At 46.7% G+C, this 236180-nt stretch overlaps 13 protein-coding genes and 4 long non-coding RNA genes across 60 annotated transcripts; 7 read left to right on the top strand and 10 right to left on the bottom strand.

The window, feature by feature from the left end:
• Nucleotides 1-4353: 4353 nt before the first annotated feature.
• On the bottom strand, nt 4354-23025 carry TSLIG3A (tRNA splicing ligase complex subunit 3A). Its single transcript, XM_086878042.1, has 9 exons — nt 22116-23025; nt 21833-21911; nt 18765-18913; nt 17074-17208; nt 14095-14279; nt 11741-11821; nt 10332-10448; nt 7733-7900; nt 4354-6218 (listed from the first exon to the last, which is right to left on the bottom strand). The coding sequence occupies exons 2-9, from the start codon at nt 21883-21885 to the stop codon at nt 5469-5471; spliced, it is 1638 nt and encodes a 545-aa protein (XP_086734168.1). The 5' UTR covers nt 21886-21911; nt 22116-23025; the 3' UTR covers nt 4354-5468.
• Nucleotides 23026-26514: 3489 nt separating this feature from the next.
• LOC111926963 (uncharacterized) lies at nt 26515-30144 on the top strand. The gene is made up of 2 exons (XR_002863304.2): nt 26515-26629; nt 29566-30144. It is a non-coding gene; the product is annotated as an uncharacterized LOC111926963 (long non-coding RNA).
• Nucleotides 30145-33071: 2927 nt separating this feature from the next.
• On the bottom strand, nt 33072-59431 carry ZNF318 (zinc finger protein 318). 5 transcript variants are annotated; one of them, XR_015283496.1, is made up of 11 exons: nt 58971-59431; nt 53774-53919; nt 48361-48988; nt 45842-47266; nt 43313-43412; nt 42279-42565; nt 38928-39131; nt 38367-38466; nt 37255-37373; nt 33420-36852; nt 33072-33303 (listed from the first exon to the last, which is right to left on the bottom strand). XR_015283496.1 is itself a non-coding variant. In XM_086878012.1 (11 exons), the coding sequence occupies exons 4-11, from the start codon at nt 48979-48981 to the stop codon at nt 34093-34095; spliced, it is 5616 nt and encodes a 1871-aa protein (XP_086734138.1). In that variant the 5' UTR covers nt 48982-48988; nt 53774-53919; nt 55767-55864; nt 56921-57037; the 3' UTR covers nt 33072-34092. The 5 variants fall into 5 exon arrangements, 4 of the variants coding, with proteins under 4 accessions (XP_086734138.1, XP_023779642.2, XP_086734139.1 ...); XM_086878012.1 differs by lacking the exon at nt 58971-59431 and adding exons at nt 55767-55864; nt 56921-57037 and having other exon boundaries at nt 33072-36852; XM_023923874.2 differs by having other exon boundaries at nt 33072-36852.
• Nucleotides 59257-90332, top strand: ABCC10 (ATP binding cassette subfamily C member 10). 19 transcript variants are annotated; one of them, XR_015283501.1, is made up of 24 exons: nt 64867-65094; nt 65659-65855; nt 66781-68149; nt 69356-69583; nt 69780-69936; nt 70613-70752; nt 71216-71295; nt 71444-71615; nt 72610-72708; nt 72929-73118; nt 73494-73571; nt 73965-74156; nt 74575-74710; nt 75089-75284; nt 76037-76380; nt 76542-76711; nt 77008-77168; nt 77579-77832; nt 78148-78293; nt 78751-78848; nt 79037-79149; nt 81131-81369; nt 82039-82189; nt 89900-90332. XR_015283501.1 is itself a non-coding variant. In XM_086878019.1 (23 exons), the coding sequence occupies exons 3-23, from the start codon at nt 65695-65697 to the stop codon at nt 81264-81266; spliced, it is 4620 nt and encodes a 1539-aa protein (XP_086734145.1). In that variant the 5' UTR covers nt 59257-59330; nt 60351-60523; nt 65659-65694; the 3' UTR covers nt 81267-81643. The 19 variants fall into 19 exon arrangements, 7 of the variants coding, with proteins under 7 accessions (XP_086734145.1, XP_086734142.1, XP_086734144.1 ...); XR_015283506.1 differs by having other exon boundaries at nt 64877-65285; XR_015283508.1 differs by having other exon boundaries at nt 64883-65094; nt 65664-65855.
• On the bottom strand, nt 60330-64839 carry LOC111926962 (uncharacterized). 2 transcript variants are annotated; one of them, XR_015283509.1, is made up of 5 exons: nt 64518-64839; nt 63406-63527; nt 61901-62232; nt 61502-61719; nt 60330-60471 (listed from the first exon to the last, which is right to left on the bottom strand). It is a non-coding gene; the product is annotated as an uncharacterized LOC111926962 (long non-coding RNA). The 2 variants fall into 2 exon arrangements; XR_015283510.1 differs by having other exon boundaries at nt 61901-62078; nt 64518-64783.
• Nucleotides 82247-102615, bottom strand: DLK2 (delta like non-canonical Notch ligand 2). Of its 2 annotated transcripts, none has more exons than XM_086878043.1 (7): nt 102186-102615; nt 95220-95384; nt 90011-90112; nt 88390-88453; nt 85863-85993; nt 85121-85265; nt 82247-84542 (listed from the first exon to the last, which is right to left on the bottom strand). In XM_086878043.1, exons 2-7 carry the CDS (start codon nt 95290-95292, stop codon nt 83765-83767), a joined length of 1293 nt encoding a protein of 430 aa, XP_086734169.1. In that variant the 5' UTR covers nt 95293-95384; nt 102186-102615; the 3' UTR covers nt 82247-83764. The 2 variants fall into 2 exon arrangements, with proteins under 2 accessions (XP_086734169.1, XP_086734170.1); XM_086878044.1 differs by having other exon boundaries at nt 95220-95316; nt 102186-102606.
• A 79-nt stretch (nt 102616-102694) lies between these two features.
• Nucleotides 102695-143351, top strand: TJAP1 (tight junction associated protein 1). Of its 13 annotated transcripts, none has more exons than XM_086878028.1 (13): nt 102719-102791; nt 103956-104030; nt 104786-104856; nt 125971-126065; nt 128156-128208; nt 130278-130436; nt 131601-131762; nt 133522-133550; nt 134208-134369; nt 135010-135076; nt 136802-136909; nt 137607-137690; nt 139381-143351. In XM_086878028.1, the coding sequence occupies exons 6-13, from the start codon at nt 130311-130313 to the stop codon at nt 140695-140697; spliced, it is 2055 nt and encodes a 684-aa protein (XP_086734154.1). In that variant the 5' UTR covers nt 102719-102791; nt 103956-104030; nt 104786-104856; nt 125971-126065; nt 128156-128208; nt 130278-130310; the 3' UTR covers nt 140698-143351. The 13 variants fall into 13 exon arrangements, with proteins under 13 accessions (XP_086734152.1, XP_086734158.1, XP_086734157.1 ...); XM_086878027.1 differs by having other exon boundaries at nt 102719-102932; XM_086878026.1 differs by lacking the exon at nt 104786-104856 and having other exon boundaries at nt 102695-102791.
• Nucleotides 143352-144727: 1376 nt separating this feature from the next.
• LRRC73 (leucine rich repeat containing 73) lies at nt 144728-150871 on the bottom strand. The gene is made up of 6 exons (XM_023947493.2): nt 150486-150871; nt 149881-150041; nt 148724-148846; nt 147410-147510; nt 146671-146854; nt 144728-145154 (listed from the first exon to the last, which is right to left on the bottom strand). Exons 1-6 carry the CDS (start codon nt 150755-150757, stop codon nt 145084-145086), a joined length of 912 nt encoding a protein of 303 aa, XP_023803261.2. The 5' UTR covers nt 150758-150871; the 3' UTR covers nt 144728-145083.
• Nucleotides 150872-151048: 177 nt separating this feature from the next.
• On the top strand, nt 151049-157065 carry LOC147654942 (uncharacterized). The gene is made up of 3 exons (XR_015283495.1): nt 151049-151721; nt 152230-152387; nt 156935-157065. It is a non-coding gene; the product is annotated as an uncharacterized LOC147654942 (long non-coding RNA).
• YIPF3 (Yip1 domain family member 3) lies at nt 155553-160777 on the bottom strand. Its single transcript, XM_086878010.1, has 9 exons — nt 160652-160777; nt 160368-160574; nt 160179-160285; nt 159521-159566; nt 159129-159221; nt 158671-158802; nt 158040-158153; nt 157462-157585; nt 155553-156058 (listed from the first exon to the last, which is right to left on the bottom strand). Exons 1-9 carry the CDS (start codon nt 160730-160732, stop codon nt 155937-155939), a joined length of 1026 nt encoding a protein of 341 aa, XP_086734136.1. The 5' UTR covers nt 160733-160777; the 3' UTR covers nt 155553-155936.
• A 10-nt stretch (nt 160778-160787) lies between these two features.
• Nucleotides 160788-164092, top strand: POLR1C (RNA polymerase I and III subunit C). Its single transcript, XM_086878009.1, has 9 exons — nt 160788-160908; nt 160986-161057; nt 161150-161257; nt 161797-161929; nt 162028-162147; nt 162343-162495; nt 162666-162815; nt 163337-163453; nt 163766-164092. Exons 1-9 carry the CDS (start codon nt 160837-160839, stop codon nt 163882-163884), a joined length of 1044 nt encoding a protein of 347 aa, XP_086734135.1. The 5' UTR covers nt 160788-160836; the 3' UTR covers nt 163885-164092.
• A 1233-nt stretch (nt 164093-165325) lies between these two features.
• Nucleotides 165326-195427, bottom strand: XPO5 (exportin 5). 4 transcript variants are annotated; one of them, XM_086878000.1, is made up of 33 exons: nt 195135-195427; nt 194752-194873; nt 194056-194128; nt 193350-193487; nt 192876-193058; nt 191836-191877; nt 190974-191000; nt 190496-190681; nt 189731-189807; nt 189180-189279; nt 187673-187756; nt 187147-187272; nt 186828-186918; nt 184790-184918; nt 183941-184056; nt 182967-183122; nt 182508-182549; nt 181807-181914; nt 180326-180525; nt 179587-179686; nt 178548-178729; nt 173747-173847; nt 172652-172748; nt 171976-172112; nt 171300-171397; nt 170791-170837; nt 170501-170595; nt 169587-169649; nt 169014-169096; nt 168199-168306; nt 167895-168032; nt 167566-167730; nt 165326-167038 (listed from the first exon to the last, which is right to left on the bottom strand). In XM_086878000.1, the coding sequence occupies exons 1-33, from the start codon at nt 195237-195239 to the stop codon at nt 166898-166900; spliced, it is 3660 nt and encodes a 1219-aa protein (XP_086734126.1). In that variant the 5' UTR covers nt 195240-195427; the 3' UTR covers nt 165326-166897. The 4 variants fall into 4 exon arrangements, with proteins under 4 accessions (XP_086734126.1, XP_086734127.1, XP_086734128.1 ...); XM_086878001.1 differs by having other exon boundaries at nt 181807-181896; XM_086878002.1 differs by lacking the exon at nt 191836-191877.
• A 13-nt stretch (nt 195428-195440) lies between these two features.
• On the top strand, nt 195441-204910 carry POLH (DNA polymerase eta). Its single transcript, XM_086878008.1, has 10 exons — nt 195441-195681; nt 195780-195914; nt 196004-196245; nt 196491-196660; nt 199980-200083; nt 200946-201065; nt 201685-201808; nt 202426-202491; nt 202992-203155; nt 203918-204910. The coding sequence occupies exons 1-10, from the start codon at nt 195545-195547 to the stop codon at nt 204759-204761; spliced, it is 2106 nt and encodes a 701-aa protein (XP_086734134.1). The 5' UTR covers nt 195441-195544; the 3' UTR covers nt 204762-204910.
• A 2085-nt stretch (nt 204911-206995) lies between these two features.
• GTPBP2 (GTP binding protein 2) lies at nt 206996-217546 on the bottom strand. 3 transcript variants are annotated; one of them, XM_086878006.1, is made up of 13 exons: nt 217314-217546; nt 215091-215117; nt 214305-214489; nt 213891-213999; nt 213248-213445; nt 212794-212968; nt 211942-212161; nt 211385-211520; nt 210941-210999; nt 210040-210211; nt 209597-209761; nt 209015-209222; nt 206996-208918 (listed from the first exon to the last, which is right to left on the bottom strand). In XM_086878006.1, the coding sequence occupies exons 1-12, from the start codon at nt 217494-217496 to the stop codon at nt 209025-209027; spliced, it is 1827 nt and encodes a 608-aa protein (XP_086734132.1). In that variant the 5' UTR covers nt 217497-217546; the 3' UTR covers nt 206996-208918; nt 209015-209024. The 3 variants fall into 3 exon arrangements, with proteins under 3 accessions (XP_086734132.1, XP_086734133.1, XP_086734131.1); XM_086878007.1 differs by lacking the exon at nt 217314-217546 and adding an exon at nt 216995-217251; XM_086878005.1 differs by having other exon boundaries at nt 206996-209222.
• A 924-nt stretch (nt 217547-218470) lies between these two features.
• On the top strand, nt 218471-221950 carry MAD2L1BP (MAD2L1 binding protein). Its single transcript, XM_023923744.2, has 2 exons — nt 218471-218781; nt 219406-221950. The coding sequence occupies exons 1-2, from the start codon at nt 218596-218598 to the stop codon at nt 219934-219936; spliced, it is 717 nt and encodes a 238-aa protein (XP_023779512.1). The 5' UTR covers nt 218471-218595; the 3' UTR covers nt 219937-221950.
• Nucleotides 220829-231414, bottom strand: LOC111926954 (epoxide hydrolase 1-like). 3 transcript variants are annotated; one of them, XM_023923743.2, is made up of 10 exons: nt 231158-231414; nt 229793-229816; nt 228697-228910; nt 227732-227912; nt 226692-226922; nt 226202-226331; nt 225663-225877; nt 223673-223781; nt 223214-223339; nt 220829-222249 (listed from the first exon to the last, which is right to left on the bottom strand). In XM_023923743.2, exons 1-10 carry the CDS (start codon nt 231298-231300, stop codon nt 222048-222050), a joined length of 1575 nt encoding a protein of 524 aa, XP_023779511.1. In that variant the 5' UTR covers nt 231301-231414; the 3' UTR covers nt 220829-222047. The 3 variants fall into 3 exon arrangements, with proteins under 3 accessions (XP_023779511.1, XP_086734124.1, XP_086734125.1); XM_086877998.1 differs by lacking the exon at nt 229793-229816 and having other exon boundaries at nt 231158-231412; XM_086877999.1 differs by lacking the exon at nt 229793-229816 and having other exon boundaries at nt 228697-228930; nt 231135-231280.
• A 514-nt stretch (nt 231415-231928) lies between these two features.
• Nucleotides 231929-232853, bottom strand: LOC147654941 (uncharacterized). Its single transcript, XR_015283494.1, has 2 exons — nt 232782-232853; nt 231929-232493 (listed from the first exon to the last, which is right to left on the bottom strand). It is a non-coding gene; the product is annotated as an uncharacterized LOC147654941 (long non-coding RNA).
• Between the last annotated feature and the right edge of the window lie 3327 nt (nt 232854-236180).

Here is a 236180-nt window from a genome sequence, read left to right as displayed (position 1 = left end):
CACAGGAGGATATTTGCAGCCTTGGACACTATTTCTAGAAGCTTTAGACATCTGTATGGGAAATACAGATTTTACATGAAAGAAAGCTGCATGTGAAGGATCCTAGACAGAGGCTGGGAAAAAACCAACAAAACAAAACAAACACCACCAAAAACAGAGAACAAATAACAAGACAGACAAAGAGTACATGCAGGAAGAAGCACACTAAGAGACCTCTTTCCCTATGTGACACCAAGAATGGAAGTGGATCTCAGTGGAGACCAAAAGCAGGGAGAGAGAGAAGGAAGGAGGGAAGGAAGGACTGAATGCAAATTTTGTGGAGACAGGAGGCAGGAGAAACAAGGGTTTGTTTCTGGTTTGTTTGTTTTGTGACTGTTACACCACAAAGAAAATCTAATCAAGGTTTTCTTCATTCAGCATCAGCCTGCTAACTGATGAACATCCATACGGCACAAAAAAATAGTTCCAAGTACTTGTCAAGAAAGACTTGACAAAAGAGCTGGGTCACCCAGGGTCATTGCAGAAATGGATGCAACCTTGGAAAAAGTTTTTGAGTTATCAGCACTGATCTGGATTTTCAAAATAAACATTGCAGCCAACAGGCTAAACTCACTGGAAAATCTGTGTGCTGAACTTTAAAGTGCTGTTTACAGCTGCTGACAATCTGGTCCTAGGAGACAGAAAAGCCATTAGCAAAAGGCTACCGCTGGGGCAGTATGAAATTTAGCCAAAAAGTCTGCTTTTTCCATGAGCAGAGCTAATGCCGGAAAGTTTAAAGAGGCCTTATCACCTTCATCTCTGCTTCACGTGTGAAAACGAGTTATGACCTTCCACCTGCCCACATCATAGGCAGACTCCTCTTTCTTTGGTTTTACAATAGTGTTTTTCTACATTTTGTACTTGTTTTTCTCCCCTCTGTTGTGGGAAAGACCCACGTGGACAAGAGGGGAAATAACTGGACAATAAAGGGGAAACAATGACACTGAGAGCAGTCAGAGCTGTAAAAAGCACAAAGTAAACACAAAGGAAAAATATTTTTTCCCTTCTACCTTTGTTTGTCAAGCCATTAGAGGTGTGACTTATTCTTGGCCAAAGAGGGGAGAAGGCAATGTTTACAGCTGGTAATAGCAGTTGCTTTTTCAGATTGTGTCCCCTTGGAAAGTTGTAACCTGAAGTAAGCAAGCACACGAGTACGCTGAGAGTCTACACGGGGGATCCACCTCGGTGTACTGCTCTCCAGTCACAACACTGCCGTGACTCTAACCTAAGGGCTGCCTACGAGGCTGAGAAAGCAAACTTGGAGTTCAGCATGAGCCTGTTTGTTTGGGACTGCTAAATTACGCTCAACACCTTAAAAATGCATTGATACATCTGTACCATTCCTGTTGTCCAGAGAAATCAGAAGTTCAGAGAGAGCAGAATCACAAGCCTGACAGTCAACAACACCTGGACTCTCCACTGCAGTCTAAATATAGCAGCACTAAGACTAAACTATGTGCAATAAAAAGGTATTTGAGGGCTTTTGTTTGCAGGTCTTCATTAAACTAACAGGGAGCTGAATTAACTAACTTTTAGTACCACAATAATTGACACAAGTCTTTTGGACACTCAAGTCATCAGATCCTAGTGAGAATCCTTATACCCCACTGCATTCTTCACCCTTCAGCAGTTTAATTTTCATTTCCTAGGTGCATAACCTGCTACAGGGACTACTACACCACAGGACTTTTCAAGCTCCAACCACCTCTCATAACTATCTACTGTCGTGAATCTTGCTTCCCTTCTCCTCAGTCCTATCTTAGATGTTTAACTGGTAAGCCTCTAGCTTCTAATTGAGCCTGAGATTGGTTGAGGCACTTGCCACTTTCCTCAATTCAAATGCAAATAAGTTTCATGGAGACGAACAGCCAAAGCCTTAAGGCAGGTTACCCCCCACATGCTCTGGCTGACAAACCCAATCCGTAGCTTGAGGAGCCCCTCTGGGGCCATCAACCATCGTGGCACATCACCATGGAGCTGCACACTTCAGGATTTTGGCTGCTGAAGCAGAGGAATCACATCAAGCAAGAGATTGCCAGCCAGCTAAAGAGAAAACAACTCAGGGAACAGCTACAAGCCAAAAAGGCTCTCTGGGATGAGTGATGCATGCTGCAAGCTCAGTTTGACCCACTTTCCCTTGCTGTGGTACTCCCTTACACAGAGTAGGAAATAAATTAATAAATTTTATCTCTTCCTCAGACCTGCAAGGAAAACCCAACTATGACTACAGTGCATATGGATCATGGTATTCAAAGTCACACAGTAATGCACCTGATGTGGGGAGCAAGTGTGCCCCCCTCTCCCCACAGTTATGTTACTGCACAGTGACAATGCTTGAGAGACAGTGATCCTAACAGAGAGAATGGAAAGGCAGTGCAAGTGAAGCCTTTAGGAAACAAAAGCTGCTAGAGAAAAAAAGGCAGATGGAAAAAACAGAATAAGATGCCTACAGCTTGTGGGATAAGAGTGGCAAGAACAGGAAGGCCAAGAGGAAGAACACTGTTCCCCTTGCTTGCTTACTTAATTGCCTTCTTAATCTGCTGGAGTTCTGCTTTTGATCATGATGCACAATGAAAGCAAGCATGTATATCCAATCCACCACAGTCTAATAACATCCACAATCAATCTCTCCTCTCCCAGCTTCTATTTAAGAGATTCCTCCCAGTGCAGCAGTGCAGGAATCATGTTTAGAAAACAGTAAATATCAGAGCAGCATACAGAGAATAACAAAGCAGAGGCTGTTTGCTTTCATTAATCAAAGCTGCTCTCTCCACATATACAAAGCTTGTTTTCTCTGGGGAACAAAGACGTCACAGCACACTAGGAGGAAACAATAGAGTAAGGAAAAACAACAACAGCTGGCAGAAGCAAACTGTTTTCTTTCCTGTTAGAAGAGTAAAGCCTCCTGTTTTTGCCTTCTGATTTTTTTTAACTTTCCCCCTCAAACAGCAACAAACTGGGACCTGGCTTACCCTAAGTCCTGGAAGAGGGAGGAGGAGAAGCAACATATTTTGATGAGAAATAGCTGTCTGGGAGGAGGAAGGGGAAGCTCCTACTCCCACCCCAGCATCAATTCACCATGTCACCATGTGCAAAGGTGAGACTCTTCACTGCAGCAAGAGCTATGGACTTGCAGAGGAACTGACAGCTCTAGCACAGAAAGCAATCTCTGAAGGTGCTGATATAACTCCAGCAAGGGTTCTCTGAAAAGCCTCCAGAGTTCCCTCTTGCTAGGACCAAGTTTACAGCACTCTTAATGCAATGACAGAAAACACCATCCTCTTTGCAGTGAGAAGTGTGAAGAAAAGCAGAAGCTGTCAGCTTGAAGAGATTATATTCCCAGCAAAGGGCTCTTTTAATTTGTCAATCTCTTTACATTTGCTAATGCAGGACTGACCCCACTGTTGGAACCCTAATTCTTAAAAAAAAACCCCACTAATTATTTTTGCATGAATGCAGCTAGTCACCAGCTAATGCTCATGACAAGGTATTACCCTCCCACAGGGGAGACACCTTCTCTGGAGAATGCTGCTGTAAGAAGCCATCAATAAGCCTTTGTGAAGCAGCAACATTCCGTTTTAAAGAGATCTCTATCAGTGATCATCATAGACCTGGATTCAATTCAGAATGCTTTTCCCTCATCAGGCTTGCTAAATTTGTTTGAAACATTCAAGGAGAAAAGCCATGAAGTCAGATTCCCAAGTGCCTTTCTCAGGGACCTTTGCTTCCAAACCTGTGAATCACTAGCAGCATCTAGTGGCCGTAATAAAACAGATTTTCAGGTTGACTGTGGCATGAAATACAGGCGTATCAGTTCTAAACTGTTTTTTACCTTATTTACATGACTGCCTTGAATTACAGCAACATCAGCATTACAGAGATTCTCTCAGATACTTATGCTATTATTGTAAGCCAAGGAACTCCTCCTGCCTGCATCAGTCTGGATTCATCCCCAAGGACAAAACAGACTGTCATCATCACAGCCTCTGCTGCAGTGAGAGCATGGTAGTAAGAATCAACATTTCCACAAGGCTGGGGAGCATCAGGAAGTTCCCAGAAGCAGCAAACCAAGTTCACATGGCGTGCAGGAACATAACCCAGGAAACACATGCTCACACAGCCTAAGAATAACTGCACAGCAAGAGTACTATGAGCTGCTACACCAGGTCAGAGCGTATGGTACAGCTGGGACAACTGTAAAATAAAAAATAGAATAAAATAAAAAAAGAGATGAAGAAAACAGAAATCCCCATGAATTCCCAGCTACTGTAGCAACTGCTTTTTACTGTTGAGGAAAAGAAACTAAAGCAAACAGAACATACAGATACTTTTATTGCTCACCTTTTATACAACAGCACACCTTCAGCCAGTTTCTTTCACAGCTTTTTGACAATGTTTATGTACACAAAAAACCCAGCAAGAAGCATTATGTGGCTTTCAGTAAAGAAAAAAACCCAAACATTAGAACACCAAACTCAGCCAGGTTTTGTTTTCTGCAGCAATAATAAAAGGGCTTCCTCCAGGCAGGAACTAATCTTCCCAGGCCGTAGTGCATTTCTTTAAAAAGACAACCCCCAAAACAAATTGCCCTAGATCTGCTGAGCCAGTGGTATTAATTTGAAAATAAACTAAATTTCAGTTTTTCGTTTCTTCTAGCTGATTTCAAGTAAAAATTAGGTTTGGAGGAGGAGCAACTTGTTTTGGATGGATGCAGGTCAGTTTGAATTGCTACACCTAACTACAGGCCTACACACACTATCTGTTCACAATTTAGCTTAGTTTGAAATGAATCTTCGCAGATTTTGGCGGCGGTCAGTCTTCAGAGTTGAGCGGGTGGGAAAACGCTGTTTAGCGGGAGATAAGGCTACTGAACATGGCATCCACAGTAGAGCTCAGATAACAAAAACCCCATTTGTCGGAGGAGACCCCTGTGAGCGCACACGCGCTATAACATCACCGTGACTGAAACGAGAGGTCAGCAAGCTGAAAAGCAACGCTTCCAGGTTTAGAACATGTACCCCAACAATGATTTGGGGGGAAAAATGCAGAATTTCTACTGTGTACTGTAACAGACAAATTTGAGTGGTCTTTTTATTTCTCCAAATCAAAATAGAAGGCAAACACAGCAGGCACATTTAGAACAAAAGTGTTTTGAGCAGAGGGAACCAGTCCAACATCCAAAAAGCATGGCTATTAGTTGATGTTTAGGGTGCAGGGGGTAGTGACAATGCCTTTCATTAAGACAGTAGAGGTGGGTGAGGAGGAGAGGTCTACACAGAGTTGTGCTTTGCTCTATGCAAAACATCCCACCCAAAGAGATTCCACCTGCTGTGTACAAACCTGTACTAATTCAAGCAGCATTTAAGTCAGGCCTCTGAAACCAGGTTTCTATTATGTGAGCTCTGCTGAAGTGAAAATTTTTAGCAGCCTCAGCTGGTGAAGTGTCTTCCTTGTCCAAAGCCAGACTGATTATACTGATAACCTCCATGCTGGAAGTGCTGCTCAAACTGCCCTCCTTGATTAAAGTTCTGCCCACCTCTGCCCCCCCAGCCACCTCCTTGACCTCCTCGGCCACCGCGACCGCCACGGCCACCCCTCCCTCCTCCACGCCCACCCCCTCGGTCACTGTGGGACCCACCATCTTGGTATCTGTTGTCTTGCTGGTAGCCACCACCACCACCCCCTTGGTAGCCACTTCCAGAGTAAGAAGACGACTGGTAGCCACCATAGCCTCCTCCTTGGTAGCCACCACCACCATGGTAGCCACCTGTTTGAAAACCTGCATCTCTGTAGTTGCTCTCCCTGTAGCTGCCATCCTGGTAGCCACCACTTCCGCCATCTGTCCAGCCTCCTTGAAGCTTGTTTCCTCTTCCTCCTCCTCTGCCGCCATGATCATAACCACCACGTCCTCCTCGTCCCCCTCGATCATGGCCTCCTTGTTCATGACCTCCTCGCCCTCCGTACGATGAGTCATAGCCTCCTCTTCCTCCTCGGTCGTGACCCCCATGGTCATAACCTCCCCGCCCTCCATAGGAAGAGTCGTAGCCACCTCTTCCTCCTCTGCCACCGCCTTGCTGCGAGCCACCCTCTGGTCTTTTCTGCCACGGTGGCATCTCAGGAGGTGGAGGTTCAATTTCATTGGGCCTTCCTCCTCTGTCAGGCACTCTGCCCATTAGCACCTGCAAAGGGAAAGGGAAAACTGCCGTAGGAGTTGTGACGCCTCACACCAGAGTCACATTTACTGAGACACACCACAGACAGCACCCACTCCAAGGTTTTTACATCCAGAGGCAAATTTTGTGTGTTTGAATGTGACAGACCTCTGTCTCCAGATAATAAAAGTTAAACAGGCATTATCTAGTACTTGAAGCACTGCTAACAAAACAAGTCAGGAGACCTGTGCTGTTTGTTGAAACAGCAGGCACACCACTTTCTTTCCCTTAACTCTTTATTAGTGCAGACTGCTGAACTCAAATAAGCACAAGTACAATGCAACAGAGTCTCTCTCATAAACAGTGCTCTGAGTTGCTGCAGAAGCCACTGACTTAGTAAATAAAGGACAAAAAATTGCATTTTTCAGTGAAGACATGCAGAAACTTAACAACAGGTCAGAGACAGCACTGATCAGAGAGAAGCAAGACTCTAGAGGTCTTTAGTTGTCTAAAGATGGTGTGACCGTAAAAATTTAGCAAGGCAAAATGGGACAGAACATCTGTACTGCTTGAAGTACATATACATATATATAAAACAATGTAACAAAGGAACTTCAACAGAAGTAGGCTACTTTGCTATTTCATGCTACTGTCTTGGAAAACATTTAATGTTGATAATGGAGATAAATTAACAGATTATGCATCAGCAGCAGGGCAGTACTGCATTCCTGCTAAAACACACATTACAGTCTGATAAGACTCAATCTCTCTAACTACTTAATTTCTTACACACCAACAACACTAAAATGGTGCAGAAATTATTTGAGCTGGATGGGCTGTGGCCAAATCAGCACACCACTATTCCCTCCTAAATTAATTAGAACTTCACCTGAGGTACAGTTGATACTCAGAAGGTAGAAGAGCGTGCACCTATCCCCACAGTTTTAAAGCACCAAGTATGCTGCTGTACATAGCTACTGAGCTGCAAGTTCAGCACGTACTTTTGTGAGCCTATTACTCTTGTAAAATCATAATTTTTAAAACAAGACCAATTGTTTAGTCTAAGTCATGTTTCTACTATGTCATTATTAGAATTATATGTTATTATACACTTGACTATCATCTATTTGTGTACCCAGGTCAATCTAATTTGTGGGATCCTTACCTTGTGATCTTGGTACATTCTATTTACACAGACCAGAAACACAGTTACTACGTAGGTGTTACACAGACATGGTGACAGAATCAGGCAGCAGCTGGGTAATGGCTTCAGTAGTTCTGGTAAAACAGAGCAGGCCTACTCCCACTGAAAATAATCCAAACATTTTTTACTGCCCCAAAGAAGGGGCACTGTGAACCTCAACAGCTGAAATTACACTATCCCTAATCCACTGATGCATTATTTGGAACATATAAACACCAAATTTCTTATCCTTTATTTCCAAATTCCACTTACAATCCTGAAAAAAATTAGGATTTATTACTACATTCAGGTTACTTAAATATTCCTAAAAGAAAAAGCCATTTGTCACCAAAGGTACCTTATTGATGGCACACGCAGTCTTCTCTCGGATGGACCCACTGCTGGTTCTCATAATCTTTGACAGATCTTGCCGAGCTGCCAAGAGATTTGCAATTGATATAGTGCACTTAGTAGATAAGAGGGCACGTTTTGGCTGGTAGACTTTAGCCAGTTTTTCTGTTTGACTCTGTTGGATCAAAGAAAAATAAAACCCAGTCAGTTCAAGCAATGGGACATCTCATCAAAAGAATCAAATCAGCACTGAAGAACAAGGCATTACTGCAAATTGAAAATAAAAAAAAAATAAATCAAAAGAAAAATGAAAAATCAGTGAGAATCACTTTATAACTGAGAATTACTTCAATAAACTTAGCATTTGTCACATTATTTTCTTAAGTAAATAGGAAACACAATTTTGACTGAAATGCTAAGACACCAAAGAGCTGACAATTTTAACACTATGTACATGGAGACTGTATTACTTCCAGGCAGTCAAACACAGAATAGAAGTGTGCCATACAGTTAATAGAAATTACTGCTAGAATCCAGAAGATACTGAAAGCAAAACACATCTGTGTTTAGCCTCCAGACCTTCTTCTGTGCCTTCACTCTGATCTGCACCCATTCCAGCTGGGCCAGCATCACCCCATCTCCAACACTTATCAGCAGAAAAAGGTCTTGTTAACTCTTTTCACTCTTCATTCCAGACAGCTTCTTCACAAAGACAAGGCACCGAGAGGGACTGGCAGAGCTAGAAATGAGATCCCATGCTCAACTCTGCCTTGTACACAATGTCTCTTCCTCTACTGCCTTTCAAGCATTAACCATACCAGCTTTTTTGAACACCTCAAAAGTTTTCCAGCTGAGACACAGGAGAAATCTGTGCTACAACACATGAGTTACTACACAAGTTACATCTCTCTGCAGGTATCAACAGAATATAGTGTGTGATGCAGTTAGGATAAACCAGATTGCCATCTGAATGCAGATGACAGCAGTGGGGACAGGCAAATCAGGTTTTCCAACATATCTTAACAGTGCAAAAACTTAGGACCACATTCTAAAATACTAAAATCTTATTTTCCATCCAAAGAAAACTGGAATATGACACTGGATAAAGGTAGGAGAAGCAAAAAGTATTTACCAGTGTTTTTCCCTGGTAAGTTTGACTAAAGTCTGAGCACAGTATTTTGGTCCTGTGATGCTGTTTTAGGTGAAACTTGAAATTTTAACTTCAAAAAATCCATAATAATAGGAAATAAACCCTGCAAGGCTTTTTTTCCCTGGTGTTTCCACTATCTGGAGAAGTGGCTATTTAGTCATACTACTGTATTCTGATACTTTTCAAATAAAAAAACCCCAAACTTATCATCTTCTTAAAAGCTACTCTTAAAGCATACTGCATTTTATGTCTGGAATACTACAGCAACATTCTCCAAATTTGTACTGTTATGCTTCTAAAAAAATATTTGCATTCTTATAGCTATAAATGCATATATACAGTTTGTGGGTTCTATGAAAATATTTTGTGTGGCTAGTCAAGTTCAAAAATATCTGAGAATTCCTAGAAAAAAAAACCAAAACCACATGGATAAAGATGCCAAAGCTGTAACATAATTAGAAATCCCTGTTTTTTAAACATAATTCACATTTTTACTCATTTTTATTAACTATTAAAATATTTAAACAGTCAGCTTGCTCTTTAGTCATCTACTAGAAAGCCTGAAGAATACAAGGTTTAATAGAGAGTGCATCAGTAGAAGCCCTTCTCAGATGATGAAACAGAAAATGGGACAGGTCACAGTTTATTATTAAAGTATAGTTGCTTTTTGAAAAAAAAAAAAAAAAACACTCAATGATTCTATGTGTCACAGTTTAGCACTAATAACTCCGTCTCAAACACTGTCAGCAGCATACTTAAGACCATGTTAGCAGATCTGGTTTAGTCCTGGAAAATAAATTACATGTACTATTTTTTAAAATCCTTTAATTTCTTTCTGACACATAGGAAATACAGAAATCCTAATTATTTCTAAAAGCAGATTATGTATCATGTACTCAAGGGAGAACAGATCTCATGTCACAGCCACTTGCACGGTTCAAAGACAAAAGAAGCACATAAAGCATTACCCTGTCTATGAGGTAAGAACAAGTAGTGCCTTAGCAGCTTTTCTCATGTGCATCTGTGGAGTTGTGATTGCAGACACACTTTGAGTTAAGGAAATCTGATCGCTGTGGACGGCACAAAGATAAGGGATGGTCAACAGGAAGATGTTTTTCTACCATCACACAAGACACAGCACTTAATGGTTTGCATTATGGTACTCTGAACATGATTGGATCAGTAATATCTACTTTTTCCAGTGGCTTTGGTATGTAGTTACACAGAGTTTGACTTCTCATTTTACAGTCTGATTTAACATCCAACAAATCAGTTTTAAGTAAAATACTTTTAATCACCTTTCATTGTCATAAACTTTTTTATAAACTCAAAACAAAACCAGACAACTCCTGCAGTTATTTTTGACTCATGAAGGACAAAACAATGATGCAGTTTTCCAGAGATACTTATTATAAAGGTTACCATCAACCAGGACTTCACAGCAAGTTGTCTGTACCTTAGCTCTATCTGACCAGCCAAAGGATTGCACAGTAACATCCAAACGTTTGACTAACAGTTTTCTTCGGACTTCGTATTCGTTGACTATGGCTTGATTAATTGCTTCAATTTTTTCCTGAAACAAAAATGTGCAAACATAATCTATAGATTAAAGTGTTTCTACTTAATAAACTACGTGGATGGAAGAGAGTATGACACAGAGACACTATGCAGGGCTTAAGACTGCAATTATCTACCTTGTCAAATGGACTCACAGCCAAGCTGTGCCTGCTGATGTTATTTTCCTGAAGCTTCCAAGGCTCATGTTCAGCCTTCTACCATTTCTAACAGCGTAAAAACTGCACAGATTGCTGAGGCATTTCTCAACATCCACCAGGACAGAGAAGCAAAGGTGAGAAGATACTACAGGTAACAAGCTGAAGCAAGGGCATATGTAACTCCTAAGAAACAGGACATCCCTGTACCCTCTTAAAAAGTAGTAAGCTTAAGGACAAAGATAGAGCAAAGATGAAGGACTAAAAGTACATACAGTACTCTAACACAATCTTGATTAAAGCACAGTCTGTCTACAGGCAAAACAACAAAGTGTCCTATATGAAAAATTAATCATGAGAAACACCTGCTAGCAGACAGTGGTTTAGTTAGAGCAGCAGGTGAGATATGCACCATTAGGGAAATAATATTTCTATTTAAAGAGGCCTGGCTGGAGGGAGGGCAGCAGAGTCCACTTCCAGTCTCAACAATACAAGCACTGAAGGAAGCAGACTGCTGGAAGATGATGTGCTTCAGCCTTAAGCAAGAGAGACGTGAAGTCTTGAAGCAGCAGCCATAGCACTGAGCTTGGTGCGGCAGCAGTCATTAACCCAGGCACCATGCTCCTAGTACAGCAGGAGACAAACCCCAGCTGGAGAAGATCACAGCCCCACAGCCTGGGTGTACAATGTCTCCCTGCAGCTCCTACCTGCATACTCTCTGCCTCTTGGAGAGGCAAGTAAGGAAGCAGACTACTCCAAATGAGAAAAAGAAGGGGACATTATGACCAGACCCACAGCTTTTAGTTCAGCTAAAAAGAAGCAGCCATGACACCATCTCAGCAGGACTAGGTCACACAGACAGTGCTGGCAAAGGGCAGGAGAGGAAGGTTTAAGCTACTGCACAAACATGCTGGTCAGCACCATCACCATAGATCTCTCATTCTGAAAAGTTTAGCCTGCACCTGGACCTACAGATTCACGTAAGATCTTACCAGTTGCTGTACCTTTATTGCACCAACATATACATTATACTGCAAGAAATTATCTTCTTGTCTTCAGAAAGAGAAAAATCATTTTTCAACATTCAGAATCAAGATCAATATTTTGTATACTTAAAAAAGGGAAATGGGTTCTAATACCTGCAACTACTCACCCAGTGAGCTGGTCCCAGTTGTTTCTTCAATAAAGGTTTTCCAACATGATTAGGTGGAACCTTTGCTAGAGTTTCCTTCAGCTGTAAGGAGACAAAGATATAAGCTTTGGCTAAAAAAATTATTTTTTCAAGATTCAAATTAAAAGAGAGGACTACTGGACAGTGAAAGGCATGACACAGCAACCTCTAATATCAAGTTATTTTCTCTGGAACAGAGAGCCAAGCACACTTCTTTTGGAAAGCAACTGTTTTTAGATTTCTGGTAGTCTCAGCTATAATTATTTAAAAATTAAGAGAAGGGACTGTAGAATAGATCTACAGTTAAAGACACCATGAGGTACTGCTGCTCTTGAAGCCAGAAGGATTACTCTACATATCATCTATTTAATCCAGAAAATACCCCACATTTGTATCAAAAAGCTTATATTAAGACTATGTGAAATATAACATGACCCAAAGAAGGATCCCTCTCTACAATCAAAAGAACAATCTTAATATGAAATTTTAAATCTAACTTGCATTTTAGGAGTTTGGGTACAACTTAAATTTATCCCATCTAAAAATTTCTTAGGACTTCAAGGGGGAAGAAATGGAGTAGCAGTGACAAAAACTTCCAAAATAGTTTGGAAAAAAAAAAATGCCAACCTGTTCATTCCAGCATGTGATCTAACATATTCAGTAACCTGGTTTTCCAATAGTACTGAGCCAAATTTATTTAAGATTTTAAACCTAAGTGCTTTCAAAGAGCAGAGGCAGTTCATTCAAGTATCAGCAGTTCCTTTTTTTAATGTGGTAGATGATTAACAAAGAGAGTCAACTACACAAAGATCCTACTTCAAACTGTAGTACATATGTGTGAAGAAAAAGCTTGATTTTCACACATTAAATCAGAATATTAACATTCTAAGACTTTTTAAAAACAAGAACACTGATATCTTTTCATTTACAAAGTGAAATAAGTTTTTAGTTATTAGTCAGCTTTACTTTCTCATTCTCAAATACTGCTAACATGTACATATATATGTGTATATATATATAATACATACATATATGTATACATATAATACATAATACATGTTAAGTATTCAAATTGTAAACAGTAGTTATATACAATTTCTGCTAAAACTGTAGGTTAGAAATTCCTGATTGCATTTCACTATGCTGTAAGGATGGTTAAGGAGGTAGGCTTATAGAGTCATTGAGAGAATATTCATTTAACCTTACTAGACAGTGTAAAAGAGAGGTATGTTAGGAAAACAACAAAATTTCCAGATTAAAGATTTTAATCTACTTCATATTCTGTATTTTTAGAGACTCTTTCAACAGCAAAGCTTCCTAGCATTGTCCATTATTATGAATATTTTCTACCTTTTATATAAAATAGAAGCACAGCATTTCTTATGTGTCTGTGTAATGCCCATAGTGATTCCAAAACCAGAAAACAAACTGCTTCCATTCTACACTTTGGACTTCTGAGGGAAAACCATCCTCCTCCTCCTCTTAGAAAGGTCAAATCAAACTGATACCTTGCATAGAAACAAAACACTATTCTCAATTTCTTGGTTTTGTTTAAGTAAAATGCAACTAAAAGGTCTGTCAAACTCTGAAAGTGTTTTGGGGAGCTCTGTAATCACAGAATATTCTGCATTAGAAGGGACCCATATCTGATCTTTAAAGTTAACAAGGGTTGTCTTCTGCTGTTCTGCTCTCCCCTATCTCACAAATTCAGTCACTACATGTGACTTAAAAGCTTTCTGTCCCCGACCCTTGGTCTGGGCACTGGACATTCCATTCCATTTAATTCCTCTGATTTATAGAAGTTATTCAAAAGTAAATTTATTTTTTAAAAAGATCACAACAGCATGGAGAACACACAAATGAAAGAATAAAAATAAATGTAATCACAAGAATTGATGAAGTCTTAGAGTAAAGGTGTTAAGTTTGACTTTAGTTACATCACCTTTTAACAAAAATGTCTGTAAATATTAGGTTCCCATACAAATTTGTTTAGGTGTATTTCCTGAAAAACATTTCTCTTTAACATTCTTCCTGAGGCCCAAGCTGAGCATTTTCTATGTCTTCTGCAACAAGTGATGGCATTAAAACCAAGAGCAGTCACCCTGGAAGGCAATGACAGCAGTAGTCCCTGACCTCATGCCCTGGCATGGAAAAAGCCTTTAAAATAATTTTCAAAAATCTGACTCTTTGCACATGCAGTGAAAACACATTAACTGTCCTTCACAATTCAAACACTGTAGTTCCACAAGAGACAAATCTCGCTCAGGTAGCAGAACTATTTTCCATTAAAACAGTAACATCATAAATATTCCTATTTTTCTTCCTTTGGATCTTACCTTTTTTTCAATTCCGCTGAAGAACTGGAACATCGTTATATTGGCGGGAGGCTTGGACATGCCTAAAGCAATACAGATGCCTTTTAGTTCCTGAAAGACTTCACTGCCACCTCCTTCCTGGGCTTTTTTAGGAGGGGCATTCACACACAGCATTCTGGCAGCTTCCAGCTCTGAGATGAGGTATGCTGGGGTAAGAAAAATCAGATTTGACCGTCAGATATAGCAGAGTTACTTTGGAGCCAGTGAAAGCTCAAGTGCTTACAACCAACAAACGTGCAAATGGACTGTTTTAGATAGAGTGAGGGATAGAAATTTTCTGTCTACAGAACACTCATATTTACAATTATGAGTTCAGTGCTAGAAACACAACAAATAGAGGACAGGTTTAGTACAATCAATTAAAGCAAGGAAAAAATCTTATGATTCCAGCAGGTTTTAATCCTACAGTTCAACAGAGGGCAGCTCTTTTCCTTTTGCCCAGAAAAGACAGGAAACTAGGAACATGGAAACAAGCAGGATGAGAGACTGGGATGTGCATTTTAGGGCAGACAAGCAAGCACTTCTTGACGCTCTAGGAAACAAGCAAGTAATACAAAGAGAGAAGTGAAATGTTGGATGAATCTCATCCACTTCCCCACACAAAATGTAGAGTGGAAGAATAATCCCACTGAGAAATACTACTGAGAATTCATGTTTACATGAATAAATTCCGAAAGGAAAGCTGTAACTGATGAAATAGAAGCTAGAATAGAAGCTAGAATAGCTGAAGTTTTCGTCAATATCAGAACTGTAAGAGCCTATCATTACATTGTAACTCCTTTATGAAACATGAAGAGAAAAATCAAAATCACTATTTCTGAACAAAGTATATGCCCAGAATTTCAGCATCAGGTGTCACTTACAGTGATATAAATTCACAATGATATAGACAGCCTTTGTTTGCAGGTGTCACAACTTTAAGGTCTGAATTTTTTAAATGCACAAGTTTAACAGCACTTTTCTCATTAACCATAGTGAGTGACCATAGCAATAATGTACAAAAACGCTTTGAAAAATAAGGGAAACTGATACTGCAGACACACTTGTGAGCAGGGAAGCAAACCCACAGCTATACAAAAGAAGCTTATTATTTCTAAAACTGGGACAGATAAAAAGATTAAGAAAAGAACACAGCATTTTAATGATATTTAGAATTCCTTCTAGATCTCTAGAATGTCTTCTGCTAAAGATACGGAATACCTTATAAATAAAAAAAAATCTTAAAATACGTAAAGCAGAGATGCATCCTTTGTAAGTTCTTTCAGCAGCACTTTATACAGGTTTTTCTTACACTGAATTTTCAATTATTTACACTCTTTTCAGGCCTACTGAAAAGGAAACTAGCATGAGAATTCTGTTCCAAAAATTTAAATCGCATTTAAGCTATCTTCAACCTCCTCTGACAACAACATGAATTTTAAAAGTCTATCATTAAGACAAATGTTCCTTAGATGGTGATTCTTTTTAGCACACGTCTTCTGAACCAGCCTGAAACTCTTGTACTTTTTGTTTTTGCAGATGCCAGTACCTAACATTGTATCTGAGTGACCCTGCACATTAAGTCAATCAATCCTAACCACTTGGGTTTATTTTGTGCTTTCCTCTCCCAGCAATACTGCTACATCTTCCAAGTGACATAAACTGTGCTGCATTTCATTAAAATGTAAAATACCCTGGCATTCATTACAGAGGGTTATCCTGTTTCTCCTGAAAAAAAAAAATAGTTTTATGGCTCACATACAACAGGATACCTAATAAGTTCACTTAAGGCAGCTAAAGAAAGCTATGCAACTATAGTGGTACACAAAAAAAGGAGTTTGGCACTACTGCAAATTCACATTTGACACTAAACACAGTATTCCTGCCAGATGGGATACCAGAGCTCCTGAACACAGCCTTATATGACCAAAACGTACATCCCAAAGGACCTCTGGGATAAACTGTGTGTCATGGACAAGCCTAATTTATTGAATGGCTTGGCCTATAGAAAACAAGCTGAAGGGGAGATTGAGCTACAAACCCCCAAAAAATTCAGATTAAGTCTAATCATCTCTCTCCTACTGTTGAAATACAGGAACCTATTCTGTAATTAATTTCTTGTATCTCAGATGAAGGCAGAACTAAATTTCTGTTTTGAAAATTTAAAGAATCAGCAGCAACTGAGGAAGCAAATAAAACATTAACTCTTCTTGAATTTAAAATGAGATTAAAATTAGTACTACTTTCTAACTTTGTGGCTTGTATTTTTTTCTTACAGTGTGACTTAATATCACACACCTTTAACAAACTTAAGTAGTATTTCTTCTCCACTAAGATTTCATAAGCAGGAAAAAACCCTATTTAGCTATTGAGATCTGATGGATGGAAAAGCCATCTCCATGGCTAATGTTAATTTCCTTTCAATCAGCAGAAAGCAACAGTAAAGCTGTTTACTAAGGATAATGATCAAAAGAACTGGGAGTTGGGATAAAACATTCTCTCATAACAATTCTGACTGCTGTCAGTGTACGAAAACACAAGTTTTGTTGCACCTTACAGGACATCACAGCGTTTTAGAGGGAGCCTCTAAAATTACAATGCATCTGATGTTAGTGGTCATTTTTACAACCATGCTAAATAGAGTTCAGCGGCTAAATTCTGGCACAAGTGTTCAAATAATTCCCTCTTTGTTGCACCTTTTGAGAAGTAATAGGACAGACTTTCTGCTTATGAATGTGAAACAGGTTAATACTCAGAATATTTTCCATCTTGTACTCACTCCATATTGACTGTTAAAGCCAGAAATATTATACTCTGACACTGTAAATTACAGAAAAAATAATGCATATTTTTAGGTAACTACCTTTGTGGTAAACAAACCAGTATCTCATTAAGTGCAAGAAACAGTACTGTGAATCTTACAGAAAACCAGATTTGCTTGAAAGCACCCTTTTAACTTACTAAGCAGCAAGAGACAGTTCTTTTGATTATGAAGGCGTTTTGTCACATCTCCTGATGTTAATGATGCATATGGACAGTTCATTTCAGACAGCAACCCACTCATTTCAAGTTGAAATTCTTCTGCTTCATTTGGACCTTAGAAAGAAAAGAATAATCATTCATTCACTGCTAATATCTATGGGGCTATGATTAGAATGAATTAGCTATTTAAAAAAAATAAATCTTTTGCTCAAATTGCTATTTAATATTAAGACCTGTTTCTAATGGAGGCCAAGTGAATTTCTTGGGTTCCTCCAAGGCACAGCACAACCTATTTGGAACCATGATATGCTTCATTAATATAAAATTATGTTTCACTGACAGCTTTTCCAAGCTACAACAGGCACTAGCAACTTCTACAATGAAAGGGGATATCAAAAACATCATAAATTTTACAGGAGTTATTTTAAATATCAATTATCTCTTCCCATTACAAATGGATCAGATGGTTATGACAAAATCATGAATAATAAATATGGCTTATGAGTTCTCACTTTTTTCTATTACTTCTCCCTGTAAACTCACATTTGTCAATTGATTTTATTTCATAATTTCATTTTTAAAAATAATTAAGTCATGTAAACCAAACCTTTGACTGATATTTCTGTCAAAATTTACTGAAACTAATCAGAATTTGCTAGGTAAAAAAACACAGCGATGAAAAGTAACATCTTTTATCTTCTGGAAAGAGACTTCAACCCCAAATGACTGCTATTCCCAAACTCAAGACATACAAAATGAAGATAGGACCTGACAGCACTCCAGCTAATATGTTTATATCACATGTTTAAAGAATTTGAAATAGGTGCTGGAAGACTTCTGGATTGTATTTTTAAACAAAACATAGAATAGGAACCTTCTACTACTAAAAGGGATGAGAATGTACTGTTACAGAGAAAGAATGTGAAATACACTCGAAGAATGAACAGGTCAGAAACAGAGAGAAAGGGAAGTAACAGATGCTGAGGCAAAAGGCAGCAACCTTTGGCCAATGAGCAAATACAAAGCTAAGCTCATAAAGGCATTATGAGTTAACATATTAGATATCCAGGAATATGAGTTATCATACCAATTTAACAGTTTAAGCTGTAGAATGTAATGACAAGAAAATAACTTTTTCTTTGAAAGCTAAGTTTGTTTCCTCCACCAAAATGAAAAACAAAAAACCATTTTCAAGCTTCTTCTCAGAGCATTTAATGAAGAGAGAAAAATTCATAGCAAGCACAGAGTTAAGGGAACCAACAGTGAAAATATGGTTACTGTAGTCATGAGAATGTTGCCTTGAACACTAGTACCACTGACATAAAAATTACAAACAGAAGCATGGAAATAAAAGTATTCTCACAATCTAATAAAAACCCCACTAGCATTAGTGTTTCCCCAAATTCATCTAAGAACTTTAAAAAACAATATGGTTGAAAAATTTAAAGAAAAAGCTTTTGAAGGAAAACATTTTCAGGAAAATGTTTGATTGCCACTATTATTTCAACTCTACTGGTTGCTCATTAGGCAAATTTGAGGTGGAAAATATCCAAAATCTGGCAGTGTGCAGTCAACACTCCCTGGTACAACAGACACTGCCAGCCCTAATCTCTGTGGCATGCAAGAACACACAGTAAGTGCATGCTTGTGCTGGAGTTATGACTACTTACTGTTGGTTGCCTGCACGTTTTCCTCTAGTTTACAGAACAGCCGTAACTCAGATACCAACCAAGCACAGAGTTTGGTAAATTCAGGGGAACTGGCACCATGAGAGACTGCCTGAGCCAGCGCTCCGTCGTCTAACAATGGACCTTTGTAACTGAGAAGTAAAACAAAAGCACAGTTTATTAATGTTTGCTGTGACCAATGTACTTCGATAGATTTATTTTATGCTGTATACATATTGAGAGCTACAACCACAACACATCTGCAGTGCTGATCTCCTGGAGTGGCGATTCCTGGACTGAACTGCAGCAAGAACCACACTGAAAACATTGGTGTAAACACAGAATTTGTGTGTATATTAACTTACCATCAGAGACTGTGCCACAAAACATCATCAAAGATTTCCTCCTCGAGAATGTTACCATGTACAGTGGCAACTTCTCTGCCTCCATCTGAAGATATTACTGACAATAGACCTATCCAGGGCAACTGCAGTCTCAAAGAATCCTTCCTGAGCTCTACATACTGCTTTACGGTATGTTGGATAATTACTGCTTAACGAGTGCACCTCTTCTGTCACTTCCTATCACGTATGAAAGAGTTGCCTTACAAAACAAAGCCTTTGATAGAAACATTACAAAAGTGATATGCATAATAATATCCTCTCTTGAAAAACCAACCTCTCTAAACATACACAAGAAAAACTAATGGAATTGCTTCTTTGCATAAGCAAAATAAGCCAAAAATCAGACCTAGAGTAAAGAAAGCTTGAGTTTATAGATCAGATCTTAGAAAACATAGTTTTGAGGACATTTGTGTACTGATCATCTCTCAGGGGGAGAAGGAAGAGTAGAGAGAAGGCTGCCTTATTAACCAGGTAGAAGCACATGTCAGAGTTTACTTGAGTATTTTAGAAAAAAGTGTATAATATTATTTTGATATACCACCCTCGAAAGAGAAAGACATCCAAGAATGCTCATAACCAACAGAACTCTTCCTTGGAAGCTTCTGGGTAAAATCACCCACTACACCACAACAATCCAATGAGTCCAGGCAACTCTCTTGGCAAACCTCAGAAATACAAGAAAACATCTCAAACTGAAATGTAATTCTCCTCACTCTGCTCCTGTGCTTAATAACACAAAGGATTTGGCACTCACTGTAGTGGCCTGTTACTTCAGCCAAGTAAAATGAAGAAGCCACACTCAAAAATAACTTTTACCTCACAGAGCAGCTTGATTTGTGACACAGTTAATCTACTGGCAGCTGGTGGGAAGCTGTAATCTCATGTATTACAACCCTACTGCATGACCACAGTAGGTTGGACTCTTCAAGAGGCTAATTAGAGCAAGTTCCAGTCCCATCCCACAGACATTTCAGGCCTACATGTGTAGGTCTGGGAACATCTGGGACTCAGAACAGAAGTATCCAGTTATAGATCAAAGTAGAAAAGAAGCAATGGCAAGCCTTTTGCTTCCGCAGGATTGGGATTTAAGTCCCTGCTCAGATGTTCTAGAGGCACCTTTACTAGAATTTTTTCTTTAACAAAGATAACATCTTGAGTGTGTTATTTCTTATAATTATGACTTCAGCTACACATCAATCTAGCCAATAATCCAACATGCAGATTCCTAACTGCAAGCAGCTTTTTCCTTCTGTTTCTGCCAATAGCACATGTTCCAGAGCTATGTTCTTTTGGTAACACTGTGCTATCCCATATGTTTGCTTTTTCACCAGTTCAACAAACCGATTTACAAGACAAGAGGCCACCATCTGAACACCTTGAGCACAATTACAAAAAGAAAGAGCTCACTAACATGTAATGCTCTAAGAAAAAAAATCATGTGATACATTAGAAATATCTTCAGTAGCTGATGAGAAAAAATAAGTTGAACCATGAAGACCACGGAGCTACTGCCAGAGCATAAAGCCTCAAACACCCAGTCTTTCCAGACACCAAGAATCAGAAGTTCTTTAGACACATGCAGTAGTTTTCCCAGTTGTTACCAATACTGCTGAGGTCTCATGTCTTTCATCCTCCAAGTTTTCTTTTTTTTCACCGTTGAAAATTTTGCTTCATATAATTTATTTGTTCATCTACTTTCACTGTTTGCTTTACTTATTTATGTCAAAAATCAACAACACCTTCTCTCTATAATTGCACAAATCACAACTCCTTCAAGCTACTAGTATCCCTTTAAACATATGACAGAGAAAAGAAGCCAGTCACAGTATTTTCATTGTGGCAGAGCTGCCTTTTCACATTTCAGCCAGGGAAATACCTGCCAAAACAGAAGCCTACTTGTCAAGCTTTGCAACTATCATCACTAACTTAGCCTGGAAATACAATCTTTGTTGGAGCATAATGTCTCTAGCCACAAAGTGATTTATGGGAATAGGGCCAATGTGAGTAAATACAGCTGTTTGCATAGAACCAGCAGCAGAAGTGAAACTGTAGCTGCCTGATCTCTGAACTCTTGACAGTTTACAGACATGTGAGCTTACAGACGGATGTGTTCACCATGCTCTCCGTCTCATACTTATGCAACCTTTACTGACTCCGACAAAGTAACAGGTTTACGCAGCAAAAGTCTCCTGTGCTAAACTACACTTTAAAAATGTAAAAAGGAAAGACACTTGCTCGTTTGCGATTATTTTTACTTCCCCACTCCCCCCCCCGCACTAAATATGAAGTCTGAAAGCTTTTTCTTGTCTGACGCATCTCTTTATCCCCTCCCACCCTCAGCTAGGGCTGCTGTGCAAAACTGAGAAGCAACGGACCAGGTGAGATACAAGAACCAAGGCGAATAGCTCGCAGGGAGAAGCGACACGCTCGCCAAGGCCGTGCAGCTAAAAACCTGTCCGTTTGCCCCGGGGCATCATCGCCAGCCCCGCTCTGGGGGCGGCTCTGCCGAAAAGGGACCATTCCAGGCGCTGCCGGAGCCGCGGCCCTGCGGAGCGACAGCGGCCCCGCCTGCGCGGGGCGGACAGCGGCGCCGTGTCCCATGTGGGGCCGCCCTCTGCTCCCGGCCCACACCGGGAGCGCCCCGCACCCCCAGCCCCGGACACCTACCCCAGGTCCTCCAGCGACTCCAGCACATCGTTCTCCAGGAGCTCGAACTCCATCCTGCGGCGGGGTACGAGGGGTGGACCTGCGCGACAGCGGGTCTCAGCGCTACCAGTACTCGCACTCCCACCGCCCGCCATTCCCCCCATTTCCAGCCCATCCCGGCCTCGAGAGGGGGACTCAGCTCTCACCCCCCGCCCTGCCGTGAGGGAGAACCCCCGGCGCCGCAGACCCCCTCTCCGCGCTGCCCATGCCCGCCCTCCTCCTCCAGCCCGGTGGCACCACGCACCGCGCTCGCAGCTGCGCCGCCGACTGCCGGGTTGGCATCTCAGGGCGGGGAGAGCGGCGCCGCAGGCCCCCGGCCGCACTCTTCACCCGGCTTCTTTAGGACCGCCCATCCCGGTGCCTGACCGGCGCCGCCTCCGTCCGCTGCGATCTCCGCCTATCCGCCGAGCGAAGTGCCGTTGCTAAACCGGGACGTGGGTGCGAGGCCGGGCAACGGGCCGGTTTTGTGGGAGAAGAGACCGGGACGAGCCAAGGATCTCACTTTTGTGTTCAGGCGCTGGAGCGGGCAGACCCGGAAGAAGGACTCCTCCCTCCCAGCCGCGCAGCCCGCGCAGGAATGTGCTGCGGCGAGCGGCGTCGCGGCAACGGGAGGGGGAGAGGGGAGGACGGGGCGGCAGAAGGGTCAAACTGCGCCAGGGAGCGAGAGTGCGTCCCCACCCTGCAGGACCCCGCGCCACGGCCGGGACCACAAATCCCGGCACGCCTTGCGCGCGTCAGGGCTTTTTGCGACGGGGCGCACGGCGCCGAATAAAATTAATAAAATTAATAAATCGAAACCGTTTCGGTTCAATTACCAAATTAAATCCGCGGGTCTCGTTTTTCCCTCTGCTCCGTGGCCCGGCGGCGCGGGCTGCAGCGGTCGAGACGCGGCATTCGGGGATGTTGAAGGCAGCGCTTGGCGGGCTGAGTGGAGGCGACGCTCTGGCAACTTTCTTTAAAATTATTTTAAATTATTTTAAATTCGGGGGGGAGGAGTGTAACAGAGTTCACTTTTTCTAGTTGCTCAGGTGCCAGCATGTTCGGAGGGAATGCCGCGCGCCCGGGCACAGATCCATCCTCAGGAAAAAAGCTGAGTTAGGGGGCCCAAGGGGATAATTCTGCTCGCTCTGTGCAGCTCTGTTAGGCAGCACTGCCCGGCAGTCCCACAGAAAGCAGTGCTGGAAAAGAGTCACGGATGAGACGATGTGTTGGGATGGCTATGCCACACTAGGGAAAGCCAAAACCACTCGTGCCAAAAATTATGCCAGCTGATGCTGCAGGAGGAGAGTCCTGCACTTCATGAAGCTGCCCTTGGCAGACACAAAGAGGAAAAGCTGCAGTCGAAATATGAATGATCTTGTAGCCTCAAGACAGGCATGTAATAAATGGAATTGATTCGTGCTAACTAAATTGTAACTATTTGGAAAGAGATTATCAGAAGCAATCAAGAGAATCAGCGTTACAAGGCAGATGCACCCCTTTACAGATGTTACATGTTAAAACTGAGGTACACGATGTAGTTTGGAAGATAAGTGATGTCCCAAGACAAAATCGACCTTGAGATGGACACAGTTGGAACGACTTCAGGCATAGGGCCTGAAAATTATTAAATGTAAGAATAATTAGTGGACCTACATAATACAACGCTTAGTACACACATGCAAACCTGTGAGGCCATCCAGAGGACCACGAGGATGAGTGTAAGCCTTCGTCAAAAGACCACCAAAAGAAGGCTGGAGACCCCCTAACAACAAGTGAAGCGTGTGCCGTGAAGAATAGCGATGTAAAATTAAAGAATTGGAAATAGGAGGAGGCTTACGGGAAACATTAATGAATATGTATAAGCATACAACATATAAATTAAGTTACGAAACAGTACACGAAACAATTCATTTTGTCACATGGACACTGTTCCTATGTCCGCTCCTGAATCTCCACATGTTGAAAAGCGAGGATTTTGTGCTCATTTCATGAGGACATTTGCTGTCATCTACATTTACTGCTCAGATAAGCATGGGCACAGAAGGGTCCTATTCATCTTGGCACTGAGCTGGTAACATCTGCCTTCTGAAACAAATAAATGTATTTCTTTCTTGGGTTCAGTTGTGCCAATACTGCATGGTAGGGACAATTTGGAAGGCACCTTCTCTAGTCTGTATCACTCAGCTCCATATCTGCTTTAATGTCCCTTCTGTGCTGTGAGAACCAGCAGTTCCAAGAAAAACATAAGGATCTTGTGGCCGGGGAGGAGAACTGTTGGAGGTGTGATGCTCAACCTGGAGCAGGCAGCCACAATTTTCTCCTGGGGAAAGGGACAAAGCTTTGCTTTGCCACTGTGTCTTACCAGTCATGATTTTTTCTTTTTCTACCAACATAGGGTTTTTCACCACACAAATTTTGGAGGCATGGGAGGTGTGAATGGCCACTGTGCAGCATTCTGCTCCCCCAAGAAGAAATTAATTTTGAGACTGGGCAGTTTCTGTTTTGAGTACAAGTGCTTCTTGAACAAAATAATACCATCCTGAGCAGTCTGCTGTTGCACAGTGACATCCAGAGCTCTGCAGACGTGTTACTTCTGGAAGCAGCAGCCACTTGGGCTTTTGGCTCAGGGAAGGGCTGTAACTGGGGTAGATTTCACTGGGCTACACAAGGCTCTGCAGATTTGTCAACCTGCAGAACTGAGCTCAGCTCTCCTTGGGTTTGTTCTCTGCCTGGGGTAGGTTTGTTATAGCTACTTCCCTCTCAGCCCTGACTCACAGACAGCTGTAGGGCTGTGAGTGCAATGTGGCCCTCAGGCAGCTTGACTGCAACACTCTGGCTGGAGCCATACATGACTCCCTACACTGTGTCACCACTGCAAACGCCATGTAATACTGATTTCTCCAATGGGAAGACGCAAACCTACCAAGATTGCTGCTGTCCTCTTCATGGGACCCCTGTAAACCCCTCCTGGCCCCTTCAGCCCTGGGGGGATGGGGATGTGCGTGGTGGATATTGGTCAGGTGCTCCTAGGCTGTTACATACAGGTTAAGGAAGTTGGCAGCCCATGCATGGCCTGAGGCTCTGCAGCCCAAATATATTTATTCTGAGAGGTGTGAGGTGCTCCACTGCTTAGATGCCAGCTGTCATTAAATGAAGATAACTGGTTTCCTGTGTACTTGCCTTTGTGATTAATTGCTTTTTGTGCTTGAGATGCTTGGGAGCTCTGACTGAACAGAAACAGAATTCCTCCTGTGCATATTCTCTCACAGCTAATAAAGTAGGGCTGCAGTCCCTTCCTTCAGCTTTAACCAAAAGAACCTGTCACCAGTGTGAAGGAGGCTTGTTGAACTTGCCCAGGTCACTCAAGACACACCCTGACAGTTTAAACCTCACTTCCACAGGAAAGCTAGCCAAAGACAACAATTTTAAGGAAGGCTTTATTTCATTACAGACAAATTATCTTCACAGGGTTTACACCACCCTACCTCAGGTCTTGCTGTTGGCTCTATGGTTGTCAAAAATCCTATGACAGAGGCATGAAATATGAAATCTGTACTTGCAGAACAGCATAAAACACTTGAGTGTTACCAGGTGCAGAGTGGTAAAGTGTTGCTAAGCACTTTTATATTAAAATCGATTTTTTTTACTAATTTCTTTGAGGATGCTGCAGTTTCTTCAGCGTCTGGATACAACAGAATCCAGCCACTGTGCTGTAGCTACAAGCCCACTGTCTGCCAGATATACAGCTGGATTTGCCAGGTATGAAGGAATGTCAGTTCTGGCTCAAAGCATATTCTGGTTAGCCAAATGGCCTGGTGTAGTATTAAATGAAACCAGACACCATGAAAGATCAAGAGCAGGACAATGACAAATGACATTCCCTACTATTCCAAGCTTCTGACTACTTTCAGCTCTCTGGACTTTCTTCAGTCCTTACTGCTGTGGCATCAGGTTCTGCCTGAGAGGATTAGAGACGAGAGGATACCAGGGCCAGCTGACAGGGGGACTGCCCAAGGCCGGTTATTAAGCAGATCCAAAGTCTGTGGGTGCCCGTTTGTGGGTGCCAGCAAACTGAGTGGGCCTTGAGGTCTTGCCATGGTCAGGTATCTGCACCTGGAGGGAACAAGGATCCAGGGATTGCTACTGGATAAATGAGCATCTGTTCTGTTACTGAGGAGGCCCACGCTATTATGTCTCCTCTGTATGTTCCACTGCAGATCTTCATTCCAGAGAGGGGAAAAGGATTATAGTATCGGTTCTGTTTCCATTTACAGAAGTGCTGTTTTCTGGTTTTATACGTATTTATCTGTGTGGCTGGCCATGTGCACACACACAGACATCTTTGTACTGGAACTGTGTACTGGGAGTACACACACGGCTTGATGCTGCCTGGACCTGGTGAGACAAAGATGCAGCCAGCTTCACTTCTGTTGGGCTACCAGGTTTATAAACTCCAACCAACACTTATACTGCAGGCAGGAGGTAATTTCTGCTAAAGAACACAGTTAAAATGCAGCCTTTGTGTGGCAAGTAATTTTTTCACTAGCTGTACAGATCACGTTCCTGAGTATTTTCTGGAGCAGCTGGATCTCTGCTGCTGTGATGCTTTGATTATGATTAAAGCACTTCTATGCAGGCCATCCCTTCTAGGCAGGCTGTTTGAATCCATCCCTGGATTTCACCTCTGTTAGCCAAAGGATGTCAGTGCTATCATAATTAGTTTACCAGTCAGCCTCTGCAGTAGCATTTAAGGAAGGAAGGAGAAAGCTAAACTAGGTAGGTCTGTAATAACAAGCTAAGAGCTCACAATTCAATACTTAAGATTATACTGATGGGTGTGACTGTGTAAAGTTTGTGTGGTGAAAATAATTTCTAAAATGTTCTTCCCTGAGCAGCAGCAACAAACTAGTTTGTAGGTTTTTATCACATATGAAGCAGGATGAACAATCTACACACTGTAAAGTGATTTCTCACACATTATTTTTGAGAATAATCAACAGCTATGATAAATCTATGGGTGAAAAAAAAAAGCACAGGCTGTCCTTATTCTCGTACATGCCTGGCAGCTGCTGTCAGGACGTTTCTGTTGGTGAAAGACAGCACCACTTCCCTTGAGATGAAATACTTGTGACAAGAGTTAACAAGGCACTTCTGTGAACACATGACAAAGAAGTTTGCAGGAATAACTAAATAGGGTAGCTAAGTTTAAAAATAGCTGCAAGATTCCAAATTAAGTATAGAGACAAGAGCTTCAAAAAACCTTTTCCCCTACTTTAAGCAGCTCTTCCAAGGGATACAGTAAGGCTCATAAAATCCCTAAGAATCAAGAAGCTTCAGAATCCAGTGCCCTCTCTTGCCACTATTAATACCTTGTAGTAGCCTGCACTTTTAAAATCCTCTTTAGAGAATAATTTTTCAACAAACAACACTCAGGAATCAGTATAAGTTCATAAAAGTTTAATGTTTGTTTTTGAAATAACACTATTTAATCAAGAGAAGGTAATCCACACATACAAAGTCTTCTTGGATGCTGGCAAAAGAGCTTAAATTTGAGATGTACTCATGACCAGCAGATTTAACCAGTAAGAATATAGAGAGAGCCTCATGGATCAATCACATTAATAGCAACAAAAAGAATGTGCCCTCATACCAAAGACAGAAGCAAAAGATATCGTTCCAGTCATGCAAATGTGTACTCACCTTCTCAGAACAGGTTTCCAGAAGTCTGGCATTTTCTTAGCTCCTGTGGAAAGTAAACAAGAGAGGCAAAGCCAGACTTGTTACAGTAAACTACATTCATCCTAAAATCCCACTTGCTGGATCATCTGGTGGGTTTGACTGCTACAATCCCAAATCTCAGCCCCTTTTAATTGTTTCCCTCCCCTCTGCAGGAAAACCTTTCAATAGCTAAACAGCAAGTCAGGAAGAAATATGTCAAGCTGTTAGACTGGAATGTTAATGGACAATGACTCAAACAATCGGCCACTTGCAAAAGCAGACGGTGCTTTGCTGACAATGTGCACCAGCCCAGGTGCAAAGGGGGCTACAGCTGGAGTTTGAGCCAGATAAGGGAGAAGGCTGATAAAAAGACCCATTGGAACTGGGGCAGCTGAGGTATAGGCCTGAAGGTGTTTGTCCCTCCCATAGGGCATACCTGGCTAAACTACACTGTCATGAGAGGCAGCTGTCATGTCTTAGAAGGTGTCATAAACCACAAAGATCCCCAAAGTGCCCTCAAACTACTCAAATTTCTGAGGCCTTTCACCTATCCTCTTTTTTATTTTCTTTTTACATTTTCTTACATGCTATTTTTCTGCTTCTGTATCGTTATATTCCTACAGATAATGATCAAACCAGCTACATACCTCCTATCCTTTGCAACCAAATTGTTCTGAAATAAACCTGGCATATATATTTATATATATATATATGTAAACACTGGTCATTTAGTGTCATTTCACTCTAATCCACCCCAAGGGATGTATTATTAACAAGAACCGCAGTTACTTCAGGGATGGGTTGTAACACAAGTGTAATGCAAAATGAATCAACACACTGTGAATGCAGCCAGTTCACCAGGAGAAGGGATTTGTAAGAAGTAGGATAAGTAAAAGCCATATATTTGATATGAATCTGATATTTGAATTTGATGCTTTAGTCCAGGATGCTAACCATGTAAAGCATAAGGTTCCATCTTACAAACCTGAAATAGACCTTCAACCTGTGAGCCTTTCTTGCATTCTGAAGCACAAATTCAGCTCTTGGAGAAGTAATTACACATAATTTACTATCTTGGATGATCTCTCTTCTGTAGACATTGTAGCAGCTTGAGGCAGGTTGTCCATGACTCGTATCAAATGCCAGACAGATCAAATGTGAATGGTGAAGGACTACAGCAATGCAAATATGGGATTTTTTTTCACCCAGCCAAACTGAATCCATTGCATGACTTCATTGCACTGAATACATAAAATAGAAAGAAGTGTGAATTATTTTTGTAACCCTAGCTTGGACATGACAGAGATAAGACTGATTTTGAACCATTCTCTCACCTTGGTAAAGCAATATAACATGTGAGACTAACTAGTAGAAGACATGAAATTTAAACACTACCTAAAAAACACCATATTAAATGGGTTTAATTGCATAAAGCCTTCAGTTCTTAAGAGAAAATGCAGTGACTGATATTCCTTAGCTAATGGACTTTTTATTTTTTTCCCCATTAATCAAGCATGTCTAAATACCCATCTTGCAGGTGCCTAGCTACAAGACTCATCTAATTATTGGCATTTATGTTTAATTCCTGTTTTTTTCATCTCTGAAAGGATATGAATATAGCTTAATGTGAGATCTGATATGGAGACTATCCCTACTCATTTCTTTGCCAGAGAGCTATTACAGGGCTTACACATCCATCACAGCTACCCTGGCTCCTAAAGTGTTATTTTGTTTCTACAGTCATCTAAAGTTTGTAAGCAAATTAAACAGGGTGGTAACACAAATGGCTTGTAGTATTTCAGTGCTGCTCAGGTTCTGGCTGAAACTCCCACACAAAAGCAGTTTCTTGAAGAAAAATTGTATTTGATTAAGAATTGAAAACATTACCTTGTGTGCTCTACTGTCTGTAAAATTAAGATTCTTCAGTCAGGCTGCTGGGAAAGGGAATACTGTTTGCCTTCAAGCAGCTCTGATGCAGGTTTTATTTCCTGTAGGTGTTCAACTATTCTCCACCACCTGCCCAACCAACTCTAATGGCTCTGCTCTCTGCATCCCCAGTTGATGGACAGCTTCATGGGAATTGTAACAGCAGCTTGACTCATTTTGTCAGTGCCTAGAACTGCTAACATACAGTAATCAACCTTCTCATCACAAGCAAAACGACAGCCCAAGAAGAGGTGGAGGTGGGATCAGGAAACAAAAGCCAGAAACTAATTCAAACTGTGGAGCCTTGGATACCTGCTCTAAGGCAGAATGCAACAGTCTGCAGCTGCATTACTCTGCTCAAGTTAGTTACAAACATGAATACATCCATATTGTCTGGAAACAGCTGACAGAAAGAATAGTCTAGCAATCATAACTTGCATCTCTCTCTTCATGCCAGACAGAAGCAGAGGAGTCAAGTAAAATAAATTTTATGGCTGCTTTAAACTCCCACACTGCTGGCATGTAGGCTGTTTGCACATAACCATGCAGCAGGCACAAAAGGACTGAATTCTCTCTCACAGAATGATTTTGCTCCCTTTAACCCTTCTTGTAATGTTCTGAGAGAATAATAAACCAACAGAATATTACATCAGGTGCCACATGAAAACCTGTCTTTGGTGATTCTCTTGCCCTCTGCACTAAAGAAATACAGTTTTGTTATGCTTTGGGATGCACTTGTTTGGTGGATGGTTGTGGAGTTTTTTTAAAAAAACTTCTGCTATCATCACTTACTTTCATAGGTATTTCTAAAAACTGTTTGGGATTTACCAGGATAAAAAAATAATTGACCTTTGCCCACATTTCCTACTGTTTCTGTGAGAAAATTTAAGTTCTTTGTGAAGCTTCTCTTAGATAAGAATTAGGCATTTATTTTCACCCTTGGCAAAAATTAAGGAATCATAAAACCACAAAAATTGGAAAAGACTTCTAAGATAATTGAGTCCAATCATTAACCCAGCACCATTTTGTTCACCACTGACCCATGTCCTCAAGTGCCAATCCATGTGTCTTTTGAATACTTCTAGGGATGATGATTCTGGAAAATCTGTGCCAAACAGCAGAGATTTTACATCTTACATCTTAATCTACTGCTTACACTTTTTACCACTAAGGCACAAATGCATTTGTTAAAAAGTTACTAACAGAATGATGGTCGCTACATTTGTTCCCTGATCACATGCTGTTTAAAATTCTAAAGCAAACAAAAAATCCCCCCAAAAGCCTATATACTGCTTAGTTAAAACTTAGTCAAGGACAAGATTCCAGCAAGCTAGAAGCAAGGTTTACCTACCCAGCAGACTACCCCAGGAAAAATGACTGTATTTTGCCTAAAACATTTGCAAGTTTCTTCTCCTTTCCAAATGTACATTCAGAGACACTGGAAGAACTAAGGAAAACCCACCTGGCCTTAAAACAGATTAACAGGATGACCGCAGCTTTTCTATGTCTTTTCTCCCACTGCTTCTTAATCAAGCTTGGTTTTGCAACAAACTTCCTCCAGGAGAAAGGATATGCCAGCCTCCATCATGACAAACTAAAGGTTACAGCATAAATGAAGACTTAAGAGTTAATCCACTGTTCTTTGAATTTACTAGGTATTTGTGCCTGGTTCCAAGTAGTGTAAAGATAGAAATATTCAAACTATGTTTCCTTCCTATCATAAGCTTTCTGAAAACCAAGAAAAAGGCATACTTCTTATGCTTATGCAGTTTTTAGAGAACTACGTCAGGAAGGAGAGGTAATGTATTGCACCATTCAAACAGACAAGTAAATCCCCATTAACTCACCCCTCCTCCTGAGGATCTGGAAGAGTCCAAGGCCAGCCTAGAAATTAGGTTTCCCAGTCAGTGCACTATGCTACAGCTCTGCCAGCACAGGGAACGAGTACAGTGGATAAATCATTTACTGCAAGCCTCTGGAAACCACAGGAGAAAAAAAAAAATAAAGGAAAAAAAAAAAAAAAAAGAAAAAAAAAAAAAGAAAAAATACATAAATAAAAATACATGCCATTTAATGAAATTACAGTGTTAATGCCTCTTGTATGCCAATCTGCCTAGATGCCATCACCTACACCACCCATTATGTCTTTGTCCATTCCAGAGGTCCAAGGATTACTGTTTACTCCTTCCCCACAGGAGACCAAGTTAATCTTTGTTCCAGGAGTAAAAAGCCCTACCTCCCCTCAGGGATAGAATAAAGGGCATAAAGAGAAGTAGTATTTAGACCACAGGAATGTTCAGATTCTGGAAAGCTTTAGACATATATGGGGTAACAACTCCCAGTTTCTCTCCTGCAAAGTTCTTGCCTGCCCTTGGTGCTCTCCATTCATGGCCAGCACTGACCAGGACCACTATCTGTAGAAGCAACTGTAGAGCACAGAACAAGGATAACAAAATTATATTGTCCTTTCCCAAAAAATATTTTTTTTTAATTAAGTTCCACACAGATAACACAGCATTGAATAAGGTTGTCTTAAGAAGACTGTCCAGATAACTTCATTTGTCATTGTATGCACTGAGACCTTCATGAAAACCAATCTGCAAAAAGAAACAAACCAGAAAGCACGTGTGTGTTCCACAACAGCACCATCTAAAGTGCAGAAGTCTAGAAAAATTCAGCCTTCCCTTTAATATTTCCCTTCCCTGCACTTAAATCTCTCAACACAAGGTAGGTAAGGAGATCTTCCTCTGAGGATTTACAAGAGACCAGGCACTTTACTGAAAAAATTGGAAAGAAAATGTGGGGAAAAAAAATCATCTGTCAAATGTAAACAAGCAAACTCAGGTATATAATAAAAAAATACAGAAGAAAAGCAAGAAGCAACTACAAAGAACTTTTTTATCAACCAGGATTTGATCAATCTCTACTCATTGCCCAACTCCATTTTAAACTATCAAAGCATGTCAAACCTTGTTATCTTTGGTTTTGACAGTAAATCAGAAAATAGGGCAATGATACTAACAAAGATTTCCTATGATTTCAATGCAGCAACTGCTTAACATCATAAAATCAGCTCAAAGAGACTATCTCAGAACGCTCTTCCCTTCTTAATTACCTTTTTACTGTTGACTGGACCATTTATACTAGATTTCCAAATTCAGCTTAGACAGTTCTTACATTTCTTATATGAAAACCACCGTAAGTCTCTTGAGAAACGTTTCATACCTTCCTCACACACAGTCATGGAAAACAAAAACAAACGGCGATTTTGCCTTCTCCAGAGGTCCATGTGCAGGCAGTGATTACAGAAATTCAAGCTCTGCTGGGGTCCCTCCCTGATGCCCCACCTCTGGTTTTACAAAGGGATCAGGACTTCAAACAAACTTCCACTGATGATGTTGACAGTAGTTCTTCCATCGACTTCAGCTGGGAATACACTGTATTTTATTGAGCAGGCTAACTGTTAAGTATCTTCATCCTCTACAGTTTCTTGATTTTATCAACTATTACAGGAGTCAGAAACTAATTGAAATAAAGCAAGAGTTAAAGAAAAAAAAGCAAGAAGAAAGCCTTGTTGACTTCCTTATGTTTATTTTTTTAAACAATTTACAAATAAAAATGTTATATTTATCCAAGGAAACACATTTAATACTTTAGTCTTTAACAGGCTATACAAATGAGAACCATCACACTCAATAGCTCAAGGACCATTCAGGGTAGGCATGCATGTGTCTGTATCACATGAAGCGAGTCCAATTCCTGACACCAGGGTTCTGATCTTCTACTTCTTCAGAGCTGGTCAGCTGCTAAATGATTTAACACAAATAGTTACTGGATCACAATAAAATTAAAGAAAGCCCATTTCAAATCACGTAAGTGACCTCAATATGTCTGGTCCAGGTGTCAGGCCACAGAGCCTTACCGATTAGTTTTCTTCTCCAAAAGCCAGTCGGGACAGATTTTCTCCCCTTGCTTAGTGATGTGGCATCCATACATGTGCTTATACAGTACAGGGAAACACTTTAAGTACAGATGTAGTAACAACAGTAATTACAAATCACAGAGACAGATAGACAAACAAAATCAACTCTAAACACATTCCTGCATTTCAAACAACAAAAGTAAACAAACCCATGCATTACAGTTCAAAGAAATTTTCATTTTAGTTCTTCTGCAAATCTCCATTTCCTCAGTTCTAATTTGCTGTTCTTGAGCTTGTCTCAGCAGCTGGGCTACTCATGGTGCTACTGACACAAACTGGGTGAGCTGGAAATCACCCAGAAATGGTCAAAGAATAAAAGCCCCCAAAATAAAGAAGACGCACGCATTATAAACGAGATTCCATTTTAATAGCAGAGTGTAGAAAAGAAATTGGCCAAAAAATTCACATGAAAAAACATTTTACACAATTAATTATGTACAGAATAAAGTATGTGACTGCCCTCTGATGATTTACGATTCACTTTAGTCAAGTCCTACCACAGAATGCAAAGTACACCCAAAACTCTCAGCTGGAACAGAAAGAAAAATAAACAAAAAACATATACATAATCCCAGCTCTGGCTCCTCAAATATTGGGACTGGCTGGGTCTACTTCAACCCACTGGGCTTTCTGCTATGCTTTCAGCAATTCCTGAATTCACTGTAGCTTCCAATCTACTGTCAGGAGCTTCTGTTTGCTCAGTCTTCTTGCTCTGGATGGTGCACATTCCCTTGCCTCCTGAGCCACCCACCTTCCCATGTGTTTCTTTGAGCCCAGGCATAAAAGTTTCCACGCACCCAGAAGCCCGACTTTCTGTGCTGCCTCTGTCACAACTCAGTGATGGCATTTTAACAGCGCTACCTTCATTGTCCTTCACTTGCACAAGTATCTCAGATGCGGGAGAAATGCCCTGCATTTCTAGAACTGGCATGACCACTTCTGTAGTGTCACTATTTGAGGTCTGTGATCCAGGCTGCAGCATAGGTTTCTGAGAAATCCGTGTGCAAATTTTATCTTCACAACTACCAGAAGTCAGTGTAGCAAAATCAGTAATCTCTGTATCATTCACTGTTCTTTCAATGCCCAGTTTTTTAACTTTACTGGACTCCAGCCTAATGGATGCAACAGTTTCTAGTTTTGTGACTTCTTCTGTATTTTCCTTTAAAAGTCCTGCTGAAAGGATGCTGAAACATTCATGTTTTACCTTATTGTCTCCCAAACTGAAATCAGTGCTTTTCAACCCAAGCTCTGCTTTCTGGGAGGGACTCTTCATGTGTTTCACATCCTCTGATGGTCTCTTGAAAAGAAGATTATCTGATCTTGCATCAGACCCAGTGTGTCCTAAAGACTTTTTTTCATTTTCAGCTACTAATTCTAGACTAGATCTGAGTTGAACCATGTTTGAGCAGGTATTGACTAACCGTTCAATTCCCTGCTTCTGGGTTTGGTTATCTAATGCTGTATGGCCTGAAGGTTTAGGTTGAACCTTTTCTTGATGTTCCAATAGGGTACTTATAGTTTCTGTCTGTCCCTCTATCAATTCTGAAGCATTAACCTCATTAGAACCAGATTTTATTTCTGGCTTTGGAGTATTTGATAGATCCCAACCACTTTCAGAACAAGAATGAGTTGTGACTATCTGTTCTTTTCCATTACTAGTTCTGCAAGTGCCCCAGAGCAAGTCTGGACAATGAGTTTCTGAGTGAGTTCTACAGTTATCATTTAACTTTTCCTCTACCAAATGGGAATTTCCCAAACTTTGAATTTCCTTCTGTGTCTCAGGTAACAAAGTCTTTGGGTGTAGGCTATGTTTAGGCTTTACTGCTTTTATTTCCCAGTCTTTAGTCTTTGTATCTTTCTCCAAGGTACCAGGAACATTTGTGTTTTTAACTGGAGATTTATTTCCATGCTCCTGTCCAACCTTCTCTTGGACCTCAGTTTTCTGGAGATCACAGAATTCCAGACTGCCTGCCTTCTCTCCATCTCCTGTATCAACAAACCCAATTTCTGCAGGCATCTGGATACCAGGAACAGGGTTTTTTTCGGGTAATTCTGTGACTGGCATTCCTGATAGGTGAGGCTGAAATGACTTCTTGTTAATTTCAGCCTGATTCTCAACAGGAACCAAACTCCCTGTCATTTGATTATTACACTGTGAGGAATCCACATTCTCAGAATCCTCTTTCAACAAGGACGAGCTACTATTTGTTCTGTGATTTGCATGTAAGTCTGCAGGTTTTGTTATGTTAGGGTTTTCTCCATTTGGAAGTGCAGAACTTGCAAGCTTGCTGTCAGCTGAACCCTTTCCACCACTACTGTAGAAAATATCATAGAGATCTTTAGCATTGGCTGTGGCCAAGCAAGAATTTCGTTTCTCTATCTTTTTTGCTTGTTCACTGAAAGCAGTTGAAGGTGGTGGTGGTGGTCTCACAGGCATTGCCAACATTGTCTGTTCACTTTCAGACACACCTGGTGCTACTTCATCTGCAGGGATGAGAGCTGCTGGCTGGACTGCTGGTGGAGGACGGGATGGAGGTAGTTTATCGGCAGTCTGAGAAGATTCATTTTTCTCTGCTGCTTTCAAATCCTCCTCTGAGCCTTTTAAAATTACTTCTTCTCCTCCAAAAGCTTTTGATATGATATCTGGAGGCAGTAGAAGATCTGCATTTGTTTCTTTTACCACTGGCAGTGGTTTGGTGGTAGTTCCAGAGGATTTTATGGATAAAAAGGTGTTCAAAGGAGGTGGCTTACTAACTGTTGCAGTATTAGACTTCCTGAATATCATGGTGGGGACTGGTAGATTGGGGAGAATTTTTGTTGGTGTTGGTGTGGAAACAACTGGTACCCATGGGCTAGTGTGTGGAATAACAGTTTTCCCAGACAGCTTGATTTCAATGGGCTTGATATGGGATTTCAGAGACTGACACTTGTTCTCCTCTTTGTTTCCTTCTGGATTCTCCTCCTTCGGAATAGTTCCTGAGGTTTTATCCTCTCTCTCAGTCTTTTTCCAGCTGAATTTCCCAAAGGAGGTCTGGCTTGGTGATTCCTTCTTAGACTCCTCTTTCTTTTCTTCTTTCTTCTCCTCTGTCTTCTCTTCCTTCTTTAGCTTTACCATGATACCCACTTTTCGCCCAGAAGAATCTGTTTTGCCTTGAGTTTCATTATTCCCCTCTCCAGACTCTGGGATGCTCTTTACTTCCTCCTTCTTTATTATTTTTGGGGTTTTCTCATCCTTCTCTTCCTTCTGTTTCTCAACCAGTTTCCGTTTCAGCTCATTTTGCCGCCGGCGCTCTGTTTCCAGAACTACAGCCAATCCAGCCTGACGATCTAGATTTCTCCTCTCTTCATAGAGTGGGTTTTCATCTACGTATTTCTGTGGAAATAAACAGCAACATTTTAGCCACCGCTTCAATGAAAAATAAATAAATAAATAAATAAATAAATGTAGCTTTCTGACAATTTTGACTTGTTCAGTAAATGCCATCTCAACACTAAGAGAACAGGGAACTTTTTCCTGCCAAGAAACTGAGGTACTACAAACTGCTTGAAGCAATGCTATCACTTTACAGTAGACACTGTTTCAGCTTCATGCAGATAAAATATCTCTGTGTATTGATGTACTGGGAAGTTCTGCTTATTTCGTTCAGTAGAATGTAGTGAAGATAACCAAATACATATACTCCAAAGAGTTAAATGTCATTCTTCAGGAAAGAAAGACAGAACAAATGGAAGCTAATGTAGGGAACGTCTCTTTCCTAGTACACCAGTTACCAACCTTATATTTCTCATTGTGGGGATGACTTTTCACATGCTGCTCTGCTGAGATTTGATCTCCAAAAAATTCCTGACAGAGCTGGCAATAATATCCAGTGATGGGTATCAGAAACTCAGAGCCTGAAAAGGCCAAAGAAAATTATCAGAGAAACAAGACTTAATAAATGCCAAGCTCTTAACAAAGTTGGTCAAAGAACAACAGCAAAACCTCCAGTAATGTTCTTTTAGGAACAGTTAATGCTGCTCTCCTTACAGTTACATTATAGGAACCACCACTACCAGGACCAAACATGTGAAGTGAAGAATTTTATTACTATGGTTCAAGATTTAAGCGCTCTCCATTTTATTAAAGTAATGAAGTATTCAAGTAGGTTTACATTTCCTACAGCTTTGATCTATTTTCCATCTTTCTGGTATAGTCTGCCCAAATATGAAACACCTGGTTTATAAACAGAACACAAATATTTTCATTGTAATTCAGCCAGATTGCATCCTTGTGCCTACAGAATCCACTAGTTATTTAAGACACTGCAGATTCTTCTTTAGTGGGCACTACTAGAAATATGTAACAAATTAATAAAATGAGTTGATCACCAGCAGACCCTTTAGACATTCATATTTTAAATCCTATATTAATTTTCCACTCAGTTACAGCTCCTTCCATATGTCTGTCTCAGATTCTCTGTATCTGCACTATAACAAGTCAATTTTCAGGGAGACCTTTTCTAAAAACGTACTGAATGGAAAGTCTGCTAAAAGACTGCATGGAATACTGTGCAAGATCTACCCAAATACTGCCAACTCATGTGGTCATGCTCTGAATTCTAATATGCTGGCAAAATTTACTTCAGAACTACACTGAAAGATAACTGGTATTCAAAATAAAAAACTAATCTCTAAAAAGAAGAAACCACACTTATCCTATGCTCTTGCTTCATGACCTTTTCCACAAAAACAGCCAAGAAATGAAATAATTTGCCTTTTTCCTAATAATACAGGATCTATATGTGCTCCTATACCAAGGTAAATTTTTGAATATTCCTTTCTCTGAGCAAGTGGAACCTGCTGGAGGGCCAAGAGGGACAATAGCTGAGTTAATAAAAATTATCATACCTTTGGCAGGAACTGTTATCTTATCAATGCGTTTTATGGAGTCTTGTTTGGTCTCACTCTGGGTCTTCGAAGCCCAAGGTCTGTTGTAAGGATCCAGGGTCTATTTGCACAGTGACAGAGGTATATAGGCTCATATATTACACTAGCAAGGCAAGTACACTTGTCTTTTTCCTTTTTAATATCCTTTTAGAACACTGAACATTAAAATCAACGTGCAAATATTTACAGGAACTATTTTTTCCTCTCTTTTCCCTCCCATTTTGCAATTTACAACGACAAAATATCCTGTGAGAAGCGTAAAATGTAGATGACCACTAAGAACAGGTAAACATGTGAAACACAAGTGGCAAACCCGAGCAAAATGGACACAGGCCCCATTTACACTATTTGGAATACACCAGTAGCTGTAGAACTGCTAAGGTCCAATATTAGGGGAAAAGAATTTGATAAGCTATTTATTAGGTTCCCTTGTAAAATGTAGTTCATCACTGTGATGTATGTTTTTGTGTTAATATTCATAGCAATATGAAATGCACTTAGTGAAGGAAGCCTGCAACATACCTGTCTGTGTTTCTTATTGTGCATGTGTGTGAAAAAGTCAAACATGGTCCCGCAGATGGTATTGCAGTCTTTGCACCAGTGGTTCCCTGCATCATAATATTCATAAATATTTGCCAGCTGGAAAGGATGTTTGGAGGACTGTGAAGAGGATTCTGCTGGCTTCGGGCTTCTACCTCTCGATTTTTCATTAGTAGTTTTTGATTCCTAAATTGAACAAAAGGAAACACTTCTCTAAGACAAGGCAGGACAGACAAAATGCTCTAGAACTCAGAACCTGCCTCCAGCAGAAGCCATACACACCAAAAAAAAAATAAAATATATCACCTGCTTTTTAGCGCCCAGGTTAATTCCACTGTTTCAGAGAGCTGGTATTGCCGACTAAGATGCTGCGTGGCTGCAGTGAAGAGTTTCCAATAAGGGTCCCAGATGTAATGGCTGGATGGTTGTAGGTAATCAAGGAACCAAATGAACAAAATACCCTGTGGCATGCACCCTTCCCATTTTATTGGTTTCACATAACTGTTCCGATTTACCATACTAGCCAAATAGTGTCCCAAAGACCTCAAATGGTTCCCCTACAGGCATTCAGAAGTTACTGTAAAAGTAGCTTGGATGAAAGCAGAATGGAAAAGGAAGCAAAAACCAGTTGACTAAAAGTGTCTAACTCCATCAGTTTTATCAGATTATTTGAGTATTCCTGAATTCTCCAGAAAATTTGTTGCTCAATAATAAAAGAAAGATGGTGTTTTGTTAATTACTTAAGCATGTAAGATGAAGGATCTTGTGATTTAAACATGTAATGTTTGCACTTACATTGATTTGTACAGAAAGACGCCATATAGTGATATGCAGACATTTCGGGACTCTATCCAAAATTAATACTAAACACTTGTAACAAAACAAGCATTACCTGAAATACACCATGAATGAACCCTGGTAATTTAGATTACAATAGCACTAGATGTATTTGGAGTTACATTTTCAATGGCATAAAGTCCATCATGCTATCATTTTGCACGGCAGTCTGGAAAGAATGGCATGTTCATTTAGCAGACTCAAGTTGGTTGCATGATTTCCAAGCTATTAACTACCAGCACTGAGCAAATTTATTTAAGCAGATGCAAAACTGTCAAATAACATCTGCCTTACTTGAAATTCCTCAACACCACCCCTCACAACATGCACTGTAAATCAAAGAATGAATAGACAGCCAGGACATTATGCACCCCCCACAGATATCCATATCCCAATATAAGCTAGTTCTTGGTAGCAGCGTAAGAAATGAGTATTTGCATGTATTCTGTCAGCAAGAACATAGCAGACATTCTCTTGAACAATGAGATCAACTTATGATCTGCAGGAGGTGCATGGAAGGATGTTCACAATATCACATAAGCATCAATATTTATGTTATTTATACACATATACCTATAAAATACTATCTCAACGAGAACTTTAAAAAGACAATGCTTCTCAGATAGACAGGTGATAGCCCACTCTTAACTCCAGTTTGTGCATTACCCCAGCTCAAAGATGCCTTTAAAATTTGCTACTGTTTAGAGCCCAGACAGGGTGATCTGTCTGTTTAGCATAGTAACTGGCTTCACGTCTGCACTGACTGTGTAACTACAACACAGAGACACAGGGTCAGCAGCAAGGGACCACAGGGTACCTTGCAAATTAGCAGAAAGGCAAGGGCTTTTGCTCTCAGGTTGGCAGAGTCAACCAATCTCAGTGTTGAAAGGCTTGTACCATCTTTCTTTTCATGGAAAAAAGGTTAATCAGAACTACAATGTGAATTTTAGAGGCTGAAGGCTGTGTCCTATGTGTCTATATACATATGAAAATATTAAATGCTCCTGTTCAGAACTCACAATTTTCCATGTTAAAATAAGGAACTATGAAAAGGAGATTAAGTCATTATGGGTTTGGACGATACAGACAATGCAAATTAAAATAATGAGAAATATATTCACACGTACCATATCTCAAAAAAACAATATAACTTAATGCAATGTAGGACTCAACAAACATTTTTGCCTAATTTAGTTTTATGAAGTGGTGACTGAAGCAAACAATTTGTTAAAGTAAGTAGACAGTAAACTTCAGAGATGTTTTGAGAAACAGCAAAAAAAAAACCAAAAGCAAGGCTTTAAATTAAAGATATCTAATGAGTTCTCAGACCACAATAAAGCATAAGGAAAATTTTACAGGATAAACAGATTTGAGTGACTTTGTAGGAAATACAGAATCACAAAATGGGTAAGATTGGAAAGGACCACAACCTCTGTGCTCAAGCAGGGTCATCCCAGAGCTCATGATTGTGTCCAGATGGTAATGGAATATCTCCAGTGAGGAAGAATCCACAACCTTTCTGCGCAAGCTGTTCCAGCTGTGCTCAGTCACCCACACAGAAAGAAGTTCTTCCTCACATTCAGCTGGAACTTCCTGTGCATCAGTTTCTGCCCACTGCCTCTTGTGCTATTGCTCAGCATCACTGAGAAGAACCTGGCTCCATGCTCTTGACATGCTCCCTTCAGATAAACTGATGAAGTGCCCCTCAGTTTTCCTTATACCTCCTACCCTACTAACATTTTCTGCTCTGCAAAAAATACATATGCTAAGATCTACATTCATCTACAATTTCCCATTAGCTATTTCTATTACCTATTTGAATAAACATCTGAAAAGCAGGATAATTGATCTCCTAAATAAGCATAACAAGCATAATCTTACAGATGGTAGCATCCATCCTACTTTCAAAGTAAAACTATCTTCTGGAATGCAGTAAGCCTGTTCTGATACATCCAGCACAGAGCAGTACAGACCATGTCAGAGAGACCATATTGATGCATACTGACATTTCTTAAGAGAGAACACATGTACATAAAAAACATTACGCTGACCATCATCTTTAAGCCTTGTGATCTGTTACTATCATTACCCAGTGAGAAGACCAACATGCTCCCAATTTTCAGAGAGCTTTGCTGATATAAACACTCCTCCCTGAAAGCCCATGACAGGAATTTTGTAGAGAAAAAAAGTCTGTCCTCCTGGTATAGTATTGAGACCAAATGGATACACACACTCATGATACTGTTTAATCCAACCAACACCTCAGCAAAACCAAGATAAAAAACAGTAAGTGGTGCTGAACTGCACAAAACCTGAGGGACATTATATACACCGATACATTGACTCTCACCTGCATGCACCATCAAAGCCAGTGTATGAGAGGTGGTAACAAATGACATCAAACGATCCTTTAGTAAATGTTTGGGACCAGCTGTCTCCCCAATGCCCTCTTCTCTTAGTGGGAAAATCATTAGCACAAAAACTGTAGGACTTTACCTTGTTGGAGGAAGATGTTTTCTCTACACCTTTTGTATTTTCTGACTTGCTGTTCTTTTCCGAGGAATCTTTAGTTTCCACAGATGGTTTCCGGGGTTTTTCAAATATGTTAATCCCCAGGATTTGTGCTACTTTGTCAAGCTCAGACTGCTTCTTGTCAGCTGCATCAGATTCTTTATGCAGCTCTGCAATCTCCTTCATAATATTCTCCTGTAGTCTGTTCACCTCAACCAACAAGGGGTCTTTGTGCCCATCCTTCTCGCGACGTTTTTTCCTCAACATCTCTCCTGAGTCAATTGAGGAAGCAGAAGAGTCAGAAATGCAAAAGGAAAACTGACTTTAGATCTGTACAGTAACTCCAGCAACAAGTAAAATACTAATATAAAATATTATGGCTAAGTCTTCACCATAAAGTTGCAAAGATGGAATTGACTCTAGTATCACTACATCTGCATGATGTGCCTCTATAGGGACTACCATAACACACACTCTAAGAGAGGCACCATAATCCTCCAGAGTATCAATTTAATAATCACTATTTCCCTGTGTGACCAAACAAGCAAAAGTTAAATAACATAACTTTTTTAACCTGAAAGTATAATTTTCCAAAGGTGAAGGAATTAAGTATTTACTTGGACCAAACAAGTTTTAAAGACAGAAAAAATTAGCTCTCTTGAGAGAGGACTTTTCCATCTCCAGATAAGATTCATGAAAAATTGAAAGGGACAATAACATCTTCAGTTACTATTTCTCACTTCTTCTAAAGAACCGCTATAATGCATAAAGTACAATTCCTTTAGCTTGTCAAGAAGACGCAAGAGCAACTGTTTGCTCAAATTTTGATGTAATTTATCTTAATATAGTAACTAGGTCACTGCTTTCTCAAGAGTTGTGCATTGCTAGGAGTATGAAAATACATTATGGACTATTATTATTTTGGTCCTCTTTCTCCTCTTAGATACCATGACTTTTGAGACATCCCAACGGGGGAGAAAAAAAAAAGCAGGGTCTGGGGGCTGGGTAACACACTTTACCTTGCTGTTTACGAAGTCTGTCCAATTCAGTCTTGAGATAGTAAAGCTTCTTCTGCCGTGCTTCTCGATCAGTCTTCAGTTTTTCTCTCTCTTCTATCACCTAAATAAATTGGAAGGTGTCTGGATTTTCTTCTCTTCCCAACACAAGTTAATCAGTCTTGCAAGAATGATAGGAAGACCTCAGCTTTCCAGACACAGAACACTGATATTCCCAAAAGGTTCTTGAGTATTTTAACACAATAAATACACCTCTCCCTCTGTATGTGAAGGTAACTGTATTGTCTGGTCATGCTTCAACCCAGTTTATAGGCAATTTTTTTTCTTTTGTATTCCTCTAAACAGCTCTGTTTGTTGCACCACTTCCCAAGGCCATTAGGCTCAGCTGACTATTTTCTACAGGGCTAATCAAGATCAATGCCAAATGGCCATTCAAAACTCATGCAGTATCTCTACAGCTAGCAAGTTCCATCAGCCTTCACAGCCCTTCACCTTACCTCCTGCTTTGACTCTGGTCTATTTTAGCTATTAGTTAGGTTTTGCTTCAATATGACATGAAACATCAGCATGAAATTTGTTTCTTGTTCAATAAGGTAAATAAGTAAACTGTGGCATCAGGAGCTTACAAATCCTTTTTTCACTGGTTTTCATTGATTTTCATAAAAGGAAACAAAGCATTATGCTAAAATGAAACCTGAAGGGCTCTTTCAGTTTCTTTTCCAGCTTCATTTTTCAAGAGACAAATCCTAATTTTTTACCTTCACAAGGCTCTTAAAACTTTCTACAGACTCCTCCCTTAACAAACAAGTGATCTCGACTTTCCTAGACTTCTACTCTACACTTCTACTATTGCAATGTCAATGTTGGCAGGATCCCTGAATCCTTCCTGAAGTAGTTCTACCAACACAGTTAAGGTACATCTTAAACACCGTAAGGAGTTTATTATTATTTTGGCTTTGAATTCTATTTTTTTTATCATCAAAGCACCATTCTCTCCTTCTGAGTTTTCTGCAGCAAGGGAGCATCAAGTGGAGTGTGCAAACTTCTATACTCCAAGCCATCCCAGTAAAAACCAAGTGGACTAAGCCCAACTCAAAGTATTTCTGTAGTGCAGACAAAGCCCCAGAAGTTCTACCAAGATGCACAGATAAGCTACCAGGGTACGTCAGGGCAGGAGAGAACCACACACCTTTAGCCAAGATAACTCTTCCAAAAGTACTACATTTCATTAACAACAAAATTTCAGCTGTGTCAGCTGAAGAAATTATTATTCCTGCAAGCAGTGGAAGCTCACTTATCTGCTGATGTAGCACTTTATACACGTGAAGAAAAGGCTCACACAATAAAAGATCATACTGCAGCCTCTATAGCTAAAGGGGCTTTGAAAGAAAAATGGGTGTAAGGTCTGTAGTCACAGGAAAACTGGCAACAGTTTCAAACTAAAAGAGGGTAGATTTGAAGTAAATATAAAGGAAGCATTTTTTTCACAATGAGGATAGCGAGGCATGGAAACAGGTTGCCCATAGAGATTGTGGACTCTCCAGCCCTGAAGTGTTCAAGGCCAGGCTGGACAGGGCTCTGAGCAACCTGGTCTAGTGGAAGGTGTCCCTGTCTATGGTAGGAGGGCTGGAAATAGATAGTTTTTAATAGTCCCCTCATACCCAAATTATTCTATGCCCTTGTTTTAACAACAAAGACCAAGTGGACACTAGTCTGAAAACTCAAACAACTTTTGGAAATCTTCCAGTTCTTTGATAGCTGTGTAACTACAGTTTCCTATTTTAAAATACATTCTTCCCTACTACTCTCTAATTATTGTACAAACCAAGATAATTAGAAGAGGAAAACATTAACACACATGACCTGGTGTCAGAGCCTCCAAGTACAGTTTCCCCTAAATGCTTCTTGCTTTGTGTTTTTTGTAAGAGAATTAATATAAATACAGAGGGAGGATTTTATGTGATGATGAATGATGATATCTTTTAGGATGTATTTAAGAATGTCTAATACAGGTACAACCATGGTATTTTGTAGAATGTAGCATGCTCAGATGGAACCTCCTGTGTTTCAGTTTGTGCCTCTTGCTCTTTCACCGGACATCAGTAAAAAAAGACATTTTATTTTCTTTACATTGTCCTTTCAGATTTTTACATATCTCCAGATATCTTCAGGTATTTCAATATTTAAATCTCAGCAGAATAAAGCCAAGCTGCAGCCTCCATGTGATTTCTCTGTAAGATTTTGGCTGGTCCAAAGAAATTCAACTTTGTTTATGATTTCATCTGTTCTGCTATAGCTGATGGCATACAGCTTTGGGAGATTTAAAATGCACTTTTTACAAATGTCACAGATTTTTACATTTTACAAATGTCACAGACAAATGCTTTGAAAACTTAAACAGAAGTAAACTAGGTCACACTATTTTTAAACTGGAGCAACCCAGAAAAAAAAGGTGCATCTGAAGGGAAAAAGCTTCCACCCCACCAATCATGCAATCCAACAAACTCTGAAGTATCAGAATACTTAACATACCTTCTGCTTTTGAGCTGCCCGATTTTTTTCATCCGACATCCTTTCTGAGGTATTTTTGAGAGGATGCGACGACAGACGAAGGGGTGCTTTGGAATGAGAAGGAGTGGTAGGGACTTGAACAAGCACAGAACCATCTCTTTTTACATCAGGGACATCCTTTCCCAGAGAGACTGTCTCAATCACGCGGAGATTGGGACGTGTGGGGTTCGCCGACATGGCCATAGTGAGAAGACCATGAGCTTCTGGTAGTGTAGGATTAGGCTGCTGGGCAGGGGTGTACATGGGCCAGCCAGGGGCTGCATATGCCATATAGTGTCCATATGCATCATATCCTGGAGGAGCCATTGTGGGAGGGGGATAGTTTTGGGGCATTTGAGCAGCAGTGTAGTGGGAATAGTTGGGAATTTGGTATTGGGAAACAGAAGTGGGTGTAGGTGGCAAACTAGGAGGAGTTGGTGGAATTGAAGGAATGAGAGAGACAGAAGGAAGAGGCTGTTCTGGTACGTGTGGAGGTATCTCCTGTCCCACTGGTTTGTTCTTAGTACAGTCTGATTTCTGAAGAGAGGGCGCATCTCTAGACTGCTGGAAAGAGCCCGGAGGGGACGCTGAACGCTGCTGGCCTGACTCGGGAGAACGAGTGTCGCTCCGGCTGCGGCGCAGCTCCCAAGCGTCCAGTCTGCGAGTGTCTGAAGAGCGACGATCTGGAGAACGAGATGCCAGCTTTTTGCCATGAAGGCGTTCCTGGGTACGAACAGCCAGTTTTCCAATTTCAGCAACACCAATGTCAAGTCCAATGGTTTTGAGTAAGTCATGGATCTTTGCATACTCTGCATTTGGCTCTTCTAAAGGATCCATCTTGACAGCTGGAGCAGGAGAAGGAGGTGGGCTCATTTTTTGTACTATTATCTCATTGCCACAACTCACGGGGGGCTTCTCTATGGGGAGAGATTCAATTTTGGTCTCTTCATCCTCATCACCATAAAGAAATTTCTCTTCATCCTCAATGTCAGGGAAACTACGCCTCCTCTTCTCCTGAGCACTGACAGAATCAGCCATCATGCCCAGAATTCGGGAGAAACCACTTCCATCCTGGCTGGCCCTCTCGTGAGGCAGCAGGAAGTCAGTATGGCGATCAGTGGGCTCTGACTTGGTTTCTGCTTTTTCTTTGTGACTTAAGAAGCTTCCAAACTTCTCTTCAAACATCAAAGTGTCTTTGGGAGGCCCAGAAAGTGGGTTCCACTCATACAAACCTTCACACAACTCCTTATTTGAAGACTCCACAAGAGAGCCTTTGTTAAACCGTTTGAGAAAGTTTTCCACTTCAGAGGCAAAAGGAGCTATGTTGTTGCTCTGGGGCAAAGAAGACTGACTAGAAAGAAGAGGAAGATCCTTGCTGGGGGCTGGACTGCTTGAAAAGCCCTCGGGCTGAAAGAGAGAAGATACTATTTACTTCTAAGACACTATGCACCTCACAGAACAAAGGAACATGCTCCTCTCTCCTTGAGTTCACAGCTGAATGAAAGTGTTAGAAGAGACAATATACAGTTGAAAGAGAACACAGAAGATTACAAACCAAGTTGCCTGATGATTCTGGAATGCCATGTCCAACAATGAATGCTTATCTCAGAGAAATCACAATCACATTTCACAGATTTTTTGAAAGCGTAAGAACCGAAATTTTGAAATTGAAACCCTGTTACATAACTTTGGATATGCTTTGAGTTTAGTCATAGTCACATAGGATTTCAATACCTTAATTCAGGTAAAAGCTACTGCACTGGGGTTATTCTCAGTCACTTCTTCAGATATTCATAATTAATGCCATATTAAATAGCACTTCCAGTAACAGGTATGGAATGGGATCCTCAGTATCGGAGCACTCCTGAGATAAATATGTCACTGTCAAACCAACACCGATCAGTACAACAGGCAAATCAAAGCAATGTGTTAAAACACAAAAAGTCTGTTTATCACTAGTCACAGCCACTTATCTGTTTATTGCTCTAATTTTGAGACTCAGGTGGTTTATGTTTGGTACAAATTTAGTAGGGCTGATCCCTATAGTCCAACAGGAAAAAAATAAGGAAATTTAAAAGTTGTTTTCAGACAGGGGTACTGAGGATGCATTAGGCAGTTCTCCAGGTCTATAAAGAAACAAGAAAGAGACACTGCGACAGGGGAAGAGCTTCAACTAATATGCTGAACTGTGGTACTATGAGAGTCAGCTCTTCTGTGAAAGCTGGCCCAGATCTCTGCATCCTGGGTTGAATTTCCACAAAGACTTTTTATTCTGTCTCAGATTACATATATATATGATTCCTGATTAAATGCCATAACCATTTAAAGTTTCTAATGCACTCTGAAGTTATACAGCCTTGCAGAAAGACACTTGTCCTCTTAAGGACAGAGAAACAAAGATTTGGCTTTTTTATTCTGAAATCAAACAAACATTTTGTATCATGAAGTAACTGGTGTGGAAGTAGAAGCACATAGACAGCATAGACACACTGAGACCAAACCTGAACAGCAGACTCTGCTTCCATCTCTACTCGTTTCTTCAAAATAGATTTTTTGGGCATGGGTGGGATTTCCTCAGGCCTGTATGTATACCGAGGCTCATTAGTCTGTATTGTGTTAGTCAAGCCAGGGATCGCATAGCCACTGCCTGAAACATCATGATTCAAGTTTCTACTGCGCTCTTCTTCTTCTCTTTTCCTCCTTGCACGGTCAAGCTCTCGGAATTCTTCATTCAGGTATGACGGGCTCAGGCTTCTACTACGGCTGCGGCTTCGTCTGCGGTAGTTTCGTGTTCCTGATGAGAAACCCGGATGCTCTCCACTCACACCATGCATCTTCTCATCCTTTTCGTACCGTGGACGCTTTATTTCTCGACCTCTGTCCTCTGGCCTCAGTGGGTAGGGGGATCTCCTCAGTTTGTCACCGTCTCTGTCAGATCCACGAGGCAGCTCCTCCCGGCGGCCATAGTGTGGACTGTAATCTGAACGGTGGAGGAAAACATCTCGGTTGCGGTAGTCTTCATCATGCCTCGGAATGAAGGGACTTGAAGACTGATCTTCATGTGCTGGGTATCTCTCAAGGCCTCTAGTGAGGCCTCTAGTGAATATTGGACCATCAGCCATATCATCCCTGTGTAAGAGAAACACAGAAATACTTGAATCAGAGTAAACCAAGTCTTACTCCTACTCAAATGTAAGGAATTTCCAAACCAGTTTCAAAAAACCCTCACTAAATAGAACCAACATTTTATGCACTGAAAAGGAGGGCAGAGAGGGAGGCTTATTTTTAATGGTACTGTACATCCCTCCTAGGAAGTTATCTGCAAACACAGTGACAGGTTGACAATTCAACTCATACTGAGGAATAAGAGCCTTGAAAAATTGATAGGAAGGATTAATTTCTGTGAATGTGAGAGACTATACGTTTTAAAAAAACCCCTTACTCTCATATGTCAGACCACAATCCCTTTCCTCGCCTCCCCCAGTAAGATGCCAAGGTCAGATTTCCTATGAATTATTTAAGGTATAATTCAGTTTCACACTGGCAAATGCAACCAGATCCTGTTTTTATCTTCAGCTGTGGACAAGGACCACAAATTCTATAAACATTTTAGTTTGCAACAGGTATGCAGTCAGCACTATCACTAATCACATGAACCCCACACCTAAAAAAAGCATGGTTTCTGATATCTATAAACAAGGAAGATTAAGTGTAATGTAACACATTCTTTTGTGCCAGCCCCTGCATTATAACACACAGTGGATGTGCAACTGTCACAACATCAGAATAACCAGCTTCTTCTCTAGGAGAATCTACTTCTGGACCTATTCCTATAAACACCTAAAATTAAGGGTACTGCTTTAACTAAGGCCTTTTTCTCTATGCCTAAAAACTTTTCTGGGACTTTTCTTCAGATGAGGCAGAAACAAACCAAACCACTTTAAAAGTTACCAGGTGCTGGTTTTACTCATTGATATTTCAAAATCTATCAAGATCATCCAAGAAAGAAAATGTGCTCCCCAAGTGACATCAATGAGACAGCAGACTCTTTTCTGAGTGAATCAATTTGAGACAAACTATGCATAATGGCCTGAATTCAAAATAATCATCTCCTCTTACTCAAAAAGGTCCCTTAATAGATTTGAGATGGGACAAATCAAGTCATGCCATTAAAAAAAATCTTCAAATAAATTACAGCCCAAATTTTTCACAACAGAGTAAATAACAGTGATGCATAAACAAGGTCTTTTTCTTACGTATTTTCATCATTTACACATGCATATTTAAGAACAAAATCATCACTAAACTTCACTTTACCTTGCATCATTGCAAAGCGTTTATTAGATACTTTATCAGTCCAACACATCTTACAAAACAGTTCTAACATGCACCTCTACCCATTGTATTACATGGTATCTTTCCAGTTTTCAGCAAACTACACATATTCACCTCCTCGAAAAGTACAAAAGTATCTAAAAATAGCTAAATTAATAGCTATATTATGAAATATAAATAAATGTTGCTTTCACAACCTACATAAAGGTATGTCTATTTCCAGTGGCATATTTTCTGAGAGCTTGCTAACCTTTTCAAGCTGCATGAACACACCTGACGGAGTAACAGATGTGTCTCACCATATACCTTCAGCTGATTTTTGTGCAAATAAATTATTTAGATGCATGTCTGGCAGCAGTCACCTACAATTCAAACACTCTGATGGCAATGACAAAGCAAAGGAATTTTTAATCATACTTTGGAAAGAAAGGAACAGCAAACCTACTACATTTAAAACTAGCAAGACATTCCAAATACACTCTGAACAACTAAAATGCAAATATAAAACCTGAAAATTAAATACAAGTGTGGGAAAAATGATTGCTTGCCTTATAGGATTCTTTGAAACATGTTTTCTGTGCATACAGTCCAATGAAGTTACATCCCTCTTGCTTGGTTTGGATGCTTTCAGCCAGTTACATCCACTACTGGCTACTGCACCCCCAAGATACAAGGGGGTACCAACTGGGACTATCCCAATTCTTTCACCAACAAAGAATCCATTAATCACTGGATACAGAGATGGAAAACAGACCACAGGCTACACACACATGATGCCTCAGAGACCTACAACTAGTGTAAGGTAATTTACTTTTTGGCATCTTTATTCACATACACAGAAATAGAAATAAATAGTGGTATTCTGCTGTCAGCAATCACTTTAATACACAGTCTTTGAATAGGGAGTCAGATGAGCTGTTCATGTTCAAGTCAACTGTTACTCTTGATATTATGCCAAAAAACACTATATCAGAACACAGCTTAATGCAGACCAAGTCTCTGCAGTGATTTGGTCTACCTTTTGTATTAATCTCAGATGAAAGAATTGGTGGGATGCCCTCTATGGCTTGTGCCAGCTCAGATAGTAGCAGAAAGTCTTAAAAATACTGAGAGCCAGAGAGATGGCAGACAGGGAGAGAGGAAAATGTTTATTTTTCACTTTCACACCGAGATTCTGGAAGACAAAAAGCACTTATCGGTCCAAGCAGGAGACTGAAGCTGCTTAGCTTGAAGACTCAGTCCAGCAGCATTCAGTGTGCCTCTTTAGACATGTCCAGGAGACCAGTTACCCTAGAAATTTGGGGCAAGTTCTTACAGACATTTTAGGACCTGCATGTGAACATGCAACCTAAGAAAGTCTCCTCAGGCGTCCTGAAAATCCACTGCAGGAGACTCTAAAAGCCTCCCTGATTTCTCTCCTTCTGTATTTTATTTCCTTTATAGACTAATGAACCTCTCTACTATCCCAAGGCCCTACAAATTACAGAGAATAATGTGTCAAAGTGATTTTTTGTAATATCAAAGTAGAGTAGTTAGCAAAAATAGCTGAGAATAACTAAATTCAGAATTATTTGCTCCAATTACTTCAAAATTTGAAGAGACATCTTCAGGAAACACTTTTTTCTTTTGCCTTTTTTTGTTTTTTAATTAGAATGAGACTGTACCATATGCCAAATAAAAATGTGATATGAGCAGCAACAATAAGGACCATTTTACAGCCCAGTGACAAATATCATGTCAGTGTCCCGGTACCAGGACAGCCTCTCAGATAGGGGAAAAAATGTGCAATGAAAAATACTTGATAAACAATGTCCTTAACCAAATACCAACTGTCTTTTGAAAACAAATAAAATGGCTAGCAGTGAAGAAACTTAGAATTCAGAAGTAGTACCTAGATGATTTAGGAAAAGCTAACAGGTGACTTGGTTGTCACATACTTTAAGCTTCTGGACAATGGGCATCTCTCAGAAAAGTAAAGCCGGCACAGATTAGAAAAAAAAAAAAAAAAAAATAGGTAAATGTAACAACATGAAGTTCTTGCATACTTACACTACAAATACAAGGAAGTCACTTAAAGATTAAAGTCTACATGGTCTCACTTTATCTTCTTCTCATTCTAACTCATCTGTCACTTTTAAACCTTCTCTGGAGTCTATTCTTACCATTCTTTTTCACATCTATGGGTTCTGTAATAGAGAAGTCAACTTTTGTGATTTCTCAGTCTTACATTAAATAAACTCCATGTTTAACCTGATGTTACTTCTAACCATGCATCAGCACTACAGAACACGCTAAATCTAAAATATCACCTGAGAACATGAAGCAATGGGACAAATAACACCATCCCCTGCCCCCAAAATGTTCCTTAACTTGCAAGAAAAGTGCCAGATCCCGACATACAACTTCCTTTTCCTTCCAACCACTGTACTCTCCCCTAAGCATACACACTATTTCATTTAGAAGATTGCAGACTGCACAGGGGATTTACAAGTCAAACACTGATGCCAGGAGAACTGAGGTAAAAACATAAAAGTGACAGTACCAAAACCCAAACTCTCATTTGGTTTTCTACACCTGCTGAAACTTAACTGCACCTGAGAAACACGGGAAATTCATTAATTCTGCTCACTTCCCTTTCTCTCATCTCTTCTTTTTTAACAGTTGATGATATTTGCATCAAAAATGGAAGTGGTAAGTTTTTTTTTTCTGTGCTGTATGCTTATCCCTGACCTGAAAGCACAACTCTATGCTCCAGGGCACAAGCTATGTCATCTTTAATTTTGCAATTCAAGACAAAGAGAATTATTTGCACAGTCTTCTGATTTTCTTTCTTTTGCCAGATTATACCAGTTCTCCTACTGAAGGCAGAGTTCCAAATTGTATCTACTAATATTTATACTTCACTGTCACAGCAGAATTTTTAACACAAAAGAATTCTCTCCAATTTCAGTCAAGGGATCCTAAGAATTCTAACACTTCCTTTATAACGTATGAGACTGTCTAATTATGTTCTCTTCTGCAAGGTTTCTGAAGTCAAAATAATAATCTCCTTCAAGCTGCTCCAGTTTTCCTCTAGACTAGTTTCAAAGATCAGGAAAGTAGACCATTCCTCCCAATAAATAAGGAAGTAGAAGCTTTACACTACCCTTACACTAAACAACCTTCCTTTTAGTAAGGACTAGGTAGGTTCATAAGAAACAGAAGGTGGCTGAAGCAGTGAAATGTCAAATGAAGTGTCTTCATGTGACATCCCACCCTTAAAGGGAAGGAATCACCAGAGGGATTGACATTACACTCCCTCCTGCAATATATGATGTGCACACTTAGTTTACATGGGGTTTAGAAGCAGTTGACCAAAATTACAGATCTGTTTAGGGTTACATAGGCAGAGACTTTTGATCAGAAATTCCCTGCACCACAACTTGCCAGAGGCTGGAGAAATATTCCCGGGAAGCATCACTACATGCTGACCCTCATTCCCTAGGCATTCAGTGGGCTAACAAGATGTTTGGTCTCATCCAGTAGAGGCATTCCCACGCTGTTTTACCCACGTGAATCCCCACCTGTGGAGGAGCATACCTGTCACTCAGGTTATCAATTGGTGAGCCCAGTCTATCAGGCAGCCTCCTTCGCTCCGGTGTGCCAATGCAATAGCGGTCATTACCAACAGTAATCCGCAAACTGTGCTCCAGTGAAGACTCAGAGCGGAGACTCGGTGAACGCCTCTGTAAATAGAAGAAAGAGTGCAAGCCCATCAATCACGGGATTTTCATCTCAGCTACAGAAAGGAAAGTGATTCTGCTGTGCTTAGTAAATTCAGCTTGGGGGGATGGACCAATTAAAAAATCAAACTAGAAGAATAACTGTTCCAAATACTTCAGTTCTATTTAGCTACTAAAGAAAGGGGAAGGTATTTAACTTCATTTAACTTCTCATCCCAGGTACTAATAACATGCTCTATATTTAAACTTTCAACTCAAAAATGCATTTCATAAACCACTATTTTGGAAGATGTAAAACCAAAGAGAAAGTCACAAAATCCCAAATTTGCTGCTGTTCTCCTTTCTTTGTAGAGAAGAAGCAGCTAAATAAACATTGCATAAAAAACAGTGCCAGGAATTTATTAATAAAGTGCCTGGATTTCTGGCCCTTTACAACTTTAGTAGCAACATGAAACAAAGTATAAACCAGTGTAAACAAAGATTTTCCAAGCAGTGATGTTTTTAGCAGTTTTCCTCACCTCATGCTGCTTTCAGCAGATAAGCACAACATAATACTAAAAACACCAATACCACTAGAAACACCTTCTATCCTTGTCTGAGATTCCCATTACCATTATTTATTACTGGTAGAGATACACCAGAGTAAACTAAATAAAGCTGCCTTTGAAAAATCTACGGCAGAGAAGACCTGACCTCACTACCTCTGACCTTATAGACCTTCCTTTATACACAAACACAGTACACAAAACACAATCACTGCTAAGTTATGCTTAACTAGTTATGCCTCACATTATTCTAAAATATAGCTCTGGAATACAGGAATGATCAGAATTAAGGGGAGTTCCATAAAAAACAGATAGACTGCCTAAAGATGGAGATACATGATTTGCTCTTTTAAATCAATACAATACAGATTCTGCTTAGCACAAAGCAGTGAACCAGCTTCAGTTCTGCCAAACCAGTCATGCACTGCACACTGCTTTTACTGCTGAGAACTGCAGTAGCAAGCAGCAGGTGCACTGAATTACCCACATCCACCCTGAGAACATGCAGCAGGTTCAGCTCAATCCTCCAAGAGACCAAAAAAACAATGCATAATCTCCAACAAAAGCTAAAGAATTCCCTTACAGGTGTACCTAACAAAATTCACTTCTAGTACAAATCTGTACTAGAATCCATTGTGCATATAGCTTTATTCTAAGGTAGCATATTAGTGATTTCTGTTTTGTCCCATTAAGTTGAATCCCACCATTTATCAGAACACACTATAATTACTTTTTAAGACCAACTGTCTTGTCCAGCACAATATGATTCTGCAATAACCTGGCTGAGAATCAACATATTCAAGGTGCACGTGTTGCATACAAATACATTCTGAACGCTCACTTGTGCCCATTATAACACGGAATTAGGGCTGCCTCAAGAAATTACTATCTTCAAGGCCATCTTCCTGTCATCAAGACTGTGGGCATATAGATGACAATCACCTCCAATGAAGACAGAAAAGTGATGATTACATCCCAGAACAAACTCTGGGCAAAGGAAAGAAACAGGTGACATTAAGAATGTTTAGGATGTTTGGATTGCTTATAGTCATAAGCAATGACCTATAAAAATTACCCAGACACAGCAGTCATGGCAGTAAATATTTGAACTTCATGATTCTTTTTAGTTTTGGGTTTTGTTTTTTTTAATTGGAGAAATACCAGTTTTAAAAGTTTTTTGTATCTGGAGCACTGAACATCACCACTAGTCATACCTATGTGTGCACTGCACTGCATTTTTCTCCCTTCCTGCTCCGTCACCTAAACCACAGTTACCAATGCCATATTACTGAACAGGTTGCATACCTGCTTGTCATTTCTCCATTCTCTGTTGACCCCACATGCTCCAGTCCTCTAATCTCAGCCAATTTTCTTACAAGAAAGCAAAGAAGCTAAAACAAAACCTTTAAAAAGAACAAGCACGCAGGTCAGCATGGATAAATAAAAGCAGCAGGTGTCAGCCTTGCAAGAACAAATAAAAGTCTGCCAAAATCTCCCACTGTAAAGCTCTGACCTTCCTCTCCTCCATGACATTTCCCAGTACTTGCCCCAAATCTTTGCTGTCACTCCACATTCTTCCAATCACCACAAAGTTTTCCTCAGCTATTAAGAAACTAACACCATCACTACTTACAACATCCAATACATGGCTCCACTGCCAGCATCCCAGTCATGCACTGGGATGAGCAAAATGAGCAACAATGCTGTAACCTGGAAATGCATGTACTCCATCTCACAAATAATTTTAAAAAAATCACAACAACAAAAACCCAAACCAACTCCCAGAATCAAGAAAATTTAGTAAGAAATCTTTAAGGCTGCAGCTTTCATACTCCAATTCATATGTAAGATAGGGACAATAATCTGGAAGTTGTACTCAAATATTTTCTCCATTTCAAGCCCATGCCCTTACCCCATCAGTGTCTTCAATTCTACGTACTACATCTCCCACCCTTATGCACCTATTCCCCTCTTTCAAGTCCTCTTTCCTTGTTGCGACTTAAATTCCTCTTCCTCAGGCTTCTGAATTCATGTCCTTTCAGTGACAGCCCCAAAATCTCACTTACTAACATATCTGTGTAACTCTCCACATCTCCACATTTTGTATTCTCAAGCTTCAGAAGAGAGAGGCTATTAAGTCATAAAACTTTAAAAATTTTATTAAAACTTTACCCTAACCAGTCATGATAAGCCAATATATCTGCTGTCTGCCGTGTTTCCATCACATTTAGTTCCACTCCTTGGAAAATGACAGCACAATCCCATCTTTTATCCTTCTCTAATTAATGCTGCTTTCATAAACACTAATTTTAAAAAGTGAAACAAACCAAAATATGCATTTTATTCTTTGTAACATCACTTTTAAAGAAGTAGTATCTTCAGCTGTCAGTCAAACACCTGTTGGAGGACAAAAGCTTCCACGGAAAAAATGTGGATGTTACACTCTAAGAATTACTTACACTGGGAGTTTAGCAAACGCAAGAGTCAGCACAATATAGGTTGAAGAGCTCTACTTTATTGTCTCAAGATCTCTTATTGTGACAATTGCTTCCTACAGAAGGGCTTTCCTTAAATGCAGTAATCCTGTAAATAAACAAAAAATCCATTTGGCTCATCAGTACAGCATTAGCTAACCTGCTAACACCTAATTTCTAGGATTAATAGTTTTTCAATCCTTCTCTGAAGTTCAAATAGGCAAGAAAGATATCATTAATCTGTAACAATTTGCTGAGATGAGTGATTTAACTTGAGCCAGAGGGTGTAAAATAACACTGGAAGAGCAGTGTTTGTCAAAAATAATGCTCATGTAAAGTGGATGTTTTTGGTGGCCTTCCCCCCCCCCCCCCATTCAAGAGGGAGTGGGAGGCTTCCAGTCAAAACTCCTAGATCAAATTTCTCCAAGTCTGAACCACCAACACAGTCAGCATTGAAAGTTTTGTTAGAGCCAGCACAGGCTCACAGCCTATCATGGCTACAGTGAAATAGGAGACTGAGTGATGGTGAAGTCAGTTTAACAAAGTTCTGTCCTGTATCCCAGGTTGCCACCCATCAGTTGTGAACACGTCCATCAAGCCACAACACAAACTGACATGAATCAGATAGAAAAACATTTCCTTTTTAAAAGCTACTTAATTTTCATCATGGATGTTACTAGTAATGCAATCTGCAAGAGTACCATATAGGAAACTAAAGAGGATGGAGATAAGGGTGAAATACCATGTGAAAACCAATGGCCACAGGCAAGTTTCTTAGCCTGGCTTGGTTTAACTGTTAAAGACAACATTATCTTCCTCCATCTCCAGGACAGCTCACCTTTCAGTAAGAAATAACACCAATACCTGAATTTTAATGCCACTGCAATCACCTGTGACCTCTTCTATTGCTGCAGCAAATAAATCCGGTAAGAACCTGTAGCACCATGAGAAAGGACAATCCCCATTCTCTCTTGGGAGTCCAATCAGGCAATGAATCAGAAGACAAACCACTTTTGTTGGACTGATTTTCAGCTACATTGTTTCCTCACATTAGCCCACCCTGCAACTCACAAATCCACCCCTGAGCACACGGGAGAGTGCAGAATATACTGCAAAGCAAGAGGAAAAGGCGAGTATACCGTTCTTGCCAACTGTGTCTGTGCTGGATTGAGTGACCATGCAACCATCGCCTAGAATATCCCAGTATGAAGATCTCTTCTTTCACGGTAATACAAATGCACAATGAACTTATTACACACCACAGCTCAGTCACCAGACAAAAAAAAAATCACTGCACCAAGGAGTAACAAGAGAAAACCTAAGTGAGCGAATCCCACTCACTCACTCACTCACTCACTCAAAAAAAAAAAAAAAAAGTCCTCACACTTTGATTTATTACGAAGGTGTCTGCATCCAAGATGCCATCCACTACAGATGCCAAAACAGAGTTTCACATGCCCAAATCAGACTTTGCCAAGAAAAAGCGAGAAGACTGGAACACTCTGTGCACAGCCCCGACTACAAAGCAGTGCCTCCCAAAGAACACCTCTCAAAGATATAAATCAGTACCAGTCCTCTTTGTATGCCCTCCGTGACAGCAGGAAGAATTCAGACGAGGTACTCAATCAACATGCTATCTAAAAAGTTATATTCCCATCAATTAAACTATATTTATGCACTAACACAACCCAATGTGTTAAATGGAGGAAAACGACTACTTACATCCTCTGCCTTAGCCAAAAGACAACATCATCTTTGAATCTTCTCTAAAATGGCTCTAGCCAGTAAGACAAATAAAAATACAATGGAAACTAGTAGGAAATCATCACTTAAAATGGAAATCGGTAATCTTTTTTTTCCTACTTGGCTCTCTAAGGAATAGGGGGGAAATTGCCGTTCTCCCTGCGCACACGGAGAGCCCGGGGCCGGTGTAATTTTGCAAGGACCTCGCCGCGCCAAGTTTGGGGCTCTGACAGCCCCTCGGGCGAGGGGGCAGGAGCCGCACCGATCCCCCTCGGTGCACGGCAGTATTTACCCGGCTGCTGCCGCCGTCTCCGTGCTCGCTGCCCCGGCGGCCCCGGGGCCCGCCGAGCCCCGCTCCTCCCGGCGGCGATGGCAACCTCCGGCTGCGGTGCGGTGACGGGGACCGGCGGCAGGACCCGCGGTGGCCCGACGGGGAGCGGTGGCGGCGAAGCGGCGGCGGACGGGGCGAAGCGGAGCGCGGCGGCGAGGCGGAGGCGCAAGCGGCGGCGGGCATCGGCGGGGGAGGCCGGCCGTGGCCTGGCCCCGGCCCCGATGTGCTGAAGCGCGAGGCGCGGGACGCTGACGAGCCGCCCTCCTTCGGCCGGTGGGAGGAGGACGAGGACGAGGGGCCGGAGCGGCCGCTGTTGGAGCGGTACATGATGGCGCCGGCGGCCCGGGGGTCCCGCGGCTCCTCCGGACCGCCCCTGCCCCCCCCCCCCGCCCCCGGCGTGCGCGCTCCCCGCCGCCCTGCGCGCTCCCGAGCCGGGCGGGGGAGGGGAGGGGAGGGGGGAGCCCGGGCGGGGGGGCGGTGCCTGGGGACGCCCGCACAAAATGGCGGCCGCCGGCGTCCCGTCACGCTTTGGGGGGTGGGAGCGGGGAGGGGCGCTGCGCTCGGCCGTGCGGTGCCGCTTTCTGTGCCCGTGACTGAGGCACGCTCAGCTACGGGTGTTGTCTTCAACTAGAAGCATGCTCGAAAGCGATCCTTGCCGGGTCGGTCAGTGGTGCTGGGGCTGAGCCTCCAGCTCAGAAAGCTCCTGAGCCAGTTTCCGTGCTCTTGGCTGCCGGGAGCAGGGATGGGAGGGTAGGAAATGGCTTCCCGCCTCCTCCCTCTCCTACCTGGGCGCTGCTGGCGGCCGAGTGCGGACAGCGGCTGTGACAGCTCCGGCTGTGGTGCCGCGCTGGAACATTGCTCTTACTGCGGCTGCCTCCGGAGAGGAAGAGCGTTTTCAATTAGCTAAGATGGGTCAGCGGTCCAAAGAAGTGAAAGCAGAGAAATGAAGGTTCTCGTGAAACTCTTCAGCTTCATTTCCACAATCCACAATCTTTTATATCTTGATTTGTGTTTTGCTGTTAGCTGGATGACGCGTGAGGGCTTGTATTTGAAGAGCCGGTCGATTTTTGACTGAAATTTTGCTTGTGTGTTTGGGAATGTGTTTGCTTGAATTTTGGAGCCTACTATTTGTAAGTAGCAGCAGGACAGTCATCTGTCTGATGAGATATTTCTGCTGGGAGTAATTTAGTACAGTTGTATTAAAACTGACCCCCTTTAAGATTTTCTGAGTGAGTGCATCACTACCCAGGCTCAGCAGATGCACTCAGTCATCAAAATAAGCATGAGCTGTATAGAGACTTATTTGCTGTTACCACTTACCTCTTCTCTTCCTGTCCTAAGGCTTGCAGTGTTTATCAGCGACCTTAATTCAACTATAAGAATTCCTGGGACAAGAATTTCATCTTGGAAGATGTGCAGGAGACTGCAGATCTGCTCCTGGTAGGACCAATGGATGCTCAACCTATTGACACCCAAAGAATCAGAACACTTTGAGAAAACCACAAAACTGAGGTGTATGTTGACATTTCCCCTTTAGTTTTTTGTTTTTTTGTTTTTTTGTGGTAGATTGCATAAATAAAGTAGTTTATTGCTGTGAGAAATGTAGTGTTACCCAAATGTGTTCTGGTTTTTTATTCAAAAGAGGAACATGTTTTCATGCCTTAGTGTCAGGTGTCTGCATCAAGCATTCAGTTTCACCAACTGAAGTATATAGAAATAGCTTGTGTGTAATAAAAAGTGAGAAAAATAACTTGTTTGGTTTTGGCCATCTCTTCCATGCTGTTGCTTTTGTTACATCAGTTTTTAACTATGGTTTGTTTTTAAAACAGACAAGTGAAAAGCCACAAAACATTTTTAAATATAGTTTTCTATAATAGTTATGTGTCTGATATCTGAAAACCTTGCAAAATGCCAGAAAATAAGTTTTTTCTCTAACTTTTTTGCTGTATAGCCAAAGGAGACCCACAGGAGGTGTTCTGGTGGTTTCTGATCAAAGATTTTTAGTGGCATTTGGAAGGTGAAAGAATACAGATAATAAAACTGAAGAGAAAGTTCATTAAAGTGTCTTATCTGCACAACAGTAAGAAAACTGCTCATGGGAGGAATGATAAAAAGAAAACAAACACCTGTTGTTGTGATGTTAAAAGTTCCTATGAAAAAGAATTCCATTTGTTGGAGACTCACCAGGGGTCATTAGCATTTTCTAGCACCCTGTCATCTTACTGAGCATTGCCTTACAATTGCAATTTTTAATTGCAATTTATAAACTAATTTTCAGCTAGGTGTAGTATCATCTTTTAACCACATGCCTTACTAAGTTGAATTTTTTAAGGGACTGAGCATCCATAGTGGGATCTAGTTAAATTATTCCTAAAATCAGAACTGAAATCTGGACACAGTGGTACAGAGCAAATTGAAAGATTTCACATCTTTGGAATAGGAAGCACTACAGTTTGTCTCAGGGATTGGAAAAAGTCAGGCAAGGTCCCTACCTGCTTTGCAGAGGTTTTTCCCTCCAACTTGACTCTCACTGGATGACAGAGGTGCCAGTCTGTCTGTTTTGCTAAAAGTTCAGCTCCTAAACTCCTCTTTGGAATTCCAAGGCTCAGAGTTGAACTTGCAATTAGCTGCTGCTTGGAGAGGTTTTAGCTAATTGGGTGCTGAGGGCAATGTTGGGGTAATGAGGTGTCTCTGAATTCCCATTAGGCACCTAATAAGAAAGTGAGGGAAGCAAATGGCATTTAGAAAGAACAGAATAAGAAAAGTTAGGAGTAGCTTTGTATAAACAAATAAGCAGAAATCAGAATTTAAGTTAACTCAGGTTGTACCATTAGGTTAAGAAGCAGACCGGTAAAAGAGAAAAATGTAATACCGTAATTATAATTATTTACCTTCTTGTCTGAGTCAAGACTAGATCCAAGGACATGAGACAACCATCTAATGTTGAGTGGCTAGGCTATGAGTAACAACAGTTCCTGTTCTTCTTCTATGACAAGAATTTGCATTCTCAGGAGGAGATGCAGTGGAAGATACTCCTCTGTCTTCTGAACTTGGCATTAATTTTTTTCCCTGGAAAACAGGGCATAATATCTATCTTGTGCCTTCAGGTCCAGGCAAAGCAGCCTGTTCATGAAAAATTTTGGACTGAGCCAAGTAATCAAACCTTCCTTGGCTGTGTCGTCATGGAATTTGAGGATGGTTCAGCTGATAGCAGAGTCCTTGGCTGGGAGCAGAGAAAACACATCCAAACAGACAATTGCTTTCAGAGATTTTACATCTATAATTACAAGGTTGATAATTCTGAATTTAAAGCTTGTCTAGGCTGGCTTCTGTTTCAGCTCAATATTTACTTATAGCTGAGAAGTGGAATGGGCACACAGCCTACACTGATTCCCTGAGTCTCGGGATTGGTATTAAGTAATCTGTTACAAAACAAATGCATCACAGTGAGGGGGGGGCACAGTCAGTCTCCCTTTGCCAGATAGTGCTTCCTCACTGGGGATTTATCAGTCTAGAGCATTAACAAACTCTGGGTAATGGTGAATAAAATCTGGCCTGCATGGCCTGTGGAGGTGGATTAAATTAATGTTGTGGGTTTTTTTTCAATTTTGAATGCTCTGTTTTTTTTATAATTGCCAGGTGTATGATTATTTATAAATGATAATTTATAATGTATATATTGTAAGCAATATAGCCACCAGCCTATACTCTGTGTGTGCTGCATATCTTAAATCAGTGAAATACATGGCAGTAAATGGCATAGGCAGCAATATTCAGGAACAGGGGAAATAGCCAAAAGGAAACAGAAAAAGGAGGAATGTCTACTTAAATTCTTGTTGTGATGCTATTTAAATGCACTTCTGCAGAACAGGCAAAGTGGTTTCAGATCAGTTAGGGTGCATTGTTATTTTCCTGGAGTTCCTTTTTTAATATCCTTTTTGTTTGTTTCCCCAGATGAGTGTAGGCAATGCTGTCTGGACCAAAAAGGAATCAGTGGCATCTGAAAGTTGTCCATCTTTCAGTTGAAGTGATAAAGTTCCTGGTTTTGAACCTGAAGAGATTAGGAGAGATGAATAAGCAGGATGCTGAATGTGGAAAAAAAAGAGAATGCTAAAATACAGTGTGGCTGAATGGAAAAGCTCTGAGAGTGATTAGCTCAATGGAGAAAGGCTGTCCTTTGTTGACATCTGAGAACTTCTTTGATATCTTATTACGACAAGGAAATTACTTGTTTGGTTGGGGTTGTGGGTATTTTGGGGGGGTATTTGTTTGTTTGGTTTTGGACAGTTTTGTTTGTTTTCATTTGGGAATAAATAAGACACCACAACCATGAAATCTGAAATCAGCTTCACTTGTGTGCTGCTCAGTGCTTCAACCTCACACAACCCCTACTTACTGTTTTGAGTTTGCTGCTTTCACAGAATTTTCTTTGAAGGGAAGCTTTTCTGAGCAGAGAGGGCATAAAACTTACTCTCGGGGCCTCTTCAGGAAGGTGTAGTCTAGAAACCTTTGGATGACCTGTGGGGGAAAAGAGCAGGCAATACAGTGTACAGTACGATTAGCTTGGTGCTGTAAAGGCAACCTTGCAACTCTGACACGCAAAGATTGCTTTCAGGCATGTGAGAAAAGATTATTAAACAAGGAGGGAGAGAGAGAGAGTGACTTGCAAAATATGCGCTCTCCTGCTTCTTTCAAGAAAACTATGATTAGAGAGCAGTGTGGTCACTGAGCTCTTGCTCTTATCTCTGCTGTTCCACAATCCCTTAGCCAGATTGCTCTGTTTTCTCAGGAATGTCACAGATATTTTCCTTCCTCAGCACCCCACTGATAACACCTCTAAGCTCAGAGAATGCTTTCTGTATCTCTGGTGAGCTGCATGTTGAAAGTGAAGTTTTCTACCTGTGATGTGTTATTTACAGGGATATGCTTATTTTCCCTGGCAAGAGAGTACTGAGGGAGGGTTTGGGACAGCTGAAGCATTCAGATCATCTGCTATAAAAATCACCAGTAGCTGCTAAAATTGCCAGGTAGTGTGGTGACATTTACAGCACTCTCCTGTTACTGTATAGTGGTCCAGAGCAGATGGAGCTGACAGCCTCTCTGGTTTTTCTCTCATCTGGAGAGCTGTGCGTTTACTCCCCCTACCTCAATGCAACATACTCTTATAGTAAAGAATGAGTGTCACATTTAGGGATGCTGCTTGCATGTGTTAATGCTCCAGTCGGTCACTGAATACAATACAGGTGAAACAGAGAGGACTCATTTACCCTGTGCTATTCAGATGCTTGTGTTAACATCATGACCTCTCACTGTGCCAGGAGATCTCTGCTGCTGTGAGTAGACTGATGTGTTATTGGCAAGGTGCTCTTATAGTAATGTCATTTTCATCTTGTAGTGCTGTCTATAAGCGAAGAATGCTATACCTGTACATACATATATATGTACACTTGTAAAAGCACCGCCTGGGCTATACCTGCTGATGTTTGGATAAGACAGTGGTTCACAAACCTGTGCTGGTTGGCACGGCAGGTCTGTAATGTGCATCTGGTGTCTGTCAGTGTACAAACAGTTCAGATGCTGCGAGCCAAAAATCATAGGAGAAGGAGGGGAGGGATAAGATCACCGGGACGGAACTAGAATAATTTTGGGGGAAATCACCCTCGTTCGTGGCTGGAGCCTGGTATTTAGTTTGGGTAACTTATATTTTTTAACCGGGAGGTAGAAGTGCGAGCGCGCTGTGCGTGCTGCATGGGCTCGCCCTTGCCCCTCAGCTCGGCCTGTAGCTCCGGCCCGGATCCCGCTCGGGCCTCTCCCGGCCGCTGCCGGGGCTGCAGCGCGTCCTCCGGGCCGCCAGGGGAGGCGGCGGCGGGGCCGCGGCTCCAGGCCCGCAGCAGCGACAGCGGCCGCCCCCGGCGCGGCCGGGAGCTCCCGGGGCCGGGCCGGGCCTGTGCCGGAGGTCGCTGTGCCGGCTCGCAGCCGCGGCGCTGCAGTGCCCCCGCCTGCCTGCCGAGCTCAGCCGGCTCCAGGCTGGAGATGGGACGGGCTGGAGCGAGCAGAAATCGCTGCAAAGCCGAGGCCTTCCCAGGTGTGCCGCTGTCCGCGGGGCCGCACACGCAGGGGGCCGGTTCGCCAGTCGTCTGTAGCTTAGAGGTAGCGCCGCTTCTCAGGATGGGCAGCAGCGTCCTCCCCTGCCGTCTAGGGGGTGTTTCATGTGACACGCTGCCCTAAGGACTACCGCCGTGGGAAGTGTCGCCAGCATGGCCATGCAATGAATAGGTTATTGTTTAAGCAGCTCAAAATATTTTTCATACCGATCCATAGGAAGGAAAATACTTCCTTATACTACTTAGAGAGGATAAACTTGTCATGGGAAAAAAAAAAAAAAAACAACCTGAAAATAAGAAAGCTGCAAATTCACAGGGCATAGCAGTCCTGGGGTGATTTAAGGGAATAAACAACATCATTTATTTTAAGCTGGAGCTTGATCATTTTATGAAGTACATTATATGCTAGTGAGTGAACAATAGTTGGGCTTGGACTATGACCCGGGAAGTTACTTCTAGTTTTGTTAATTACTCATCACTCCATCTTGGACTGCGGCTGTAGTTCTTAGCATTTTTTACCTCATGCTGCTTTTTCTTTACCCTAGGACAGGCTGTCTCTCACACTGAATTACCAGCAAAGGATGGAGAACATCCTGGCTGGTTTGTGTGGGACCAGCCCAGAAGATCCATTCCCTGTGTGGGTTCGTGGCAGCGTTGGCCATTGCTTCAACCAGCTGACATTAAATGTGATTCCTCATGTGATCCTCGCAGTGGTCAGTGCCTGCTTCCTTGGCACTCCGAGGTATGACAACTGACTTGTCTGGCTCTTGATTGTTATGCAGGACTGGAGGTGGGGTGGAAAGGCTAGAAATTATATCTCCCCATCATGTGCTGAATATGTAATTAAGGAAGGACACAATACTATAATGCTATGATATTTGTCAGCATCCGTCTTAATTCAGTGTACAGAAAGGAATCCAGAAAAAATAGAGGGGATTGTGGGCATAACATCACAGAAAGTAATTAAAAGCTTTTTCAGTGAATGAAGGCTGGGGAAACTGGGAGTATTTTGGGAGAGGATATAAATCAGAGGTGGCATAGAAGATGTATATAAGGCAATAAGGAGTTCAGAGAATGCAAAATTGTTTTTCTGTTTATCCTCTTCCGAAATTCATAAACATGACAACATTGACTGATACTGAAAGGCCACAAAGAATCCAGTGATAATGAAGTATTTTGATGGGTAATAAATGATAGACTTTACAAGCACAGCATCACTGAAACTAACAGTGATAAAAATGTTTCTAGAAAAACTATCCAACAGACAAAGAAATCAAGGATCAGTGATGTGACACAGAGAATTTCATCATCCAAAATTTCTGTTAAAAAAGTTAAACACACTTTTTTTTTTTGCTGTTAATCCTCAAGGATTGGAGTCTAATTTGACCACAAAATATCATCGTTTGCAAACAAATTTCTATGAAGAAATGCTTTTCTTAGGCAGTATTTAATCTCTGGTATTGACCAAAGAGTGGGCTATATTGACCTGATGTAGTTTAGCAATGCCTACAGTCAGAAAAAGTTACATACCTAGGGAGGTGTATCCTGAAGGTTAAGTAGGAGTAGATGTATAAATATGGGGAAGAGGAGAGGAAGAAAGGACACTACTGACTGAGAGCTAGTGGAATTTCAATTGTAATTTATTTCACTGCTCTTTCCTCCTCAAGGTCTGGCTCCGGTGTGCCTTGCAGGCCAAGCTGGGGATGGAGAATAGCTGCTTCCTTCATACTTGTTGGCCTATTCTTTGCTGATACCATCCCAGCCACTGTTTCCCAGCAGGAGCTGGGCCCTGTGTACCTGGAAGTGCTGGCCAATGGCACTGCTGCCCTGACATGGCTGGTGCATGGCTTCGCTCTTCTCATGCTCTGCAGGTCCATTCACGGCTTTTCCAGGGGCCCTGCAGCCCTGGCTCTCCTCACTCTCTTACCCCTACCTTCCTTCATCATCACACTGGTGTGGTACTGCCAGAGTGGGACAGCTTGGTCCCCTGCCCACCCCGGTGCCTCTTCCAGGTTCGCCATCCTCTGTCTGCAGCTGGCCTCTCTGCTTGCCTATGTGGCCAGTTACCTCTTCCCCACTGCTGGCAGGCAAGACTTCCTCTCCATCAATCAGTCCTGGCAACAAGACCAGCCCATCTCAGGGCCAGGGGTCCCAGTGCCTGACCAGCAGAGAGTGGCAGAAGATGGCGAGAGCTGGCTCTCACGGTTCTTTTACACCTGGATGAACCCTCTTATGAAGCGTGGCTACCAGCAGAAGCTGAACCAGCCGCAGGATGTCTATATGCTTCCTCACCAGCTCCAGGCTGCCAGGGTCTGTGACCGGTTCTACTCTTGCTGGCAGAAGAAGGCAGCTCTTCACCAAGCAGAGGAGGAGACAGTGTCTCTTACCAGCCCAATCATTGCTGGAGATGATGGGAGTAGTGATGCTCCAGACAGCCCACACCATGCCCAGGAAGCTGTGTGCCTCTTGTCAGTCCTTCATGCAGCCTTTGGGCTTCGTTTCTACACCCTTGGAGTTCTCAAGCTGGCTGCCAGTCTGCTGGGTTTTTCAGGCCCTCTGCTTCTGAACTTGCTGGTGAACTTCATGGAGTCACGGCAGGAGCCCCTGAGCCACGGGGTTCTTTATGCCCTTGGGCTCTTTGCTGGCTCCTTCCTGGGCGCTCTCTTGCGGAACCAGTTCAGCTATGAGACGAAGAAGATGATGCTGATGGTGCGGGCCGCAGTCATCTCCGCCATCTACCGCAAGGCTCTGCGTGTCAGCAGCACCAGCCTTGCCCACTTCACTGTGGGGGAAATTGTCAACTTCATGAGCACGGACACCAATAGGTTGGTCAACTTCTGCCTCAGCTTCCACGAGTTGTGGAGCCTGCCTGTCCAGCTTGCCATTACCCTCTACCTCCTCTACCAGCAAGTGGGGGTAGCCTTTCTGGCAGGCGTGGCCCTGGCACTGCTGCTCGTGCCCATCAACAAGATCATAGCGAACCGCATCATGCTGAACAACAAGAGGATGCTGAAACACAAGGACACACGAGTCAAGGTGAGGGGCAGAGGCATCTCTCTGAGATTGTATTTTTCCCCTATTTGTCCCAGAATGTTGGCTTCTTCGCCACTAGTCATGATCCAAGGCAGATGAATTGAATCACAGCAGCTGTTGAGAAAAATGCCAGAAGGGGCACACACACACACTTTGGTCAAAAGTGTTTCAGGTTGATGTAGTTTCACCCATAAGATCATGAACCTTTAATGCTTGTCTTGTCCCCTGGACTAATTTAGGTTTCCTTGCAAGTTTATTTTCTATGTGTGGTAGTTAAGCTAAGAGTCCTGATGGCTTCCTCTAGATATGCATCCATCCTATTGCTCCAGTGATGCCATCAGTGTTAAAGTGGCTTGCAGTCTGGACAAAGCAATGATCATGGATGTAATTTTATATGGCTCCAGGCTTGGCACTCTCAGTCATCTTTTCCTCTGCTTTTCTCGTATTTGCAGTGCCATCTCTCCTCACCACATGGTCAGACATTTGATTCGCACCTTTTAGCATTGTTTCTCTAACTTGAGGGGACAGCAGTTTCACTCATGCTTTGGAAGCATGAAACGTAAGTCAACTCCCTGTCAGAACTGTTGGCAGCTTTAAATATATTTCTTTTCCCAACAGAAGGTGCATCTACCAGAGTCATATCTGATGATGCCAAACTTTCTCCAACTGTTGTGAGACTGGATTGCTGAATAAAGTATCTTTTGTTAGTTTTCTTTAATATTGGGCAGGGATACAGTCAGCTTGCTCTACATATGCTGACGTGAAAGCAGAAATTAGGGGACTGCATCCTGCAGGGACACCAGAGTTCTGGAAACTAATCAACCAGGCTCTGGATACAGACTAACTGTGTCAGGGCAGCACCAGGCCTGGGAGTCAGGTATTATCTCAAGGCACTGATAAATAGTATCCAGGCTGGAGCTAGCCATTCCACACATCCATTCACCTGTGTTGTTCATCTTTCACTTAGAAAGTAGTGTAATATTTTGCCTTTTCCTTAGTTGTGCACAGCATGGGTGGCTGAAGAAGCTGGTGGGATGGATGAGTACAATAGTGCTCCATTAGTTGCTACTTAAGTTTATGTCTTTGTTAGCAATAAGTGGTTCCTGATATCTCTAGCCTGACCCTTAGCAGGAGACAGCTGCACACCCAGGCACAGCCCAGTCTGCCTGGGCACCGTTTGCTTGATGTTCTTTTCCTTGTTGCCTGCAGCTAATGACAGAGTTCCTATGTGGCATTCGTGTGATCAAGTTTTACGCCTGGGAGAAGCACTTCAGCAGCAGGATAAATGCCTGCCGGGCTAAAGAGCTGCAGAAGTTACGGGCCGTCAGTTACCTGGATGCTTTGTGTGTGTACATGTGGGCAGCACTGCCTGTTGTTGTCTCCATCGCCATCTTCGTCGCCTATGTCCTGTTGGGTCACCAGCTCACTGCCACAAAGGTGAGTAGGTAGTAGGGATTGCTCCAAACTTGTCTTGTGCAGTCTACAGTGGAACTGCAGTCCTGAGGAACCTTCTCTGGGAAATAAACCCAACCCATGTCTCTCCACAGCTCTTCAGGCTCTCACTGGTGAAGCTGTTTGGAGGATACAAGGGAGATACTGGCTCCAGCTCATGGCTATTTGCTTACTCATACAGGTGTTCACAGCACTGGCCCTTGTTGGGATGCTTATTCTACCCCTCAACAGCTTCCCATGGGTGTTGAATGCAATCTTGGAGGCCAAGGTTTCCCTGGATCGAATCCAGCAATTCTTTGAACTCGTGGACCAGGACCTGGAAGCTTATTATGCCCCAGGTAATGGTTAAAAAATCTGACATTCAGAGCAGAGAGCTGAGGTGCAAGGCCCAGGGGCAGTACTGGAGGGAAGCTGGCTGTTACCCTGTGATTCAAGATGTTCAGTTGGGTAGAGGCAGAGTAGATACATTAACTTCTCTTAATTTCTGTGGAAAGCAAGAGACAAGGCTATAGCATTCCACTTTACCAGCCATAACCCATGGCTTGTCATTAGTCTCCCAGTAGAACAAGTAGCTCTGTCCTCTGACCAAATCTCTTCTGACACTGAAGCTATCAACAAACTTGGCTTCACCTAGCAGAAAGGCTTGAGTGGTAGCCCCTTTCCTGAGCCATATTAGCTCCCTTGCCTTCTTTCATTGCATTTGGCCAGCTCCCTGGTCATTCCTTTACCTTCAGCAATAATAAAACCAGGTTATTAAGGTTATATCCTTACAGTGTCTCCTGGACAGCCATGTGTGTCTGGTGTGGGCTGGAGACAGGAGAGTTGGAAGAAGGGGTGTATAAGTTTAAGGGCAAGTCAGTAGACAAGAGTCTCATTCTGTGGTTGAGTCGGGGGCATCATGCGGTGCCTCATCCGTGGTTTCTGCATTTGAGAACAACGAAGCTGATGGTATTTGTGACGCTTTAATTTTCTGGTCTTATACCAGTGCTTTGCCGTGCTGCTTTTCACTTGTAGATAGCCCTTCAGATACTGCTACTGCCATGGAGATACGATGCGCAGCCTTCTCGTGGGTGCCAGCTGAGGAGGAAAGCACCAGGCAGCCCTCATCCACAGGCACTCTGCAACTGCACATTGAGAACCTGTCATTGAGGAAGGTGAGCAAGGACATGGGAGGTAATACAGAAAAGTGGCACTAGAGAAAAAATACTGGAAACTAGAAATAATGGAGCAGAGGTGGCATGTTTTCCTCAGTTTAGAAGCTGTGCATCAAAATCTTCTCTTGGTCAGGAGGCAGAGGACACATATTACATCTCAAAGCTGAAAGGTGCTAGAGAACATCCATGGCTTATAGACAGGAGATAGGTCTCTCTGCTTTCTACTGCTGCTGCAGGAGACAACAGGACAGGGAACAGAGCAGGGCTCTAGAATTAACACTCCTTGCAAATCTGTGTCCTGTCCTATCAAGAGTCTGGTTTACCTGACAGCTATACCCAGCTGTGCTGTTGAATGTCTGAGATGGTCCTAGCAACCAGCTTCCTTACAGGCTCTATGTGGCTCAAGAAATCTGGACAAACTACCATGTAGTAGCACATCAGGTTGCATCTTTTTCTTTTGCAGGGAATGCTCCTGGGGGTTGTTGGGAAGGTTGGCTCTGGCAAAAGCTCTCTTCTTGCAGCCATTACTGGAGAGCTCATTAAGTAAGTAGCCTAAAGACTTTTCCCTGCTTGATCCCTCCATGCCACAGCAGGTGGGGACTGTCCAGTGCTATGCCAGCCCATAGGTAATTTTGATCCGCCAGCAATTTTCCTTTGCTGCCCTTTATAACCACTTCTGTTGTGCTTGCAGACAAGGTGGACGAATGTATGTTTGTGACCTGGAGCAAGGATTTGGTCTGGCCACGCAGGAGCCTTGGATACAGTTTACCACTGTCCGCGAAAACATCCTTTTCGGGCGGGAATATGATGCCAGGCTGTACGAGGAGGTGCTGGAGGCCTGTGCCCTCTCTGAGGACCTAAATGTGAGTGTCTAGACTGTAAACCCGCCTGGGCTTTCTTGGTGGGCTTTTGCATCCATCCTGAGCTTCACTGGGATCAGTCTTTATTTCTTCAGGGTGTAGACTGCTTTTCCAATGTCCCATCCCACAGTGCTGCTTTGATTACCAAGCCCACACCATTCCTGGTGTGCCCATACTTCTTTAAGGTGTGGGGTCACTCTTGTAGCACTTTGGGTGGTTTCTGCTGCTGCTGAGCCAAAAGCTTTTCATCCCGGAGAAGGGAGTTGTCCTTGCAGAACTGATGACTGTTGGGTTTTTCAGGCAGAACCTATCAGCAGCTGATGGGTTTTTTGGGAGTTGGGGGGGGATCAGAAGTAACTTCTTTGGGATTTGGAAGGGCTAAGTTAGTGCTCCTGACATATATTCTAAATTTGAATTACTGGCTGTATTAGCCAGTAAACCTGGCTGTATATATGGTAGGAAGCTAGCCTTCTTCCAGTTTACAAGTTGATACCTGATTTTCTGAAGTGCCAAGCTTTAGCAGCTCCTGTTTGTTTTGGCCAGAGCTATGAATACTCTGAAAAGGCAAGATTTTTATTTGAGACTTAGTAGAATACAGCTATGCTACCAAACCAAAAGGAGACTTATTTTCAGGTACTGAAATTTGGTAGTTTTTACTGCTACACTGTTTGGAAGGACCCTGACATAATTTTGATGCAGGCACAGCTCTTGTTCTCACTGAAAATTACTGTGTGCAATTACCTTAGGCCAGAAGTTGCTCTCAGTGGGTAGTTCAGATGTGACCACCCTATTCTGGAGTGTAAGAGATTTTTGTTGCCTAAATAAAGCTTGCCAGTTGTCTGTAGAACTGGTGTATAGACCGTTGCATTGTTTAATTGTTGGTGAGGTGTCAGCCTTAGAAATTACTGCCAGAGAGTGGAGGGGGGCCCCTGTGTCCTGGTTTTGTGTCTGCAGCAGTTTCCTGTCCCTTTCTAAATTACTTTCTTGAATATTTCAGATTTTACCAGCAGGTGACCAGACAGAGGTGGGTGAAAATGGTGTGACACTCAGTGGCGGACAGAAGGCTCGAATAGCCCTTGCCAGAGCCATTTACCAGGTAAATAACAAAGAAGTAACTGTGTGGCAGATCATGCCAAGTCAAATACAGAGAGGCTGTAAGAACTCAGCTGTACAGTGAGCTGTGGCAGCATGTCTTTAAAGCACATTGTGCTAGCCTAAAGGTGCTTCCACATGGAGACACTTGGACTTTTCTCTACAGCACTGCCTGCTCCAGAGGGCCAGCAGCTGTATCCTTTTTTCTTTTGTTCCCCTCCCAGGAGAAGGACCTTTACCTCCTTGATGATCCCCTGGCTGCTGTTGATGCAGATGTAGCCAACCATATTATGCAGAAATGCATTTTTGGAGTTCTCAAACATAAGACCAGGGTCCTTTGCACTCACAGGACCGAGTTTTTGGAGAAGGCCGATGCCTTGTTGCTGATGGACAATGGCAGGATAGTTAAGACAGGTACACTGTCTGTCTTCTTAGGCATTCACTTGTGCCCGTGTCTTGGAATGGCTTGAAAATGTTAGGATTTACTAGTGGGGAACCCAGCAAAAAAAGAGGACACTGAGAGCACTGCGTGTTGGCAGAGATGGGGTGGAAGAGAATGTGCAGACGTACAGATAAAACAGGACAGCCCTAGATGTGGGGAGCTGATGAGGCAGAAGGATGTAACAGGTTGAACGGAGCGGAGCCTTCAAGGGTACAGTTGCTGTATAATGTAGGGAATGTTATGAGAGAACAAAACTGGGTCATTTCAGGATAAGAGACCATGGGAAGGTGGAGAGTTGTCACCTGTTCCTCACAGATGCTGAAGAATTTGCATGTCTCTCTTTGCAGGAACACCAGCTGATATCCTGCCGCTTGTTGAAGCCTTCCCCAGGTTCAAGGATACAGACAAGGGGCATAAGGATAAAGGTCTGTTCCTGATGAGCTTAAGGGTAGCTGGGGCAGCACAGCTGACCTTCCAGACAGAACACGTACCTGATGACTGCTGGTCTTAGAGCAGAACTCCCACCATCTTGCTCTGCTGAGGCAGATATATGGGTGGTGTATGCACAGAAGGACAGGAGGCCCACATATCATTGGGTATTGGTCTGGAGCAGTATTTGAATCTGTTCCACTTGTAGTCCAGTTTTGGATGAAGAACTGCCAGAGTTGGTGCACCTGTCTTGAAAGAGGAGAGAGGAGGGAAAAAAGTGTCCCTCATAGATTAGACTTGCACTTGTTCTTAACTTGTTCACAGTTAAGAACAGCTGCAAGAAGAATTAAACATGGCACTGACCTTTGCTTTTGCATCCATTCCCACAGCCCCTAATGAACAGGGACAGGAGGAGGCCATAACAACAGAGGCAGAAGAACCAACCCAAAACTATAATCTCATTCACAAGGAGGAAGAGAAGAAAGAAGGGGCAGTAGCTTTTCAGGTGTACAAGGCCTATTGGATGGCAATGGGCAGCTGCTTGGCAATATCAATCCTCTTCTCACTGTTTCTGATGCAAGGTGAGGCAGTTACCCACCCAGCAGCACATCTCTCTTTAGTCACTCCTCTTGTCTCATTCCCTGGTTGCATGGAGTCCAGAAGGAGAGACACCTTTAAACACTCTCTACCTGTAGCAGGTAGACCACTTTTCTCTTCCCCAAATTAAAGTGGCTCAAAGAAGGAAGAGGCACATGTGGGAGCTGTTCCTGGCATCTCGCTGCTGCATTTGCATTACTGCACCTCTGCAGCAGTGCTCTGTTGCTGATGCAGCTCAAAGCTGTTCCCTTGCTCCTGCTCTACTACTAACGGGAGAAGACTACACTGGGCAGCAAGACTATGGAAAAGTTGTTTCCAGCAGCTTCCCCTGCAGCTTGTCTGCTTCATATTTGCTGATTCAAATGCAGAATTTCTCTGTATGTAGTCTGTCTTTCTCTGTAGCATCCAGAAATATCTCGGACTGGTGGCTGTCATACTGGATCTCCAGCATATCCCGGACATCAAATACCTCTGTGATGGCCTGCTCAGCTTCCCTGCCTTCCCCAGAGCTGCTTCTCTTCTCCACTGCTGGGCTTGTGTAAGTGAATATGATCCAGTGGTGCCAAAGGAAGCTGGAAATACCCTTAATTGCATTTCCTGTGAAGATACTGGAGAGTGGGGATGGATAAACTGACCACTTCACTTCAGAGGACGTGTGTGGCTGGTTTGACAAAGAGAATCAAAATCCCTGACCTGATGACATGCCCAAAAGACTTCTCTGTCTAGGGCTTAGGGAAGACCCCTAGCTGCATAATAATCAGAGTATTGTCCCAAGATGCCAAAGGGGTGTAACAGGAGTATCAGGCTAAAATATCCTGATTTCCCCTGGAGTATGCTCTTGGGTTCTCATGCCCTGTCTGTGAGTTTACTGACAAGAGGATGTTGGCAGATTCATAATTTTCCTCCTTTTTTCCAGTTCCCCCATTCAAGATCTGGACAAGACCCCAGCCCCTCCCAATGGCTCTGTGGATGTGAATTTCTACCTGATAGTTTATGGGAGCATTGCAGGGGCCAACTCCCTCTTCACCATTATTCGGGCTTTCCTCTTTGCTTATGGCACTCTCCGTGCTGCTGCTGTCATTCACAACCGACTGCTCCAAAGGGTTCTAAAGGTATTGGGCACAAAGTCCAGAGCAGGCTGGGGCTCCTGCAAGCTGACATTCTTCTCATAGCTGGGAGTAAGGGTGTAGGAGATAGATTAAGGTTTCTGTTGGTATTGGGTGATAGGACTGCACTCAAAAAGGGCTGCACCACAGCCAGCACAAGGGGCCAATGAGCTGGGGTTCAAAATGTGTCCTGTTCATTCCATAGAGGGATGATTTATGGCTCACACCTACATCTGTTTACTCATTAGGCTTAGATGTTACAGCCAAGATGTGGGCCAGTCAAATCAAAGTATCTTTTACAGGATGGTGAGTTCAGGTTTAGATAAGATTGGAAGGAGTTATTAAGCAAGATCTAGGGCAACGCTGGCAGGTATCTGTTAACTAACTTTATGTTTTTGGAATCCTTGGGTCCTCAAGCTAGAGTTAGTATTAAGGGATTGGAAGTTAGGGATTGGAAGTTTGGATTAGAGGCTGGATTTGCCTTGCTACTATTGGGCCATCATGGTGTCTGAGTACCTGCTTTCTCAGTAGCTGTCAGCCATTCGATACAGAGGGAGTGCTTCCTTTTGCCATGCAAACAACATGAGTTGTTTGGCTGCTAGTGGATGCTGGCTTTGGAGGCTGAGGTAAGGAAGTTGTGGCGGCCACTGAGTTATGGCCTTATCTGCTCCCCTTGGTGCTGCTCTCCTGCACGCTGTTTTGTGGTTGGATCTCACTGCAGCTGCCTGGCTCTGACTGTCTTGTTCCCTTATTGCCAGGCCACAGTCACCTTCTTTGACACCACACCAACAGGCCGGATCCTGAACCGCTTCTCCTCAGACTTGTACTGTGTGGATGACAGCCTGCCATTTATCCTCAACATCTTCCTAGCCAACATCTATGGGCTCTTGGGCATGCTGGTGATAATGACCTATGGCCTCCCTTGGATTGGTCTGGTCTTGCTCCCCCTGGCTGTAGTCTACTTCTTCATTCAGCGCTATTACCGATTCACATCCCGGGAGCTCAAGCGCCTCCACAGTGTCACCCTGTCTCCCATTTACACCCACTTCTCAGAGACCCTTTCGGGACTGAGCACTATCAGAGCCATGCGGGCAACAAAGAGGTGAGCAGAAAGCATGAGCACCCAGAAGGACAGAGCTTTGGCTTTATAGGCCCAAGGCCTTTCTCATGTGGGGCTGGTTATAGGGTGGCTGGAATGCCCTTGGTCTTGCGACAGAAGGAGGGGAATTTGAGTGGTGCAGACCTCTGTTGTGTGCCTGATAGGTTTGAGTTGGAGAATCAGCTGCGTCTGGAGCAGAACCAGCGCTGCCTCTTTGCCAGCAACACAGTGATGGATTGGCTGGACATCCGCTTGCAGATGATTGGGGTTGCTGTGGTTACTGCTACTGCAGGGATTGCCATTATCCAGCACCAGAAGCAGCTGGGAAATCCAGGTAGACTGCCAGGGATTGATCTATGTCCATTCCTAAGTTGGGCTCAAGAGGTTCCTCCTCTCCCAGCCCAGAGCTACACATTTTCCTACACTGGGGTAAGATCCAGAGCTCCTGCTTCCTGTCCCTAGAAAGTCACCTATAGTGTGGTGCTTCAGCTCCTGTCTCTGCTCCTGTGTGTCCCCAACCTCAAGTGTGACCTCAGACTCCAGAATCCTTTTCCCTTTTTTTGTCTGCCCACAAAGATGCCAGCTCCTTCCCTCCCAGTGACACTCTTGCTTATGCTTTTGTCCTCACAGGACTTGTGGGCCTGGCACTCTCGTATGCCCTGTCTGTCACAAACCTGCTCTCAGGCCTCATTTCCAGTTTCACTCACACAGAGATCATGATGGTAAGTGTGGAGCGGACAGAGGAGTACACCACAGACATCCCAGTGGAGCCCCAGGAAAAACTGGTCCAGGTAAAAGCTCAAATGTGTTCTCAGGTACTGGCCCATCTTCTGACTCTCTGCCCTCCATTTGCCCCCTGGGGAGATCACAGGGTTCCAGTGGATGTGTGGAGGGCCCTCACCACAGAAACCACCTTGATCACTCATATTTTATATCTCCTGGGGAGGATGAATCTCTGGCAAGAACTGGTGAAGGCTGGAGTGACAGGAAGGAGTAGGGAAGCAGAATGGATGCTAGATACAAGCTGTGATGGAAAAACAAGCCAAGGAGTGGGCTGGAGGTGGGACTGGGCTTGTGTGTTGGTTCTGCTCAGAAGCCAAGCAACCATCCAAAGGGAGGGATGGGGCATGGGCTGTGAGGAGGTGATGCTGAAGATGACAGTCAATCGTTATCATACCCTTTCTCACCTGTGTATCCTTAGGTTTCTGCTGACTGGCCAAGCGAGGGGCTTGTGGAGTTCCAGCAAGTGGTCCTGGCTTACAGAGCAGGCTTGCCTAATGCACTTGATGGTGTGAGCTTCACTGTTTACCCTGGAGAGAAGCTGGGGATTGTGGGTCGCACAGGATCTGGGAAATCCACCCTTTTCTTGGCCCTTTTCCGTATGGTGGAGATGAAATCAGGCCGGATTCTCCTGGATGGTGTTGACAGCCAGCTGGTGGGCTTGGAGGAACTGAGGTACAGCTGAGTGGAGTGCAGGGTAGCTGACAATGGCTGAGAGCTGTCAATGGCTGGATGCTGACATAAAGAGTGAGGAGCAAAGGGCTCACTCTTGTCGTGGCATCCTCTTTTCTGATTGTGGCAGCTTTTTATGAGTCTTTCTGTTGTTTATCAACAGTTGGGCTACGGAAACCAGACTGAATATGTGACCCATGTCTCTGTGCCTCTAAGATTTGTAGCAAACTAAGACACCCCATGAAAAAAGAAATAGAGCAGATCTTTGTTTTTCTGCAGAACCCATCCCATGAGCCCTCAGCTTTCCTTTGCTTGCAGATCTAGGCTGGCCATCATCCCACAGGATCCATTTTTGTTCAGTGGCTCAATCAGAGAAAACCTGGACCCCCAGGGAAAACGGACAGATGCTGAGCTCCGTGAGGTGCTGGAGCAGTGCCACCTGTGGGATGCTGTTGCTCAGATGGGTGAGTTGAAAACCAGTGAGAAGCAGCTGATGAGTGCAGGTTCTGCGAGAGGAGAGAAGGCCTTAGCTCAGGCAGGGAGCTGAGGTGGATGCAGTAGGGAATGGATTAGGCAAGGTCACACGAGAACCAGTGTGGAAACAGGTCAGTGGGACCCAGTGACATTCCCTGACCTTTAGAGGAAAATGGACTGGCAGGTGATGGATTGGGTGGCAGAATTTTGCTGGTGAGACCTGGCCTCGGTGGGTGTTAGAGGAGTAGCTGAGAGATAAGGCAGGCCTTAGTTCTAAGGGAGCTGTGCCAGATGTTGCTTGTGTCTAAGTGTAAAGGCTACAGTTCCTAAGGCTTGGGCCTGAGCAGAATTGGGATTTTGTGTGCTACTGGGAAAACCTTGGACTGGTGGTGCTGTTTGGGGCCCTGTACAGATGATGCAGGTGGCTGCTGATCTTGATCCCTGCAGGTGGGCTGGACAGCGAGCTGGGAGAGAGGGGAAAGAGTCTGTCTGTGGGACAGAGGCAGCTGGTGTGTCTGGCCAGAGCCCTCCTGACGCAGGCCAAGGTGAGTGCACTGCCTCTATTGGAGCAAGGGAAGGGTGACCTGCTGGTGACTGTCTGGGGACAGCAGAGGAGAGCACTGCAGAATTGGAGGTGTAATGGGAACAGATATCCTGTGCTAACTTCTCTAGGTGGGGAGTGGGGTCTCTGCTGTGGTGCTTGGGAGCTCCCTTCACTCTCTGTCCCCGGCAGGTGCTGTGCATCGATGAGGCCACAGCCAGTGTGGATCAGAAGACAGACCAGCTGCTGCAGCAGACCATCCGCCAGCGCTTCGCTGATAAAACTGTTCTGACAATTGCTCACAGGTATGAAAGAGTCTCTGTGCCTAAAATCATCCTGCCACTCACAGGGAGAGGTGGCTGCACGTGCCAGGCCTGGGCCTCAAGCTGAGCACAAAGGTCTCTGTGATAAGGTTTTTCAAGTGCCAAAGCTGGACCTTGCGTTTTGCCTTTTCTGCTGGGTTCTGGGAACAACTGGATGTGAAAAGGGGAAAATGTTGTACCCAGAAGTTGGTGTCAGCAAAGGGCAAAATGCCACATCATATCACAGTTTTCTCTTCCTGGGCACTGCCTGCTGGGATCTGTAGGGCGGGTGAATCGTTCCTTGTGGTTCTGCCAAATTAGGGTGTGAGGAGTAATGGAGAACTAACCTATGGAAAGGGGCAATGTGGAGACCGTGGACGAGCACGTGGACGTGGTGTCCCTGGCTCAGTAGAGGGCAGTGCAGGACAGCCAGCAGTGAAGGGCTGCAGCCAGCTCCTGGATAGTTCTGTTCTCCAAAATCCTGAGTTTTAGTCCCAGCCTGCACCTTATGCCAGCAAGACAGACACTGCCCAGGCAGGACAGGACAAGAGTGATTGCCCCACATCTGAGAGATTAGGAGTAGTGGACGGTTGCAGCCAGAGGGAAGAGGGCAAAACGTGAATGCTGCAGAGAAGGGCTGGATCAGCATTAGGTGGTGTTCTCTGCTCTTACTCTTGCCAAGTAGAGGAGCGTTTGGAGGAGGGTTATGCAATTGTGTGGAGGGTGTTTTCAAAGCACAGAGGTTACCACAAAAATAAAAATCAAATGAGCAGGTGGCAGGGGCTGGTGTCCTGCTGCACAGGAGTGGGAGTGATGGATGACAGGCAGGGTGGGCTGGGCCTGGCAAGTGAATCAAGTGGGTCTTGTTAAGTACATCATGTAGGAGGGAGGCAGGAGGGGTGTGAAGGGAATATGGTTCCTACACTAGGGATGTTAGGCATAAATAGAGTAGAAGTGAAAGGCCACTGTGGGCTGAGGTGTGTGTTTGGGTTGGGTGGGGGAAGGCCACCTTTGATGAGGGAGTAATTAAAGAGGAGAAACAGCAGAGGAAGGAGTGGCAGAAGGCAAAGCAGCAAGACTGAGTTGAAGATGGCCCCAGCCCCTTTTCCACTGGGATGAAGAGCAATGGAGGAGAGCAGTAATGAGAGAGAGGTGATGATAGGGTTGTTTTGTATCCATGGTTTTTCCATGCCGTTCAGCTTTGGGTGAAATCCAGGATGGGAAGTGACTCTGTACATGTCTCTTGCCCCTCCAAGTAATTTCCAGTGCCACAGCCTGCACTCTCTTGGATATGAACGTGTAACCAGTCTTGAACTCCATAATGCCTTTTACCTAGTCAAATCCTGTGCAGTGTCTTCCTTGAGACCTGCAGCTTTGTAGGGCTGTAGTTTCACACTGAACAGTGCATGACTGTGCAAAAACATTCCTGCTGTTCTGTCTTCCCTATCCAGAGCCAGAGGTTGCTGCTCTGCTGGCAGTCTGGGCAGACCTGGGCTGCACAGGTGTGTGCAGCAGGTCCTGTGGTTGGCTGTCTGACAAGTACAAGTCCAGTGGTGATGGTAGCATAATCAAAGATGCCAGACTGCAGGGGAATAACGATTGAGGCACAATGTCTGCTGCCCTTGGGAGGCGGCAGATGAGGAAATATTGGGGCAAATAAAGCAACTCACTAACCCCTGCAGGGACAGAGACATTTTGTGCAACCCCAGGATCAGGCATGCCCTGAGCTTCTCCCCACCACAGAACTTCCCTCTGTGCTCCTGGTGCCCTGCCATGCCCAGCAACTGGAAGGCATCATGATGCTCTCCTAAGAGGTGCTGCATTTCAGCAGTGAGCAGAGACTCTCTGGGGAGCTGCACTGCAGAGATCCTCCACAGCTCCTAATGCTGGGCATGTCTTGGGCCACCCTTAACAGCAGGGGAAGCAGTATCCAGAGCTTCACCTCAGGTCCACCAACGTGTGTCCTGGCATTTGTTGTCCACAGGCTGAACACCATCCTGGACTCGGACCGAGTGCTGGTGATGCAAGCTGGGAGAGTGGCAGAGTTGGATTCACCTGCCCGCCTAAGCCAGAAGGATGGCTCCTTGTTCCAGCGCCTCCTGCACAGCAGGCAGCAATGATCTCCCTCCTGGACTTAGCCCAGGAAGCCCTTCCAGCTGGGTGCTTGGCTTTCCTCTCACCTCAGACACCAGCCCTGTCCCTGCAGGTCCAGGAGCTGCTCAGGTGAGGGAGGGGCTTATTCCTGCCTGCAGGCAGCAGTTGTGTGTCCTCAGGGATGGGAGCATGTCACTGTGGCCTTTCCTTTAATAGGGAAGATGTGACCTGCTGTTTAGAGTTGTGCAAGCCTGGTTGGTGGGATCCTGCTTCCCTCTAAGGCTTCCCTTTGAGATTACAGAGGGATTTTCTACTCACTGAAGAATCAGTAACTCCTAGTTTGAGACTTAGTCTCACATATGCAATGTAAAATAAAGTGGAAATATCCTTGTGAAGCTGTTAATTCAGGTCTTTGGCCTTTTTCCTCACCAGACACCTATTTCCTTATGAGACAAAAGAGTGGTGCCCTCTCTGCACAAAGACAACCCTACCTACTCTCTACTGTTCCCAGAAGGCTCTTCCAAGCCCAGAAAGTTGCACTCAGGGATCTTACTACTTTTCCTCTGGTTTTCAGTGGAGGAGGCCTTGCCTTGAAGGGGCTGGAATGCAATTGCATTAAAGGCCTCTAAGGCCTCTAGTTTGTTTCAAGACCGCTCCTTCAAGGGAAATTCTCTATCCCTCCTGCCCTGCTCCCAGCTGCACAGACCCCCAAACCCACAGCTGCTTGCAGTTTTAGGATCTTGCTCTTGCCATAGTCCCATACCTGCACTCCTCCTTCCCAACGCTCTTCTTGTCCAGGGGTAGGAGCCATCCCCCATCCCTGCAGATGGAGAATAAGGCAGGACTACTCCTGTGCCAGAATCTGGATTTGCATTCTTGAGGGAAGTGATGGAGATACTCAACAAGTTGCTGAGCAACCTCATCTACTTGGATCTGCTGAGAGCAGGAGGTTGGTGTTCAGAGATCCCTTGCAGCCTAAATTGTTTTATGATTCTCTGATACACTGTTTCTGGGCTTGTACTTGTTTTATTTGATAAAGGTACATCATCCATCCATGTATTAAAAAAATAATCTTTCTGATGAAGCTCCAATCCTCTCTCCCAGCTCTCACTCCTGCCCGAGCAGTCACTTTTTGGCTCACTTCACACCATCTTGAACCAAGCTGTGCAACCTTACAAGCCAGTAGTAGGGTTTGGGTTGTGGGGAGTTTTGCCCCACAGCTTACCCATCTCTGCCCATGAGGAGGCACAGAAATCCCTGTGATTTCTGTCCCAGGTCCCAGGAGAGAGCCAGTGATTGCTGCACACCAGACCAGCACAGGTGGGAACAGATATCGTGCAAAGGCTAAGTGACCTGACCACCTACTGCCTCTTAGCCATGCTTTAGCAATGGTGGAGAAGGCAGTTTTGTGTCTGCTTGCTATGTCCATCCCAGGCTCAGTAGCCTGTTCTCACATCCACTGTGGGGAGTTTAGCCTTTGGTGTATCAAGAAATGCTGCAATGATTGATTTGAGGTTAGAGCCAGCTGCCTGCCTCAGAGAGAATGGCAGAGGAAAGGAGGACCTGGATCCTGTATTGCTCCTGAACCAGCCACAGCACAGCCTTGTCCATCTCCAGCTTTACCTATGAGGACATATGACAAGGACCAGCTCAGGCCCAGAGGACTCCAGAGGAGAGCAAAGAGTGAGGCAGAAGTGCACACTGCAGAGGCAAAGGATCTCGGTCATTTGTGGCCAGACCAGAAAGGACGGTTTGGTAAGTGGGTCAAAGAGACCCCTGGATGATAATCCATAGGAGGAAAGTACGGAACATGTTTGTAACCCCAAGTCTGACAGCAGGAGCAGGATGCATCAGCCAGGGTAGAAGAAGGGCATGAGACCTGCAATGATTTTTGAAGTCTCTTTGAACTGGCTCACAGAACCACAAGGCCAGGGAGCAAGGGTGTTTGCTCACTCCCTAGGGACATGGCATCTGAAATGACAGCCTCCAGAAACAGCCAGGAACTACCCCATACAGTATTGTGGCAGGGAGATCCCTGCAGCCACAACTGTCCCAAAGGCCCCGGAAGAAGCATCCCAACACCAGCAGAAATGAGGATAAAGCCCCTTCCCATAGTCACAGAGAGGAGTTACAAAGGGTCTGGCAGTATTTGGGCTTGCAAGAGGGCTGTGCCCTCCTCGGCACTACCTGTCCTGTTTCTGAGTGCTCGTGTCAGATGGTACCAGTGCTTGTGTGGCATGGGCTGCTGCAAGCAGCGCATCATCGCTCTCCTGCAGGGCTGGCCCAATGCAACCCCGCCTTCCAATGCCCATGGGTGCCAGCTGAGCCAGCCAGACAGGAGATAGCTCAGACCCAGACAGGGCCATCACACCAATGCTCAACACCCAGGGTTTTGTTGACATGTTTGCTGCCCTGGGAGCCTTTCCCCGCTGCCCGGTCAGTGCCGGTGTGGTTCCACAGGGTGCAGTTTGAGGGGTTTGCCAGCATGATGACCTGCCAGGGCCTGGTTCAGAGTCCTCGCAGCTCACAGCTCTGTGGTCTTCCTTGGCTCAATCAAGATGGTGTTGAGCATGCCCACCTGACACTCCTGATCTTGGAGCTTTCTTGCAGCCTGAGAAGGGCTTTGGCACCAGTTTGACCTTTGACGGCTTCTCTGCCAGTTCCTCAGCATTAGCAGGACAGTGATGAGGACCAGCACTGCTGTCAGCACCCCGAACACCAGCACTGTCACCAGCTGGGCTTCACTCAGCCCTGAGTCCCTTTGGGTCACCACCTCCTTCACAGAGATTTTCAACAACCCTCCCCCCGGCTCTTTCTCACTGTGGTTGGCCACACGCCGCCCTGTGACCACAGTCCTGATGGGCTCCGGCTGTGTCACCCCCGGCGTCTCACTAGTGGTGCTTTTCACACCTCCAGCATTCTCATGGTTTGCAGGCTGGTAGGGAGGAGACCAGGTGGGCTCAGGGACGGAGATCTCACAGGTTTTGCCAGTGAAGCGGTCAGGACACAAGCAGTCATAGTCATTGATGCGGTCATAGCACTTTGCCCCATTTTTGCACGGCTGGCTGGCGCAGTCATTGATGTTGATAGTGCAGAAACGCCCTTCAAAGCCCACCTGGCACTGGCAGGAGAAGCGGTTGACGCCGTCGTGGCAGGTGGCCCCGTTGGCACAGGGGCGCATCAGGCAGTCGTCCACATCGTGCTCACAGAGAGCCCCCACAAAGCCAGCGAGACACCGGCAGGTGAAGTTACTGGCAAAGCCATTTTCATCCTGACATTGCCCACCATTCTTGCATGGAGACCTGTGTGGAGACAGCAAGGATAGATCATGGCCCTAGAGACCAAGCAGCTTCCCCGCCCCATGGAGGTAAACATGCAGAGCTGCTTGCACGGTCAGTGTATCCAGCTCTCTCCATGGGGACAGCTATCTCGAGGAGAAGACTGGGTGGGAGTTTCAGTCTCTGGGGGTGAGAGGCTGCAGGACCTCCTCAAAGGCTGTGGCTGTGCACGGGCCCACCACCCACCAGGGAAGATCTTCAGCCAAATGATCTGAAGAGGAACATGCCCTCCTGATGCTCCCCAAAGGCATCATGGATGTCAGCTCATCACGCCTACAGCAGTTTGGCTGCCTGGGAGATAGGATGTCCCAGGCATGATGAACAGATTCCTATCCTCCTACAGCAGGGACAGGAATCTGTTCAGATTGCAACAAAGCCCTTGCCCTGATGGGACTGTGCACTGCTAAACCAAAGCCAGAGGTGATTTTGGCTTAACTCCATTAGTGTATGGAAATTCACAGATAACGAGCCAAGCTGGGCTTCCACTTGGCAGTGCATGACCCGATGTTAATGCTGTCTGCAATCTCACTGCAGTGTCTCACCCTGCCTTCTCACATGGCCCTGTCTTCATCTCACAGTCCTTCCCATGGAAACCTTCTGGACACAAGCAGGAATACTCCCCATCTCGATCGTAGATGCACTGTGCCCCGTTCTGGCAGGGGGATTGGTGTTCGCAGATGTGTATGTCTGAGGGGAAGAAAACGGTGTGAATTAGGGAGAAAAGAGGGTTGATGTGGCCAACTCAGTGCAAACACAACCCACCAAAACCCCTGGGAATGGAGAAATGGCAGAAGCTTCTTTCTTCTCCCCTCCAACAGGCACCTGCAGCAACAGTGCCTGTGTGGTTGTGAAGGTGCAGTGCATGCCAACTGTCTGACCAGTGGAGACCCCCGATACAGAAAAGCCTCTGGCTGGAGAAGGGGAGTCCCCCAGCCACCTGCTGAAGGCAGGAAGCCTTGGGGAAAGCAGGGAATGCCTCTTGGAGTCCTGACGCAGCATCAGAAATGCAATGAGTTCATCTGCTCCATTTCCTGAGGCTGGCCAGCATCACACCAGCTCTTTGCCACACAGCCAGGGAACAAGTGTCAGCAGTCTGACCTCTTTTGCAGGAAGGGAATGGTCCCAGCTGTGGCAGCCAGGCAACATCCCATCTCCCTGGCAGCCAAAACAGCATCACCCAGGTGGCTTCTGGCTATGCTGGCTATGCTGGCTGACATATCCATGAGGGTGTGCTGGGCTTCTGCCCTCAGCACCAGAGGCAGGGATGTCAAGCCCAGGACTCACCTTTGTCACAGAACTTGCCTGCCCAGCCGGTGTGACAGATGCACTGCCAAGGCTGGTGGCACGTCCCGTGAAGACACCCCGGCATACGCACGCACTCCTCGCAGTACTCCCCCTCCCAGCCTGGATCGCACCTGCAGGAGGACAGGGCATAGCAGCACAATCAAATCCAAGCAGGAGCTGCAGAAAAGCTGGCTGTGTGCTGTGCAGGGCTCCCACAGACAGCAGTGCTCGGAAACACTCCCAAAGGCCCCATGGACCTCCTGGCTCCCTCCTCCAGAGGAGTAAGTACTGGTATCTCGTCTGTCCAAGGAAGCAAGCAGACAGAGCAGGAGCAGGCACCCTCTGCTGCCAGGGAGGGTGAGTGGCCAGCAGCAGAGCTCAGCAGCTTCACTTTCACTGCCCACGTCCCTCTGCTCTCCTCCAACCAGCCACTCTGTATACACCACTGCATTAGCTCAGCAATTCCCGTGCCTCCCACAGCAGGCAGCCACTCTGACAGGCAGAGAAAAGCCCATCTCTAAAAGCCCCTGAGCTTCCTGAGGGAAAGGGACAAGAGGCTGCTGAGGTCTGCATGTTTCACTGCTCCTCTCTGCATTATAATGTGTGTCATTTTTTGTCTGGAGTGCATGGTAATCCAGCCATGAAACCTTGCTTGCTATGGCTGGTGCACAGAATAGGCTTATCAGCCAGCTCACAAGGGCAATGCAATGGGAAAACCTGTAGCACACACCGAGCCTTCTGGCCCCAGAAGAGCAGGGCAGTGGCAATGACTAAGTAAAACCAAGCTGCATTGCTCCAGTGGCAGGCATCCCTCAGACCTGCCAGCTCCAAGGAGGAAAGCAAGTGATAACAAGATGAGAGCTGAGAGGAGGTGGCACCAAGCCACAACAAAAGCTATACTTAAACCAGCACGAAATGAAACCTAACAAAAACAACACAGTTTCTAGAGTAAGGAAGGGGATTCATTTTCATGGCTGGGGCTCATTTCAGCACAATGTGTGGTGACTGCAGTATTTTTGGGCTGGCCCACAGCTGCACTTTCAAACCTGGGCTGGCTGTTGTCACGTAATGCTATTCCAAAGAGATGAGGAGTGAGAAAAATGGTTATATATATAAATTAGAGGCTTTTTGATGGGACTGGAAGTGATACCATGTGCCTGGTGTAGTCTGGGGAAATACATTCATACCCGGACAGCCCTAAGCAGAGGGATGTAGACTCCCTTACCCCTCAGTACCTGCAAGGAGCAGGTGCCATCAACTCTTCCACTTCTCCAAAAGGGAGCTGGCCAACCTAAAAGTTGCCAGGGAGGAGGCCAGGTAAGCAGCCAAATCTCCCTGAATTTGAGGTGATTTTGAGGTACTGCCAAACCACATGGTTCAGCAAATGCTCTGGAGGCCTGAAGTCAGCAGCAGCAACTCATGTGTGGAAAGATCTGCAGCTGGGACACCTGTGGCCTTTCTTGCTGGGGCTTAGCAGCACCCTGCTCCCCCAACCAGCCACAGCTGCTGAAAGGGCTCAGGGAGGAGCTCCATGCAGCTGCAAACAGGGGGGCCCTGCCACACCAGAGCTGGACACTCCCTGATGTGGCAGTCAGCAAGAACAAGCAGCCCAGGTGTGGTGTGACACCAGGGGCTGTCCTGTAAAAAGGGACTGATCATGCCCTGGCAAGGAGATCAGGGTGGCATTGCCTTGTGGCAATGCCACAAGGTCTGTCCCCTTGCAACCACAGGTATCCCAGCCAGCCCAAAACTAGCCTTTGCCTCCTGGTGCTGCCTTACCGAATGGGGGCTCCAGATGGTCCTACAGTGGGACAATAGGCAGTGGGTCTGTGGCAGCCCAGAGCAGTTTTATGGGTGCTTCCCAGGCTGAAGTGCAGGGTTGGGCTCTGAGCTTTGATCCTGCGGGATCTGGGCACCAGCTGGATCTGGGATGCCAAGTACCACATACGCACTTCTGCTGCTCTAGCTCACAGCTTGCTGTTTATGAAAACATCCAGAGATCCCCACCGCAGCTCAGGCTTCTGAGAGGGGACCCCTGAAGCCCTCAGTTATATGCATGGCTGGAAGCTCTCTTCCATGCCCCAGAGAGAGCACCTCCACCTCAATCAGTGAGGAGAGCAAGCAAGCTGGCCAACCCTCATGCCTGCCCTGCTCCCTGATGACTTTCCCCCATCATATCTGAGCCTGAAGGCTGCTTCTCATCACCCAGGCATGGTCAGGCTGTGCTAGACTTCCCTCTAGACAAAAAAGGCTCAGCAGAATAACACTGGTCAGTCTGTGAAGGTGGGCACTCTGGAAGCACAGGAGCAAAGGCTAGAGGGACCAGCAAGAGGCTGAGGCATCAAAATCTCTCATTCCAAAAGGCATCAGGTAAGAAGAGAGCAGAGTCATTGATTCCAAGTGTGGGTGAGTGAAGGAGGAGGAGGTATTTCAGCTCTGGGAAGGGGTGTAGGCCCCAGGAACACAGCACCAAGGGAAGGAAAGAAGTTACAGTCAGAAACAGCAGAGAGCCAAAGACAAGCCATACCTGCACTTCCCATCCTGGTCGCAGCAGCCGTGAGCGAGATTGCAGCGCTCACTGCAGTCATCCCCTACAAGGCAAGAGACATGTGGACTTGGATTAAGCAGAGACTACAGATGATTCCAGGTCTCCCTGTGGCCCTGGGTGTTTCCTTAAGTGCTCAGCCTACTTGTCCCCAGAACTGTAAGGTGGGGGACCTTCCTCTCATTTGCTGGATGCCACACAAGAGAGGAAGATTTCACAGTAACCCAACCAGCAGTAACACTGTCTTTTTTGAGAAATGGGGTTCTGCTTCAAAACTACTCGGTCTCTGGCCATCTTCCCCACCTCTTCTCTGCTGCTTCCCTTAGATTTTGGGCACTTCTGGGCAAGAGCTGGGGTTGCCCATGTGTTAAGACAACCTGTGTAATAGGGACTGACCCACCTGGGACCTTGGTCCCACAGTCTTGCAGTAAGTATGGTGGGAAAGCTCAGGGCCAAATACTGCAAGGGGCACAAAAGGATCAAGGATGGAAATGGAAAGCATTTTTTTAACTTTGCCTCCCAGGATGTCGCCATCCCCAAGGGCAGCTATTGGCACAGAGCGGTCTGACAGGGGGTCCTGCCCTCTTCTAGGACCCAGTTGCCAGCACTCCCCTTCCAGCACAGGGAAGCAGGACTTGGCATCACATGGGGCCAGGTATCCAGTTCTGTTTATTTATTTAAAAGCCACAGAAGCTGTAACTGAGCCACGGCCTCGCTGTGCCACTTCTCATCCTCTCCTTTGTGCCAGGTGTTCCCTTTCATCTCCACCTTCTCCTCTTCCCCATCACTTGCTTGCATCTTAGCTCCACAGGGGAGCTGGTTCAGTCTGGCTCCTCAAGCAGCAGAACTAGAGCAAATGTCAAGAAGCAGGGGGTTTCTCCAGAAGTCTTGTGCAGTCCCAGGCCAGGCCCAGGAGGTGAATGTCCTTACCTGAGCCACTCCCTCCTGGACTGAAACAGATTAAAGCCCTCATGTCTAGAAATGCACTCAGGCTTTCCCAAGCAGCATTTTGTGCTGCCTGGGAATATGAGCAGGGGAAGAAATCCCCTGTGCATGCAATTTTACTGCAGTGGGGCAGCAGGTCCCACTGCACAGGGTAAGAGCCCCCTAAAACAAGTCACTATGGAGCTGGAACAGCATCCTGGGTCTGCTCAGCCCCAAGCCTGGGTATCACCACCTTTCCTACTTGTAACCATCTCTCCTGGCACATGGCTTTGGGAATTCATTGCTTATCTAGAGCAGGGATAAAGCAAACTAGTATTTGGGAAAGGATTTTGTCTCACTGGATCCAGGGTTAGCTGTTCACTTTTGGGACCTTCTTCCCCCTGAAAAAGCTCATTGGTTTGGGAACCCATTCACCCGAACTGTGAGAGACAGAGCAGCAGGGATGTCTCTGCCAGTCTGCTCAGGCACTGCCACCCCCATGGGCAAGGTGCCTCCAGTGTCACACCCCAGGTGTGTAATAATTGGGCATCATTTTCTGCTTTTCAAGGTCAGGCCATCTCTATTTTGCATGGAAATCTGAGGAGACTTCAGCAATGCCAAGGGCAGGTTTGAAAAGATGGATATGAAAGAGCATGGACCCATGTGTACGGAGACTCACCTTGCACAAGCTGGTGATGGGCCAAGAGGATCCAAATCAAGGACATGAGCTGGAGACAGAAGCTCCTGAGCATGGTCAGTGTGGCCCCACCGAGATGAACACCTACAGAGAGAAAAACAGTAAGGTCAGCAAAATCCCTTGGCTGATGCCACAGCTTAATTTCACACATCTCTTCCTCTCTAGTGCCTGGGAGTTTGGAGTTGAAACATTCAGTTTTATATAGACCTGTTACCACACTCCCCTCTGTCCATCCAGACTCCCTCCTCTAAGTCAGCGTTGGGAGACTAAGAATTAAAAAGCTTTTGAAAATGTGTGTACAGGAGAACCTAGTGTGCAATCCTGAGTGTGTAATAGCTCAGGCTGTTACTCCACATCTTGGAGCACCCGCCCCTGGTAGCTGATGTCAAGAGATCAGAAACCTCCAGAAATACCAACACAGCTGTAGGGACCTTCATCTCCCCTCCCTAGATCTGGGAGGCTTCAGCTTCATGTTAAATAAGGTCCTCTTGTGCACATCTGAATGAATAGATGGGCTGAGTGTTCTTCACAGTGCCAGGCTGCTTTTCAAACCCTGAAGGAGAGCAGGGAGTCCAGCGGATCCAGCAGAGGAGCACACAGTAAGCAACAATCCTCTTTCATTGTCCAAGCAAGCGAGTGTAGCAGCAGGCACTAGAGCTGGGCTGCAGCCCCGGGCAGGAAATGTGAACGCACACCTCTCACTAGGTGCGGTCCTTTTCCTCAGCTGTCCTGCAGAGAGCCCCGTCAGCCCAAGGTTCCTGCACCCATCTATCTTCCGACCGCCTCCCGCCCTCTTGAAGTAGCATTAAATACTTTCCAAAAATGCTTCATTCCCTCCCAGCCTTCTGGGGTTGTTAAGGGCAGGAAATTCGAGGGTGATATCATAAATACATTACTGTAATGAGATGGGAGGGGTTAAACAGTTCTGTTAGGAGAATGGTGAAGGTATGGAGCAAACTCTATCCAGCTGCGTGGGTGTGATGAACAGAGGCCATTCCACTTTCTGCTTGACTCTTTAGCTCTGGAAGGTTATGTTTGTTGTATGAGAGGCTTCTAAGATGGGGACATAAGTCCTCCCACCCACCTAAACGTACACATGCAATGCAGGAAGAGGTTTTGGGGTCCCTGCTAAGAGCTTCACCTGCCTGGACCGGACAAAATAGCCCATAGAAGCAATGATGTTGCTTGAAGCATCTCTCCAGCAAACAAACCACCAGCAGCAAAGGATGCAGCATTTTCAGAGGGGCTACAGGATGTTACTGTCACTGCCCCAGCCAAATCCCACCACGGATTGCTGCATCCTCCCTCCCCACAGTCCCTCTGACAACATGCTTGCAGGACCCTCCTTCACCTCCTGCCCCTAAACGCTGGGCAGTGGCAAGCAGCTGCTGCATTTCAGTGGAGGGTGAAGCAATTGCCATGAAACTTATAAAATAATTTAGGGCTGGAGAATGAGTATCATGTTCCTTTAGGGCTGTGAGGAGCATAAGCTCCGATCACATGCCATCGCAAAGGCTGTTTTTCCCCCCACAGCTCCCCACTCGAGGTGCAGCTTCTCAGACCTTCTAGCCATGGGTGCTGCTCCCAGCCGAACCCCCGCGGTCGCCCCGGGCCCCGGCACCCTGTGCGGCAGCTGGTGCCCAGGAGAGGGGTGAGCAGCTCCCACCTGGGCAGGCCTGGCTCTGGGTCACAAGGACAGGGACGAGGGATCTTCCTCCGTGTCCCACTCGTCCGCCTCTGCCTGGCCGGGCTGGGGGCTACCAGACCTCCAGGTGCTCCGAGGACGCCCCCCGAGTCTCTTAACCACCCTCTGGAGGCTATTAGGGACCTCTGTCCGCTTGGGGACTACCAGGGAGATCCCCAGGACGTGGGCTATCAGGCACTGACCCCAGTCTGAATGCTATCGGGACCCCAGTCCGGAGGGGTCCGGGGGCAGGGGTGGGAAGCCGGGGGATGCCGCGCCGCTGCGGCTCGCCGCGCCGGTCCCCCAGCCCCCCTCCCCCCGGGGCTTTGGGATCACCCCAAGCCCCAGTGCCCTCCGGAGGGGCACGGCCACGGGGGTGCTCGCCTTCCCCCCCACCTAACCCCACCCCACCCCACCCCAGAGGGGACGCTCCCCGGTGCCCCTGCGGCCGGGGCGGCGGCGGGGAAGGGGGGACCGGCGGGGCTGCGGGTCCCCGCCGCTCGCCGTCCCCCGGCCCCTGCTCACCTCGGCGACGCGGCGGCTGGCGGGGCTATCGCGGGGCGCGGCGGCGGGGGGCGGCCATGCCCGGTGCGGCGGCGGCGGCGGCGGCGGCGGGGCTGGCGAGGCGCGGGGCTGCGGAGGGAGCTGCCGCCGCGTGTGCCGCGCCGCTCCGCCCGCCGCCGCCGCCGCCGCCGCCGCCGTGCAGCCCCGGCCGCCTGCCAGCGGCTGCGTGTGCCTGCACATCCCCGCTCCCTCCCCGGGACATCCCGCCTCCCGCCGCCCCAAACCGCAGGCAGCCCCCGACCCGGCCCGCCCTGCCCGCTCACCCCTGCCCCGGGGGCGGGGGGGACCCCGGCACGGCCCCGCCCGGCCCCCACCGCCCCGAGGGAGCTGCGGCTGCGAGGACTCCCCGGCCCCGGCCCCCAGCACCGATCGCGGAGCGTGGAGAGGTGTCCCGGGCTGGCGATGCCCCGCAGGGGCGCGGCCTTGCAGGGGGTACCCCCGCCCGGGGCTCGGGGTGGGCTGCGGCGCTCGCCGCCCTCGCCCGGGCAGGGGCGCGGTCCCGCGGGGCACCGAGCCTCTCAGCCTGGCGCCCCTCTAATAGGTGCGCGATGATCCGAGCCTTCGTTTTGCTCAGATTATCTGAAACAATACTAAAAAGCAAAAACACCTCCTGCAGCGCCTCCCTGATGTCCCCGGGGTCCACTAAAACACCTCCACTGGCAAACTGTAGGGTTAAGAAGCCCCATCCTTAAAATAAAGGTTCAACTTGTAGCAGTCACCCCACAAAAAGAAGCCATCCAGAGGAGCTGTGGTCCCCAGCATTTCTCTTGCTGCCGCTCCTGAGATGTGAACATCAGCACTTAAGTGGACCTTAAGGTACAATAAGGCAAGGGACAGGGTCTGGGCTGTCACATCTTTGGAAGAAATAGCTGCCTGCTCTCCTCCTCACCTTGCATGGCCTTCCTGCTACTTGACCATATCTGTCACCTTCAAAGGCAATCCTTAATTAGACTACAAGTTCACACCAGTCAGCTCTTTTCTACTCCTGTATCCCGTAAGATTTGCTGGTTTTCCCAGGAAGGCAGAAGAACCATATCCTACAGGCACTTAATAGACGTTTTCACACTCCATCTCATCTCATTAGACAAAGCTCAACCCATCCCTGCTACCCTCTCCAGTCCTTCCCAGCCCTCTGCAGTTCCTGACAGCCCTGCCAGCAGCCTGTGGCAGCTCTGCAAGCTCCAGGACCCTGTAGCAGCTCAGGCAGCAACTCCATCAAAGCCAAGGTCTCTGCCAGCTCTGAGAGGGGACCCCTGCTTGCTCAGCCTTGGCGTGCCCGGACAACACAACATGACTGAGCAATGAAATGGGGGCTTACCACTGTGCCTACCTCTGCAGGAGCTGCCTCCTTCCTTCCTCCTTCCTGCTCTCCTGTCAGCCCTGTTCCTTTCCTCGCCCTCCTCCTCCTCCTCCTGTCTCTATCACCCCACAGACGGAGGGACAGAGAAGTTCAAACTTCCTGCTTAGGTTGCTCCATCAGCTCTTCGGATATTTATGAGACAGGTGTGCACCAGCTCTATCCTGAGATGCTTCTTGCGATTCTACATCCATTCTCATCCCCTGATCCCTCACAGCCAGCTCAGCCTGCTTTTGAGCCCTGATTCCTACCATGTCTGGAGCTTACAGCAAAAAGGAGAGGGGAAGGCTGAGGGCAAAGCACAGCTTCTGGTACTTGGTTTAAAAAGAGACAGTCTCTCCTTCCATCACTACAGCTCTAGGATATGGAACGATCCACATATCTGCTCTGACACCCACAACACCCTGCCTTGCGCTCTTTGCCAGTCATGGTTGGAGGCCAAGGGTCTACAGGCGACACCTCCAACACCCGAGTGTAGGCTGCTCAGCCTCACTCTCACTTCCTCCTTGAAATCCTACGACCTTCACTAACTGTGTCAAATAGAACACCACCTTCTGCAACATCCTCATCTGCTCCCACATTCCTCTGCTGGGATCTGCCCTGGTTCTGACCACACTACACTGCAACGTCATTGCACAGCCATGCCCGGGCTCATGCTTAAACCTCACTTGGTTAAATGTGCCTAAGAAAACCCTCTGGATGCCGTGTGTGCATTTGAATGGGCAGATAGGAGGAGGCCTGCAGAGGGACCCTGACGTATGCTGATATCCGTAAGTATCTGCATCCACAGCACGAGTGCTGTGAGAGGGGGAGATGGGGTTAGGTTGCAGCCAACAGAATGGGAAACGCGGCTCTCTCCGTGCTGCTTCTCCTGGAGGTGAGAGCTGTACCACCAAGTTAGGGCTGTCCAGACTGAGGCAGTAAAGTTGGTTGCTGAAGGTCTGAGCTCTGAGGAAGGGGAATGAAGAACAAAATCCAGGGTGGGATTTTAGAAGGTGGGGTATCTGAGGAAATGTGTTTTGTGGTTTGAGGTTTGGCTTTGCATATGAGTACCATAGAGAGAAGCAGGAAGGGATGGATGGGAGTAAAAGGGGAATACAGAGGAGGGAGAAGGGACCCATGCAATGTGGACCTTGGGTGCACTCCTTTCTCCACACTGAAGGGCTCCTGTCCCATCCCCAGGCATAATCCTGTATCTCAGGCTTGCTATGTCAGTCCGTGCACTGCTCAGTACTATTTAATCAGAGCAGCTCTATTTGCAGACCCAAGAAATGGGCATTGAGGGGATTCCTGTTCTTGGCTTAGACCCTGCTCTACTAGGCTCTGATCTCTGCCATGCCATCCCTAGAGGCGTCTCAGATGGAACAGCTGCTGGGTCAGAATTAGGAAGGATTTTTTCCTAGCCATAAGAGTCCCTCCATAGCTTTTCCCTCCAGTGAAGGAAATCCCACAAAGCAGGGACCTGGAGTGGGAACTGGAGCAACCTCTTGCCGTGGTTTTCCCTCCAATGCATGCCAGATGAAGACTCCCTCCCCCATCATCATCCCAACACACCGTCACCACTCACAGACAGAGGGAGGATTTACCTGTCAAAACCAGCTGAAGCTGCTTCCCTTTCTTCCGGAGTCTGGAACCTGCACCTTGGAGACAGCCAGACATCAGGGACAAGAAGCAGATGCTGGGCTGAGAAAACAGATAACGTTGCCCCTTCTCCTTCACGAAGAAGCCTTCCCTGGAGCAGAAACTCTTCCCTGTGCAGAAGACCAGAGTAATTCACCCCTTCCTGCTCACTCTAATTCCTTAAGAAAGGCAGAAAAGCAGCACGAAGAAGCTGGAGAAAGACTGCAAACACCTCTGAGCTGCCAACTCAAATGTTCATCCTCTTCAGCTCTTGCTCCGGGTCACCCTCTCCGCCTTATGCACAGCACCAGCCCAGGGTCTCTAGGTTAAAACAAATGTTCTCCCCCATCCCACCCCCCTTGCTTTTCCAATTCCACCCCAGCCCACAACAAACAGCAGCTCTCCAGCCCTACAGCCATGTAACCCAACCCCAGCCATTGTTCCCCTTCCACAAGGTCTATATTTGACTTCGCAGCAGCACTGTGGCTGTGCGTGTGTGTGCGCGTGTGTGTGTGTGTGTGCATGTGTGTGCACTCTCTGCACACACACGCTCCAATATTTGTTCAGATTCTCATTCCCCAGATGCCCGGGATTGCTTAGAAATAGCTTCCACGGGCAGTAGGTGTTTGTGCCTTCAGCGGGGAAGTCGAGGGGGCAGGCAAAAGAGAAGCAGGGAAGGGGGGTGGAAGTCAAAGGTAGAAAACCTCCTGGCTCTTTTCTCGCAATTTGTACCATCTCAATGCTCTGCCACACTGTGGAGCATGGCCAGGCTAGCAGACAGCAATGCATACACTCAGCAACAGAACTGATGGCATATCTGGGGAATGACGGAAAAAAGGAGAAGCTCTGGTCTTGGTGACTCTGTCTGGTGTCACTCTGCCCCAAGTTTTGTCCTCTAGTGGTAAAAGTGCAGTTAAGCCTCCAAAAACTCTTCAAATCTTCCTAGGTCTCTGGCTGAGACCACCAGAAATGCCACTGGGAAGTACCCAATTCCCCTAGCCTGGTGGCTTTGCAAGGGGTGTCTCAGGGAACGGGAGCTGCCCTTGGATTCACCTTCCTGTGTTCCAGTACTGCCCTAAGAGTAGCCATCCTGGGCTACCCCAAGATGTATTTTGTATCTTCCCAAAGCCTCCAGGAATGCTGCCCAAGTCCAATGTCACAGTCACTGTGACCCTGGAGTATCTGGGATCACTGCCTAGACTTGGCATGAACTTCTTTTGTTTGCTTTTTTTGCAACCTGCCAGGATATAAGGCAAAATGAGAAAAAAATGCAATCTAAATGAATGACAGGGAGAATTACTTTCATCCTAAACGCTGATGATCCAGTGAACTCATTGCCACTGGGTAGCAAGAAAAGGCATTCATTTAAAAAAAAGCCTGACTATACATTTATGTAGACAATGAGAATAAATAGGAATGAACTCCAAAGAGCTATAAACCCTCTTGCTCCAGGGCATTGAAGATGAGTTCTAGGCTATGGTATAAGGAGCAGCTTTCCACAAGGACAGATTCTGCAGTAATTTTGTGCAGGGCAATATTTACCTTTCCCTGAGCCACACAGACCCAGCCCTGGGAGACAAAGGATGCTGGGCATGGGTAGGCACCATCCATGCATACCCAGTGCACACTTTTACCATTAGCAAGGCCAAGGTGGGATGAGCTGTGTGGATGCTCTGGTGATGCCTGTGACATGCCCTACAGAGGTGATTTCTGACTGTTCAAAGCCAAGGGTCAGCCTCCATCCAAGTTTCTCATCGTCAGCTTGTTCTCCTCCTCTCAGAGCCAGATGCAGGGAGTTCTTCACCACCAGGGCTGCTGCTTCCTGAGGTGTGGTCTGCCACACCACTCTCCACTGGCCTCCAAGCAGCTGCTCTGCTGGGACTAGCTAAAATCTGACTGCCTGCTGGGCTGCTCCACTAAAACAGATCCTCTGAGTGTGGGAGAATGCATGTGTCATTGTGATGGACCTGAGTTCAGTACCTGACAGCCTTCAAACCTACTGTGAGGAGCAGCAAAAGTAAGCTTAAGTCACACGTTATTTTGAGATACAGATTCCTCAAATCCACCCTCAGTACTTCAATCTAAGACAAGACAAAGGTACCAAAAAGGGGAAAAAGAATTAAAAAAGAAAGATTAAATACTAGAGAAAAAAGGCCTAGGCTTGAAGAGGGAGGGAAAGAGATTTAGGTATATGTGGAGGGCAGTTAGGGAAAAGAGGTTTTCTCAAAAGGCTGAGTAAACTCCCTTCAAAAAACCCTCATGAGTTCATGAGAAGGTGTAGGATCTTGTTTTGCCCCATGATTTCTGGCTTCCCTCTGTGTGCATGTACAACAACTGATGTCAGGGCTCTCCCAAGGGCATTGATTCAGGGAGTGTATCCCCCGACCTGCCTCCTGCTGCCGGGAGGAGGTCTGGAAGGACTGGAGTGGGAAGGAGATGTCTGCCAGGCTTTCCCTTTGCTGGCACACACCCGTGGGTGCCTTGAAGCCCATCTTCAGCTATGCGGTCTCCCTTTGCCTTTCCAGCTGGCAGCTCTAGCAATGAAACCTCTTAATCTCACCAGGAGCACACAAGCATTTAATGGGAGACTCTTGAAGCAAATCTTTTGTGCTTTCTCGGTGCTTGCCTCTGAGCTTGCTCCTGGGTGTTTGCAGAGGATGGCACGTCTTGGTGTTCGCAGTGAAACCTGGCAGGAGAGCCTGTTGTAGAGAATGTCAAGGTCATTTCATGAAACTATGGCCTGTGCTTAGAAAGACTTGAACCCCGGCTGCAGAGGAGTCCATAATTAGCAGCCCCAGGGGATGTGGACGAGTGTTGGGAGGGAGGCTAATTGTAGACTGACTGTCTCCTTGGCCTTCAGCAGCTCCCGTGAAGCAGAGAAGCGGTGTATTCAGCCAAGCACCAAGCGTGTCCCAGAGAAAGGTAATTCCTCCCTGGCCTGCCTGAACCCGTCCCTATAAACAACAAGAGCTCCACGGGGAGAGCAGTGCTGCAGATTTCACAGAAAAAAAAGGTCTCTGTGAGTTGGAGGCTTGTGCTAGGCATGCAGAAAGGCTCCTTGAGAGACAACACACACCCATGTGTGTCTACATGATAGTGTCCACGAGTCCCTGCTCTGCCTCAGAGGGCTTGGGGGATCAGCTACTCCCTTCCCTTTTGTGTACTGTGGTGAAGTGCCAAGCCCTGCACCCCAGTGTGTGGTGTCCTCCTCTTGCACGTGGCGAGTGCTGCGCCCATACCTGGATGAAGCCCTGTCTGCCTGCACACACCAGGGAGAGCTGGTGTTACACCTGACCCCCTGTCACCTCCCTGTATGCTCCAGCGAGACATCCTCCCCCTTCCTCTCTCTCCACATACTTTTAACTCAGTTCATTTCAAATACTTTATTAGCATGACAAGCTAAACAAGTTTTGACTAAGGGGAAGGGAGGCAGAGCCCCTTGAGTCTTGGTCTGAGGCTGACAGAGCGACTCCAGCCTTTGCTTCCCATGGGGTTTTGCCTTGCATAGGAGCAGCCATCCTTCCTGTCAGGCACATTCTCTCCACTCCTTCACCAAGGTAAATCACTGGCCCAGGAGGGCCCTTCAGTCTGCTGCACAGCAGCACTCATGCTGGATTTACCACCCAGTGGGGTGAAGAATTCACAGTGAGCTTTGGTGGGGCTAAGGTGAGGCTGCCAGGAGGAGAAACTGCACAGTGCTGGGGCAGCTTCTCAAGGAGCAGTGGTGTAGGTCCCAGCTGGGAACTGAATTTTTCTGGAAAAAATACCCTGTATAAGGTCACACCCCAACACCTGGTCCCTTGCAGAGCCCTGCAACTGCACAGAGTAAGAGTTGAAGGCACCTGTACAGGGCTCAGTGCAAGAGCCGGGATCGTGGCATGGAGCTGGCGGTGAGCAGAGAAATGAGTGGGATGCCACAAACAAATACTTGAGGTCAGAAAATCATCTTTCAGCTGCCTGCCTCCAGGAGTGATGCAGCCAGCACAAAGTGAGTGCAAATAGCACAAATACACCACTGCCAGGCTCTGCACTCTGTGCCTCACATCGAAACACTGCACCTCAGCAAGAGGCAAGAGCTCACTGTTGCTGCACAATTCTGTGGCTAGTTAGAAGTGGCCAGTAGGGGTCACTGATACAGATTTATTTTATTCTATTTTTACACACACACATTTATAAATATATGGAAGACTGGCATAGGCGGCAACTGTAATGGGCAAGCATTGATGTGCAGTTTATTCCTCATGCATACAGGTTGGGGGAAGGTGCCCCTATGTATGTCTGAAGTACCATTGTGAGCTGTACGCTGTGCTCTGCTCAAACCCCGTGATGGCATCAAACCACTGAGCTGTGCCACGCACTGGGGGGCTGCAATGGTGGATTTGTGTCATTGTTCCCCAGTTCTGACTTCATCTTCCTTTTCATATTGCCAGAGGTGCTTTGGGAGAGATACAAGAGATTCAGAGATCCAAGTCTCGAGGGCAGGATATTGTGTCTGCTTCTGCAGTGCCCAGTGCAGCTACATCCCAACCACGATGGGTGCCTTTGGGCAGTCCCATAAGACAAACTTCATTTTAGGTTGGGTTGGGTTGGGTAGGGTCAGCGCTGTTTTGTTCTTCAGCCACCAATGCTGGGTAGTGTGTTTGCTTGTGAAATGACTCCAGCGTTTTTTTGAGTGTTGAATCTCTATGAAACTCAAAATTGAGTCCCAGCCCTCACTCTGTTGTGGTGGGATGGCCTGAACTATACACGCAGGTACGTTTTTAGCAACTGTTTTATTGGCGGGTTGGCTGTATTTGTCTGGTAGGTGTATGCTCCAGGCATACTGGCAGAATGTGTTGGCTGTCCAATTCAGCATCCACAGACTTGTTTGACTGTCACAGCCTGGCAGTATTTCACTGATCTTATTGTTCCTGAAATGCTGTTAGTTTTGGGTGCTGAGCTCCTCTTATATTAGCATATCCCAGAGTGAAAACTCTGCTCGAACTCTCACGTCTTTTGGTTTTGGTGGGCTCAGCCCATCCATGGAACATCTTTTGCCTCTGAGGGTTTCCCAGCTGATGTCTACTGGGGAATCAATCCTCTGTGCAACTGGAGTTAGAGAAGTAGCCGAGGAGGCAAGTGTTTCATAGGAGTTCCTTCATCACTACAACTCTCAGGCAGGTGACAGCCTCCAAGTCAGCCACCAAGGGGTTGTCCAGCACCCACCATCTTCCCCAGTTGACCAGGTTTGATGGAAAACTTCAGAGGACTGAGCCTGCACTGCCTTCTTCTGGTGGGGAGACATTATTTCTGGCATCTCCTTTTTCACTAGCCAAGACCATAGGCACTTCAGAAGGATTTGTCCCTCCACAGGGTGGCACCTGCCCCTCCAGGGGTTCCTTCTATTCAGTTACAAGGGTCTATATAAAGTGCTGCCAGCTGGAAAGTATTTTGAAGAGATTCCTCCCTGCTCTTCACTAAGGGTCATAAATTCAGCTGGTATTTGAGAGAATCTCAAATGTACTTCCAGGACTGTTTGCTGAGGGCTTTACATCCGCCAGAGGCCCCTTAAAATAAAAGGATTATTGGGAGTCAAGTGTTAGATTACCTGGTGCTTGTTAATTGAACTTCAGAGGCTTTAGCGAGCAACTGGCTCTAGCAGTGAGCTGCACTTCAGTATTAATGGTGTTATATAAATGAATATAATGTAACCTAACGTCATGCTTCTGCATCATGTCACATCTCTGGGCTCAGGGCAAGGGTGAGTCCAGCTCACAAGCATACCGGATATGGGGAAAGGCCCGGTGGATGTATGTGGAGAGGAAGAAGGATTGGGAATCAAGGCCTTTGGGATCTGAGGGAAGAGTGTTTTTTGGTGCTTGGAGCAGGTGACTGGTGCTCAGCCAGGCCAAGTCAAGTTCCTGTCTCATTTTGGCAGTCTGACCTTTAGATCTGATTTTGAGAAGAATTGCGTTTAATGGAAGCAGTAAATAATGAGACAATCTGAAAGTCAGCCTCTCTCCTTCCTGCAGGAGTTATTTCACCTAGACTTGGAAAAAGCTTGAAGATCCTACTCTGACAAGTCACTAAAAGAAAGCAAGGTACTCTAATCATTGCTGCCATCAGTGCTCACCCATGGAAACCTGAACAGACCACAGCTGTGAAGGCTCCAAGGCAGCAAGGCCTGGTGGAAATGAGAAACCTCATCAGCTATGAAAATTTCATCAGCTGGCGCTGTGGAAGCAAGAATCTGGAAGTGCAGAGCAGATGGGCAGCCTGGATTCTTGGAGCCATTGTCCTTCTGCTTGTTATCTGACTCCGGCACAGGGAGGATTTGGAGAATTTATGGGGGCACAAGTACCAAAGGCTTTCTTGAAATATCCCTGGCTGACGCGTGGTGTGGTGCAGACGGCACTTGCTGGGCGCTCAGCAGACTTTTTTGCACAATATTCCCAAGGTCATCAAAGCAGGGTCCTGCTGAGCACCTGTCTTTTATTGTGTAAGAGAAGGGACCATTTGGGCAGAATTTGCCATACTGTGAGCCTGGCACTACCTGAATGTAAATCTGAAGGCTTTGTAAATGTAGTAGTACATTGAAGAACATCACGTAAATTCTCTCATGACTTTTCTGAACCAGGTAAATTTCCTCAGAACTAGGCTCCATTATTTACTGTGTGAATCATCAGCTCATGAGATATTTGTGAAAGAAAGGACAACAGCAGTTGGGTGAGTAAGTCTATGCACTGGGCACGAGAAGCAATGGAAAAAGTACCTGTCGGAGCCCAGAGTTGAATAAATGGCGTGATTTCATTAGAAATTAAAATGAACTGATTTTTCAAAGACCCAAGAATAGAACAACATAGTGGAAGATTTTGCAAACGAATACCAAAGCACATTCACAAATCGTGTCAGGGTTTGCCTAGCTTTTCCCTGGCACACGTTGTCCTCCTCACTTCTCCTTTAAGAAGCAGACAGTTGTCCTTGGGGGGGGGTTTCAGGTGGGTTTCTCCATTTCCTACTCTACCTCTCTCCCTCCCTCTCCACCTGGTCCCACGGCTGGGTTTGTATTTCCCTAGCGACAGGCTGGGATAGGTGCGTACACCCAGGCTGTTGGTCGGTATCTCAGAATACGGGACACGTAGGAAGTAGCAGGAGCGGCTCCCGGCCCGCCGCCCCTCAGGATGTTCCCAGGTCCCGGGGCAGGCGGGAAGGGGCAGGAGCGGCTCCCGGCCCGCCGCCCCTCAGGATGTTCCCAGGTCCCGGGGCAGGCGGGAAGGGGCAGGAGCGGCTCCCGGCCCGCCGCCCCTCAGGATGTTCCCAGGTCCCGGGGCAGGCGGGAAGGGGCAGGAGCGGCTCCCGGCCCGCCGCCCCTCAGGATGTTCCCAGGTCCCGGGGCAGGCGGGAAGGGGCAGGAGCGGCTCCCGGCCCGCCGCCCCTCACGCTGCCGGGACCGCCCCGCCCCGCCCCCCCGCGCGTGCCGCCCGATGACGCAGCCGCGCCGCGACGTGGGGATTCCGCCGGATTACCCGGCGTGCCCCGCGGCAAAATGGCGGCCTGAGGCGAGAGCGCGGGGCCGGGGCCGGGCGGGGGCAAAGTTTGGGGCGGGCCCGAGGCGGGGCCGAACCGGCGCCGAACCGGCCGCAAAGTCACTGGGACCCCTGGTGGACAGGGCCCGACCGGGTGGAGCCGAGCCCGACCGGGTCAGAGCCGGGCTGGGGCTCCGGGGGCGGGGAGCGGGGATCGCGACCGGCTGGGGACCAAGTCCCGGGCGGGGCCCCCTACGCCCCCAGCCCTCTGCGGGCTTCGGGCGGCGCCCAGCGAGCGGGGTGGGCCTTTCTGTCCACGTGTGTGGCGAGGAATTGTAGAGTTCTCCGAGGACAGCGGGTTCGGGCGGGTCGCACCGTGGGCGGCGGGGGGGAGGGGGTCAGGCAGGTGGGGCGGGGGCCGGGTGCGGGAGGGCGGCGAGGCCACAGCCCCGGCCCCAGGGAAGGAACGGTCTCCGTGGGGAAGGGTGGTGATGGCACTGCCTCAGCCATCGGGGCGTTACGGAGCTCTCCCTCCCGCGAAGAGACCCCTGTCAGGGAGCAGGGCAGGCACGGGATCGGCAGGCAGAACCTGGTTCATAACTGCAGGGTGTAGTACTTTCTGAGTGATGGAGAGTTAGGTGGCGTGGGGGATGAGAAAGCAGTATCTCTGTAGGGAGCGTTGCTGGAGTGGGAGCTGCAAAGCAGAACAAGACTGGGCCAGCACATGTGTTAAAGAACCGGAGTATAACTGGCAGAGGCAGGGTTGGAAGGGAAGAGTCACCATTCCTCTGGTGTCAGACTCGGCAGGGGTTAATGGGAAATTCTCTGCCAGCCTGGACATCCACTCTAGTGCGAGGAATGCTTCCCCCTATAGAACTAGTGTGCAGCCTCTGGGAACATGGGGAGACTTTAAAGGAAAACAGGTGAACAGTAAATGCTGTGCTTCTTCTGGCTCTGAGCTTGAGCACTCTGCATAGAGCAGAGTAAAAGATTGAGTGCTAATACATGGATTTTTAGGTGCACATGGGGTTGCATTGGTAGGTATCAGGGCGTGCAAATGATACACAGATCTGGCAAGGCTGAGAATAACCTAGATCTGAGAGATGCCAGGTGGAACTTGTCCACTGAAAATCCATCACATGTAGATAGTTCTGTGCCACTGAAAGCTTTTCAGAGCTATGCATTTTTGTTTTGCAGATTCAGAGAAGGAACTGGGATAAAGGGCCTGTATAAGATGAAGCAATGAATCCTTACTGAAGTGTCAGATAGCAGGTAAGAAAGGCAGGAATGAGCTGAGTCAGACTGTGTTCTTTTTATACCACTACTCAAATATTTTGAGGACATGTGAACCACTCACCTGAAACACTGGCCCTCTCTGTGGAGATCTGTGCATCATAGTAGGCCTGTGTTGCCAGAATTGAGAGGCTGGGGTGTCAGTGAAATGGAAGCAACCCTGAGAAATTCAGCAAGAGTTCTGGGAAGAAAAGTTCAATTATAATGTAAGCCAGTGCTTCTGACATGCCATCTGGGAAAGCAATCTTAAATGTGCTCTATCAGTGCCAAAGTAGCCATGCTGTTCATATAATTCACAAGGGATCTGCCCAGCCGTAATCCAAATGAAATCCTTTCTGATGATCCCGCTCTTGCAATAATGGCAATGTCAAAGTTAGGTGGTTCTAGTGACCCTCTGTTCTGTCAGGTTATTTGTTCCACCACATTATTTTTCCACATAAATTTTAACTGTTCCCATGATGGGTGGTGCAGGTGTGCCTGAACTCACTTGGGATCCAGTTTAGAGGAACAGTTGTTTGGTACACAGCCGCTGGTTTTTTGATTGTACACTGTCAGATCACCTTTATAATGACTCCTTTCCCTTTTCTTCACTTCCTAGTGGATCACTGCAGAAATCACCTACATCCCAGCAGTGATTTGCATTACAGTGTGATTTAGCTTCTGGGTGTTAAATCAGCATTTAAGCTACAAGATCTTAGCTGTGGTATCGAGAGGAGTTTTTCATTTCTTTGCAGGCACCCAATGCTCTTGAAATCCTGTGAATGCATTTCAGCAGGGCCAGTGGAGTTCCAAAGTGCAGCCCATGGTTATTTTCATCTTTTTAACATTAACAAGGCATTGGGTCAGGAGGGGATGAGTTACTTGCCAAGACCTGTTGCCTCTTCACTCTCCAAACCAGCTTTCTGAACTAAAGATGACCTTGCGTGCTTTTCCACTCTGTTTCAAGTTGTTTGTTGGCTCCTGCTAAGTCACTTACTTTTCAGCCAACAAACCCTCAATTCTTATCTCTGCCATCCACTCTAAATACAGTCATGGTGTAGCTTGTCAGGGAGATAGGCTGAAGCCTTGAAAAAGATGTAGTCTTTTGCAAGTCTGCCTTTTTCTTGTCACAGAGCAGAAAAAATCAAGTCAGAGGGCACAAATTGATTTTGGTTGGCATGCTGGTCGATTGGTACCAGAGCTGGCTTGGAAAAAGGGCTTGTAGCTGGTGTGGCATATAAAGTGTTTTTAAAAAGATGAAAAAAGCCAAGCTATTTGAGTGGTAGCAAAGTAAGCAGGTTTTAGTAAAATATATTTTACCGTATTTTTTGGTAGTTGATTTCATGCTTATGAGTCTTAGAGGCTGATGGTTTTTCTGAAGGTGAGCTCCCTAACCTGTTAAAATGTCTGCCATGTTTTATGGAGAATCCACTGAAAAGTGAATTCTGAGATTTCCGTGTATCACCACATCTACAGCGTAGACCCAAGAAGCAGTTCTGGAGGTTAGGTCCTGACAGATTTACTGCATAGTGTGTTTGTTGTCAGGGGCCTCACTTCTCCAGCACAGAGTGACATCAGAACTCTCTGCCTTACATATTGCTAGGAGAAATGCAATATACAGAGGTCTCAAATGAACCTGGATGTGATACAGATTGAGGGTAGGATTCCTCTGCTAATAAATGAGGATTTGGCATGACACCTTTTTGATTCATGTTGCTCTTTTTACTGGGCTTGGCAGGATATGGAATTGTCATAATAGAGCAGATTTCCTTGACCATTTGATTTGTTTAATGGTTTGAGAGTAAATTTAAGGTCCTGAAACTAGGTATATTCATCTCCTTGCTTGAGGGCTTTTGGCTGGGAAGATATCTCCTTTCTTTATGACACCCTGAGCTTTGGAGAGAGTGCTTGTTGGCATTCATGCCAGCTGTGTGTATTTCAGATCTCTAGTAACTGTGTAAATATGATCCTCTCTGAGATTCATTTTATGCAGGACTGCAGAGGAACTATGTGTGTAACCTATGCAAACAGGACGAATGCCTTAGGGCATGAAATCATCCATCCTGTTTCCCTGCCAGTTCCCCTACCTGAGGGCTTTTCCTTAGATCTAGGTTGGCTGAATCTTTAACTGTAGTAGAAAGAATGTTACTTTTTAAAGTTGAAATACCTTTACAGATGGTTGGAGGGGAAGGGCGATGCTATGGTCAGAAAGATACCTAATTTCTGCCACAGATTTATTGTGTTCGGATCATTACTATTTTTTATTCTTCATTCTTTTCTTGGAAAAGATGATTAACACCAGTCTTACTGGGGGTTTGAGGATGAACCCGTAAGTGTGTAGATGGCTCAGATACTGTGGTATTGAATGCTTTAGTAAATCTAGGGGGAGGAGAAACTGAAAGGGTGTTTCAAGCTGTGACTTCAAAATGAAGCAGACCCCAGTGTGATCCATTGTTCTGTGTATTCTGTAGCATGGTGAAATTGCTATGGAGTGCAAGTCAGGCCCTGCCTTGTTCAAGGCAAGTGGGTACTTTGGGACCTCACTATTTTTGCCTTCCCAGGAACTGTTTGCTTGTTTTGTTCACTAACCTGAATCTTTTTGACTTCAAGGAAAATTTTCTCTTTTTTGCTTTGTTGTTTGTTCCATTCTTCCATTCTCAGAAACCGTTCCCTTCATTGTCAGGATGTTCATGTATGGTTTTATTCTAAATATGCTCAGCCAGAGAGGGCCAAAAGCAGCAGCTTGCAGGATGTTTCGTAGTTGGAATGACATGAGCCAGCCTCTCCGGAGTGTCCTCCTGGGAGCTGCACTTAGGAAGGAAATGGCGTGGAAAGCCATGTAGGAGTGTGAGAATAGCTTTGCAATGGTTAGAATGCAGTATAAGCATCACTTGGGTGGGCTCAGTTTTCCTCTGCTTTTCAACGATGTTGGGTGCCAAGCCTGAGGAAGACTGCTGTGCAGGGATGAAGGAGCTGGAATGTAATCTTCAGTTGAGGTGAATGCAATTCAGTGAAACTGATAGGCATCAAACTGAATAATGATTTTAAAGTATTTTCACATGATGTCTAATCTGTGGAAATTCACTACCACATAATAGCGCTGAGGCTAAGAGCTGAGTGGGATTCAGAAAAGATCAAGCACTTAGGAGTGGAAATGTTCAGACTTGCTGTAGTTAAAGAACTTGTTTTAGAAGGTGGTTTTTTCAGACCTAATCCAATCTCTTAACAGCTAAAGGTTTGAGGAAAGGGCAGTGTGTTCCATAATTGTCCACTGAGGCTTCTTGCTCCAGCTACTAAACCACCTTAATGTATTGGTCTGTGTCAGGGGCAAGGTATTGAATCACTTAAGTGCTATGTTAGGTTGCTCGCTGACCTTGATTTTTGTGGCAACTGCATTAGGGTAAAAAAAAAACAAACCAAAAACAAATCACCAACCAAAGAACAAATCCACAAAGCACTGCAGCTGCTCAGATTAGTCGTGGTAGTTGAGGATTTTAAGCTGGTGAAGAGCAATGTCTGTGGAAAGATAGTGCACTTTGTAGAGGAGAACTGTCTTACTGATGAATGTGGAGACATTCAGCTATTGTCTTTTCACGCTGAGTGGTCATGCTAAGCACTTGCTTCTTCCCTTTGCTTGCAAGAGGGTAAAGAATGAGTGGAGTTTGGCCTCTCCACATTGCAGTCTTGTTGTGGACTTTAGTCTGTAAGGTGTCTGAGAGGCAGGGCCTTAAGGCTGTTCAAGTGAGTTCTGGTGTGTTATAGCATGAGCCTCAATATACTAATGTCTGTGAAGACAGTTTGTGTCCAGTGCTCGTGTCCAATCTGTTGAGGATCAGGAGAATCATCAGTGCTGCAAGTAGGTATAAATTCCATTTGATGCATAGGCTAATAAAGATAAGTGGCAGTGGCATGAAGATATGTATAAAAAGCTGTGTGTTTGTAATGTTTGCCTAAATGCAAGTGGAACCAAAGGAAGGAGTCTGTATATTTTCATAGACAGAAGCAGGGTATGTAAACCTCAAGGTCCCTGTATGGGCCTTGTAGGCTTCTCTGGGAGCAAACATGGGCTTCAGGGCTCAACTCTTTTGTGGTAGTGCTAACAGCTGAGAGTAAACAGTTACTGACTTTACATAGAAGTTTTGTGTTGCTGTTAAAGTGAGATGGGTCAGGATTAGAAAGTAAGTTTTCCTGCAAGGCTTAGAATGGTTTTTAGGCAGAGAGTATCTGACCAGCTTCTGGTGGCAAGAGAGAACTGGTTTAAATTTTTGATTTCTTAGGGGTCAACAAATTCAGACTTGGAAGTCCCACAGGGGCTTCTATGTCCTTGGTTGAGTTGTGTATTTGTATTTTAACTATGTGATAAAGCTGGCTTTGGTAATGTTGTATGTATCAAAACCGGATTTTCTTACTCTTGTGTTTAAAGTCTCAGTTGTCCAGCTGCATTAATGTAAGACTCATGCACTAATGGTTGTGAAATCAAAAGGGACAGATGAGGTAGTCTCTCTACCTATTGAGGAATTACACATAGGCTCGTAAAAAGCTTTAGATGAGTTTTACTTTAGAGTATTTGTTTCAAAAGAATGTAAGTTTTTTTTCCCAAGGTAGTAATTAAATAATTGTTGTGGCTGTAAGGTTTTGGACCATTATTTTGGCATATGCTGTAACTGGTTTTAGACCTGCATATGTCTTGCTTCACAAGCTCTCTGCAATTCTCAACGATGCCTTGCTGCTCTGTCTCCTAAATCAGATTTCTTCCCGCAGCTTTAGTGTTCATTAATGATGACTCTGCTGCTGGCCAACGGGAAGGTTAAAAATATTCTAGGGAGATGAGTTGAAATCTGTTGTCTCTCACATAACTAAATAGTGATTGCAGTTAGTGCTACTGTTCTGGTTTTTTTCCCTTGAGCATTTTATTTATATTTTTTTCATTATTGAGAACTCTCCTCCCTTTACTTTTATCTGTGGGAGATCTGCACCCAGTGTATTGTATGAAAAGTATTTTCAAATGGGAGAAAATAAAAAAGTGGAAAATAACAGGATTTTTTTGCTTAAAATTAAGTTGTTTTAAGTAACCTTTCTTGAGAATGGACTTCAAGCTTACATCCTGCCTTTAAGCGCATTTATTTTTCTGAGCAGAAAGTGTCTTGAGCACTGAAGTATGCAAAATATCTTTATTTCCCTTTTAGAATTTAAGCATTGCTTACACTACAGTTATGTGAAAACTGGGAAATGAAAACTTCGCTCAGAAGGGTTTTCTCAGGTAACTGCATTTTGCTTGAGATACACTCCATTATTAGATGTCTGTGTAGGCACTCAATCCAATTTCTTCTAGGACTAATGTGGAGAGTCATTTTTGGCAAACATCTCACCCCAGTTTGGTTTGATTCCTGAAAGCGAATCACCCTTGCTGGGCTGCAGAATTTTGGTAGATTCTACTTATAAGTGTATTAATTTTTCCATGATTAGATGATGCCTTTGCAGATAGGTCCCCAGGTGTATCTGAAATGGCTGTAACAGAATTCAGTGTTGTCAAGGCCCCAGCTGAATGGGGCTGTATTACTGTGCAGCTCCAGAGATGATTTACTGCCCGACTGACAACTTGCAATATAAACATTAGTCCAAGCATGATCTTGTCCCAAAACCCCGCCTACGCAGGGAGCCAGGAGTCTTCCTGCCACGCGCCATAAATCGTTTACGGTTTGCTCATGCCTGTACATTTGAAAAGCAGCTGTGGAGTGGGGATTAGCAGTTTGCAGAAGGCCCGTGCGGGGCTAAATTAGGGTCTCTTGCTCTGGTGGCGAATACCAGTATCGGAATAGCACGAGCGCTTCTCGGCAGGGGAAGGCAGTTTGCTCTGGGAATGGGTGTGGGTGCAGGGTATCGATGAGGGTACAGCAGCCAGGAGAGAGTGTTGGATTGCAGTGCTCCAGTTTGAGCTCTGATGCCTGATTGATAGCTGCCCAGCACTGTGTGGGATTGAACAAGTCATTGTTAGTTCTGTGGGTTTAACATTTTATTTATATATTTATTATTTCTATGTATTTTACACATATATATATATAGAGACATGAAATGTAAGCCTACCTCTTCTGTTTCCTAGGAGCTGAAGGATGATAGAGTTTTTCGGTGTTTTTTTTTACAGTGTGAAGAGTGATTTCCCTTTTGCTAGCCCACGGTAGCAGAATCAAATTATATGCAAGGCCATTTGGGGCTTCAAAACTAATTTTAAGCTTTTATAAGAAGTTTTACTGTGCCACTTGGATTTATTACAGCTTTGCAACTTCAACTCCCAAAGTAAAACTATTTTTGTGCTGGCTGTGATAATTTAAATTACCTCCTGGAGCTTCCAATGACTAGCTTGTGTTTGTGGTGAAAGCTCTCATTTATCCAAACCCTGAAAGCACAATCTGTTTGGTAATGTAACTCTAAATGTATTGATGCTTTATATCAATGGCAGGTACATCGGAGCCTAAAGTCAACCGGTACCTCCAAGTCTTCCTGTAATAAAGAGAGTATGCAGATGTTGCCATACAGATGGGACTGGACAGTACAGTTCAGAGGTCTCCTGTCTGCTGGCTGAAGGACCAGCTGCTGAGTAAAGCAGATACAAGTAGATCATTTTCAGCTGGGTTGGTTACTCATTAACAAACCCTTTCTTGGGTGGGTTGGGTAAGAATCCCGGTGGAATGTGTCACCAGGGCCCCTCTAGATACATCAGCTGAACAGGAGTGCTTCCAGATGGTACCGTGAACATCCACGGGGCTGTGGGCAAAACGAGGGGGCTCTGGGTAAAGCAGGTGGTTGTTTCCAAGAGGACACAATTAGGAGACTTCTTACTATTTTGTTGAAGCTTGTGCATGGGCTTCTCTCTCAAATCAGACCATTTTCTTCAAGCTTTCCACTGTGCTCTCTAATGTCAGAGGTTTGGGGAGAGTAGCTGGAAGGGCTCATCCTAGGCTTATTTTAGTCTCAGAGTTGCCACCATTTTTCTTATTGCTTTTGTCAAAAGGCTGTATAGCCTGATTCTTTCTGCTCTGTTGAGATGGAGGCCAGATAGCACCAAATATATTTGTGGCTGTTTGTGTGGGCATTTTGAGATTTGGAAGGCACTTTGCTAATGAGCTGTAGGTCATTTCATGTCAGATTGGCTGAGTTTCCTTCAAGCTGGTTCTTTGTTGCAGCAACGAATATGGACTGTGTATGTTTGGGGATCCCTATTACTTATCTCATATGGAGAGGGCTTTCCCCCTCTTTGCTACCTCCTCTTTCCCCACTAGAAAAAATCATCACCTGGAGGGCTGTTAACCTCCAGACTGAATTAGATGTTTTGCTGTTACTTATGTAGACCTTTCCAACGTATACAGAGGTTAGAGAGGGGCGTGGATATGTGGTCGTATTTTGAGCTTTCCCTCCTTCTGCTTGTTTTTGATACTGAAGTTGGAGTTCACCCTTCCCTTTTCCTGGGAACTGATGTGAAGGAATTGTTGTCACCCAGAGCAAAGCTCGATCCACTTGCCTCGAGGCCCTGCCTCTCCCAGGTTAGGACTTTGCCTGACTTCCACAGGCAACAATTTGTTTATGAGGTTTTGTTACCTGAATCTTGTGGGCTTGGTCTGAGGGGTACTACTGCGTGGGGCAGTGGAAATCTCAACTCAACCAGGATAGGGGAGACAAGGAATAGAGTTATTACAGTTAACTCTTCCCCCCCACACACCCTCCTTTCTTCCCTGTTTCCTCACCTGCCCAGCTGTGTAGTAGGTTAGCAGTACGTGTCTGTTCTTATTCTTGTGAAAGTAGACTTTGTTCTCTGAAGGCTGCTAATCATGCCCCATGGGGGTGTAATCAGTTATAAGGTATTTAATGCAGTGCAGGCGGGAACAGGCTGCCTGGCCGGGCTGGCAGATTGCAACACTACAATTATAAAGGGCCCCTTTCCCCCACTCACCCGCCCACCGGTGGCAGGATGAGGGTACCTTGAAACAGCATTGAGTCTATGAAAAGTAAAGATGTAGTGGGGGAAGGGAGAGGAGAAGCTGAAGAGGCAGCTCCTATTCTGGGAAACAAGCAGACCTACATTTTGTGAGAGCTGCAGCCATTGCAGGTTGCACTGTTGAGACTTGCGGAGTTCAGGTGCCGTCACCGTCCAAGTGGATTGCACAGGGATGGCCCTTGGCAATGTGTAGAGCAGCAGGGGGCTTCCGTCCTGTCTGAACTGGGTTTTCTTGTGGTGGCTGGGGTTGGAGAGGTATGGAGTGGTTAGAAGGGGAGCAGTCCATTCTCCTGCATGCAGTGATTTAGACACCTAATCTAGAAATCCTGCCAGGCTTCTATTTATATCTTTTATATCTTTGTATATAAATCTATTGGTAAATTTGGCCTTTCATGCCCCATTATTCCAAGTATTGGAGCTGCTGCAGCATAATGAGTGGAACAGGTAGCCTGAGGCCTTGAATTTCAACAGGCATGAGAAAGTCTACTGGACCTTGGTCTGGTCCAGTCTGTTCTTGTTACTTAATATCAGATCACTTCCCTCTGTAAGGGCCTTGAAATGCACATGTAGGGTGTGGAGCAGCTGGGCCGCAAGCGTTATAAATCATCCCTGGTCCAACAGCCTGCTAGATGCATTGGTATGTCTCTGGAGCTTATGGCTACATTGACCTTTCCCCTTTTAGGTTCCCCAGAGGTTACAGTGTTTCAGCCCTTAATTGGTGCTCTCTGAATTTCCTGACACTGTTTTGTGTCTGTTACGTTCAAGTTGGATATATTCTTGCTGCAGTGCTCTTGGGACTGTTGGTTTTCCTTGTTTAGAGCTGAGAGAGTATTGGCTATTGTGTGTCAGAGTTAGCCCTTAACTCTGGGTGATGGATTTTTAAGGTTTCAGGAGTGGGTTGTCATTTACTTACGTTGCACAGAGTAAATGCAGATTCACAATGTGGGGAGTTCACAATATAGACTTGAGAATTCTGCTGACAGCTTCACATCTGCGACATCCTTCAGAGTAACTTCGTATTTGAGAATGTGAATTCTTTGGAAAGCTTTAGGATTTGTAGGAGTGCCACATGAAGGAGGAATAATGTTTTTTCTGACTAGAGCACAGAGTCTCCTTGCAACTCCAAAATGATGAGGTTCCGAGATAAGCAGGTACCTGATGGCTTGGGTATTTGTACATTAAGTTTTTCTTCTCTTGATTGCTGAAATGACTTGGTGTCAGTGCTGTAGAGGAAGAATGTTGCACAGTGAAGGTCAGATCTGTGTGTGTGGGCAGTGGAGACAAGCATTTAGAGAAGGATTTTGGGGTAATGAGGAAGTGCCTCCATCCCAGAGAAGATACTTGACTTAAGATAGGATGGTTTCCTAGGGATAGAAAAAGATCTGGATCCTTCCAAGCATCCCTGTTGCCCAAAGTCAGCTTCTTATTCAGCCCTGCCCCCTCAGGTCAAGGGACCCCAGTGTTGTGTTTGCCCCTTGACTTACAGGAAAAGTCAGGGAAATTCCCATCCCGGGCTAGTGCACAGAGTTCCTGCCCTGGACTGTGGCTACTTCCCAGCCTGGGCAGCAGCTCTTCTCCCTGTGGCTTGCATGCCCACTTGAGAACTCTCCTGCCTTGCTCTGTTTCTCTTGTCCCATGGGCTCAAGAGCTTGCCTGGAGAACGTGACCCTCACACAAATTAATTTGGGGCTGAAGCTGTCCTTGGGGTCCTGACAGTGGCCATGCAGGCAGGTGTGGGGAGGGAGCATGGTGGGTGTCAGCAGGGTGGGTGTGTGGGCTTGCTACTTGTTTTCCTTCTCTGCCTGGTGAGGAATGCAATGTGTTTGCCTTCCTTGGCCTGTGGTTGCAGCCGCATTCCTGCAGTGGGAGTCAGCACGGCGGCGGGCGGCGTGCTGTTCATGCCCCGTGGCTACATGCTTTCAGCTCCACATCAAAGGTGTATTTAGTGTGTAGCTTGTGCCATTCCTGGCCACACCTGGTGGCCTGCAGGCATGCAGGAGGTGGAGTCTGGCTGTGTTTGCAGATGGCATTCAGGGTTCAGACTTCTTGCTTGTGGAAAGGCTGGAGCTGAATCCATGTTAAACAACCCCAGGAATGCACCCAGAGAGCTGAGCGGCACAGTCACTCCAGGGGCATGTCCTAGCAGCAATGTTTCCTTTATAGCTGCAGCAAAATAACTCATGCCTTCTTCTCCAAAGGAACTGACTGTTTGCTTGGGTGTGTTGTACGGTTTAATTTACACTGATAAGGCCAATTAAGGTTGGCTCTTCCCCCCTCCCCCGGCAGCCTGTGTGCTGTTGGCAATCAGTAGATGACTGAGTGGTTTGTGCCATCCAGCGCTGCTCAGTACATAAGATGTCTGCCTGGAGATGGAATGGCTCTGGGGTTTAACCCGGGCAAGAGTGCTTCCCCCAGTCAGTGGGTAAATGTTCTGTTCCAGCTTCTGGAAAATATTTTTCTAGCTGGTAGCCCAAGAGCTGAGGACAGGAAGTTTGCTGTAGGATGGCATATCAGGATGTAGCTGTTATTTTGGGATCCTTGATATGATATCTGTTTTGAGAAATGGTCACTTGTTTCCTATGCATCCGTCATGCAAGCCATCCTTGTTGTCTGTACAAGTCTTTCATTTGCCTGGCGCAGGGAAACGTGTTCCCATTTGGTAGTGCCATTATGGGCAGCCCATAGGCAAGGCTTGTGGGAGTAACAGCAGACCGTGTTCTGGGTAAGCCCTGAGCTGTTCATTACTCCATTTGCTTGCATCTTCTGCAGTTTCCCTTTCTATCAATTGCCTTTCAGACAATTTCTAGCTGCCTGAAATTCTGTGACCTGCCAGTCATTTCCTTATTAAAGTTAGTCTTCTGCAGAAGACCTCCCTACTGCCATCCTTGGATAGTAGCAGGAATGACGGAATTTGCTCTCAGAAGTTCTGTGGCTTTATAGCTTTGTTTTTGCTTTTTTTAGCCATCACCACACTCTCCACGTGAGTCACTGCAGAGGAGCACACTGCAAGCAGGTCCATGCCACCCTCTGTCCAGAGGGTTGTATCACTTTTCAAAGCAGGATCTCAATGATTGAGGGAATGCTACTTGTTCCAAGGCTCTTAGCATTGTGAAACAGTTCGAAATTTTTCACACTGGGCTCTCTCTTCTCTTTTGATTTCATGTAAACTGTGCATTTTATTTCAAACTAGTTGCCACCAGCTCCGTACGTGACTATTAGGGCTTGGATGCTGAGAAAGTGTATTGCCTGAATCTTCATTTTCTTTCCTCCCCTGCTCTGTTCTGCGGTGGCAGACTGGACAATATGCCCTGCAGCAACAGGAAGTGGTAGCAAATATAAGTTTAAAATTGGATTGTGTGGCAGGTTACTAATAGAACATTTAAGTGTGTATAATCATTGTCATACTGGCTGTTTCAGCTTTGTCATTCAATATGGGCTATGGCTGCAAAGTTGGAGGTCTTGTTTTGGATTACATACTGCTTCTGCTGACACTTTGCAATTGCCAGGAAAGGAGTGAGGGAATAAGAATGTGACGTTGGCCAGAGAGGAAGTATGGCTTATTATTGTTTTTTTCCCATCCTGTTGGTGAGTTTTAGTACGTTGTGAAGAGAAAGTCACTAATTCCTTGTTTTGGCTTCCCTGCTGGCCTTCAAGGCTGTAGGAATCCAGGCCTCTGTGCTCCTGTATCCAGTCCTGGGCAGTTGTGTTCCTCTGGCTAGAGCTGTAACCCTCCCAAGTAGCTACATCTCCCCCTGCTGGAACAGACAGCAGAAGGCACGGCTACGGCTGGACGGTAAAATTGGGAATTGGTCTGATTTTGGGGCAGTCACCTTGAGCCGGCAGCAGATGTGGTGTTTGTCCAGTTGAGACATTCCTTAGTCCAGAGTCACAGATTCAGCGGAGCCAGGCTCAGGCAGCTGCATGAAGCTGAAGGCATGAGTAAACAGCTCACTGTCGATACTGAGCAAACACCTTGTCTGTGTAACATCTGCCTGGCTATATGCTGGCATTCCTCCAGGGTCTTTGCCCTTAGATGAGCAGTGAGCTACTAGCTCTTTGGGTTCTTTCTGACACTTGACAAAAAAAAGATACCTGGAGTGTGGTGGCTTGCTTTCTTTAAGATATCTGGGGTTTATTAGTCCTCAGTTAGAGCTCCTTCAAGGAGGGGTGACTTCACTTGTAGCTCAACTATTTCTCATTCCATGTTTGCTCTCTGAAGAGCTGCGTAGGGTTTACTTATGGGAGATCTGCAGGAGGGAGCCCTCTGTAGGGGAAGAAACAGCTTGTCTGTTTAGCATTACTAAAAAGGAGTGGTTTTCCTTAACCTTAGAATAATTAATGGACTTAGGCTATCCCAAAGGACAACAGTGGTAAAGGCATTTTAGTTTCACAAGAGCGATGCCTGGTGGGGGATGTAAAGTAGTCTGGAATAGCTGACCTTGTGGTAAAACTGAAGTGATGGGCCTTTGCTGCAATTGCCCCTTGAGACAATTAATGCATTAATTAATTATGATGCTCATAATTAGCTCCAGAACAGCAGTGGTGCTAGCAATGATGACAGATGTGGAAGGAGGTAGTTGATGAGAGGTCTCTCTGACTCATCTGCCACAAAGAGAAGTTGTGTCTGAGGGAAGAGCTGAAGCAACCCGCCTTGGTCACAGGTGGGGAATCAGTGGTTATCTCCCTCCAAGGGAGGAAGGTGAGCCTAGGAAGTACAATTCAGTATGTACAGAAGGACAAGCAGTGCAGCCCATGACTGCTGGTGAAAGGCAACCTCCCTGTGCAGGGCAGGGGGTGGAGGTGTGAGTCCCTGCTGCTGTGGCTGGGATCCTGCTGTTAAAAGGACTGACTGGAGCCCAGGGGAACAGGGAGAGAGGAGCTGTAGTCAGTTGCGTGCTTTACACAGGTCATCAGTGAAAGATTGATGGGTGGATCTGTTTGTTTTTCCTAAGCTGGATTAAGCCATGTTATATTTCTGTGACTGAACTCAGAATGAAATCTCTCAGTAGTTCAGTGGTGCTGAAGACTAAGAGAATCATTAAAAACACCCCAAACAAAACCAAAAACCCAAACCAAACAAATGAGGCAAACTGAGGCAGGTTAACTACAGGACCACACCACAAAAAAGAGAGAAGATGCTCCAGAGTTACATGCTGCTTCAGGAGCTGTGCTGCTGTATTGTTTACAGATCTGAGGCAAGTTTTGTGCCTGTTCTTGCCCCTGGCTCAGACTCTGAATCTGCTAGGCCAAAAGCATGGATTTGAAGCCATCTCCTTGTTCTGCCTTTGTGGCCTGTTGAGATGACTACTGCCACTGTGTACAGGAGTGGATGCTCTAGCAATCAGCATTGTGCCTGGATGCAGAGGCTGAGTGGAAGTCAATGGGGAATATTTGTTTTAGCCTCCAAAGCAGGCAGTGGCTGTGACATGGGTTAAGTGTGAGATTTCTGTGCCTGGTGGGAATCCTGCTTTGCAGGAGTCAGTAGCAACACCACTTTTAACCTCTGGGAAGAGAAAGGGCCAGGATGTCATCAGCTTTGGGAAGGGGCTGTGACGATCCTTTTTCTCTTTCGTCCCTTTGGCTGGACAGTTTTATTCCTCAAACACCACAAACACCACTTTGCTTCTCTCAGTGCTGCTCTGCTTTTCCCTACCAGCTTACAGCAAGCTGTTATTGCTCATTGTAGGTGATGTGAGGTTCAGGCAGCTTGGTTGACGAACACCCCACTGTTATCCTCACACAACACTGGTGTCACTAGTTTTACTTCATTATGCTGACTGCTGTATGTATTCAGTGCTGTAGAGATCATAAAATATTTCTGTGCTAGATCTTCTCTGGTGAATAGCACAGAGGATGTCTCAAGTTTCCATGGCAATGTTTCTGAATGTGCTTCTGTCACCAAAGAAAGAGGGACTTACAATTGATTAAGATTTGAGGATTTTGTCTGAGAAAGGGGATGGTGATGAAACTGCATATTAGTTGTTTACCTGCCTTTGGATGTGACTCTGACTGATACATAATCTGGAGAAAGAGGAAACTGACATTTGGTTAATGGCAGAGATGGCCTGTGTCAAGCAAACTACAGCTGGACCCCTGGACATGCTTAACTGTTCAGCTACAGATGCAGCTGTACAATCACCCAACAGCTAAGCCTGTACCATTCTCTGCCTCTCATATCTGACCATCTGCTAGGGAGAAGCTAATTAAACCAAAACGATTCTTGCTGGGATTAAACCCCAGCAGCAGAAAGAATTGAATATAGTACAAATATTGTTCTACTGCTTGATCAGGGTTGCTGCTTTATTTGTTCTTATAACGAATTGCAGGCTATTCAACTCAATTGCTGTCAGGTAGGTGTTCAGCTCAGGCACACTTTCCTTTCTCTTTTCTATCCTCGATCATTCTTGTTTGAGGTGCCAGAAATAAGACCATCTTCCTGAATTTTCATGCAGTTCCTTTCTTATGACAGCTGAGTCTGTTTTTCTTTAACTTGCTACTTAATGCAAACCCAACACACAAAACTGGCTTTTTGTCTTAGTGTCTCAGTTTCTCTACTTACGGAATGGAAATTGTTCCTGCCTTCTTTGCATGTATTTATGGTGAGAATGAATCCTAGAGTTGATGCGGGGCCACATAACTTTATAGTCACACCAGTGTGAATCTGAGACTTAAGACCAAACAGTTTATTGCAAAAATATATCTGCAGCCCTATGAGAGTTGAAGTTTAAATCTTATAAAACAGAAAACATGTAAGTGTAGTTCCCTTAGCAGCCAAACTCTTGTGCACCTACAGTCTTTGATGCCATGTGATCTGGGTTTCAAAATAGCTCTTTCAAAAAAAAAAAAAAAAAAAAAGGAAAAGAACTTACAATTCAGGTTAATTTCAGGGCTGCTGTGTGTACTCAAGTGACAGGTCACCACTTTATTCAGAGTTGTGGAACAATTTAGTTCCTGAAGGCCAGTGAGGGATTTAGTTCTCTTCAAGTGGGTCTGAGAGGATTCTTGATAATGTCTTTCTATGCTAAACCTGGAAAACTTGCACTGAAGAGAAAATTAGTTCTGCACATGGTAGCTCAGAGGCAGCTGTAGAAGGTGGCCCTAAGGAGAGAGAAAAGGTTGGGTTGCTGGTAATGATGTGAGGAAGACTGGTAAGCTCGAAGAGACACGATTCAAAAAGCAGGTAGAGATGAAAGAGTGCCAAGAGAATGAAGATGAAATTAATCTTGATGTTCAGGAGGAAGAGTTTGAATAGTTTTTAATGAGGAATAGAAAGAACATTACTAATTTTGGAAATGTTGAAATTTAATTTTGACAGATATGTTTCCTGGGGAGATGCTGTGGGAACTGAGGAGATGAGAGATGATGTTAGAGTGTGGGTTTGTAGCATGTTAGGTCTGTGACCTAAGACTTGTTTTGTGTATGTGCTTGCCCCACAGTTAACAGGAGAACATATTTTGGTAGAAGAGGGTCAGTCGTAAGACTGCCTGGGGGAGTTAGATAACGTGCTCTAACGCCACACTCCAGTTCGCTCAGATAAACTGTTGGTGAGCCATACCCTTAGGAATGAGCAAGTGAGGAACACCGTCTTCCCGGAACTGCTCCAGGTATTTTGGACATCAGCAAGCAAAAGCTGTGTGGGAGTATGGAAAACAGTGTACAGTGTGAGTATTTGTGATCAGCCTTTCCATCTTGCTTGGGGAAAGCAGAGAAAATACTAAGCTTCACTGGTCTGAGCGTTGTTATGATGTTTATTTGGCATAGCATTAATAAAACTTTTAAGACATATAAATGTCAATACCTTTAGTATCTTAAATTACATTGTGTAGTGTAGTTAGCTTATTTTGATTCTGAGAGAGGCCACACTGTTGTGAGTTTGGGGTTTTTTGCAAGAAAAACCTCCAAACTAAACAGGAAAACAACAAAATCTTTGGAAGCAGAAAAGTGCAAAAAAGGGTTAATGTCAATATCAGCAAGGATTTTGTCATTGCAGAGAAGTTGTACTGATTTAACTTAATCAGATTAGAGACAGCTGTGATTATATTAGTGCAGCATTCCTGTATAGGCATCCTTAATTTAGTTTGTCTTGTATCTATCTATTTAACTTAAGTTGTTTCAATGTAAAGTGCTCTTAAACTGAATTAGGAACCTTTGCCCAGGAGCGTTATACTGCTTTATATTATTTTCTAAGTCAATTTAATTTAGTACAGTGTATATGTAGACAAGACCTTGGGGAAAAAGCTGATCCTTTTTATTACTTGCTGAACAGTCTGTCATGTTTGGCTGCAGCCATGTGATCATGGAATGAAAGAGCCTGTTGTGGTGCATGTCGGTGGAGGATGGGCAAACTGATCATTGTGAGCCTTTGTACAACTTGACCATTCTTAGCCATAGTGTTCAATTAAAGTAGGTTGATCCTTCTTGTAAATGAGGCTTTTTCCTATCTAGAACAGATGTGAGACCCCTGTAATGTTATTTTAGGTTTCATCCTAGGCCTACCAATAAAAGTGCCTGCAACGTGGTTACTGTCCTGTTTAGGCAGCAAAAGCAACATCTTAAAGCTTGGCACAAATGTTTAATGTTTCAAAAAAATCAGATGGCTGAGCAGGTTTGAGCTGGATTTTGCTACTTTTCTTCATCCATAGCTTGAAATAAATGTCACCTAGTTTTGATGCTGTTTCCTTCCTGGTCTATGTCTTCTGACAGTATGTGCTACCTGTTATATGTAGTGACTTACACACATACAGAACTTATGGCCAAGGAATTAGTACTGCAGATGTCAGTTCTCTTTCTGGTTGAAAAGGATAAATCTAGTCAATACATCTTGTGTTCTGCTTGCTGGTAAAGGCTGGATGGGAACAAAACTGGCATGTGAGTTATTCTGCAAGCGTGGTTGTAGTGATAGCATTTCAGAATAAAGCTGACTGCTGTAAACAGCCGTTTTATTTTTTGAGATTTGTTTTTGTCAGCACCTGCAAGCATTAGGGCTGGACTTAGCGCCTCCTCAGCATTGCAGATGCTCAGTAAGCTAGGTCACTGTAGCAACTTGTCCATCTGTCCTCTGTAAATAATGCAAATAATGTGCTGTGCTCCATTGTCCCACTGTGTAGATACTGCATAGTGTGTCAGCCATCTGTGCATCACTGAGACTCTCGGACAGAGGGCATGTTTTGGAGAGTGGATTGTGGCAAGTGTATAGTTGAATGCTCCGGCAATGGAGCATTCTCTAGTATTACTATATCTCTGCTAGAGGGACAGCTCAGTGACATTCAGTTCCTGGCACTGAAGAGATCGAGATTGCAGTTTGCCCAGAACTTCTGAACCAAAGCTTGAAACAAGAGGACTGTTGATGTTAATTGCTGGGCGTTGTGTGAGACTTAGGGAATACTTACAGGGGCTGAGAGTCTGCCTCTCAGTAGCTGAAAAATTTGAGCTGCTTCTACCTTGTCCTAATTAAATGCCTTTTGATTTTATGCTCTAGGAAGGTAATGTATGATTTTCCCCCTCTTCTTCCCCTCCTACACAGCACAGGATATGACAGAGGTCAGGGAAAGGAATTCCTGCATGGTGATTTTCTACAGAAACCTCCCTCTTTCACTTCTATTCAAATGTTTGCATGTTGTAGTCATTCCCTTGCTGGTGTTTGAGAAAGTTTACGGCCATGACTCCCGAATTTCCCTCATGTGACCTGTCAGCTTTATCCAGATACATGTTGTTAGGGTATCAGGATTTGCTTTTTCTATCTGGGGCCAGACTCTTCCACAATCTTTAGAGAGTTCTCCTAATCTCCAAGAATTTTTATCTAATGTTCTGGTATTTCATTAAATTCCTGAGCAATATACTCTAGAAGTCTTCTCGTGTGAGATCTTAAAAGAACAGGTAAGAAGACCGAGTGAGGAAGGACATGAATCCCAGGGTGCTAAGATGAGGAGACTCTGAAAGTTTGTAGCCTCAACTACCTTGTGAGAGTTGGAAGGATCACTGAACAAACTAAACAAACTTCTGGTGTGTCAGCAGTTCTGAATGAGGAGCTGTCATTAGCCCTTGATGTAGCTGTCTGTGCTAAAGGTAACTTGGTAAATGACCTTTTGCTAAGATGGTTCTTGTACAATTTCAGGTGTAGCCATTAAAGGTAGTTCTATGCTTTATATGCATTAAAAAGCTGGTGCTCATTTCCTGGTCAGAATCTCCCCTGGGTATTTTTATTCTCCATTAACATTCCTTCTGGGGATTGAATTCTGGTCCTTTGCTTCCTGTCCTGTTCCTGTTCAGATGTTAATCAGCTGTTGCATTCTATTCCAGTTACATGTTAGTGATGCTAGCATTTCTTGGTCAATGTTGACCACTCTTGGCTTCTATAAAAGAATTAGGGAAGCTAAGCTACTCTTAACACAGCAGAGTAGATAACAAAATGCACACTTAAGGGTGTGGAGTGCAACTGAATTACAGGGACTGAGATCTTTGTCTTGTGGAAGGAGAGAAAAGAACTGTAAGAAAAGTGTGATTCTGATAATTTTTAAGAGAATTCTGCATGGTGCAGTGGATATGACTGATACATGATATGTCCCGTGGTATTTCCATTCAACAAGAACTGTGTATGACTGGAGTCCAGGGATTTAATTTTCTTGGGAAATGTCTTAGGTGTTAAGTAGGACTTGTTACATAGACTGTTGTTCAACAGCTAGCCTGATCCCTTTTTCTTGATAGCTCTTGGAATTGTTCCCATGCAGAGAACAGAGATTTCTGCCTGACAGTCAAGGTTAATTGGTATGGAAAAGCAGGAATGAGCAATAATCCTCCTCAAACTCGATTTTAATCCAAGAGTCACTATAATGCTATTACTCAGATCTGAATCGTGAGCATTAACATACAAGCAGAACTGAGACGTGAGTCTGCACTTGGAGCTGTCATCCTTCTATTTTAAAATGAGTTTTAATGTAGCCAGCAGTACAATGGATCTGAACATTCTTTTGAGATGCCTTCTCTGAATGAAAAGATCTCTCTCATTAAATGTTAAAGGACCCTTTAATAACCTTGCAGTCCTTTTCAATTGTGCTTGGCACCAGCAGTCTACAGGTGCTGCTTTTAATTTCACACAGCTTGTTTTTCCGTCGTGGACAGACAACCCTTGGTGCAGTTACTGCATTGTCCATCTTCCTGGTTAGTTGTCTTGGTCAGGCTTTCTGCAGCAGCTTCTCAGGTAGTCTGGCTTGAGACTTTTGAAAGCCAAGGTTTCCTCTATCCATAAGCACAGGAAGGCAACTAGACAAAACTCTCTTGCGTTTGCTTTTCATGAGACTAGTCAGGAGATATTGATACCTCCTAAAGCAGGATGTGCCAATATCCTGTATTAGATATGCATGCAGGATATAGGTTGGCCCACTGAGTGAATATTCCAGGTTAACTGTGGCGGTCAGATATGTGTCACAGGACATTTGGTGTTCTTACTTGTTGGTGTTGTACCTGCAAGTTTTTGGTGTGTGCTGACTCTGATAGTCACAAAAAATCTTTCTGTAGTGTTGAATTAGAAACAAATGTGCCTGTGATTGTGTTATGGAATGTATTTTTTCAGTAATACAAATTTATTTTTCTGAATAAAAAGCAGTGCTAAAGAAATGCTGCTGTTAAGAGGAAAAAGCTGGAAAGGCGATAAGAGTACCTGAAATAAGAAACTTTATTTGCATCATAATCACTGTATTTCTCTTGAGGAAGGGACACTGCTGACCCTCAGCACTGGTAAGAAGGCTGTTTTATAAGTTCAGAAAAAGCAACACAAGATAAGTTGATGATAAGGAAACGCCTGCAAGTCTTCTTCCTCTTTGCAGGGAATGTTAAGCTGCTGCAACTACAAACAGGCAGAAGCTGTGTGTATCCTATAACCAAAGTTATATATTGGCTGCCTCAAGCCTCAAGGGACTTTCCAAATACGAGGAGGAGACACTAGGTGCCTACAAATGTTGCCTTTTTCTTTCTCTTGTTCTTTTCCTTTTAGTCCAAAGCATTCCTGTTTGGACCTTCCTTTCTCTGCTAGGGACCTCTTTCTTGTTACTGGAGATAAAGCAATGCTTATGGGTGGTGGTGTGGTTTTGTATGCGTGCCAAGTGGCTGTTTATTCTGTTCAGGGCCCACAGAACTGTCTGAAGCAATTCTGTGCGAGATGGCATCTGTTTGTGGTGTGTGGTGAAGGTTTTGCCTTTCTCAGGTCACACAGAGAACAGAGCTACCATGCAGGAGCTCTGCTGTACTGAGCTGCAATGGATTTTACACTGAGGGATGCTCTCTGGTAAAACCAGCTAGAGTCAAGCTTGTGTGCTGCCTGTGCAGCTGCATTCTGTCACTGTGGTTAATCCCAGCTGGCAACCAAGTACCACGCAGGTGCTTGGTCACTCTCCCCTCTGCTCCCAGGGGGATGGGGAGGAGAATTGGAATAAAGTAAAACTTTTGGGTTAGGATTAGAGCATTTTAATAATTGAAATAAAGTAAAATGTAATAAGAATTGTAATGGGGAGAGGGAGAGTGGAATAAAACCCAAGAAAAACAAGTGATGCACAATGCAATTAGTCACCACCTGCTGACCAATGCCTAGCCTGTCCCTGAGCAGCAGTTGGCCCTTCCTAGCAACTCCCCTCAGTTTGTGCAGTGAGCATGATGCCACTAAATATGGAATATTTCGGTGCTTGGTTTGAGTCGGCTGTCCTGGCTGTGCTCCCTCCGAGCTTGGTCAGCTGTCCTGACCACACTTCCCACCAGCTTCTCATGCACCTTATCATTGGCACAAGAAACTGAGAATTCCTTGAGTTAGAGTAAGCATTGCATAGTAATAGCTAAACCGTCAGAATGATGTTACCATCATTCTCATCCCAGATCCCAACCACAGCACTGTACCAGCTAGCAGAGAGAAAATTAACTCTGTCCCAGCCAAAACCAGGACATGGTGTCTTTGTGAAGAAGGAGTTTGTGTGTGCTTTGTCAGTGTGAGCCTTGGGGCCCTTGATAAGCCATTCCAGTGAAGCTGTAATTGTCAGTGAGCTTAGAAATCAGACTGGAATAACAGTGGGCAATAACTAGAACACAATGGAATTGAACCTGTTGCAGGTGATAGACTGGTAGAAAGAGGACTGTAAATGTTAAGGAATATTACTGACGAGAGGTGGAAAGGATGGATAAAATGAACTAGGAGTTTAAGTTTCCTCTTGTATTACAGTGCTAATTAGAATAGCTGAAGAGCTACCTCCTACTGTAGCTCCAGGCTAAAATTGAGCTTCTGCAGGGTAGCTTCTGCAGGGTAGCTTCTGCAGTCTTAATGTGGACTTGACAGCAAGCTCCTTCAGAGAGAGACTTGTGAATAGTGTGATGAACAGAATTAGTGCCTCCTGTTTCTGGGTATCACCTATATCCATTTCTGCTTTGGAGCACAATGTCCATCTGTTCTGCAGAGAGTATATGTGCTCCTCTCTGAACAGAGGTGTGGTGAATTGAACCACCTTGGGATCCTCACCCTGTGGTAGCAAGAGATGCTCAGGTATTGTAGATGAGGAGGAGGCCTTTGCTGTGCTGTTCACTGCAGGGATGTCTGCTAAACAAAATCAGGTTGGTGTGGCAGAGTGGTTGGAGCAGGATGATGGCGACTGGATTCTTGATGGTGGACAGGAATGCAGGTGGGGAAGCAGGGACCCTTGGACCTATGTAGAAAAAACAGCTGACTTTCCAAGGGCAGTTATTGGTCTGCACAGGCATCCTGCTGGATGGAGATAAAAGACCTGTGCTTTCTGGGATACAGTGAAGACATGGAGCTTTTACAGTGGAGGGACCTGGCATTAGACAGTAATCTGATGGTGCAGCAGTTTGCTGTTGACTTCTGCCCTGGTGATGGGCTGCTCTGAGCATGCCTGGTTCTTTCCATGTTTTGTGCTGATAGGTGACTGACACCAAGTTTCCTTTCTCATGTTTCAGGAGCTGTTAGCCAGATGCTGCTGAATGCTGACAGGAGAAAGCTGATTCAGAAACAGACAACCAGAAATGTTTGGACACGTCGTCACTTTGGATCTGTAAGTCCTTGTTTGAGGGGAAGTTGCCTGGCAGCCCTGTGAGTTTTTGAGTATCTATGGAAATTCTCAGATCACAAGGGTAGATTTCAAACCTTGGTATCTTTTCCAGGTAAGTGGGGATGAGATGGCAGGTAGCATAGTTGCTGCCTCTAGGGTAGGAAGCAGGAGAGTTCTGTTTGAGCCTGAGGAACTGTGTGCTGAGAGACCAGGAAGCTTTTGGCATGTTTGTTCTGAGCACATCTGCAGTGGAAACATGTGTGGACCCATGGGTGCAGCTGTTCCTGGAAGCCTCTGTCTGTCTGCCATGTGGCTGGTGGTTATGCCTTAATGCTGAACCAGTTCCTGCTGGGAGCTGATGGAAAAGAAAATTCAAATTTGTGTTGGCCTGATCCTTCCTGGAGGTGCATGTTCTCCCTTTCCCCTCATACTTTACAGTTTGTTCCACAGAGCAGTTCTGCTATTGTGAAGCTGTTTTTCCCTGTGCTAGTTGAGACCCGACTCCAGCATTGTAGCAAGGAAAGGGGCCAGACAGCTTGTTGGGGCAGGGCCAGCACTGGGGCACCTCTTCAATTTGTTTTGGCAAAGCTTGATTTTTCATGTCCTGGTTGCCTGTGTGTTCCATTCACCTTCACTCTGACTCTCCCTGCATGTGTGTAACTGCTCCACACCTTGCCTCCTGTCCCACCTCCCAGGGCTTCATGCCGCTGATGTGGCAAAAGTAGCACAGCAGCAATAGTGCTTCAGGGAGAGGAAGGCTTTTCTTGAATTCTCTCATGCCAGTGACAGAGTGATGGCCACACAGTTACTCTCTTACAGCTAACTAGCCCAGATTAACCCAATTCTCTTCTTGTAGTGATGGGTACCTCTTGTGGTTTGATTTCCACTGGCAACTAAGTGTCACACAGCTGTTGGCTCACTTCCACCCCTCAGTGGAACGGGGAAAGATTTGGGAAAAAAGTAAAATTTTGTTGGTTGGGATATATACAGTTAAATGGAACAGAAAAGAAAGAGAGTCTAATAAAATAGGTAGAATGTACAAAACAAGGGATGCACAGTGCAATTGCTCACTGCCTGCTGACCAATGCCCAGCCAATTCCTGAATTGCTGCAATGGCCCCTGGCCAGCTTTCCCCCTGGTTTGTATATTGACCATGATGTCCATGTGCTATGGGACGTCCCTTTGGACAGTGTGGGTCAGCTGTCCTGGCCATGTCCCCCCTCAGCCTCTCCTCAACCTGCTAACTGCTGGGGTGGGGTGAGAGGCTGAAAAATCTTTGCCTTAATGTAAACACTGCTTAGCAGCATCTAAGACATCAGTGTGTTGTCAACTTTATTCTCAGCCCAAATCCAAAGCACAGCACTTACTAGCTACTAGGAAGAAAATTAACTGTATCCCAGACAAAACCAGTTAAATACCCCAGGCTTTGACCAGAGAGGAAGGCTGTTTCTAAACCTGTTTTGTATCCCTGGTTGGCTGGGGACTTTACAGAAGCCTGTTAACAGCAAGGTTGAGTGTGATATGCTGCTTGATGGAAATCAGAGAGTAGCTTGCCTTCCTCCCTTGTGGAGGTGTGGGTTATCACAGCTCTAGGCACAAATGTTTTGGCTCAGACAAGAGCCTAATAATTGCCAGCTCATTTGTGGGTGAAAAGCACTGACTTAAAAGGATGAGTGAGATAACTGTTAGCATCACCAAACTTGTGTACTGAAGGCTCCACAGTTAGCATCCCTCTGCAGTGGGAGGGAAGATTAGCTGGGAGGGTCCCATTCTAAAGGAGGTTTGGTTAGTCTTTTCTGGAACCAATGTTACTTTGAAGCCATTGCTTTGTGAATTTTGTGATTCCTGAATGCCTTGAACATTTCCTTGCCATGTGCATTTCTGGCTCTTGCAGGGCTATGTGGCCAAGTGTTTCTAAGTTCATTTTCTTTACTTTCAGATGATCTGATGTGGGTTGAGGCAGGTACCTGGAATTAAGTGACCATCCCAGTTGTCCTTGGCTATAAATATTCCCTATGCTTTACATATTTATGGGATGAGATTTCAAGCTGGCTGTTTTGGTGGATGCTAAGCTACTTGTTTCTCTTCTTCAGGTCATCTGAGTGAGTGTCCCGGCTTCATGAGGCTTTGAATTTGACCCAGGCTGGTAAGTGCTCGTGTTCTTATGAACTAGAGAAACGACTGTGATTTCAGCTGGGCATATCTTCACGCACATATCCCGTCCTTAGCCTGGCAGAAATTGAGAGAAGAGTCCCCATGACCACCTGTTTGATAGTGGGCCATTTATAAACCTTCTTCTGGTCAGGTTTTCGGCCTTTCTCTTGGAAAAAAGAGAAACTTCATCCCAGCAAATTGGACCTATCTGTTTTGCTGCTTATGAATGCAGTGAAATGTGCATTCAGTATTATGGATGTAATTTTTCTAAAATATTAGACATCTCTGCATCTACTTGAGTCTTTTTAGGAGAAGGAACTTTGAGGGAATGACTGCAGCAAGCAGAAGTTCCCAGCATACTGGTGCGGGAGATTTACAGGTTAGCCCTGGGAAGCTGTTTGTGTTTGTTGATAGGTGCGAGAAACTTTTGTGAGCTTGTGTTTATAGCAGAGGGAAGGACAGTTTGCAAATGTACTTGTGAAGTGTAAAGCCTATTATGGCTTGGGACTGCTCTGTGCTTGGTGCAGACACCTCCCACTTGCCTTCCTCTCAGGGAACTCAGTCTGGGTGTCAAAAGAGGCAGCTAGATTAGAGCAGATAAGAATTGGAGAGAATTAAAGAGCCTGATTCTCAAGGCTCCATTTAGACTTTTACCATGTAAAATTCCACTTTCCAACACACAAAGCAAGTGAAGTCTGCTGGGTCACAGCCTCATGGTAGCCATTGACTGCAGGTGTGTAAAGGGGAGCTGTGTGGCCCTGCTTGTAGAAGTGAGGAGAGAGCGTGATCTGAATGGACACAGGTCCTGCACTTTGAAGGGCTGCAGGTCAGGTGCTGAGGATTGCAGAGATGCTAGGCTTGCTGCATGTAAGGGTCCCTCAAGGGGAATGAGATTTAGGCACTTAGTCCAAATACAGGACAGCTATGAATGATGAATATGTTGTCACTGAGGAAAGTCTGGTATTGGGCTCTGCAGCACCTGCTTGATAGCTCTGAGACTTCTTGTCTTGTGTACAACAGGGTGGTTGACATTCTGGCTGCTTGTGGGGTTGTCTTCCTGCCCTCAACTGCAGACTCAGAAGATGGAAAGGAAGGTGTTTCTTCCATGTGTACAGGACAGCTGCTTTTCTTCTACCCAGTTTTTTTGCTCTTGTACTGCTTGTGCAGCAGGAAGAATCCCAGCATAGCTAGGGTGAAGGAACTAATTTTTCCACTAGCGGTACAGCTGCATGTCTATATATTGTGCACTTATTCACTCTAAGGGTGGTGAGGCACTGGAACAGGTTGCCCAGAGAGGTTGTGAACTCCTCTTCTCTGGGTGTTCAAGGCTAGATTGGATGGGGCTCTGAGCAACCTGATCTAGTGGAAGGAGGAATTAGATGATCTTTGAGGTCCCTTCCAACCCAAAGATTCTGCGTTGTAAAATCTGGCCTTAAGTACCAAGCGGTCAAAACCATTGCTCCCTAATTTGATGCCACCTGTGACTTGGGGGTTGTCTTTGTCTTTTCTGCCAGAGTAATCAATTCTCCTTCTGGCAAATCTCCTGTGATCTGCTGCACTTGGGTCCCAGTGTAAGCCAAAAAGTTCTGGGCTCTTTAATGGCTGGAGTCTCCTCCCACATAGTCCCTGCTGACAGTGACAGGACATGATCAATAACTCCTGCTCCAGCTGTCACTGCTGCATGTAAGGCTTGCAGTTTCCATATTGAGAAAGGCCTTTCCTAAAGAGCCTAATCAATACGCTGCTGTGAGGTCTGTTCTCATTTGCTATATATAATCCGGACACACACAACTACGTGAGTGAGCGTGTGTGGAGGGGGGAGAGGATGTGCCAGCCCTCTGCTCTCACTGGCTGGGAGAAGGACACAGCTATCTTTTACTTTGCTCCCTCTCCTGCAGCTGCTGCTCAAGGCTTGTGGCTACATCCTTTACCTGCTCTATTAGCACTCTGCATGGGGACCTGCTCTGGGACTCCAGGGGAGCCAAATTCCTGCTGGGTCACTTCTAGGGTTCGATGGATTAGCCATGACTCTCTCTTCTGTGCACTTTCTGCTGTTGGTAGGTAACCTGCTTTCGGAACCACGCAGGTGGGAGGATGTCGAGCACAGCCCCGTCGAAGAAGCCTTACCGCAAGGCGCCCCCGCAGCATCGCGAAATCCGACATGAGGTACCCATCATTCGTGACGACCAGGATGGAGTGATCTTGGCTGAGCAGAGTCAGGTAACAACTTGCCGGGTGACAAAGGGCTTAACACCATTGCACCAGCAAATAGGGTTTAGTTACACCGAGGCAGGCCAGCTCGAGCAGGCAGAGGGGTTTGAGGTTTGCAACCTGAACTTCTCCTCATCGTGGTCCCTGGAGTCCAGCAGTGAGAAGGAAGTGGCAGGGTGCAGAGCAGAGTTGAACATCAAGAGCCAGACTGTCTCTCCAACACTTCAGCGTGGTGAGAAGATGGGGCAGCGAAGTGGGAAGCGGTGCCCAAACCGCAGTCATGGGCACCGCAGCAAATTTGTGAGCCGTAGCATGGAGACAGTTCTGGTGTCTGGAGATGAAAGACACCATCCCACTTGCTCTTTCAAGAGCAGAAGCCTGGAACGCTCACTTATATTTAAAGAGCCTCCTGAAGTCCTGACACCGAGGAAGTTTCATGTCTCCTCTACACACCTGCCTCTCAAAGGGATCCTGAAGCAGACCAACATGACTGGCTCATGCCCTGAGAGCTTATGCAAGTCCCGCTCAGTAGAGACACTTTGCCGTGGTCGTGGCTCACGCAAGTACAGTGATCCTCAGCTCTGCCTCAGCCCTAGGGAGAAGCGCTCCCTGGAGCAAAGCAGCAGCAGGGCTGCTGACTCTGTCAAGCGCAGGGAGAAGATCACAGAGGAAAAACTGCAGTTCTCCAAATTCCTGGATGAGATTACACAGCGGGTACTGAGTCCCAACCGCTTGCGCTCACTGGGAGAGACCAGGGGAGCAAAACAAGACCAGAACTCTCCCCTTTTCCCCAGAAGCTCCGTGCCAGAAGGCCAAGGGGAAGGTCGCCTGAAAGGGGTCAAAACCAAGCATGCAACTGAAAGATCCCCCTGCTCAAGCAGAAGAAAAGCAGAAAAGAAAAGTGAGGGGCTGGGAATGGCTTCGGGCCAGAGAAAGTATGCTGAGGAAGCTGAGAGAGTTTCCAGAGTAAGAAAGAAACCTGTCCTTGGGAGGAAGGACAGTAAGGGAAAACTCCTTTCCTTGGAGAAAAGGGTAGTAGATGTGTGTCAGTATGAGCTGCAGCAGCTGGCAGACCTGGGGCTGGCAGGGACATCCTCTGGGCAGCAACATTCACTGTCTTCATGGAAAAGCAGTGCAGAGGGCAGAAGGGATGAAAACAGTCCTTGTTCACAGCTATTACAGCCACAGCATCAGTGTGCTAAGCTTGGGCAGAAGCGTGCAGTGGAGCCGAACTACCCAGAGAAAGGATCCTGCTCCACTCCAACATGCTGGAGTCCGGAGGAGGGGCCTACCCCATCTAGAACCTCCCCTTCCTTCAACCTGGCACTAAACAAGGTAGGTGCCAGGGTCACCAACTTGCAGGCAGGGCTCTCACAAAGGCCAACCCCCTACCTGGATCTCATCTAGTCTGTAATGCCAGGGCAGAGAGTGAGAGCAGGCCCCCAGACCTCATGTTGTGGGTGCTTAATCACCAGAAGCTGCTCTCTTGTGGGTGCACATGGCTGTGTTACAGGTTGGGTATATCTTCCTGGGAGTAACCAGCTTCCCTTTGGCCCCAAGAGTTAAGGAAGGTAGAAATTGGTGCTGTTCTCCCCACTGCAGGCTTCCCAGGTGTTTGCTGGTTGGAGGCCCTTCAGGTTGCTGGGCAGTAGGTATGTGTAGGAGGCAGGCAGCTCCATTGTCAGGAGGTACTGGGATGTTTCTGGTGCTCTGTGTGTGCCCTACGCCTGGCTGTCTCAGGGTGCTGGATCTTTGTATGATGGCTGTTTCAGGTCCTTTAAGCTTTCTCCTCTTTTCTCTGGTCTGCTTGGAGGCAATGCCATTACCTTGCATTAATAAGAATCACATTATCTCCTTTGCCTGGTCCCTATCATTTGCTTGTTGTGTATTTGTGGGGACAGGGGAGGCAGTTGCTAGATGTGAATTAACTGTTTGCCATGTGGGATCAGGAGGTAAGAAAAGAATGGATTGATGCTTTGCCCTTAGGAGTAGGAGGGTGTATGCAGGTGTTAAAGACCGTTCTTTTAAAGTGTGAATTAATAAAGGAAGCAGCCCCACGATGTCTTAAGGGCAGAACTGGGATGGTGTGCCTTATGGAGGTATTAGCAGCTCAACAGCCCCGTCCTTGGCTGTTGGACATGGTCTCTCAGCCCAGAGATGACTCTGACACTTAATAGTCTAATAGTACTTTATACCTAATAGTCTATAAAGTGTGCCAGCACTTGGGTTTGCGAAGTGCTCTTGGTATCAAGTACTGAAAATAATCCATGGGCAGTTTGGACTTTGTGAGAATGGTTGGAGTCTTGGGCTTTCACAAAAAATACAGTTACTTCTAGTGCTAATTAAATACCTCCCATCCATCCTGTCAGGCAGCAGCCATCTCATGGGTTAGCACAGAGAGTTCAAAATAGCTGAGGTCTGTGCTCTTGTCACTGCTCTCTGTCTCCTTGTTCTGCAGGGCCCTGCTCCAGCTATCTCTGGGGATCTTGCTCATAACATTTTCTTTTACAGGCTTTTCTGACCTTCAGTGTTTCTTCTGCTATTGTAGAATAGTTACAGTGGCTGGTTTCAGCTCTGCAGAAAGAAACCTTTTTTGCAGCACAGTCTGGGTGGTATAATTAATTGGTAGCCACGTTTTTCAGCTCCCAAATAATTCTCTCTCATGATTTTTGTGGGGCTTCAGGGGCCCCACAAATTATTGCTGTGATGACAAGTGAATCCTGTGAATGCTAGCCTGTGAGATTCCTGCTGCCCACCAGCTGTGGATGAAGAGGAAGCTGAAACACCTGCCAAGGTGGTAATGTTACAAGAGATGCTGAGATTGCACTATGGGAGGGTAAAGTTACCTAACTTGTGTGGTGGTTTCTAGTCCAGCTCTTCTACCCTGAACCAGAACACACAGTGTGTTTTGGTATCAGACAGGCGAGCAGTGTGTACAAATCCTTGTAGCTCTAAGCTTGCCGACTATGAACTGTCAGAGCAGGGGAGGAAGAGTCACAGCTAGGGTTTAGCAACCAAGACTGCCTTTTAGGACAGTGTGAGAGACCAACTCCTCTTCTAAAAGATTCTCACGGCTGTTTTCTTCCCTGTGCAGGAACCCTTGACGGATGCAGAAAGGATGAAGTAAGTGTCCTGCTCCCCCTTTATGCCTGTCATACTGCAACTGTGTGGGTGCTGATTCCTCACATCCTGCCTGTGCCACCTGCACAGTGAAGCTGTCTGGCCCTGCAGGCTCCTCTCAGATCTTCGATCTTCCTTGAGGCCATGTGGGCAGAGCTTTGGTCTGTGCCTTGCATGTCCCTCCTGCTGGAGGAGGAGGGAACATGGACCCCCAGTGCAGGTGCAGGCAGAGGAATTGGTGGATGTGAAAGAAAGTAGATGAAGTCTTTAACAGAGGTGGAGAGAGGATTTTTCCCTTCTATTCTTCTAACTTGGACTAGGATAAATTATTGATTGGTTTTCATTCATCAGTGAGGGACACTGGAGCTGTTCAGCTCATCTATCTTTATGCAAGCACTGTAACCCAAGAGGGAGCTGGGAGCCATGGCTACCCAGCTGGCATGCGCTTCTTTGCCCCTGCTCCAAGAGTGTTGGTCTGTCTGTCCTGACAGAGATGTATCTCTTGCTTCATGTGTTGGAGTCTCCTGAGCGTTCAGCTCCTGACTTCCTAGGGCCCCTGTGAGGGCTCTTGGGCCCTAGTGCAGGCCAGTGAGGTGGGGGTGCCTGTGTGGAACACTCCTTGTGCACTCAGTGGTAACTTGCTCCTGGTTCCTGCCCCAGGCTACTGCAGCATGAGAATGAGGAGCTTCGTCGACGGCTGACATACGTGACTAACAAAATGGAGGCAATGGAGAGAGAACTGGAGTCAGGTCAGGACTACCTGGAGATGGAACTGGGCCAGAACCGTGAGGAGCTGGAGAAGTTCAAGGACAAATTCCGTAGGTATGACAAAGAAAATGAGAGGGGTAGAGTTAGAAAGATCCCTCACACCAAAGACTGCCTCAGCTGGCGTGAGCAGGCTGTGCCCTGTTGTGCAAATCAAAGGTGTGCTGCATCCTTGAAAATGTGCAACTCCAGGCTCTAGGGGAGATAAAGGCTCTGCAGCCATTATTTCTTCCCATAGTATAGGAAAACTAGTATACTTCCCAAAGTATAGGAATGCTGCCAGCATGAAAGGCTGATGACAGGGAATTCTTAATCTGTTGGATGTAAGCATGTGTGCAAAAAAAGCTACTGGTGGCTGCAAGAAAATACTTCATTGCTTTACCTGAAAAGTGCCTCAGTTAAAAACCAGTGCCAGTCACTGGTCATATGCTTGGATGTGATGTAGCTCAGAGGAGTCCTTCAAAGTTGTCTACATCACCTCCTGCAGGATCCTTTCACCCTGCCAGCCTCATCTTACCTCCAGTAACTTGGGGTCTGAAAGCCATCATGTGTCAGAGGTGTGGCACAGTTAATATGCCTGGTTGTCTTAGCAGCAATCTTTCTGAGTTCTAGAGTTGGTGGTTTTCTTGTCGCCTATGAAGGCAGCTTGAGTAGGTGCCTGAGATCCGTTCCCAAGCATACAATCTTGTTTCTGTAGGTTGCAGAATAGCTACACTGCTTCCCAGAGAACCAACCAGGACCTGGAGGAGAAGCTGCATGCCCTGGTGAGTGCCCTATTAAGTCACTAGAGAGATGAGGTGGAAGAGACCAGTGTGTGTTAGGAGCAGATGGGAGAAGGGACCCTGTCTTTACCCAGCAGATGTGGCAGTGGGTGAGGGGTGAGATTCTGGCCATGACCATCTACTCCCCATTCTGGCTGGTGTCATGAGTGGTATTCTTGATTTACTGAGCCCATACTTGGTCATGCATGAGAGCTTTGATTCCTCACAAACATAATTGCATGATATTCCGTCGTGTTGCTTCAGTCCCTCTCAAAATGTCAGGGATGTGTCAGCAAGTCTTGGGGTGGTTATCCTGGGAGGATGGGGACAGTCAGAGCAGAGCCAATGTGCGTGTATGTCTGTTGTGTGCATTCATAACACTCATGGCTGTTTCTTTTCTCTCCCTCCCCCTCTCTTTCTCTTTCTCCTCCCCACGCTGCCGCTGGCACACTCTGGGCGCACTCACCTCTCAGGCCTCTCTCAGCCAAAGCTGGATTTTTGCAGTTGCGTCTTTTCGTTTGTGTGTTTTTCCTTTTTCCTCTTTACGTGTCTCAGCCTGTTGGTCTCATTGTCAATCCCACATACACCATCTCAGATGGAGGGGCCCCAGCCCTCGTCCAGCCAAGGGCTCACCTGGTATCCAGCAGCTGCCCGCAGATGCAGCAGGCCCTAGCTTGCAGGGCTCCATCTTAAAGAGTGTTTGACTCTGAGCCAGCTGGAGCATGGCATGTTGGGAAGTGGTGCCCATAAGCTGCGGCACTGCACAAGGTGTGGATGGCTGTGAGCCTCGTTTGCTCCCTTTCTTTCCCCTTCTGAGCTGTGAGCAGGCAAGTCAAATAGCTGAGGTGCTGATTGCCTCTATGTAGCCCAGGATGAGATTTCTTTGATTCTAGAACTTTAATTTCTTGAGTTAATATTCACTACCAATTATTCATTATGCTGGTGCCTCAAGAGACTGCACACTGGGGAAGTACTGGCTCTCCTATCCCCTTGCCTGTCGCTGTGTTGTATCTGTGATGCACAGCTGGCCCTGCTGCTCACAGTCTCACAACACCCTTGGGCAGTTTGGAAGAACTTCTTGAGACAGCGACAACTTGGTTGTTCTGAGCTGTTGTCCCTCTTTGCTGTTACATCTGGGTCTCTGTCAGCTCTGTACCTGAATGGTGAGGGAGTCTGAAGAGACAAGGTTGCCTGCTTTTAGGGAGGACATTAGCTGAACTTCAAATGAAGTGACAGGTCCTTTTACTTACTAGAGCAAGGCTAAAACTCTTTCAAGATGGTGACTTCTCCCTTTTGTCCATTCGGTATTGACTGCTGAATCTTTTCAGGCAGTATTCTTGTGTTGATTTCCCCAGGAAGGAGGGCTGGGTGTCACAATCTCAGAGGTCTTTGCTACCAGTGGTTGGTTGGGATTGATCACTCAAAACCACTACCTTTTTCTGAGGCACAGCGGGAACCAGGGACAGGGAGGAAACATGCCAGTGCTGCAAGAAGAGATACTGCATTAAGGAGGTTCAGACTCAACCTGTTGTCTCTGTAGCTAGCAGAGTGGCTGATCCTGTTTGGCTTTTGGAATCACCTTCCTTTGAAGAGGTCTCCCTTGTCTGTCTGTCTGGAAGTTTTTTGTTTCCCAGCTGAACATGTCGTTGTGCTATGCTTGGGCTGAGGTGGGTGGTGAAGCCAGATTCTGTGCTAGGGAGTTTTAAACACGGTGTTCTTACATCCCAGATTAAAAAGGCAGAAATGGACCGCAAGACGCTGGACTGGGAGATTGTAGAACTCACTAATAAATTGCTTGATGCCAAAACCACCATCAATAAGCTGGAGGAACTCAATGTAAGTGTCAGTCTGCAAATGGTTGTGAAAGTGTGTGAGGTGTGGGCTTTTCCTTTTGTTCAAAGTCATTAGTGTAAAGGAGCACATGAATGACTCCAGTGTGTATGGAAGTGCAGGAGCTGTACATGATAGCAGGGACGGACAAACAGAAGAGGGTCTGAGGGGTTGAAGAGGGAACAATGGATCTTCAAGTTTGATGCATTTCCTCTTTTAAGGTTAGGGTTTGATCTGAGTCTGGGCTGTACCTATGGAGGGGTCATTCACTCCAGAGCTGGGAGGGAGCTGATGCCTTTTCTGCACCATTAATATAGAATTAATGGGTCCAGTGCTTGACTCTATTAACTGCTCTCAACTCCCTCCAGTCTGTCTGCATCATCAGATATGGCTGAGCTGTGGGATGGGAGAGAAAATCTGGAAGGATTTTTGGGGATGATGAAAATCTCCAGAGGGAGAGGGGCTTTGATACACTGACAGAGGATATGCTGGCAACAAGGACTGGAGTTGAAAGGGACACCCTGGCTGAATTGTAAGAAAATATACAAAAGTATGGGGAGGAGGGAATGGCAGTGCCCTCATGAGCAATTCATCAGATGCCTCTTCTGGCTTCTGTTCAAGCGGTATCTGCTCAGGTGGTGACTTTTTGGGTAAGAGTTTGGGCGAGTCTGACAGTGTTACACAGCTGTGCCCTCTGTTGCAGGAACGCTATCGACAGGACTGTAACCTTGCAGTACAGCTGCTCAAGTGTAACAAGTCTCACTTCAGGAACCACAAGTTTGCTGATGTGAGTAGTAATTCTGCTGAGGTGGGGAAGAATGGCTCATGGGCTTTGACTGCATTTGCTTTCTCCAGCTTTCTCCACAGGGCTGCTGGCCTCTCATCCTTCAGTCTCAGAAGGTGGGGGGAGGTTCCTGTTCCCGTTACCACTGAGAAGGCAGCACAGAGCTTCTACCAGCTCCTCTTTCATGACAGCTCCATTTCACAGTTCAGCCAGGAGCTGTTATAAAAAGCACAATAACCTTGAACTCGATAGCCTGCTGGGTGCGTGCTGATAGCTGGCAGGAGGACAGACCTCTCTCTTATTCTGCTCCATCCTTTTTCCTTCCTCACCTGGCCACATGGAAGGGCCATACTGCCTCATTAGAAGCAGAAGTAGTCTGACCTGACATCCCTTTCTGATCTGAGGAGAAAAGTGTGAGGAGGCAGCATTCAGGGGTTTCTAGGCCTTCTGAGCAGGAAAAGCTGGTACCAACTTACACCCCTTGTGGGGAGGGATGAGAGTCAGGGCAGTTCAGCTCATCCTGCTGTCATCTCCTTTCACATTAATAGCATCAATTCTTTGGTTGAAAGTATCGTCCAGGCCCTTATCCCAGCTCTCTCTTTGCCATACCTCTAGTCTCTGTCCCTTCTTGTGTTCCTCTCAGCAAAACTACATGCTTGTCTTTTTTAACTTAGCGGGTGACCACTATGTCACCCTCCCCCATTGTGTCTCAAATTAGCACTCTTGAGGTCACTGTATCCATTACTGCTGGGGTAACCTTGACCTCTCTCCCAGCTGTCCCCCCTCTCTGGAACTTTGAATTCTGCCCCCCGGAGCGCTGTGTTCCACATGGCTGCCACTGGAGGGGGTTTGGTGCTGAGCAGCTGTGCAGACAGCCTTCCTCACAGCCAGCTGTTGTTATGCAGTGTGCCCCTGCATGCCCAGATGTGGGTGCAGTTTCCTTCTGGCTGTGATGGGACAGACCTCACTGTGCCACTGAATGGCTTGGAGGGCCTCTGCCCTCCACTTCATGCTTTACTTGCTTGTGGTGACCCAGATGAGGGCAGCTTGGCAGGGTGATGGGGAGAGCAGTAGTGCCCATTTGCAGGACAAAGGGTAGTGCTTTCCCCCTGGTGAGACCTCAGTCCAACAACTTTGGTAATAAGCCCTATGTTTGTCTCTCTGAAATGGAGAGAGTGGGGAAGCAGGGTGATGTGTTGGAGTTGGTAGGAACACAGGAAGGCATCGATCCTGGTCTGCGGGCAGGCTGCCAAGGCAGCATGGCTGCAATTACACATTCAGGGAGCACTGTGGATCTCAGCAGTGGGGCCTGTTGAGTCACTTCAGTGCAACCACCAGCTGATTTTCCACAGATCAATAGACCCCTTCCTAGCATGTGCTGGCTGGGCCTTATCTCTCTGCTCACAGGCATGTGGGGCTGAGCTCACGTGCTGTCTTTACCTGTTCACTTTGCCAAATGGGGCCTGTGAACCATGGCCTAGAAGCATGACTGCTGGGACAGCTAGAGAGCCTTGTTAGTCACTCATAGGTTTGCTTTGAAAAAAGATACCCTTCTGAAGGCAGGATAGGTGAATGTTAGGGTCAACATAATGACTACAAAATACACACATAGGTTGGTTGGAAAAGTCAGATTATGTGAAACTAAATTACTTGCATGGCAGCCCCCTTCTAATGTCCTTTTCCTTCTCCCTAGCTTCCCTATGAGCTGCAGGACATGGTGAATAAGCATTTGCACAGCACGCAGGAGTCTGCAGGCCCTGGCCAAGAGGCAGCCCACACCTTGGCTCCATCTGATGTTGTGCCCACCTCAGTCATCGCCAGAGTTTTGGAGAAACCAGAGTCCCTGGTTCTGAATTCAGCTAAGTCTAGCAGCGGCAGCTGTCCCATGGCTGAGGATGTCTTTGTACATGTGGACATGAGCGGAGCCCTTCCGGATGCCTGCAACAGTGCAGGGCAGATGGGGAAGGAGGGAGGAGATGCAGGGAAACAGCAGAACGGTGGCTGCAAGCCGCAGGGTAGTGTGGAAAGTGTGCCTGAGGAGGTGCCTGCCTTTGAGAAGCTAAGCCCATACCCTACGCCCTCACCTCCCCATCCTATGTACCCAGGGCGCAAAGTGATTGAGTTCTCAGAGGACAAGGTGAGGATCCCAAAGAACAGCCCCCTGCCCAACTGTACGTACGCTACGCGCCAGGCCATCTCCCTCAGCCTGGTACAGAGCGAAGATGAGAGCTGCGACAGGCAGCGGACACTCCCCAGCAGCCCGGCTTCAGAAGGGCGCCGTTCAGCCTCCAGCTGTTCCTGTCAGCAGTCCCCCAAAGCAGCCAGGGCTCATGGCTCTTCCCAGAGCAGCCCGTTCAGCAGCCCTCCCCAAATCCCGAGCGCCTTTGCCAGCTCTGCCAGCTCTGAGGAGGACCTGCTGGCTAACTGGCAGCGTATGTTTGTGGATAAGGCACCCCCCACCTCAGAGCGAGTGCTGATGAACCGCACGGCCTTCAGCCGTGACACAGCCCCCGAGCTCCAGAAGAGGTTCAGCCGCTCCATGCAGGAGCTGTGTAGGGCAGCCTCGGCTTACTCGGATGGTGAGGAGTCTGCACAGAGCTGCAGCTGGACTGTGAGCCGGGACTCAAGCGTGGACACAGACAGCACTGAGTCCAGAACCCGCAGGAGCCATTTCTCCTCAGACTATGGTACAGATTTCTCCCAGGATGAAGCCCAGAAGCTGTTGCTTGAAAGCAGCGGAGGCACTGCTGAGCCTGAAAGCCCCTCACCAGAGAAGCACAAGGACTATGTAGACCTTGGCTTGCCTGAGAGCCCAGCTGAGGAGAGAGAAATGCTGCTCCAGGGAAACAAGGAGAGCAGCCAAGGAGGTGTCCAAGAGGAAAGCGGAGAAGGCAGGGCCAAGCCTCCTCTCAGTCGGCCACACCGCAGCCCCAAGAGGATGGGGGTGCACCACTTACATCGCAAAGACAGTCTGACACAAGCCCAGGAACAGGGCAACCTTCTCAGCTGAGGCAGAGCAAGAAACAGCCACACTTAGCAGAGCTGTGGGATGCCCCCATCAGTCCACCTGAGGGAGAAGCCTCCCTTAGTACCCTCCTCCCGGAGGAAATCTGCTCTGAGATTTTGTATTTATTCTCTTCTTTTGCTACCTAGAAGAGCTGGGATCTCTCTTCCCCAGCACATCAGACCCACAGTACAAGCACACACAGTGTGCAGAAGCACACCCACTGCCCCGACACGCTTGCAGCTCTCTTCACAGCCTCACACTGGTGCCTGTACCAGAGTTAGTTCTTGGTACCCCTCGTCCTGGTGCCTGTGCCTCTTTTTGCTCTCCTCCCCCTTCCCACTCAGGTACCTGAGGCCCTGGGTGCTCTTGTGTTGTTTCCCCGCAGCTGCTCTGCTCTCTTTTAACTTGTGCCAACAGGGCAGAGTGCCTGTGTGGTGGTGTCTGATTCCCTGGGAGCCCCAGGGGCTGTGAGTGGGGCACGAGGACTCTCCCAGCAGATGGCTGTGTGCCGTGGGGATGTGCTGGGATTGCTGGTGTCTCATTTTCATGCTGGGTTTTGTTTTCCCCAGCCTCCCACTGGGTGGGTCTCCAGAATCTTCCTCTGCAGGTTGCTGTCCTGTGTCTCCAGGGTTGGGGTCAGCACCTGCTCCCCACTGAGGCAATGCACAGGGGTGGTGCTCTGGTGTGGGGCATGGGTGATGCCTGCTGAGGTGGTTCAGGGAGGCAGTGCCTGCTGGGCACTGAGGTTTGTATTTTTGTGTCTCCTCCCTCACACCTCTTCCCCTGCTCTCTGTGCTCTGTTTAGTTTGAACGGTGCTGATGCTTTGCTCTTGGGTGGGCTTCTTTCTTCTTTCCAAGCCTTTGGTTTTGGGGTGTATTGTTTTTTCTTTCCCCCACCCTGCATAAACAGACACAGCCGTTGGCAGCCGGTCTGATGCCTGCACTGAGGGTGTGTTGAGGAGTCTCAGCTATCAGAGCTGTGCTTCCCTCTGATCCTGGCCTTCAGCCTGCAGAAACCCCTCCAGATTTAAGAACAAGGTCTTGCCTCAGGCAAGCAAGGCGTGAAGGATGCTACCGGGCTTTTCTGGGAAGGGCTTGGTGCAGGGCCAGCAGGGATGTGAGAGCAGCATGCTGAGGAGCTGCTCCCTGCAGATGCACTACCTCATGGCAGCAGCCCTTCACCAGGGTCTCCTTGCACGCCCCCTTCTCTGGGGGTCCCCAGGCTCTGGTGCCTCTCTGGGGCCTCCCTTTCTGGGTAGGGCTCTCTGCGTGTTTTTCCTAGCGTAGTGTGATATTGTGTGACTTTTCTTCTCAGTCTTGTGTGCTCAGTGTCTTGTTGTGGGGGGAGGGAAGGGGAGAGGTCTATAGATGTAGGTATTTCTTTGAGGGCTTGCAAAGCTCAGGCCTCCTGTTTTAATTTTGTCCTGTGCCCTTGTCCTGTCTGGTGTTTCTTGGCTTCCATGGGGGTGTGGGACAGAGAACAGCCCAGTTCCGTTCACCATACCCCCTTCAAGCCCTGCCCTCAGCCTGCTGTCTGGTTTTCGAGTTGGGTTTGTGTTGTCCTCCCACCCTATGCCATGCAGGCTCTTCATTGGCCTGTAGGAGAGCATCCTTCTCTCTAGGATGGAGCATCTGTTCATATGCTTACATCAAGACTTGCAGACAAGAGCTGTCTGGGGGCCCTGCTCCCCTCCCCAGACCCCTGTCTCTGTAAGGGGCTTGCAGCTTGTAGCCAGGGCTTCAGCTCAAGCCTGGAGGCTCCATGGCCAGTGAAAGGGAGCTGCAGGCCTTTCTGGCAAGCTGTGTAGGTTGTTTTATGTACCCTGGGCGGAGCTGCTGCCTACACACTCACCTTGTTTCCCACCTGGAGCAGTTGTGGAGCTGGATGCCACCATCTGGTGGGGAGGTGGGACTCAGTATTTCACTGCGGTGTTTCGCTGTGGAGACAGGCTGGTGCTGAGAGTGGAAGACTCCTCTGAGCTCACAGTGTTTATCTCCCCAGTCCCAGTCATGGAGGGGCAGGGGGATGTCCTTGTGTTTGTTGCCATCAGCCACTCCACTGCTGCATTTCTTTTGTTCTTCTGCAACACTGCTGAGGGTTTGCATCTGCAACAGCTGCCAGACCCTGCCTCACAGATGTCACCTGGGGTTGGCTGCTCACTGAGTGAGCTGCTCTGGCTCTGAGGCTGCTGGTGGCCTGCAGTGGGGGAGGGAGGCATTGCCCCCTGGGGCTCTGCCCTATCTCCCCTGAATCCTGGCATGCTGGTCAGTGAAAACTCTTCTGCTGAGGCAGCTGGTGCTGATGGTGCTGAACAGAGCTGGCCTCTGCTTTTGTTCAAGGTGGACTGAAAAGCAAAACAGTGGAGAGGTGGTAAATGTATGCCCTCACCCAGACACTTGTGCTTTGCAGTATTAGGCTGCTGGCAGAGGTTGAAGTGGGGAGTGGTGACCTCAAGAAGCAGAGCCCTCTCTTTCCCTTTGGGCACTGTGTCCTCTGCACTCCTGCCCACCTCCAGCAGTACTGGCTCTGGGGCCTTGAGCCCATCCCACTTCCAGTGTCCCAACTCCAGACTGTTAATCTGTAACTAATGTGTTTTTTTCTGAAATTTTCAAACTGATGTATATTTTAAGACCAGAAATAAACTATTTTAAAAGTAGGTGGCAATGGCTATATTGTACTTGATTCTAGATAAGACTTGGACTAGAATGATCCTGAGCCTGTGAGGGTGTAAGAGCTACTCATGGTACAGTGTCCCAAGTTTGTTGAACTGTGTGTGCCACCCATTGTCTCTTCCAGGGACAGTGATCCTATGATCTGTAAGCTGGTGCTGTAAATAGCCCTCAGTGTTACTTGCAAGATTCTGCCTACCCCATTTCACATATTTTGCTGGCTGTACTGGCTGATCTGTCTTGGCAGACCTCCACATTCTCATCTAGTGTAGGATATGGTGTAGCTAATCCTTTTAATAGTTGCTGGGTTTTTTTGAGTCATCTGAGAGTGTCACTTCAGAAACTGAGTGATGTGGGACCACGTAACATACCCCCTTGCTGGGGTTCCTAAGAGATTTATAATTCTAGATTTGGTATTTTGTGTGAGGATGGAGGATTGGGGGTGACAGACATACCTGAGACAGGAAGCCCTCCAAACATGAGGTAGAGAGTTCCTGCAGGATGCTGATACAGACAATTGGAAGTGTTTCCTTTTCACTTTGAAGGGTGTTGCAGAGGTCAGAGGGCTGTGATGAGTTTTCCTCCATCTCCCAAGTTAGGATGCCTGTGCCTTTCTGACCTGGCTGCATGCAAGCCTAACACTGGAAAGAGTGTCATGTTTCTTTGTCCCCGTAATTAATGATTTTATTCCTTGCTCTCTTGAGCAGCAGCTGCTGCCACAATTTAATCTTCTAGCCTAATCTGAGTCTTGAAACACGATCTGCCTTGTTAGCAAGGGACGCTCGGCCAAGCAGTGCAACCCACGGTGCTGGTGCGGGCTGAAGCCTTCACCAGGGTGTGCATGGCTGGTGTCAGGCTCCCTGCAGAGCTAGATTAGCCCAGCCCGCTTCTTCCTGGCCCGAGGGAAGACCTGGGGGACAGAAAATCGGGCTGACACCGACCTGTCCCCAGGGCCGGGCCCGAGCCGTGGAGCCTCGGCAGAGCCCGTGAGGAGACGGGCGAGGGACCGGCGCCCCCTGCCGGCGCTCCGCGGTTCCTGCCCGTGCCTGGCCTGCAGGGGCTCACAGAGCCTGCCCGTGCCGGGCACCTGCCCGTCCCTGCCTGTCCCTGCCCGTCCCTGCCTGTCCCTGCCCGTGCCGGGCACCTGCCCGTCCCTGCCTGTCCCTGCCCGTCCCTGCCCGTGCCGGGCACCTGCCCGTCCCTGCCTGTCCCTGCCCGTCCCTGCCTGTCCCTGCCTGTCCCTGCCCGTCGCTGTCGCCACCTCCCAGCCCCTGCCCGCATCTGCCGCTCTCTGCCCATACTCGATACCTGCCAGGGCCCGCCCTCCCGGGGTCGCACAGTGGCGGAGGCGGACGCTGCCGAGTGGTGCCACCACATCTGTGACCTTTATAAAAGTCTCATCGCGACAGCAGTACAAGCGATAAAAAGGACATCTCTTATACACATCTGAATAAATACAGCCGGCGCCCTGCGGGCGCAGCCGGGCGCGGGGGTGGCAGGGTGGCGTGAGCTACACATGCGGCGACGGGGACAAGCACAAGCGGCGTGTGGCGACAGAGACGCGTGTAGAGATTCGCTTTGACCAGGCTCCTGCGCTCAGAGCCGAGGGAGGCATCGGCAGGAGGTGAGATGTGTGAGAAGAGGGCTGGGGAGCCCGGCGGAGCTGGGGCTGGAGGGTGCACGGAGCTGTCCTCGGCAGAAGCAGGCAGGGTAGCCCAGCTACATTTCTGTTTCTGCTAAGAGGCTGTCACCGAGCCCCGACGTCATCAGGACCATCTGGGAGCTGGAATCTGTGGCGAGAGAGGGAGAGAAGCGTGAGCCGTTCGGGCTGTCAGAGAGCGCAGGGCTGTAGTCCAGATCCAGAGGTGAGGATGAGGAATTAAAACACCGCGGGGTGGGAAGAGAACTGCTGAAAGAAGTGTGAGATTAAGTAGGAACTAAGCCTGCTCTGGCCACACAGCAGAACAGAATCGAATTTTGGGGAGGGGGAGAAAGCAGAGACAGCAGCAAGAGGCCAGAGGAACATCAGGTCCGAGTACCCCCGACATGCAAGTGATCCTGGTTGTGCTGGCCCATCTGTGCCCTTACCCAGCCCCGCACAGGCCTTTAAATCTGCACTCATCAAGTGTTTTTCAGTAGAGAGACAGTGTCCAGGTGGGGCAGGCTTCAGGCTGCGAGCCAACCAACACCACACAGGGTGGTGGCGTTGCCTTCCCAAGAGCAGGGAATGTTGTGGGCAATCAGCCATGTTACAGCAGCAGAGGCCTGGAAATACTTTCTGCACTGCATGAATGGAGGGTTTGTGCAGCCCTCTCCTGCCTGTCTTGGGGAGGTGAGGGCAGCTTGCTGGCTCTGCCATGGCTCAGAGCAACAGCCAGGAACACTGTGACTCTCCCCACAGCAAGTGAATCATCTGCAAGGAGAATGGGCCCGCATAGCAAGTAAGAAACTTAGCAGGATACCAGTTTCCCATCCAAAAGCCTTTTGAAACCCCCCAAAAATATATTTTTTTTCCTGGATGGGAGGGAGGAGATCTCTAGTGTCAGTCCTGCACATTCAAAACTACTGCAGGGGGAATCCCTATTTCAGGAATCAGTTTCTGGAAACTAGATGCAAAACTTGGCCAAACTGTCACTAAATTTTTTTTTTATGGGTTTAATAGATAAGAATCCAGATGTTTTGAGGCTCAAGGATTGGTTGTGCTTGTCTGCAGGTAGTCTGATATGGAAATTGTGAGGGGTAAAGGACAAATGAAAGTAAAAAAAGCAAACCCTCAAACCAGCTGGATCACAAGGTAGGCATGACAAAATACAATATCATATACGCAAACTACACAGATCAGGCTACTGCTATCTCTGTAAAACACCTTTTTTCCATTACAAGCAACAGGCAGACGGTGGCACCTGGCTAACCCTTCACATGTTTGGGACGTAGAGATAGGAACAGCTGATGCTATGCGGATTGCAGGGAGGTTCTGGAAACAGTGAGGAATGACACAAGTTTTGGCTAGGGTATCTGGCAAAGGCTCCCAAGATCTTTAATATTCCCGCCCTTGAGTTTTAAGACTTTCAGATTTCATTCCTGCAGCATCAAGGAAAATGCCTCAGAGGTACCATTTCCACTCTTTGCGGCAGCTGCATTGTCCTTGGAGGCTGCCTTTCCAAGAGTGGTGCAGCCCAACGCTATTTAACACGAAGGTCATGCCGGGAGGTGGATGTATTCCACGGAGGTTGTATGTATTCCAGTTCAGGGGAGAAGGGACAGACCCATTCACCAACCCCCCCACCCAGCTCCCAGAGCTCTTACTGTTCTGGCAGATCCAGGGGTTCTTCTCCCTGGCTGTTACTTCATGGGCCTCTGTCTCTTCCTCTTCCTCACCCTCTGAGAGAAGATCAGAGATCTGCTGCTGCAGCTCAGGACTAATGTTGTTCTCTGCCAGGATGAGTGTCCGAAGGGCTGTGGGGTAATTCTCTACCATGTCCAGCAAGGTCTGGGGGGAGAGTGAGATAAATAGGCTGACAAGCATCACAAAGGCTGAGTGGAAAGAGTGTCAGTGCTTTGTCTCCCTGCAAACTCCAGCCCTTCTCTCCTTACTTTTATCTTCCCTTGGCCTTGACCTCCCTTCATCAGGCTTTATGAGAGACTGAGGACTTCCCATCTTCCTGTGAGAAGAGCTGAGCTTGTATTTTCTGTCTCTATCTAAAGAAGAAATGACTACTCTACACTTTGCTGTCACATATCCAGCCCCATTCCCTCTTACCACTGGAAGCTGGAGTTCTGGGAGGAGAGTCTGCAACTGAGTCTTGGCCTGTGTTTGTCTACAGAGATTTAGTTCTGATTCTCAGCCAAAAATCCAACCTCCAAAAATCCAAGAAAATGGCCAGGGGAAATCAAGAACCCCTCTGGGTGCAGGGAGGGAAGGAGGTGCATGTGAACTCCAGTGTGTGGCTGGAGGCAGGTGTGGGTCCTGGGGCCTCTGCAGTCATCCCAGACTTGCGCCTGTGAGGTGTCAGTGATGCTGTAGAGTTACTGTGGGCTCCCATACCTGAGCTGACTGGTTGGTAAGTCCTGTTCCCTCCAAGTCCAGCACTTCCAGGGTTCGACTGGAGGCCACAGCAACAGCGAGCATCCCAGCTACCTGGTCACCTGTGGGAGGAGCAAACCAGGGCTGTCAGGCAGTGCCTGCCTTCCCTCACTGATGCCACATTACCTCATGCACCTGGGGCTGTCATGGGAACATCCTCTGAGTATTTCTGCCATCAGACAACCTTCCAAATCTGTTATGGATTCTCACGGTAGAAAAAAAGCTGTTAACCGAGAAGAGGCAAGGAAAGGTGCACAATTTTGTGGTTATGGGAGCAGTCACTGAGTGCCAAAGGAACACTGTGAAGTTGGTTTTATTCCCCAAAGAACCATATCTTCTCAAATCTCCTTCCTACTCAAGGAGGCAAGGGCCTTTAACAGTCCCTGTAGGGCATCCCAGACACAGAATAGGAACTAAATACTTCAGTCTAGGGAAGGGCTGGAGTCAGACAATGGACTCTGCACCAGGTGGCAGACTGCCTTCCTGGAAACAGGGGTAGACTTTGTAGGGGGAGGCAGCAGGATGAGAATGAAGATTGAAGTTGGTGAAGAGACAAGACTCTGGAATATGTTCTGACATTCTTTGTCAAGTGCCAAGATGCCATACAACCGTGATACCTTCTCTTGGAACAAAACCCAGACTGCTGTCAAGTAACACCGTGGGGCTTTTCCTGTCCAAGAGGAGGTACCTGGTCAGAGAAGAAGGCCTGGGGGAGGTTCTGCTTGCAGACAGGTTGAGGAGGGGAGTGTCATCCTGATGCTCAGAGAGGCACGGCCCGGCCCGAGCTCCTCCTCACCACCTTGCAGCAGAGCAGGAGAGAGAGTTTGTTTCCATGGCAACGAGTGCCAGGCTCTCCTCCTCCTCCTCCTCCTCCCTGCTCCTCCAGGAAGATGAAGGGGGGAGCGCGGGGACATGCTGCATCTGCCAAGCCAGCTTCAGCGCCCAGGGCTTCAGGAAGAAGGGATACGTGGAGGGTCAAATGTGATGACAAAGTCGGTGGAGTGGGCAAGGCACAGCCTCCTTTTTGCATCTCCCCGCAGGGCACGTGGCCACCTCACACAAGCAGAGCAGTGAGGGCGGCTTCCCCTGCAGCTGAAGGTGCCTGGCAGGGTGAACTTGCTGCTGGGGAACAGAGGGCACCTATGCAAGGAACTGCCCCGTCCTACTGTTGATGTTCTACTGCCTTTCCAGAGCTTGGTCCCTGGCCACCCACTGGTGCAAATCACACAAACGCTGACAGGCGGGAGTGCTCCTCCTCCCCGGCCCCCAGCTTACCTAGGGGGTTGTAGTCCAGGTTCAGCACACGGAGCTGTGAGCTGTGAGCCACTGCAATGGCTAGGCGTCCCCAGCCTTTACTTGTGATGCCTGGGTTGGCACTCAGTGTTAGCTCTTTGAGGCCTGGAGAAGAGAGAGAAGCCAAACCAGAGCCTTAGGGTCCCCAAAGCAGTCACAGAACTTGTTCAGCTCACCAGAACAGCTTTGGGTTGTGTCCCCTGTACTCTGAAAGGCTTAAGGGCTTGGTTTGCTCTGACAACTGTCATCACATATTTCAGTGATCAGTGAAATATTTCACTGCCTTCAGCTGTGGCCCTTCATTTAACCGTGCTGCAACTGCCCCATTTATCTGCTCTCCCAATCTGCATCCTGCTTATCCTAAATAGCAAACACAATGGAAACTAAGGGGTGTGTGAGACAACTGACTGGGCAAAGAAGGCTGCATGAGGTGACAGGCTGGAGAGAGGATAACAGGGACAGTAGGCTCTGAAGCCTGCTGAGAGGGGTGGCCAGGAGAGAAAACAGCATCAGTGATATCGTGCATACAGACGAGGAGGTGCTGGGAAAAGGTGGAAAGCACTTTGAGGGTCAGAAGAAAGGAGCGGTATTATCTCAGCACATGCCAGATCTCAGCTTGAGTGGGTCACTGGCCTCACACCACCAAAGATCATTCCCTACAAAGACCGGAGTCTTGGCATGAAGGCTGTGACCATGCAACTACATACTCATGGAGTGCACCTGCAAGCAGGGACAACTCCCAGGCACTGATAATAAATCTAAGTGCTGAGGTAGGGGCACACAATGTATTTATCTATGGTGATTATCAACACACAAATGCAAAATAATAAATTCAAAGTCCAAGCTGTCCTCTCCTCCAGTTTCAAATGCTGCTGACATGAACCAGAAGCAATCTGTTCGTTCCTGAGCTCCAAACTGCCAGAAGGACAGATCAGTAGCAGAAAGCCCAAACCTGCCCAAGGAAACCACTCATCTATTGCTTGGCTTATCTGCTTTTCTTAAGTTAGGGGAAAGAAATCCTCAGCCCTGGCAAACCACAGAGTCCGCCTTCTCTGGGGCTGAGGATTTAGTGCTGCATACATCTGATCTATGTGAAAGCGCCACCAGTCATTGAGCAGCCCACAGCCCCTGGTGCTTACCAGACTTGGCCCCATCAGGCGGCAGGAGCCCACAGATAAGGTTGATGCCTTCATCACCCAGCATGCAGTCTCCTAGATCCAGAGCCACCAGCGAGGGGTGGATGGAGAGAGCAGGGTTGAGGAGGGCCAAGCCTGCATCTGTCAGGGGACTCCCATGGAGGCTGTGCAGGTAAAAGGGAAAATTACTACGGAGCCTTCTTCCTGGGGGCTAACTAACCTGACAGGGAGGAAGAAGCAGACAAAATGAGGTGGATGACAAATACTAACCCCAAGTGGGCAGAAAGATTTGGGAAGCCTCTGTCGCTAGGGTCGGCTGGCCGCTACGGTGGCCCTCCTCTCCCGGCCGGGACGAGGGATGCAGGGGATGCCAGCCTTGAAGGGGCGGGAGGACCGGGACTGAGAGGCAGGGCCGTGCCCAGCCGGCGGGGGCTCCCTCCCAGCCAGGTGACGGGCAGGGGCTTTTCCTCTGCAGCGTCAAGGGCATTTTCCCTCTGACAAGACTCAAATTCAGGGGCTGGCCCCGAGCCGACAGACCCCCGAAAGAGCCGTCCCCGCCCGGGAGTGGGCCGGGGCCCCCTCGGCAGCCCCCGCCCCACTGTACTCACAAGAGGGACTGAACGGAGCGGTTCGTCTTCAGGGCCTCGGCCAGCTGCTTGACGCGGTTGATGTTGGAGACGATGCCCAGGTTGAGGTTGAGCTGCGCGAGGGAGCGGGACTCGGCCACCCCGCGGCAGACGTGCCCGAAGTCCCGCTCGGAGAGCTGGCAGCCCCGCAGCGACAGCAGCCGCACCGAGTTCTCCCGCAGGCTCTCGCAGATGTCCCGGATCTCCGCCCCCGACAGCGTCTCCCCGGAGATCTGGATAGACCCCGGCAGCATCTTCCCCCGGCACGGAGCGCTGCCGATCCCGGGGCCGCGCCGCCCGGGCGCCGGGGGAGAACCGCTCTGAGCGCTGCGGGCCGGGGCGGCCGCCGCCGCCGCTGCTGCCGCCGCCGCTGCCGGGCAGTCCCGGCCCGGCCCACCACGGCCCCGGGGGCGGCACCGCGCTGCCTCACCGGCGGCCGCCGGGCCCCCCCGCTGCGCCCGGCGGGGCGGCGGGACCCAGGGCGGCCATCGGCGGGGCCTGATCCGCAGCGGGACGCGGGGTCGCGCCGCCCCGCAGCGCCGGGCGAGGGCCGGGCAGCCCCGCCGTCCCCGCCCCGCCCGCACCTGCCGGGCCGCCCCGCCTTCCCCCGGCCGCGGCTCCGAGCCCTCCTCCCCGCCCGGCCAGCGCCTCCCCGCGGCAAGGAGCGGGCGTGGGGTCGGTCCGGCGTCCCTCATCCCTCACCGCCATTCCGCCCGGCATCCTGGGCCCCGACGCCGTTCCAAGCCGCCGAGGGGCGACGGCAGCGCCCGCTGGCACCTGCCCGCTGCCCTGAGGAGGTGACGGGGCCAGGGCCGGCCTGCCCCGACACTGGGGCTGCAGAAAGGGAGGGAGGGTGGAAGAAACACCTGGGAAAGGCGCTCCATGCCAGCCCCGTTCCCATCTGGGGAAAGGGGCCCAAACCATTGGGCCGTGGCGCACTCTGGGTGCTTGGTCCGAGGAACTGTGGTGTTCCATGGCTTCAGTGGCGTTCAATACTTAAACCTACCAAACCTGAATCCTCGCCCCACGACTTAATGGCGAGGCCAGTTTGATCTGCTCCTCATGGCTCAGAGCTTGCAAGAGCCAGTAGTTGGAGGCAGCTGCTTGGAGGTGAAAGTTGGAGGGTTGGGGAAAGGCCACAGACTTCCTTATCCCTGAGCGCACAGCCTGTGCCCTCAGCCTGACCTGAAGTATGCAGGGCACACCCCACATTCACAGGTATGGATCACAGGGATTTGTCCCCTCTCTCCCCATTGAGTAATCCTGTACTAGGAGAGAAATAGGAAGCAGGGCCCCTGCGTTTTCAACATCACTGAGCCGAAAAAGGAAGGCAGTGATGTGGAAATTAGGTTAAACCGCCTAAGTAGGCAGCTTTCTGCACGTAACTAATCTGGCTGCTGCATATAGCAGTGCTCAAGTGAATTCCAGCCCAGTGGGTAATACTGGGACAAAACCAGGCTCCTCTGCTTGGTTTGCAGGCCAGGGCCCAGGAGAGGGGATGGAAAGTAAAGAGAAAAATAGGATGTGGGGGGGGATATGGAACAGTTCTCCTCTATTGAAATGGAGCTGAGGATTCATGTTAGGCCCTGAACGAGGTAAGGCGAGCAGCAACTTTAAGACTTTGGCTTAAACTCCCAATGTGGGTATCACCACAGCCTTTGAGTAATCAATCTATCACTGTTCTCTAGAGTACCTACACCCCCCTCTTTCTTTCACTGTTGAACAGAGATGCATGACCTTGATACTGTTCCTGCAAGATACACAAGGACAGACCACTGGCCTCGCAACTCATCTGTGCTGCGATATGAGCAGCAGCTGCAAGCATCCAGCTGTGGCTTTCAGAAAAGGAGCAGCTCATCGTTAAGGTCACATTAAGAGACCCAGGTGAGAATGGGATCCTACGTATTGCAGGATGGTGAGGGACAGAAGACTGGATTTCAGAGCTATGGGCAGTGGGTGGCCAAGAAAATCCCAGCTGCTGCTACTGCATGCAGGTCAGCTAGAAGGCTACACTCAGACTCACCTCTCAATTACCTCCAGGCACTACTCAACCCGTGCTTTTTTAAACACACTATTACGAGAGAGGTGCTTGGAGGAGAGCCCTTGGGACATGTCCCACTTCCACTGACAGCAGCAGTCCCGAAACACTGATGAAGATGCCCTAGTGCCTCTTCACTTCCAGTTGCCAGGAGTCAGAGCACATTGAGGAGACAAGTATCCCACCTACTTTATGCTCAGTTCCTTGAAAAAAGTGGCACAGGAGCTAATGGTCCAAAGCTTTGGCTCACCAAACCTAATGCAGGGCTATGCAGAGGGGACTTCGGTAACGCTATTTTGTGTAGAACTAGGTATTTCTTCCTTGTCATGTGCAGTTACCCAGCAGGTATGAGGAAGGTCATTTATTTTTTACCTGCTGGGGACAGAAAGAGTGTTGCCATTGAGAGTTAACACATAGACAGAGAAAAACAGTGGGTTAATAGCTACTACAGTGTGAGTAGACACAGGAAAGGAAACAAACAGGAGAAGAAAGAGCCTACCTGTAACCCAAAATCACAACTAAGGTAACCATTAGTGCAACGATAGACTGTAAGAAGAGTTGGACTCTCAGGTACCGCATAGGAGAGGAGGGGGTCATAGATGCTTTAATATTAATTTTCAACTTTAATATACAGCTTTCTTTTTCTAATCTGACAGCTTTATATGTTTGTTCCATATTTAATAAAGAGAGGCTTTATTACACAGAGCTACCTTTACTCAAAAGGGGGAAATGATGAGTTATTTCAGATTTGCTGGAAGGAAGAAAATTATTTGAGATTCGCTGCAAGAGCTGTGGCAGGAAACAAAGGCAGAGGTAGTGTTGCACGGTAGGGTTGTAAGGCTTGTTCTGGTAACTAGAGGACTGGTAACAAGAGATGCCCTCCCACAAGGACTTTATTAAGCCTGTGTGCTCAGAATGCTCCCTGGAACTGCAGCATGCATGCATTTCCCTGAAAAAACGTGTCCTTCTCTGTCAGTGAAAGGCAATGGTGAAGCTCTCAGCCGAGTACTGAATTTCTGGCAATAAAAAACAGTTCAGCTTCCAGCTGCTGCTGCACAGTGAATTAATCAGGGCTGAAGAACTGGAGCAGAGCAAGCCCCACAGCTTCCAAGAGGGTGGTTGGTTGTCACCCTGATCATGTCCCCAGCTGACACAACACACAAGCTGCTCAGGGGAAGCATGAAGGGCTTGCCCACTGCTTTCCTCTGTGCTTTGAGTGAAAACACAGGGCACAGCTTCACCCCTTTGGTTCAGCTGAGTGGCTCAGTGCAAGAGGGAGCACAGTTGTTCTCCAGTTGTGTCCTAGATCAGCAATGATACAAGTTTGGTTCAGAATGACTTTTTCTTCTCAGCTGAACTTACTCTAGTGACAATTGTCTCTTTCTCTTTTACTTACCCCCTGCCAGTACTCCCAGAGTTTGCACCAAGAGAAACAGATTCATCCTAGACTGCCAGGCCAAGAACTTGAAATTAGAAACAAACCTCCCATGGAGATATAGAGAGAGAAATAGCAGAAGCAGCATTACAAACTAACACTTCCATTTTGTCAAGTCCTGAAGTAATAGAAATTCTAGGAGCTGAAAGTGGTTCAATTGGTCCAAAAAACCCCTTGGAGACTACTGGCAAAAATAATTAACAATTCCCCCGAGTAGCTTGCTCTGAGTGGTGTTCTTCAGCTAAAATATTTCCCAAGGAAGGGGGTCAGGAGGGGAGAGAGAGAGTGAGGGAACCTGTCACACGTGTGATTGTTAGCAGAGAAGCTTTTTACTCTTGAAAGGGGAACAAATTATGAATGTGGGAATAAGCAAATAGTGGGAAGTAGGTCTGTGACTGAAAATAATCAAATCCTGTCCAGTGACATTTTTTTCAACTGAAGCAGATGACCAACCTGATTACAGTAGTTGGCACTATCTTCCTCTTTCATTGCACCTTGGCACTAGTCTGAATCCACCACAGCTGCATCCTCTCCCATTAATATAAACAAGGGACCAAAGAGTGCAGTTCTGACATCCTGCCTTGTGCACTTGTGGGCACAGCAAGGAAGACGAGCAATATCCTGGTTTTTTTCCTGCCTGAGTTTAAAGATGCGCTTCTCTGAGGGGTGGCTCCTCTCCCCCACACATCCAGAACTACAGGAACAGAAAAGATGAAAGCCAGTTACCAGCTAAAAACTTCTACTTGTGGATCAGTAGAAGTTTGAGCAGTGAAGGAAGGCTCAACTACTCAGTTGTGAGTGCGGGTAAAGCTTAGACTGGGCTGCTCTGCTTACCCATCCTTACTGGAGCTTTCCTGCACCAATACACTGGAGATTAATATGCCAACTCTATTTCCATTATACACTCTGCTATCTCTCCCTTTGTTAAATGGAAACACCAGAGAAAAGTTTGCCAGAGATGCTCAAAGCCCCAGGTGTCCTTTCAAAAAAAGGCCTAGACTCAGCTTGAAAAGCCATTCAGACACAGCAGAATGGGTGTCTGGGGAACATAACTCCTGCCACCCCTGCCCAGAGGTGACAGTCCCATGGCTGGGAGGCATGAGGGTCAGCAGCACAAGGGTGGGCTGAACTGGCCTCCTAATAGAAATATCCACTGAAGACCTGCACAGATGTGCTGGCCTGCAAGTCCCACAGAGCAACATGGGCAGAAGGGTGGCAGCAAAAAAAGGTACAGTGAAAGCATGGGGACAGATACATTTCTGACATACAGAGCAGAAGGGATGGTGAGGTGAGATAGCAGCTTGGATCAAGTGAAGAAAGAACGTGACAAGAAAGAGCATGTGGTTAAACACTGTGCTGTTCCTGAAAATTGCCAGAGAAAGTGAAGTTCCTGTGCCTTTTGAACTAATATGCCTTTGAAAAATGTGCCCAAAACAAGGCATGTATCACAGAACATCTGAAGGACAACAGAAAATTGCAAAGAATCCTGCTTTGAGTCTAGGACAGGACAGATGAAGGCACAGAGACCCAAACACCACGCTCCCACCACAAGCAGGCTCAAGCATAAAGACATCACTCAGCACCAACATCAATTTAATTCTTCCCTCTTCAGGACAGGAACAGGGCAGATACTCCTGGAGTTACATCAGCAAGCGGAAAGAGGGCAAAGGAACAAACTGTGCTGGGAAATCCCAGCTAAACATGCAGGCAACAGAACCACTCTACTCAAGACAGCCCAGACCTGGATGGGGGAAGAGTGCAGCTCTTCTGAGTCACTGAGGTGCGACTCACCTCCGCTGAGTCCACTCAGCTGCCCAAAACCGTAACGCAGAGGACAGGTCCAGGAAAACAAAACCAAGTTGTCTTCTTGCTGTTCTGTCCTGTTCCTAAGAGGCAGCAGGTTACTGTGGCCCTATGCAGCCCCAAAAGTAGTGAAGGAAGCAAGTCCAAGTCTGTAAAACTACAGGGTCAATGCAATGGCTTTGGCTGTTGTGTTCAATATAGCATTGGAAACAACAGGAATGTCTCGGGCAACTCTCTGAAAGGGAGGCATGTTGGGTCCTTCCAGTGTGTCCAGGATACCTGCAGAACAGAAAACAGGGGAGAGAGGCAAGAGTTAGCTCAGATGATAGCAGATGGCACATTTCTTCTTGCTCTTCTCTCTGACTAGGGTGTGATTGAGGGTGGCAGGGCCCAGAACAGGTGAAGCACTTGCAGAGAGTGGAAGGAGACATCTAGCCCCAAAGACTGAACAGGAGTAAACACTTCCATCCAGAGACCACAGGGTGCACATCAGAGCTTGTGCTCGGGGCAGGAAAACTGCATGTTCCCAAGAGGAACACAGATCCTTTTGCTTCGAGGGTGTCAGATCCAGTCCCCTGCCATCTGACCTGAATGCAGGTACTGCCAGAGAAGTTGCTCTGGCAGCTTCTAAAATCCTGTTTCTACTTCATCCCAGCACAGATCTTGCTCTTAGACCAAGACTCTCTTTCATCCTGAGATACACTTGCAGACTCACATCAGGAGCTGCTGCTGTGCTGCAATATGGAATTTTTGCCACTGCAATGCAAACAGACCACGCTTGGCAGGAAATACACAGACCAATGCAAATGTCCTCAAGTCTCTGTCAATTACCCTCTTAAGACTGATAATCAGTTTCGGAGTGCCTTGAGGAAAATTGCTTGGAATATATTTTGTTCTATTTCATCTGCCAAAAAGCTTCAGATCAGAACCTTTGCCATAAGAACAGATTCAGGAAAGAACAAGATTTATATCTAAAAGGACTTGTAATGCTATGTATAACCCCTAATTATGCAGATTTATCAGAAATATCACAAATGGGTCTGGCTGCCTAAACTCTATAGAGAGATTTGCAGAATTGCATATTTAGGGATCTGGAAACTCTTTAGAGATGGGGTGGGAGAAGAGTTTTCGTTTTTGTTTGTTTTTTTTTTAAAGAGGTTGAGACTTTGTTAGAAGAAAACAAGAAGAGACATGGAAGGAGGACCTGAACATGCATGGCCTGGTTAATAGTACCAGCTGAGGAAGATACAACCTCTGCTATCTGTGCTATACAACACAAGATTAAAGAAGATGTTAAACAAAGAAGGAAAAACAGTTATGGCACATTTCCTGATCAGAGAAAAGCAACCTTACTTCAACAATATTCAGGAAGGGGCTGGACATGTGCATGCAAGAACAGTCGGTGCTGTTACACTTTACTTGTGGGGAAGTAATAAGGGTCCTTCCTCATAAATTTGGTCTTAAGTGCTGAAACTCAGTGCACAGTAAATACTCCAATGTGTACCTGCTGCCCTACTTGAACAGCTTCTTCTAAAAAAAGCTAGTGGCAGTCATTTTAGAGCTGGAAACTGGCACAGATGCCCAAAGGACAGATTCAAACTGCCCATACTTTCTCAGAGAGAGAAAAAACAACTTCTCTTCCCTCAGATCTAACAGGATGTCTTTATATCTCCCTTGCTTACCTTCTACCACCTTGTGATAAGCAAAGTGCAGATAGAGCAGGAAAAGCATATGCAGAGCAGCAAGAGTCCCACACAGGATGAGCCGCTGGGTATGTCCCACGGTGCGTGACACCAGCACAGCAACCTAGGAGAGAGGAGGTGATCAGAGACAGGGCAGCTGCTACCTGAGCCTCTGGCACTGCAGTCAGGAACACACAGAAGAACAGGTCAAGCAGTGAGAATCTGCAGAAACGCTGCACTGAGTCTTTGTCGCAGTTTTCACCAATGAATTTGACGCTGTTTTGTGTAGGTGAACTTTGCCCAGTCTTGCCAAGAGTGCAGGATGCTCAGTCATGGCTCTCCACAGCAGCTGTAAGGGAGTAAATGAACCTCTTGCAGCTGTTAGAATGGGTGAGGATATCAATCCAAGCTGCACCTCCACACCCCAGTGGCCAAATTACGCAGGAGCATCGGGCTGTTCTGTAACTCAGCAGCTCGACTGGCTGTGAAACGAACCACCAGGCCAAGGAACAGAAAGCAAACAACACTTCCTTTTTTTGTCCCAGTAAGAGAAGGACCCCAGGCTGCCTGTCCCTTACCATTCGTAGTGTAGAGAGTCCACCAACAACCAACCAGAAGATGTAGAAGAGGGAGTGGAAGTGGATATTATAGGTGACAAAGAGAGTGATGCAGTGTCCAAAAAGACCATAGCCCTGACAAAACAAAAATGTCCATGTTACAAGCACCAGTCACACACAAAGGGCCATTGATCAAGAGCACAAACAGCCTATTCCTGCAACACTTCACTGTGGCAAAGCCTCACAAATCACTCATTCACTGCCAAACAGTCAAGCAGAACAACTTTAACAGCAGCTCACAGACAGATAATCTGTCTGAAAGATTCACAGGCATGCCAGAGACTGCGACAATGTGGGAAACAGAGGAAAGATCCTCCAATCCCAGAGAAATTTGAGTTTCCTGGCTTTTTACCACCAGGTTCCCAAATCAGGAAGTGCAAAGCAGAAGACTTGCACAAAGAAACTGCCTCTTTGCACTGTCACTGTGCCTGGGATGGGGCAGGTCAGAAGAACATCCTGGAATTCCAGGCTGTCCCAGTGCAGTTACCTGGGACCAGCAGTTTACAAAGACTTTCCCTGCTCTTTGGGAAAAGCTTGTTCTGGAACACCATGCAGCCAGTGTGCATCACAGGGCAGCTCCATGAGTACATACCAACAGTGACAGCATCTGCACCATCGTGATTTGGGCATTGCACAGATATGCCAGGAAATACATGAAAGATGAGACGCCCAGCCAGTAACCGAAGCAGGTGCCAATGGCTGTGCCCATCAGTGTGCCTTCCCTCTGTGGAGACAATGTCAGGATGAGGAGAACTCAAAGGAGTGGCCTGCCAGCACCCAAACCCCTGAGAGTCCCAGATCCTTTGCAGGCATTATCAAAGAGCTGGCCACCAGCAATCAGGGGGCCACAGGATCTAAACCCCAAGCCCTCCCAGCAGCAGTGTCAAGACTTTCTGGGACATCCTTGCTCCCACCCCCAAACCAACATCCTCAAATCAATCTGCTTTTCAGCAAGATGCTTATTCAGTTATAGAAAAGATTTCCTCTCCATTTCTAGTGTCACTGCAACAACCCAGTCAAACCACCACTTATCAACGAAACTGGACGTACAATGATGGTGTCTGACGTCTTCATTCCATGCAAAAGAATGGCCACCAGTGTGAAAACCAGCATGAGGGGTCCATACAGCTCGCCTGCAATTTTCTACAGAAGGAGACAGGTGAGGGAAAGATTGGTTAGAGCCCCTGAATATCATACATCAGCCCCTGAATATCACAGGCGATGTGAGAAGTGCACTGGATGGAGTTTATCACCCAGGTTATCACCTGAGGTTAGGGGACACACACTGAGGTTTGGAACAACCATGGAAAGGAGCCACCAACATTTTCAGGGAGAACACCTAGCAAACTCGGTCCTTAATAACATGGATTATTACAGTTTCACAAGATGTCTGTGGGACAGTCACTTGGACATGGAGTCTGATTCAGCAAAAGGGAACTCACCTGTGGGAAATTAATCATCTTCACAGGAATCATGGACTCCAGCAGTCTGCACCACAGGAAAGCAGGGAATGACAACGGGAGCAGGAAGAACAACAGGACAGTTAACAAAATGCTTCGTCAGTAAAAGATCCCACATATTCATTACCAGTGTTTGCTATTGTGTTGACAGGCCTTGAGGGACAGAGGATTCTTTCTAAAGGGTGAGTCAAGAAGGGAAAGAAAAGAAAGAAAACCTTATTTTCAGTGACTTCAGTAACTTTGTTGAGTAGGGGCAGATTCAATGAAAATGTTTAGGGTTCCACTCAGGGATGAGAGATCATCGACAAAACAGCAGGAAGGAAAGGTAATTTTCCTCACAAATGCTCACAAAATTTTGCCTTGCTGGACTCAACCGTGTTACAAAGCCAACAGAAGCCACACAAGGCAGCCAAATACGAAAAGAGCCCTTTCTCCTGCCCTGAGCAGCAATGCCAGGTGACAGGGCCACCAGCCCAACCACGGAACCTCACCAAGACGAGCGGGACAACGCACAATGCGTTTGCCCATCCCTGAGTTTTGCTGCAGGGCTGCCAGCCCACCCCAGCTTGCTCGCTCGGAGCTGACAGCCGGACTCCTGCAGGCACGGAGCCGCTGCCTCCCCGCGCCGGGAGCTGCCCACCTGGCTCGCACTTGGACGGGCTCCACATCGAAGTAGGGCCGGAGGATGTCGATGTTGGCGTACAGGCTGAAGGCCCTGGAGGCTTGTCTCTTCCCCACCTGCCACATCTGCGGAGAGAAGGGAGCGGGCAGCGGCCGTGCGGGCAGGCAGGGACCCCGGGGCCGGGGGCGGCCGGGACACAGCGCTCACCTGGTCAGCGACCTGCCGGCCCAGCTGTCCCCGCAGCCCCTTCATGCCCAGGAACTCCCCGTCCTCCTCCTCGCCGGCGCCCGCCTCGCCCTCCGCTTCCTCCTCCTCCTCCTCCTTCATGCGCTGGTGCATCTCCCCCATGTCCTCGAAGCTGGAGCCCGACGTGTCGTCCATGTTCTCCATGTCGATGACGGCGGAGCCGCCACCCTGCGCCGGGCCAGACACGGTGTCAGCACCCGCTGGGCCCGGCCCCGGCCCCGCCGCCGCCCCCGGCCCGGCCCCACCTGCACGGTGTCCTCGAAGCCGCCCCATTCGGCGGCGGGGGCACCGCTCCTGCCGCCGCCCGCCGCCCCCGGCGCGGCCATGGTGCCCGTCCCGGCCCCGCCGCGCTGGCCCGGATGGGCTGGAGCCGGATGTGACGGCGGCCGGCAGCGGCTCCCAGGGCCCGGGAGCGCCGCCCATCGCCGCCATGGCGGCCCAGCGGCGGAGCGCGGACGAGATGCGGGACCGCGTGGTGCTGGGCGAGTTCGGCGTCCGCAACGTGAGCGAGCCCGGCGGGGCGGGGGGCGGCCCCCGCCCGCACCCCCTCACGGCCCCGCCTGTGCCCTCTCCTCGCAGGTCCACACCACCGACTTCCCCGGGAACTACCCCGGCTACGAGGACGCCTGGGACCAGCGGCGCTTCGAGGAGGTGGGTGAGCGGCGCCGGCGGCCGGGGCCGTCTGTGGGTGTGCGGGGTCGGGCCCCGCGGCCGGCGTGACCCTCGGTGCGCGGCTCCCGCAGGCGTTCCGCGTGGACGTGATCCGTGAGGAAGGCGACACCCTGGAGTTCGACATGGTGGGCATCGACGCCGCCATCGCCAACGCCTTCCGCCGCATCCTGCTCGCCGAGGTACCGCCGCTCCGGGCGTGCTCACCTGGGCTGCCGGCTTAAGACTTGCTTGACAGGGAGCGGGGAATGTCCGGCCTTGTGTCAGCCCTTGCGGACGGCTGCGGGTTTTGGAAGAGAAGCACACGTTCGTTCCGCACGTGTGCCGGGAGCCCGAAGAGAATCAGGGCTTTAGCAGCACGGGCGATACCGCCTACTGGTCTTAGGGGTGCTGCTGGTAGTGTCTGCCGGTCAGCCTTTTCGACACAGCTGTGGTACCAACCAAAAAGAAGCCACATAATGCTGCCAAGTACTAAAAGGTTGAGGATGCTTTAAAGCCCTTTCTGCTGCCCTTCACCTCTTTTGATTGATTGTTAAAAAAACGGGGATGGGAGTAGACGAGGTGTAAGGATATATTGCATAGCCTGATTTGGCAGGAATACCACTCAAAATAGTCTGCATGGCAGGTACTCGTGGGAGAGGAGGGACACTTAAGCTGGATAATGTCTTGGCTTGTAGTTCAACTATTGTCTTAGGCTGACTTGATCTCTTGTCTCCATGAGGTGCCAACGATGGCTGTAGAGAAGGTCTTTGTGTACAACAACACATCCATTGTGCAGGATGAAATTCTGGCTCATCGGTTGGGCCTCATCCCTATCCGAGCTGACCCTCGGCTCTTTGAGTACAGAAACCAAGGTGAGAGTCTTGGATAGAATATTGAAGGTTCCTCTCAAACTAGTAATTTAGGGTCGTGTAAACTGACTAGAAGTGTTATTTCACGTGCTTCTTCCCAGGAGATCAGGAAGGCACTGAAATTGATACTCTGCAGTTTCAGCTGAAAATCAAATGCAAACGAAACCCTCAGGCTGCCAAGGAATCATCTGATCCTGATGAACTATATTTCAATCATAAAGGTGAGATTTCTCCTAAAAATAGGTGCTTTTCATTTTGGTCTTGGAAGACAGGACTTAGGCTGTTTTCTCAGCCTTATGTGCTCACAGGGAAAGTTGATTCCATTCTGCTAAACTTTTTGCTATCTCCAGTCCTGTACAGGTGAGTGACCTGCTTTGAGGCAGCAGCTGGCTGATGCTTGTGGCTTCTCTTTGCAGTGTACAGTAAACACATGACGTGGGTGCCCCTGGGGAATCAGACAGACCTCTTTCCAGATGCTGACTTCCGACCTGTTCACGATGACATCCTCATTGCACTGTTGCGACCCGGACAGGAAATAGATGTGCTTATGCATTGTGTCAAGGGTATAGGTGAGTCGTGCCTCCTGGAGCAGCGGGACAAGGAATGTGAGTGCTTGGACTAGGGTACTGCGGTGTGATGGGGAAGGGTGGAGAATTGGCTTTTCCCCTGGAGCTTTAGGCCCCAGAATCCTTGTTCCCTGAGGCCTGCTCTCATCCTTGACTCTTAACTCTTCATACAGGTAAGGATCATGCCAAGTTTTCTCCTGTGGCCACAGCCAGTTATCGACTGCTTCCTGACATTACTCTCCTGCAGCCTATTGAGGATGAGGCAGCTGAGACATTACAGAAGTGCTTTTCCCCTGGGGTCATTGAGATCCAGAATATCAATGGTACTTTTTTCCTGTGCTAAGTTCCTTGCGAGCTTTAGTTTAGAGACTGATTGGAGGTTGGAGCCAAACCTTTGCAGAGACAAAACCACATTGTGATGTTGCCTTGCTGATCAGTGGTTCGTGCTCTTCTGAGCCTGGTTTTATGGATGAGTGGTTACCACGTGCAGACGTGTTGGGTGATGAACGGGGATGTCCCTGAAATGCATTGCATACCTGGCCACAGAGCCCTGCAGCTGCTGACTGCAGCTTCCAGCGCTGTTCAGTTGTGACACTGGGTAGCGAGCTTGCTCTTTCCACAGCTGAGTGTGGAGACTTCTTGTGTCCTTCCAGGGGTGCCTGTAGGCTTCGTGTCTTGGGTTTTTCTTCCAGGTTGGATTTTCATGTTGGGTATAGGCTAATTCTTTATATTGGTGTCTTCCCTGCCTTTGGTGAGGGGGGAGTGCCTGTTTGAGCTAAGCATGTACTGTGACCGTAAGGCTGACCTGCTGCCATTTGCCCACCTTGTTTCATCTCCCTTTTAGGAAAAAGGGTGGCAAGAGTAGCCAATGCACGGCTGGACACATTCAGCAGAGAAGTTTTCCGACATGAGGGTCTGAAAAACCTTGTGCGCCTGGCAAGAGTACGGAACCATTACATCTGTAAGTGCCCCATTTTCCAGAGTCCTGACGTGGTTTGTGTGAACAAGCAGCGACTGGCCAGCACGTGTGGCTGGCTCTGTGCCTCTCCCCACCCTCAGCATCCATACATCCAAAAGGCAGTGGGTAACTCCTTGCTTTGGGATTGAATCTTGGTGCTTTCTGCTGGCAAAGGTAGCCACTTCTCTGGCTGTGAAGATCTGGCTTGTTGCAGTGAGGTGTAAGGGAAGGTGAGGGACGGAAGCATGGAGCCAGGTGCATGGAGGCTGAAGCTGCCCCGTGGCTGTGCTGACTTGTGTCTGTGTCTCTGTGCAGTTTCAGTGGAGTCGACAGGTATCTTACCTCCAGATGTGCTGGTGAGTGAAGCCATCAAGATCCTGATGGGAAAGTGTCAGCGCTTCCTCAATGAGCTGGACTCTGTGCCTATGGAGTGACCAGGCTGTAGCTGGGAAAGCAGAAACCTGCACTGCTGTTCTGGGCTTCCTGCACCTGCCTCGATGGGGGATTCCTCTTCCATAGGCAGAAGGCTTGAGAGGGGTTTGCCAAGAATCCAAGGACTATCTCTTTGGATTTTTCTGTTGGTAATGAGCCTCAGTGAGGAGATGCACTAAAATAAAGGCTTTTTTTTTTTTAAAAAAAAAAGCTGTGTCCTGTGCCATTCACAATTGTGAAACCAAAACCATCATACATGGAAGAAGTGGCAGCAGGTCTAAGGATGGCTAACAGCATTTATTTTAGATGGTATGCTGTGAGCGAGGAGGACTGATGGGGCGGTGTAGTAAAACACTTCACAGCAGGTCAGTGAGGTTTAAAGAGTTGGCATAAGGGCACGGCTGTTTTGCAGGTGTTTCAGACCAGCTCTGGGATAGGTAATATGGTAGAGAAAAGGCTGTACTATTAGAGGACTGGAACACCTCTCCTATGAAAAAATTGAGAGAGAGCTGTGATTGTTCAGTTCAGCCTGGAGAACAAGAAAGCTCCAGGGAGGCCCCATTCTGGCCTTTCAGTATATAAAGGGGGCATGGAGAAAGACTTTACCAGGGTCTGTAGTGACAGGCTAAAGGCCAACAGTTTTGAACTGGAAGAAGGTAGACTTACATTGAACGTCAGGTATTTTTTACAATGAAGGTGGAGGTAAGTTGTCACAGGTTTCCCACAGCTGCGAATGCCCCATCCCTGAAGTGTTCAAGGCCAGGTTAGATGAGGCGTTGAGCAACGTGGTTAAGAGTTGAAAATGGGAGTACTGGTGTGTCTCAGTTGCTGAAGTCAATCCATGCTATAGTGCTAGACTTCAGTCTAGTTCTACATTCTGCTAAGTAAGTCGAATCAAAGTTTCCCTGGGGTAGAATTACTTAAGAGTGTAAACATCCTGTTAGGGTGAATATGCTGTAGGGAGAAGGCACACTTGGCATCCTGGCTCCAACCCAAATCTATCCCATGCCATGCTGCAGACCCAGGTATATACTGCATGTGCATGTCACCCATTATCACTGTCTACCCATCCATAACTATCCATCCATCCACCTCTGTGCTACTGCGTCACATGCTTATGGGATGGGCCCTTGAAAAGTCTTAAGGTTTTGCTTTGACAATACACATCCCTCAAGCTGTAAGCTGGGACCTAGAATTAAAATAAACTATCAGTGAGTCACAAATTAATACCTCAAAAATGCAATTTCCCCCTCACCTAATTAAACTATATAGTCTGGAATGGTTCATCCCCTGACAGTGTATACACCACCAGCAAAGGTGCTCCCTTTTTGGTAGCTGGAATAAGGGATACTGTGAAATCTCCAGGAGGGCAGTCTGGCCAGACCAGAGGCCTCAGATCTTACTGAAACAGATAAAAGAATAAAAATGAAACATGACACCATGTGTATGAAACTGGAATAGCTTTACTGACATTCAGGTGTAACACAACCAGTTCAGAGACGGCTTTGGATTTAAACATTCCTACAAAAAAGGTTTAAAATCCATTTTACAAAAACCCCTTGTGTCTAGCATGAAGTCACAGAATGTTAAAAATATCACAACACAATAAATACACCCAGCCTTTGCTAGAGCCAGGAGCCATGTTAGCTCAGAGGTTAAAAAAGTTTGAGGCTAGGAAGAAAATGGAGGGTGCTGGTGGAACAGCAGGGGCAGGAGGGTGAGTGGATGCCCAAGGCCTGCTCTTCCTATCTGCACTCCCATGCCTCCCAACCCCAGCCTTTTTGTCCAGTCTGTCCATGTGGAGACACCACTTCACCTACCAGAGCTTATTACTTGTTCTGTCTCCTGGATGGCAAAACTGCCAGCTAGGTCTGGACAGACCCTCTGAGCGCCTGCGCTAACTCTAGGATAGATTGTGTAGTATTTGTCATGTAAGAAGAACCAGCTTTGCACACTGGAGTGGCTTTGTAAGAGTCCCACCACATCTAAAACCCAGTTTCTGACCTGGCTCTCCCCTGTAAACTGCATATAAAGCCCACCCCTCCTGCCCCACCATGCAATTCTCCGAGAAGGACCAGACTGGGTAAAAACGGGTTACTGTCACCTCCACTGCAACAGGGCGAGGAGCTCCCTTCTGGATTGCAGGTGCTTCAGGTATTGGTCCAGATTTTATTTACCCTGCGCTGGCCAAGTTCTAGTCTACAGGGCATGGTAAAATGAAAAAAAAAAAAAAAAGAAAAAAAGAAAACCCAAAAGAAAACAGTATGTCCTGCTCCCCCTGAGAGATGTCCAAGAAAGGCTGGCACAAAGTAAAAGCCTTCCATTTGGCTCTGGGTAGAACAAGCTGTATGATCGTATCTGTACATATATATGTATATATATGACAGTCTCTGCCTCTTTCTAGAGAGCAGTTGCACCTTAGAAAGGCTGATCTCACAGGAGATCCTAGAGCACTGCTAGGCTTCCTGGCACGCAGCCCTCAGCCCAAGGCTCAGCATCCTGGAGGGAAACGGGTTCAGCAGAATTCCAGTCTGCAAGGGACGAGTGCTGATAAGCGTGACAGGAGTGTCCGATGTGTTCCCTACAAAGCCTGGCTACTAGCACCCAGAGGAAGATTAGGGTAGCCCCTTTTCACATGGCACACTACTCTGCCGTTTGCATTAATCCTAAACCCCAAGGGATGAAGAGGTGGAGCAAGAGTGACCCGAGGCTACAAGATGATCAGGCTTTACCCTAAAGAGGTCTATGGACTCAGCTCCCACCCTGCAGAGAAGCAGAGGTCTAAAGATGCTCATCCAATGAAGGGGAAAGAGTCAGGGGAAGAGCTTAATATTGACTGGTTCAAATGCCACCGCAGGCCCCATCCCAGTGTATGGAAGAGAAGGGGACAGGACCCGTCAGGGGCTTTATTCAGACGAATGCTTGTGGAGGCGGTGACAAGGAGAATCTAATGTGCTTACTATGAGGAGAGACAAATTTTCAGGTAAGGGAGGAGATGGCTGCAGCATCCCAGGCTCAGGGCTCGAAGAGTACATTGAAGCCCTCTCCATCCTCGTTTTCTAGCACATCTGTCTCCAGTGATGGCTTCACCTTTTTGAAGAGAGATGGAAGGTTCCGGATATGAACCTCCTTGCGGAACTGCTCCCCAATGGGCTTCTGCAGAGGACAGACAGGCAGGCATCAGTCACTGTTCATACCCCCGCTCAGCTCAGGGGCAGCTTCTTGCACAGCAGATGCAGAACGCAGGTTCTGAGCAATCCCTAAGCCCAGACCCCGTACTTGCATTTTGAGGAATGTCAGGCCTGGCCTTTCCCAAGTGCCAGGGCACTGAGGTAACTTTTAAAATACCAGCTCCCCAGCTTCTAATTCAATGTCCAAGGCTTCACCACCACCATCCTCATGGAAGTCCAATGCCCACCCAGCAACTTCAATCAAACATTTTAGCACCCCGTTTCCCCAGGCACCTTTGTGCAAGGTGCTTGCTGCCTCTCAATGAGAGGCCATTGCTGGAGGGGCTGCTCAGTCTGCTGGATCCTGGGGTGAAGAGAGGCAGAACAAACACTAAAGATGCTGCTACAGCCTGCTGGCTGGGAAGGGGGGTGGCTGGTGAGAGGAGGCAGGTCAGCCACCCCATCACTTCTGCAGCATACAGCTGTGAAATCTTCCTCCAGGGTATCACTTACCCCAATACAACCTGAGATGAGGCGCTTGAAGTGATCCTTCCGGCGCTTGTCAGCCACCTTCTGCAGTGTTGGGTTGAGAAGCTTTGAATCAAACTGCTCCAAAGAGTCCAGCTGGATGTCTGGGATCTGCTCCATCACTGCCTTCAGCTCACCATAGCGAGGGCGCTGCATGGAGAAGTACCATTAACCCAGCTCTGCCAGAGTAACAGCCTTGCCCTCCTTGGGGGCCATGCTCTCCCCTGCCCCTACCCACTGGGTATGGGATTAGTTTTCACCATTCCCCTTACATTCCTCAACCTCACATTTGGATGAAGAACAGAATTTCTCACCAAGGCCTCGTAGATCTGGAAAGCCAGGTGGACAAGAGCTGCCATGCAGCCATCGTGTTGCCCATGTACCTGTAAGCCCTTCAGCACACTTGTGAAAAACCAGGACACAGCATCGGGAAGGAGGTTTCCTGGAAGCACCTGGGGAAGAAGCACTGTCAGCACTGAAGCAAGAAACTGGTACGCAGCCACCTTTCTGCAACAGCTTGCTCTTCCTGAGGGAGAAGGTGCCCAGGGGTGAGGCAGCCACGCTTCTCACAATATTCAGACCCTGCCAGAACTAATCCCTTCTTCTTCCCACAGGTACCTGTTTGAGTAGTGGCCAGCAAAGCTGTGTTGTGGTTCTTTGGCAGGACAAGGTGTCCTTCCAGGACAGGGATGTGTAGGCAGTGATCAGCACTGCAGTGCAAACATCCTGAAAAGGAGTCAGGAAAACCAGTCAGAGGAACTATTTCTTACTTCCAGCATTCAAACCTGATGGTATCCAAGAAGGAATTCAGAGAATCTGCAGGAGCTTCTGAGAATCCTGCATCTTACTGTTGCTCCAGCAGAAGGTTTTCACCCAGGGTGCACCCTGAGGGATCAGTGCTAAGTTAACCTGTTCCCTTCATCTCCCTGGAACAGATCCCAGAGCGCTCATGGACTCCCCTCAGCTGCTACTCTCAAATCACTGCAAAAGCTTCTAGAAGAGCTTCCAAGGCATCCACAGCAGAGAGTACAGGAATACTGGGATAAAAGTACTCTGCACAATGGATGGTATTAGCACTGTAGCTCCTGTACCACCTCAGGCAGATTTTACAGAAAAAAAAATAAATGGATGAAGTTCTTCCTCATGAAGACTGGGGCCCAGGATGAAGGCAGAGCCAGGGAGCTGAATGCCCAGGACCTCTTCCCCAGATGGGCTGAAGCACTGTAGCCATGTGTTACAACTGGATCCCAACCCCCATTTGCTTTGTGGCTTCTGCAAGGCCCTTAAAAGCCATGCATATTCCCAAGAGGTTATTCCCACAAGGGGAATGCTCCAGCAGCCTAGATCTCTGCAGCACTGTTTGGCTGCAGAGCAGACACGTGTGACAAAGAGTACAGAGAAAGGATGGTGGCAGTCAGAGCACATGCTCTTACCTCTTGCTTCATCAGACACTTGCCAAGCTCGGTGAGCTCTGCGTTGGCAGGGGGAGTCACCTCCGTGGCCATCGCCTCATCATCTGCAGAGCAAAGGCTGCACTGTGCATGTGGCCTCCCAAGGACTGAGGGGACACAGGGGGGCTACAAGAACTAAGCTGGGAGCCAGGAGACAGCACACAGCATCAGTGTTCTGGCACAGCTTACCCAGAACACCTCTTTTCAAGCAAAAAGCTACCATCCTTTGTGGGGCAGGAGGGGCATGCAACTGGCTACCTTCAGCTCTTGGGAAACTGTTCACAACCCCTCTGCTCCTCAGCCCACTTCTCAGAACCTTAAGAACCAGCTGCTCCAACGTGCCACCCATGAACAGCACATTAGTTTCCAGGCTAGACTGGGTTTTTCTGTGGCCCCCAGACACGCTGGGCAGGACAGAGGTGAAGGCTTCTTACCAAACCTATACCACTGACACAGAACCTCCAGCATCAGCCCAGCCTCCCCCTCAAGAAACAGGAAAGGAACAGCATTTGTGTACACCAAGGGCAGGAAAGGCAAAGGCAGGCATTTACTTACCATCTCCATCTACAGCAGCAGTAGTGTTCTGTTCAACACCTTTCTTAGAAACACAGCAAACAGCTGCAAAAACAGTTGCAGGTCAGAGGAGCAGAAAAGGGAAGATGCTACTGCAGAATATGCAGAGATTAACCTACAGACTCTGGTGGGCTCACAGGTGCTTCAAGCTCCCCAGCTCTTACAGGGAATCTGAAGAATCAGAAAGCCCAGTATAAAAAGCTCAATACTGCACTACCTGGAAGGCTGTCACACCTCACCCACAGCACCTTCCCACAGTGGAACCTGCTGCACAATGGTTGCTTCTGACTACAGAGAAGCAGGAATGTGCAAAACCATCTGAAGCCCATAATCCAAGAAGAACACTGATTTAAAGCAAAAGGCCAGTTGAGAAAGGAGACAGAAGACAAAGCTGTGATCTCTGTGGAATCTATTTCCCCAGCCTTCCTGCACAAAGCCACGCAGACACAAAAATGATGTTGGAGAAGGGGAACACAAGGGAGTCTGCTCTGGGGGAGGGACTCTTCCCTTATGTCTGGTTAGAGACATGGCAATTACCAACATCAAAACTGCTCTACACTTGGCTTGTCCATAAATCCATGTCTCATACTGGGTTCCAAAGCGCAGAATGGGAGAAGCCAATTCCCTGTAGGACTGGATTCTTACAGGAACAGTGCCAAAACCATGGAGCCCTGAAAGCTAACAAAAGGAAGAATCTCTCTTTTGAAAGTTTTAAATTATCTTTTACTAGGTTTTAGCTAAGATTTTGGCCGGGCTGTCTCACATCTGCCTTCTCATGGTTATCTTATATACTACTGATGGTTATAATTAAATTTTACTGCACACTGGAATTCCTGTTGGCCTTTCCAGGGAAAACTTCCCAAATATCTCAGGAGATCTAGCCTGATTTCACTTACTGGCGAGATCCATGACTTCTCGAGTTAGCAGCCTGACCAGCTGTTCCTCAAGCATCTCCTGAGACTCGGGGTTGTCATCTGCAGCATCATCCTCACTGAGGAGAACAGGTTTTAGTCTGACAGGAGCCAATGTCATCAAGCACCCCCTCCACCCAAACACAGGGAATGAGTCACCAGTGTATCTTCCAGCCCTTGCTGGCAGGGCTGTATCTGGGCAAAGGGCCACGTAAAAGACCAAATCTCCATCCCATTCCCCATTTCCCTCTTTGTACCAAGGGGTGGAAGCTTACCAGAGCATGCTTCGCTGGTTGATCACCTGCCATTTCTGGGACAACCTCTGTTCAAGACAAAAGGAAAGATTAAATCTGGACACAATGCAAGGAGACCCAAGCAACAGCTGCTGGAAGAAGCACAAGAGTTTTAAACAAAGCTCTCATGCCAAAGACCCATTTTGAATGCAGGAGAACTGGTACCAAGGGTGTTGGAATATGAATGAGCTGTCATGAAAATGAGAGGACATGGGGAAACAAAACATCAACAAATGCAAAAAGTCTCAGGGCTGCAGGTGGAGGAGTTTATGTCCACAGGTTTGAACTCACAGCAAGTGGTGCTGTGCAACAGCCAGGGCTCAATGCACTTTAAAGCCCCCCCTAAACATCACCAAAATCATTAAGCACCAAGGCTCTGCCCTTGTCTCTGCTGGATCCGTAGAGACAGACATTCCCACACGTTGCTGCCAGCTGCTACAGGGAGTCAGGGGTGTCAAGGAACAGGCAAGCTGGACAAGGTGTTTTCTTACCAAGTGCAGATAGGTGAAGAGTGGTCCCAGCATGGGGCAGACAAGGGTTTCATAGTATTCTGAGGGACAGGAAAGTACCAAGGGCTTCACAAACACACCTGAACAGACCAGTTAAGGAAGAGATCTAAGACCTAAGGCCAGCTGCTAGGGAGACTGCAGCACAGTGCCCAAGCCAACCCATTCCACTGGGAGGCCAAGGGACAGACACTTTCTCACAGCCCTGAATTAACAAATGGCATCTCTATACAGCAAGAACATCAGTTATTCCGCTCTTTCCCCAACAGTTCAGCTGAGAAAGCTAAAGGTGCTTAGCACCCATTTCCTAGCTGTGAGACTGGAAAGTCAGCTGGGAAACCCACATGATCTCCCAGAGAAACACATCCTAATGTCAAGCTGCTCACTATCCAAGCCCCTTTGCCCCTCAGAAGGCACTTACACCCCTCTCACAGTGCCTCCAGAACCACACAAATCCTGTGCATTTATTCTGACCTTTATTACCCAGTGCTCCTTCTGCTCATGCCCTCCTAGGCTCACACATCATCTGCACCAGGTGTACCCTGTCTGTTTACCTCCTCAATCACCCTTCTTTGTCTTGGCCATACTGAAAACAATGCAAGGTTTAAATTTATGTCTTCAGAGCCTCCCAAGCTGGCATTAGAGAGTGATGGAAGGATACGGAGCATGGGGCGCAGTCTGTAATCAGGAATGTTGTTGAGGTTGTTGAAAGCAGAGCTGAGGAGCTGGGTGGCGAGACCCTCAACAGTGTAGAAATCCTGTTGCATGGAGGGGCCTGCATTTCCCAGGATGTGAAAACTTCAACAGAAAACAAATTGGTTACAAGTCTGCCACATAACAAGTACCACATCTCTGATCTGCAAAGGCTACAAGTACTATTATCTTGAGACTACACAGTTGTCACATTCCTAAACAAATACTGTGGAGGAATTTTAGCACACTATCTCTTTTTTTTCTGGGATATCTGCAGAGGAACAATGACTTAAGCATTTAAGCACTACAAGGTATTTTCAAGTGCTGATGTACCCTGGCACATAATTAGAAGTGGCAAAAGAGATAAACTAGATGAGGGTATCAGGTAAGCGCTCCAATCTGACTACCTAACTACAGAAGAGCTAAAAGCAGATCCCCATTTTGAGGTACTTTTTCCAGACTGTTCCACGTCTGTGTGGCAGGTTACAACCACTCAGTACAGGCCGCCACTGCAGCTTGTACTTGCATACTGCAGGATACAGCTCATGCCAAAAGTCTGACTCTAAAGGAAGTCAGGACCCCACAATAACCTACTGCTCTGCCTGTGCAGTGATGAATCGTGGTGAGAGATGTGGTGCTCTTACCAGTTGTCATAGAGGGTACAAAAGAAGCCCTGCATCCTTTCTAAGACTGTTTTGTAAACAGGAGAGTCATAAAGCTCCAACAAAGGCTGAGGGAGACCTGTGGAAAGGAAGAAACTTCAGTTACATTAATGATGAGAACACAGTGCACCTTCAGAGCACACTGTACAGGCCCCAGCCAGCTTGATGGCAGCAAGGGAAACCCTTGGCAAGAGCCAAATAGGAAGCGGTGCAGCAACCCTAGGGCAGAAAGTCAGAGGTCAGACAGGTTCAGGTTGGCTGCACCCAGAGCAAAGGTGCTTCCCCTGAGGTTGATGAAGCTCCTCTAATAGCTCATTCCTTCAGGTTTGTATTCTCTGCCATGATACAGGCTACTGTTGAACTATGATATTAAAAAGTTTAGAGCAGAGATCAAGGCCCTGCTGCTTTATGTGCAGGGGCTCACAGACAGTTTTTAAAGTCAGATAAAGGAAGCATGTCCTCATTTTATAGACAGGAAATGGAGAAAGACAAAGCAACTTCCCCAAAGTATTTTACTGTCTGTCAGAACCTGAAATTAAACCCCAATTTCCAAAGTTATGATCCACATTTTATCCACAAAGCCATCTGCTTCTGCTTGGCTGGAAAGGCTCCTGTGTTCACAAACTCACACCTGTTTTAAGAAGGTTCCAAAGGCTCCTTTCTAGCACACTGTCTAGAAACAAACGCCAGGGCCACACTGCACAACTTGGCTCTTGTCCTCCAGGACAGGTCTCTGCACCAGCACTCAGGGCTCCTTCTGAGCACTAATTGTGCTTAAAGGCAGACAATCCAGCCTCTGCAGCCTGAAATGCCATGCTGCAGAAACCACCACCTTCCCAGAGTTGGGACAAGCAGTTTTGTACCCTTCAATGCATGCAGAAGAAACCAATGTGTCTGAGACCTGTAACTTAAAATTTAATGTCTTCGTTTCAGCCGGTTCAAATCACAGCTGAGCTGCAAATACTATGAAGAACCTGGTCCTCCAGCCCTATTTCTCTTCCACTGTTATGGACAGATCACTGACTCACATCTCTAAGAATCTGCCCACATATGCCCTCCTGAAAAGAAGCCTCTTACCTAGAATGGCATTCTTCTCCACCTCCAGCATGTCCAAGGCCTTTGCAAATGTATCCCCCAGCCTAGCCACCATCTCTGGCATGTAGAGGTTGTTGTGAGTTCTGAAACAGAAGTGCATTTGGTTTATACTCATGTAAGTCAACCCCTTTTTGCCCTTGACAGTGGAATCCTCTCCTTCAGCTTGTGACCTGCTCTTCTGAGGTAGATGATGAGGAAGGTGAGACCACGCACATGTGCATGGGATCCCCCTTCCCCACCTGCAAAAATATTGGGGAAGCTGACTCAACAGAGACATGGAGTGACTCCACCTCCTGTCCTGAATCTCCTGGCTGCCCCTTCCACTTATTTCAGTTCATCCCACCCCCTGCAAGCATTGGCAGTAAAAACTCCCAGCAATTCTTCAGATGATGCTGGGAACAACTTATTAGCTTGGCCAAAGGGATCGGAGAATGTATTCTTAAAACTGAGAAGACATGGATTCTGCTGTCTCAAAAGATCTTCTGCACCTAAGGCCCCTGCAGGGGGAGGGGCTGTTTCACAGTCCCCAGAATGGCAGGTGGCATCGGAGGGACTCTAGTGAGAACATCAGTCTGATGAGATGTTACTCATGGCAGGCACACATGCACCCTGGACAACACATCCAGCTGGGAACAATTCCGCATCACAAGAAGTGGGTGCTGTCAGCTGTCTGCAAGGGATACCAATTCAGCCATGGGTGGCTGGTTCTTGCCATCCAGGCCAAAATGGGTCCTGTCCCCTCTCTTAGCCAGGGTACTGACACTCAGAGCTGGACTCAGCCAGGGTGTCTCTCTCACCTACCTCTCTCCTTTGAGACCTCAGACCTCCACTCTGGGTGTCGCCAGCTGCACACAGCACAAATCCTGCAGCCTCCTCCAAAACTGCAATGCCATTGTACCTGCTTCTAGAGGTGATCAAGGGCAACTCAGTATCTCCTCCTCAAGCAGCGTTTCCCAAAGCAGGGGGTACATGGGAATGGCTGGGGGAAGGGAGGGTGGACCAACCTCGGGATGTTCTCCAGAGTCTCAGTTTTCACTCATGTATTAAGTATTGGTTCTTTGGGTTGTTTTTTTTTTAAGGTCTACGTTCATAATTCTGGCAACCCTGATGCAGTGATGACTGCCTGCATTTGCAGAAAGCTCCAAAACCGCAACTATCCTGTTTCTCTCTGCAAGTGTTAAATATTACCCTGCCCACTGCACGTGAGGAAGGCAAGTATGTGAACTTCTCAAGAAAGAGCTACACAAATGACTTCTTAAAGACTCATACTCTCATTCTGGGCTGAATCTAACACCATGCAACAGGCCTCAAAGGGGTACAAGCTGATTCTACTTTGCCAAGAAGGGTCAGGGAACAGCCCAGCTTCCACACTGGTTAATGTTGCCCCCATTGACTCAAAAAGCTGTACATTTCCGCTTGAGGCTGAAACCTAGCCGCTAAAATAATCTCTTGTATGTCTCCCGCCCACTGCACGCCAGTGTTGGCTTTGCTTCATGCTGGGAGGAAGGCCAGTGGGGCAAATGCAGGGACTGTGGAACTGCAAAGGTGAACCCTGAAATCCCACTGCACTAACTCCATCAGGACAGGCCAGACATCATATCCTGAAGGTCATGGTCCTTAGTTGTTTCAGAGTCCTTGAAGCATTTTCAGTCTGAGAGTTGGGAGGCAGATGTTCACTTACATGGCACGCTCTCTTAATACTTTAGCAAGTTCCCAGTGGGAATGGAAAGAAAATGGCCTATCACCCACCCCCCATGGGAGTTAAAAAGGCATCCAACAGCCCTCATGTATGATGATGTAGCCCCTAGGCATGTTCCAGCTGAGACTAATCAGCACTCCTGGGTACCCCACACACAGGAAAACAAAGTAAAACTAATTTCAAGAGACATTTCTGTTTTAGAAAAGACAAGCAAAGGATATGGCAGGACTTGGGGAATTTTCAGTGATGATCACAGCTCTGCTAGAAAGAGTATCTGATGCCTACAGAGAACAGCTTATAAACCAGAAGATGAGTCCTTTAGGACAGTCCATGATCGAACAATCCTTTTCCAAAGCTGGAGCTGTCTAAAATGAAAATGCCTCCAGCATCCATGTCTACCCAAGAATTCTTTCACCAGCATTAATGTTTGGCAATGTCAGCATCTCGTCATCAGGAGCTCCAAAAAAGCCTTTGTCTAAGCAAAGCATTTGCTGAGCCTGAGCACTTAATTTGTAACAAAACACGAGCAAATCCCAGCACAATAAAGGCTCTGCACCCATCAGGTCATGCAGCTACTGACTGCAGAAATGCACCAAGGTGGCTGAAAATCATGATTTGGGTTTACATTCAGGAGTGAACATTTTAAGCCAGAAGCTAGAAAACACCTACATGAAATGAGGTGCCACAGAGGACAGGAGAATCATTAGTCTGGAAACTGCAAGCAGTGATTAATAAAGCAACTTCAAAATAATTCATTAAATACAGCTACCAACACAAACACAGGTAGATGCCATTCAAAGATACCTTATTTTTCCACTGCCTGGACTATCTCATTCTTCTCAGTTCTCTGATCTCACCCATAACCTACCTTCAAGCTACTTACCACCCTGGCAAAGGCTAATGGCTTAACAGCTTCACTGCTTCTGTCTGCTAACACAGCAGCAGAATGCCACACACTATTCAGAGAGCAGCGGACCCACCTGCTCAGCCAGACCCATGCTACTGCTACTTGCACATCTGCTCACACAGAAACCAACACAACCTGCAGGGACTTCTGTATCTCTGTCCCACATAAGCACGTGGGCAGCACTGGATGTTGCTTATCCCTACAGAGAGCTGCCCAATGGCACAGATCTAAGAGAAGCATCCATCCCCAGATAGTAATGCAACTATGTCCCTGAAGGCATCCTCAACACAAGCAGCTTTCCTGCCAGGCAGCCTTTCTCATATCCCAATACCTCCTGCCTGCTGACAGGCAGCTACAGATTCCATATTCTCCTGTGTGGTCCATATTAAAGAGGGCTTGAGGAAGATATACATGGAGAAAAGGCACCTGAACTCAGCAAAGAACACAACAGGAGCTCCATAGCGCAAGATCCAGCTTTGCCAAAAAGACATAAGCATCATCATCAGCACTTGCACTGAACAACTATGAGATTGCAGTTGTCAAACAGAGGCTTATATAACCAGCAGCAGCAATGGAAAAATATGAAGTATAAAGATCTACTTTCTTAATACATTATTCATTGGTTCTTGTTAGAGCACCTAGCCTTAAGAAAAGCCCAGATACCTTTGAGTGAAGTACAGCTTTCTCCAAGTATGTTACTGTCATGTACACAGAAAATATTTTGGTCTGCAGGTGAGATGCTTGAACACAGATGCATTTTCTCAAAAAAAGCCCAAACCAGCCATGGAGCCTCTTCCTTTATACTAAATAGAGAACATAGCTCATGTGTTGTCTTGGAGGTGGCAAAAGCCAGACACTGAGTTTCTGCTTCTTCACAGAAGTGGTGATAGAAGTTGGATGACAGTTTCTTAAGCTTGCTGTAACAGAGATCCCAAGTGATTTTACTAAGGCACAAGTTGTGGTAGGAACAGTGACCGGTTGAGGAAAAAGTGTCTATTGCAGCCTGTTCAGACCTTGTGCACTGGTTTAGTTGGTCTCACACAATATGACATGTGTCAGAAAGAAATGGCATGAAGCTACTGCTACTCAGCGCAATTCTACCTAACCTCTCCCAGAAACTCATCAATAGGATCTTCAGCCTTCCAGCATAAAAGGCAAAAACACTTCAAGCACAATTCTGTATGTCTTGCTGGTCACTGGCCAAAGTACCACACACTGTGCTACACAGAGTTCAGTGATGAGAAACACTGCTAGTGTGGGCCAAGACAGCGTGTGCTTTTCCCAACAGTCTAGCATGTTGCTTCTCTCTGCAAGCAGCACATTCCTGCGCGGAGTGACTGCTAAACATACTCAACTAGAGAGAACTTAGGTAACAGGGCCCCTTCCCTTACAAACCCAGGAGCTGAAAAATCAAAGTGGATCTGAAAATGTTCTTTCTTAAAAGGCCCCTGCCAAGAACAGAGCATAAAGTTTTCAAGCATGTAACATGTTATCTCATAAAACTGTCCCATAAGTCTGGCCAAATCCCAGTGTCTGGAGTTACGCTGAGAGAGACTTCTTTATAATTCTAGGAACTGTGTTATTCAGGATTTCCCTTTTCTGCCTTCTCTTGCTCCTTCCCCTGGCTGCCCCAGATCTACACAACACCGGTGACACTGAGTCACTGCAACAGCCTGAGAGTATGCATCCACTGATTTCAAAAGCAGACAGTGCTCTTGAAGAGGAGGCTGCTGCTCATGTTCAGCAAAGCCAGCTTAATTTAACACTGAAGAGAGAACAACGCAAACAGGATGCGATGAGAGCTGGGACTGCCCTGGTGGTGATGGGAGAGGTGGCCTTGTAGGGGCTGAGGGCAGAACACAGATGTCAGCTGAGAAATCATTAACTGAGTGGCAGAACTACAGCAGTGGAGGGGGCAAAGGCAGCCCCAGCACGAGCTCCCATTAGCTTTGATGGCCTCTTGCAGGCCAGACCAATGAACATTCAGAAGGCTCCAGCTTCCCCAGTGCCAGTCCCCACTGTGAGCAGTCAGGAACAGTACTTGGGCACTGGCACCAACTCATATTCCCACTGGCTTCACTGGGCAAACATGCTCTGAGCATTCCACATGTCTATCACAGTTTGGCTTTCAGAGATTTATAAGCAAACGTAAATGATTTCAAGTCAACTTCACCCACCTTATGAGAGCAAGTAAATTGTCAAAAAGCTTCAGGACCTGCTCAGTGCAGGGATTACGGTACATTGGAGTTCCACTGGGCAGGTACCCCAAAAAGAATCCTCCAGCTTTTGCCTCTTCAGTAGCAGCAGGCCAACGAGCTCGTTTCACAACTCCCAGAATGGTGTACACACAAAAGCTTATCTGCAGCAAGAGATGTAGAGAAGCATTTTGTAGTCAGATCACAGTCTGAATCAACAGATTTTCAGAGAAACATGTCCTCATCCCATATCAAAGGGAATGTCAGGCAGTGAACCTAACCTGGTGACAGGAACAAACTCTGGTGAGTTTGCTGCCAGGAAAATGCAGCAAATGATCATGCTATATTCCATCAACATCAGAGAGCCCTGGCCAAGGCAGGATGGCCTAGGAATTCATTATCAGACAATGCACACCCTCTCAAGAGCATGCAAGTAGCCAGGTAGGCTGCTAAAAGGGTCTAGACTATCAGTTCCTCGTATCCTTCATTTGCTGGGACAGATGCAGGATCCAAGATGACACATTAGCCCCTCTATGGACTGTATTTCAGTGTCTTCTACAGGTCTAAGGACAGCAACTCCATCTGCAGTCCAAGCAGAGACCTTACACTAACAATTCAACACATATCTCTGCAGGTGAATTTTAATTATGCTCTGTGCTCCAGTCTGAGCACAAGGTTTTCCATACTGCCTGGTTTAAAAACCACAGTTCACTGTGCCACCTTTCCAAAAATCATGTAAATCAATTGCTTCTCCAAAACCAAACTCCATTAAACAAAGAGTAGGAAACAGTGTGCTTCACTCTGATAAGTAATATGGTTTTGCATGACCTGCATGCTCTTTACTGTAGATTAAAGAGCCAAGACCAGCCTGTTATTCAGCAGTCTGAAAAACCTATTGATCCAAACTCCAAAGAAATACACAATCAGGAAAACTCGTGTGTAGTCACAAAAGAAATGGGGGATGGAAGGAGACAGGTCTCCTTTCACCAGTGATTACACCTCTCCTGGCAATGATACTCACTCTAGACCGGTTCAGGCCACTAGGATCTTCCAAGACTGGATCAGCAATTTTGTTGTCTGCACCCACGTAGGATATAAAGGCTTCAGGATCTGAGAGGACTCTGGCAGCAGCAAAAGACAGCAATGGGATTATTGTTTTTACCAGGGAATTTCAGCAGAACTTTGCACTGGCAATAAATATCTAACAAATACAGATCAGGCTAGAGAGGCTAGGTAGTACTCCATCCTGTATGTGGGAACACGATTAAAATCATCAGAGATGTATACACTCTTCAAACATTATCAGTTCTCTTGGGCTGTTGAGATCTAAAAGATTCAAATCTCTTAGGAAGATGGCCCTGCTGGGAAAACGCTTGTGCATGCCCAGCCACCCAGAGCCACATGACATCTCAGCTTTAGTAAGAACTCAGCTTCCTACCTTCTCCTGGGGATGAGCAAGGTTGTCTTTTATTTCTCATTTTCTGCAAATGCTTTGAGCATGCTGGGGAATGTTCCTTTATTACCTTAAGCAACTCTCACCCAGAAACTTTCAGCAAACAGCATTTAGTCTGTTGGCAGTTTCTGAACTGTATAACTATTATCACAATGGCTGCCCCCAGCACAGGAGGTCAAGAGGCACAGGCAGCCCACCACCTTCCTATGGCTTCTGTGTTTCCTTACTGGGCATGGCATTACTTCCTCAACACCTCCAGCTCAAAGTCGGAGAAGAAATGACCAACAGAATGAAAAATAACCCATACCTCTGCATCTCTGGGGATAGCCATAAGCCAGCCACAGGAGCCATGAGCTCCTCCAGGAAAGCTTTCTGTCGCTCATAGTCCTTAAACTGGTTGCTGATGAGGACAAGGGCCTCCATAAGAGCACACTTCTCCATCTGCGTCAGAAGTAGCTCATTTGACAGCAGCTGTTTCACGTGGTTGTACAACATCTCAAAGTTTGGCTAGAAAACACATCCAAGTGGAAAAGCATCATGCATTTGGTACAGAGGAGGGCCACTGGGGGAAGTAGAGAAGGGGTGTACTGTACAGCTGGAGGAGCATGTCTGTTACTTTTTCTCAGCATAGGCATCTCCTCCTCACACTCAGGTTTCTCTTTATGTTCAGTCTAAGAGAATTTCTATTCTTCCCCACCCCTGTATTATTATCTTGCATCCATTTTACTTTAACTCTCCAGAATGACAGAAGTAGGAACAGGAAATCTCTCCCTAGGCAGTTATATCCCTTAAAGCAGTATCACACCTCAAATTGGTTCTGGTGCTTTTATTTGCTCACAGAAAGCACCTTGCTTCTTTGGCCACACTGAGGATTCTTCTATATCTTTGCTTGTGGTAACAATTCATATGGTTACAATGAGTGCCACAGGAATTCTTGCATTTCTTCCTTTCCTTCTCTCCAGTTGTCACCAAATCTACCCATAATATTGTACAAGCATTAGCAATCATCCCTGTCAGCAAAGTCATCTGAACATCTTTTGGTGCAACTCTGGGTCCTTGGCTCTCCTAGTGAGGATGTCTGGCCATGGGAAAGAGACTGCTATAGCTCAATGACCAATGAAGTGGAACAAAAACCAACCCACCATTAGTTCTTAGCATCAATTGCAGAATGCAGACTGGAACCTCCAAATTACCTTAATTAACATCCTTTAAAAATGTCTTTGTTTAAACTAGCAATATCCTATGGTCCTCCCATAATCCTAGGTCCCACTCCACAGAAACACATCTAAAGAATGTTGCATGCAGAGACTGTTTACTTCAGCAAAACAAACAAAACATAGCTCATAGAATTTAAATGTATTTGTTTTCTAATCTCCTCAAGCTCATCAAAAAATCAAATACTCTCCTTTTCCTCCTATATTCTGTTAAGTAACAGAAGAAAATCTGGTGATTAGCTATGCTAGTGTCTTCAGCTAAGGAATCAACGGAGACCAGCACAGGTGATAACATGGACATTCAGCAAACATTCCCATAAAACCAATGCAGAGCTGCTTGTATCCTCCTCCTCATACCTTTTACATTTAACCCGCCAATCTACAATTCAGCTCCTCAGGCAGAAAATTTTTCAGTGGGGAAGGAAAGAGGTACAGGGAATGAACCACTTTGCCATTTGTGTAGCAGGAATGCTTCTTGCAAGGAAAGCAGAGACTGCAGCCAAGGAACTTGAAAATCCCACAAAATCCAACTGAAACTGAGGCAAGATTCTTCATGACAACTGCATTTACATACCAGGACAAGCTGAGGGTAATCCCGGCACATCTTTATGATTGAGGAGCATGCATGCCTTCTCACATTCTTCACTGCTCGAGTTCTAGGAGCCTGGACAGACACAACAAACTTCAATGCAACAAAACAAAAGTTCAGCCAAATGCAGGGTATCTTCAAGAGACAGATTCATTATGTGTATTTTTCTGCACTGTTGAGCACAGATCAAAAAAAACATTTCCATGCCTCCCCTGCTCCCTCCAAACAATCACGCAGCAATCAAATTTCCTCTGCAGCAGTAGTCAACTCAAGAAGTCCATGTTCAAACAAGCTGTACTTTAGGAGTGAGGATGCCATGACTCTTACTGACTGTTTTAAGACTTCAAGCATTCCTTAGGTAACTGGTGGGTTTACAGGCATCCTTCAGAGCCACGTATACCAAGTACTGAAAGAATACACAGAGCTAATGAAGGGATTTCACTCTCAGGAAGGCCTGCACTGACTGGGGAAGTAAGTGTATTGGCCTTAGAGCACACCTATGGTGTTCTAAGCTTGTGAGCCAAAGCTTAGTAGAGATCAGCAGTATCTAGACTGCCCAGATTTTTCAGGAGCAGAACTATGCTTGAGAAGCCTACTTCAGCAGTCTTCAGACTCAGGATGGTCTCTCCACTAGAATATGATTTGATCCAACTGTTATAGCTCATTAGTAGATAATTCAGACGTACCTTACTTTCTTCTACAACTTCAAAGGTAACTGAAGCAAACAGCTGTGAGAAAAGAAAAATCAAAAACTCATATAACTTGTTAATATTTAGTACTCACGTCTGTTTGAGCTCAAGGGACATGTAATAAAGATTTTAGTGCAATTTCACTGAAATCAGTGAAGAACCCCTGAGTAAGTTGAAAGTTTTGAAGAAAATCATCAATACAGTGAGGCCTTGAAATAAAACATGGCCAGAGCATGCACTCATAATATTAAGATTTAAGGCTAAGAACTACAAAATTTGGGTTAATTGACATTACTCTTCTTCTGACAAGCCTCAGTCTTGGTTTCTCCCATCTTTAACATGAAGGATAGTCCTTCCTTGACAGCAACACCAAGAGGATTGACTCCTGTAGTTTAGTGCAAGAGCCTTGCACCACAAAAAGCTGATGTGATTTTAGCTGGGTCTGCACATACCTACCTTGGAAAGTACTTGCGGGAGGTATTCTGGTCGGTAAGTGACAAATGGAAAGAGAGCAGAGACGTTGGTGAGCACACAGGACAGGATGAGAGGATCTTTTGTTTCAAAATTAAGGACAAGCTGCAATAGATCTATGCCATCATTCACTGGGATTTCCTACAAAGGTAGCAAAAAAAAAAAAAAAAAAAGGAAAGAAAAAGGGAGGCAACACTCAATACTCCAAGCTGTAGTATACTTCCTACAAAAACACGGAAAAAGGCTGAGGCAAAAAGGACAGCAGCATCGCCACTGCTGATAGGGCAGTCTTGAGACATCAGTCTCTAGTCCCCATATTATTGCTTGCACCCCTCTGGGAAAGGCAAATTTCCTCTCTCAGTCTGTCTCCCAGTTCTCCTCTTGACAGTGTCCAACAGATTCCATGCTTAACCAACTGTATTGACCCACATAATTATTCTACTGTGATTAGACTGATGAGTGCATGAGCAGCTTAATCTAATAAAAAAATCAAGTCAGTCTACATCAAACTGATCCTTCTGATTTGCCTGTTGTTGAACAAAAGATAGAGATAAATACTTCTGATCTCCTACTCTGTGGGCATAAGTTCCTCTCATTGAGTTAGAAGTATAAAAAAAAAAATTAAAGGAAATCTATTAAGAGGATAATTAAATAACTCAATACATTTTTCCTTAAGCAATCTCTTCTACTCTAGCAAGGCACTATGTAAAAGCATGTCACCTGAGCACTCTCCTGTGACTTCTCATCCCATAGTGTCCAAAATTAAGACCTGCCAGTGTAAGTTTGGTGTCATCAAAAGAAGGGTCATTATTTCTCATGAGAATGGCTCACCAAACAATCTGGGTTTTGCATGAGATAACCAGTTACAACAAACTGCTCAAGGATAACATGACCGCAAAAACCCACTGGTGTTTGACCCAGAAGCCAGGAGAGAAGGCAGGAGCATGGGATACACATACATCTTTATCCATGGTTCGAAACATCTGGCTGATGACGCTCTCCGAGAAGAAGGTCATGGCATCCCACTGCACAAAGGATGGAGAGAAGATGGAGCAGAGACCTTCGCCTGTCTTAGCTGAAAGGAAGAGAACACTGGAGCTCTCACCATGCTCCTCAGCAGCAGCCTGGTAAGTTCCTGTGCTGCAGCACCTTAGCACTCACAAGTATTTTAAGCACACTTTGCAGGCAGGGATGCACTGGGAGCAATTAAGGTAATCTCGTGTGATTTGCTTCACTCAATTGAAGGCTCCTGAGACATAAGTCTTTGAGGTACTATGCAGAGCAATATGAACAAATCACAGAAGGGAAAAGAAGGGAGACCACATGCCCAGACTCAGCACCACAGGCAAGACTGCTCTCGGTGTGACTTTGCAGAGCACCAAGCAGCCTTCCTTCACAGCAGGGAAAGCAAAAGTGACTAACAAGGGGTTTTCCAGATAGGCATAACTTCCTTAACAAAAGCAATCAATGTTACAAAGGTAAAATGGCCCAAACAATTGTAAAATTTTATCAGAGGGACAGCTGTACCTGTTCTGCAGACAGATTTAGAGGGAGGAAAGGAGGAGCCAGGGGCTTTACATTACTTATTCCACATGTAGATTCCAAAGGGAAAAATTACAGAAGGGATGGGTTTGACATGGTTTTGCTTTTAACTTGCAAAAACCTTAAAAGCCTGAAAATCTTGCACGGAGTCTTGGCTACCACTTAAAGAACTGAAACAACATCAACAAAAAAAAGGCCAAGAAATTTCTTCATGGCTTTAATTAAAAAACAAATCCCATATCCCTAACTTTTTTCAGGTAACCTACAGTTCATGGGTCCAGGATCAACAGGAGCTGTGAGTTGGTACTTCAGCCATTCACCAGCCATTTGGAAGCCAGTTAGAGGGTCCAGACGACAAGCCATCCTCATCACCTCTCCTTGCTGGGCTCGGAAAGCTGCAGGGAAAAATCAGACCCCAAGAAACCAGCTGATGCTGCAAATTTTGCAGACCCATGAGCACTAAGGACTTTTGCTCTGGCTTTGTGTAGTGAGCACAGATACACAAACAGTAAAGCAGGTACAACAGGATAGGCAAGTTTTCAAGTAATTTAAGTGGACTAAAAAATGATGGACTAACATTAAAAAGTACAATTAAAATGCAGTATGAATTATGAAAATCTATGCTGATGTCTTCTCATGGTCTTAAAAACTGAGAGCCAGATACAATTAATGGATAAGGGGTTTTTACCTCGGTATTTTATAAGGATTCTTATTGGTGCACCACTTTGCCAAGGTGTAACGCGGCACCTTTTACTTCACCAAGATAAAAACCTCTTATCCCTTAACTGTGTCTGGCTCTCAGGTTTCTTCAAACCAGGATGAGGCATCAATGCTAAACCAGATTTACTACAATTAAGCCTCTATTCTTAATTTAAAATAGTCCTCAAACTATAAACATTTGCCACTTACAGAGCATCTTGGGATACTGAGATAAAATTATTAGCATTAGGTAACTACTACTTCCTTTAGCTACACATACTTCTTCTAGATTATTCAACCAATGACAAACAAATTTGAACTCAAAACTCAGTTGCCCTGTTTTCAATTTCAATATACTAAAAACAAAGTACAGAACAGGAATTTCACTTGTTCCAAAATATTCCGGTGCATGACCACACAAAAGAATCAGCTCTGCTGACTGTACAAATGCAACTTCCATTTTTTAATAAAATTGTGTTGCCAAGTAATTTTATTTTATGTTTCAAATTAATTATGATTTCTTATATATGTAATGTCTTCAATATAACTCCCTCTAAAACTATTGCAGATTCTGGCTTTGTGCATTCAGCCACTTTATCATTTCTATTCAAATGGATTTATTACAGTAAGTGAAATTATCTAGTAGGCAATAAAAAATGCAACACTTAAAAACTTCAGACATAAATGTAAAAAGTAAAAATTTATGTAATTTGTTCAATGTATTCTCCCACCCAAGTTAGTACTGAACTACACCAGCCAGTGAGAACCAACTTCAGTTTTGGGAAGAAAAATACAAAATGAAAGAAAAAGTAAAATCATTAATATCCAGTGCTGGTTTAAGATCCCGATTAAATCTGGCTATTTTAATTGCTCAACTCCCGCTATTGGTATATTGGAAAATGGCTCAGACTATTCACTGAGTCTTCACAGAAGTATGTTGAACATCATTTATTTCTATCTTTAGCACACTTTTATAGGGTCTGACAGAGTCTGCGGGCTCAGCAAGCTACTATTGGTTAATACATATTGTTTTACATTCTTTCCCCAATACACAATGCCATTGTTTTTCTTTATTCTCGCTGCTCCAGGAGAGTTTCAAGGACACTGCCTTTAATACTGCTGCCTGGATTAAAAGCTGGCTTGTGCAACCAGGCTTTTACTAAAATATCATGCCCTTGTTGTGCTAAAATATTCTTTACATTGGTACTAAACCAGAAGCTTCCTATCAGGGCCAAGACAGATTTTCTTTCTGGAATGCCATCTAAAGTATTTTGTAAGCTGCCTTCCTTTCCTAACCTGAGCATGAATTGAGGCTGTTTGATTTCCTTCTCTAGGTGACCAAAAGACACACTTGCTTTCACACCAGGATGCTATTAGGCCATCTATCTGACCAGCCAGCAAAACAACAACAAATAACAGTAAAATTAAATACATGAGCTGCCCCAGGAAAATCCTAACTTAATTTACTCCAAGATCCAGACTTAAGAAGTTGAGAAACAAATGGAAGCTGCCAAGCCAATTTGGTAGGCTCCAAGCTCAGCCAGTGGCTAAAAGCAGGAAGAAAGGCACAGACAACAGAATGCACAAAGGGTCATGGCAACTTACAGTTGAAGAAGGCATTGAAGTCCTCATCACTGTCAAAATCAAAACGGGAGTATTCACAGCTGGGGCTGTCTGCTTTGGAAGGAAAGCCCACCTGGAGACAAAGTGGAAAAGGTCAGGAACAAAGAGAAGTCACCCATCACAGCTAACACCAGCTTCAAGGAGATGAAGGCTGGAGACAAGGATTAAGATACAACTGTGTGCTCAGCAGCCTGGAGATCATGTCTGGCCACAACACAAGAAAAATGTAGTTTCTTCCCCCATGACCCACAGGCCATGCTCACCAGGCCCTTTCTCACAACCAACTGTGATTTTCACATACCTTCACCAGGTTGGTCATCGATGCACGGAGATACTTGGGAACAACAGCCAGCAACAAAGGGTCGTGAGACAGAACTTCATGCCGAAAAAGAGCTCCCCATGTGATCTGGGTGGAAGACCGCAGAAACTGGGGGACAAAGAGAGAAAAGAGAGAAGCAGGAGGATTTCAGTGCTGGAATTTCCACTGCTAACATTAAGTGCTGCTATCAGAAACCAACAGCAAATTACAGTGACTATTAAGTTGAGGCCAAGGCACCTTGATGGCACCCCCCCCAAAATCCCAGAAAGCAAAAAATCTCTAATAATAGGAATGGCTGCAAATTCTCAATTTTCTACTCAGTTCTCTGTGTCAGGAACTGCTCCTGATGGGGTGGTAATGGAGTAGAAAACACTGCCTTCCAGGCCTTCAGCTGAAATGGAGAGCCTAGAGAGCAGTATTTAGCAGCTGAAGTTCTGTTTTCTACAGGCTAGCTCAATTATGCATTCACACACACAAACACATTTGAAACTTTCAGTCCTTTACATACCTGGCTGGGATGGGTTGTGAAGGCTAAAAATGACTCAAGGTATTTTCCAAAGTTGGCTGGCGTTTCCACATCACAATCTGAGCCCTATGAGGAACATGAAGTATTTCAGACAAAATACTAACTTTATGGCAGGCTGGGCTCACAAATGGTATTTTTCAGGGTAAAGCAGGAGCACTACATCCAAGGCCATAGACTGTAAAGGAGCAGAGACAGAAACACTGAACAACTGATTTTTTTCTGAAACCAGTATAGCCCAAGGAGCATCAAGTTCTGTTGACCAGCCTGGAGGTGCTTGAGACACCACCACCCTCATCCAAGAGTAAAGGGTGACTTCTCACATAGTGGAGTTCCATTAAAACCAAATTCACAACCACTACTGTTGCCGCAAGTCACAACTTTACTCCTGTTGGGTCAACCCCACATAGCAGTACCAAAGTTGTGCAATTCAAACTGAAGAATTTCACAAGAAAATATACAAAGATAATTTCACCCAATTTCTCCAAACATTTTGTGTATTTAACATTTGCATATCCATGACCAGTAACCTTCTTGGAAGTTTGTAATGACATTAAGTTTTGCCCAGAGCCATGAATTCAAGTTTTGCTGCTTCTCAGAAACTGTAACATGGCCTGGTGCCCTCAACATCCCTGAAACTACACAGCTCAGTGCTGCCTCTCCCAAGTGAATCTGAATTAGCAAGCTCCATCTCATTACTTCATTATGGATTACCAGCTCTGACTGTCCAACAGCAAGGGAAATCACAGCAAGTAGTAATGCAACCTGTATGCTGTCCACTCTTTTTAGGAATGATATCTCAAAGGTTGTTTTCGGTTTTTTCTTTCTCTCCTTATGAGACTTTGCTCTATCACTTTTACAGGCTGGTTGCTTCAATCTCCCCACAAACAGCATCTCTCAACAAGCCTGCCCTCTTTATTGTAGAAGCACTGAGCTGAATGGAGGGAGTTGGAATTCAGCACCAGCATGGCACCAACGGTATGAATTTGCATTTCATTTCAACCTTGACACAAAGCATTACAAAGATGAACAACAGGAATAAAACCCGTTTCTTCCTTCAGCTTGAGAGAGTCTTGGTAGAAGAACAGACAGGTATACTCTCTGAGTTATTTTTACTGGGAAATTTAAAAGGCTTCCAATAGATGAGTAATTTCCTGGACCAGATTTTCTGTAGCAGTAGTCAGCTAAAAACCTAACCAATTTTCAGTGAAGCTCAGCATTTTACAGAGGTTATAGGAAATGGTTCTTGATGACAGCAAAGCCCTGGCATCAGTCAGGGTCCCTCCAGTCTAAACTCCTATGACTTGGCAGGATACAGTTAACCCACTTAACAGCAGAGCCATTTCTGCCTTCTGGAAATGCGTGGAGAGAACCCTACAGCTGCCAAATGTGCAGAGAGAACCCTGGTCCTACCTTAGATCAGGGTTGCCTCAAGCCCCAGCCCTTAAAACTAGCCCTGCCAGGGTTGCTGCTGGTATTGATAAAGACTTACTAGCAACGCACATAGCTGGCTGCCCAATGCACACAAAACTTGGCAAAGTCTCTTCAAGAAAACATAGTGCTTCTCCACCAGGCCTTCTCCATCTGCTGTCCTGGGAATGAGGGAAGGGGGGAAAAACAGGATCACAGTTACTCACACTGTAGGTGATTGGCACACTGCTGTCTATCTTGTAGATAAAAAGAGGACTAGAGCAATTTGATTTTATTGCAGTGGGATTTTCTTTGCTATTATCAAGAAGTACTGCTTTATTGGCATCTAAAACCTCTGAAATTGCCTCTTTGAAAGAGTCCCTCCTCCTGATCAGTTTCAGGCTAAAACAGAAACCCAGGGAAGCTGTGATATTTACACCTCTTCCTCTTTCAATTACGGATTTTGAAAAAAAAAACCCCACCAAATCCTGGTTTTCCAGATTTTGCAAAAGAAATAGTGGTTTTGTTCTCTCCTATCCCTGCTTCCTTTTCCTAAGCAGCAGTATCTTTTGCACCTACAGAGCCATTTGTATGCAGTTTTGTATGAAATCACAGCAGCACTGTGGTACTCACTGGGCAGCAGAGAGGATGCAGTGCATGGCAACATCTCCAAACAAGACCATCAGAGGCTTCCGATCCTCCAGCTTACCCTACGCACAAAACACACCACATGCCTCAATTAGAACATAACTATTTATTCCCATCTACATAAATATTTATTTCCATCTGCAAGCAAAATTAGGAGAATCAGTTTTCTTTCCATCTGGGGAGAGGCTTAAATCCACATATGATTTAAGTAAAAGCTTGCCATAATTCCAAGGTATCCAATCTAAAAAAATGTCTTCAAGCAATCCCACCACAGGAACTTCACAGGGCAAAACTGACCCTGAGACGTTATCTATTATTCACAGAAGACTGGCTAGTTACTTACACGCAGCTGATAAACACTCAGCCTTGACACTCAGCTGCTTGTGAACAAATGGGTCAAATCACCTGTTTAGATTCTGGTGTCATTTCTCTGAGCTGCCAGGTGACACAGCTGCTAACATTATTTTCCACTTCACAGTTCTAGGAAGTGGGGGGTAGAAGGTCAGTGAGAACCTCCAAGTTCAAACTGCAAGGAGAAGTGAGCACAGAATTTTGAAAAGGTTCCAATGGTTGCTCCACATATTGTGTTGGCATGACATTCACACCAAAAATCATTAACAGAATCAGCTAAATTTGAATTTTGGTTCTCAGATAAAAGGGCAAAGATATCATTGTTCAGTCTGAAAAATTATATAGGAGAACAGGAGAAAAATAAAAGGGAGCCGGAAGAGCCAGGGAGGAAGAACTCACTTTCCTGCTGACAGCAATCAGGAGACACTCTGCTGCTCCAACTTGGAGTTCAGGCTCATTTAGGAGCAGACACAACATCTCCAAGAGCTTGCAGTTGTCTGCCGTAATATGGCTTAGGGCTACCCAGTCAATGTAGCCAGCCAAAGTGTTGAGTGCCGCTATCCCCACACGACAGTTAGCCTGGGCCTGTGAAAAGAGAGGAGGAACGAGTTCAGAGCCAGAGAAAAACACAGATTCCCATCTAAAGCCACCCACTCCCTGAAATAACAGTACCAAGAACCCCCCTGAGAAACTGATATTTGGACCCTTCTGCTGCCACTCCTCACTTGTCTCTTTTCAAGGAGTTTGTACTAAGAGTGAACAAATCCATCTGCATGAAACTGCAAGGAACAGACTTGAAAGCCTGGGAAAAGCCTAACCTAAGTAACCTTACTCTTGAGAATTACTAATGAGATAATTCCCATATAGCTCCACTCACCTTTGGTTCCTGAGCCAAATCAATCTTCTGAAAAAGAGAATAAGAGAGGGTAAGTGAACAGTCACTGCACATGTTTCCACCCAGCCATTGCTGGACAGGCTTATCCTCAAAGACACAGCTCAAAAAGAGGCTGCATCACAGTCTTCTACTCAGGATATTGCTCCAGCCAACAAAGTCACCTCTGCAGCCCCCAGCCAGGTAAGACAACAGGACTCTGAACTGCCAAGTTAAGCCACAATTCCCTTCTCATCCAAAAGGTAACACTCCAGTCTGCAGGCACCGGGGAGACACAGGGGACAAGAAGGAAAGGCATTTTGGTACTTCCTGGAGGCTTCCATTGAAGAAGCTTTTGACCTCTTAAGAGCATCTTACACCCAAAAGCCAGACGCTGAAAAGATGCTTTAATATTCAGGTCTGAAAGGGTGATTTGTCCATGGTCAGGCAGCTGGAGAGAGCTGGAGCAACAATTTACAGCCTGACTCCCAGGCCTAGGACATTTAACAGCAACAATGCACTCACTGCATGTACCATCTTTTTGCCTAAAAAAACAAGTCCCTCGGATACACAAGTTTTATTTGTTTTTCAGATGCAAAGACACCACAAGCATTTCTTTCTACTGCAAGGTTTTGGTTTGGACTATTCATCGCAGTGACTTTTAGTTTAATCAGCTTGAGTCCCAAACATTTAATATATGACCTGCCTTATAAATTATGTTTATCTATGAATCCATCATACTTATAAGCACAGCACATTATACAGTCTTGGGGATCTGTCCATCATCTTCCCCAGTCTGTGTGCAGACAGGTGAACACCCACCCCTCAGAAATGACCCTGTGCACAAACAGCCCAAAGATCGGCTAACCTGTGGAGTAGTGAGGACTTCTTGTTCCTGGGGTGCTCCAACCTTGCCAATCAGAAAGATTCCACTGTTAGCGGAAGCAGCCACACTTCAGAGCCTCAAGCATTGCAATGCAAACCTTACCTGGAAATGCATTTCAACCAGACTACAAAACACACAAGGGTCACCCTCCCACCACCATGAACTGCACAGAAAACAGTCTGCTCTACAGGGGGGTTGCTCAGCTTGACAGTGCATCAGGAAGGTGTACAGAAGTCAGGCAGAAAAAGGGTTTTTCATTGTTTCCCAGTTCACACTTAGTATAACTCTGGATTTTAATTAGTGAAAGAAAAGAACGTGAGATATGACTAAGCAATTTGTTTCTAGTTTGGTTTCTTGACTGTGCTTCACCCTCAAATCCACTCCCTTTTCATAGGAATAGACTGGGGTAAACTCCACTCCACCATTGTGACTGACCTACACATTTCTGATTCTGAGTAGGAACTCAGGAAAGAAGTCTGTGTATACAAAAATAAAGAGCATTCTTCACTACAACTTTGCAAAGAAAGGACTTCATGACTTGAGCTCTTGGAGAAAAGGAACAGAGGCCCAGAAGCATGTTGAGACATCAGAAATTCATGCATTTTGGTGCATCACCTCAAACATAGCACTACAGCGTGAAAGAGTAGACATGATTCCTGGATGGCATTTCTTAATCACTGTGTGTTACATAAACCACCCCAAATTACCTGTTTCTGCCACAACCACACCTTCATTTTGCTAAGCTGTACACCACTGGTGCCAGCGTGCATTCCAACAGTATGGATGAAGCATGCACCCACTCAAGCCATTTACACTAGCAAAATCTAAGTACCAACACTAACACTATCAGCCTTGTGTGTTCAGTCTCTCTGACCAGCACCAGCTTCCCAGGCCACAGCAGATCCCTACCTCAGAGCGGTGGCAAGATTTCAATTTCAGCACTTGCTTCTCCAACGAGTTGCTGTATCTCAGATCCTAAATGCCTCCGGCACAGACTAAACCCAAGGGAAGGAGACTCTTACCATGAGTCTGTACTTGTTGACATTCTGCTGCAAGGCATTTAGTAAGAAGCTGAAGATCTTTTCCATGTTCTGGGTGAGGGTTTGCTGGATATCTCGTCGCCGCTGGGTGGGTAGAGTTTGAAAAGTCACCACATCCTCTGCCAAACGTAGGAGGATGAACATCACCAGTTCTGTCTGAGTTTCCTGATATCCCAAAGTGAAATACACTCTATCAGCACAGTCCAAACATTAAAATCTCTAGAGACTAGCTCAAAGATGTGGAGAGAAAGCAAGCATGCATGAAGACATAGGTCACACTTTGATGACCTTCTCTCTACTAAAGTCATCTCAGGATTGCTTAATCTTACAGGGATTTTTGACTCCATCACCAACCTGTCTCACCTGACCGTGAGTGAGTTAGAGTTTCCATAGGATGATGGAAGACTGAACCCCATACAAAGAGCAAGCAAGAGACCAGACAGCTATGTTTCATACCCCTTGCTTGGAGAGGGTATCCAGCTCCTTAAGCATGTCAGGCCAGTGCTGAGGCCATTCCCGCTTGATCATCTCCACCACAATGCGAGATAGCACATCCTTAATGTGACTCTCCTCCTCCAGGATACTTTGAGTTCCCTGTGAGAGAAAGGAGAGTTACACAAAACATCAAGCATCAGGGATTTAAAACTCTGACCTGGGAAAGACAAGAGTTTGCAAACATTCTAAACCACAGAAACTAAAACCAAAACAAAACACATTGGGCAGCTCTTCATTGCAGCTACCTTAGATGACACTCCTATGCTCCCAAGCATCCATAGCTAATAAACTCTGGGAACCAGAAGGATTCTCCTCAAAAGAAGGCCACCTGGTCACAAGAGCAATCACAACAACAGAGAAAACACGACCAAGATAATGGCTTTAGTATTTTTGCAAAGAACAAGAACATCCATAGCTACTGAATTTCCTCCTAAGAAAACAAAAAGTACCTTATATATGTTATACAAGCCTCACAACTTCCTGCCATGTGAGGTAGCATGGCTATTCATCTAACAATATAGAGAAAAGCACTGAAACAACCAGAGATGCAAAGTAAAAAAGCAAAGAAATGCAAAGCTGAATTCAGATCCTCTGTGCTAATTAACTGGAGTACTCTTTACTTTTGCTCTCACATTTCAGAGAACAGCCTGGGGCAGCAGGTACTTACACTGGATATGAGGCCCATAACATTGTTCTTTAGATAAACTTTTTCTAGGCGAGGCATATTGTTCCAGCGGTATCTGTTAAAAGTAAACAAACAAGCGAAAAGGAAAGCAAGTCAAAACATTTGTAAGGATCTCTTGACTTGATTCTCAAGGAACCATTACTTCTTTACCTAAACTAGAGACACTACAGCTCCCTGCCTCTGCCAGCACCCAATCCCTTAATAAACAGGCTGAGTTAAAACTGCTGCTGGCAAATGGGCGTGCCCCACTGAGGTCAACAGACACCAAAAGCAAAAGCACAAAGCATCAGGTCTGTAGAGGCGGCAGAGAAAGGAATCTCAGAACTAATACAAAGCCTCTTTGTTAGCAGGAGGCCAATGACAGAACACTCCAAAGTCCTACTGGTAACCCACTGTGCTTATTTTCATTTTGTGATGTCAACGTGTCTTACAGCTCAGTGAATTCACCCTCCCAACCTGCCCGAGAGCAATTCTCTCCTCCTCTTTTACAGAAAAAGAAAAAAAAAAAAGCCAGAGCAGGACTGAAACTATCCTCTGCTGTAGAACAAACTCCCTGCGTCCTGAAAGTACCTCCCTGGGGCGGGAGGTGCCGGAATGGGCACAGATCCCACGCCAGCGCTGGGTGGCGGCAGGCCGGGACCCTTCCCCGGCTCGGCGGCACGGGACGAGCAGACTTACTTGACCACATGCTCCAGGATCTGCAGGCCGAAGTGCCGGACGATGGCCGTCTGCGTCTTCTCCGCCAGCTTCAGCCCGCAGGGCACGCAGATGGGGCACTTTTCCTTGAACTCCTCGCAGAACTAGGGGAGCGAGGGCCGGCACAGGTACACGCAGTTACACAGCGGGGCAGGAGGTGGCAGCCCCAGCCCTGCGGAGCACGCCGGGGGACACGCGGCCGCCCGACCCCCGCCGCCTGCTGACGGCTCCCAGCACCTCAGGGGACGCCCAGGACCGGCCCGCCAGGCTCTCGCTCGCCCCGGGGCCGTGCGGACGGGGCGCCCGCGTGGCCGGAGCCCGGCGCCCTCCCTCCCTCTCTCCCTCCTTTCCCGGTCGGGCGGTACCTTGAGGGCCTCCAGGCGGTACCGCTGCGTGGACGCCGGGTCCATGATGACGGTCACCGCCTTCACCAGCTGCTCGCAGAGGCCGCTCACCTGCTCGGCGGACATGGCGGCGGCGGCGGCGGGCGCGCGCCACCGGCCACCCACGGGAGGGACGAGCGGGGCGGCCGGGACGCAGCTCCGCGCATGCGCCTTGTGGGGCACGGGGACACGGGGAGAACGCGGGCGCCGCGCACCGTCGCGGCGGGGACACGCGCACGCCCCACCGCGCCCCGGAGAACTACGACTCCCGGCGTGCCCCACGCGGAAAGTACGGGTGCCGCAAAACGGCGGCCAAGGCGGGGCTCTCCGCCCCACCGAGCGGGCGGTTGTTCAATCATTCACTCAGCCGAGCGGGAGTCGGTGGCGGCGGGATGTCGCGGGGCCGGGAGCGCGTGGTGGCCCTGGTAGACATGGACTGCTTCTTCATGCAGGTGGAGCAGCGCCTCGACCCTCAGCTGCGCGGCCGCCCTTGCGCCGTGGTGCAGTACACCGAGTGGCAAGGCGGCGGGTAGGTAGGCGAGCCGGCTTGGCGATCCCGGCTCCTCGTCCCACCCCGTTCCCCGTTGGGCCGGACCCGCCCTGCACTTCACCTCCGTGTCTTGGCAGGATCATCGCGGTGAGCTACGAGGCGCGCGCCTTCGGCGTGTCCCGCGGGATGTGGGCGTCGGAGGCGCGGGCGCTGTGCCCCGAGCTGGCGCTGGCCCGGGTGCCGCAGGCGCGGGGCAAGGCGGACCTCACGCGGTGAGAGCAGGGGCCGGGGGTGGCGGCGGCGGCGCGGGCCTCCCTGGTGGCGCGGGGCGGCGGCTGAGCCCGTGCCCGCCGCCCGGCAGGTACCGGGAGGCCAGCGCGGAGGTGATGCAGGTGCTGTCGCGCTTCGCCGCCATCGAGCGCGCGAGCATCGACGAGGCGTACCTGGACCTGACGGGCAGCGCGCGCCACCGGCTGCGCGAGCTGCGCGGGCGCCCCCTGCCGGCCGCGCTGCTGCCCAGCACCTTCGTGCAGGGACTGCCCGGAGAGCCCGGACCCGATCCCGGCGGGAAGGGCGCGCACCGAGCTGATCCCGGCGGGAAGGGTACGCACCGACCCCCGCCCCCCGGGAAGGGTCCGCTCCGCCTGCTTTGTCTCCCCCGAATCGAGAGCAGGGGGCCTGTGCTTTCCGCAGTGAAGGGGTTTTTAAGGTGCCTGCGTTTCCTCCCTGTGGTTGGAATGCACTTACAGAAGCCTCCGGCTGCTGGCTCGGACTGGCTGATGCTGCTGGGCTCAGCAAGAAGTGCCGTATTATGTCCCCTTGTGATCCCTTTTATGTCCCTTTTCTAGAGGAGCAGCGGCAACGTGGTTTGGACGAGTGGCTGGCATCACTGTCTTTTGATAACCCCGATTGTCCTGACCTGCAGCTGACCATGGGTGCAGTAATTGTGGAAGAAATTAGGGTGGCAGTGGAAGCAGCTACCGGATTCAGGTGTTCAGCTGGCATCTCACACAACAAGGTACATGCATCAGCCTGATTTCTTCTGGGTAGCAGAGTCAGAACATGCTGCAGATGTTCTATACTTACAAGTCTCCGTAGAAGACGAACCAACTTGGGAATGCTACCATGTGTGATCACACCTTCTGAGAAATTATAAGACATCTGGAAATGGGAGGAGTTGTTTCCTCAGATCTGTGGGCTGGGCAGTCAGCAATCCACTGATTTACTGCCTGGATTCCTGGTACCTAATGAGTGAGTTCACTAGGAGAAAAAGTGGCTTAAGTCTTCCAGAAGTGCTTTTTGTAGAAAAAACACAAGTGTAAAGCAGGTAATCTTCACCTTGAGTTTCAGGCAACAGTCACTGTAGCCAGTTTTACTGACACAAATTCCCAGCGACTCAGAGGCAGAAGAACACCAGACTGGGGCACTGAGGTGAGCTGGGTTGCTTTTTGTCTTTCTGGTGAGTCAGTGTTTACCCTGCTGGCCGTGGGGATTTGGGTGTTGCTCAGCCAGCTGCTGAGAGCAGCCACAGTAGCACTTGGTGCATGACAGCAGCTGCAGAAACAAACGGACTTTGATGCTGCAGCCTCAGAGGGTTTCCTGCTGGGTGAAATGCAGGGTGGTTTACTGAGAGCATCCCTTTTGTTCTGCAGAAAAGTGGGTTATTTATACAGGTATGACTTTATAAAGGCAGGCTCTGACTTTAAAAAAAAGAAAAAGAAAAGAAAATGAAGACTAAATAAATGCTTTGGAGTTCAAGGAAGATATCTTTCATCTTAGACTGCTGCAGAAACAGCTGGTACTACTGCCAGCTGTACACAGGGACTGGAATTTGTTCTGCACTGGCTCAGTTTGAAACTAGAGTAGACTGTGAGGTAGAAATGAGCTAGCTGAGTAAGGTCAAATGGTGTAGAAGTTTTTAGTGGAAGGTATGTTCAATTTGTCTTTTTCCTCTATTTAATCAAGAGTAAGAGAACTTCTGTGATATTCCTAGCAGCTTCTCCCAGCTTCCATTTTCTATGCCAGCATTTTTACCTTTTTTTGAGAGAGTAAGGACATTGTGATGTACTGTGGTATCTCTGTAGAATATCCCTGAAGAGCTGTGTATCTGTAGCAGCAAGCACAGTGCAGAGATCACTACAGTGCAGAACACTGTGCTGTGCTTCCACAGCCAGCTGACCTCGGTGGGTACCAACCTTTTCTGAAGAATAAAAGGGATGCTCTCAGTAAATCAGCCCGCCTTTCACCCAGCAGGAAACCCTCTGAGGCTGCAGCATCAAAGTCCGTTTGTTTCTGCAGCTGCTGTCATGCACCAAGTGCTACTGTGGCTGCTCTCAGCAGCTGGCTGAGCAACACCCAAATCCCCACGGCCAGCAGGGTAAACACTGACTCACCAGAAAGACGAAAAGCAACCCAGCTCACCTCAGTGCCCCAATCTGGTGTTCTTCTGCCTCTGAGTTGCTGGAAATTTGTGTCAGTAAAATTTGCTACAGTGACTGTTGCCTGAAACTCAAGGTGAAGATTACCTGCTTTACACTTGTGTTTTTTCTACAGAAAACTCTCCCAAGGAACTGCTTTTCCCAATGAAGTACCTTGCTAGAGTACACCTTGCTAGTTCCTGGGCATTCTTTCCCAGGAACCTGCTTTACACTTGTGTTTTTTCTACAGAAAACTCTCCCAATGAACTGCTTTTCCCAATGAAGTACCTTGCTAGAGTACACCAGGAACCCAGGTGATGAATAAGGCAAATAAATTTGGCAGCACTTGGAGGATAATAGCATGTTTTTCTCAAGAACCACTCATGCCAAATTCATTTATGTGCTGTCTTTGACAGCACAAGTGGCCAAATGTGCAGTAAATACTACAGTTGTGAGGTGTCAACCTTAAGATTTCTAACGCTCCTCACCCTGAGCTCAATAACCTGATGATGACACTGTAGCAGACAACATGACTGAAGTTGTCTGAAGTTGTCATGCATCTAGCTGAAGGAAATAGTACTGTTTCCCATAATGATTTTGTTCAGTGAGTTGCACTCAAATTGGGATGTTTAGAGTGGGATCCTGGGAAGATCTGTCTGAGGTCTGCTAAAAGCAAGTATTTTCACTGAAGCAAACAGAGAGGGAACAGCTGTATGAATTCAGGTGTTTCACATATGGGGCTCAGGACCTGGGCTGTGAAAATTCTGAGATGAAACTAGAGTTGAAAATTCTGAGGTTGAAAAAGGTTAGAATCGGTCTGAAATCACCAAACAGTGCTTCTTATGCTCCTCTTATGCTGACTGTTTTCATGGTTTATAAAAACAACCAGCATGATTTTGGCTAAGTCACAGTAAGTCAGGAAGTAGCCTGGAGTTGTGGACAAGCAGCAGGATGAGTCAGTAATATAAGTGCTCTTGTAGAAATGCCAAATCCTGTTTCAGCATGTTCCATTTACAGAAAGTGTCAGAAAAATTAAATGATTTCTCCGTATGAAGTCTCAGTGATTGGTTTGGCTTGCAAGCACATCACTTTATGAGGTGGGTAAACTTGGAAGTCTCCAGCCAGACAAGAAAAACAGTGATTGGACATCTGAAAAGGAATCTACTTTCTCTAGAAATGAGTTCAAGTGTATGTAAGCCTGTAAAATGGACCGTTGATAAGGATCATAGCTCAATAGGCAGGCAAGAAATTTTGCTTAGTTACAGGATGTGTGGCAAAGCAGTGAAAGAGGAAGTTGTTAGAGTTGTTCAATAAAACCTCAAACACCCAGCTAAACGTACTTCAAATTGGTCTGTGTATTTTTGACCCTGTGGTAGCTTAGAGTGGAAAGGGAAGCTGTATAGGAGAACATGTCTTCCAGGCTAGCAATTCTGCATTTTAAAGGTTTCCTTTTGCAGCACTATGCTAAAGTGCTGTCTATAGAAAGACCTCATAGAGAGAAGATTAAAATAGTGATGCTGAGAAAAAGCAAGACAAACACAGAAAATGAAGGGAAAAGACATAGTGAGAGACATAGCCTGGAGAAGACTATGGGTGTGCTGTGGAATCTCTAACATGTTTGCCTGATGGAAAACTATAGCACTCAGAACAGATGATAGACCTTTTTCTGCCTGGAGTAAGAGTCCAGCAATTCACAGAACTAAAGCCTGGAAGCAGCTTTGCTTTCAGAGTACCCAGCTAGTGCATGTCAAATCCTGAGGTGGATACTGCCTAAGAGCAAGCAGTGGTGCTGGGTGCATTCCTAGCAACCATTCCAAAGACAGCTCTTAGAGGTTATGCAGCGCAAGCTGTTAGGTAGAGTCACATTAGGCCAGTACATGGTATATAATAACAGAGTTTCCACCCTCTTCTGTTTTACAGACACTGGCAAAACTGGCCTGTGGCTTGAACAAGCCCAACCGCCAGACACTGGTGTCTGCACGGTTTGTGCCGCAGCTCTTCAGCCAGCTGCCCGTCAGCAGCATGTAAGTACCAGGTTGCTGCTGCTTTAGCACAGCCCGGGGCTGCTCCTGGCCACCTCAGCACAGCAATTTGATGCTCACTGATAGCAGCTGGCAGAAGCCATCAGAGGCTCTCAGCTCCACAGTAACTGCTCCTAATGAATAGAGGGAACCCTGCCAGTGATCCCTCACAGCTGTGAGTGACAGTTCAGGGGAGTGTGCTTGGGAAGTTGTAGCCCTACTGGTGAAGGGACCACAATCCAGAAGCCTGCTAGCAGCCTGTGGGCATTCTTTCCCAGGGTAAGGCTATGCTCAGGATGACTGCTGGGGTGCACAGGTATACGCCAGAAGCAGCTGTGGGCCATAGCTATTCCCCAGTGTGAGTGACAGATGTGCTTACAGATAACAGATGTGGTTTGCTCTTGAGCATTCACACTGTACACAAGTACTTTTCCTGGTGTAGAGAAGTGTTATCAGCACCGCTGCTCCAGAGGAATGGAACCCTAATCCTGCTGTACAGACCTGTGCTGCTGTTCTCTGCTTTCTGTCTCTTGCAAGGGATGGAGAGGGATGTGTGTGGGAAAGGGTCCTATCTGTATAGGAAGAAGGAAGCTGTATGTAAGGCATTCTTCAGAGCATGGTTTGGGATCAGCTAGAGCTCAGAGTGAAGCACTAAAATTGGGGGACCCAAGGAGCAGTTCCTTCATCAACTCTTATGTGTCTTTTTACTATAAGCAGAAGAGCTGTTATGTGCTAAGTGTTCCTTTGGTCCTGCTAGTTCCTAGCAGCTTTCAGCTGTCCTCTAGGAATAGCTTCTGCAATGAGACTTGTCAGTCTCCACATGATGCTTCATTTGTGTTTTCTCTTCTTTGTTTCTGTGCCTTAGCCGTAACCTGGGAGGCAAGCTTGGCACTGCTATCACAGACATCCTGGGAGTAGAGTACATCGGGGAGCTGACACAGTTCAGTGAGACTGAGCTCCAGACACATTTTGGAGACAAAACTGGGTAATGATGAACCACTCACCACAACTTGGCTCTTGGCAGGAATGAAGAGTTCCTTTCAGTCACAGAACCTTTTAGGTTGTTCTGCTGTGATTAGGAAGGTTGGAAGGTAGAACTTCATTGGCATCTTTAGGAAGCATTGCTCTGTTGGGCTCACAGCAGGTTTCCAGTCTTGCCTGCTCCCAGGCACCCTCCCCAGGATAATATTTTTCTTGTCAGCCAGTGCCTCAGTCTTCCTCTACAGCATCCAAGAATGGGATCAAAGGGCTAATTCTCTGCAGGCTGGGAAGAGAGCAGCCTTGACAGACTCATCACAGAGGAAATTACAAGGCTGGGCTGGAGCCTGAAGCACAACTTCTGGGCCCAGAACAGTGGTTGGACTGCCCTGCAGACTGGTGAACTGTTGCCACTTCAGGAGAAGAGGTGGAGGAGTTGTGCTGACAGGCAGTTGTGGCCTGAAGGAATCCTGCCTGTTCAGCTGTGGCTGCAACTGTAGTGCTGGGGATGAGAGACAGCTGACAACTGAGTTGAACGCAGGGTTCAGCAGGAGACTGATGTGCTGCCCAGTGATGCCTGCCTGTCTGTAGCTGCCTTACCCTCATGCTTTCCCTGTGGCTTTCAGGTCTTGGCTCTATGACTTGTGCAGAGGAATTGAAGAGGAACCTGTAAAAAACCGGTACCTGCCCCAGTCTATTGGCTGCAGCAAGAACTTCCCTGGGAAGTCAGCCCTGGCCACACAGAAGGCGGTAGGAGAAGCCTACATCTAACATAAGGCTTGGCTTTCACACTGGAGAAGATAAGAATACTAGAAACTGAGACTAGCTTGTGAAACTGCTGCTTTTCTGCATAGTAGAGGCTAAGTGGGAGAAGGTGGTTTCAGCTCTGGAAGTTCCTGTTGACAGATATGCATTGGCAAACTCCTGCACAAAGACGTCCATCCTAGTTGTAATTTCCTTAAGCAAAACTGGCCCTGTGCTGTTTGAAAGTTATTCACAGTGCCAAGCTTCAAGAGCATGGTTGCTAGAAGGAAGGTAACTAGCCCAAAGAAAGAAGCAGGATGTGCTTTAGCTGTTAGCTGGGGTGCGTTCCTACCGAGTTGTAGGAAGATGGAAAGAGAAATCCAGGATAGGGAACCTAGATTACCTGGAAAAGTCTAGTAGTAACACTGCAGGGCTTGTATGCAGTGTGGAATCTTAGCTGGACTGATTTCTCAAAGTCTGTTGCAGATTGAGGGCCTTACAATACTCTGTGCACTCCAGTCTGATCCCCCACCAGCATTCCCCAGTGTGCAGAGCATTGCTCTTGTATTGTGGTACTGCTGTGAGCAGAGGCCCAACCTGTCTGTTACCCTTGCTTTGTCCAGGTGCAGCACTGGCTCCTGCAGCTGGCCTTGGAGCTGGAATCCAGACTGAACAAGGACAGGAGCCAGGTAAGGAGAGGAGGCACAGGGACCCAAGGAGGCACATAGTACGTTTGCACCATGAGTGGTTTGCAGGAAGCTGAGGGTGGTATGTGGGAAGGGAAGAAATCTGCTGACCCACAGATATGTGCCTGTGTGCTGAGGTGTCCCAAGTAAAGAGGTGTGTGGGAGCATGGCCAGGCAGGATGGTTTTCACCCAGAACACTACAGGGTTAAGAACAATCCTTGTCCCATGCTTTAGGATGCAGGGATTTGAAAGCCACTGCACCTTCCTTCTGCTGGACTAGCTGCTTCCCACGTGTGGGATGTGTGGCACAGCTGTACAAGCACTTGTTGTGTATCCCATCCCTTGGCAATCACACCAGGCAGGACATGTTGTCCCACCCCACCGCCGGGAGGTGGCAGGGGGGTGGGGGGCTGGGGAGGGCTCAGGCAGGGAACAGTCCCCTCGGCTGTTCCTGCCCCTTCCTGCAGGAGTCGCTGGAAGCACAGCTCTACTCTCCCGGCAGAACCACCGTGTGGCCCGGCAGCTGATGGTGGTGATCCGCCAGCAAGGGGACACCCGCCTGTCACGTCTGTGTGCCCTGTCCCGCTATGACGCACAGAAAATGTGCAATGACGCCTTCGCCCTCATCCAAAACTGCAACGTGGCTGGGGCTCACCAGGCAGCATGGTGAGTGTGGGAAAAAGTGGGACACCTCTGTCAGGACTGGTTCTGATGTGGGAGCCAGAGACCTGTTGGAAAGGAACTCGAGTTAATTTGAGTGGCAGGAAAAGTGATTCCCAGCACCCTCACGGTAGAGTGCAGTGACCTAGCAGTAGGACAGCCTGGCCTCTTCTGAGCCCCACATCTGGTGAGACACTTCTGTACTTGGAGCTGAGGATTGCTACTGGCTGGGGTTTTTCCAGCTGGAGTGAGGCTGTCCTGGCCCTGCTGGCCTGAAGAAGTTAGCTAAACCTTGTCCTACCCTAAGGACAAAGCTTTTTGGAAGGAAGCCATTGTGGCAGGAAGAAAAATCAGTACACAACTCCTGTCTTCAGTATTTCCTTCCTTCCTTCTGCTCTGCAGTGAAGGCAAGAAGGTTCTGTCTGTTAAACTCTGACAAGGGTGCTGCTCCCTTAGGGTTCTCTCATCTCACAGCAGCTTCAGTCTGTAGTGGACTAAAAGTCCAGGCTGGCAGTTGGCTGCTCCTGCTCCAATGCCCTTCCTTTGGGAATTGCTGCTTTGGAAAGAGGAGTTTGCTTTACCCAGCACGGCCTGCTATGTCTGTTCTGGAGATAGCAATACTAACTTTGTCAGAGCAAACATCTCTCCTATCCCTTGCCAGATACTACAGTTCCCCTGTCTGTGAATGTTTTGTGTTGTTTAGAGTCTTCAAAAGATTTCTTGCTTTCCAGGCTGGTGTCTGAGCTGATGTTGGTCTGTCCTTTGCAGGTCTCCACCACTGATTTCAGTGCAACTCTCGGCAAGCAAGTTCTCGGAGCCTGTCACCCTCTCTACAGGCATTGCCACCTTCCTGACGGGTGATACCCAGCCTGATGGCACTGCCACCACCAGCCAAAATGCCACGTCTTGTGGGAGGGCTGGGGTTAAGTTCTTCAGGAGCCCAAGCAAAGAGCTTCGGCAGAAGCCAGCTAGTGCTATTGAGTCATTCTTCCAAAAGGCAGCGGCAGCAGCCAGCTTGCCCAGTGCTGCCACTGCAGAGCCAGCTGTTCCCAGCTCCCCAGAGCACCAAGAGAGAGCTGCTGTTGGCTTGCCTGATGGACTTGCCTCTGTGCAGTGTGACCTGGAGTCCCCTGTGAAGCAGAGTCCCAGTGATGCCAGCCCTACTTCTCCATGCAAGAGTCTTCCCAGGGAGAAGTTGCCATCAGATGCTACACTAACACCCTCAACTCCACCCAGCTCCAGGACCCTTCTGAAATTACAACCAGCTGTAGAGGGAAATGAGCAGAATTTGCCACCCTCTCCTGAGCTCACCCTGCTGCCTCCTGCCTCTCCAGGGGACCAGCAGCGCTGTGAGAAGTGTGGCCAGCTTGTGCTGGTGTGGGAGTTCCCAGAGCACATGGACTACCACTTTGCCCTGGAGCTGCAAAGCTCTTTCCTGGAGCCCAGCCCTCCCATGGCTCCAGAAGCAGCTCCCAGTGCAAAGCCTGTGGTTTCCAGGTCTCCTGCCAAGGCAAAGAACAAGCTCAAGACTCCTGCAGGATCTAGTGCTAAACGACCTAAAGAAGGTGTGACAAGAACTTTAGATTTTTTCTTTAAGCCCTTACCTCCTTAACTCTCAGCCACACTGGGTATTTTTAAAGAATCGGAGTTTTTAAAGAAGCAGTGTTTTAAAGAGCTGGTGTTTTTAAATACGCTAAAAAGTTTTTATACTGCCTGTCAGGTTTTAATGCTGGAAAGCCTAATAAATTATCTCCACCCCAAGTCTAAGGGGAACTGGAACTCATGAATTATGTAGCTGTAGCCAGTTCAGCTGGTGGCAGCTAAGCCTGCCTCTGCCTGCCTGGTACTACTAGAAGCTACGTGGTACTCTCACCTACACCTCTTGCCATAGGTATTTCCATGGCATCATTGCTCAGTAATTCTGTTCCTCCTATAGAAGCAGCCACTGTAAGTGCAGCAATTTGTCCCAGGGAGTCTCCAGCTAAGCCTTGGCTTGAACCCCTGTCTAATCACCCAGTATGAAACCTTCAACTCATGGTTCTACTCTGACTGCAGTTGCAGACCTTGCCCTTACCGTGTAGTTTATATGCGGTAGCTTAGCCCTGTTGTTCCTTCTCCCCTCCACCTGGAAGACACTGATTTTTATTCCCTCTTTCCCACATCCCAGGATTTATGTTACATGGTTTGGCAATTCCCTCTGTGTAGCAGTCCATTGCATGGTGCTTATCAGCAACTCAGGAGCACAAAAGAAAGACTGCTTCTGTAATATAAGATTTGTGGAAGCAGTAGCTGCATGGGCATACTTTTTGGTGGGCTTTTTGAAAACTTTGCATTAATTCATAATAATTGCTATTGACACATAAACAGTCTACTGCTAGAGCCCTCACTGGAAGGGATAGAAAACATGCCAAGAGTCACAAAGCCCACTGTGAAAGCTTTTGTCCGGTGTAGAGTGCATAACCATTTTTCCTCCTTCCCAGACTCTGAGTGATACTGGATACTGAGTGAACTTGCTGACAGGTACCTGTTCTAGCTGTGCTCTGCCCAATGACTTCTTCAGTTCTTTGGGCCACAGGTCACAGTAAAGTGGCCACTCCAGGGCTCCACAGATTACAACAGCCAACAAAGCAGAGTATCGTGGAGGGGACAAGCAGGCACTGAGAGAGGGTGAGACTGGCTCCAGGGCAAGAGAAGTGCTTGCCCTCAGCTGCGTGGCAGGGCTCAGCTCTGCTACACTTCGAGCTGCCTGGAGCCCGCCAGAAGCTCTCCAGCCAGTAATTTGAACGTGGTTATTAGGGCGGGGGGAAAGAATGTGCCACGTCAAGGCAGCACTGGGTGGGGTTAGGAAACGCGTTGCAGGGAGTTTCATCAGCTGCAGGCTTCCCTTCCTTGGGTAGGGGGGGACATAGCCTTTGAGGCAGCAGATAATGTAAACTGCAGCTCTATATCTATGTGCTATTTTCTCAAATGCATCATCCTAAATGCAGTTGTTGAGCTGTTCTCTCCTTCCAGCAGACAGCCTGTGCTGGGATGCTGCTACATTATTATCAGTGGAGTCTAATACTTGACAACAGTCATGAGATTTCAAGAACAAGAAGCTCATCCTGGTGTGTGCAGCTCTGGTAATCAGTAGAGGAAGGGATTATGGAGTCACTCCCACTAATGACAGTCCTAACACTGCAAAGTGACAAGTTTCCCAAAGTCCTCACGTGAAGACAAACAGCAACCAGTCTGGCAGGATTGCCTCATCTCCTGTGACAGTGGCACATCTCATTTCCTAAGTGTCTGGCAGGACTGGACTCTGCAGATGCCACTATCTGACACAAAAACAAGTTCCGAAGAGGCAAATCCTTTTGGTCACAAGTCATCTCCACAGGGAGACCTTTCTGCCTCTACTTGTCCCAAGGGAACAACCTGTTCTCATGGAGACAAGGCAGTCACAAACCTCTTGATAAGGTCAAAGCTATTTTGAAAACAAATCACTGGTTAGATGTGTGCCCTAGAAAGCATCTCTTTAATTAGGCTCTGGGGGAATTTGTGACTGTGAGTAGGCTCTAGCCACAGCCTGTTCCGCCCACAACAGCCCAAAGTGCTGTGCTCAGGATGACGTGGCTGCCTGTCACCTCAGGCTGCACACGCAGGCTTACTCAGATAAGCCGGGAGCGCAAGATTGTAAACAGCAGCGCGTACATTCTTTCCACACCACAGCGTGGTATTTATAGGGCAGAACGCAGGAAGCTTAGGACTGGGCGAAGGGTAGCCAGCTCCAAGTGTGACCCAGCTCCAAGGGCAGCAGGGTAAGAGCCCAGCTCCACCCTCGCTCATTGTACAACTCAGCCAGCAAGCTGAATAAAACATCTTTATTCTGTACATTTATATAGATGCTTGGAGAACTGGGACAATCCCCAGCATTAGAAAAATTCAAGACAACAAAACAGCAATTATGAAGAGCATGGCACCAAGAACAGTCATGCCACAGATGGCAAGGATGAGGTGAGACCAGCCATCAGCTGTTTCAGAAAGGTCACAGCACCCCCCTTTGGGGCAGAAAACACCAGTGCTGCTGCAAAGAGCTGGAGTCCCCCATCCCCAGGCAGCTTTCTTTGTGACCCACTAGCACCAAGAGAAGAGCCTGCTGGCAGCTGGGGCCTGTCCTTACAGGCATTGGTGAAAAGGCCATGCCATTGGAATACCCAGCCGACTGCCAGAATGGGAATAAAAAGGGATCCTGCTTGAGTAGTGACCCTGAGCCAGCATCTCCTTTCTCTCTGCTGGGGATGCAGCAGTTTTCAGCTGGATCAGTGCTCCCTTTGAGGGACAGGTCACTCCTGCCAACTATTAAGCTGCCTTCCGTTCATTTATGCCACCACTTGACAGGCTTCCCTCCCCTCAGCATGCTCTTGGCAGGGTGCAGACCCCGCCTCCCACCCCTCGATGGCCTTGCCCAGTGCAGAGACCCACGGCCCTGCGCAGCCCCACAGCAGCGCCTGTGCCAGTGACCCAGCAGCAGAACCTGCTCTCAGGATGGCAGAAGGGCCGCTGGGGTGTCCAAGTGCTATCACAGGCCCTCGCCCTTCTCTTCAGTCAGGGCTAGCAGGCCACCACACCAACCAGCAGGGCTTACTGAAGGCCTTTTGCTCACAGCAGACATATTTGGTCTAACAGTCAACAATAAAACCAAAAGCCTATGTACAGCTTTACAGACCCTGCTGCAGTCTCCAGGCTACACAGCAGAGCTGCATGACAGAGTGGGAGACTGGTGCTCCACTCTACATTACAGAGTCCTTGCTGGCAACATCAGCTTTCTTCTGACAACAAACATCAGTGGCAATGGAAAGAAAGGAATTCTTGCTCTAAGAGAAATAAAAACCATTCCACTGTCAAAACAGAAGTTACCTGGTTTTGTGTATGTAACACAGCCTGTCCTCCTCACGCATTAAGGCAAGCGTGTGAGGAACAAGGTGGGCTGGGAACAGCCACACTAGGGAGCCCATTGCAAACCACTGCTACCAGTGTGCAGAGGACACCTTCAGGTGAACATCCATAGAAACAACCTACTCACACCAGCACAGGCCTGGGCCCTGCTCTGCTCCACAATGGCCTCCTGTCCAACTGCTGCAAGGAACAGATGCAAGTACAAACTCTGTCTTCATGATGTTATGTCAGGAGGCTGTGCCACTCAGAGCAGCCACAGCTTCCCAGAAGTCACAAAGAGGGACGCTGAAGAAATGTGTACATGTGAGTGGAGAACAGGACATCTGTCCAACAGTAAGACACTCAGATTGGAGTTAACGTAAAACCAATGCACAAATGGACACACAGCAGATTAAAGCCAACCAAGATTCAAACGGTTAAAAAGTGTCCTGAATGCATTCTGAGAGGTTCAGCCAAGCCCTTGTTGTGGGTAGCATGGCCTCTTCCATCCCCTGCCCAGAAGGATGTGCTGAAGGATGACTTGAGAGAATACTGTTATCAACCCAGTGTTCAGAGAGCAGAAATGGGACCAGACCTTGTGTCAGAGATGGAAAAACATCCCTTCACTGCTTGTCTTCAAGGGCTCTGCGCCTCCCAACCAGCAATTTTCAAACAGTAAACAAAGCCAAAACTTGCTTGCCCAGGTCTGCAGGTACCTCTGATCTATTCCGATGGAGGGCAGGGTAATGAAAGCTGCAGGCGATGGAGAACATGCTTAACTTGTCCCACGTACGGCAGTGAATGCAAGAAACTCTCCCATGCTCCATCTCACAGTGCAGAGGAGGGACATCCACACTAGAACAGGACAGCAGCAGCTCCAGGCATTGCTCAGAAAGCCACAGGAGCTTCCAGCCTTCTCCCCAGGTGCTTGTGAGTGGAGATTTCTCTGACCTGCTGGTAGTCAGAAGCTCAGCTGTCCAGGCCCCAGGGACTCCTCCAGGCCGTTTTCTTTGGTGGTGATGGCTTGGAGGTCAGTGACATGCCCAATGCCTTTGGTGACTCCTTCACGGAAAAGTAGTTTGGCTCCAATCTTCAAGTATTCAGGATGCTTGATGAACCTGAAACAGACAACTGCCTTCTCTCCTGTCCGCAGCTTGTCCTGGAAAGACAAATGGGAGAGCTTACATCCATCTCCCAAGCTGATGTGTGCAGGAAGAGGTACATGTGGATGGTAAGACGATGAGGCAAATAAGCAGCCTTCTTCAGACTGCATGGCATGAGCCCTTCTCATTACTGTATACCTAGGAAGAGACAGGAAGACACAAGCTTCCTGAAGAATGGAGAGTTCACCTCTCAGACATGTTTGGAAGAAAAGCAACAAAATGGGCAGGATAAAGGGATGGAGTCTGCTCCTAGGAAGGGACACAGCTACTCAAAATAACAGCAGCTCCCAGCTTTACTAGAGGGCGTGGTGGAATCCCAACAAACCCCACGGAGAGATCCATCTTCCTCCTCTCTCTTCCCATGGCCTACCTTTCCATGGATCTTCTCTACGACAGCTGTCTGTCGCACATTCCCCACGTGCACCGTCACCTGGAACCCTTTCCGGAAAGTTGTGGCATGGAATAACAGCACGATCTCGGCTTCAAACACTGAGCAGATGGTTGGGTTCATTTCTGGGCTCACCATGACCATGCCCTGCAGAACAAGCCAAGGCTCAGACCAGTTAGGCCCAGTCCTCGTGCTTCTGAACAGTCCCCAGAAACACAAATACACCTCCACTCTGTGACTTGGGTTTGCATCCCATTCTTAGCCTTGTACACATTGTACTTTGTAACCTGGCCATTTTCTCCCCTTCCAGCAAGTTTCCTGCAAACATTTCTACTCCATTCCCACCCTGCCAATGGGGGCCGTCCACAGAAGCCTCCAGCCCTGCTCACTGAACCAGTGAGCAACCTGGCAACAGCATGACTAACCTTGCGCAGCAGGGAGCGGTCGAAGGGTCCAAGGGCCAGGGTGGCTGCCTGCCCAGCCCGCAGCACGCGGCAGGCAGAGCGGTTCCGTTGGATACTGCACACTTTCAGCCGGAGGAACTTCCCATCATCAGTGGGACCAACCACCAAGTTCTCCCCTTCTCGGCAGATCCCACTGCCCGGGTTAGAAGACCAGGACACAGTTAATCAGGAGACAAAGACATTTCACCCTCCAAGATTAACCTGAACAAATTCCCCAGAGCCAAATCTTTGGACTGTTACCCTGGACCAACTAACAGGGACACAAAGCTACTGAGAACTGGGATTTCTTACAGCAGGAGTCAAAGCCACACTATCACTCTTAAGAATCCCAGGTACAGACAGGGGCCATTGCACCCCCAAAGTGCTCTGCCACACCGCTGTGTTTCTGGTGGAGAGACCTCAGATGACACTCTTTCAGTGTGGATGTGCTGGTGACCGAACTGCTCTGATCTCTCCCGACCACAGAGGGACGTCCGCCTTTTCATGGGGTAGTGTGCAGTTAACCCCTGCTGGAATCCGAGGATCTACCTTTTCCATTTCCTCCCCCTGCTTAAGGAAGGAAGAAGGCAACTCCTTGGGATCATGCCTAACCTCTGCCAGCTCTAGATTCCAGCATGTCTTTTAGCATGCTTCAGGATCACATTCCTAATCCAGCAACTTTAGAGCAGACTGTCTGCTTGCCACCACCTGATCAATGGTCTGCTCATGTCATTTCCCAGCACCCTGTAGGGTTCTACTCTCACTTGCCACAGTCATCTGGCAGAAGTCAGGACAGAGCCTCACTTCTGCAGCACGTGACTCTAACCTAGAGGGAACTCCAGCAACCATTCACATCCACACGTATCTGCCTAGGCTCACTTACCTTGACAGAGTTCCTCCCACAACAGTCCCCACCTCTGGCACTGTATAAATTTCATCGACCTGCAGCAAGGCAACAAGGATGAGATGCTCAGACAGACAGCTATGAAATAGCACTCCAGAATGAGGACAAAAAGCCTGCCCCTTGTGTGGAAGGAGGTGATCTCTCTGCTGCTCATCAGACACCATTTCAGAGCTTCACCAGCTCCCACTATCTTCCCATTAGAGGAACAAACCTCTGTGTTTTAAATAGCAGCCAAAGAAATTATATTATCCCTGAGACAGACATCCAGCCTATCAGGCTTTTCTCAAGGACCTTTTTAATGTCTCTCAACAGTCCAGGAGTTCACCACATCTCTACCTATGGTGTCCATATTCCCCAAAAGTCTCTCCCATGGCACAGCAACAAGTCCAGTATCAGAATTGGAAACAAACTACCTGTACCCACCTGAAATTCTGTAAGTTGCTGCATTAATTCTTCCTGCTCTTTACTGTTGGTTAGTGGAGGGAGGATGTTGAGGAAGACTTTCAAGAGATCCAGGTTCTCCCCAGAAACACTGGACAGTGTGAAGATTGGGGTGATGCTGTCAAGACACAAATAGACAGAAATAAGCAGAAGGCCACAGTGCAGCTCCAGAAGGTTTTTGGGATTCTGACCCACAGAAAGATGGATACTACACTACACTACACCAGTCCAGTAAGTGGCTAAAGCAGGAAGGCTAGCACAGTAACCCCTGCTTCAATGCTTGGTCAAGGCACCAATCCCTTGATAACACACATTTTTCTCATGAAGAAGTAACTCTAATGCAACCTTTGCTCCCAGAGCCCAGAAAAAAGTTTGGGAGGGGAAAATGCCTTCTTGGAGAATGCAAAGGTAGGAGACTTGACAAGGAGCAGAGATGTTCAAGATGTAATCACCTCCCCTGTGTTCACCCTTCCCCAGCTCTGCATGGCAGCCCAGTCTGAATTGCCTGCTCCCAACAGAAGAAAGGAATGGTCCCTTACTTGGGAGATTGTGCAAACTGTTGTGCTGCTGTAACAGCATCATCGTCTGAATTCACAAGCAGGGGGAGCTTGTTGCAGCCTGGCTGTTTCAGGATCCGCTCCAGCTGCTTCACTGTCCGTTCCACAGTGGCTTTTGAACACAAGTCGACTTTGCTGATGACAATGAAGAAGGGGACTTTGAGGGCCATGGCCAAGCCCAAGTGCTCTCGTGTTGTGCCCGCTATGGGAGACAAGTGAGAGTGTAGGTACAGCAGCAGTTCACCACTGTAGCTTGTTTATGCTGATAGCTTGTGTGTCCTGGCTATCCCACAGGCACAGTCTAGAGATTTCACTGTAACTGCTTAGTTCATCATGCATTGAAGAAGCACAATTATTATTTTAAACAAAACCAAACATCAGTCCAGAAAAATAAAAAACACCAAGAAATTTTGTGACTGATCTGTCTGCTTCATTAAGATGCAGTAGTTTTCACTCTTTCACCGAAGTTTGCCAGAGAACAGTCACAAAAATGTCAGAGATAGATGTGGGAGAACTCCAGATGCCTTTTTACAAGACTTTGGGATTCAGCACCCCTAACATGTCAAAGTTGTTTTCTTCTCCAAGAAACACAGCCCGAAATCCCAAATAAAGCCTCTTTGTCCAGGGTTTAATGTGGTCTACAGCTGGTAAGAGGATCTCAGATCTACTCCCCTCCCAGGCACTCATAGGCACTGGCTTACAAGATATCAGTAGAAGCTTACAAATTAATAAACTTTTCTCACAACCATTCACAGCTGACAAGGATCCATTCCCCCCACTCTCCATTCCTCTTCACATGTTGCAGTCAATCCATGCAGGCATGGAAACACTCACCAATGCCAGTGTTGGCACTAACCACCAGCATGGCAAAGTCTGGGCAGTAGCTGGTGAGGCCAAAGATGGTTGTTTTCAGATACTTGTGGTGACCAGCCAGGTCAATGAAAGTGATCATTTTGGAAGAACTCTCACAGATCTCTTCTGCTGTCCGGGAGTCACTGTAATTTACCACCTAAGGGATAAGGAGTTGGTGAGAGAGGCAGGCCCAGCAGGCAAGTAAAGAAAACCCAGCTCTTATCTATCCACTTTGATGTCAGAATTACTAAGTAGAGATCATCCACCATGGGTGTAAGAAACAGTGTCTATTGCAAATGGACAGCCAACACTCAGGTTCAGCTTAGGGGACACAGAACTGTGCCACCTCTCTTCCCTCCTGTCCCACTCACAGTTCTAACAGGAGGGTAATCCTATTCTCCTCCAGCTTTCTGAGTTCAGCAACTCACTCTCTCACCTCTCCTTTGCTGTTGAAGCCGAGGATCTCAAAGCTGATGCTAGATGTTCTTCCTGACTGGATTTCATGGAGATGCCGGAAGAGGTTGAGGCGTGCTCTGCCCCGCCCATTGTCGAGCTCTCCTTGTGTTAGGACACCCAGCAGTGTTGACTTCCCTGAGTCCACATTCCCTAGGACAGCTACTCGAAGGTCTAAGAACTACAGGAGAAAGAACAAAGAAATCATTAAACTTAACCACTGTTGTGCTGAGCACATGAGGACTACTGGGCACTGGAGATGCAGCTCAGTGAGCTTCCCTACATCAGGGACACTGTGCAGTTTAATTTTGTTCAGATTCTGCTCCTTCCCCCAGCAAACCATTGCCCAGCAGACGTGATATGCTCTCTGGAGTTGAGATGTGACATATCAAGCTTTGATATCACAAAAAAGGCCATTTGCTGCAGCAGACCTCTAAATCCTTCCTTGTTTGCACATGGGTCTGAATCAGAGCCACTGCCAAGGAAGAAAAATAACTTTTCACCTCTGATGCAGGCAATCTCCCATGCTGACATCTGCCTCAATCACATCTTAGACAGAAGCTGCTCATATGAAGGAAGCCTCTAGGTCTCTAGCAGGAGAAGACAGCCAAACCACAGGTCCCTACCTGCTGGTTGTCAGGCACCTTTCGGACAAGCACCTCCGTTATCTTCCTTGGAACATCGCTGTCGTAATCGACCTCCCTCTCCCGCAGCACCGTAATGTCAGCCCCAACCCTGCCACAAAGACAAAAGGAAGGAGTGAGACACACTTGTACTTGGCAGCTCTTGCACCTCTATGAAAACAGCTAACAGAGTGAATGGGGTGAAGGCTGCGGATAGCAGGGAAGGAGCCTCAAGCTTCCAGACAAAAGCCCTATAACTTTCCTCATGTTTCCAGAGCCTCAGGACTAAAGGAATGTCAGTCATACAGGAGCTTTGTAGGATGGAGCCACCAGCTGCTCAGGAGACTCCAGGGAGAGAGCCTCTCTACCAGAGGCTGTTCATGCTCGTGGGCCCTGCAGACAGAAGGGAGCACGTACTTCTCTGCCATCCGGCGCAGCGTCTTGAGCGAGGCTCGCATCTCCTCCTCCGAGAGGCCCACCAGCAGCCCATTGTCCTCCACACCGATCTGATAGACAGCCTCACCTCGGCCCTCCTGTAGTCGCCACTTCATCTGTGTCACCAGGTGTTCAAAGCGATATTGCGAGGGGTTCACCAGCTTTAGCTGTTTAACAGAGGGGTAGTTCTAGTCACAGCCTGGAGGCAGAGGCAATCCCATGGCCCAATTCCATGAAGCAATGCTCCCAACTCTGACCCACTGCTAGAAAGCACAGTCTGTATTACTGTCTGAACAGAAGCCATGGGACAGGTGAGAAGGGGTTTCACAAAGGTACAAACATATGATAGAGGAACTTTCCCACCTCGTGACAAAGGGATCTGTACCCTGCCTGCTGCATGGTTAAAGACAGCACTGCACTCAGGGACCAATCTGTGATCCAGGAGCCAGTAAGTGCAAATGACAGAGCAGGCACAAGAAAGTGGTAAATCATTTTCAGGGATATCCGCATCTTTCTCTCAAGAAAAATACAGTAGGCATCATATACTAGAAGAGATTCCTAAAAATGACTAGTGAGATCAAACTTTTCCAGCTCAACATACTGGGTAAAGTTTGGCACAGAGACGCAGAAGATGAATGGTAGTTCCTTAGTGCAGTGTCCACTTTTCTGTCTTTTCTTTGGCCATGTTACCCATACAGTCTTTGGTTAAGTTACTCACTGCAAAATAACCCTCTGGAAGACCAACTTCTGCAACCTCAAAAGACTCACCTTGTACTCGATGTTTCCATCTTCTGCCTGGTCAGAGAATGAAACAAGACAGAAGAGTTAGATGCTGTGCCCAAAGGGACTTCTACAGGCACCAGCTGCCCATATATTCTGAAGCTGGTGCTGAGGATTTCAAAGAGAGGGAAAGTGGCAGAAAGTGAGTGTGTTAGGTCCCAGCCTTCTGCCATTCTTTCCTATACTCAACAGAACTTCCTTCCTTTATGGTTTGTTTGTGCTGTTGGCATCCCACATCATGAACACCAGAGGAAAAACTAGAGTGGGGCACAAGAGTTATACTGTCTGGGGGAGGGAGGGGGATTTTTTTCTCGACAGTAAAGAGTAGGGCCAGCCTAACAGTCACACAGAGAGAGTTCCAGTTTCAAAAAAGCACAGGCCAGCATATGATTTAAAGCCTCCCCCCTCACCCATCCACGACCCACAGAATGCCACCCACAGCATCCCATTCCCACCCTATCCAGCAGCTTCCATCCATCCAATGTTCACAGAAACACAGGCTGGAGAACAAAAGCTTCTGGTTCCTCTACTGCTCATTGATACTCTCTCTTACTCAATTAGTTTTTCTTTGACTCCCTTTATGTATCTTCTCTCTACAAGGAATGACTACAGGCATAAAGAAGCAAGATAATGACTCCTTTGCCAGCTAGTCACTGGCCAGAGAGCTCTGGAGAGCCAGACCTGATTGGGACTGTCTGTATAGAATATATGCTCAGAAGTACTTTCTCAGGAAAGGCAGAAGCCAGATGAGGTTGTAACAGAAAGGCCTGGGTACTCATCAAGCTCACTTCAACCAAAACAGGCTCCAGCTTTCCAAAAAGAATATTTTATTTTGCAATTAGATATACAATATTTAAGTACTTTTTCCCATTGATTAAGTATAAGGATCACTAAGAAAGGGCTGGAGCCTGCAGGAAGCCACATACTCTGTCAGATTAAATGGGGCTGGCAACATTAAGCACTTCCTTCTCCTCTGGATACCTATTTGCATGTCAGGAGAGGCAACAGCCCTCTCCTTGCCTTCCAGCTCAGCTCTTAACCACAGCGGTGCTTACTGTGGCAAAAGGCCAACAGAAGTTCTCAATTGTCAGCTCAGTTCTCTGGCAGCAGAGCTATGCCGTGAGAAAAAGGTACTCGTAGCAGGTTTTCCTCTCTTGCCATCTACCAGCTTTCCAGTTCTAAGAAAAACCCATTCACCTACTGCACTGTAGTCTAAACAAGAGAGTGGGTCTTCTCCCAGGCACTTGAGACTATGAAAGCAACAAGCCTGGACTTGCTGGGGCACACACTGCACAGGGTAGCCAGAAACAGGAAGCTGTGCTGAAACCACAGGGGACTGTCCAGCCTCCAGCTGAGAGGAGCAAGAAGTAAACTACGGCTGCAGGGCACAGTCCTGCCCGTGGAGAAGATCTAACAGTAGCAAAGCGCTGTTTACCCATCTTCCCAAGAGTCCCCTGTGGAGGAATTGCTCCCTCCCAGCACAGGCTATTATATATTTTACAGAAAGCTCACTGACTGGGGCCGAGCCAGCGTGATTCTGCCCACAGTGACAGTTCTATGAGAGGGATGACAACTGCCCCAGCTGAGCACACACCCACGTACTACCAATGCCACTTCTTCCTGCTGCAGGAGACAAGTGCCTCACCCTCTGTCCGTACCATCTGCAGCCCCATGGAAGGAAACAGCTGTCAAATTAGCTGGGAAGGGAGTCACCAGAACCCGTCTGGCAGCTGGAAAGGGGCTCAGACCCACCAGATCGTCTCTCGGGCAGAGAGAGATGCAAACGGGATGTTTGGAACTACGAGGCGAGCAAAGCTTTATTTTCGGAGCTATTTCGAAGGCAGGCGGCAAAGTGCCCACAGACAGACACCAGGCAGGGCGATGCTACTCACGGACAGGGTCCGGTGATCCCCGCAAGGAACTCGCTGGCACCAGGGGCGCGAGCACGGCCCGGAGGCGAGCCCGGGGCAGGCGGGCACACGGCTCCCGGGGCTCCTACGGCTGCTGTCAGCCCGACCCCGGCACGCCCCGTGCCAGCACCTCCAGCCAGACCCGCCACCCAACCTGCGGGGTCCGGCCGTGGTACCGACCCGCTCTAGGGGGGCACCGACCCTCCGGCCCCGCCCGCCCCTCAGTGGCGGCGCCCCGTGCCCCCGGGCCTGGTCCCGCTCCCTCCCAGGCTGACAGGACGCAGCGGCCGCCGCAGCTCACCTCGGGCGGCAGGTACGGGGGGTTGTTGGCCTTCCCTCCGCGGCTCCGCCCGTTCTTCTTCTTCGTCTTCGAGCCACCGCCACCGCTAGGCGCGGCCCCCCCGCGCCCGCGCAGCGCTGCGCCTGCCCCGCCGCCCGCCGGCCGGCAGCAGCCCCCGAACAACTCCGACACCCGCGAGTCCATGGCGGACACCGCGGCCCCGCCGCCCCGCTGCAGAGCCCGCTCCGCTCCCCTGCCCGGCCCCGCCGGCCCGGCTCCGGCCCCGGCGTCACCGACCGCCGCGCGGCGCCCCGGGAAAGCGAGTCCCGCCCGCCTACAACGCCGAGAACGCACCGCGCGCCTCCCGCTCGAAACTACACCTCCCGGCGTGCCCTGCGGCGCGACCCGCTCGCTCCCGTACGGGTTCCATCCGCGGAGGCTGATGGGAGTTGGAGTCCGATGGAGAGGGCGCCCCCTGTCGGCCGCGGCCGACGACGCGCGGGTCTCCGCGGGCCGCCGCTCCCCGGTCTCCGCTCGCCGGGATCTGGTATCTCATGACTACGCAGAGGCAGCAGCCCGACAGAGAGCGATCCCAAAGGAGACATTTACCATCCAGCCTGGGGGGCGGCCGGATCAGCGAAAGGTCCTCTAGCTATGAGCCGCATCCCCTCACTAAATGTATTCCTAGTCTCCAGTTCCACGGCCACTGCGCCTTTTCTTTCCCCTCGGCATGCCCTGGGGAGGGCGACGGGGGATCTTTGTTAGTGTACAACAGACAGGTGGCCGCGGTTTCCGTAAAGCTGCCTCGGAGCGGCTTCTCCTGCCGTCCCGCCCTCCACCCGCCGTGTGCTGGAGGCGGCACCCAATGGGGCGGCAGGCACAATGTTTCCAAACACAGCACTCCCTGCACGCTCCCCGCCTCCTCCACCTCCCCGCGGCAGGACACCGGAGCCGCCAAGGCTGCCGGCAGCGGGGCGGAGGACAGTGGAGCCGCTTCCTGCGGCACTCCGCGGACAGCCCTGCAAGAAGCAGCCACAGCTCCCGGGCACGGCATCGGCCGGGCGGCCCCGGCCCGGGGTCTGGAGATGGAGCTGAGGGGCGGGGCTACACTGAGACCCCGCCTCCGCGCACGCCCACCAATCACAGCGTTTCTTCCACCGCCGGAGGGCGCGCGGCGCGGCCCGTGCACTACTCCCGTGAGGCTCCGCGGCAGCGGCATTTAAACCCGCGGCGGCCGTTGGGGGAGCGCATTTCTGGTTCCTTTTCAGAGGCGCTGGCGGCTCTGGATCTTGGCAGCGGCAGGATGAAGCCACAGGAAGACAGGTCGGTGCTGGGCAGCCCCGCGGTGGCCGTGGCGTTCTCGGGAGCTGTATGCCGAGGCAGCGGCTACCGCTTCGCCTGCGAGCTCCTGAAGCACGTCCTGCACCAGCGGAACCAGCTCCCGCTCCCCTACGAGCAGCTCTCCTACTTCTGTCGGCGGGCGGCCCAGGTGAGTGGCGGGGACATCCCCGTGCTCGGAGGCGGCCCCTGGGCCGGGGGATTAGAGGGGCTGTGGCGTTTGAATTTTGCTTGCGAGCTCGCGTTCTCGTTCGGTGACTTGCACTGCAACGTGTCTCCGCTTTTAAAGTAAAGCGCTTGTTGTGGCTGCATCCCGAAGTGTTACCTGTTCTTTTAAAAATAAGGCAAAGGCATCATTAAGTTCAGGGTGAAGGTGTCGGCAAATTGCTCTTACTTGTTTCCGACTTTCTGCTCAAAGCGTGTCACTGCTTCGTTTGTTACACGAAAACCTCTAAGCAAAAAATACCCCAAAAACTATGATGTGCTTTCAGCGTGATGGCTGATCTTTGAAAGACGGCCTTCTAATTCCTGTTGGAATTCATCAGTAGTGTGATTAAGATTCAAACTGGCTAGCTATAGATTTTACTTTTGCACTGCTCTTGCGTCTCCTGTTGTGGAGAGAAATGTGCATCTTTATGGAGTGGGTACCTGTAGCTCTCAAAATGAACTCCTCTTGTTCCTTGACTCTCTGGGATGGGCCATGCTTTCTGCAGAGTATATTATAACAAATACATGTTCATAATGAAATGTACTAATCTGAGTTTTTGTTTTCCAGGATGGAGATGGAACTGACAAACCACTCTCCCTGGGCCTGGCAAGCAGAAAGTGCCAGCAGCTGCTGATGGAGCTGGAGGGATTGTTCCAACATCTGGAAATCATATTTAGTCTGACGCTGGTTCCTCGAGTTCTTTTCCTACTAGGAGGCAATGTCATGAACCCCAAGGAGCTTTATGAGCTGAACTTGGAGGGGTTCTGCGAGGGAGCGGCTGAAGAGAGCCTCCAGACTGCACCCTGTGTTCGCCAGCTCTTCCACCGACTGTTTGTTGCTGATGTCTTCAGTGAACTTAAGGCTCTCCCTATCACAGGCACTCTTGTCCTGGTCCAGGGACATCGTGACTGTGGTGTTGAGTGGTTCCGGCCCAAGCTCAACTACCGAGTGCCGACCCGAGGGAGGAAGCTGACTGTTAAGGTGTCCTGTGATGGAGACCTCCGTGTTAGTGCCTCACCTCCACAGCACACGGCATCTGCTTGGGAGGACTATATCTGGTTCCAAGCACCAGTGACCCTCAAAGGCTTTAGTGAATGAGTTGTTTCTGTAGCAATTTAGTTGGAATATTCATTACTGGTTTTTTTTAGGTGTTAATTTTAGCAAATGTAACTGTGTCTTTTTGAACCATGTCTGTCTGAATGTATTTTTCTTCATGGTGTCTGCTGCCTTCCTGTAGCTTGCTGTGCTCATCTATTGTCCTTATTTCCTTAGTTGTTGTTGAAGGCAAATCCATTTTAATGCACAGTTGCACACAGGTCCAGTGATTCTTTAGGGACCTGATCTGTGGCATGGAATGAATTAATGTGTTGGGAATAAAACTCCCTTGCTGTGTTCTTGCTGAACTGGTAAATGCTGGATGCATACGACCTCCTCCTGAGTTTTAATATGACCATTTTCTGACCCTGCCTTTGCTGTGTTACCCATAGGCTATCTTAGGTAAAATTGCTTCCTGCAAAATAACTCTGGGAAGAAAACCTTCTGCAGTCCTTAAAAAGCTTCCCATAACAAGAAAACCAAAGGGCATAACTGAAGCGGGACACAGAAGTAATATTGTTGCAGAAGAGGTATTTGTTTCCAGCTAGCAAAGAATATGGGAGGATGAAAGCAGCTCCTCGGCAAAAGGCTGGAGCCTGCCAGGGCTGCTGTGGAGCTGGGTGGAGCTGCTTCCAGGGGCCCACCTCGGCAACCTGGCCTCAGCAGTTGTGGTGTGGGCCCCTCTTGAGTACCCAAGTGCTTACCCATCTACTTGATAAAATTACACTTCCCCATAACTCACTTTCTGTTCTTTAACATTCCAAAACTTCCAAAAATTTTCTATCAACTGAAAAATCTTATAGGTAGTGCTGTGCTGGAGATTAAGAGACCGGTACAGTGGAGGCAGGGTAGCAATAAGCAATTTTTTTTCTTTTTTTTTTTTTTTTTACTGATCTTTGCCTAACAACCCTGGCAATTGGTTAGATATAAGATTAAAGCTATATTATAAGCAATTATATTAAAAGTATAATTATATATATTAAAAGTATATTATAAGTAGGATTATAAGCAGTTTCTTTGCTAAGCCTCTTCAAAGAAAGTTAAGAGTGCTGCCCCAATAATGAAAGGTTATTCCCACTTGAGGAAGAAACTTAGACTTAAATGTTTCTGAAATGTGTAGAAGTTGGGGGAATGTGATCAAGTTTAGCATTATCTTTACATTCCAAGTTCCTGTTCTTAGTCAGATTGTATCACTTAGAAACAGAACTTGAGCCTGTTTTTCTGGGCTGGTGTCTGCTACAGGACAGGGAGAGAAGCTCCGAGAGCACTGTGTTAGAACTAGATATGTGCTGGAGCCGTCCTCAGTCAGGCAATTATGTATGCTGTAAAGAGCTTTTAGTAGCTTCAAATAACTCCATCCCATTTGAAGAGAAATGTGAGCCTACTGGTCATGAGACTACTTGCTGTTACTAGTCAAAAATGCACAGTGGGATGGTGAAAATCCTTTGCCTAAGAGGATAAAGGTTGAAGTAACCCTCTACACTTGGTGCATTTTTTGACCTTTGGAATGGAATGGTGATAGAAGTAGTAGGAACTTAATTTGATGTTTCTGAGCTTGAACACTAGAGTGCTCTCTCTGCTTTAGTATCCATTAATATGTTTACAATATGCAGTAGCTGCCTCTTAAGCTTGAATATGAAATCTCAGGTCTCTTGAAGAAAATATAACTTGAATGCAGGAGTGTTTATGCTTAGGAGATCAAAACCCTTTTGCTTCCACTTCCAAGGCTGCTTGTAACACATATTTAAGAATGCAGGTGCCCAAGTGTTTCAAGAGGCTTTTGAACAAAAGCCTTGACCAGTTACTTTCATATCTCTCCCTCAGATAAGTGCAATTGTTACTGCAATAAACTGTTTACGTATTCTGTTATACTTGAACTATGAATGCAGCAATGATACGGTGCTGGGAACAAAAGAACACAAGATGTTTTTTGGAGTTCTTTTTAATGTAAATGTAGAATTTGATTTAGAAAAATCAGTATTGTAATTATTGTCAAAATAAAATGCTGGTTTCTATATGTGATTGTTTTGAGGGATTAAACAAATCCAGTCTAAAGGTTCTGCCATTGGTAGAACAACTTGCTTCCATTCTATGCATGAATTTCAACTGGAGGCTCACAGCTGTTCCACTTTTCGGACAAACTGCATGATGTCTTGTGCCAGGAGCCTTGGTTCCTCAAAGGCAGCAAAATGCCCTCCACGTGGCATGTAAGAGTAACTGATGATGTTCTTGTAGACATCCTTTGCCCAGACACGTGGTACATGTACAATCTCCTGAGGGAAAGCTGCAATCCCTGTGGGAACATATACTCCAACCCTAGAAGACATAAGTTAATTGCATTGATGAAACAAGTGCTGGGGCAGTCTATGAAAACGTCTGTCTCTCGTAACACATTCAGCTAGAGAAGTTTCCCCGCTTTGTGCTGTGTACCTCTTGGTCTGCACGCTGCAGAAGAGCTTCCTTTCTATTTAGAGTTTAAGATTATACCTGTAGAGGTGTAAAGTAGAGCCAACTTTGCGTATGTGTTGGTCTTGAAATGTTTCCCATCTTTGACCTCAGCTTATAAAAGCTGAAGTGTTGTGCCACATGGCAAGATACCACACCTCTTCAAGAAATGAGCTAGCTGCTGTTTGCTTTAGAATTTGATACCAAATGCATAACAAATTACTCTCTGAGGAGTAATCCTCAGACTAATGGTTCAGTCCACAAAGAAAAAGACTCCCCCATTTGTTTAGATGATCACTTGGAGAAGTCTGCTCAGCAACGTTTTGTGGTCAGCCTCTCTTAGAATCTTCTTAATGTACCAGCTGTCATGAGGTGCTGGGTTTCAAGTACTCCTCTCTTATTAAATTGCTGATCCAGGTTTGTGCTTAACTCTTGTAGTTCTTAGCTTATCCTCCAGCAAGCAATAGCCTTCCTAATTCAGTTTAAACTTCTCTCTTAGCTGTGCCCATGATCTTCTGGGGTTTTTTTTTACTGAACTGAGCTATAAGTCACATTTGTTTGGTGAATAAGTCCATAGACTTGTATTTTGAACATCAGTCTTTGCTTGGTGCTTTGATAAGTCTTTTGCATTGTCTTGACTGCAAGCCATCTTGTGTGCATTACAGGTTCAAAAGAAAAGTAACCCTTAACTATATTTATCCAAAGCAAGTAAGAATCTGGACTTTTATTTTTCTCAGAACTAATTATATTTGCTGTTGTAAATGATCTGACTGTTGATCAGGCAAATGTTTCAACCTCATTTGCAAATCTGCCTTGCAACTTGCTGCATAATTACCTGTTATGAGCACTTAGATCAGGGTCCTTGGAAAAGTTTTCCTTGTAGTATCGCATTGAGGACACAATGGAGGATGTCACCCAATAAATCATCACATTGGTCAAAAGCTCATCAAGAGAGTATTTGCTGTTGAGAGAGAGAGCAAGAAATTTAACTGGAAACTGTTGCTCAGTGCTCTGTACTGGGCTTATGCCCTGAAGAATTGCTGTCCCTCTTTACCTCCACCTGTTTTCAAGCAGTGAATTAACTGGCACCTATGTGTCCAGAGCAAAACCACCTGGTGCTGAAGCAGTAGTGTGCAGACAGTCTGCTTTAAGTTTAAATTACTGCTTGTCATGTCAGCCTTTCATTCTTAAATTTCAGCTTTGATGGGCCAGTATTTTACCTGTATCTTCGTATTAGTTCCCACCAGTCATTTTTTTAATGAGACTTCTCGTGGGATAACATCTGTTTTCTTACCTTTCCAAACCTCCATCATCTTTATACAGAAATGATTTGTCTGTCCAGGTTGAGAATTTCTCCAAGATATATGCAGCAAGCCCCACTGGAGAGTCATTCAGTCCACAACCTAATTATGGAGGAGAAAAGAAGAGCTGTTGTAGTTGCCTGGCATTACAGTACTTCCGTGCAAGTTAAACTGGATTTTCATTAAGTATTCAGAGTTTTCTAGAGAATTTAGTGAAGAGTCTGTATTTATCTATCCCTTATAGTACTTGTGACAAATTCCCTGCAAAGGAATTCCAGCTGTAACTGAGGGCACTACAGATTCAGATAATTCCTATATAAAAAAAGCTGAGAGCTAAGGAAGTCGCGTTGGCTTCCTGGTGATGTGTGGCAGAAGAAGAAAATTCAGATGTAAAAAGATTACACTCTGAAAAGAAATTTCAGATAAAATATTTGAGAGCATTGTCCTGCTTAGGATGGGATGTATTCTTCTGATTCTAAAATATATTTATGAAACAGGGCTAACAGGAATGCAACAGATTCAGAATATCATGAATATCATGGATTCTGTGTTTTTGCTTTTAATTTTATTTTAGAGTTTGAAAAATTGTCTTAATCTTTGATCCAGATGATTTTTTGAGAGCACTGCCCTTGACTCATTGATTCTCATATAGCAGCAGCCAAACTTGAACCCACTGTGATTTTCTTCCTCCACTTAAACTGCTTTGAACTTTGTTGATACCAGTTTTTATTGGCTGGTTTTATCAACCAGTCACTTATAAACCAAAGCTTGGATAGCTGTCAGTTTTACATCTAATTATTAACTTTTATTTTTAGAGAAGTTAGGATCCTGTTGAAGGGTATAGGTGTCAGCACAGATTTTTGTGATTCTCTCTCTGCCCTGGAACTTGCTGATTTACTCCTGTGCTTGGATTCTCATGTGAACTATTTTTAATCCTTTTCTTAAGGCAGTTCAATTTCTTAAGAACACTAGGGGAGGAGTCTCAACAAAATATTTTTGGAAATTATATAAGTTACATTTGGGGATCTTCAGCTGATTCTGCCAGAGCTCTGATTCATGAAGCATGATTTTCCCTGTGATATTATCCTATGTAAATCAATTCTCTTTGTTTAAACAATTCTGTCCAATTCCTGATCAGAGACTAGACATACTAATCTTCATTTTTTCTGTGGATACCTTCACTTTTTGGCCATTAAAAACACCCAAGCAACCAGAAACACCACAACCACCATAACTCCCTCCCACCTGGTATATTGTTTGTCTCCTTTTATTTCTTTGTGTTTGTGGTCACTTCAAGCAATGGTCTAGGCATTTGCTGACATTTCAGTTTGAGCTGCTTCTTCTCCTTTGCTGAATTGCTGGGCTGGGGGGCTGTTTCTTCTCTGGTCTCCAAATCTGACACCAGCCTGAGACAGCTCTGCTGCCTTTCCTGATGAGGGATTATTTCAATAAAGCAATATCCCAGAATCCTCTCTGGTGGGGACTGGTGCAAAGAGTTCCTTTAAGCATCGTGAAATGGCCATATCTGTCCTCATAGTCCTTATCCACTGGCACCAGGACATCAGCATTCTGCCTTTTCAGGTGTTTGAGCTTTGTCTACCTTTCTGCAACTTTCACATTGCACCTCCTCACTTCTGATATTTTTCTTGTTTTCAGCCCCATTTACTTCTTGAAGCTTCAATTTCAGGACCCTGTGTTTTACTTTGGAGAGACTCTTTGGAAAGGGGTTCATTCCCAATACAACTGGCATGCTATTTAAAAGACCTTGAAAATTTATACTTGAAATCTCCATCTGTTTTTGAGTGATTCCTTTTAACTTCATTTTACACCGTTCTCCTCTCCATGAACTCATTGCCCACATGGGTCTTGTACTCAGTCACCAGAGCTCACCAGAACTCCTTGCTCCTCAAATTTGGCTGGACTTTGTTTTAATGTACCACAAGTGCTTACCATGTTCACAAGGATACAGAGAAGGCACTTTACCTGCAGTGTCTGGTTTGGTGGCTTGGATGTGTAAGTATCCAGACTCTCGCAGGACGTCATATACGTTCTTCTGCATGAAAGGGTAGAAACGTCGAGCATCTTCCTTACTGAAGCCTACAAGCCATGGTACATAAGCCCCAAGCACTGTACGAATCAACTTTCCCAAACCTTGTCTGGCGATGAAAACAAGATTCAGATGAAGCCCTTTCACAGATCTAAAAGTAAGTTGAGGAACAGAGGGTTAAATCAAGCAATTTTCTGTCTCCACATTTTCTAGAAAACAAGTCTGACTGCAGTTGTGAGATAAACACTAGACTGAATCAAACACACAAAGCCCTTCAGGTTCATCATGATTAAAAAATAAAAAATTCAATACAAAGCATATGAATGCAATTGAATATGCAGGATGGGGTTGTCCCTGAAAGAAACAAAGCAGAAGGGGATAAGAAGCTGGGCAAACAGGAGGTAGGATTAGGGAGCCAGAAAGTAGGGTAGGAATTGGAGGCAGCTTTTCTGCACTGATTTCCCTTGCTACTTACTGTGGCAGCATCTGGGCCATGTTTGTAGTAATACGAGACCCCCAGTCTCCTCCCTGTAGGTAGTACTCCTTGAAGCCCAATCTGTTCATCAGCTTATGAAATATCCGAGCAGTTGCTATGGAGTCAAACTCTGTAGGTAAAGTGAAACACAGGAGACCTGTTTGTCCTGGTGTTCCTTCCCTGGCCAAAGATTATGACCTGACTGAGGCACGTGTGTGTGGAGCTATGGGAAGGGAGAGTGTCCAGTGCTGCTCTGCCTCACTCCTTGGAAAGAAAGTGAACACAAGATGAAAGAAATTCAGTGGAAAGTGAATTCAGACCTGAATTCCAGTTACCATTGTGTTGCAAATCTCCATAGAACCTCAGCCACAGGGGCATTAGTGAAGGGCCAGGCATCTGCACTCATAAACTGCAGTGCCCAGGGCTGCTAGGGATGGCTGAGGTTTTACTCCAAAAACTGCAGTTCCAACAGAGCCTTTTCATTGCTTACCTCTCTGGTGAGGGGCCTCTGAGAAGCCGTATCCTGGGATAGAGGGGCAGATGACCTCAAACACCACATCACCCTCATTCAGGCTGTGCTTGGCTGGCTCTGTGAGCAGAGGGATGATCTTGTAGAACTCATAGAAGGAGCCAGGCCAGCCATGGACCATCAGCAGAGGTTGAACAGCTCGACCATGAGGAACGTAGGATGGCTTCACATGGATAAAATGGATATCAATCCCTGCCACACATCCAAGAAAGAAAAATTAAAGCTCTGGGACCATCACAGTTTCTGTTCTGCATTCTGTAGAAGGAGGGCAGCAAAACTGTAATTAGCATCTGGAGCAGAATTTCCACAACCAGCCCACTGTGAGAAGGCTGAAAGGGGATTCCTGGCATAGTTACCTGTTGTCTCATCTTTTACATACAGAGATATTGACCCCAGCCAGATATTTGGGTCACTGGAGATTAGCATCCATCTCCTGAGAAACTGGTCTCAGAGTACATAAGTAAAGCTGCACTTGAATGAATAGCATAATATGGGTAAGATACATGCAAAAACAATGCAGTGTTTAAAAGAGAAACCAGTAGTGAAAATGTTAGATAGAAACATGATATAAGTCTACCCTAGAGATCACTTATATAAAGTCTGGCTAACCTAATGTAGAGATCATTTATGCAAAGTCTGGCTAAGCTCACCTGGCTAAACTACTGGGTGTTTGGGATATTGTTGGCTGGACATTCCAGCCTCAGTCTGGCTAAATTTCGCAGTTTTCAAAGGTAGCTTCAAGGCAATCACTGAAGAGCACCTCATCATTAGTTAGCATGGGTTCAGAACCAGATGAAGCCCATCCTGAAGCAGACCTAATCTTGTTGCTGCTGTGTAATGGTCTTAGTCCCTATAAGGTTATTAATAATAAAGCCTCCACTAGTTATATTTCACTAAGCTGTTACGCATAGGTTATCTCAAATATTGTCACTCCTTACATCCCCCCCTTCTCGCTGTGCATTTCTGATTGAGACCTGTTCAAGCCACAGAAGCCCTCTCACCTTCAATGGTGGTGTGGAAGTGGGGGTATTTGTTCAGCTCCTCCACTTGCTTGCGCCAGTCAAACTGATTCCTCCAGTAGGCCACCACCTTCCGCAGGTAGCTGGAGTTGAAGCCGTAGTGGAAGGCGGCTCCTTCCACGTGCGGTGTGAAGCGGAACTGATCCAGGCGCCGGTGCAGATCCTGTGGAAGGGAGCCCTTCTTGCCAGGCTGGCCAGCTGCTGGCATGTTCCCTGACAGGCACAGGCTCTCCTGGCTCTGCTGCCTTTTGTATTGCTGTCTGGGACACCACCAGCCCTCCTGAAGAAGTGCCATACTCTACATGGCCGCCTGAATTGTTTATATGGAGAATACAATCATCTACAGGTTACAAGTTCCCCGTGGGCACCCAAGAGTACTGGCTCCTACTCCTGGCTTGCTGCTAACTCACTTCAGCGTTTTTGTGCTGGGAGCTTGGCAGCACTGCTGGATGGGAGAATATGAATCTCACCTTGAGCTGCTGGTTGCTACTTGGTCAGGTAAATAAAGACAGGCATGCAGGGAGGGAGGAGCTATGACTCAGTCAAGATGCCATTCCTCTTCAGCCTTACAGCCCTTTCCTCTTTGGAAGCCCCTCAGTCCTACCCTACTTGTGCCACTGATGTCCTGATGCCCTCCTGCCCTGCTTCAGCATCCACAGACCCACTGTCAAAGTCTGCTGCTCAAAGCATGGCCTTTCTGCAGGAAAACAACGGAGGGGCTGTTGTCTCAGAAAGTCTTTAAGGGACATTGCAATGGACCGGAGATCAAGTCCCCTTCATAAAGAATGGTGAGCCAGAGCATCATCTAATGGAGCTGGCTCGCTGCCCTGGCACATGGAAGTGCCCTGCTGTCACCTCCAAGGCATCACCTCGAAGCAGTGAGGTGGGTGATGGACTGCCTCCCCCTTGCAGCTTTCTGCCCCTCCTTACCCCCCAGCCAGCAGTACCTCGATTTCTTTGTCAGATGTTTCAATCCTGAAGGGACGGATGCTTGCATCTTCCTTCCCTTTGAGGGGCCTTTCACCCGAGCCCCACCAGCCATCACCCATGTCTATAGTCTTGATCTTGCGTCCAGATCTGAGCCAGTAAAGCAGCATCCCTCCAAGCCCCAGGGCAGCCGCAGAGACCAGGGCTGCATTCTTCTGAGAATATTCAAAAGACCTGGGGAGGCACAGAATTGCCTGTGTTCAACAAGAGCAGTGTCAAAGGGACTTATGCTGAGACTTGTTTGCACATCTATTGGGACTAAGCAGGGGCAAATGCCCACAAATCACAGGCAGTCACCAGGGACTGGGCATTTCTCTTAGTTTTGAAGATCATGGGTAAGATTTGGGGCACGGTTCTATCTACCAAAGCTCCTTAGGGGTCTCAAGTCCTTGGTGATCAGGACTTGCTGATCATAAGTCTTCCTTGTCCCTTTCCTTGTGAACCAGGATGCCCAGGGGGACAAAGTTCAACATATGGGATAAGGGTCAATCTACTTTGAGGCAGGTACTACAGTGAATGAGACAGGAGCAGCTGGACTTGTCCAGGAATAAAAGCTGCATGGGCAGAGTGGGATGAGTAGCAGGAGGAGAGACAAAAATCTTCAGCTGCTGAAGAGAGCCAGACATGCTGGATGTGCAGGACATGCTCCTCTTGCCAGTACTTTGTACATAGCTCCCCTACAGATTCAATCATCTCTTAGGGCAATCCTGGCTCTCCCCCATAGCTGCTGTCAAGCAAGGAGTGTCTGCTCGTGCCCCTGCTTCTGTTCTAAACAGCAAGGTCCCAGACTTGAGTTACCAGAACTGGAGTTGACAGACATGCAGCCCTAAATGTAGTGTACATTGCCACGCTTCTGACTTGTGTTTCAAGTTCTCTAGCTTCCCTTAGGAATTAGTAGGAGGTGCCTGGGGCTCCTGCAGGGGGCTGCAAGGGGCCTGTGAGAGGAGATTTTGTTGCTGTTGTCATTCAGAGTACAGAAGGGATGATGCTATGACTGGGGAATCAGGGCACTAACCAAAAGAGGAGACCGCAGCACAGAACAGCTCTTCCACTCACCTGATCTGGGACAAGATGCTCTCCCTACAAAAGGGGAAAAAACAGAAAGATCTTTACAGTCTGCTAGTGTTGTTCCATTCCAACCCTTGTGGATGGTGCAAAGAATGTGCCCTGCCAGCACCACTCATTGCCCAGGGATGTGAACACAAGCTGTTTAGCCACCTGGCAACATCTGCCATTATTTTTCCTACTCTTTGGATAGGATGGGCAGAGAGGTGCTCACAAAGCACTGCCTCGGTACAAAGAGACAGTGTTTTGTGCTAGATAATTTGTTTCCATAATATTCCCTCCTTCAGCACAATTTAGATAAAAGGCAGTAAACAACTGAATAGGTGTCCTTGCAGTGTTTCACCATGTGAGCAGCTTCAGCCAAAAAAAAAAAAAAAAAAAAAAAAAAAAAAATCTTTATTTGGCTGTAACTTCAGCCAGAAAAATCGTTTACTGTGACTCTTGTGTTGCAATAGGTGCACAGCCTCAGCAGGGCAATTCTGAACTCCAGGGCTACTCTGCTGCCAGCCACTTGGTGCTGGTCGTGCTGCCGGGCTGGCACCAGCAGAAGCTTGTGGGACCCTTCCCTGCTCAGAGTATAATGAACTTCTGTACCTTTGACACTTCTAGCTACTCCTGACTGGATAGCAAGCCCCTAGTTCTCCCCTGCTTGCTAGAAAAAGGTAGTATCCTCCTCGGTTCCCTTTAAACCTTTTTCTGGTACAAATGCACAATCTGAAACCTGGCAACAGAAGCAAGCCTTGTTACTCTGCCTTGTGGAACGCAGCTACAGGAGGGAGCTCTTGGGTACAACAATTACAGTAGTTTGAGAAAACAAAGCAATACAAATGCCAGAAAAAAGAAAAAAAAATCTGTTAATCCATGAAAAACCAAGTCCACTGGGGTTTGCTATCACCTAGAATTGTTTCCCTCTGCTGTCTGAAGTGCAGAACCCGGAGCCTGTATGGGATACCCCAGTAGCCTCCAAGGCAATTTGGTAACACTCGCTGAGACAGCCTACGCGTGATTTCATTTCCTTAAATCACTTCCAGGCATGGAAGAACAAGGCTCCTAAGAACAAACAGCTTATGCAACAGGTAGGAATATTCCCCTGCGCTTACATCCCGGAGGTCGGTGAGCACAGCTGGGAGCTGTATCCCGGCAGCACAGGCACAAACCCTGCGCTGCTCACCAAGCCGTCCCACAGGCGGCACAGAACAAGGCGTAGCCCTTCAACACCTCCTCCGCACTCCTGCTCAGGGGAACTCAGCTGCCTGCTCCCGCTCTCTCCGATGACCCGGGGACCCTCCCGGGGCTTTCTGCCATCCCCCCGAGCCCAGCCCGGGTCCCCTGCTCCCCTTGCCGAGGAGGTCTGACCGTGCGCTCGGAAGCATCTCCCGCCACATGTCTGTCTGCTCGCCCTTGCCCGGCCGCTCTGCGAGTGCGGACACGATCCCGGCTTCTCCTCCGCCTCTTTCCCTTCCGCAGTGACGTTTTCTCGGGGACAGCGCAGACGACATCGTCCATCAGTGCCACCTATTGCCCGAGCCCGGCAAAGCGCAGCGCTGCGCTCCGGCACGGCCGGGATGCCACACGCACGGAAAGCGAAGCCTGCCCTCCCACCCTCGGGCTGTGGCAGCACCGCCTCCCCAGGAAAATGTCATGAATTCACAAAACATCCTTATACAGCCCCTGCAGAGCCCTGCAGCGGCAGCTTCAGCCTGAGGAAAGGGATTCTTCCCTCTCTCCAGAGCTTCTGGGACCACACCTGTGTTATAAATGAAATTAGAATTTTGACAGCTAGGTCCCTTGCGTTAATGGCAGTTTAATCAAAAATGAAAACAACTTAATAAATTGTATAGTAACTTGGTATAGAAGAATACTGTTTAGTAAAAGAATATAATATAGCAAAAAATTACAATTTATATATATAATCTGCCAGTAATTAAGTATGATTAAAGCATAAGCAAAACCAGCCGGGGTACAGAGGGGGCTTATCACCCCACCTCACATACAAAAAAGACCGGGGTACAGAGGGGGTTCCCCACCCTGCCTCACGTACAAAACAGAGCACTTCAAGCTAAACTTATATACTGTATGCTGATACATACTCATTAATGTTTCCCGTAAGTTTCCTCCTATTTCCGATTTTTCTGACTTTACATCGCTTTTCTTCACGGCACACGCTTCACTTGTTGTTAGGGGGTCTCCAGTCTTCTTTTGGTGGTCTCTTGGTGAAGGCTTCTCCTCTTCCTCGTTGTCCTCTGGATAACGTTTCAGGTTTGTACGTGCGTACTAAGTGTTGTGTTATGTAAGTCTATTAATTAGTCTTATATTTACTGGTTTTTAGGCCCAATGCCTAAAGTTGTTCGAATTTTGTCCATCTCAAGGCTGTTTTAGTCTTGAGACACCACCTATCTTCCAAACTACATCCTGCACCTCAATTTCAACATGTAACATCTGTAAAGGGCTACATCTGCCTTGTAACACTGATTTTTTTTTGATTGCGTCTAATAATAACAACTTTTCAAGTAGTTACAATTTAGTTAGCAGGAGTCAATTCCATTTATTACATATGGATTGCCAGGGCCACTTCTGGCCTTGCTGGTAGGGGACAGACAGGGCTGGGCCCAGCCTTGGAGGTGTAGGGCCACCAAGCTGCTGGGGGACTGGGCCATGCGGTGAATGAGGAAGGCGAAGAAGCATCTTCATCCTGGAGAGGAAAGAGTAAAGGGTGGGATCGCATTGCTGCCCACAGTTAACCAGAGAAAAGCTGAGGGAAAATGGACCCAGAGTCATCCTGGAGGAGCAGCAGGTGAAGGACAAAATGCAAGGACACAAATTGTAACAAGAGGAGTTGGGGTTAGATACCAGGAGAAATGACTTCTCCACCGATGAGGGAGAAGGGCTCTGGGACAGGGCTCCAGAGAGGATGTGTGATTTCCTTCCTTGGGGACATTCCAAATTTGACAGGAACAAGGCAGTGAGCAATCTGACATACCTGAACCTGTTCTGAGCAGGTGTTGGGATGAGCTCACCTCCAGGTGTCCTTTGCAACCTGTATTTCACTTGGCTGTATTCCAGGTGCACCCGTGATTTGCAGCAGCAAAAACATAAAGGAAAAGTCCAGTTTTTCATTTTATACAGAAATCAATGCTATGTTTTAGTTCAGGTACCTAGATTTAATTTTCCTTGTGGTTAGTAAAATAGTCCTGGATAAAGGCTCCTTCTTTGTAGGAATTTGTCAGTTTGAGTAAATGAGGGCTCAAAGCCTAAGGAGTATTGGGTGGGGGGAAAGTGAGAAGAGCAGCAGTATGGAAAACAGAATACATACATGAAAGAAGAAGGTGAATCACTGACATATTATACACTATGCTCAGTATTTTGCCTTTTACATTTTCAACAAAAACATGTATTTTGCTAAGGACTATTCTTGCTTCCAGGAGTGGCAGAGCAGTGGCAGGGAGACTGTCACCAGGATTTTATTTGCTTCCAATCAAGAAAGACTGATATTCATCCTTCTGCTACTTTGTTCTGCCTCTCAGAAGCCTCTAGTTAAAGACTTTTTCCTACTGTGCTGTCTCAGTTATTAAGCTTCCAAATAAAATACATTAGTGGAAGACTTTATAAACAAAAAAGAGAATTACAAGAGTAGGAGGAACAAAAATGAAACACGGCTTTCTAGCTTTTTTGTGTTGACAACTTCTGTTCCCAGGCAAGTAGATAGTAAAAGAAGCATTTACACTGCATAAAATCCACAATAACCCTGTGGGTTTCCTAAATTAGAATGTTAAATCTAAAATTTGTAATGTGGTTAAGTGGTGACTCAGGTTTGTGCCTTCAGTTATTTACAGATGTTTACAAATCCAGAACCCATGGCAAAAAGCACGTGCAACACTTCCCAAGACCGCCACGCTCGGGGAGTCAACAATGCTTCAAAATGAAATATTTACTAAGTTCTTCCACATGAAGAGTTACCTCTGATTATCCAGCCAGCAACTAGAGCTGATGATTGCTACTTCTTGGTGCTAACGTGCTCCCATTTTGTTGTTTTGTGCTGCAGCTCCTGAGTCCTGTGCAGCCTGCCTGCCTCTCCTTCTAGCACAGTGCAGCAACTCTGAGACTGCACGTACCTGGGTGCCCTTTCTGCTGCAACTTCTGTGATTTCCCTGGCTTCAGGACCTCAGTTTGGGTTTGAACAACCACATTGCCACCAGGATGAGTCATGGATGGCATTGGAAGCAAATATTACAGATGTGAAGGGGCACCATTACTGCCTTCTGCCATGAAGCGTTGTCACTTTGCCATTATTACTCAGACAGTGTCTCTCACTCTGAGGTGCCATGTGAAGCTTGACCGGTTACTGACCAGCTTGGGGTGGTCAAAGCTTCTATGCAGAGTAGCATTTTAGGTGTGCATAGCCACTCTCCAAGCCATTTTCATTCAAACAGCACATAGGAATTTTTTTAGCATGTGGTTGATTTATTGGTATTGATTTTATAATCATTATGTGCCCTTGGACACTCACACTTAGCCCTGCCCTTTTATTAAGGAATTAGCATATCAAACCACAGAGGTGAAGGTGATAATACCACACACCCTGCAATAGAATTAGTTAAGTTAGAAGGACAGGGACTTTTTGAAAATTTTACTGGGGAAACGAAATAAACTTTTCTGAAGAGAAAGCACATGGTAAAGGACTCTAGTCTCTAAAGCATACTGATTCATACTGTTGCATGAAAAGTTTAAACTTGTTAAGGGGGGGAAACAGGTCTCTCTCCCTGCTCCAATATATGATAAAAGTACTGGGAGTGTGTGGGAAGTGGTGGCCTCTTAACAGTGCCCAAGAAGGAGCTGATACCTTGTCAGCCTTCTCCCAAACTAGTGTAATTCATTCCAAAATTTAAAGACCAGGCTCAAGATAAATGAAACCTCTCAGAACCACCCCTACCTTACAAATTCAAGTATCAAAAAATATTTGTGCAATTTATCTAATATTAAATAATGTTAAACTTCACAGAAGGAAAGTGTCACCTCCAAGAACGCACTGGAAATCATGGATGATCTACTTGACTCCTTGGGTGCTGAAAGATTGCTGCATGAACTTCCCCCCTGTCTTGGGTTACAATGCAAGCTGTAATCAGAAGTATATATTAATTGTGTATATCTGTTAAAACCAGGTGGGGCAGTGTTCTTTACCTCTTCCAGGATCCATCCCTCCTAACTCCAGGGGGATCTCTTCTGTTAATGGGCCATTGAGTATCACTGCATGACTGATAAATTCCATCATCCCATTGTCAGATGCTCCACCCAGGGGAAGGAGCCAAGAATTCCTACCTGGATATAATCTGAGACTTGGAACACCACAGTAAACCTTTCTCCACTGGATTCCCAGAGGAAGACTGAACACATCTACACCACTACTGGACCTTTAGAGGAAAACTACACCCTGTAGTAATCTACATGATCACTGCTTCAATAGAATCACATCTATCACTGCAGGACCACTACAGCCAGCATTTAATCAGAGTGCTACCAACAGCCTGACCAACAGCATGTCAGGTTGTATTCTGACTCTGACAGTGGGGTTTGTTTCGTTTTGTACTACTATATTTTTATTTTAATTTTCCTAGTAGAGAACTGTTATTCCTATACCCATATCTTTGCCTGAGAGCGCCTTAATTTCAATATTATAATAATTTGGAGGGGAGGGGAATTTTTCCATTTCAGGGGAAGTATCTGCCTTCCTTAGCAGATACCTGTCTTTCCAAACCTAGACCTCTCTGGAGCCTGATTGTCCTGCAGTTTTTGGACCCAAGAGGTACTGGGGGGAATGAACTACATAAAGGCATATTCATGAATAGCAGCTGCCCCTTACAGGAATTTCAGCATGTTTTCCTCTTCTTTCTTCTCTATCTACTAGATTGGAGCAGGAGAGGCAAGGTCCCAGTGCAGTGGTTCTGGTCTATTGTCTATTGAGATACGGGATGGTTGTCAGAGACTGGATAAGTTGAGTGTCTCAAACCAGTGCTGGTGCATGTGTAGTAGAGGATGGGTCTGGCCTTGCTTCTGGTGAGACAGTGGCCTGCCCATTGACCCCCAGCCTGGCTGAGCTGTCAATCAATCAATCAATCAATCACTAGAGGCCGTGCTAACCCAGCTCCTGATTCCTTCCAGCTGTAGACAGGGACTGATTGAAAGAAAGATTTCGGTTGGAAAACCACTGAAGAGTTTGGTTAAATTAAAAAGACTTATGGTCTGAAATCATGACCCTGAAAATGATATGCTGAAGAGATTGGAATGAATGAGTGTTATTTGACTCCCACCCCTAAGGAAATCCAGATCATTTTAGTTAGTAGAATTGTACTGTATGTTGTTTCCCATGATGTCCACCGACCTT

Source organism: Cyanistes caeruleus, chromosome 2, assembly GCF_971803275.1.
Source record: "Cyanistes caeruleus chromosome 2, bCyaCae1.hap1.1, whole genome shotgun sequence".
In the NCBI taxonomy this organism is placed as follows: Eukaryota; Metazoa; Chordata; class Aves; order Passeriformes; family Paridae; genus Cyanistes; species Cyanistes caeruleus.
The sequence above is the reverse complement of the archived record's forward strand: the minus strand, read 5'-3'. Positions and strand labels throughout refer to the sequence as shown.

Bases quoted from the DNA above. Each gene is read 5' to 3' on its own strand.
- TSLIG3A (XM_086878042.1), bottom strand. From the start codon at position 21,885: ATGGAGTTCGAGCTCCTGGAGAACGATGTGCTGGAGTCGCTGGAGGAC. The intron at 18,914-21,832 runs GTAGGTGTCCGG...TTTACTTCTCAG, and splicing joins GAGTCGCTGGAGGACCTGGG to TTACAAAGGTCCATTGTTAG. The intron at 10,449-11,740 runs GTGAGTAGTTGC...TTTTTGTTTCAG, and splicing joins AACTGGGACCAGCTCACTGG to GAAAAAATTGAAGCAATTAA.
- ZNF318 (XM_023923874.2), bottom strand. From the start codon at position 59,336: ATGTACCGCTCCAACAGCGGCCGCTCCGGCCCCTCGTCCTCGTCCTCC. The intron at 43,413-45,841 runs GTATGTTAAGTA...CAATTTATTTAG, and splicing joins GGGCAGCTCAAAAGCAGAAG to GTGATAGAAGAGAGAGAAAA. The intron at 39,132-42,278 runs GTAAAGTCCTAC...TGTTCAATTTAG, and splicing joins AAACATCTTCCTCCAACAAG to GAATCAAAAACTACTAATGA.
- ABCC10 (XM_086878020.1), top strand. The intron at 74,157-74,574 runs GTGAGGCAGTTA...CTTTCTCTGTAG, and splicing joins CTCACTGTTTCTGATGCAAG to CATCCAGAAATATCTCGGAC. The intron at 78,849-79,036 runs GTGAGTGCACTG...TGTCCCCGGCAG, and splicing joins CCCTCCTGACGCAGGCCAAG to GTGCTGTGCATCGATGAGGC.
- DLK2 (XM_086878043.1), bottom strand. From the start codon at position 95,292: ATGTCTGGCTGTCTCCAAGGTGCAGGTTCCAGACTCCGGAAGAAAGGG. The intron at 90,113-95,219 runs GTAAATCCTCCC...TTCTCTCTGTAG, and splicing joins GCTTCAGCTGGTTTTGACAG to GTGTTCATCTCGGTGGGGCC. The intron at 85,994-88,389 runs GTATGGCTTGTC...GTCCTCCTGCAG, and splicing joins GACCAGGATGGGAAGTGCAG to GTGCGATCCAGGCTGGGAGG.
- TJAP1 (XM_023923749.2), top strand. From the start codon at position 130,668: ATGGGGCAGCGAAGTGGGAAGCGGTGCCCAAACCGCAGTCATGGGCAC. The intron at 133,551-134,207 runs GTAAGTGTCCTG...TTCCTGCCCCAG, and splicing joins ACGGATGCAGAAAGGATGAA to GCTACTGCAGCATGAGAATG. The intron at 136,910-137,606 runs GTAAGTGTCAGT...CCTCTGTTGCAG, and splicing joins ATAAGCTGGAGGAACTCAAT to GAACGCTATCGACAGGACTG.
- LRRC73 (XM_023947493.2), bottom strand. From the start codon at position 150,757: ATGCTGCCGGGGTCTATCCAGATCTCCGGGGAGACGCTGTCGGGGGCG. The intron at 147,511-148,723 runs GTAAGCTGGGGG...CTCCTCCCACAG, and splicing joins CCTGGACTACAACCCCCTAG to GTGACCAGGTAGCTGGGATG. The intron at 145,155-146,670 runs GTAAGAGCTCTG...CTCTCGCCACAG, and splicing joins CCCCTGGATCTGCCAGAACA to ATTCCAGCTCCCAGATGGTC.
- YIPF3 (XM_086878010.1), bottom strand. From the start codon at position 160,732: ATGGCCGCGCCGGGGGCGGCGGGCGGCGGCAGGAGCGGTGCCCCCGCC. The intron at 159,567-160,178 runs GTGGGCAGCTCC...CCTGTGGTGCAG, and splicing joins CCCGTCCAAGTGCGAGCCAG to ACTGCTGGAGTCCATGATTC. The intron at 157,586-158,039 runs GTAAGGGACAGG...CCTCTCTCCTAG, and splicing joins GACTCTCTACACTACGAATG to GTTGCTGTGCTGGTGTCACG.
- POLR1C (XM_086878009.1), top strand. From the start codon at position 160,837: ATGGCGGCCCAGCGGCGGAGCGCGGACGAGATGCGGGACCGCGTGGTG. The intron at 160,909-160,985 runs GTGAGCGAGCCC...CTCTCCTCGCAG, and splicing joins GCGAGTTCGGCGTCCGCAAC to GTCCACACCACCGACTTCCC. The intron at 162,816-163,336 runs GTACTTTTTTCC...TCTCCCTTTTAG, and splicing joins TGAGATCCAGAATATCAATG to GAAAAAGGGTGGCAAGAGTA.
- XPO5 (XM_086878000.1), bottom strand. From the start codon at position 195,239: ATGTCCGCCGAGCAGGTGAGCGGCCTCTGCGAGCAGCTGGTGAAGGCG. The intron at 191,878-192,875 runs GTAAGAGTCTCC...CTGATTGGCAAG, and splicing joins TCAACAAGTACAGACTCATG to GTTGGAGCACCCCAGGAACA. The intron at 189,808-190,495 runs GTGAGTTCTTCC...TTTTGTGCGTAG, and splicing joins TGATTGCTGTCAGCAGGAAA to GGTAAGCTGGAGGATCGGAA.
- POLH (XM_086878008.1), top strand. From the start codon at position 195,545: ATGTCGCGGGGCCGGGAGCGCGTGGTGGCCCTGGTAGACATGGACTGC. The intron at 196,246-196,490 runs GTACGCACCGAC...TCCCTTTTCTAG, and splicing joins AGCTGATCCCGGCGGGAAGG to AGGAGCAGCGGCAACGTGGT. The intron at 200,084-200,945 runs GTAAGTACCAGG...TCTGTGCCTTAG, and splicing joins CAGCTGCCCGTCAGCAGCAT to CCGTAACCTGGGAGGCAAGC.
- GTPBP2 (XM_086878005.1), bottom strand. From the start codon at position 217,496: ATGGACTCGCGGGTGTCGGAGTTGTTCGGGGGCTGCTGCCGGCCGGCG. The intron at 214,000-214,304 runs GTACGTGCTCCC...TCTTTGTGGCAG, and splicing joins CTGCGCCGGATGGCAGAGAA to GGTTGGGGCTGACATTACGG. The intron at 212,162-212,793 runs GTGAGTGTTTCC...TGTCTCCCATAG, and splicing joins TAGTGCCAACACTGGCATTG to CGGGCACAACACGAGAGCAC.
- MAD2L1BP (XM_023923744.2), top strand. From the start codon at position 218,596: ATGAAGCCACAGGAAGACAGGTCGGTGCTGGGCAGCCCCGCGGTGGCC. The intron at 218,782-219,405 runs GTGAGTGGCGGG...TTTGTTTTCCAG, and splicing joins TCTGTCGGCGGGCGGCCCAG to GATGGAGATGGAACTGACAA.
- LOC111926954 (XM_023923743.2), bottom strand. From the start codon at position 231,300: ATGTCGTCTGCGCTGTCCCCGAGAAAACGTCACTGCGGAAGGGAAAGA. The intron at 228,911-229,792 runs GTGAGTGGAAGA...GTGCCTCCCCAG, and splicing joins AGCATCTTGTCCCAGATCAG to GTCTTTTGAATATTCTCAGA. The intron at 223,782-225,662 runs GTAAAGTGCCTT...CTCCATAATTAG, and splicing joins CACCAAACCAGACACTGCAG to GTTGTGGACTGAATGACTCT.